At 42.3% G+C, this 272,971-nt stretch overlaps 43 protein-coding genes, 1 long non-coding RNA gene and 1 pseudogene across 51 annotated transcripts in view; 26 read left to right on the forward strand and 19 right to left on the reverse strand.

Annotated features, from left to right (window-relative positions):
• Positions 1–8,869: 8,869 nt before the first annotated feature.
• LOC108074366 (uncharacterized) lies at positions 8,870–9,668 on the reverse strand. Its single transcript, XM_017166391.2, has 2 exons — positions 9,241–9,668; positions 8,870–9,171 (listed from the first exon to the last, which is right to left on the reverse strand). The coding sequence occupies exons 1-2, from the start codon at positions 9,652–9,654 to the stop codon at positions 8,914–8,916; spliced, it is 672 nt and encodes a 223-aa protein (XP_017021880.1). The 5' UTR covers positions 9,655–9,668; the 3' UTR covers positions 8,870–8,913.
• Positions 9,669–11,902: 2,234 nt separating this feature from the next.
• Positions 11,903–12,601, reverse strand: LOC108074365 (uncharacterized). The gene has a single exon (XM_017166390.1). The coding sequence runs from the start codon at positions 12,599–12,601 to the stop codon at positions 11,903–11,905; it is 699 nt and encodes a 232-aa protein (XP_017021879.1).
• Positions 12,602–13,263: 662 nt separating this feature from the next.
• LOC138928740 (G-protein coupled receptor Mth-like) lies at positions 13,264–15,008 on the forward strand. The gene is made up of 7 exons (XM_070286271.1): positions 13,264–13,605; positions 13,657–13,825; positions 13,896–14,072; positions 14,146–14,397; positions 14,455–14,620; positions 14,690–14,872; positions 14,929–15,008. The coding sequence occupies exons 1-7, from the start codon at positions 13,264–13,266 to the stop codon at positions 14,948–14,950; spliced, it is 1,311 nt and encodes a 436-aa protein (XP_070142372.1). The 3' UTR covers positions 14,951–15,008.
• Positions 15,009–15,981: 973 nt separating this feature from the next.
• LOC108074371 (uncharacterized) lies at positions 15,982–16,833 on the forward strand. Its single transcript, XM_017166395.2, has 2 exons — positions 15,982–16,368; positions 16,540–16,833. Exons 1-2 carry the CDS (start codon positions 15,991–15,993, stop codon positions 16,759–16,761), a joined length of 600 nt encoding a protein of 199 aa, XP_017021884.1. The 5' UTR covers positions 15,982–15,990; the 3' UTR covers positions 16,762–16,833.
• Positions 16,834–18,905: 2,072 nt separating this feature from the next.
• alph (protein phosphatase alphabet) lies at positions 18,906–63,885 on the forward strand. Of its 3 annotated transcripts, none has more exons than XM_017166398.3 (6): positions 18,906–19,285; positions 20,912–21,809; positions 21,880–21,997; positions 25,475–25,635; positions 35,871–35,954; positions 63,777–63,885. In XM_017166398.3, the coding sequence occupies exons 2-5, from the start codon at positions 20,997–20,999 to the stop codon at positions 35,901–35,903; spliced, it is 1,125 nt and encodes a 374-aa protein (XP_017021887.1). In that variant the 5' UTR covers positions 18,906–19,285; positions 20,912–20,996; the 3' UTR covers positions 35,904–35,954; positions 63,777–63,885. The 3 variants fall into 3 exon arrangements, with proteins under 3 accessions (XP_017021887.1, XP_017021888.1, XP_017021889.1); XM_017166399.3 differs by lacking the exons at positions 35,871–35,954; positions 63,777–63,885 and adding exons at positions 25,917–26,083; positions 26,322–26,976 and having other exon boundaries at positions 18,907–19,285; XM_017166400.3 differs by lacking the exons at positions 35,871–35,954; positions 63,777–63,885 and adding an exon at positions 26,322–26,976 and having other exon boundaries at positions 18,908–19,285.
• On the reverse strand, positions 27,491–29,251 carry LOC108074373 (dynein assembly factor with WD repeat domains 1). Its single transcript, XM_070287200.1, has 5 exons — positions 29,051–29,251; positions 28,911–28,986; positions 28,434–28,844; positions 28,060–28,377; positions 27,491–27,998 (listed from the first exon to the last, which is right to left on the reverse strand). The coding sequence occupies exons 1-5, from the start codon at positions 29,121–29,123 to the stop codon at positions 27,491–27,493; spliced, it is 1,386 nt and encodes a 461-aa protein (XP_070143301.1). The 5' UTR covers positions 29,124–29,251.
• LOC108074372 (ATP-binding cassette sub-family F member 2 pseudogene) lies at positions 33,550–35,698 on the reverse strand (annotated as a pseudogene).
• On the reverse strand, positions 38,365–40,191 carry LOC108074363 (probable G-protein coupled receptor Mth-like 6). The gene is made up of 6 exons (XM_070286272.1): positions 39,712–40,191; positions 39,492–39,660; positions 39,247–39,423; positions 38,913–39,164; positions 38,686–38,854; positions 38,365–38,628 (listed from the first exon to the last, which is right to left on the reverse strand). The coding sequence occupies exons 1-6, from the start codon at positions 40,189–40,191 to the stop codon at positions 38,442–38,444; spliced, it is 1,434 nt and encodes a 477-aa protein (XP_070142373.1). The 3' UTR covers positions 38,365–38,441.
• Positions 41,555–43,057, reverse strand: LOC108074362 (probable G-protein coupled receptor Mth-like 6). The gene is made up of 4 exons (XM_017166387.1): positions 42,563–43,057; positions 42,346–42,511; positions 41,814–42,041; positions 41,555–41,730 (listed from the first exon to the last, which is right to left on the reverse strand). Exons 1-4 carry the CDS (start codon positions 43,055–43,057, stop codon positions 41,555–41,557), a joined length of 1,065 nt encoding a protein of 354 aa, XP_017021876.1.
• On the forward strand, positions 45,281–45,670 carry LOC108074361 (protein Diedel-like). Its single transcript, XM_017166386.1, has one exon. The coding sequence runs from the start codon at positions 45,281–45,283 to the stop codon at positions 45,668–45,670; it is 390 nt and encodes a 129-aa protein (XP_017021875.1).
• Positions 46,739–47,071, forward strand: LOC108074359 (protein Diedel-like). The gene has a single exon (XM_017166385.1). It carries the CDS (start codon positions 46,739–46,741, stop codon positions 47,069–47,071), a length of 333 nt encoding a protein of 110 aa, XP_017021874.1.
• On the forward strand, positions 47,362–47,694 carry LOC108074358 (protein Diedel-like). The gene has a single exon (XM_017166384.1). It carries the CDS (start codon positions 47,362–47,364, stop codon positions 47,692–47,694), a length of 333 nt encoding a protein of 110 aa, XP_017021873.1.
• A 2,445-nt stretch (positions 63,886–66,330) lies between the features above and the next one.
• On the forward strand, positions 66,331–68,146 carry LOC108074383 (mitochondrial 2-oxoglutarate/malate carrier protein). The gene is made up of 2 exons (XM_017166409.3): positions 66,331–66,981; positions 67,052–68,146. Exons 1-2 carry the CDS (start codon positions 66,859–66,861, stop codon positions 67,883–67,885), a joined length of 957 nt encoding a protein of 318 aa, XP_017021898.1. The 5' UTR covers positions 66,331–66,858; the 3' UTR covers positions 67,886–68,146.
• A 15,108-nt stretch (positions 68,147–83,254) lies between these two features.
• Positions 83,255–112,959, reverse strand: Dop1R2 (dopamine receptor 2). The gene is given in 5 exon segments (XM_070286842.1): positions 83,255–84,239; positions 92,898–92,979; positions 93,168–94,824; positions 111,931–112,094; positions 112,680–112,959. Coding segments are annotated over 3 exon segments (2,409 nt in total). The 5' UTR covers positions 94,601–94,824; positions 111,931–112,094; positions 112,680–112,959; the 3' UTR covers positions 83,255–83,345.
• A 6,217-nt stretch (positions 112,960–119,176) lies between these two features.
• Positions 119,177–121,240, forward strand: ppk21 (pickpocket 21). The gene is made up of 7 exons (XM_017166383.3): positions 119,177–119,391; positions 119,446–119,980; positions 120,034–120,439; positions 120,568–120,621; positions 120,682–120,817; positions 120,871–120,983; positions 121,047–121,240. Exons 1-7 carry the CDS (start codon positions 119,177–119,179, stop codon positions 121,238–121,240), a joined length of 1,653 nt encoding a protein of 550 aa, XP_017021872.1.
• Positions 121,241–121,311: 71 nt separating this feature from the next.
• ppk20 (pickpocket 20) lies at positions 121,312–124,322 on the reverse strand. The gene is given in 8 exon segments (XM_017166382.2): positions 121,312–121,571; positions 122,314–122,420; positions 122,479–122,623; positions 122,684–122,731; positions 122,918–122,932; positions 122,935–123,217; positions 123,446–124,100; positions 124,153–124,322. Coding segments are annotated over 8 exon segments (1,683 nt in total).
• A 235-nt stretch (positions 124,323–124,557) lies between these two features.
• Positions 124,558–126,505, forward strand: ppk30 (pickpocket 30). Its single transcript, XM_017166381.2, has 6 exons — positions 124,558–124,658; positions 124,889–125,465; positions 125,523–125,672; positions 125,739–125,934; positions 125,991–126,227; positions 126,288–126,505. Exons 1-6 carry the CDS (start codon positions 124,558–124,560, stop codon positions 126,392–126,394), a joined length of 1,368 nt encoding a protein of 455 aa, XP_017021870.2. The 3' UTR covers positions 126,395–126,505.
• A 552-nt stretch (positions 126,506–127,057) lies between these two features.
• On the forward strand, positions 127,058–127,758 carry LOC108074377 (general odorant-binding protein 99a-like). The gene is made up of 2 exons (XM_017166403.3): positions 127,058–127,207; positions 127,295–127,758. Exons 1-2 carry the CDS (start codon positions 127,163–127,165, stop codon positions 127,682–127,684), a joined length of 435 nt encoding a protein of 144 aa, XP_017021892.1. The 5' UTR covers positions 127,058–127,162; the 3' UTR covers positions 127,685–127,758.
• A 168-nt stretch (positions 127,759–127,926) lies between these two features.
• On the forward strand, positions 127,927–128,578 carry LOC108074379 (Odorant-binding protein 99a). The gene is made up of 2 exons (XM_017166404.3): positions 127,927–128,106; positions 128,168–128,578. Exons 1-2 carry the CDS (start codon positions 128,062–128,064, stop codon positions 128,576–128,578), a joined length of 456 nt encoding a protein of 151 aa, XP_017021893.1. The 5' UTR covers positions 127,927–128,061.
• A 180-nt stretch (positions 128,579–128,758) lies between these two features.
• Positions 128,759–130,521, forward strand: ppk19 (pickpocket 19). The gene is made up of 5 exons (XM_017166401.3): positions 128,759–129,577; positions 129,642–129,794; positions 129,854–129,983; positions 130,035–130,224; positions 130,281–130,521. Exons 1-5 carry the CDS (start codon positions 128,759–128,761, stop codon positions 130,519–130,521), a joined length of 1,533 nt encoding a protein of 510 aa, XP_017021890.2.
• On the reverse strand, positions 130,493–131,703 carry Bub3 (mitotic checkpoint protein Bub3). The gene is made up of 2 exons (XM_017166402.3): positions 131,388–131,703; positions 130,493–131,332 (listed from the first exon to the last, which is right to left on the reverse strand). The coding sequence occupies exons 1-2, from the start codon at positions 131,577–131,579 to the stop codon at positions 130,544–130,546; spliced, it is 981 nt and encodes a 326-aa protein (XP_017021891.1). The 5' UTR covers positions 131,580–131,703; the 3' UTR covers positions 130,493–130,543.
• Positions 131,704–132,030: 327 nt separating this feature from the next.
• LOC108074369 (lysoplasmalogenase TMEM86A) lies at positions 132,031–134,471 on the reverse strand. The gene is made up of 4 exons (XM_017166393.2): positions 134,184–134,471; positions 132,948–133,117; positions 132,703–132,893; positions 132,031–132,633 (listed from the first exon to the last, which is right to left on the reverse strand). The coding sequence occupies exons 1-4, from the start codon at positions 134,202–134,204 to the stop codon at positions 132,302–132,304; spliced, it is 714 nt and encodes a 237-aa protein (XP_017021882.1). The 5' UTR covers positions 134,205–134,471; the 3' UTR covers positions 132,031–132,301.
• Positions 134,472–134,975: 504 nt separating this feature from the next.
• Positions 134,976–138,578, forward strand: Gycalpha99B (guanylate cyclase 1 soluble subunit alpha 2). The gene is made up of 5 exons (XM_017166405.1): positions 134,976–135,081; positions 136,218–136,489; positions 136,547–136,787; positions 136,848–138,196; positions 138,253–138,578. The coding sequence occupies exons 2-5, from the start codon at positions 136,254–136,256 to the stop codon at positions 138,455–138,457; spliced, it is 2,031 nt and encodes a 676-aa protein (XP_017021894.1). The 5' UTR covers positions 134,976–135,081; positions 136,218–136,253; the 3' UTR covers positions 138,458–138,578.
• On the reverse strand, positions 138,565–139,754 carry Obp99c (Odorant-binding protein 99c). The gene is made up of 2 exons (XM_017166408.3): positions 139,573–139,754; positions 138,565–139,029 (listed from the first exon to the last, which is right to left on the reverse strand). The coding sequence occupies exons 1-2, from the start codon at positions 139,612–139,614 to the stop codon at positions 138,613–138,615; spliced, it is 459 nt and encodes a 152-aa protein (XP_017021897.1). The 5' UTR covers positions 139,615–139,754; the 3' UTR covers positions 138,565–138,612.
• Positions 139,755–147,106: 7,352 nt separating this feature from the next.
• dmrt99B (doublesex-Mab related 99B) lies at positions 147,107–151,582 on the forward strand. The gene is made up of 4 exons (XM_017166394.2): positions 147,107–147,428; positions 147,495–147,596; positions 148,086–148,521; positions 150,612–151,582. Exons 1-4 carry the CDS (start codon positions 147,282–147,284, stop codon positions 151,430–151,432), a joined length of 1,506 nt encoding a protein of 501 aa, XP_017021883.1. The 5' UTR covers positions 147,107–147,281; the 3' UTR covers positions 151,433–151,582.
• A 2,566-nt stretch (positions 151,583–154,148) lies between these two features.
• LOC108074354 (fibrinogen-like protein 1) lies at positions 154,149–157,364 on the forward strand. Its single transcript, XM_017166380.3, has 3 exons — positions 154,149–154,303; positions 156,651–157,133; positions 157,187–157,364. The coding sequence occupies exons 1-3, from the start codon at positions 154,149–154,151 to the stop codon at positions 157,362–157,364; spliced, it is 816 nt and encodes a 271-aa protein (XP_017021869.3).
• A 22,834-nt stretch (positions 157,365–180,198) lies between these two features.
• On the forward strand, positions 180,199–180,720 carry Obp99d (Odorant-binding protein 99d). The gene has a single exon (XM_017170990.3). The coding sequence runs from the start codon at positions 180,223–180,225 to the stop codon at positions 180,643–180,645; it is 423 nt and encodes a 140-aa protein (XP_017026479.1). The 5' UTR covers positions 180,199–180,222; the 3' UTR covers positions 180,646–180,720.
• Positions 180,721–181,057: 337 nt separating this feature from the next.
• Obp99b (Odorant-binding protein 99b) lies at positions 181,058–181,625 on the reverse strand. The gene has a single exon (XM_017171039.3). The coding sequence runs from the start codon at positions 181,604–181,606 to the stop codon at positions 181,151–181,153; it is 456 nt and encodes a 151-aa protein (XP_017026528.1). The 5' UTR covers positions 181,607–181,625; the 3' UTR covers positions 181,058–181,150.
• Positions 181,626–183,350: 1,725 nt separating this feature from the next.
• LOC108077602 (uncharacterized) lies at positions 183,351–187,308 on the forward strand. 2 transcript variants are annotated; one of them, XM_017171002.3, is made up of 3 exons: positions 183,351–183,626; positions 185,945–186,220; positions 186,580–187,308. In XM_017171002.3, the coding sequence occupies exons 1-3, from the start codon at positions 183,612–183,614 to the stop codon at positions 187,177–187,179; spliced, it is 891 nt and encodes a 296-aa protein (XP_017026491.1). In that variant the 5' UTR covers positions 183,351–183,611; the 3' UTR covers positions 187,180–187,308. The 2 variants fall into 2 exon arrangements, with proteins under 2 accessions (XP_017026491.1, XP_070142837.1); XM_070286736.1 differs by lacking the exon at positions 183,351–183,626 and adding an exon at positions 185,630–185,770.
• A 179-nt stretch (positions 187,309–187,487) lies between these two features.
• LOC108077607 (uncharacterized) lies at positions 187,488–187,966 on the forward strand. The gene is made up of 2 exons (XM_017171016.2): positions 187,488–187,554; positions 187,656–187,966. Exons 1-2 carry the CDS (start codon positions 187,503–187,505, stop codon positions 187,889–187,891), a joined length of 288 nt encoding a protein of 95 aa, XP_017026505.1. The 5' UTR covers positions 187,488–187,502; the 3' UTR covers positions 187,892–187,966.
• Positions 187,967–188,343: 377 nt separating this feature from the next.
• On the forward strand, positions 188,344–189,846 carry Pcd (pterin-4a-carbinolamine dehydratase). Its single transcript, XM_070286635.1, has 3 exons — positions 188,344–188,697; positions 188,756–188,909; positions 189,526–189,846. The coding sequence occupies exons 1-3, from the start codon at positions 188,456–188,458 to the stop codon at positions 189,823–189,825; spliced, it is 696 nt and encodes a 231-aa protein (XP_070142736.1). The 5' UTR covers positions 188,344–188,455; the 3' UTR covers positions 189,826–189,846.
• Positions 189,837–190,668, reverse strand: Naa40 (N-alpha-acetyltransferase 40). Its single transcript, XM_017170979.3, is given in 4 exon segments — positions 189,837–190,112; positions 190,171–190,399; positions 190,402–190,476; positions 190,479–190,668. Coding segments are annotated over 4 exon segments (603 nt in total). The 5' UTR covers positions 190,540–190,668; the 3' UTR covers positions 189,837–189,874.
• Positions 190,669–190,799: 131 nt separating this feature from the next.
• Mccc1 (Methylcrotonoyl-CoA carboxylase 1) lies at positions 190,800–193,603 on the forward strand. Its single transcript, XM_017171128.3, has 7 exons — positions 190,800–190,947; positions 191,062–191,827; positions 191,886–192,392; positions 192,449–192,743; positions 192,804–192,991; positions 193,045–193,216; positions 193,282–193,603. The coding sequence occupies exons 1-7, from the start codon at positions 190,907–190,909 to the stop codon at positions 193,410–193,412; spliced, it is 2,100 nt and encodes a 699-aa protein (XP_017026617.1). The 5' UTR covers positions 190,800–190,906; the 3' UTR covers positions 193,413–193,603.
• A 216-nt stretch (positions 193,604–193,819) lies between these two features.
• faf (ubiquitin carboxyl-terminal hydrolase-like faf) lies at positions 193,820–207,938 on the reverse strand. The gene is given in 19 exon segments (XM_070286634.1): positions 193,820–194,964; positions 196,055–196,453; positions 196,523–196,981; positions 196,983–197,115; positions 197,184–197,443; positions 197,505–197,856; positions 197,929–198,038; positions 198,093–198,204; positions 198,268–198,576; positions 198,649–198,802; positions 198,866–198,904; positions 198,907–199,018; positions 199,084–199,399; positions 199,453–199,897; positions 199,958–203,252; positions 203,325–204,538; positions 204,602–204,750; positions 205,783–206,584; positions 207,741–207,938. Coding segments are annotated over 18 exon segments (8,343 nt in total). The 5' UTR covers positions 206,112–206,584; positions 207,741–207,938; the 3' UTR covers positions 193,820–194,808.
• Positions 207,939–208,200: 262 nt separating this feature from the next.
• sip3 (septin interacting protein 3) lies at positions 208,201–211,122 on the reverse strand. The gene is made up of 6 exons (XM_017171208.3): positions 210,586–211,122; positions 210,471–210,527; positions 210,223–210,411; positions 209,324–210,164; positions 209,060–209,268; positions 208,201–208,994 (listed from the first exon to the last, which is right to left on the reverse strand). Exons 1-6 carry the CDS (start codon positions 210,709–210,711, stop codon positions 208,539–208,541), a joined length of 1,878 nt encoding a protein of 625 aa, XP_017026697.1. The 5' UTR covers positions 210,712–211,122; the 3' UTR covers positions 208,201–208,538.
• Positions 211,123–219,844: 8,722 nt separating this feature from the next.
• LOC108077634 (RNA-binding protein cabeza) lies at positions 219,845–221,721 on the forward strand. Its single transcript, XM_017171051.3, has 2 exons — positions 219,845–219,947; positions 220,639–221,721. The coding sequence occupies exons 1-2, from the start codon at positions 219,930–219,932 to the stop codon at positions 221,173–221,175; spliced, it is 555 nt and encodes a 184-aa protein (XP_017026540.1). The 5' UTR covers positions 219,845–219,929; the 3' UTR covers positions 221,176–221,721.
• Positions 221,722–223,763: 2,042 nt separating this feature from the next.
• Smvt (Sodium-dependent multivitamin transporter) lies at positions 223,764–226,378 on the forward strand. The gene is made up of 7 exons (XM_017171221.3): positions 223,764–224,251; positions 224,306–224,423; positions 224,491–224,558; positions 224,788–224,939; positions 225,002–225,142; positions 225,199–225,682; positions 225,748–226,378. Exons 1-7 carry the CDS (start codon positions 223,856–223,858, stop codon positions 226,162–226,164), a joined length of 1,776 nt encoding a protein of 591 aa, XP_017026710.1. The 5' UTR covers positions 223,764–223,855; the 3' UTR covers positions 226,165–226,378.
• Positions 226,379–227,812: 1,434 nt separating this feature from the next.
• Positions 227,813–230,633, forward strand: LOC108077562 (sodium-coupled monocarboxylate transporter 1). The gene is made up of 8 exons (XM_017170957.2): positions 227,813–228,104; positions 228,386–228,545; positions 228,613–228,730; positions 228,789–229,008; positions 229,067–229,207; positions 229,432–229,540; positions 229,599–230,131; positions 230,193–230,633. Exons 1-8 carry the CDS (start codon positions 227,896–227,898, stop codon positions 230,548–230,550), a joined length of 1,848 nt encoding a protein of 615 aa, XP_017026446.1. The 5' UTR covers positions 227,813–227,895; the 3' UTR covers positions 230,551–230,633.
• A 1,005-nt stretch (positions 230,634–231,638) lies between these two features.
• Positions 231,639–234,561, forward strand: salt (salty dog). 2 transcript variants are annotated; one of them, XM_017171140.2, is made up of 8 exons: positions 231,639–231,956; positions 232,295–232,454; positions 232,590–232,707; positions 232,776–232,995; positions 233,052–233,192; positions 233,247–233,355; positions 233,415–233,947; positions 234,001–234,561. In XM_017171140.2, exons 1-8 carry the CDS (start codon positions 231,721–231,723, stop codon positions 234,344–234,346), a joined length of 1,863 nt encoding a protein of 620 aa, XP_017026629.1. In that variant the 5' UTR covers positions 231,639–231,720; the 3' UTR covers positions 234,347–234,561. The 2 variants fall into 2 exon arrangements, with proteins under 2 accessions (XP_017026629.1, XP_070142687.1); XM_070286586.1 differs by having other exon boundaries at positions 234,007–234,561.
• On the reverse strand, positions 234,483–238,439 carry LOC108077709 (neurofilament heavy polypeptide). Its single transcript, XM_017171153.3, has 4 exons — positions 238,159–238,439; positions 236,825–237,139; positions 235,755–236,763; positions 234,483–235,695 (listed from the first exon to the last, which is right to left on the reverse strand). Exons 1-4 carry the CDS (start codon positions 238,237–238,239, stop codon positions 235,628–235,630), a joined length of 1,473 nt encoding a protein of 490 aa, XP_017026642.1. The 5' UTR covers positions 238,240–238,439; the 3' UTR covers positions 234,483–235,627.
• A 1,592-nt stretch (positions 238,440–240,031) lies between these two features.
• On the forward strand, positions 240,032–242,784 carry stck (LIM zinc finger domain containing stck). Of its 3 annotated transcripts, XM_017181490.3 has the most exons (7): positions 240,048–240,178; positions 240,501–240,600; positions 241,281–241,400; positions 241,463–241,768; positions 241,830–241,971; positions 242,030–242,288; positions 242,351–242,784. In XM_017181490.3, exons 2-7 carry the CDS (start codon positions 240,587–240,589, stop codon positions 242,545–242,547), a joined length of 1,038 nt encoding a protein of 345 aa, XP_017036979.1. In that variant the 5' UTR covers positions 240,048–240,178; positions 240,501–240,586; the 3' UTR covers positions 242,548–242,784. The 3 variants fall into 3 exon arrangements, with proteins under 3 accessions (XP_017036980.1, XP_017036979.1, XP_017036978.1); XM_017181491.3 differs by lacking the exon at positions 240,501–240,600 and having other exon boundaries at positions 240,032–240,178; XM_017181489.3 differs by lacking the exons at positions 240,048–240,178; positions 240,501–240,600 and adding an exon at positions 241,010–241,222.
• A 6-nt stretch (positions 242,785–242,790) lies between these two features.
• Positions 242,791–245,392, reverse strand: Veneno (veneno). Its single transcript, XM_017181488.3, has 6 exons — positions 245,244–245,392; positions 244,627–245,181; positions 243,529–244,512; positions 243,294–243,472; positions 243,036–243,238; positions 242,791–242,984 (listed from the first exon to the last, which is right to left on the reverse strand). Exons 1-6 carry the CDS (start codon positions 245,280–245,282, stop codon positions 242,833–242,835), a joined length of 2,112 nt encoding a protein of 703 aa, XP_017036977.1. The 5' UTR covers positions 245,283–245,392; the 3' UTR covers positions 242,791–242,832.
• Positions 244,469–246,706, forward strand: LOC138928788 (uncharacterized). The gene is made up of 3 exons (XR_011445148.1): positions 244,469–244,608; positions 244,662–244,952; positions 246,286–246,706. It is a non-coding gene; the product is annotated as an uncharacterized lncRNA (long non-coding RNA).
• Positions 246,707–257,823: 11,117 nt separating this feature from the next.
• Positions 257,824–259,161, reverse strand: LOC108084931 (uncharacterized). Of its 2 annotated transcripts, XR_011445421.1 has the most exons (4): positions 258,995–259,161; positions 258,672–258,941; positions 258,217–258,622; positions 257,827–258,143 (listed from the first exon to the last, which is right to left on the reverse strand). XR_011445421.1 is itself a non-coding variant. In XM_017181328.3 (3 exons), exons 1-3 carry the CDS (start codon positions 259,080–259,082, stop codon positions 258,339–258,341), a joined length of 642 nt encoding a protein of 213 aa, XP_017036817.1. In that variant the 5' UTR covers positions 259,083–259,161; the 3' UTR covers positions 257,824–258,338. The 2 variants fall into 2 exon arrangements, 1 of the variants encoding a protein (XP_017036817.1); XM_017181328.3 differs by having other exon boundaries at positions 257,824–258,622.
• A 12,066-nt stretch (positions 259,162–271,227) lies between these two features.
• The window catches only part of E5 (empty spiracles homeobox protein E5), an 8,219-nt gene continuing 6,475 nt past the window's right edge, over positions 271,228–272,971 (reverse strand). Inside the window, exons 3-4 of the mRNA XM_017171027.2 lie at positions 272,445–272,602; positions 271,228–271,774 (exon numbers count right to left, since the gene is read on the reverse strand). Coding sequence (XP_017026516.1) covers positions 271,268–271,774; positions 272,445–272,602 — 665 coding nt within the window. The 3' untranslated portion in view covers positions 271,228–271,267. The remainder of the gene's footprint in view (positions 271,775–272,444; positions 272,603–272,971) is intronic.

The raw sequence follows: 272,971 nt of genomic DNA on the forward strand, positions 1-272,971 counted from the left end.
AATGTCTGGGGATAATTTTCTTTAAGCCGAAAATGGGAATAGAGGGTCTAAGAGTTGTCTTAAATAATTGGGAGTTTGGTAATACATTTTTTTTAAATATTAAATAGTTAAAAAACGAAATTTCTTATGAAATGTAATGGTAAAATGTTTTTATTGATATCTTTTAATATTTCATAAACTTGCTTTATTAACTAGACATTCTAAGAATTTTATAAAATAAATTTCACACCCTTTGTCAAGTGTATAAACCACTCCTCATTATTATTTTCCAGGGTGGCCCATTACACGCATCCGTGGCAGTTAATAATGTGAGCCCGGGAATGCACATAAACCGATACAGATTCCAATTCCTATCCCGATCGAATCCCCAGCAGGATGGCTAACAATCTTGGCCTGATGAATGCATTCTGTGCATGCTGCCATCAAATTGGCATAGCCTCACATCCCAAAAAGCCCCCAAATCACCGCCGAAACCCCTCAGAAATCAGCCTCCCTCTCTCTCTTCGCTGTGGCGTCCCACAAATTGCCATGCGCCTCGCCTGATGTCTTCATAAGAGGGAGGGAGGAGGTTGAGGGATATTGAGAACGGGGACTAAGCCAACTTGGCTAACTGGCTAACTGCTCCCTCTGCCTCTTCTCTGGTTTTTCCTTCTTTTTTTTTGGCCTCGCCATATACAGCTCGCTCAATTCGATTACGTTTTCGTTAAATGTAAAATTTATACGCCCCACGTCAATTGTGACAGTTCACTCACTCACGAACATCACCACGTTACAGAGATATATAGCGATATATACGAGATGTCGTGGCAGGGGGAGTAGTGACGGGAAGTCGGCCACGTAGCCAGGCGATTCACTCAATGGCCAAGAACAGGCCCTGGAAACTGGCCAACGAAATTGCAAAAATATACGAGGTAGAGCACATACAGTGGTTGCTAGTTAGATTCTTGTTTTTTATATTATTATTATTATTTACTATTAATTCTTTGAAAATAAAATGATCCTTATTTTTATTTTCTTTCTTTTTGTATTCATTCTTTGAAAATAAAATTAATATTAAAAGCTTAGACAAAGAAATGAATTCTCAGAAAAATGTACTGATAATTGCATTGCGCTTTGCAATCAACAGAAACTCTAAACATTTCGTACGAAAAACCCCAAATTCAATATAAATATTAATATTATTATTATTAAGAAATCGATGCGTAATTATCAATATAAATATTAGTTATGATGAGTTCAAAAGAAATTATTCTTTATTAGGTTTTGGGGGAATTTGGATTTGAAATAGTTCTTGGAAAATCTTGAATTAAATCTTAAATCTTTGGAATTGATATAAAAATTATGCCAAATTTTAAAAGTAATAAGTTAATATTTCTTAGAAAAGTAATAACAGGAAAAGAATTCAAATATAGATTTAAAGGTTATAAGGTTTTCTTTACTATAAGTTAAGTTTTCAATTCACAACTAAATTCTCCCCTTTCACCACCACCAATGACTACTGTATCTTGGCCAGGTATTTTCCTGCCCTGCTGCCAGGGGGGTGGGGGGAGGCATTCATTGAGTCAAGCTCTGGCCTGGTCTAGGCCATCCTGGCCATCATCGCATATCGACCCTCTTCCTCCGTACGTCTCTGTGTGTGTGTGGAGAGGAAATTGAATTGAAATGCACAATTTTTGCGGACAAAAAAGGAGCTCGTTATGTGTGCGTCGTTCTGCAGCAGGTCTGACAGGCGCCGCTTCGTTTCGCAGGGTTTAAAAGTCAATTGCAGAAATTAGCGTGCTCCTCGAGGAGAAGAGCAGAGAGTATCGAGTACTACTACATAGTACTAGGGAGCTCGAACCCGAACTCGAACCCTTTTCAGCTGCGATGCTCGTGCGGAGCTGTAAAAGTATCAAATTACACTTCCGGCGGAAACAGCGTCGACGCCTGGGAAGCGACAGCGCTGTCATTGTCCTGCGTTTTACGTTCTCCATTCTGGGTCCTGCGGCGCTTCTATTTTGTTATCGGACATCCTAGCCAGGTTTCGATTTCTGTAAAATTTTTAGCATCATTCCCCGCTGCTCGTGTGGTTTTTTGGCCATAATCCGCCCCGTGACAGGCAGCCCCCTGATATGTGATAAGCCCGTGATGCATTGTCCGAGGACCAACCACTAAATGACTATAAAGTAGCAACTTCCGCGACTGTTGCGCAAAATCATTCAATTTCCGTTTGGCCACACGACCCATGAATATCCTTAACACTCCACCACGTCCCTTTTGTGGGAAATTAAGGACAGTGGAGGTCAGGGAAATAGAAATAATGGAAATTAAAATATATTTTCAAGGGTTATTAAAAGGAAATTTGTAGAGCTTTAGTTTTTAAACATTTATGAAATGTTTTCTCCAGGAAATATTTATTTTTTGCAACTGTTTCTGACTTTCCCAAACAACTAATTTATTAAAAAGAATATTTTTTATTTATTTATTATTACAAAATGCCTAGAATTTCAACCCCTGCTGTTCATATACGTTGCTATATGCGTTCCCTGTGCGCATCATAATCGAGGGTGTGATTTGTCCTTTTTCTGCGTTTGTCGCCTGCCACCTTTTTTTTTGCCTTTCTGGCTGCCAGCCATCCTTATGAAACATCACCGCAATTTAGTTGCCTCTGCGAACCCGGGAAAACCCGGAACCCAAGCCACCCGTCGCCCTGCGAAAAATTTGAATAATTTTTATTACGTGGCGCGTTATGAATTTTTGATGAGTCCTTTTGCAGCACCAAATGCTGTAACTGTTTGTTGTTGGGGGAGGCGTGCAACGGCGGCCAGTTATCCTTCACTAAGCCAAGTGACAGTGCCACAATTTATTAGATTCTCAGCCTCATTGTGGGCGCTGCCGCCTTCTTCTGCCATATTTTTTCTCACTTTTGGTCCCATATCATCGGAGTCTGCGCTGCAAGTTTCCGGTGCGGAGAGGCGGAGAAGGAGAAACTGGACGGAGGACAGGTCCTGGAGCAGGGTCCTGCCACCGGGGTGAACTGGGCGTGCTGTGTGTAATAAAAGCAAATAAAATATTCTTTAATATGCGACACTCGCCGCAGTCTGCTCGCTGTCATCCGTGTGCCTCCCCTCGCTGCGAAATTTGCATATATATTGCTTGACAAGCATTAATGTATGTAATCCCATAATTTTTTAATTAAATCAAATTGTTTTGCTCTCCGTTTAAGGCTCGTGGGATAGCGTTAGGCAATATATATTCGCTGGGTAGGGTTTACAGGTTAAAAGGAATTCACCGAAAAGGTGAGGCAAGGGGTTAATTTGGTGTTTGAGGATTTTTTTATATATTAAAAATTTAATTTGATAAGCGGTAAATATTTTAAATATTTTTTACAACTATTTGACTTACCTATATAATGTTTAAAATATTTGTAAATATTAAAGTCAATTACCTAGAGTGTCAAAGAAACAGTAATTGTGTCCCCCTCAAGCCCTATTTAAATTTTAGTAAAATCTAAATTTATCTTAAGACTTTTATTAAAATACAGAGATATTTCCCATGAGTATTTTATAAAGTCTATCCACCACGTAAACCTCAGAAATCTCCACCGTATTTATAACCAATTTAGAAGCTGTCACAGAACGACATTTCCCTGCCCATACAGTTTGGCATCAATCATAATCAGCAGCCAGTGACTAAATGCAACTAAACCGGAATTATACCAATATATGAATGTTTATGAATGTACATTTGCTGTGCCAGTGAAACCATTTTGGTTGAAACAAGCCAGAGGAAGCCTCCCTCGTCTCTCCGCAGACGAAAGTTCGAAACGATTAAGTGATTTCGTGCACAGTGCATGATAATTGGATTAATATGCGTCGACAGCCAGCAGAACACACACAAGCAATGTGGAGGATGGGGGACTGGGATGAGGATGTGGCCACCACCACCACCACCACCATCAGAAAGGCTGAGAGGCGAGGGTGGGTTTTGTGGGTTCTGGGGACTTGGTTGTCCGGGGGAACGGGAAAGGGAACTCGTTAGGCGGGCAAATTACGAGGAAACTTTGTCTTGGAAAGGGATGTTAGATTAGCTAGGATTTTCAGATTTTTATAGCCGGAAAATATAATAGTTTAAACTAGATTTAAGCTCTGATTTAGAAGAGTTTTAATATCAAAAGGAATATTGATTTATATCTCATATATAGCAGCTTTAAAATATTGATTTATATTGCATTTAAGCTGGAATATTATTGTATATTTTGTATTTTAAGTTAATTTATAAGAAAAGTATTTTAACTGAATATATTATATATTTTTTTCACTTCATTTATTTATTAAAATTTCCTTAAATTTATTAATACTTTTTCTTATAATTCCTGAATTTAGCTACTTCCTTAACCCCTTGGTTGCCATCTCTGCCACCTTCTCCGCCCCTCTTTTGTTCAGGCTTAAATGCTCTCGTTATCAAAATTACATATATCATAGAGCAGGGAGCCAGTGGCAGTGAAGGGTGGAACTGATGGGATAAACAGAGCAGCGGGGCTACGGGTGGTTAACACTCCTCGGTTTGTGTTACACCCTCATGAGAGGGGTGTACCATAAGTCAAATCAATTTCAAAGCAAACACACACAGGAGGCTGAAGCATATTCTCAGTGCCTTTTGTAATTGGAAAAGTCGGGGATTAAGCGATAAAGTTGTATTCTCAAATTGATAAGGGGATAAGGGAGGACCAGTAACCCTTGGTTTTTAATTTCTGTGATTTTTTTTAGATTTTTGATCGCTCGAAAAAATGAAATGCAGCCAAGCAATTTGTCAGGCAGGGAGGGAGGGAGAAGCCCTCGGACTCCGGAGTTGAGGTATGTAAATAGGCGGCCCTTGGCCAAACAAGCTGTTGGCCACTTAGCGTTTCATTTACCAAACGCTGCCGCTGCACAAACAAATTAAACCATTTTCGGGTTTCTTTTCTCCGTTTTTTTTTCGGGCCACAGAAGCCCAAGTGCTTCCGAAGTGCCTCTCCGCGGCAAGATCAATGCGAAATACATACTAACCATTGTTTGACATCGCCCAAAGTGATGGCGATGGCTTTGATCTCTCAGCTAATTTATAAAATAAATGATATGTGAATTAGCGGTCAACGGCGGGTAACTAAAATCCCTCGTTTGCTTTCCACGCCGATTTCCTTTTGATTAATTTATTTGCTCAACCGCTGCGCTTCATTGCCACCCATTATGGCCATTATTCCCAGCCAGCCCAACGGTGAACGATTTTCACACCTGCTCTGGGCAGTCAACGGGTTTGTTTCTCGCTGATTAGTGGATCGCAGGCCTTTGAACTGACCGCCTTGAGATAGCTTACCTCCTTACCTCCGCCTAGCAGGCTTAGCCACTTGTTGTCTAATTGCCACAGCCACCCGCAATGGCACGTCTCCATTTCGTTTTGACCATGATGACCACGGCGATGATGAGGATGCACTGCTCGAAAAAATAGAGAGAAGATTAAATGGGGTATTAGCAGGGTGTTAGCATTTATATTGAAAGGAAAAGTCCAATATAAAGTCATATCAAAAATATGTTCTGTTGCCTCTTAAAATTGGTTTGAAATTTCAATTAATTTATTTTTTAATTTCAATAAAAGTTTACCTATTTAAGACTTAAATTTTGATAATAAACACAATGTAATGCTGTAATTTCTAATTCATTTTTGTATATTCTTATTCTTATATTGCATTTTTTCCAGTGCCTTCCTAGGTAATGTGTCGTCTTTGCCTTCTCCTTTGCCGCTGGCATTGGCCAATATGTGGCACTGGGTGAAATCATTGGCATCATCCGGCGAAAGGAAAGTTTCTCTTCGCGCCTCAATGTTAATTTCGGGCTCTTTGATGCCCGATCGGCGATCGCCTGGTTGGTTTTCCTCCGTCTCCGCTCCGGTGTTTTCGTTTTTATTATGATTTCGTTATGATCATCGCGATCATCATGATCTAATGATTTGTTGTCGCAGCAAACAAAAAGGTTGAATCCCCGCTCCGATAATGATCTGGCGCAATAAAATTGAAATGCGTCTGTTAATCGCTCCGAGATACATAATAATTCTGCCCCGCAAAAGAGCCAAGAGCCACAATGGCCCCCGAAACGATAACCAAAGTTCTGTCGACGGGCCGCCGCCTATCGATCACTTTTGGATTTGGTTTTCGGATTCGGATTCTGATTCTCGTTTACGCAAAAATCACAGCGGCAGATCGAAGGCAAGGGTTTTGATTTCTTTTAAGTCGAAGAAGGAAGTCCCTGAAATCATGGAAATTATAGATCTGTTTTTGACGAGAAAATATATGTTTAAATATAAATTCCAAGATTGTGATATATGTCTAATAAATCGATATAATCGTATTTTATCAATATATTTTATATAATTTTCTAAAATATTATTTTTATTAAGAATATTTAATCATTTTCGCTTTTTCTTATTTATTTTTAACTATTTTATTCACTCAACTTGACTAAAAAATGTACTAATAATTACTTAAACACTTTCAGGATTCCCTTTAAATTTAATTTCGCAGTTTCCAAAGTTTTCGATAAGATTAACATGTGTTTAGATCCTAATCTTGAACAGCTTTTGCCTGTCGTCAGCATTTCGAAACATATTTTTGTGATAATTCACAATTTCTTAAAAAAGAATAATAAAAACAAAACTCGAATTCAGCCCCAATTAGTCGATCAATTACGAGTCGTTTGTTCCTATCAATGTTCTGATTACGGGGCTCCTCCTCAGCTTGCTTTCTAGACGCTCTCTTCTCGGTTGCCACGTGCTGACAAAGCTACTGAGCTTATGGAATATATATATGTACACCCCTATAGTTCAGAGATAAGGCTGTGTGGGCCAGGGCAATGTCCCGCCAGATTGTAGGGCATTGAGTGTAATAAATCTTTGACTGCGCCCGGTCTCCGGGCCAACTCAAATTCAAATGGCCATTGTTTTTGGCCAGAGAAAAAAGGGCCACAAACCGCCGACAAATTCGGATCCCAGACTTGGTCTCCTTCGGGTTCGCCTGATAAAATCGGCGGGCGGCAAGCTGCGATCTCGCTGATCCGATCACCGATCCTCCAGCAGTATATTTATGGCATTGCCCGAAACAAAAATGTCAAGAGCGCGTCTGTGTCTGCTTAGCTAGAAATTAGAGCAATTAGCTTTGACCCGCGGCTGTTGCTTCATAAAAAATAGTTTTCAATAAAATAGGAAAGCCAGAGGGGAGGCTAATCAATTGGAGTGCACTGGGGAAAATTGAGTTGAAAGAGAAATATTTTAGCGTTAATTTATTAAAAGAAAAACACTAGTTTATTGGGAAATATTAAGGTAATATTAATATAATTCTTTTTATTAAGGAAGGTTTTAAAAATGCATTTTATTTTTATTTTTCCCAAGACCTTTATATTTGTTTAATTATTAAAAGCTAGATAATACATCTAAAGATTGTTTAAATATTTTTTATGATATATATTATTGCTCTAAACATTATTTTGTATTTAATAAAATCTTTCATTATAACTTATAACTTTTCAGCCTCTTTCAATCTCATTTTTAACCTTTATCTTATTAACCAAATCAATTACCTTCTATTAGGTAACATTTTCTTCCCGTGTAAAATTAGTTTCTAAAATAGTTGATGACCTTTTTAGTGGACATCGTCTCCGTCTGCGTCTCCCCAGTGGCTACTGTGGGCGTGCCTGGCCCGAGTCTCGGCTTGTAAACAGTTTTCCCTATCTGATGATTGTGTAATTTATAGGGTTCCTTGGGCTACCTGTACCGATCTCGGCGACGAGATAGTGCCACATAACTAAGTGTGTGTGTGTCTCTCTGGCATAAATGTCAAAGGGCATTTAATGAAGTTATTAAACGCTGCCGCTGGGGCACAGGGGCTACCGTTTCTAGACGGAGGAGGCGGGATCCTGGTTCGGCGATCATAATCTCAGGATTGGCTTCGACTTCGACTTGGACTCGCTTTTCCGCTGCTTTGCATTGCAACAAAAAAAAATTAAAAAAAAAAAACACAGAAAACTGGTTGGGCAATGGCAATAAAACGCTTGCTATAACGAGCAACAAAATTTGTAACGATTCAATTTAAGGCTTGCATACAACATGCGCCGTACGCCGTCGGCAAAAGATGAAATAGTCGGGAATAGCCATAGGATATAGTATGCTCGAGGCCCGATATTTGTGTGTGTATGTTTTTGGCGCATGTTCGGGGGGGAGACCGCGGACCGGAGTCGGAATGAAATTTATGAAGACATGACTGGCAATTGTAGTTCCAGTTCCAGACCGAGCTCCAGTCAAAGCCATAGGCCTCGGGTTCGACGATCTCCCTGGATTCTCCGACGCCTACTTGGCCAACTGTCCATTGAGCATTGCCATTGCGATTACAACTCAATTGTCAATTGATTTTCCAGCCAATATTTCACAATTAATTAAGCGCAAAATTTTTACAGAGCGCTGACAAAGAGCGGCGACAACGTCGCTCGGCGGCAGTCCTTCAAAGGCCGGGGCTCTTGTCCGAGGACAAGATGCGAACTGATTTCTACCAGTTTACCTGTTTTTCTTGTTCCTATATTTTTTTTGGGTGTGGTCAGGTCAAAGGAGCAGGTCCATTGACAGATAGACAGATAGATATGGGAGGGAGTCTATGGTCAACTGTGGGAAAAAACTGGAAGAAACGCAGAAGGGATTGTCGTTAAATTAGGACATAAAAGAAATTAGCTGGATAGTTTCGGTTTCGGCTCAGATATGATACGGTTTTCGGGGTGGTCTAAAAGTAAGGATATTTAGTTAATATTTTTGAATTTAAGAAAAATTTACTTTAAGATGATTAAGAAATTAAATGCTTCTTTGTTCAGGCTCAATCTAAATTTATTTTCATTTTGTAATTTGTATTAATTATTATTTTTAGGCAACGGTTGTATACCAATCCGTAGTAGTATCCCAATCCCCACCAGGAACGGTGTCTGTAGTCAGACCGCCTCCATTGAGGCATTTGTTGAGGTCCTCATAGGTGGCGATGGTTCCCTCGACGTACTCCCTCTCGGCACTGGTCACACAGAGCTCCAGCTGGGTGTCCAGGGTCTGGAGATCGATCTTCATGTTGCCAGCCGCCTCAGTGGCATCGGCTGACACTTGGTACATGATCTTCGACTCGTCAGCGGCCTATTAATTATATATAAAATGAATATGAATAATTTTTCATTTATAAAACTCTGTAAGAGTTATCCTTACCGCACTGGCAAAGCACTGGAAGGCCTCCACATAGTCCACAATGGATCCGCAGGGCCAGAAGGTCTTGCAGCCTTGATCCGTAGCCTCCTGGATGTCGTACAGAGTCCATTTGAAGGTGAGTATCACCAGCTCGCTGCCTGTGCTGTGATCCTGATTGCACTGGCCATAGTTCTTCTCGTACCGATCCGTAATCCCGCTGAGGATGGGTGTGTAGTAGTTGAAGCACTGCTGAGTGGTCTGTGGATCCCGGACAGCCAGCACCTCCGTCTGCTGCTGCAGGCCATGGATCTTCTTGTTGGTGGGCAATTTCAACTTCAATTTGCCCGAGTTCGGTTTGAGGTTCAGGTTCAGGGTAAGGCCGGTGGCCAGGCCAAGGGCCAGGAACAGGGCCAACACGAAGTGTAGGAAATACATGACTGAGGGCAGAGTCTGGGCTCCCAACTAGATGCCATGGATGCGGAGTTCGCCACTTTTATATGCAACTAAAGAGGCTCCTTATCTCCCCTCCTAATTGTTTTGTGTTTGGGGAAGCGCCGAGACTTCTGAGTATTTATTAATTGGATTGTGCTCTTGATAATTGCTTACTAGTTATTGATTTTCAGCGGAATTGTAGTTGCCAAAATTTAAAACCTATTACCGCTTGACAAGTTGTAATTTCCGCTGCGAAAACAACCCTAGAATATTTCCTAATTGTTTTTTGAACAATTTGAACTTAGTTTGAGAAGTGAAAGAGCGGTTTTTCATTCTTCGATATATAGAAAAATGATAACAAATCAATATATTAACAATGCAATACATGTGCCAAAATCTAACTTCTTATTGAAATATTGTTTCAATATAAATGGAAATATTTTTTTTATTGTTATATCACTAATACATCATTTTAATATCTAAGGAAATGGAATACAAATTAATGAAATAAATAAATACATTTATAAATTCATTATATCACATTTATGATATCAGGCGCTTTAATTTAAAAAAAAAAAATATATAAATAAAATTATTAGAATTAACGTCACAATCTACTACAAATACAGTCTTGTCAATACTTGAAGTTTATATTTTTATAATAGCAATTATAAATATACATATATATAACTGACTTTAATTATTAGTATTATTATAAGCGAGTTAATGAGTATTACATCGATTGATGTAAACAATAGAAAAATAGTAATATAAAAATCTAAATAAATTCATCCATTTTTACCTTTTTTGCACATAGTTCCGGTTATTGTGGTTTCCAACTTTGAAACGAATTGTGTTAATATAATAATACCTGATAATATGATAATCTAGGAGTTCAACCCGCATGTATGTTTTTTTACATAACAGCAAACTGTCAGGGTTTAAAAACTCCATCGTCCCGAAATTAATTCCCTTTCTTAATTTTTTTTTAAATTAATTGGATCCTGAAAAGTAAAGTTTCATATAAACCTCATCGTCCCAAACTTTAGTTGCTTTTCTTAAATTTGTTTATAATAGGGTAAGGTGGGGTAAAGCCGACAGTGTGGGTAAACCCGACCTCCCTCTGTTTTCGAATATCGGAAGCACTACGCAAAATAATATTAGTGTTGTCGTGTAGAGCATCGAAAACAATGTAAATGGTGGTATGACAGCATTTTATTAGTCAACATTGAGATGGTCAAACGACAACAAGTTTGTTTTCACAATTTTGAATTTCATTTTTGTGCATAATTAACTGCAGGATATTTCTTTTTGTCAAAGTTATCGCATGAAAAGGTAAGTATATTTAGATTCTTTGAATAAAGTCCTACAAAGTGCATATAAGTTTGGTTCATTTTTTTTCATAATTTCTTTTTTAATTGCGTTTTTATGAAAAATTACGTGGTGGGGCAAATCCGACCTCTAAATAGTGGGGTAAATCCTGCCGCAAAAAATCCAAAAAAAACAACAATCACACCAAAACCATCAACATCGCAGCCAATCAAACGTTCAACTCGAACCAAAAAACGCCAGCAAGCTATTTGAGCAGCGAATCAGATGATACTGATTAATTATTTTGCTATTTTAATTTTTTTAATTCTTTTATCTTTTATTACCATTATATAACATAACATTGATTGATTTATCATTGCAAAACCTATATTTAGGTTATATCTGTACTAAAGCAACCAAAAACATAGGCGGTCGGGTTTACCCCATCATTTTTGAACATAGCAAAAATGAACTTTTTCGTAAAACGCTTGTATCTCAAAACTTTTCAAAGGTATGAATAAAATGCTATGCATAGAACGTTGCGCAAAAGTCTAACCTTTAATTTGGTATATATAACGACTTTATCCGATGTAAAATAAACATTTTATAGCCAAAACCATTTACTAGGTCGGCTTTACCCCACCTTACCCTATTTTTTTCAATTAATTGAAATAATTGCTAGCCTGAAAAGTAAAGTTCCATAAATACAACGTCGTTCCTAAATTAGTTCCCTTTCTTAATTTGTTAACAACTTTTTTTTTCAATTGAATAAAACCTGAAAAGTAAAGTTCCATAAACTTAAAACATAAATAGTTTAAAACATGTTAAACATAATTAGTTGGCCTGATTTTTATTGATTAATTTAAATATTACAAAATTGGCTGCCTGAATGCTATTTGCATCTGGACTTTTCTATCCCAAAGTCTTAAAAAATGTAGATCTAAGGGTTATCATCATTTGCATTGGGGGGGTTAGGGATGTCGACTGGGATGTCGTCTGACGGAGCTTCCGGTGGTGTGGGAACGGAATCGGGCTGGTTGCCCTTGAGGCAGGCGTTCAGCTGCTCGTAGGTGGTGGTCGTGTCCTGGACGTAGTTGCGCTCCGCATTGTTCACGCAGATATTTCGCTGGGTGTCCACGACGCGGTACTCCTCCTTGATTTTGACGGCATTCTCCGTGGCATTTGAGGAGACGTTGTACATGATCTTGGAGTTCTCGGTGGAGACATCGGCGGCGCACTGTACGCGCTTGATCAGAGTTTCCAGATCGTTCTCAGCTTCCGGCTGCCAGACCTTGCAACACGCCTCGTAGCACGCATTGTGGGTGGTCACTATTATGTCATTGCGCACGGAATCGTACTTGGACTTGATCACGTCCGAGGACTTGTCGTAGGCGGAGACGCATTCCCCGTAGCTTGTCTCGTATTCCGTGGTTACGCTGTCCAGGATGGGCCTGTAAATATTGAAGCAAGTGGAGGAGACGTCCGCATGGATGGCGGCCAGCTCCCTGCTCTCCGACTGCAGCTCCGCAAGGTGGGCATTGGTCTTGATAGTGAAGTGCAGCTTATGAACCTTGGTGGCCAGGCTGGCGGCCACACAGAGCAGGCAGAGTACCAGGAGCGAGGATTGTTTCTGTGACATCTTGGGCGGCAAACTTGGCCGGAATGGATTTCGAAGGCTCTATTTATACGCGGTTCGCCGACTCTCCTCTGCTTGATATCTTTTTAATTACACTTTTTAGCTGATACATAGTGGCTTCAATTAACTTTTAGATAACAAGAGGTGTTAAATTAGTCAGAGATTTGATTAGGGGTGTGTCTACCAAGAATCAATAAAAAATTACATATAGATTTACAAGGAACTCAGAAATTAATAAATATAAATTATAATATCTCTAGATTCTCGTTTCAATATTTATTTACTGCGATAAAAGAGCGAGTAAACAGCGAACTTGACTTGAAAAGTACAATGCCTCAGGGCGCCAAATGCCACGAATAACAAGAAAGTCATTTAAATAATATTCCCGGAGGAAAGTTGATAGCTAATCATATGGTTTTATGTATAATTTTTCAAAGAAGTTGCTTTCTTGAAAGATTTATAAACCCGACCACCAAGCTGATTGTAAATTAGTCGTCAATTTTAGTTCGTATATTATGTTCCAAGGCAAAAGCACTTGCATTATTTTTCTCGGAGCACTTCATGGGCTTATTATCCTGCACACAGCAAAAGCGGAGATTCCTGGATGTCACTTTTTAGAAACTGTGAATATAACGTCTAGTCAAAGGCTAGGAAACGGCTCATTTATGTACCACGGGATCGAGGTTCCTGAATACTTGACTGGCCAATATGATTACATAACAACGGAAAATCAACGCATGGAAAATTGGGATAGCCACCTACGAGGATGTATCTGCCAAATTAAGCCATGCATATGGATCTGTTGTCGCTTCAAAGATTGGGATGCATCCAATGAAAAATGCACCGATGGCCTGATGGAGCAGCTTAGTGAGATTAATCCCTTCCTTAAAGTGACTCTCAACAACGGATCCGTGGTGCGAAGGAACTTGTTAAAGGATTTTATCGTGATGAGAGATCGAATGCGGTGGCTTGATAATTGGATAGAAGATAAGTATACGTTGTTCGAGGTTAGTCCACCTTTCTGTTCGATGTTTCTTTGACTAACGTGATATTCTTAGAACGGAAGAGTTTTGTTCAACGGGAAAAAGCAAATAAACTTAAGGGGATATGACTGTCTCCATCCAAATCAGTTTACATCAGGCAAGACAGAGTCCTTTGTGGCTGCCTTTCATACTAGCTTTTACTATGAGAGGGAAGAAATATCATTTCTACCAGGAACAAAAATACGTAAGAGCAGTAACTATATAGCCATTACTCACTTACTTCTCTTCTTATATATTTTATTTCCGACCACCAGTGTTGTGGCTTTCACAAGTTTTCTTGGCTCTCACAATCGCAGTGTATCTCAAAGTAAGGAAACTTCGGAATCTGCACGGAAAGTGTTTCATCTGTTATATGATAACTTCGCTTATGTATTTTTTCCATCAATTGCTGAAAAACGATCAAATGCCTTTGCAGTTGTGCGCTCTACATGGTATGTATAACTTCAATAAATTTAGTGTACAAATTCGCAACTAATTACAATTTTTGTTTCGTACCTATTGCAGGAGATTACATAATTTTTTTGTTTTTCGCCAAATTAAGTTGGCTTTTGGCAATGAGCCATCAGTTGTGGAGAGGCTTTACTTCGGTCAATCGAGCTGAATCTGAATATAGCTTCAAAGCTTACAGCACCTTTGCCTGGGGAACGCCAACTACCCTGACGGGGATACCCTTTCTGATTGATCACATTTGGGATGGAGATCCCAACAAGTTTGAATGGGTGCCCGGTATTGGTTGGGAAGCCTGTGCTTTAAGGGGTAGGCTTTTGTTAGTGTTCCAAAAGAAATAAAAAAACCTTTTCTTCCTTTTTTCAGAGAGTTTGTCTTATTACTACATGGTTTTGCCGATGGCTATACTAGTAACATTAAACACAACCCTCTTTTTACTGACCACCATCAACTTTATAAGAGTAAAACTCTCACTGAGGCACTTCTCCGACCAGGACGAGAGGGCAAGGAACCTGAACTCGAGAATGCAAATGTAAGATAACCTAATTAACAATAAAATATTATTGTCAAAATATTTGAGTTTTCCACAATCTGATCACAGCTATAAAGTATTTTTACGGATGATTTTCTTGATGGATATACAGTGGAGCTTCCGCTTATTATATTTAATAAATTCTTGGGAGTTTCCTCTGACGATTTGCCGATACTGTGATTCTTGCATCGGCATCATTATTTTCATTATGTTTGTCCTAAAGCGAAGTACTCTTAAGCTTCTTTGGGAAAGGTGAGGTATTTACGATTATTCAAGATTTTGCAATAACCTGATATATATGTTTACAGTATTCGAAATAGGAGTGACTAAACACGGATATTCTTTGCAGTTTGCAGTTTGCAATTGGTTAAATACGAATCGATTCACAAATGGACAAATGAAAAAGAAAAAAAAAAACTAACAGGAGTAATTATATAAAACACCTTCAGACTTGAAATATATATGTTGAAAAACAAAGAAGTAGTGCAATTTTTTAATTAATTAAAGTAAAAGTATTATTAAGAAAAAAGAAAATATCATTTATATAGCTCTCAATTCAATATATGATTTATAATACATAATATTTATAATGATTAGTCGAATTACGCTAAAAGCAACCCCAATAATAAAGCGTTAGTTTTTGCATATATAAAAATATAACTTTTTATATGTGAGAGTTTTCAGTAGCAGTAGATAACTTAGTTCTGAGAATTCTCCTTGCTTTCATTGATAATGGTTTTTACGACCTTCAAACATCGTCTTGATAATGGCGACTATATAATAACTACACCTGATAATGGGCTTATAATTTATGATCCTGAATTCGATGAATAAACATAATAAAATGTAATTTTATAAAATACTTCCATAGCTCCTCAATCAGAAAGTAAGTATTTTTAATCTGAGTGACTAATTGATCTACCAATCATAAGGTTTATGGGGGTTTTTGTTTAAGAAAGAAAGCCCCTTTCATGATAATTTGTAAGCTCTTAATTTATTGGCTTTCACTTAAAAATTCGCATTTCCTTGATTTTAAATATTTATTAATGGTTGGTCCACTTAATTGACGTCGGTAAAGCTTCTTCAAGATAATATTACTATTAGAATGATTAAAATGATATTTATTGGACCCTATTAACAATCGTTTAAGATAGAAATAGGCGTATCTGTGCGATTTTCGGGGGTTTCGCTGATACTGTTAAAGGAAACCTGGCCGACTCAGCGTCATAATAATAGCTAGTAAATAAATAATTCCCCCGATAATTGCCGTATCGTAAATCTAGGGAGTCTGATTAGGAGCCTCTTGCGGTATAAAAGCCTCTGGGCTCCACGATCTCATCCAGTTTCTCCTCTACCGCGAAAAAGTGAAAATGTTCTTTAAGACCCTGACCATCTTCCTGGCCATCGGCGCCGCCTGTGGATCCGCAGTGCCCGCCGCCTTCGAGATCACCGAGGAGACTACGCTGACCGACTTCCTGCTCAACTCGCCTGCCCTGCGCTCCGGGGAGACCTTCAACGCGGCCTGCTTCGACTACTACCTGCCGGTGCTCAAGGGCCACGCCGACCAGATGGACACGGACTTCGGGGTCTGCGATGACAACTACTCTAACGCCTTTGTCCTGATTGACGGCAGCTACACCTACGCCCGCGACGAGCTGAAGGAATCCGTCCGCAGCTCCTGCGGATCCCTGGTGCTCTGTGACGCCGAGAAAACCAACTTGGATGCCTTCGGGTGCCTGGCCAACAGCGTGAGTGTTTGGGAAAATATCTGAATAGCAAATAGGGAACCGCGAGGGGTTTATAAATAACATATTAATATATTAAGTAAATATGGTAAAGCACCAAGTGTGAAGATCTAGAGTACCGTGAGTCAAAGTCGAGTAATCTATTAATAACTGAATTTATATATGCAATTGCAGGGTCCCTCGAGTTCCAAGGATCTGACTGGTGTCTCCGACCAGGCCGCCGACCGCCGAACCAGCCTGCTGGCTGAGGTGGACGGCATCGCAAAGACGCTGTCCGAGTGCCAGCTGGGGGCCCAGAGGAAGTACAGGGCCAACCACGCCCAGTCCCTGGAGGAAATGAACGGATGCCTGGCCGATCCTGAATGGGACTATCCCACCACCGTCAGCGTGTTGTGAAATATTCAAGTCGAGATCGCTGCTTACTCGCTCTTTTATCAAAGTAAATAAATATTAAAACGATTATCAACAGTTGCTGTTCTTTTATTTTTATTATTTTTAACTTTAAGAAGCTTTTTATACACATAGCTTGTATACATATTATTTAATTAATAATAGGAATATATAGTTGATTTAACATAGTTTTTTTCTGATCTTTATATTTTTGTCAATCCAATTTTATAAGTCCAGGCTGTTTGGTGTTCAATGGACCTTAAAGTGCTCTCCTGGTAACTCAAAATTTACTTGACAATTAGCTTTGAAATTGGTCACTTGAGTTTTTTAACTAATTCCATAGGTATTTCTTCTTTTTATTTTCAAGGAAGTAACTTAATTTTGTAGATTTACACACAAAATGTCCTAAGTGTTGTGTTATCATATGGCATTTAATTTAATAAACTAACTTTTTAAATTCAGAAAAATTAAAAAAACAATTAGTAAAATCATGTCTCATATCTCTCCTAGTTTCGTATACTGGAGCAGGACGACTGTTGGCTTCGCAAATATAATGGTTCTCCTGGCTGCAATACTTGGTTTTCATTTTATGGCTTTTAATCTTCAGCTTTACGCAATCATAATCGGTTTTACGACGTGGCTGTCTGTGGGACCACTTAAGAAAAGGAGCTTCCTGTTCGGAAGTGTCTGATATGAAGTTAAAGTTTGAGTTAACATCTCTGATGTCCACCCAGTAGGATTTGGAACTAATTAAGCAATCAGTGATATCCATCCATTCCTTATAGTTTTGAATGCTAACCAAGTGGGCATCCATGCTTTTACATTTATCGCGAGCCTGGAACCAGTCGAGTTTTTTATCGTTCTCAATATAGTAAGATTTCTCTCCAATTTTCTGGAATTCCTCGGAATTGATCTGTGAAAAAATAAATAAATGAAATAATTTGGGATTAAGTAAATTATGAGGGAGACTAACATAAATAAGATTTTTTTGTACTAGACCTTGGGCTTTCATTTTGCGAACTTTTCTATTTTTTCATTAAACCACATACTTAACAAAGTCATTACTCAGCAATAACAACTATAGTTTTCTGCTTTCCTTATTTTTACATTAGTTTTAGACTCTTGATTTATACTCACTTCTCGGCAAACAAATCCGAAAACTAAAAGCACCACAAGTAATCGCATCTTGTCAAATAAATTGTAAAGACTGGCGATTCTTGCCCGCCAGACAGCGTTTTTATAGTTTGTGGCAGCAACAACAGTATTTTACTATTGATTAAATTAAATTCATGCTGATAATACAATTTAATTCTTAAATTTTATTCTGAGAACTCTTATTCTAATAAATTTAAGGAATACATTTATTTTTCCTAGACATCACTAAACGAAATTCTTCTTAACTTTGGCTGCTAAATAAGAACTTCTATTAATTACCGAGATCGTTCGTCAGCAGACAAGTGCAACTATTTAACTTCAATGTAATAAATTATTAATTCCAGTAAGTAATTTAATTCAGCTTTTTCAAGTTCCTTTTAATTTTAATGACACGATAACTGAAATTGAAATTTGGCAAGAAGTACAACATAATCTACAACTCAAAGCAACCTACTCATCCTATTTTAAGTTCTATTTTACCACCCAGAGATAACGAGGCCCCGGATGATGTCTCCAAGATCCACCTGGCTCTGGTGGAGCCCACCCAGCGTTACGTTCGCCGGGTGGCCAAGACCATCCTGGATTTTCTGAGTGAGCTTAGAGAACCCCAAACCCTTCCTATAGATAAACCTCTCACTTTGCGGGTTCCCTGGTCTATTTTGTACTTTATTGTTATTTTATATAATAGATATTTAAATTCTATAAAATTTGTAAGCTGACACTTTACGTTAACCGCCGAACCAAATTTGAAAAATTTAAACTATTTGAAATTTTTAAGGGAAAATTCCCTGGCCACACTAATTTTACACAATTTTACATAACCGATTGAAAATTCGACCCCGTTTTACATACCGATTCGGAATTCGACCGAGTTCTACATACCTTCTACCCCATTCCAACATTTGACACGGTTTGTAAGTAAAACTTACATTTGACTGTAATTTAGGTTTTTAGCCAAATCTTCGTCTGGCCACACTTTTATAAAACAAAATTTTGGCCACACTTGCTAGTGCGTCACTTTGTTAATCAAAATATTAGAAAAAATCAAATTTACGCCTTAAGGGTGCAGCGAGCGGCCTGCAAACGGTGTTAATTGACGCGCAACTCGTTCGGCCATCGGGAAGTGCAGAAACGGCGATGCGAAAAACGCTGACACTCGGGATTTTTTGTTCTTAAATTTTTTTACTTACGGCAGCCACTCGCATACACACATACACGCGCGCGAACACATACGCAGTTCACACACACACAGGCACGAACACGAACAGAGAGGCGAAGAAGGAAGCAGAGAAGAGGAACGAGTGGAGAGAAGGAGGCGGCAAAAGGCGAAGCAGAAGAAGCAGAAGGCGAAGACCATCAACTTAAAATTTGCGAGGTGAAAATAACGAGAGCGAAGGTTTCCTCAACAGCGCCAGCAGTTCATAAATCGCGGCGTATGTGTGTTTTCATTAACAATTTTCTCGGGGCCATGCCTGTTTTTCCCCTCCCCCCACCCTCGTCGGTACATTCTGAAAATGGGGCTGCCAACTGCTGGTGTTATTGAGAGCGAGCGCGAAGCAGCGTAGAAACTTAAATTCTGGATGCTGCCGCGCATTTTTAACCTATTTTCCTCACTGTCTCTGCTTTACTTTTCTTTAAACTACTTGAAACGCCCACCTGAATAATAACGCTACATTTAGGAATATAATATGAAAGAGGAAGGACGAACGCGCGTCCTTGATAAATCGATGTGCAAAAAGGAAAGTGAACGAAGGAGACACAGAAACAACAACAAGAAGCGGCGTCAAAGGAGGTGGAAAAGCGTGGGCGGCCAATGGAGCTGCCTTGAGAATTTCCGTTTTATTTGTCGTTTGTTTTGTTTTTGTTATTGTCGTGTCCTTGCTCAAAAAAATATTCCCCAGAAGTTTGAAGGAGGAAACCGCACAAAAAGCATTATGGATTATTGGTCAGCAACTAGCTAATTCCATTTTCCCTTAAGTTATCAAATTAGGGTAAAATTTCTGAATGTCAGGTTAAAATTGATCGAAACGAGGAACTAACAGGTGCCAGAATATAAATCCAGCCAAACATATAAGTTTCCATATCTTAAAGGCTATTCAGGCGAGTCTTCCTTTACAATTTAGCCTTTGATTAAATTCCCTTTGTATATGAAGATATTCTGTAGGCTCTATATCACGCAAATCCCCTTGATTAGATCACCACTTTATATACTTTCCAACTAAAATGCTGTTTTCTAGATAATACAAAGTACGAAATCTTTCTGCTTGCTTCCCAGCTAAATACTCCTTTGAATCAGAGGATTTCTCCAGACAATTCTACAAATACCCTTCAATGATTCATACTTATTAACCGATAAGATCATATATGATTTGCCTTATAAAGCTATCATTAAAACGTTTGCTTATATTAATACGTCAGATTTATTATTACTTGTTTATAATAACTGATAAGGTCAAGGATTTCGCAAAGATTGGAATCAAGATATAAGATTGCTTCTTCAGGGGCTTTCCCTTACAAGATTCCATTCCAACATAAAATAAACACCAGAAAATAGTTAAAGCTCAGTGAAATAATAAACACATATTTCATGCTTTCTTGAAATCCGAATATTATGACTCAACTCCAATTTCCCTTTGTTCAATGCCGAGAGACCCTGAGACTTGAGGTTTTGTTGGGGAGGAAAAGGCATTCTGCAGAAGCCTCTAATGCCTTGTATTTCCATTATTTTTGTAAAGATCGTGACTGACAGTAGCGTGTCATACCTTTGCAATATAAAATACTTCTTTTATTAACTGAAAAATTATTATTACCTCCAAGTCCTTGAGTAAATAATCGTTACAAGTTGTCTAGACCGAACCCAAACTCTGTTTTCTGGCTTCCCCAGAGTTTGTTTATTTTTGAGACACACAGAGTTCAAGGCCAAAAAACCGGCCTCAAGTGTTTGTTTATTGATTTGCCAGTCGATTAATGGTCTCCACTGAATCCTCCGCACTCTCTCTAGGCTCCTTGGGACACAGGCGAGTCTACTTGGCGCAGCGAACGAATTACACCCGCCCGGCACACAGCACACAGCATGTTCAGTAGACATGGGCGGATTCCTGGATAAGCCGAAAACCGCCAAGCACAATGACCAGGGCGAGGGCAATAAGCTGCTCTTCGGCGTCAGCTCAATGCAAGGCTGGCGCTGTGAGATGGAGGATGCCTACTACGCGCGCGCCGGTCTCGGAGATTCGCTCAATGATTGGAGCTTCTTCGCTGTATTCGACGGCCATGCCGGCTGCAAGGTGTCCGAGCACTGTGCTAAGCATCTGCTGGACAGTATCGTTAGCACCGAGGAGTTCATTAGCGGTGATCACGTGAAGGGCATACGCACGGGCTTCCTGCGCATCGACGAGGTGATGCGGGACTTGCCAGAGTTCACCAAGGAGGAGGAGAAATGCGGGGGCACTACTGCCGTCTGCGCCTTTGTCAGCCTCACCCAAGTGTACATCGCCAATTGCGGGGATTCCCGTGCCGTTCTCTGTCGCCAAGGAGTGCCGGTCTTCGCCACGCAGGACCACAAACCCATTCTGCCCGAGGAGAAGGAGCGCATCCACAATGCCGGTGGCAGTGTTATGATCAAGCGCGTTAACGGCACGCTGGCCGTCTCAAGAGCCTTGGGCGATTATGACTTTAAGAACGTCAAGGAGAAGGGCCAGTGCGAGCAGCTGGTTTCCCCCGAACCGGAGATCTTCTGTCAGAGCCGCCAAGATAGCGATGAGTTTCTGGTCCTCGCCTGCGATGGCATCTGGGATGTGATGACCAACGAGGATGTGTGCAGCTTCATTCACTCGCGACTGCGCGTGACAAGCGACCTGGTGAGCATTGCCAATCAGGTCGTGGACACTTGTTTGCACAAGGTAAGTGTGTGGGTGGTAATTAATCCATTAATCCTGTATGTAATGCTTTCATTCGTTTATGCAAACACAGGGCAGTCGGGATAACATGAGCATCATCATCATTGCCTTCCCGGGAGCACCGAAGCCCACAGAGGAGGCGATAGAGGCTGAGCATCGGCTGGAGAAGCAAATCGAGAAGATCACAAGAGGTTGTCTAAGTCGTCTACTCTGTTTATAACTAATCGTTAAACGGTTGATCCTTTGTCTCCTCCGTGTCTCTATATATCGAACCGAAAATACGTATATACATTGTACCTTTGAGGACCCCGCGAGTCCTCCCAGTCGGGTCATATCTAACCCAAATCACGTCTAGAGATGTAGCTTAGAAAACCTAGATTCCCGAGAAGTATAGTTCCTTCCATCAAGTAGTTCCAAAACAATTAACGAAACGAAACCAAAAACGAAAACCAAATCATTGCCATTACCAATCAATGCCAAGAATGAGGCCCCCACCTCCTCACACACCCATTGAATAGTACAGTAGAAACTCTCTGGGATGGATTTACATAGCAATGAAAAGTATTACCAAGCCATTGAATGCCATTAATTTAAATTTCCATAATAATTTACTTTAGTTACCTGGGAAAAACAAAATTCCTTAAGGATTTAAAGAGTAGAGAGCTCAGAGAACTTTCACTGTATGAAAACTTTAAGGTGGGCGTGTGTGTGGGGGTAATACTTACTACCAATATCCTATCGCTAATGCATAGCAAATATAACTGAATGTAGCGTGTTAGTTTGTCATATCTGTGCTGGCTGTGCGTGTGGCTGTCCAGAGCGAGGAGAGAGGTAGTTTCTCTGTTCCGAATGTGTGCGTGTCTGAGTTTATAGTATTATTAATACACTGCCAAAAACGCGTTACCATTTAGTTTTAGTCTTACATATATACAACTACAGATATTAACGATTAATGAGAACCTCCTGCCTGTATATATATAAATTCGTATCAATCAAAGGAAATTTGCAATACCTAACAAACACTCGAAACAAAACACTCGGAATTGATGTAAACTAATAGTAGATACCGTTGGAAATGATGAGGAAAATTGCGAATAGTATCTTCAGAGAAGACTCGTTTGTAGGTAGATTTGTAAATCATGAAAGCAAGAAATCAACAAAGCATATATTTTATTAACTAGCAACAAGTATTACCTGGATTTATGTGTATATAAAGCAATAAATACTCGAGATCTTCGTATACAAAGCAATAAGCCACTAGAGATGCGAAATCTCCAGTAGACTTCAGTATTTTGAAACACCAAAGTGAATTTTTGTCAGACGTGACCTTGTTGATATATAGACAAAATACTTTAAACCAAATTAGATACTTAGAGCATGCATTGCCCTTGCCCACCACAAGTAGGTCACAACAGTAGCTAAAAAAGAAATTAAACAATTAAGCAAATAATTAATCCATGATGACAAATACTCTAGTACTCAAAATGTCCAGACGAAACTACTTAGCCTAGAATAGAATAGTTTAGCCAAAGGGGTTTTGAATGTGTTATGTATGTATTACGTAGGTTAAAGAAAGAAACTAATATTGTAAACCTTATGCTCACCAACAATTGTTGTGCTTGTTGTTAACGAAAGGCAAACACGATTTACTTTACACAAGACGGTCACACAACCTAAGCAATATTCCCCTGATATATTTATATATACTTGTACCAGAGCTCGTGAATAAGGGTTTACGTTTAGCTACAATTCTCTTAAAAACAACAAATTTATTCATATACAGGGAAAGACATACTATAATACATCTTGTCCTGCTATTTGCGAGCTCTGATTTGTACCCCAAAGTGAAGAATGTGTAATTGCCACATAAATACACGATACACAGATGCAAAACCTAGTTGAAAAATATAAAACTTGAACGAAAGATTCTCAAAAAAACTAACAGTCAAAAGTGTTTCGTCTGCTGTTCTATTGGATTCAGTTTTCAGTTTCACATTCGCTTTCCCCTTTTCTTTTTCTTCTTCACACATTCCCCCGAGAACGATCCTGTTTTATATCAAACATATATCATCTCGTTTCGGTTAACTTATACTCTCTTTTGTACCATTTTTCTTGAGTTCCCAAAGAGCCTAGTTCGAAAATAAGAGACCTTTTTAGCCATTCGCTGTCGTTGTTGTTCGGGCGCCTCAACATCTCCAAGTTTCCAATTTCCAATACACAATATTTTTGCCGAAAAGCGCGAGTCAATGTCAGAAACAGAAAGCAAATACAAATTTAAGATGTGAGTGAGCATAAGGTACGTCTATAATTTTGTAGTTTTGTAACTTTCCAAAAGTCACAATTTGTCATTATTTTTGTTATAGTTTATCTTATCGATTGATTTGGTTTTTGATTTTAATTTGGTTTTGTTTTTTGCCCTGACCCCCCGCCTTCAATGAGTTTGAGTTTTTATCTGTTAAACAAAAGTCGTATTGTACAAAGTTCCAATAGATTATTGAAAATGCATGATGTCCCCCCGCTGCCTCCATTCAAACAAATTAAGTTTTTATCTCTCGGAATCACTTTTAAATGTTTTCTGCAAATTGTTTAAGACATAAATATTTGAATTAGAAATAGCTAATAATTATATCGATACTGTGGCAATATTTGGCACGACCATCGATATTTAAATTGATATTTTAAAGTTGCGATAAATTAATGTTTTCTTTGATTTTGAAAATTCTTAATATTTTAAAAAAAGAATAACATATTTCGGATATATTTGGCGCGATATCTTGGTCGATATTTCAGATCAGGCTTTTTCTGTCGATGTACATGCCTATTTTAAATTCCGTGCTTAGTTTAGTTTAGTTTTTATTAGGAAAAAAGTAAATTTTTATACCCTTGCAGGGTATTATTATCTTAGTCAGAAGCTCGCAAAGCTGTGAAGCAGCCATTTCCGACCCCAATAATCATATATATTCTTGATCAGCATCCACAGGCGAGTCTTTCTAGTCATGTTGGAAAGAAATTTTTTTTTTTATTTTTCAAAATTTTATAAGGGGTTACATCGTTAAAATTCTCAAAAATTAACAAAAATTTTGATTTCTTAAAATTCTAAAATTCAGTATGCAGATTTGTTAACCTAAAAAAAACGAGCACAGAAAAGTTTTCGGAGTTAAAATTAATGCATTTTTGGCTAAGTTTTGATCTGCAAGGGTATACAAATTTCGGCTTCCCGAAGTTAATTTCCCTTCTTGTTTTTTTATACCATTTTTGAATTTATTCATTAAAAATACTCTGTATTATTTGAAAAATGTAATTTTTAAATTATTTTCTCTTTAATCACTATATAATATTTAAAAAGACTCTAAAAGCTTTAATATGCATACTCTGCTAAACATAAATCTATGGTTTTTCGATTTCAAAAAAAAAGAAGCTTGAGATGACCACACAATTTTTGGTTTTTTGTTGATATTCCTAAACAATATAAGCCGTTGTTCTCTCTCTATATATACTGCATTTGCTTTTGAAGTAGCATAACTATGTAATCCAATTTGTATTTTTATTATCAACCATTTACTGTACATAAATCCATTTGTTTTACAAGTCTCGTAGGCTAAGATCCGGATGCTTATCTGCCATTCGACACGATTTAACCCTTTGATTCTCTCCCATCTTGTTTGCAGACGAGATAGAGTCTAGCAAGGTGACCGACTATGTGGACCTGCTTAAGTGTCTGCAGAACAGAGACGACATCGAGGGTCTTCCACCGGGTGGCGGCCTGCAGTCCAAGTATCACGTTATCGAGCGCACATTCAAGCAGGAGTTTCCGGATCGACCATGTGAAGTACGAAATCTTTTTTATAATCTATAAATAATCTTGGAACAGTTGCGCTTTTAACACACATATTTTATTATCGCTTTTTGCCATCATTATTATATATAGCCTTTTGAGTTTTGCTTCTTAATACTTAGTGTATGGTTCAATCGGCAAAAGACTAAGGTGAAAGATTTTGGTTATGATTTGAGCTAGCAGTCCTATTCGAAACACGTCGCCATTAATCACTGTCGTCACCTACGCAACATTTAACCTTTGGCCACCTTGTTTATTCTCTTCTTTATTTCTAGCCGTATGCATATGATGATATATGAGTTTTGTAATTGATAATTGTTCATTTTTAAAACCAAACAAACAAACCACCAACCAACAAACCAACCAACCACCAACCAACCAACCAACAAGAGAGCAAAAGATAATTTAAAACCATCCTTCTCTGCTTCACATATTGCTAAATGTAAGGCGAAAATCATTTTGTTGCTTGTCTCGTCACTCCATCGATGTTCATTCATTCTGTTTCTGTTTTCGCCTCGTTTTTTGTGTTTATTTTCACTTTCAAAATCCTTAATAGCCGCATGCCTGTATGTTTCCATCATCTGTTTCTTTACCAACTTGTCCATCCGCTGTGTGCAAAAGTGTCTAACTTCACGGCCACTCCCTTCATTGTTTATAATAGTTTGCTCTTTGTTTTGCAGAGTCCAACGCATTAGGTTCGCAGTCGAAAAAATGAAAAACTAAACAAAAAAACCAGTTAAAAAACGAAGAAAGCAACTTGAACGAAGCATACAAACAAAACACAAGAAAGAACACACCAAACAGTTTTCTACTTTGATAAAAACACAAAAGAAAAACCTACAGAATAATGATGATAAAAAATAAGCATTACGATACATTTCTAGTTTGTACGAAGCCTCAAGTCCTAGAACACAACAACCAACCACACACCAGAACACCACAGTACACCATAAAGGCAGAAAACACACCACAATACACAACAATTCTAAGATAAAGAAAGGAGGGATCCAGAACAGAGCCGTACCTATATAAGCACAGACCTCAGAGAACCAGAACTGGAATTGGCTCAAAGCCAGCAGCAGCAGATGATTACTGCAACACTGATCCACCCGAACCGTCGTCTTACCATGTAAATGTCCGAACCTAACCCTCTGTGTGCCCCATTCGTTCCGTCATCTCCTCATCGTTCATACAGACAACTCTTCTCTTGAAACCGTGAAGAGGGCCACACCAATTATGCAGAAACCGAAGCGGAAACCGATGATAAAAGCCCGATTCTTGTGTGTACGATGAACTTTTATTATTTCAAAATAAACAAAAAATGTATTAACTATATTCCGAAAGCAAGCGGAAGCGGATTTTTTGTAAGTTTGTAAAATGTTTGTTACCCGCAGAAGAAGCACTACTTTTGTTCACCTTTTTTGTACATGTGTATGAGAGATGGAATGCGAAACTTAATATTTGTAAAGTAAACAAAATGTTAAAAACAAAGCGAAGATGCAGAAGAAACAAAAACAAAAAAAATGGGAAAAGAAAACCAAACAAAACTAGCAAACAAAACCTGTAACTATCTACGATGAGAAAAAGTAATACCTAAAAGCCTAAAGTAAGCAAAGCAAATCCACAATAATGTCCGAGATCTTAAAGAAACGATAAATGAAAAGCTAAAACTATTAATTTATAAGAACCAGCAAAGCAAGTTGATGATGATGATGATGAAAAATCTTAAGAGAGAAAAGCAAAATTACGCTCGAGTTTGTAGTAAATGTTGATAAAAAAAATATAAAAAAACAAGAAAAAAACCCTGCCTTTAATTTTCGTCGTTCAGCTGAACCGTATACCAGTCGTATCATCTCCAAAAGCGACAGCTATTGTCCTTGGAAGCGGTGAGAATGGCATCCCCCGTGTAGCTATAGGCGCAGCTGAAGACCTCTCCCTCGTGCCCGGCCAGCACCTGAGAGCACTGACCGGAGTCGGTGAGCCACAGACGCGAAGTATTGTCCGCCGATGCAGTGAGCAGCATGCAGCCGCTGGGACTGAAGCACACCTTGGACACCTCATCCGTGTGGCCAGCCATCAGGGAGAGCATCTCCAGCTGCTCCGAGGATCCTTCGACGTTCCACACCCGCGCCGTGCAATCGCTACTGCAGGTGGCCAACAGCCGCCCAGCCGCATCGAAGCAGATGTCCAGGACCTCGTCACTGTGCTTGGCCGCCAGCTGGAGTTCCCGATCCAACCTCCTTACGTCCCAGATCCGAGCTGTGTAATCCAGCGAGCCGGTGGCTATCAGAGAGCCACTAAAGTTCCACACGCAGTTGGAGAGCTCGGCGCTGTGGCCACGCAACTGATGGGCTAGGCTGCAGAAGGAGAATTTCCTGAGCATAACTGATGCTGCATAGAGTTCCAAACTGCACTTACCTCTTGCTCCTCACGTCCCATATAGCTGCCGTATGATCAAAGGATCCTGTGAGCAGCATCTGACCATCGCGATTGTATCGAGCAGCTATCACCTCGGCTCCATGGTGGCTAAGCGTCTGCAGCTCCTGTGCGGTTTCCACATCGTAAACGCGAGCTGTGCCGTCCATGGAGGCGGTGGCTATGGCATTGGCATGCAAAGGATGAAATTCGGCAGCCACCAGCTCGGCAGTGTGTCCGTAGAAAGTGCAGAGGTTCTGGCCACTGCTCGAGGACCAAACCTTGGCAGTGCCATCAAAGGAGCCGGTTACGATTTTATCGCTGGGAATTAATAGGAGGTTTAACTATTTTCTATTTTAAAATTGGTAATTACCCACCAGTGCGGTTGATTGAATCCCACAGAGAACACCACATTGTCATGGCCCGTGAGAATGTGCTCCACCTCGGCCTCTTGGGTGTTGATCACATGGCAGGTGCGATCATAGCTCCCGGTGAGACAGCGTTCGCCACTCCGATCGAAGCACACATTGGTCAGCGGCAGGATGTGCGAATTGTGGCACTTGTGCAGGTAGAATTTCTTTTTCACAGGCTCGCGTAGTTTTCTCTGCAGTTTTTCCAGAGCCTGCTTCAAGGCGCTAAAGGTGTTCTGGGCATTGGCCACCCTTCCGCTGGCGGGACAGGCTGCAGGTAAAGATGCCTCATCCTCGTCCTTGGGCTGAGATTGTTCCTCTTCGGCCTCGGCTAGAGTTTGCAGGAGAATCCTGTCGGCCAGGGGTTCTACGTTGGTTCTGGGTAGAAATAATATTAAAATAATTAGAAAATAAAATATTTAAAAAGTATTTCAAGACCCTCACTTGCTATCTAGGTCAAGTAGATCATAGTGACGGAGCCTCTCGCCGCCCTGGGTAGTTCGATAATTAATTGCCAGACCTTGGTTAAAAGCAGGAATAAATTAATATAGCTCGAAAATCCACAGTTTAATGACCTTTCCCACCTGGCGGATAATAGCGCAGGAAGATTTTTGTGGCGCTCATGGCCGCTGTGAGGTTGCTGGGACTCTGAAGCATTCCTTCACTGACAGTTTGCTGACCTGCTTTAATTCCGCCTTTGTTGATTGCGAGTGGCTGCCATGCCAAAAGCCAACGTTTGATCGATTCACCTTGGGTTCCTTGTCTGTGAGAGGTCTATGTCGGGGTCTTCGTGGGTGGAAGACAGTTCAAGGATGTAGGGTAATGTATAGGAAGTTCCTGTCTAAGGATTCTAGTTTGTTTTTCGTTGGTGTTGGTTTTGGATTTTTGAATTGAACAGAATTTTTAAAATTGTTTTTCTTGGCAAAGCTTTTTGTATAAAAAGCTTTTAGCAAGGTTTCTGCCTCAAAGTCATTTGTAGAGTTTTATATGTTATGTAGAATTTATTTACACTTGTAAATAAGTTGTATAAACTTGGATATTTGTAAAAAGATTGAGCAAGGAAGAGTTATCCATTAAAAGAGCTAAGATTTACTTTAAAAATAAATTCATTTTAACAAGGAAAAACAGGTCACAACATTTTTCTTTGATAAAAAATAAAATTTTATGCCCACTTTTAAGGTTTTCTTTGTTCTTATCGAGAGAAAAAGTCTCATATGATATCTAGTTTAATTATTTCTTAATTTTTAAATAGCGAAAATATCACATTTAATGTAAAAATCCTTTGAAAAATATCCAAACATTTTATTTAATTTGTCTGATTTCCGATTGTATTAGTCCGATATATTAAACAAAATCTGAATAAATACATGCAGTATATCGCAATGTTAAAAAGTCGAATTAAATATAAAATTTGTCATTGAATATCAAAACAGATATATCCACATATCCACATTTTATTCATTCCTTATATAATCCCGTTTTTTTTATTACAATTTAAAATTTAGATATTTCAAAAATTAGTTTATTGATTTCCCTTCGTCTCGACATTTGTCGTTTTTCCATTTTCTGCAGCAATTTAAATAACGAACGACAGGCACATGACTAATTAACTTTTCTGGTAAGCCAATTGTGGGACAGACAGACAGCAACTACTCTCCCTGAACTCTGACACTAACCCTTGACCTACGATTGTCCTTTGGGGGAAACCCCTTTGGCATTTGACAGGCACCACGAGCGGCGTCCGACTAAATGGTCTCTGGCCATTAAACCTAATTAGCTTGTTTAAGATGGAACGGGTCGGGAGCAGGACAGGACGAGAAGCAAGAACCTGACCCCAGAGGCCAATTGGCTGCCGACACCTGCTCGCATTTTTAGCAGATTTAACATATGTCCCCCAAGGACAGACACACGCACTCTCCTCAGCCCAACACCCGCACCTGCAATTAGATTGTCTCACCTGGTTCCTTCCTTGGCTTCCTCGTTTCGGCATTTTCACTAATTTAATTTGTTCGGTAATCGTTGGGCGACGGGTTAGGAAGGGGAAGAGCGAGCGGGGGGATTGTCTGACAGCCGCAGGACAACAGTCTGTGGAATCCAAGGTACGCCCCCCATTAGCTGGCCGAGAGAAAAAAAAAAGGCAAACAGGGGGACATTTTGGGAGTGAGAGACCATAGCCAATAATGATAAGTAATGATTAGATATTATCGCACCCAATTTTGTAGCACAGCAGCAGCGAAAGAACTGAAAGCGACAGCCAAGCGATGAACAAAAGGCCAAAACCAAATGGACAGGGCAGGGACAGTGCGAGAAAGTTGTGGGCGTACACTGAAAAAATTAATAACAAATTTTTTAAACAAAAAGAGAAGGAGAAAAGGTTTTTATATGGACTAAGGCATTAATATTATGGTTTTAAAAGGTCTCATTACTTTTTAAATTCAGGGAAAAAAAGATTTTGGTGGGGTACCTCCCTCTTCCTGGACTTAATCACCATTATTCCTTAATTCCCATTGAATATGACATTTCCAAGATATTTCTTTTACGTGTTTAGAGTGGGAAACTTGTGTGGGAGTGGAGCAAAGTGCGATAAGATGCCGGGAATCTCTCTGTGTCTCTGTCAATAATAAAACATTTCATTGAATGTCCATTGAATGACGAGCATCAGCATCGGGGAAAATGACAACGGGAAGGAAATCGAAATGGAGACGGGGTCTGAGACTGGGACTGGGACTTCAAGCACCTGGTGGGTCATCTGCACCCTCCGCCTCATCCTCCTCCTCCCGCTCCTGGGGGCTGTGAACAAAAGCAACAGCTGTGCTCCATCTACATTCCATCGCAATCTCTTCATTTGGATGGCCATGTAATTGGGTAGATGCCACAGGAAGCTTTAAGGGAAATCAGAGACGAATAAATGAGAGTACGAATGGAAATAAAATCAATTTAAAATCCCATAAAACGCTTTCCATAAACAAAGACCGAACCAGAGCATTTGAAGGAGGCTTTGAATTTATGCTCAATAAATTTTTGTTGATTTCCGGCAGGCAGGCAGGCGGCTCCGGCTTCGGCTTCACTCACTCAAAATCCGAGTCACGGGGATGAGCCATGAAAATGCGGCGTTGCATAAATTATAGACACACTCACACACACACACGCACACTCGGATATGATGATATATGCCAGCGCGTTACCTTTCACCAGTAAAGCCCCGAAAAGCATTATTATTGCCGCATTTTATGCCTGTTTGTTAGAGAGTTGGGTTCCCACTTTAGGGGAAAATTGTGCTTAAATGGCATAAACTTGAAGCGACCACAGCGCCTAAGCCTATATAGTTGGGGGAAACCCCCGACATTGAGCGATAAATAAACAGATTTTCGGTTTGTGTTTGACTAAGCGACATAAAATGCGATTTTTGTTTTCCCTTTCGCCTGTCCTGCCCCTGTTCGCCCTTGTTTTATTTCTATATTCCCTATTTTTGTTGCTGTTGTTTCTGACATGTTCGGGTTCCCTGGTTTTTCGCCTAAAAGGAGTCGTTAGTGGCTCTCTAATTGGACGGAGGGGCCGGGACACATGGGCTGACTGGACATCAAACGTTTGGTAATCGAATTTCCGTACGGCACTAAAAACATTTTCACAGATTTTTCACCGGCCAGGTAGCTAAACGGTAAGGGGAGTAGTCTCTAATTCAGGTTAAGCGTATAGAATGTTTTCGAATATTTGTTTTACACGGAACACTCTATTTCCCGGTGGGTTTTACTGGGAAATGGGACAAATCAAATACCAAATAGCCAGTAATTATTCTTCGGCAGTTGATTGCAGGGTGTAATTATAGTTAAGCTTAGTTATACATAGTTTTTTTGTATTTTTATCCTAATAGAAAAATGTTGTATTTATTTTTGTTTCTAGTGCAAAGTCACATTTATTTATTTATTTATATTAGAATATTGCACAAATTTTTCATTCATTACATTTAACGATTTAAAGAATAATCTAGTTATTAGAAATGCTTAAGCTGCCTCATAATCCTGTCATAAAAATCCCAAAGAAAATATCTCAAGTCTGAGACGCACTTCCGTGTTTGTTTAGACACCAACATTTTGGTGAGTAAATAAACTGTCTGCCAAAAACCTGAGTCTAAGCCCGAGTCTGTGCCCATCCCGCCTAGCCTTTATGACGCATTCTGCGGCTTAGCCCATTGTAAAGTTTATGACTTTGATAAATTAAATTGTGCTTGGCCTGAAATATATATACACACAGGCTATCCCTTCTGGTTTGAATATATCCGAATTCGACCGGGGAAAGTTTATGACCCCGGCGAGGGAAACCTTAAACCGTTTATGGGCCCAATTGAAATGCAGACGCATCGAAATGTTATAAAATTTAATAATGGCCGGTATACACTGTTGCCCTTTTTCATGTTCCTGCTCATGTTTTTGAAGTTATATATATGTGTGTGTATTGCGGAGAAGGAAGTTTTTGGCAGGCATTTTGTGCGGTTTTAGCGGCCGCATCAAGTATACGCACCATAAATCAGGGTCAGCGGCGGCAGAAGCTCCGCTTGTTGGCCCAAAATGACGTATTAAAGGCATTAAACTCGCTCTTAAATCGCCAGCACGGCCGTTCCTCATAACGGTAAGTGGTGCTTAAAATGAATTATGCATTGCCCTTGGTATATATTTATATATATATATTACACATACGACCCGTATCCACGTGTTTGTTTTTTTGAGGGTCCGATTGCTCTGAGATTTTTCCTGCCATTAACTGCTCTCTCTGCCAATCGGAACCTGAAAGGTCGGAAGATGAATGGCATGTTAATTTGTGCGCATTATATCGGTCATTTATCGCCGCCTGATTTCTGCGGGGCTTTGGCTTCGGCTTCCCTGTGGGGTCTTTGACTTAAGCCTTACGTACAAATGCCATTGATTGTCACTGCACTTGACATCGGTATGACAAAGTAATAAGCAATTAATTAAGCAGAACGGTATGAAAATGTCACATAATTCAAGTCTTATCCTCGGGGCTTTCAACAAGTATCTGAGGATGCAATTTGAGAGAATAGTGGAGGTTGTACCCTTTACTTGTCAGAGTCTTATAACAGATTTATTAATTTAATTATATAAATGTTCATATACGCGTTACATGCCCACCGAGAGTATATTTCTCTTAGTGTATCTGAAGAGTCATGTATATATTCTATAGCATCGTCTGCTGACCCACCTAGGCCTTCTTCTCGTTCCCGTTTTGCTATTCGTTTTCGTTATTCCTCTCGTTTTCCCGAGTGTGCTTCTGTACCAGAATATCATTTACTTTTCCGCCCTGGCCTTATTCTCGTTCTCATTCTCAATCTTATTCTTTAAATGTTCCTTGTAGTCCAGAATGCCGCCCTTCCACTTCGTCACCGTCTCCTTCTCACACACCCAAATCTCGTTGGCCACCTGACTGATCAGACGGAAATCATGACTGACCAGCACCATGCCGCCTTCGAAATCCTTGATGGCATCGGCCAAAGCATCGATGGTCTCCATGTCCAAGTGATTGGTCGGCTCGTCCAGCAGCAGCAGGTGCGGCACCTGCCAGGCCAGCCAGGCGAAGACCACGCGACACCTCTGGCCATCGGACAGCTGGCGGATGGGGCAGACCTGCTGGCGGCCGGTGAGGCCAAAGCGACCTATAATCTTGCGCATCTCCTCCCGCTCCGTGACTTCCGGGAAGGCACTCAGCATATAGTCCAGCGGGCTGACATCCAGGTCGAGCAGCTCGTGGAGATGCTGGTGATGCGCAGATGGGAGTTCTTGCGGATCATGCCCGAGGTGGGCACCAGATCGCCATAGAGCAGCTTCAGCAGGGTTGACTTGCCGGCGCCGTTGGGTCCCACTAGGGCGAGACGCGTGTCCAGATCGATGCCGAACTCCAGGTCCTTGTAGATCCACGGTGTTTCGCCGGTGTAACGGAAGTGCACGTTCTGCACCATGATCACCGGGGGCGGAACCTTGCCGCAGGCTGGGAAGCTAAAGCTAAGCAACTTGTCCCCCGAAACCCTTTCCGTTAGCCCCTGGGCAACCATTTTGGCCAGGGTCTTCTCCTTGGACTGAGCCTGACGGGCCAGCTTGGCGGAGCCATGGCCAAAGCGGGCGATGTAGTTCTTCATGTGGGCCATCTGGTCCTGCTCCCAGTTGTACTGCTTCATCTGGTTCTCCAGCAGCTCCGTGCGAGTGCGCACGAAGGCCTCGTAGTTTCCGGTGTAGTACTTCAACCGCTTGCCGGTCAGGTGGATGATGTTGGTGCAGACGCCGTTAAGAAAGTCCTGCGAGTGCGAGATAAGCACCAGGATGCGCTTGTATGTCTTCAGCTCCTCCTCCAGCCAGACGCACGCGTCCAGATCCAAATGATTCGTCGGCTCGTCCAGCAGCAGCAGATGGGGCTTCACAAACAATGCGCGGGCCAGGGCGATGCGCATGCGCCAGCCGCCCGAGAAGTCCTTGGCCTGCTTCTGCTGCATGGCCTTGTCGAAGCCCAGACCGTGCAGGATGCGGGCGGCCTTGACCTCGGCCAGATCGGCCGACATGTCGTCCAGCCGCTCATAGATGTCGATCAGCTGCTCCTGCGCCTCGTCCTCGTCGCTCATGGCCAGCTCCTCGGCCAGCTTCTCCAGCTTAATACGCTCCTCGTCCACTTCCATGACGCACTGCAGCGCCGTCTTCGAGCTGGCCGGCATCTCGCGCGTCAAATGAAAGATGTCGATGTGCGACGGTATGGGCACCTCGCGTCCCCCGAGCACCGCCAGCAGCGAGGACTTGCCGCACCCGTTCAGCCCAATGAGACCGTACCGCCTGCCGCAATTCAACTCCAGCATGGTGTCCTGCAGCAGCTCGGCGCCAAAGAACGTGATCGAAAAGTTGGCGATCTTGATGTCCCGCGAATTGGGATGCACAGCCAGCGAGCCGGTGCAGGAGCGGGCCTCGGCACTGATCCGGGCCTCCTCCTCCAGCTTGGCGCACAGCAACTCCTCCTCAGTCAGCTCGCATTCCGGCTGCTTGGAGGGTAGATTCTTCTTCATGGAGGGTATCTGCTGGATCTTCTTGTTGCGCGCCTCCTTCTTGCGCTGGGCATCGCGCTTCTTGACATCGGATGGCATTCTATTTCTATTTTATTGGATAACTGATTGAAATGAAGCTAGTCTGGGGTGACATTTGAGGCTAGGAATAGCTTGATGGCCGGTTTAGAGAAGAACTGATTGTAGCAAAAGAGTAGCTTAGAAGTAGAATAGAAGAGCTCAGTCTTTATTCAGGTTTTTAAAGTTATTTTAAAAATGTATCAATTTTTCTAAATATTTTCTTTTGTACAAAATACTAAAGACATTAATTAAGTACTAATATTAATATTTATTATATTTTTTCCCTCTTTCAGGGCGGTGGAATCTCATACTTTATTCCATGGTAGCACTATAAATAATCAATTCTCAAATTTTCAAACATTCATCTCGCACCGAAGGTAAGCTGAGCTCTTTTAATTATGCGCTTTTGTTGCCACTCGTGATTAAGCATTCAAAATGTTATCGTTGTAAATTATGAAATGGTATCCATTAATGCGAGGGTTATACTATATACATATAGTATATGAATATTTGTTTTTGGGGGAGATGGCACTCTCAGTGCGGCGGCATCTATGCAAAGTTCATTTCGGGGAAAATGTGCGTGGAAATTTATGCAAACACAAGCGACATTGGACGAAATGGCTGCTGACGGTAGTTGGTAGTTGGTAGTTGACTGGCTAAAAGCATATACACACGACTGAGCGGGAATTCAATGGTTGCAAATGACTTTAGGAGAAGCTGTTTATGCAAGTCGCCCGAGAGTTTATGCATAGTGCATATTCTAAGCAACTTTCCCTCCTCGCTTGCCTTCCTAAACAATCAAATTTGTAAGGAATACAAAAGTTTTTATCTTGAATGTCAATCGTGAATATATTTTAGTCGTCTTTGAGCTGTGCGTGACGTTTTTATGTTAAAAAATATATTGTTAGTAAGAAAACCATATAAAAAACCAGTTTTAAAGAAGTCACACTTATAAATTTTATAAATTAAAGTACATTTCCGCCTCACTTAAAACTCTCTTAAAATCACTGCCACAATTAATTTTTAAGGCCCTGCTGTTGCCCGCCATAAATACTCAAGGAAATGAAGCAATTTACAGACCTCAAAAGTGCACAAATATGAATTTAATTAACATTAATTGGCAACATATTTTCACTTTGCACCTGTGTGCCTGCGAAGCATAATCGGAGTGGAAATGGTCGAGTTAATTGCATATTGCGTATACGCCACGTTGCCGCCCTAAGGGCCACGAGTGGCAAATGCCAAATGTGTTTGTGTTATTTCTTTTGGCGTGCTTTTCTTTGTATTTTTTTTTGTATTTCTGTTTTGTTTTGCCTGTGGCTCCTTCATGGTGGTGCTTATGGCCAAAGTTTTCTGGTTTCTGGCTGGCCAAAGTTGTGGTATATTGGGATTTTTGTGCTGGGTTTCTGGATTCAATGAAATCTGCTGGACCGCAATGACCACAACTTTCGCCGCAGCAATCTCGATGTGATGTGACTTTGCCCGGGATTCTTTCTCCTAAGCTGCAATGCAGTGCAACTCAATCAAAATTTATTACACATACGCGCTGTGGTACAAAAGGAAAGCGAAGGAGGGGGAGGAGAAGGAGTTGGAGTTGGAGTGCGTTGTTCATTTTCAATTCGTTTAATGGGTCACTTGGGCCGTGTGTGGGCCAAAAGTTTTCACGAGCTGGCAAACAAGCCATAAAAGCAAATAGCCAGCCAGTAGTTTGGGTTTTGGTTTTGGTTTTGGACCTGTGGACCTGACCCTGCAGAGTCAGAATAACAAGCAGCCTTGATGTACTCCAGAATCAAATTGAAAACAACGACTACAATTGGTAATTGAAATTTTAGTTTGTTTTTAAAGGAGTACTGAGCAAAGAATGTGGAATTTTATGGATTTTTGAAGATATTAATTCCAGTTTTAACTGTTATTATTATATGTTTAAGAAAATACATATTACGATAAATTAACAAAGCCAAAACGCTGAATATTTGGTTGCAGTGTATGGTTCCACTCGGTTACCTGGTAGCCACTAAAGCTGCACGCAATCGCTGCTGCGGCCACGCCTTCTTTTCGGCGCCCACAAAGAGGTCACGGAGAGAGAAAGAACACCTTAAATATTATCGCGGGAAATTTAGAAATTGTTGGCATTCGTGCAAAATGATATTTGAGAAAGATAATCGCCCTAATCCAATGATATGGCGCACACGCCCAGATTGGCAGGCAGCAGGATGCGAAGGATATGGCAGGGAAAGGAGCTAGGGAAAGTCATTCAACTGCTCGTTCCTTGGCCACCAAGTTCCTCTCTCACGTCGCCTATTAAGCTCACTTTCAAGTCAGCCTTCTGGCGTTTGTAAAATAAGCTTTGGCTGCCTGACTTGCTTGACTTTCCTCCTCCAGCTGCGTCCCGCTGTGTGTCCTTGCCACCGAGGATGTGTGTGTTTGCTTGGCACCCGCACACGTTTGCCTTTTAAGTATATTTTCCGAGCGAGGCACATGCAACACCTCAGCACGCAGCCTCAAGCGAGTGAGTTCGTTCACCCAGAGCATTCCTTTGGCTTGAATTTTCTGTTATCCTATCTAAATCGATTCCAGGATCATGATTTTTTTAAGTACCAAAAAATATTGTCTTAATGTGGATGAAGATGGCCCTGGCCTAATCAAAATGGCATCCTTAAAGCCTGCAGGCAGTGGTGGTCAACATTTTTGTTGGCAAGGGAATTTGAAAGGATATGAGAGAATATAGTATGATGAAAATTTCATATTTATTTGTCATAATTAAGGCATTCCGGGAATATTCTTGGAATTTGATTTGCCATCCTTTCCATGGCCCGTTTTTAGGCACTTCTTTTTCAAATAATGATTTACAAATAAATAGGGTTTCACCTTTCTTTTAGAAGCTTTAGAGTGCTTCGCTTTAGGACAAACATCACGAAAATAATTATGCCTATGGAACAATCACAGTATTTACATATCTCCAGAAGAAGGTCCGAATTAACATAGAAATTAATTACGCGCACGCTCCACTGTATATCCATCAAGACAATCAGTCGTAGAAACACTTTATACCTGTGTTTGGACTGTAAAAAATTTAAATCTCATGATATTAATGTTAGTTTATCTTACGTTTGCATTCTCGAGTTCAGGTTCCTTGCCCTCTCGTCCTGGTCAGAGAAGTGTCTCAATGAGAGTTTTATTCTTATAAAGCTGATGGCGATCAATATAATTAGGATTGTGTTTAAAGCTATGAGTGTTCTAGTCGGCAACAAAACGTAGCCATCATAAGATAAGCCACCTGTAAATAAGGAAAAATCATTTCATGGAATTACAGCTGTAACAAAAGAGGAGCTTACTCTTTAAAAAACATCGCTGCCAACCCAGACCGGGCACCCAAGCCACCTTGTTGGGATCGCCATCCCAAATCTGATCTATCAGCAAAGTTATTCCAGTCAGGACAACTGGCAATCCCCAGGCAAAGATGCTGTAGGCCCCGAAGCTGTATTCAAATTCAGCTCGGTTGATCGAAGTAAAACCTCGCCATAGCTGATGACTCAGGGCAAAAAGCCAAGTGAACTTGGCCACGTAGAAGAAGAGAAAGCAATAACCTGAAATTTGAAGTTAAAAACTAAGCAAAATCAATTAAAATGTATTTTATTTGCACACCCAATTTATGTAAATTATACGTACCATGAAGAGCGCACAACTGTAAAGGTATTGATTCAGTTATCAGCAAATAATAGGTAAAAAACATGAACGTAGTTATCATGTAACAGATGAAGCACTTTCCATGCAGATTCCGTAGCTTTCTAACGTACAGATACACTGCGATTGTTAGCACCAAGAAAGCGTTGGACAGCCATATGACTGCAGGTTGAAAAGGAAATATATAAGAAGAGAAGTACTTCGTCTGGCTATATAGTAACTGTTCTTACGCATTTTTCTACTTTGTGGTACCGATTCTAGAGGCTTCTCATAATAAAAGTCGGAGTGAAAGGTAGCCACAAAGTACTCTGTGCTGCCTGAAGTCAACTGGTTAGGATGTAGGCAGTCATATCCCCTGAAGTTAACCGTGTTCGCACTATTGAACAATACACTTCCGTTCTAAGAATTTTTAGTTAGTCGCGGAAACATAGAACAGAAAGAAGGACGAACCTCGAATAATGTGTACTTATCTAGTTGCCAAGTATCATCGTACCGCATTCGATCTCTCAACACAATAAAATCCTTTAACAAGTTTCTTTTCACAACAGATCCGTTGTTGAGAGTCACTTCAAGGAAGGGATTGATCTTACTTAGCTTCTCAGTCAGACCATCGGTACATTTGCCATTGGATGAATCCCAATCTTTAAAACGACAGCAGATCCATATGCAGGGCTTCAGGTGGCAGACACATCCTCGTAGGTGACTGTTTACCTTTTGCTGGATTCCCTTCTCCGTCGTTATGTAATTATATTGGCCAGTCAAGTGTTCAGGAATCTCGATGTCCTGGTACATATATGAGCCGTTTTGGAGGCTCTGACTAGACGTTATATTCACAGTTTCTAGGAAGTGACATCCAGGAATATCCGCTTTTGCTGTTTGTAGGAAAAAAAACTCCAGAAAGGCCACGAAAATAATGGAATATAGCTTCATTGTGTCATGAAACATAATCAACGAACAAAAATTCTCGACTAATTCCCAAGCAGCTTGGCGAACGATTTTATAAGCATTCCGGAAAGCAACTATTTTGAAAATACATAAAAAAAATCTAATGATTTGCCTTTGGGAATTTAATTTTCATAAATTTATTGTTGCTATATATTTGCCATAAAGATTCTTATAGAGAATTGCTATTGTTTTTGTGGGGCCTTATCAGAGATGCCACATGTTTACTTCATTGCCTGAATATTAATTTTTGGCACAATGTATGGATTACATTTTTCGTATACATTATATATATTATATTTTAATAATATTGCTAAAAATTTTATAAAAATCTAATTATTATTTCATAAGAGTAAATTTTAGTTTTTGGTTAAATTCAATTCAAAGTTTCAAAGCTTTCTTTCATGTTCTTGATTAATTTTTATTAATCGAATCGATGTCATATATCTGATTTTCTTTAAGCGGAATTTCCTCTCCCTTTAGGTTTTTTCCCTTAAGTACCTGAGGCATTAAAGTAAGCTGGAAAGTTCATCGGAGAGCTATTGAAACTGAAAATATATAGGGGAATCTCGATGTCTTGGTACATATATGAGCCATTTTGTAGCCTCAGGCTAGATATTATATTCACAGTTTCTAAAAAGTGGCATCCGGGAATATCCGCTTTTGCTGTTTGCAGGATAATAAGCTCCACAAATAAAAAAAACGACTTATATAATAAAATCTAAGCGAATGAAGTTAAATATATTACAAAATTTCCTACCAACTCATTTTCAAAATTAATTAAAGTTAAAAAATCACATTAATTTCAATTATCAAAAAGCTAAAGCTAAGACTAGGTAATACGAAATAATAAAAAACACTTCAGTCAGTATTCAAAAATCCACATTTATATGTTTTCGGGTCGCTTTAAAATTAAATCAAAAATTTCAAAATGAGTCATTCGACTTTTGGCTCCTAGAAAATCCAGAAAGATCAGAATTGCACAGAAGAAAGTTGAAAATAATGTCATGTCAGGAAAATAACATTGGTCCGTTTTTAATGGCTTCTATTTCGTATACTGTACATGTACAAATAGGGTTATGGCAAAATCTCGAATGATCATGGATACCTTACCTTTCTTTAAGAAGATTAAGAGTGCTGCGCTTCAGGACAAACAAAACGAATATAATAATGCCGATGCAAGAATCACAGTATTTACATATCCTTATTAGATAGTTCCAATCAGCAAAGATTGAAGTAAAGCGAAGGCTCCACTGTATGTCCATAACGATGAAGAGACTTGCAAACATTCTAAACCTGTAATTGGATTGTGGGAAAATTAAGTCTCATGATGTTAATGTTAATCTAGATCTTACGTTTGCATTCGCGAGTTCAGGTTCCTTGCCCTCTCGTCCTGGTCAGAGAAGTGCCTCAGTGAGAGTTTTACTCGTATAATGCTGATAATGGTCAACATAAAAAGGATTGTATTTAATGCTACTAGTATTTCCAACGGAGTTTCAATAATGTAGTGAAAATAGTTATCGGCAACTGAAATTAAGAAAAATTATATTCTTGTGCAAGACATAATAATACTATCAAAAACCTACGTATATATTGACAGTTTGCCCAACCAATGCCGGACACCCATTGCATCGAGTTGGGATCGCTATCCCAAATCTGATCAATCAGGAAAGGTACTCCCGTCAGGATAGCTGCCGATCCCCAGGCAAAGATGCTGTAGGTCCCGAAGCTATATTCAGACTCAACTCGATTGACCGATGTAAAGCCTCTCCACAACTGATGGCTCAAAGCCAAGAGCCAACTGAATTTGGCGATGGAGAAATAAATCATGACGTAACCTGCAATTTTAGGACAAAACAATAAATTTACATTCAATTTATTAAAATTATTAAACAGCATACCTTGTAAAACGCACAACTGGAAATGAATTGGACCGGCTTCCAGCAATACAAAGAAAAAATACATAAACGAAGCTATCATGTAACAGATGAAGCACTTTCCGTGCAGATTTCGGAGCTTTTTTAAGTGAAGATACACTGCGATTGTGAGAACCAAGAAAACTTCTGAAAGGTACAGGACTACATATTTGAAAGATTAGAGGACTGCAAGTACTTCAAAAGGCTACATAGTAACTCCTCTTACGCTTTTTATTTACTGCGTTCTTGAACAGTGGCATCGCATTATACAATCTATGATGGACGGCAGCCATAAAGGACTCTGTGTTGCCTGAAATAAACTGATTTGGATGGAGACAGTCATATCCCCTGAAGATAACCGTGGGCGTAATATTCAACAGTATAGAGCCGTCCTAAGAATATCAAATTAGTTATAGAAACATGGATCAAAAAGAAGAACTAACCTCGAATATTGTGTACTTATCTATTTCCCAAAAATCAAAATACCGCAGTCGATCTCTCAACACGATAAAATTCTTTAGCAAATTCGTTTCTACCACAGATCCATTGATGAGTGTCACATTAAGGAAGGGATTGATTTTAGCCAACTCCTCCATCAGACCATCTGTGCATTTACTATTGGGTTCATCCCAATCTTTAAAGCGACAACAGATCCATATGCATGGCTTAAGTTGGCACACACATCCCCGTAGGTGGCTCTTCACAGTTTCATTATAATCCAACTCAGTTGTTATGTAATCATATTGACCAGTCAAATATTCAGGAATCTCGATGTCTTGGTACATATAGGAGCCGTTTTGTAGCCTCAGACTAGACGTTATATTCACAGTTTCTAGGAAGTGACATCCGGGAATATCCGCTTTTGCTGTTTGTAGGAAAATGAGCTCCAGGAAGGCCACGAAAATAATGGAATATAGCTTAATTGTGTCATGAAACATAATCAACGAACAAAAATTCTCGACTAATTCCCAAGCAGCTTGGCGAACGATTTTATAAGCATTCCGGAAAGCAACTATTTTGAAAATACATAAAAAATCTAATGATTTGCCTTTGGGAATTTAATTTTCATAAATTTATTGTTGCTATATATTTGCCATAAAGATTCTTATAGAGAATTGCTATTGTTTTTGTGGGGCCTTATCAGAGAGGGGAATACTTATCAATCATTGATACTGCCACATGTTAACTTTACTGCCTAAATATTAATTTTTGGCACAATATATGGATTACATTTTTTGTATGTGTTATATATGTATATTATATAAAATTAAATAGTTGAAATTTGATAAAAATCAAATTATCATAAGAATAAATGTTTATTTTTAGTTAAATCTAAACGATTCAATCCAAAGTTAGCTTTCTTTCTTGTTCTTGACTAATTTTTATTCAGTTATTCGTTTTCAGCCGAATTTCCTCTCCCTTTAGGTTTTTTTCCCTTAAGTACCTGAGGCATTCATCTTCACCTCCCATCTTAATAAGCTTTTTCCCACAAAAACACATCTTAACATAAATCTTTATCTGCCATTTATTTTCAAGAACACAATCCAATCATATCGCCGCTGCGATTTGTCTTCTGGCTTTGGTTTTTATTTAACGCTTATAAATGATTTTCATTCGCAGTGCAATTTAGATGAAATGGCTTTCCTTACACGCACAAAAAATATATATAAATGTATTAAGCGAAGGCATATCAGTGCTCGTGCGAGTGGGTTCGCTTTGTCACAATTTAATCGCAGATCAGATTAAAGTAAGCTGAAAAGTGCATCGGAGAGCTATTGAAACTGAATATATATAGGAGAAATATACATATATTCCAAGGGGATTATGCAATTCAGCGATAACAGGGTATTTTAAGACTCCTCTTCGTTGGTTTTTCTTGAATGGTTTTCCTTGGTTTTTATTTGGGGGGGGGGGGGGAAATTTATTGCGTATCATCAAACAGGTGGGGAAGGTGCAGAATTGGCTGGGCGAGGGCGCCGCCGCAGGGCGCAACTCGTTCGTGTTGGCACGTTAATTGAAATTCGTGGATCCCGGCTCCCAGGTGGGGCATATTCATTCATGGACAAAAGGCGAAACAAGCAACAGCGAGCTGTAAGCGGCAAACAGCGGACAGGGCTTCAATTTATGCGAATACTGAGGAAAAATGGGGACTATACATATTTTGATTTATTCATTTTGGATTTCTTATATGTTTTTTATATAATTTAATAATATTTTAAGAGGAAGTTTTGCTAAAATATTGGTTTTAAATTAATCTAAATAAGAAACAAATCCACACAAATGAAAAATATTTACCCTGATTATTTCCCTCAGTGCCCTTGCTACGTGCCCCGTGAGTGTGTGTTGCTGCCTGCTTTACGTCGCATGTTGCATGTTGCATGTTGCATGTGGTCCTGGTCCTGGTCCTGCCCGCTGCCAGTTGCCTGTTCAGCTCCCTCCTCCTCCGGCCACCTGCAATGTGTTGAATTACATAATTTAAAGTTTACTCGCCAGCGCAGGATAATCCCAGTCACCAGGACTAGCTACCAGCTCCACAAGTGTCACACACATGGCGTCGCCGTGGTCCTTTTATTAGATCACCGTCACAGGACAAAGTTTCACCAGGCACCGCCTGGCCAAACTCAAAGTTGGAAATTAAATTCCTTGGATAAACAGGAGCGTCTCGCTCTAACCCTTGCATCGATATTCTGGGCCTTCGGGTCGTATACGTAATATTCGTATGCAAATGTAATCAGTGCCCACATTTTATGTTCGCTATGCCAGCACATGAGTGAGCGACCGAGTGCCTGAGTTTAATGTCCGCCTGCATTTGTTTATGCTTCCTTTTTTTATGGTACCCAGGGATCAATGGTCAAGAAAAAGGCTTTTATTTAAGGACATGACGCTTAAAACATAAGAATTTAATGGAAAGAAGCTTAGAAGGTTGTTTGGTTTTGGTAAGCCCTGAATTAAAAAATACGATTTAATAATAAAAGTAATATTCTCTGGACAATCCAAAGAGCAGATTGTATTTGTCTCAAAATATATATAAATTGTGTTCAGCGATAAGGCAAGCAAAAATAAATCATGCTCATTTAATAGGCCACTTTTGATAACCTCAGCCTCGCAGGGGATTCCCCTTCGTTAAGCCAGCCTCCTATAAATACCGGGATTCATCGAAAATGGAGCAGTTTTTCCTAAAACATCGCAAGATGCGACACTTGATAATCGCACCACTATTAATCGCCGCGGCCACTTGGCTAACCCTAATCGGAGTCGTTAGTTCCGAGTGCTGCAACACCAAGGCGACTCTAAACTACCAAATCACTTATTATGGCTGCGGAGCTGTTGGGGGCAGAACAGGCGATGCACCGGGATCCTGTAACATCACCATTTGCGCCAACGGAGAGGTGATGATGGGCAGCCATTGCGGGAACGGCACCTGCAATGCAGCGGGCTGTAAATGCGCCGAAGGGTGCCTTCAAGGTCGTTGGGCCAAGGATTTTATTTCCAAGAACAACGAGTATTCCATTAAGGTAGTGGACACGATCTGGCACTACTATCCTAAATAGTCCTGGAAAAGTGGAAAAAATAATGGATTTTACCTACGAATTTGATTAATTCTTTTTTTGAAATAAACAATAAGTAAATAAAAATGAAATACATGTTGAAAGTATGTGTTATCAACGCTTCTTGAGTCATTATACACACAAAGAAATTGGGTTCGTTTTAAAATTTAAAAAGAAGCAGGTTATTTCTAAAGTTTGAAGAACTTTAAAAATACTTTAAATAAATGAAATAATTGTTAGCTCAAAATATTTATATATATAAAATAAAATTTCAATGTTTAAAATCACATATCATGAATTTTTACATGATATTTCCTTCTCTTAGCACTACTACTTTTGGGGCCATTATCGCTTTTTAGTAACTTTTTCTCAAACCTTTTAATAATTTCACTTCAAGACCAGGTTTTTTTCTGGGTGTCGTCAGACATCTTTATTGACACCACAAAAGTAGATGCTTTATTGTATTATAAAAACTCTATATTATAGATTTCCATAATCTTGTCTTGTGATTGTTGTAATTTTCACTCGCTTGTTGTGATTATTCTCTTAGTGCGGACCTTTTGCATCGATCCTCTGAAAAATATGAGATTATACTGATCCGTGAACCTTTATTGGTTAATTTAATATATAAGGAATTCCTTGTACTTTTAAATTTATAAATTAATTTTGTATATAGATCTTAAGTAATTTGTAATGCAGGAATTCTCGTTAAAACCCTGTGGATCTTTCAACTCGTGGTAGATATATCTTGAAGTGATATAAAGAAATTATCTTTTTATAATTTCAAGAGTCAGTAGGTACTTTATTTAATCTGTCATCATCTGGTATTTGCTAAAGCAATCTTATTGTTTTTTCCTTAACATTCTATTTGCTGAAATAAAAATGCATTGCAAATATGTAACCATGTGAAATGTTTGACTTCCTGCCAACCCAGATAGCAGCATAAATTTCTTAGAATTTTCCCGATAAGTTGATCAATTTCTGCTTATCTCTTATTGAAAATTCCCATAAAAAGGGCATTTTTCCTATGGATTTTATCAGTGTTTTTGCTGACTTCAAACCTTTCTCAACATGCAATCAGTAATAATCGCTCCTCTGGTAATTGCCGCCTGTGTGCTGGCCCTAGTAGGAGGTGCCAACTCCGAGTGCTGCCAAGACATGAAGACGGTCCAGTACAAAATATCCGGTGGAGACTGCGGTGATGTTGGCGGTGAGAAATCTGGTGACTCCTGCAGCATCATAATTTGCGGCAACGGCGAGGCCGTGGTGGGTACATACTGCGGCAAGGGTCCTTGCAACTTGTTCGGCTGTGCCTGCAAAAATGGATGCCTACAGGGCAACTGGGTTGATGATTTCTTGGCCAAAAACAGCCGATACTCTATCGATATTATTAATGTACATTAACATTAATCTACTGCGTATTATTGGAAACCCACCTTGAATAATAAAACTATCCAGTTGCAAAGTATTTTTATATTTATTTTATAAAAGCGAACGCTGCCTAAGACCGTTTATATGAACAACCAGGGTTAATATACCTTTTGGCACAATTAATTTGCTCAACTGATATGGGATTCTCCAAGATAAATTTGCCTTTCTGTATATCCGCTTATCTCTTGTGGCGTCTTACAAATAATTGGCTTAAAAGGGGGAACTTTGCGTGGACCAAGTCAGTCGTCTACAGAAATTTCACCATGCGAATCGCTCTTCTAATTTTTGGGGCCTGTCTGCTGGCCCTAATCGGAGGTGTCTATTCCGAATGCTGCACCACCAAGGTGAACCTTGAGTATAAAATCTCGAGTGGCGGGTGTGGTGCCGTTGGAGGAAGGCGATCCGGTAACGCCTGCAAGGTAACCATCTGTGGCAATGGTGCCGCCCTGGTGGGTACATATTGCGGAAAGGGTCCTTGCAACTGGTTCGGATGTGCCTGTCGAAACGGTTGTCTGCAGGGCAACTGGGTTTCGGATTTTTTGGCCCGAAACAAGCGATACAATATCGATGTCTTGGACGCACAATGGACCGGCTGACCTAAATTTAAACAAATTATAAAATTATAACAAAACTGTATATTTTAAATCAACAAATTAAAGTAAAGTCCATTGAAAAATATCCTCTACATATTTTTTTATTTACTTTTGTACGTTCAGCTTCCTTTACCTTTGACTTAATGCTTACCAGTTAAAAAATTTGATTAACAATTTAGAAAATATAAGTTTATTAATAATTTAATGTTGCAACACATTAAGATTTTATTGTCATTTTTTTATACTTTCCATAAGAAGCTTAAGAGTGCTTCGTTTTAGGACAAACAGAATGAAAATAATAATGCCGATGCAGGAATCACAGTATTTACATATCTCCAGAAGAAGGTCCGAATTAACATAAAAATAAATTAAGCGCACGCTCCACTGTATATCCATCAAGAAAATCAGCCGTAGAAATACTTTATACCTGTGATCGGATTGTGGAAAACTTAAATATCTTGACAATAATATCTTAATATCTAATTAAGGTTATCTTACATTTGCATTCTCAAGTTCAGGTTTCTTGCCCTCTCGTCCTCGCCGGAGAAGTGCCTCAGTGAGAGTTTTACTCTTATAATGCTGATGATGGTCAGTAAAAAGAGGGTTGTGTTTAATGCTACTAGTATAACCATCAGCAAAATAATACAATAAGAAGCACTCCCTGAAAAAATGAACAATATGTAGTTTTTTTAAATTCCTTCTAGAAGAAATTATAGCACTAACAAATGCGTACACTTTATATCACAGGCTTCCCAACCAGTACCAGACACCCAAGCCACCTTGTTGGGATCTCCATCCCAAATGTGATCAATCAGAAAGAGTATCCCCGTCAGGGTAGTTGGCGTTGTCCAGGCAAAGGTGCTGTAAGCTTTGAAGCTATATTCAGATTCAGTTCGATTGACCGAAGTAAAGCCTTTCCATAACTGATGGCTCATTGCCAGAAGCCAACTTAATTAAAGCAAAATACATACATACAGATGCATTAAATATTAAAATTATTTGCTAGCTATACTCCTTTGGGAATTCAAGTTTTATAAGTTTATTTTTTTTTATAAAATTAAGAGTTTTTGTCGCCTTGAGGCACCTCAGTCCTTATCAGAGAAACCATTGGGTATACTGAAGCGATAATTTTGGCACATGTTTACTTTACTTCACAAATGTTAATTTTTTAAATTGTGCATGATTAAATTTTCATTTAAAGTTACAAAAAATTTAATTTATTTAGTTCCTGCCAAAACCCTTTAAAAGAGTTTCAAATATTTAATATTCAGGAAAGAGAATGGACAGGAAATCAGTTAGACAGGACTCTTTCTCTCTCTCTCTCTCTCCACCCATTCGACCCACATGTCCCCGTTTCCATGCAACATGGAAAATTGTTTTTCCGCTGCCACTCAACTCATCGCAAGTTTTCCGCTTCTGCTGTGCAAGTGGAAAAAACATCCGCATATGGAACTTGTATAGTTTGGCATCCGAACAACAACAGGGGCATAAAAAAATCCCCGGCAGGATATATATTTTTGCCTAAGCATTGTTTTTCCCAGCCTGTGGATTCGATTTGGTTCCGATTCTCCCCGAACTCGCGGCTGTCAGTTTTAATCAATTCAAAACGAGAAATTGATGTTTTCTGCACAAGAAACTAGTTCTGGCCAGGTGTGCCATTTGTTTACCATTCAGTTTGCCTAATTTTTATTTTCTTTGGATTTATATATATTTCAAATAAATAATAATAATACCACTAAGGGTTGCATGTTAATAAAAGAGGTTACTAACCACCCCAAGTTGTAAGATTGATTCATTATTAAAGCATTTAGCTGTTTTTTATGCTAAACAAAAAATATAATAATAAGGCAAACCTTAAAATCCGAACTAAAAATCTGCCTGTGTAAAGTTACGCCAATTTTCCACATTTTTGTTTGGCTTTTCTGGTGATAGCAAAAGTTTTGTGTGAATTCGATGCTCTCATCTCGAACTGCAAAAAAAGGAAAAACATATAAAAAGAAATGCTTTATGCGGAGGTGCCAGTGGCTGTGTGCATTTGTCGCCTTTTCAGTAATTGAATGCTTGGATTTAATTGGAACTGCACGCCCTGTTGGTTTCACACACAAACACACACCACGAATGCATACACATTATTGACAGGAGGGCTATGCCGCGTTATTCCTGTTCAATTCGGTTTCGATTTTATTCCATTCGATTCGATTCGATTTGAGTTGAGTTGAGTTCAGTTGAGCCGTGCTCAGTTCAATTCAGGTGCTTGACACCTACCACTACATACTCACACTCTCACAAAGGTACACTAAGAGGAAAAACTATATACTTAATTATGGGAATAATAACAGATGAAAATAATAATCAGTTAAATACCCCAAGTATTTATTTAAGGTATAAATAGTGTTTCAATTATAATAAAAAATATACAAAAATATAGCTCAGATATATTATATCCCAACCTGTTCAAGGAACATACATATATCCGATTTAAGCAAGAATTTTCCTCACTGCCATTTTTCTTGTAAAGCAAATTGAAGCCAGCGCCCGAACCGAACGTTGACTTATTCATATTGTGATGACTTGGCGCTACTTTTTTCTGTTTCGCCAGCTAACAATTCTTGCAAATAAAATATAAATGGGGAACTGGAGGAGACCTGGCTGGAGGGCAGGACTCGGAGGACCCAGCGTCTGCCAGCCCCCCCGCCTGTAATTGTCATGGCAGCTCGTTAGCTTCAAAGAGCCCGCGGCGAGGAGGCTAATGGCAGAGCTAATGCCGAGACTAATACGAATACTAACACTAATGCCAAAGCTAATGCCAATGCCACTGGACGAGTTAGCGGGCCGGCCCGGCCCGGCCAGGTAAACAACACGAAAAAATATTAAATGAACCGCAAAATTGTGCAGCTGGCCGAGCAAAAAAAAAAAATACAACAGAATGAATATATATAAACACAACATCATAGTAAACCAGAGAAGAGCGTTTGTCTGTGGATGAGAAGCCAGGGCTAAATATAAATTGGCATACTTGCATCCATTGACTCGTCCTTGGATGATGCTCCCCCCTCCTGTTGACAGGATCCCAGGCGCACGCATCCGACACATTCATAAATTTTTAAAGCCCAGCTTTCCAGACCACTTTCAATTGCCAGTCCCCCCGGTTTTTGTCCTAGAAGTAGGTCCTTGCCCCACCGAGCGCGTCCAGCCGCAGTGTAATGGTCTTTGTCCGCCTCCTGCCACATCCTGGCCAGGGTCCTGCATGCGAATGAAGGGCGCTCCTCCTCGTTCGTTGCCTACTTATGGGCTGAGCAATTGCGGAGCATAAATTGGCAGGCAAAGCGGAGCCGGCAGCAGAAATGAATAAAAAATGTCTACGAGCTAGCTGACTGCTATATTCCCTGACCCAAGGAGTGGAGGCCTTAAAGAGGGAAGAATCTTCAAGATCTTAGCCCTATGTATTGCTTGATTGAAACTTTGATATTATTAAGATTATTTGATAATGACAAAGCTAAAGCATTTATCATTTTTCGATATTTTTCGCAATACAAAAATAGTATAAACCGATAATTTAACGTTGTGATATTTTACATGTTCAACTATCGATTTATATATTGATTTTCTTGTATTATTTTGGTACAGGATCAATATATAAATATTTTCTGCCACCCGAAATAAAACTCCAAGAATATTAATTTTTTTTTTAATAAATTTTTTTTCTTAAATGGCTTTTCTATAATAGAACATTTATTAATCTTCTAATACAAATATATATTTTATATCCAACAAACTTCTTGGTTAAATCAAAATCAAACTTTAATGGAAATGATATCTTAAAGACGTCACAAGTCTGTAGTTGACAGACACAACATAGTTTCGTTCCGCTATTTTCCCCCGCTTCGATTGTAACTGCCGGCAAGGACTCAAGGACCCAGACAAACTTCCCCGGCAGACTCCAGGGCACTCTGCCCTCTTATGCCCGCCCCCCAATCAGCGGGGGGCGCCCTCCCCCCAATCGACGCAATTTGTATTATGCGCCTCAGCGCCTTTGCACTTAATGCCTTATTTGTATTTAATCGCGGCTTCCGTTTCACTGGCATCTCCTCTCCACACTCAGCATCCTTCGGGCCCGAATCCCCGTTTTATTCAATGGCAGTTTGAGCGGCACAAACTTGCAGATACAGATAAACGGAAAATGACACAATTTGCTGCTCCTTTTTTGCCAGTTCCCAAGTCTCGCTGACTCGCAGCCACTTTGCCATCCCAATTACCCGCTGCCGATGGCTGTGTGTGTGTGCTTGTGCCTGACATTCCTCAGTTTGATTCGCCTTTCGCAGGACTCTTTCGACAGGCTCACCAGCCTTTGACCAGTTTATGGTCAGTAGGAAGTGCAGGCCAAGTTTTGCCCACTTTAACTGCTCTCAGAATCGAATTTATCCTTAAACTTTGAAATACTTTGACCACAGCCTCTTGAGTTTGTACTGATAACTTGGGGATGTTTTGTAAATAAAACCAAAGTAAAGCAGATTCATTTTAGTTTATATATTTTTTAATTTGGGTAATTTAATGGGTAAATGTCAAATAAAAAGTGAAACTGTGAATATTGTATGGACAGCTAAATGTAACAAAAAATTACAATTTAATATCTGTTTCGTATTTATTTGTCTTAATTAAGGCATTTCGTGGAAATTATTGGTTCGTTATTAAATCAACCTTAACGAATTTGAAACATCCAAAAACGACTTCTACAAATGATCCACGATTTGAAGATTCAACGTTTTCAGGCACTCCTATTTTGAAAACTATTGTACAAATAAATAGGGTTATTGCAAAATCTGTAATACTCGTTAATACCTCACCTTTCCCATAGAAGCTTCAGAGTGCTTTGCTTTAGGACAAACAACACAAAAATAAAAATGCCGATGCAGGAATTACAGTATCTACATATCTTCAGAAGAAGATCCCAATTTAAATAGTCACTAATTACGCGCACGCTCCACTGTATATCCATTAAGACAATCAGCCGTAAAAACGCCTTATATCTGTGATCGAACTATGGAAAACTGAAATCGCATGATATTTAAATTATACTAAATCTTACATGTGCATTCTAGCGCTCAGATTCCTTGCTCTCTCGTCCTGGTCAGAAAAATGCTTTAGTGAAAGCTTTACTCTTACAATGCTGATGGTGGTCAATATAATCAGAAATGTGTTTAATACTATTAGTGCTCATCGGCAAAAGGACGTAGATGTTGAAAGAACCGCCACCTGTAAATTAGAATCCATTATTTTTTGGAATCATTGTAAAAGAAATTATAGCTCTACCAAAAGCGTACCCTTTAAACTACAGCTCTGCCAACCAATACCTGGCACCCATTCGACCTTGCTGGGATCGCGATCCCAAATGTAATCAATTAGAAAAACAACTCCCATTAAGATAGCTGGAAAACCCCAGGCGAAGATGCTGTAGGCGCCGAAACTATATTCAGATGCAGCTCGATTCACTGAAGTAAAGCCTCTCCACAGTTGATGACTTAAGGCCAAGAGCCACGTGAATCTGGCTATTTCGAAATTCTGCTGCAAATAACCTGCCATTTCAAACAATATATTATATATATTTTATTATTTATTATTGTTTAACTCCTGAGTATTTTTACACTTAATTTATTTAATTTATTCAACAACATACATACCATATAGAGCGCACAAATGTGCAGGTATTTTGATAGTGCGGGTAAAATGGATAAAATTTATAAATGAAAAAGCTATCATGTAACAGATGAAGCACTTTCCGTGCAGATTCCTGAGCTTCCTTACTTTGAGATACACTGCGATTGTGAGAGCCAAGAACACTTTTGAAAACCACATGACTGCAGGTAGGAAAAAAAATATCTAAGGACGAGAAGTACTTCAACTGGCTATTTACTACTTACTACCCTTTCGTTTTTCTCTTTCTTGCATCGCCTTTTTTCGCTTCGTATAATCAATGGTCGGATGAAATGCAGCCACAAGGGACTCTATGTTGTCTGAAGTGAACTGATTTGGATGAAGACAGTATTCAAGATATCTTAGTGCTCGGTCGAATTTCACCGTGCTAAATGCGCAATGTTATAAAAGTTATTTAACTCGCTGTAGGGTTCAGTTCACGCAGGACCCGAAACAGTTTTATAACTTTGTTAACACTAAGCGAAAACCCAATTTACATCCTTCATCGCTTTCGTTCAGAAACGCTACAGCAAACTCTGATCAGGCCATCGCCGATCTCTTTGCCGAGTTTTTCAAAACTACGTATTGTTCCTCGAATAGCTCAGATCAGACTTACTCTTTTGATTTGCCCAAGTCGAACCTAATTTTCAGTCCCATTTTAACCGAAAGCTCCCTTAGTTCGGATCTTCATCGTGTAAAACCAGTTTACTCACCGGGTCCCGATGGAATACCAGGCTGCGTGCTCAAGTATTGTGCCGGAGCTCTGTGCAATCCCCTTTTGAAATTGTTTACCTTATCTTTAGAAACCTCAGAATTTCCCCTTATTTGGAAGGAATCATTTATCATTCCACTCCACAAAAAAGGTAGCAAATCGGACGCCAGCAACTATAGAGGAATCTCTAAGTTGTCGGCAATTCCAAAACTTTTCGAGAATGTAATTACTCCCCACTTGCAGCATTTATGCAGATCCGTAATTTCACCATGTCAGCATGGTTTTATGAGGCGAAGATCGACCACTACAAATCTTCTGGAACTCACCTCTTTCGTTATTAGAGGTTTCCAACGTAACTTTCAAACCGACGTGATTTACACAGACTTCAGTAAAGCCTTTGACTCGGTTAATCACTCTCTTCTTGTAAGGAAGCTTGACTTAATCGGGTTTCCTGTCGATCTACTTAAATGGATTTTGAGCTATTTGAGTGACAGAACTCAAAAGGTTCTGTTTAAAAATGCTCTATCCAAATTCCTCAGAGTCACTTCTGGCGTCCCGCAGGGTAGCCACCTCGGCCCGCTGCTATTTACATTGTTTATCAATGACCTCCCGCTGGTTCTAACGAATTCTAGAGTACTTATGTACGCTGATGACGTTAAGCTATGCTTGCAGTATAAGGACAGCTCTTGCCAGTCAGACCTGCAATCGGATCTTAATAACTTTCAAGCATGGTGTCGTGCTAATTTATTACATCTCAACAGCTCTAAATGCAAGCTGATGACATTTTCACGTGTCACTCCCCAGTTTGCCACTTATATGCTAAATGATTGTGCTCTTGAAAGAATATCTCTTGTTGATGATTTAGGCGTTCGCTTAGACCCTAAACTTTCGTTCTCTGAACATATTTCGTGCACGGTTAATAAGGCCAGAGGCATGCTAGGTTTTATTAAGAGGTGGTCGAAGGAATTCGATTCCCCTTATATAACGAAGACCCTTTTTACTTCATTAGTTCGCCCTATATTGGAGTATGGTTCATGCGTCTGGAGTCCTCAATTCGGAATCCATATTAACCGTATTGAATCTGTACAAAAGAACTTTTTACTTTTCGCCCTCCGTGGCCTACCTTGGGATGCTGATGAGAGGCTACCGTCCTATACAAGTAGACTCCTATTAATTAACTTACCCTCCCTAGCTAACCGTAGAACAATGCTTGGTGTCGTATTCCTTCATAACCTTATAAATGGTGTGGTTGAGAGCCCCTTTCTTTTAGGGCAGCTTAACTTCCACGTTCCCCGACTAACATCTAGAACCCTTATCCCTTTAGTAGTAAATCACTGTAGGCGGGAGTTTGAAGTACATGAACCCTTTAGGGTTTTATGTACGGATTACAACCGCCTCTCTGATATTATAATTCGTAGCGATAACCCTTCTATATTAAAAACCTTAATACTTGTAGAGTTAGCTCGTAGTGTAGCACCGTAGTCTAATTTTGCATGCGTTTCTTTTTATTTTACCTATTTATTTATTCTTGCATGACTTGTAGTAGTTATCTCGTAGAGTAGCACTTATTTTGCATGCGTTTTTCTTTTTATTATTTTTTTTTTTTTTATTTTTTATATTTTGTTTATTTATTAAATTATGGTTATGGTTATATATTTTTATTATTAAATCATTATTTTGCATGTGTTTTTATTTATTTATATATTTATAGTTTATTATATTATCTCCTAATGTTTCCTCGTACATTTCGTCTGTCCGTCTAACGCGTCTATCTAGTTCGCGATTCGTGCCGTACGTCACACGGCTGCGCCCCTCGGTCGGTTGGGCGGGAGGTGGAAGCGGGACCCCGCGCGAAAAAAAAAAAAAAAAATATCCCCTAAAGTGAATTCCCTTTTTCCCGTTGAGCAATACACTTCCGTTCTAAGGATATCAAGTTAGTTAAGAAAACGTAGAAATGAAAAAAGGTTTGTCGCTGTTTGTAGGACAACAAGCTCAATAAATGCCCCGAAAATAATAGTGAAAAATTCCATTTGGCCTTTGAACATAATTAACGAACCTAAATTCTCGACTAAATCCAAAGTAGATCGGAGATCGTGCTTATATAGGTTTCTGGAGAGCAACTTTCTTGAATATAACCACGCAGAATAAAACGATTTGCTGCTATCAACAGTCTTTCGGGAATTTTATTGAAATGATTTGTTTGTTTCTGTTAAGTTGTTATATTTTATATTTGGGGTACCGGGCGCCCTGCGGTCGTTATTGAAAAACCTTAAGGGGATAATTAACAATCGAACTGCAAAATTGTTATATACAATTTTTAATCAAATAAATATTCAAATTTAAATTAAATTTTTGCATCATACACTGATTAATTTTGTTATTTTTTATCCTTGCTTTGTATATATGTATGTATATGTTTTATATAAAATAATATTCTTGAAGTTTGACTAAAGTCGAATTATTGTATTAAAACAATAAATGTTACATTTACCGCATTTTAGTAGTTTTATTACAGTACCTGTCCCTCTACAAAATCACCTATCACCTTTGCGAAATAAAGTCCTAAGCGTAAGTCCTTCTTCCAAAACAACCTCTGGGACCCGCTTGAGTCCTTGACAAGCGCTGTCATTCATTTAGTGCCTCCTCTGGCAATTATTATGTGCGATAATGCCCGGATGACGCGACGAATTTGGACAAGTTTTTTTTGTTGTGTTTTTATTTCGAGGACAAGGAGAGGTCGCTGCCGCCAGGTCTTTCCGCCATTTGTTTGGGCAGTTTAAAGTTTTCGCATTAGCCGTATGACATTTACATTTACCGTGCCTCATGGCACGGAAATTAAGGCAGCCGCAGGACGACACAAAGGAGAGCTGCCTGGCGGGCAGTGAGGGCTGGCATCCGCCTTGCGGTATGCAATAAAAAGCAAATGTAACGCAAAATGTTATTACGCATACGCCATGTGTGCCGCTGCCGTGGTCGTCGGAGTGCTGCTTGTTTGTCTTTAAAGGTTTTGTCGTTCGCGTTTAACTCAGTGTGTGCACGGAGAGAAAATGGGATGTAAGATTATCAAAAATATTTATAATATATAAAAAATACTATTTAAGATGCTTTAATAGGGTTTTTTTTAAATAATAAAAATAATTATTTAAATAATGGGTTAAAATAAATATTTTCCCTGTGCCATAAGCTCCCTTTAGCATTTTTTCCCACCTCTTCTGTGTCTGTCTGTGACTTTGAGGTCGAGCAAAGAGCTGGAGCTCTCGTCCTGCCTGCCCTGAGCTTTTAAAATGCCATTGTTTGCAGCTGCGCTTGGCTTCACCCGACCTGCGACCCCTGACCCCTTGCCCCTGATGACCCACCCACCCACTCCAGCCATTTAACTTTAAGAGCCAGCAGATTTTTCTCTGTATTTTTTTTTTATATTATTTTACTGCACCAACTTCATTAAGGAGTTCTCCTCCTCTCCCGCTCAGTCTAATTTATGTGTCTCAAAGTCAATTTTCCATTTGGGCCTTTTATGAGTTGGCAGCAGTAGTGGCTGTAGTTGGCGCAGTGGGCGTGGCATTCAACCAATCCGTCGACATATGTTACTGGGCCCTGATTGATGCGCTCCCGATGAGGCGGATGTGGCTTGGATTTCAATAAAGTTTTATGCCATTTCAACGACTGCCGTCCCAGGAAAAACTTTCGAAACAATAAATCACCAATGACTGCGACGACGACAACCACGTGTCCTGGCCTAGTACATCCTACCAGCCCCTTTGGCGCTTTTCCTTAAAGCCGGAAAAATGTAAGAAAATATGGCCAGGAAGGGAGAGAGAGAGGATTGTAAACAGAGAGTTGGCCGAGACTCATACCCTTGGGGGAATTGAGGGTCTGATACATTTGTGGCCAAGGTCGCCTTTGATGCATGCCGCCTTATGATGGATTAGCTTATATACTCGGAAAATCTGTAATATTTGTGTCTTCTTGTGAGGATTAAGCAAGAGCATTGTGTTTTTTAAAGAACAACACAGAGGCCTAATTTAATTTCGAAAGCCTTCAATCAATTTTGAGGATTATCATGTCAATAGGTTTTCGTAAAATATGTATTATTAGTGAGAAAACTCCTTTAAAAGTTCGTTAATAATTAAATAAGTAAATTATATATATATTTTCTTCCCTTTAAATCTTAAAGAGCATTTCATATTTTGTCTTGAGGGATTCTCGCTTTCTCGCCGCCATGTGAGAAGACATTTCGGATTTGCTAGGAGCTTATGGCTTCTCCTGCCTCCCTTTTCCTGCCGAATTGAGACACTCAAACACACACTCTGGACCCTACACACACGCACACACACACTTGGAATTAACACCATAAATTTTGTAGCCTAAACTATGCCTGGCATGCTGCCCTTGCCCCATGACTTTCTCGGGCGGGAAAAAAGGGAAATGGTAGCCAAGTTGTTTTTTGTTTTTCCTCGGTTTGTTTGTTCTTCGTCGTGTTGCCCTGCATTGTTGTTTGTCCTTTTTTTGGGCAGAGAACGGAGCGGAGGCCAGAGTGCCTCAGTTGAAAGTGGTTTCTTTCGGTGGCGGCCGACCGCATTTATATAGGCCAAAGTTGCACCCGCAGCAGATTTCAAGTTTTTATCTCTCAGTCTGACAATGCTGCCGGGGCATCCGACTTTAGTTACTCTCGGCTAAAGTTGAAGCCGAAGCCACAGACATTTTAGCCAAGAAGTGGCTTAGCTGTTTGAGGCCGAGACTTGAGCTGCTTTTAATTTATATGGCCAAAAAGGTTGACACGCTAACAATAACAACAACAACAAAATGCGGACAAAGAGTGGCCATAAATTTTCTGTACTTAATCAGCGGGCGGGCCTCCGACGTCTGCGTATACGTAATGTGGACAATGGGGCGTATGAACATATTTTTCTGCAAGAGATTTCATCGTGTTCCTAAAGGTAATCATGAGCGAGGACCTACCTCTAGCAGTGACAGGAGAGAAGGCCATTAGAGCTACACAAAAAGAAATATGAGATTTATTTAAATAGTTTATAGAATAAAAAAAAATAATAACAGTTTTTTATAGAAATTTACAATACAAATTTCTCTAGGTATCCTTTTTGAATTTTATCTGCTTGTTTTCTGTTCATATATTTTCTTTCTATATTATTTTTCCACAACTTTCTTTTTCTCTCTACTCGTCCAGGATGAGAAATCCCTGGACAAGGACAATTAACTGTCAGCGCTTGTTCTCCAATAATGCAAACTAATTTCAATGTCGCCCAAGGACCGCTAGCAGCACAAAAGGACCTTATCCCAGCAGCCCTTAGTCGGTCCCTTTTAGCCCAGTTCCCACTACCCACAACAGTGCACGCATATAATTTTTCATTGAGCTGATGCGGATATAATCCCCATGCTGGGAGTAAACAGAAAAACAGAGGAGCACAATGGCCCTCGGTAGCCACTGGCACCCGGCGGATGAGAAGCATCTTCCATGCCCGCCCCATTAATGCTGATTATACGCTAATGTCAGAGGGCTCCCGGTCGATAGACTGCTGCTTACTGCTGGTCCTGCAGTCCTGTAGTCGTCGTCCTGCAACCGCAATGCAATTTAGCTGGGCTTTAAGTGGGGCAAAAAAGTTGGCAATTCGCGAATCGCGAATCGACGGGGCAGGTGGCGTTCCCTCAGGATAATTATAATGCCATTAGCATGTTTAGTCCACAATCAGATTTGGCTGCCTCCTGCCTGCCCACTCCCTTTGGCGGAGACCGCTTAAATTGGCTGCGGCCGCGGTAATCCTGTCGAGTCCTCCTGCTCCTCCTCCAAACCCACCGCCTTTGCAAATGCAAATTCTAATAGAAAGTTAAATGTATATTTACGCAGCCAAGGCAGCCAGCAAACTGGATGGGCGTGGGTGTGGTTGTCCCGGTTCCCAACTATTTTGTAGCATTTTGCATATTGCAAATAGCCAAAGGACACCCTCGGTTAACCCTCGGTTTTTTGGTTCGAAGCAATTTCAACTTTCCACTCGAGGACATAGTTTCCTTCTTTTTTTTTGTTGGTTCCGGCTTTATCCCCACATGAATTCCTAAAGCGGATTTCATTACTGAATGGCGGAGGATCTCTGAATGCTGTTCTAATTTAAGCGACAGTCAGCAGAAAAAAAGGGAGGAAAAGTCGCAGGATAAGTAGAACAGATGAACTCATATGCCAGGAGTTGTGCATAGACTTTGTACATTTTATAGAAATTCTTTGGAATTTTAAATCAGGAACAAGAGCAGAACGAATGAGGAGGAGAGAATATAAGCTTTTAGTTTTTGTAGTGAAATTTATGAATATTAAAGAAACTAAATTCTATAAAAATAGCTGCCCTTTTAATATAAATCTCCATTAACTATCACTTCTGCTACTCTGCTTTGATTCTCCGAAATGCTTATTTAAGTGAATGCAGTTTGCCGGAAACTTAGCAGGAACCGGTAGTTTGCCAAAACAATTCCTCACTTCAACTGCTTCCATTTGCGTTTCCATTTCATTTGGCTCTCCTGGGGGCCAAGTGCAGTGGCCACCGGAATTAGAGTCAGCCGGCTTCCAATTGTTTGGCTTCCGCGTTCGGATTTCCAACACGCGCCAGCCAGGGCGTTTCCTTTTTGGCCATTTCGCAGTTCCAGTCCCAGTCCCAGGCGCATTTCTCATTTCGCATTTTGCCTTTTTGGCAGTGACACAAATCGCTGAATACCTTCTAGGGAGTGCGACCTTTGTCTGAACTTCAAGGATTCCTATTTATTCGAGCCGGAGCCAAGAATAAATGCTGGGGCAGACGGTAGAGGCAAGTTCAAAGGGGAGTAGCAGGCGGAGGAGGCCACTAACTTATTTTCGTTTTGCGCAACGCATTGAAGTCTTCCACTCGATTTGCAGTCCAACTTTAGTCGCTGCCAAAAAAAACAAGAAAGGAAGCTAACTTCGGCACGCCGAAGTTTGTATACCCTTGCAGATTGGTTTTCATATTTATATCATAAATTATAATGCCGAAAACAGACACTAAGCAGAGTTTCATAACATTTTACCTATACTTATTATGTTTACAGTTTGAAAGTTACAGTTATACATTCCCAGCTTTACATTTTCTCTACATCTACGGATCGCTTCTATGGCAGCTATATGATATAGTTGTCCGATTTTCATAATATTGTTACCAAAATTCTGAAATAAGCTCATGTCTTAAAGTAAATGAAAATACGTTGAAAAACAACGAAGTTATAATTTTGTCTATTACTTTCCCTATCGTTCCTATGGCAGCTATAAGATATAGTCGTCCGATTTTCATAAAATTTATACCAAAATTCTGATAAAATACCAGAAGCTCATGTCTCAATTTAGATTTAAAATTTTTTTCTAATATTTTAACTTATTTTTTTAGATTTTTAAAATTTTTTTAGAATTTAATAAAATTTTTTAAATATTTTAACTGCCAAATTTGAATTTGAATTTAACTGTCAAATTTGAATTTAACGACGATCAGTTTCAGTGTGCCCAGGTGCAGTTGTAAAATAACACCTAAATTTGGATTCAAAAGGCCGCCGGCTCCGAAATGGTTTGAAACTTGGACTTTTTATAACAGTTTATACCAGTTTTCAGTTGCTTGCTGCTGATTTCTGTTCGCCTGTTACCCCAATTTGGGAAACGGGCAATTTGCATGGAAATGTTCGGAAATTTGGATTGGCTGCTGTAGGGATGTTGTTGTAAAAAGGTTGTTGTTGCCATAAGCTGTTGTTGCCGGCAACAAATAGGTATAAATGCATAAAATGAAATATAACAGTTTATACCAATTATTATATTTGCCCAAAAGTTTTTATAACAGTTTATACCAGTTTTCAGTTGCTTGCTGCTGGTTTCTGTTCGCCTGTTACCCCAGTCTGGAAAGCGGCCAAATTGAATGAAAAATTTTGCTCACTTGCATCTGTGATGCTCATTAGCATTATTAAAAAATTAAAGCATACTTTTGGGGTTTTCTATTAAAAACGTGGCATCTTTTAGGCGGAAGTTCAGATTACAGTTTGATAAGCACTGGTCCAAGTGAGATTTAACTTTTACAGTTTGACAAGCACTTTTCGGATAATATAAAATGGCCATATCTAAAAAATGGTGCAAAAATGTTGAAAAACAGCTAAGTTATAATTTTTTTTCTAAAAATTTATCGAACATTTGTAATACAAATTTTGTATGGGAGCTATATGATATAGTCGTCCGATCCGGCCCGTTCCGACATATATAGCAGTGAGAGTATATAGAAGACCCTATACAAAGTTTCATTCAGATAGCTTTAAAACTGAGGGACTAGTTTGCGTAGAAACAGACAGACGGACAGACGGACAGACGGACAGATGGACAGACGGACAGACGGACATGGCTAGATCGACTCGGCTGTTGATGCTGATCAAGAATATATATACTTTATAGGGTCGGAAAGGTCTCCTTCACTGCGTTGCAAACTTCTGACTGAAATTATAATACCCTGCAAGGGTATAAAAAGAAGAGCAAAGTCGGGGCCCAGTTTATTGAAGCTAGGTGGAAAGTTTTACAGAAGGGAAAAAATATGCTCAAGTGGGAAGTGATTTATTATTAGGGGAATAAGTTATGTGTTAGATTTTCTAGTTAAAAAAAAAACATGTTTGGAGAATGGTTACATTTTTTAAACCATACCAAAATATGGAAATATTTAAGAAATGTATTTTTGAGTCATAAAGCTAACAGGTGCACTTCTTCAGGACAAGAAGAACAAGAACAACTTCTACTGAACTTATTAGATTGTAATTTCCCTAATTACTTTATACTTTTCTCTTCCCTATATTTTTATAAGAATTAAGCTATATAAACTGGTTTTTTCCCAGTGCACCAAAATACACTCCCACGCAAAGGAAATAAAAAAAAGCCATGTTTACCCTAACGCATCACTAAACACGCTGCACAAAAATAAATGTTCACCAAACTTGCAGGTGAACTTCGCTGGCGTCTCTCGTCCCTTTCTCTTTCTCGTTTAAAATTAGCAGGCGACAAACTGTTGATTCTACCCCCTGAAATATTGGGGGATGGATGAGGAGCACCCTGCACCTGGCAGGGGTATCATACTATATCGAGCTCACACACACAAAAGCCCAACCCAGCTCCCGGGGCCATGGACTCATTCAACTTTACGCTAATGTCACATGCTTTGATTACTGCGCCGTGAAATTTTATTGATTGGCCCAGAACGAGTCCCGGGGTCTTGAGTCGAGAAACCCATCCAGCCTCACATACACATATTAGCAGCCACAGCCATATCCATCCACATCCATATCCAGATTCAGAGCCAGAGCACCTGGCAAGCCATCGCATTGAGTGCACTTGTGGAAACGAGCGACTCGAAGATTCCCTGAATGCAGGGATGCAGCTGATAAGTGGTGAAAGAGGGTTTTTATTTTGCTTTTCCAAGGGCAGCTTTTTCCGAAAAACTCTTTTTTTCTAATCGATGCTAATTTTATTAGTGTAGATGAAGCTTAATGTCAAAGTTACAAAGCTAATTATTAGTGGAATAAACACGTCTTATTTATGAGTGAAAGTTTAAAATGTATATTTTATATTATAATATTAATTTATATATTTATATTTTCATTTTACTTTCACAAGCTTCTATTAAACATATTTCATTTTATTGTTTCATTTCAGCTTCCTGAATTAAAGGCAAGTGTACACGTATTTAATTTACCTTTTTAAATCGAAAAACATTGAACATATCCTCATATTAAATCTGAAATATTTAAAATTAAAAGCGACAGACACTATATGATTGTCACAATCGAAACCACATAGTTTACATGCCTGGGTGCCTCTTTCTCCCTATACAAGTCCAAGCGTTCAATTTCACTTACGATGTCCTTCACACTGGTTGCTCGTATGAATACAGTTGGGGTCAAAATAATAGCACTAGAAAATATAAGTAGTGTACCTCGTATTTAGAATTTATAATAATTAAGAACAGACCAATTGCACTTTATGTTCATATATTGTACAAAAATATTCTAAAAATGTTATTAAATATCTCTTTTTCCAAGTCAATTGGTCCGTTAGTAGTACAATTCCTTTGGCTTTAGGGACACAATTTTGTATAGTTAAAATCAGAAAAATCTCCTATATCTCTCTACATTTATCCCTAGTTTCACTATTACATATTTTATTAGCTATAAATTTGACCACACCTGTGCTTGTCCCATAATTGTGAGTTCTTTACCAAGAGTCTGAGTTGCAGGAGCATATTAACCGTGGCTAGCCGTCCTTTCCGCCGTGGGTTGTATGTCATGAGTGTGTAAGAGGACGAGGGCGCGGATTGTCCTGTTCTGTAGGTAGTTTTTATCTATAGCCCCGCCTGACAGCTGGAGATTTACCTCTGTGCCGCTGCCCTCTGCTGATTGCTTACAATGTGCTCGTCCTCCTCCCTACGTTTTTTACACAAAAAGAGAAAAAAAATGCGAAAATCCCCGTTTGAAGCCGGCGTTGTCGTCGTCGTCGTCATCATCGTCATCGCTGCTAAAATTGAATTGGAATTGCTTCAGCTTCAATGGCAGGCAAACGACAGGCAATCTGTTGAGTCTCCTCTGATTGAATGAGGGGGAGTAAGGTCGTCAAGTGGGAGGAGTCCCGGGTAGAAAAGCGGAACGAATGCGCGTAATGCGCCTAGATGGATGAATCCCGGACCAACAGCGAGTGCGATTTAATGATAATATGTATGTTGTGTGCGACGACAAGCTTCATCGTCATTATCTCTCATTTTCGGTGAATTCACGGATCCGCGGAGCATCTTTGGCCTTGTGAAGGTTGTCGAACGCCGACCGGGTGGAGAAAGGCGTAATAGCAGATCGACGGCGTGTGCCCATAATTTTGGAATCAAAATCTCAGTATTTATCGAGCTGTATTTACCTTGTCAATTAGCCAGTCGAGACTTGACGATACAAAAATCGAAAACAAGTTTATTACATTTTATTTTTACAGCGTATACTTGATATGTACAGTAGAAAGGGGGTTTAAGGGAAGTGGGTACAATAATCCAGGCATTATAAGCTTAGATTAGTGTTTGAAACATCTTTATTTTTTAAAGAACATTTTAATTTCATTAGCTTTATTCTAAATTAAGGTTTCGCTTAACAAACCCAAGGCTTTACAACTTTATCAGACCGTTCGTTATATGTAATTTGCTTAAAACACCTTTATTGTAAAGGATTTTAGTAACTTAATAAGCTTTAATACAATCAACCTTCTGATAACTAACTCAAAACAGCTTTTCAAATTCAAATAAATACATTTTTGCTTAGTTATTATTATATTAAATCAGCATATTAAATTTAAATTTTTAAATAAATTATTAAATTTTTTACTGTACCTCTATTATCAATGCCTGTTTAAGACCAATACAATTCCGTCACAAATCGAATTTCACAAAAATATGAATGTCAATTAGCGCAATTACGATAAAACAGCAGCAAACATTTCTTCGCCGTGCGTTGATAAGCGGATTCCAAATAAAGGCAGCCAGCAAATACGATAAGGAAAACATATGTACGCAAAGGTGCTATAAATGCGCTGCGGGTCTTCTGCGATATGTGAGAAATCTGGCGAATGTTGCCAATTTTACTTGATATGTGGGCGAATAATTTGTGTAAACAAAAAACAAAGAAACAGCGGAAAATGCTAATTGACCGAGCAAATGCTCTCGCAATCGCAAATTTGAAAGTGCGGTCAAGGCGCTCAGCTGTTTGGCGTTTAGCAACACCGTTTTGTGGGCTGTTAGGGAGCTGAAGGTGAGAGCAAGAGAGCTAGACCGATTGAGAGAGCGGTTAGGGTTGTCAAGTGTTGTGGCTTATGCAGAATATATAAATATTACTACAAATAATTATAATAGGTTTTAATAAATACATTTATAAGTTCAAAACAATATTTTTTTTTAATGAAAAAGTTTATTTGTGATTTTAATTTTATTATTATTTTGTTATAAAATAATGCAGTTTAATTTATTATTAAGATTGTTTTATTTTAAATAGTATTTTTTTTTTTTAAGAGTACCCTTTGGTTTTACATTGTTTTCTTTTTTAAATATTAAAAAATCGAATATCTAAGAATATTTACATAGCTTAACTGCGCTCGCCTGGCAATCCTGTTTTTCACTGGCGCCGCCGCTCTCGCCGGCTCTCTCTCTCTCTGCACACGTCATCAGCTGTGGCCCACTAACAAACCAGATGTATTTTGGTGTTGTTGCTGGCTGCATTTAATTTCTCAGACTGCAAGTGAAAATAAATAAAACAATAAAAAGACGGGACATTCCGCGGCCACGCAGCCAAATAGCAGCCAAGCAGCACGTGCCTCGAGTGCCGAAAATAGAGCCGTGGGAAAGGCGGGGAAAAGCGCTTTTCTCTCGCGAGTGACGCGCTTGACATTGAACAACATTCGCGTACGCGTCGGCGAGCAAAAAATAAAACTAGGAAATAATCATCCACAAACACCAAGAAAAGCCAGCCAGCACGTATCAGCTGTTGGCCAAGTGCGTGTGCGGCTGCAGAGAATCATCATTATTAATTGTGCCACAGTCGCGGAAAGGTGCTCCACCTCCTCCACATTCCCCCTGCCGAGGCTGCTGCTGCTGCTGCTGTTGATTTTTCCGAGCTTTTCCGGGCAGCGAAAACTGGAAATTGCAAGCAATCGAGAGAGCGAGCAGAGCATTTACTACGTGTTGTGTAATCATAGCCAGAAATAAGGAAAAATGAGCGCCACGCAGGTCCAGGAGCCACCGAAAAAGGCGGCGGCGGCCTCGAATGCCATCAAGTTTCTGTTCGGCGGTCTGTCGGGCATGGGAGCCACCATGGTGGTGCAGCCGCTCGATTTGGTAAGCCACCCATGAAGAATCTACTAAAACATCTACCTCCTAACCACTGAACCTCTCCCTCTCTATCCAGGTGAAAACCCGCATGCAAATCTCTGGAGCCGGCAGTGGCAAGAAGGAGTTCCGTAACTCTTTCCACTGCATCCAGACCGTTGTGAGCAAGGAGGGTCCGCTGGCTCTGTACCAGGGCATTGGAGCTGCCTTGCTTAGGCAGGCCACCTACACCACCGGCCGACTGGGCATGTACACCTACCTGAACGATCAGTTCAGGGAGCGATTCCAACGCAACCCCGGCATCACGGACAGCATGGCCATGGGCACGATTGCCGGCGCCTGCGGTGCCTTCATCGGAACGCCCGCGGAGGTGGCCCTTGTCCGCATGACCTCCGATGGCAGGCTGCCGGTGGCAGAGCGCAGGAACTACACGAATGTGGCCAATGCATTGACCAGGATCACCAAGGAGGAGGGCCTCACCGCCCTGTGGAGAGGCAGTCTCCCCACTGTAGGCCGTGCCATGGTGGTGAACATGACCCAGCTGGCCAGTTACTCGCAGTTCAAGACCTACTTCCGCAACGGTCCCCTGAAGATGGAGGAGGGCATCAAGTTGCACTTCTGCGCCAGCATGCTGAGCGGTCTTCTGACCACCATGACATCGATGCCGCTGGACATTGCCAAGACCCGTATCCAGAACATGAAGATGGTGGACGGCAAGCCAGAGTACCGCGGCACCACCGACGTCCTGCTCCGTGTGGCCCGACAGGAGGGAGTCTTTGCCTTGTGGAAGGGCTTCACGCCGTACTACTGCCGCTTGGGACCGCACACTGTGCTGACCTTCATCCTGCTGGAGCAGCTCAATCAGGGCTACAACAAGTACGTTCTCGGTGTGGAGAAGAGCACGGGCATCTAAGGAACGATCGAAGAATGATCAAGGATGAACGATAGAGTGGGGAGTGAAGGATCGATGAACCATGAACAATCGATGAACGATGAACAATGAACGATGCGTGTATATAAAACGTTAAGTTTAAAACCAACGTTGGGCATTTAAATGTCGGCAATTCCGGTGACAATATTACATGATTACGACTATTAGCTTTGGATGTTGAAACAGTTTTTTGTAGCGCCATAAGTGTCAAGTGGATTCTCAATAAAGCACAAAATGTTATAATGCTGTGTTTTAATATTGATTCGAAGCACAGTGGGGCCTTCTTAAAGTGAATCCTTCTCAAGGAAAATTTTATATATATTTACATTTCTTTACTTTAAAACTTTCTCATTTGTTCAGAAATGTATTTATTTTTCTTAAAATATATACAGATTATAGAATCCCTACTGTACTTGGCATGTCTGTGACCTTTTAGTTCCCTATCTTTTCTTCAAAGTCACGCACGTTGCCAACTCCCAAGATTACTGCGGGTGGGTGGGTGAGTGGCTTTCCTGTCATGTGTGAGAAATGGGCGTCGTTGGCGCGCCCATATGTTGTTATTGCATATTAATTATATGCCGTCGAATGAGTGTGTGTGACACCTACACCTCGGTCTCACATGTGTATATAGCTACTGTTTGCTAATTCCCCTGATAGGCCTTATCTCATAGCTCTCGTAGTAGCTCCATGTTTGGCGGTGCAAAGTATAAACCGCCACGATAAACTCCGCAGGGCGCAATATTGCATATTTGTTTTTGCGTTCACCCTCCATCCATCGGCAGATTTCGCTTTCATTGATAAGGGAAAACAGACTGATAACCTTTGTCCGAGTTGTAGTTTAATATACACAGTGCTGTCGTAAAGTAAGCACAAACTTGGTGGTAAATAAAAGCGGTTGCCGTATATCTTTGGTTTCCGATAAGATTAAGTTTTATGGAACAAATAAGAGAGTGCTGTATATTTGTCGATATCAGAATCCTCTTTTCGATATTAGTACATCTGCCTTACTTTGGCATGGAGTTTACTAGGCGTTTTACTAGATAATATAATTACTTTCTTTAAAGTCTAGCTTATGAATGTGTGGCAACATTAAACACATCCCTAAACTCCTCCTAAAAACTAAATATAATTATTTGATATAATCCAACAATTAATCAAAGAAAAATATCAAAACCCAGGCCTCCATAAAATTCTAATTTAAATTTCTTTTGGCCGATTTTTCGGGTTGTGAATTTTTATTTATTACAAACTGACCATAAAAATCCCCGCGAGAATTTATTTAAAAAGTTTTTTATGATGCCATAAGTTTGTTAACTGAAGCGTTACAGTTTTCGTGAGGCGGAAGTGGGCCTCCTCGGGAGAATGTGGTTAGGGGGCTCCGCCTTTGGGGGGATAATAATAAGCGAGAATTACCCCGATGCCGAGGGCAGGAATCGCATATTAAATTTATTTTATTGGACTGAATGGTGGGAAGGAAGGAAGCTCAGGGTGTTCTCAAGCTTACAAAATAGTATTTTGGGTAATAAAATGTTTTTGGCCACCACCCCGCTTTTTTCCCCTCCAGCTGGTACAACAAATCAAAAGTTTATCTCGTAAATAAATGAGCAAAATCCAACTTGACCACAGGGCGCACAGGCCGGCTGGAAGCTTATATTAAAAAATTGCCTGCTCACAAAAAGGGAAGCTTCTTTTGGCCCGAGTTTCCTGGCCAAGTTTAAGCCGGCGCATGCTTAAGAAGCCGAAGGGATATTAGTTATCCTTTGACCCCCGCCCCCCAGAAAGTACTTAGGGGTAATTAAAGCCGGTCGAAGGGCGAGCCAAGTAAGTGGCTTCGTTAGTCCTGGAGGACTTGCTCTTGGCCCTAAGAATGGGTAAAGTGGAGGAGAATAAATAAATAAAAAGTATTATTATATTTAATGAACCAATTTAATGGTTTTGGGTTTCCCAAAGAGTTTCGTTTAAAATAGACTCTAGTTTCAATGCAATGGCAGATTTTCAGGAAAAATAAAAACCTGCTGAATTGAAAACCTCTTGAAATCCTTTTGATTTCCCTCGCTGAAAATTTCGGCATCCATTTAGCTCTCTCGCCAAAATAAAAGCCACAAATGTCAGCGCCTATTTAACATGCAATTTTTAATTAACACTCAAAACACCATCAGCCAGCCAGGAAAATCGAGATATAGAGAGGCGGTCGAGGAGCCGTGTAAATGTAATTAATTCAATGTCCCACGCGAACGAACAGTCCAGAGCCAATTCAGCCATGGCCGCCACTTCCCCCATCGCCCATCAGCCCACTTCCGGCCACCATTCATCCATACATGTCCATGTGTACATTCAAACGAGCTTCAATTAGAGCTCGATTCGAGCGACGACTATCTTTGCCTTTGGCCCTGTGGAAAATCGCAACTGATTTTCCTGGAATTCTTTGCCGTCACCACAGCTGCGACCAGTTGGAAATACCCTGTAGGAGGAGGGGATGAGAGTAGATTATTGAATAGTTAATTCTTTAAATAAAAATCTGGCTTGCTTTTAAAAATCAATAAATAATTAAAAGGTTTAGGTGGGTGACTGTAAATATTTAAATGAATTTTTTAAAGTTTCTCTATTTAAAATATTCATAATTTATTGGAATAATATAAAATCCCCCTAGTCGGTTCCACTAGGCGAATACATAATTTTGTTAACAGCTTCTGTTGTCTCTTTGATTTTCTATACAAAATTCATAACAAGAATTTGTTGTTTTCCTATAAAAAATGCATAACAAAAGCGTTTATCCTTGTGGTTTATTGAATAGTTGACAGTTTATTTCATTTAAAGTGTCCGATTTATGGTGAAGAAAGCTGAAAACTGAATTAAAGAATATTAAAAGTGTATTTAATCAACTGAATATTATATTTTAAATATTAAAAATGTATAATCTATATATAATAATATATCTATATTTCACGGTATTATTAAGTCCCAAATTCCCTTTGCATTTCCAACAAATGCTTGTTTTATTTTCCGAAATTTGGCCCGATTGATTTTGGTATTAATGCGTTTTGGGCCCTCCCAAGGCAGCTCCCCAATCGATCGAGGGAAAGTAGGAGGAGACGCGGTTTAGGGACAGTGGCACATGGGTCTGGGATTGGGATTGGCGGCCACCGAATTGGTTTTGGGATCGGGAAAAAGGCACAGTAGGCGGGCCAGGACACTGGCTCCCCCGCGGTCACGGCTCATAATTCAGAGTTTTCAGTTAACTGGATGGCTGGCCAGTTTGGCCTGGTTTGGTTTTCGGTGGCTCCAGCTCTAGCTCCAGCTCTCCATTTGGTGGCCATTTGGCGCACGTATTGTTTTTCCCGCCCGCCGCTCTTTATGTTCGCTAATTGCAATACGATGCTGATGCTGCGTGGAGTGAAGAGGAGCGGAGCTCTCGGGCCCCAAAGCGTCAAACTAATTGCTTTTGCAAAACATTTGAAACGCGCAACTTTTTCAATTTATCTATTTAGCGATGCGAACGGGCCCGGCCCGCCCCTCAGCTTTGGCGAATATTTGCAGACATTGTCCATGTCCTCGCTGCTTGAGTGTTCAGTTACATGGACGCACATTCATCATAAGCAAGGACAATGCCAATGCACTTGCCATTGACGGCACTGGGGGAAAATTATGGCATTTTTAAGCCACTAAAATGGCTAAAGTGAATGTATAATTAATTTATACAATAAATTGAAAAGCAGAAGAAAGCTAATAGAAGCCAAGACTTGGGGTGTTCCTGGCAGTGATATCTAAATTTTGAGTTTAAAAGGGGATTATTACATAAATATTTTATTACACAACTTAGATTCTAGCCAAGCTTCTTGTTTGTATTTTAAAACTAACGGATGCAGGCCATTAGGGAGCTCTGACGCAGGAGAGTTTCCTTTGAGGTAAATATTTTCAAAAGGTCAACAGCTAGTGTAAAGCTGCACGGGGTTTTTATTGAATTATTGGTCTGTTTATTTCTGTGTAAAGCTGAAAAGGAGGGTACACTGGAAAATATATATTTGCAAAATAAAAGTCAATTTAATCTTTAATTAAAAAGAATTCAAAATGTAAATGTAAAACTAAGTAAACCCACAAAAACAAAGCCTTAGAAATTATTTATATAAATACAAATTTTTTTGAAAGTCAAATTTATTCCAGTGTTTTTCTGTTGACTAAGTGGGCGCTGAAAAGTGGGGGAAGGGAGGATAAAAAAACAGCAGCGCCGCCAGCGGAAACGGAAATGCAGAACAACTGCTCGCTGTGTTCGCCACGCGCTGTTTCTATATTTTTCCCCCCGGCTGTTGCAGTTGCTTTAGTTCCCTTAGTTAACAGTTGTTGCTGCCGCTGTCGCCGCCTCTGCAGCGTCGCCAACCCGAATTTCCTTCGCAACTTCCGCTTTTCCCATTAGGCGTGGCACGGCGCTTCGCCCGAGATTTATCCAACCAGAAGCAGACAAGTACGTGGTGCGTAGTGCTCATCGCACACACAAAACTTTGTTGAAAACTTTTAAATTGATTAGTTTGTAGCCAGCGCCATTGGAAGGAGGCTTTGAGGGGATCTCGAGCTGCATCCATCCAGGGTTCCAGGCCACCGTCCACCGGCATTAGCCAAGTGGCGGCGTTTCAATTAACCGGGTTCGGGCCACCATGTTTATGGAGGGTCAGGGACGGGACACGGGTCTAAGTAAAGTTTGTCGAGATTCTCACAGCTAGTACTTGTCTGCTCAATTGAATGCACTGAAATCTCAGCAAAGTGTTGCCTTTCCTTCGCGGTTTCCCGGGAAAATACAGTGGACATCAGAATAGTGTTCTCACTAGCTATGCCTTAATGTCCAAGAAGTCCCAATGTACCCAGAATCTACCGTTTTTCCCAATAACCCTTGAGAAAGTTACCCATTTCCTGAAGTAACCCAAGGAGGCAACTCTTTAACCGCTTGCTTAGATAATTCTTCAAGTGGTTTTCAGCCCAAACATTGACTCAGCTAGGTGTAGAAGTGTGTGTGTTTGCGTATTTATTTACGTTTCCCCTTGCTCTCGACTTCATCAAGTATACGCCCCGTTTCACGGCAAGTTTTACACAGGATTCCTTACCCAAGGAAGCTCCCTTTTGTTTTGACGACCTGCTGCTGCTGCTGCTGCCCTGTTATTTTGTGATGACTTCTACTCGGTTTTTTAGGGGTTTCCTCCGTATTTCCGCTTCCGTTCGCCTTTGTATGAGTTCGTCTCAGTTATTTAGTGAAAATTGTCATTTGTCAGAGCCAGTGCCACGCCCCCTGGTAACCCAGAAACCTCAAAATAATATAGAAGCCGTGGGCGAGAGAAGAGAGGGAAAGGGCTTAGGAGGTTGGAGCAACTTTTCTATTGACTGGCAAAAAAGTTTGCAACATGCTCAGCTTTTATTAATGCGCTCTCAAGACCTTGCACACTCTTATTTATCTGCGAAAATCCCTTTCCTCGCCCGAACTTTCCCTTGTTTTGAACTTTCGCTTTGATTTCGTCCTGTAAATTGGCTCACGGAAAGTTGGTAGCTGGATTTCCCTTGGAAAGCAATTTTTAATTCGTTTTTTTATTTTATTTTCGCTTGATTCCATTTAACAGTCGCTCGCGAGCATTTTAATTTATTTAATTGAATTCAATTTGTTACAAATTGCCAACGAGAGAGTCGCGCGCTCGGCCCTCGGTGCGCGGATTTATTGAAGCATAAAATTTAAGACTTGTAATTTAGTGTGGAATTGGTGAGTTTTACGACGCGGGAAAAGCCGGGGAAAAGCGACAACTTAGCCAGTGTCAATGTCGTCGGGGCTCATCAGGCTGCCTCCCCGTGGTCGCTGCTGTTGTTTTTCCCGGACATGCTTCGTACGTGTGAATGTCGCCGAAGGACAACTGCAGCAGCGAGGGGAGGGAAATCGTCGGCCAAAACAAGTCCCAGCTCCTCCTTACGGACTCCCCACTGTTCGGGCCTCCGCCTTTTTGGCCAACTGAATGAGCCTGTAATTTGTACTTGCATTCATGAACAGCAGCCAGCAATGCCAGAACTACACCAGAAAATATATTTTCAATGAGGAAATGAAGTCTAAATAATGTGACACGTTAGATGTAAAGTATTTGTTAGAGTTAGATTATTGTTACAGATAGATTACTAATTATGAAAAATCAAGAAATCCCTGACTTAATTTAATTATTTTACTTCTATCTATCAAGAATTACACCCTTACCCTACCGATTTATTTCACACACTTTTTCGCTCAGTGTCAGTGCGTGAAGTTATTTAACATATACTCGCAGACGCGACGGAAAAAGAATGTGCGAGGCCTTTGGTGGCAATGTGAAGGCTACGGCTACGGCTCTGGCTCTGGTTCTGGTTCTGGCTTTGGTGGCAGTGGCAGTCGCCAGTCGTGTCGTCTGTCAAGGTCAGCCCAAGGATAACGCAAATTTACGTGCTGTCCTCAAACTTCGACACTTTAGAGCAGCGCCAGAGAGCCATGTCCTGTGTGTGTTGTGTGTGTGTGCTTGGCTCCAGCGATATTTCATCCTTTTGTTTCGCGTTACTCACACATGCACATTCTGCCACGAGTGCCTCGTCCTTTGTGTTGTGTTTTTTATTCAATTTTTTATTCGTTCGCCAAGGGAGAAGGAAGGAGAGCAGGAAATTGCTTGTGTTTATGCTGCTCCGATGTCGGCGATAATCCACTGATGTCATTTGGCCTGCTTCACTGCATATCCTGCTGCTCCTTAAGCTCCTTCTGCCAAACTAAACTTCATATCTCTATCGACAGCTTGGAGTTTGCAGATATCACTTTATGTTGGCGGTCTCCCTGTTGCCCTTTTTCCCCCTATTTTTTCTCACAATTTTTCTGTTTGTCTTGGCTGCTTTTTTTGTTTGGGAAATTGTTCACGCATCCGGAATTGTGCAGGAGCAAAATTCACGCTTCGATTGCAAATTCCCTGTTTGGCTGCCATTAGATATTTAGAACAATGTGTTGCCATCACAGCCGTCAGGACATCGAGTATTTCGGGTAGCAATAACCCTAACCCCAGCGATCAGAAGCAAAGGACCTCCAAGGCATTCAAAACTGCTCGAAAGTGTGAACCTTTGGCATTGACACGTCGTCAAGTGTCGTGGCTGCTCCTTTTTTTTACAGTCTTTTGATACAGTGATGGCTCACAAGAAGCTATTTCCTATATCTACAGAGTCATGTCCCTTTTAGGACTGGCTATAAAGCATACTCCAGGCTCTCTTGAGATTTAAGTATATTTTTAAAATTATAAAATTTATTTATCTTTTATTTTGTTTACATGTTCTTCATTCTAATTAATAAAAAATGAATTATTTTTTCCACTTTACCAAAACTTTACTGTATAAATGTTTTCCTGCTTAGGCTGCTCACTTTTTGACAAGAAAAAATAACAAGGACTTATGGCGAGGACATTGTCATTGCTCTGCTCACTTTCTAGCCACCACTCACACATCCATAATATTTATAAATGGTTAAATATAAACGCACAATGGCAAATTGGCAGAGGCGCCGCCTACCCACCTCCCTAGGCATCCTGCGTATCCCTGAACAAAAATAGCAGAAAATAGCAAAGGCATATTGTGTAGAGATATGGAAAATCGAACCGAGAACGCGGAGCACAATGAAGCTGCGCTTGAATTGCCACATCAGGTGGGCCTCTTTATCGCGGGGGCAACGCAGGTCCTGTAGCAAAAGCAGCCAGAAGGTCCTTTGCTCAGTTCATTGGGTTTCCACTTGCTGTTTGTTTTATTTCCAGCCGCGCTTTAATGTCGTTTATATTTATACAATTTGGGCGCCAGCCACGCCCCCACTTCAGAGGAGACCTTGGCCATAGCAAGTGCAAGTGGAAGCACTGAAAAAAAAACTATTTAATTTCTTAGCAAAAGGATCATTTTTTAAGGTTTTTTGTTAGTAAAAAAAAGCTGCTTGCAAGCTGAATTCTAAATTTTTCATAGCAACCCTAAGTTTCTTTCAGTGCATGACAGCCCCTTGAAAGTCCCCGGCTTCTGAATGGGCCAGGCCACAAGGAAACACAATGAAAGGGTCGAGCGGTCTCCTTCTTTTTACAACAGGAAGGGAACGGCGCCTTTTACGACAAAAGGCAGTCAGTCAGTCAGCCAAGCAGCCATCCATCTCGTCATCCTCGAACTGTTTTTCCTTGGCTTTTCCGCCCACATTTTCCCAGAGCCGCAGTTCATCAATTTATTTAGCATTTTTATGTGGCCCGCTTGGAATTGTTTAGAGAGCGGCGGGCCGTATTGATTTCATTAGCGGCTTTTAAGTGCCAATAAAGACAGCGTCCGCCCGGCAGCCTGCATATTCAAAAGGCTTTTCCCTCGATTTTCGCTAACCAAAAGGATTTGCATTAATAATTCACAATTTCGAATGCAATAAATCGCTGCTAGCACGGCGACATATGTCATTAAAGCTTTTGTGAGTGTGTCTTTCGCCGCTTAAAAAACTCACAAAACACACACAAAAAAGGCAACACAGAGTCGCTGAACTTTTTACTGCTCTTCATGGCAAATTTGAGCCACAACATTGTGACTTTTTAGCCGTTTACATTGCGGTTCGGAGGTCGGAACATTGCCGGGAATAAGTGCCTTTTGATTTCATTGCGCCGTTCATATTTGCCCGCCTTGTTTTACATCGATTTTATGATGGCTTCGCGAATAAATATTCCGCTGCATTTGGCTTATTTGCCGCTGGTTTTGTGATAGTTTTTAGGTTTGTTTACTTTTGGTTTGTGAAGCTCTAAAACGGGAAAAAGAATTCCATTCTCAATGGCTGGGAATAAAATATTAAAACAGTTGTTATGTGAAAATCCTTCTGAAAACAAAGCAGATTTAATGGATTTTATAATTTTCCTTTAAATTGAATAAAGTTAAAAGGTTTTTCTAATAGTTTTTCCTCAAAACATAGTTTTTCAAGCCTTTTCTGACACCCAAAAGCCACAAAACGTTCTTTTTTTTTCATGTGTTTCGTATATAATTAAACACATTATGAGTTGGCGAAGCGGAAATGCCAGCCAGCCAGACGATTTGTAATTGCGAGAGTATGAGTGTGTACAAAAACGCCATAAATAGAATCCGATTCCAGAACATAAGCTTCGAGCTGTAATCCGAACAACCGAATAAAACTCTCCCCCTTTTGCCCAAATTCTCCCGAGACGCGAATTTGACTTTGGCCCAGCAACAAAGTCATCAAAACAATGATTGCAATACATATTTGGGGCAACACAATTTCGCCACCGAAAAAAAGGGAAAGAAAGACGTAGGACGAGACAGAAACTCCTCTACGAAAACCCCAAAACGTGGGAGACAAACACGCATTTCGGTTCATTAACCAAACCCAACAAAAGAATCCTTGCCACACCGAAATAGAGAGGAGGGGGGAGGACAGCAGATAGCCAGGGAAATGGCGGAAAATGGGGAAAAATACACTAGTAGCTAACGGAAACAAAATTACCAGCGAGCAAATAAAATGTCGTCGAGGGTTTGACGCAGCTTCAACTTCCAGTGATAAGCGTGGGCGAAGGGATCAAAGGGAGAGGGTAAAGCGGTGGGAAAACGGTCGGAAAGCGGTGGAAAACGGGGTTCATAGAGGAGCAAGGACCTCCCTGAAGGATGAGCTCTCGGTTGCCAGCTTATTGTGTGTATATGTATGTGCAGCTTGCAACGTTTCCACTTTTTATTAGTTCCGCGCTTATCCACCATTTCGGCAGTCGTTATTTGGCTGATTACGGGGCAAGGACAGCTGCGCTGGAGCGCTCCTGCTCCTGCTCGTGCTTCGGCTACAGATGTTCCACACAGCGTATACACATCAGCATCCAGGATCCTTGATGTGCTGTGTGTAACCTCTTTTACCTTTTCACCGCACAGACAGACACTACATTTTTACTGCATTTGGCACAACAAAGTTTTGCGGGCAATCGAAGGTGTGGCACTCTCAGATTGGCAACTAAATGTGAGTCTTGCCAGGCAGCACTGCGGGAAATCGTAGTCTTGAATACAGCATAAAGTTTTTATGTTGAAAATCACTCATACGACATGTTGGCTAGGTAATATTTTATATGTTTTTTAGATAAGAATGGTACTACTTCTGTTTTCTTTTTATTAAAAAATTACAAAAGGAATTACTAAATATTTATTTAATTATATAAATTGTATAGTTCCCAAAATTTTTCTCTTAAATTTCCTCCTCTATTATTTCCATTAACATTTTTCTTAGTGACCTTTATTGCGTTGCACAGAGCCGTGCCCTTGCTGGCCTTTGTATCCGTATCTGAGCACTCCGTATCTGTATCTCCATCTGCGATTCCCCATCTCCATTTGTATCGCATCCACTGGGTTCAACTGTGGTCATTAGTGCGCTAGAGCGCTGCGTAGTTTTGGAGCTGCTTTCCCCGCTTTCTTGTTCATTTTCTCATTAGTGAGTCAATACACGTAACACGTTTTGTCTCCACATTGTTACGGCGGACACTTGCACCCGGGGATGTGTCCTTCCCACCGGAACGAATGGGGTTTTCCTCAAACTACTAAAACGAAACAAAATGGGTAAAGGAAAAAGGGAAAATCATGCACACATGCTCGAGTCGAGTAGAGTCGAGGTTGTTTAAGATGCGTGGCCTGCACTTCGCACTTTGCTGACTGCTGACTGCAGTCCTTGCAGCTGTCTATCCATCTTGGCTGCATCCCTTTTTTCTCAGAGATGAGGTGCACTGAGAGAAATTTATGCATGGACATAGTTTTAACTTAAAGTTGGGGAGAAACTATTGGAGTCAGAGATATGAAATTTAAAAGGAAATAAAAAGTTTGAAAAGAAAAAGAATTCTCTACTTTAGCTCAAGCTGCAGCCAGCTTTCGTCGTTCAGCATATGGTTACAGCTCTTTGGCTTTGGCTACAAATTTTCTTTATATACTTACCAGATTATAAAGCTGAATTTTCTCCAAGTGTTTCCCGGAAAAAGGGGGTCACTGGGCGTGCCTGCTGATCCCGATCCAAAAATGTAAGGTGTAAACTTTTTGCCAGTTGTGTTTGCTGAACTGGCACTGCACTTTGTCTTCTTGCTTGGCTGGCCATCAGTCGTCGAGTGTGGCAGCTCTTGCCCAGAAAACCCCCCCAGAAAGCCCCATAGAAAACCTCATAGAATAGCCCCCCCCCCCCCCCCCCCTGGAAAATGAGCTTTTCCCCTCGAAGTAAACCGCAAATTCTCCGCTCCAGCTGAAATTTAAATAAGACAAAGTCATCACCGAGAGAGTTATTTTCATAGCTTGTCGCTTTTTAATCTCCTTGCGTAGTTTCTGTATAATGGTAAGTTACAGTATCGTACATTTATTTTTATTTTTATATATAGCTTGTATAAATCTAGGTGGCTGCCAGTTGACAGTTTGCGGCTTAGCCTAATATGCGTGGCAATCAATTGAGTTTACATCATGCAACATACATATATGTAGGTTTTTTTTATAAATTCCATTTGCCACTTATAGCTTAGGGTAATGCATTTACACTGACACACACAGGGGACACAATGGGGACACAAGGAGGAGGACCGACTCTAGGAGCTATGCTTATGTGCTACACATATTCAATATTAATAATTGCCATTTGTTTGGTTTTTCCCGACGCTTTGTTTCCCTCATTATACCCTTGCAGGGTATTATAATTTCAGTCAGAAGTTTGCAACGCAGTGAAGGAGACGTTTCCGACCCTATAAAGTATATATATTCTTGATCAGCATCAACAGCCGAGTCGATCTAGCCATGTCCGTCTGTCCGTCTGTCCGTCTGTCTGTCTGTCCGTCTGTCCGTCTGTCCGTCTGTCTGTCTGTCCGTCTGTCTGTTTCTACGCAAACTAGTCCCTCAGTTTTAAAGCTATCTGAATGAAACTTTGCATATAGTCTTCTATATACTCTCACTGCTATATATGTCGGAACGGGCCGGATCGGGCGACTATATCATATAGCTGCCATACAAATGTTCGATAAATTTTTAGAAAAAAAATTATTACTTGGCTGTTTTTCAACATATTTGCACTATTTTTTACATATGACCATCTTATATTATTTCTGAACTTTGGTACAAATTTTATGAAAATCGGACGACTATATGATATAGCTGCCATAGGAACGATCGGGAAATTAATAGGAATAAAATTATAGCTTCGTTGTTTTTCAACGTATTTTTATTTACTTTGAGATATAAGCTTTTTTTATTATTCTAGAATTTTGGTATAAATTTCATAAGAATCGGACAACTATATCTTATAGCTGCCATAGAAGCGATCGGTAAATTTATAAAATATATAAAGCTGGGAATGTAAAACTGTAATTGTCAAACTGTAAACATAATAAGTATAGGTAAAATGTAATGAAACTCTGTTTTGTGTCTGTTTTCGGCATTATAATTTATAATATAAATCTAAAAACCAATCTGCAAGGGTATACAAGCTTCGGCGTGCCGAAGTTAGCTTCCTTTCTTGTTTTTCATTTTATTTCCTTGCCTTGCCTTGTTTGTTTTGAAAACAATGAGCAACACATATTTTTCTCTATGATTTGTTCCTATTCCTACTCGTAATGGCGTCTCGCCATTGTCTTGGTTTATCCTTTATTATATCCCCTCCCTGGGAAAATCAATCCTAATTGCACACATTAATTATTGCAGAACTTATGCCATGATGAGGGGAACCCTTTGAAGGATTAATGCATTAGTCTCCTGCCCCCGACCGAAGCACATTTAACATTCACTCTATATGCGTATTATTGCTATATATAAGAAAGTTTAAGTTCAGAGAACGTAACCGAAGATGGGCAACTGGTAACTGGTTCTGAAGCCTGTTTGCTGATTGTGTTCGAGTCGCTTAGAGTCGCTATAAATTCATATTGCACCCGTAGCAGTTTCAGTTGAGTTTCAGGGCTCTCCAGTTGGTAGAGTTCAAGCTATATATATGTACATACACAGTGAGAGAGTACTTGGATTCGAGAGTCAGGTACTTGGACAGGTTGAAGACGTAGCTTTCAATACTCAAATAGCAGCTAGACGTTGAGACATTTACAGAGCGGATCTACTTAATGGAAGATCTAAGATATGACAGCTAACACTATGTACGACACTATGCTGAAACCCAGAGAGCGGTTTGCGGATATATGTTGCATAGTGTCCTCTATCACCGATCGATAAGCTAATGACTGACTAGATTCTATATTTACACGCAATGCTATGTGGGTTTTAAAAGGTGAGGAAGTTAGCCTTGGACAATTTTAAATTATTTTAAATTATAATATTATTTTAAATTAGTATTAAGCAAATAATTTAACAAGAATATTTGTACGTTTGTTTAAGCTTGACTACTTAACACTGAATTATACTTTAGGAAACTTAGTTAGGAACTGTTTTATATTCAAACAAGAAAGGAAGCTAACTTCGGCACGCCGAAGTTTGTATACCCTTGCAGATTGGTTTCGATGTTTATATTATAGATTTAAATGCTGAAAAGACTCACAAAACAGTGTTTCATTACATTTTACCTATACTTATTATGTTTACAGTTTGACACTTACAGTTTTACATTCCCAGCTTTACATATTTTATACATTTACCGATCGCTTCTATGGCAGCTATAAGATATAGTTGTCCGATTTTTATGAAATTTATACCAAAATTCTAGAATAATAAAAAAAACTTATATCTCAGAGTAAATAAAAATGCGTTGAAAAACAACGAAGCTATAATTTTATTTCTATTAATTTCCCGATCTTTCCTATGGCAGCTATATCATATAGTCGTCCGATTTTCATAAAATTTTTACCAAAATTCAGAAATAATATATAATGGCTACATCTAAAAAAATGTGCAAAAATATTGAAAAACAGCAAAGTTATAATATTTTTTCGAAAAATATATCGAACATTTGTATGGCAGCTATATGATATAGTCGTCCGATCCGGCCCGTTCCGACATATATAGCAGTGAGAGCATATAGAAGACTATATGCAAAGTTTCATTCAGATAGCTTTAAAACTGAGGGACTAGTTTGCGTAGAAACGGACAGACGGACAGACGGACAGACGGACAAACGGACAGACGGACATGGCTAGAACGACTCGGCTGTTGATGCTGATCAAGAATATATATACTTTATAGGGTCGGAAACGTCTCCTTCACTGCGTTGCAAACTTCTGACTGAAATTATAATACCCTGCAAGGGTATAAAAACACCGAAATTAGATTTTTTCTTGCAGTTCCCCGATCGTTCCTATGGCAGCTATAAGATATAGTCGCCCGATTTTCATAAAATTAAATACGAATTTCTAAAATAATAAAAAATGGCTATATCTCCAAGAAGATAAAAATACGTTGAAAAACAACGAAGTTATAAATTTTTTTCTGTTAATTGCCCGATTGTTCCTATGGCAGCTATAAGATATAGTCGCCCGATTTTCATAAAATTAAATACGAAATTCTGAAATAATAAAAAATGGCTATATCTCAAAGAAGATAAAAATACGTTGAAAAACAACGAAGTTATAAATTTTTTTCTGTTAATTGCCCTATTGTTCCTATGGCAGCTATAAGATATAGTCGCCCGATTTTCATAAAATTAAATACGAAATTCTGAAATAATAAAAAATGGCTATATCTCAAAGAAGATAAAAATACGTTGAAAAAAAACGAAGTTATAATTTTTTTTCTGTTAATTGCCTGATTGTTCCTATGGCAGCTATATGATATAGTCGTCCGATTTTCATAAAATTTATATAGAAATTCTGAAATAATATAAATTGGCCATATCTCAAAAATGGTGCAAAAATGTTAAAAAACAGCCAAGTTATAATATTTTTTCCAAAAATGTATCGAACATTTGTATGGCAGCTATATGATATAGTCGTCCGATCCGGCCCGTTCCGACATATATAGCAGTGAGAGTATATAGAAGACTATATGCAAAGTTTCATTCAGATAGCTTTAAAACTGAGGGACTAGTTTGCGTAGAAACGGACAGACGGACGGACAGACGGACAGACGGACAGACGGACGGACAGACGGACAGACGGACAGACGGACAGACGGACATGGCCAGATCGACTCAGCTGTTGATTCTGATCAAGAATATATATACTTTATAGGGTCGGAAAGGTCTCCTTCACTGCGTTGCAAACTTCTGACTGAAATTATAATACCCTGCAAGGGTATAAAAATTAATGCTTTAACTTTAAATCAAATGCTACACAACCTATAATTAATATTAAATAGTTAATTTTTATTAAATTTTAAAATTAAAATACTTAAAATTGTCCAAAGCTTACTCCTCGCATCCCTAAAATTTTTCCACAAACCAAAAACAGGACTTTTTCTGGGAAACACACCAATGTACTTAGTTGAATCTTAAGATCTACACTCTTCCAAGACTTGATTTGTGCCGAGTTTACTTGACCGAGGAGCTGGAGGAGCTGCTGGCCTCCACCGGCTGGCTCTCCAGCTGCGGCGTGGTCTCCACCAAGGCCAGTCCGATGCTCTCGCTCTCGCTGTCGCTGACCTCGTCATCGTCCTCCACATCGCCCAGAGTGGTGATCTGACTCTGGACACTCTGGCACTGCTCGAGGATCCTGTGATGGTGATTCCTATGCAGCGGCGGTGGCTCCTCTCCGGCATCGATGAGGGAAGGCGCCGAGGTGGTGTCCGCTCCGGCCCCGGCCACATTTGCCGTGGGCGAGACCAGGGAGGTGTTTGAGCTACGCAGACGCTTCATGCCCGTCATGGGCATAAAGGAGACATGATGGCCCGAAGAGTTGCCCGAGGAGGTGGGTCCCGGCGTGAGGGCTTTTAAGCTCGGTGCTAGCGGGGTATTGGCACCGCTCACCGATCCGCCAGATCCGTTCATATTCGGCGGCACCGAGGCAATGGTCAGGGTGGACACCGACGAGGGACGTCCTCCGACGCCCAGATGCAGAGAGCTGGCCGAGGCCGCGGCCACTGGCGGAGCCGTGATGGTGACTATCGTCTTGGCCACCGCACTATTAACCGCCGACGTGGAGCTGAAGTCTCCCCGCAGTTGCATCCCGGAGCTGCGGCGCCGGGAGCGATGGTGGTGACGATGGAAGCTCTGGCAACGCGTGCAGGAGCGCTGCGAGGACGAGGGCGTGGCCGTGCCCGAGGAGTGGTGCTGGTGATGGGCGGACCGGGATCCGCCGCAGTTGCTGCCGCCGCTGCAGGTGCTGCAACTGCTCAGCTGTCGTCACATGAGCGTCCTGTCCAGCTGGTTCACCGAATGGTAGCCGAAGGAAGTGGACGCCGCCACCATGGCAGCAGCCACGTGGCACTGTAGGAGAAAGAGAAGAGAAGAAAGAAACAGGGGAAGTGAGGGAAAGAATAAAGGCAAATAAATACAGAAACAAATCAAAGAAATTTAGTTTAGAAATTAAACAAGGTTTTGATAAACATATTTAGAGTAGAATAGAAAACCAGATTTAAATATTAAAACATTTATTTAAAAATTTAAAAAAAATAGCAGAAACGTAGTCAATGAACCAAAAAATTAAATGAAAAGAAACCAAGGAATAATAGGCAAAAACAGAGACATTGACATAAAGGGTTCAAAGAGGATAAAGAGACAGAGTGGAGAGACAAGGGAAAAACATTTAATTAACATTTTGTTGTCTTATTTCTTTTTCAAGTGTTTGCATACAATTTGCAGGCAGTGTTTTGCGGGTATTTTCTGGGTGTTTTCTTTGGGCGTTTCCGTGTTTTATTGGGGGATAGTGTGAGAGTGTATGTGTTGCCGTTTCAACGCAGCAGCAGCAGCCAGCCGGCAACCAGCAACAACAACAATCAAAAGCAACAAGAACAACAAGAAACAGCGAGGAAAAACAGCCAGAGCAACAATAACAATAACAAGAACAACAACAACAACAAGGTCGGAAAATTGTGGGACGGAAAATGTTGCGGGGGGTGGGGACAACACCAATAATAGCAAGAACAACAAAGAGAGAGAGAAAGAGCGAGAACTGTTGCGGCTTTGCTAGCACAGATTTCCTTTTGATTTTCCAACCGTTGCACCTCCCCCCTGGCATTTCTTCAGTTTTTCATTTTTCCATTTTTCCGGGCTGCAGTAAAAGCCAAAGCAAAATGCATGATTGAAAACAACAAAAACAAAGATAGATAGAAAAAAAGAGCAACAAACACAGCAAAAACAACGAATAACAAGAAAGAAAGCTAACTTTGGCCAGCCAAAGTTTGTATACCCTTGCAGGTAACAATTAAAATATATCATAACTAAGCCAAAAATGCATTAATTTCGATTCGGAAAGCAGTTATGTGTTAGTTATTATTAATTTAAAAAAACTGCATACCAAATTTAAAATTTTAAGAAATCAAAATTTTTGGCCATTTTTGCTAATTTTAATGATGTAACCCCTTATCAAATTTCGCAAAAATGGCCAAAAAATCTATTTCTTCCGGACATGTCTAGAAAGATTCCCCTGTTGATGCTGATCAAGAATATATATGGTTTATGGGGTCGGAAATGATTCCTTGACTTGGAAAAATATTATTTTGTATTATAAAATCTGATTTTTTATATTAAAAAACTTCTTGATTTTTTTTAAATTAAAAATATCATAACTCGGCCAAAAGAGCATAAATTTTAAATCGGAAAACTGTTCTGTGCAAGATTTTCTACAGGTTATAAATCTGCATACTTCATTTAAAAATTTTGAAAATTCAATTTTTTATCAAAATCCAAAATTTTAATGATATAACCCCTTATAAAATTTTGCAAAAATGGCAAAAAAATCGATTACTTCCTGACATATCTAGAAAGATTCCCCTGTTGATGCTGATCAAGAATATATATACTTTATAGGGTCGGTAACGTCTCCTTCACTGCGTTGCAAGGGTATAAAAATAGAGTGACTCTGGAAAATGGGCTAAGGAAAAGCGGTAGCTGAAATTCCAATTTCAGGTTTTTACACACATTTTTTGGAAGCCTGTTTTTATGCATAGATTCATCCTTGAAAGCGTTGAATAATAGCAAAGTAACAACAAACATTAAACAAAAAAAAATGTATATATAGAGTGTTTTGATCTCTTTAGATATTAAATTTTATTCAAAATATTTAGTTTTATTAATTTCATATTTAAAATACTTAGTTATATTTTATTTAAAATAAATTTCATAGGTTTAAAAATATAAAAGCTCTCTATGGAATTTATAAAATTCTTTTATTTTCATATAAAAAAAGATCAAATTCACTCTCATTTCGTGTAAATATTTTTTGTGCAGTGTGGGCGAGTGTGTTCATGGGTGCTTTCATGTGCTCCCAAGTCCAAGTCCTTTTTCAAGGCAAATCCTTGCAAAATGCAAGCCTCCTCCAGCCATGGGCTCCTCTTCCTAACCCGATTTGGCCAACCCCTAAGGACCCATCATCTTCTCCTCCTGGCTGGCTGGCTGGCCAATTCAATTACAGGCTTACAGGACACAGAAGGCGACGCCTCCTTGAAGAAGCCTCGTATAAAATTCTAAAATCCTCGCCCATTTGCGTACCATTTACATTGCGTATACGCCGTGTGGTTGCTGGTACTGGGGCGAGTGCGAGTGCGGCCGCAATTAGCTTAAATAATTGAAGAGCCAGACCGGATGGCCCGCTTAGCAGACGCCCCAGGCAATTGGGTAATTTGCAATTTTTATAGCCCCCCAGGATTCCCGAAAATAACAGCAGCAGGCCAAGTTTGTGGGTTTTCCGACTGTTTTCAGGTTATTATCGCAGCAAATAATCATGATGAACTTTTCGATAAGCACCAGTCTACGTCTGTTGTCCTTTAGCTATTTTAATTGGAAATTGGTTGTTTAGAAAGTGAAATTAGATATACATAAAATGTTTAAAAATAAAACTGCTTAGAAAAATTATATAAAGCAAGTTAAATTATTAAACAAAACAATTTAAGAATGCTTTTGGTTTTATATAAAACATACAAAATAAAGTTTTAAAAACTTTGTAAATTGATTATTAAAACATGACTGTCTGATAAAACAAAACAATGACAATCTTAAAACTTAAAATCAAGACTTGGCACTTTTAAAGTCAATTACTTTTCAGTTTGACCAATTTTCCCCTTGATTTGGCTACGAATTTCCTGGTCTTTTTCTTGCGTGTTTTAGGATGACTTTTCCTGGAATATTTTTTTTGGTTATCATGAGTCACAAGTTGGCCCACGGGGCTTGTCACCTAGATTGGGGCAGCGTAAAGGTCAATGGAACCTGCGAGTGGGCGGCTTTTCGCGCACGAAAATGGCAAGTAGTCGCGGTGACGCCCCTTTTTCTTCATTTTTTTTTTTTGGTAATTTATTGCCCGGCACTCAATAAACCTCACTCGGGTCCGACTTGGGACGGCACCCAAAGTTTCTCAGAGGCTTAGCTCCTCGGAGGCCAGTACCCTATCCCGGGCAAGGACATTAAATGTTACATGGCGGCGAACACAAGGCAGCTCGAACTCGGACTTCCGCCTCAGCGACTGTGTCACATAATTATAAACGTTAATTTCACGTTCACAGTCAATTAGGGATAATTGATGTTTGGCCAACATTCGTGGTAAATTACATTTTGATGTCCTGCCCCAGAAATGAGCCATTATCGACTCTCCCTCGCCATACACTGTTGTGTATTTTGGGGAATGTTACGAAAGTATTTGCTCTGCTTAGCGGAATGGAATGAAATCAGTTTGATTAATCGGTTAAAGCGTTTTGTTTTCGATTTCAATTTCGGCTTTGCTGCCCATAAATCGTTTAGCTTGGCCAATAATTGATGCAATTAGCAGCGATTATGGCAGCAACAGTAGCAGCAGCAGCAGCAGCAGCAGCAGAAGCAATATTAGCAATATATATACGCATTCCATTAGGGTTTGATTAAAATACATAATAGTTGCCTGAATATATATAGTATGCGCCTTGTCCAGCTCTACTCGAAGGCCCCGAACCGTAGCAAATCCGATGTGGGCGTGGCCACCACCACCACCTTGGGTTTCCTCTGCAAACATCAGAGTTCTGGATTACAAAATGACGGCTTTACAAGCTTACAAATTTATGCTAAACTGAGGAGAGTCTTTGCAGTGTGTGTGTGGGGGGTGTGTGGGTGGTGTGTGGGTGGTGTATGTGTGGGCGGTGAGTGTGCGGGTTTTGGTCTGACTAGCTGGCATTTTCAATCAAAACATCTTGTTGAGGCACTGCAGGCACCGGGGGAAATTATTACTTACATTTCCTTCTATTTCTTGGTATTATTATAAAATATAGTATTTATATTTCTTGGAAAATGTATGGTTTTATCTATTAATTTAAGATCTAGAAATATATTTTTTAAGTTCCTCTCTCATATATATATTTCGTTTATGAAATCATTTTATCCATTCCTATTTCTTATTCTAACCATTTTATGTATCAATATAAGGTTATAATATAATTTCTCTCCCAGTGATACCCCAGTTTATAATATTTGCAACTGTCACAATGACTTGCCATTTAAATATGCAAAGTACCTCATGGATATGACCTTTTTTCTGTGATTTTTTTTTCGATGTGCACGTCTACTAAATATGTGCCAGTGGAAGTGCTATGCAAATTGGCCTTGACAGGATATGCCAGTGTATAAACTTATGCGTATATGTGTGGGTGAGTCCTAGACGGGGGGGAAATCCTTTACGGCTCATTAGGACACTCAGTGGGCGGTCCTTGCTCCACTCCAAAGACAGTTGGCGATTAATCACCAGGCGAATCGGAGTGTGTGTTTGGGTGCGTTAAAGTTGGGCGAGTGTGTCCGGCGAAGTTAATTTTAAAGTGTCGGCAAAAGGACCCCCACAGACAGACAGCTGCAACTTGTGGCTGACCGCAATGTGCTTGAGGTGGCCCTAGACTTTTGCGGGCGGAAATCGAGTCCTTTGGCAGCACCTAAGCCTAACCACACGTCTGCAATATCCTCATTGGACCAGAGACCATTTCCCCATTTCCATTTGTCGTTCAGCAGGCAAATTGTGGCTGCCGGAAGTCACCTCATTTGTCGGCCAAAAGGACAGGGTCCGTTTCCTGAATGAAGAAGGATTTGCTTCAAATTAAGCAAATCGCAAACATTGAGGAAGGAGAATAAGTTTTAAAGGTCAAGAGTTTTATTTTCAGCTTGTTTAGTTTGGTTTTATATTTTATATAAAAGAAGAGTCACAGAAATCTTTAAATATATCTTAAGTTGTACTTTATACTTCATACTTTTGTTGAGCATTTTAAGCGTTTACAAATCCACTTCCCTTTCTCTGGCATTTCTGATAGATTTATTTCATTTAGAATTTAAATTCTTATTTTCTCGCTTAACAAGACAGCTCTAAATGCGATAACCCCTAAGCTTATTTATTGTTATCGTATTTATAAAGAAAACCGAACAATGCGATGAAATGTAAAGCATTTCACTCAAGTATCCTTGCTGGACTAATCCCGCCGATTGAGCCCAACTTTGAAGGCTACACTTTCGATTCGAATTCGAACCGAGGCAGTCGTGCTCGAAACTTCACATCCGCGCCCGTTCGATTGGCTGTGGAAACACTTGGCAAATAAATTGGCATGCTCTTGGGTGTAATTGATATGATGACAGACACACACACATGGCCGGGAAAAGAACCCCCCGAAAATCCAAAAGGGAGCGGATGCGGAAAAGGCACAAGCACAGGGCACAAGTACACAGGCAGCCGTAAATTCACATCCGCATCCGCTTTTCCAGCAGACACATATTGACTGTTGATTGCTGTAAATAACATTTTCAACAATACAATTACATGTGGTGTGCGTGTGTGTGTGTGTGTTATCGCTGAGGCGAAAATTGAGTTGGAAATTTTTAAGTGCAAAAAATGTTTATGGTTCACTTGATAACACTTCTCAAGTATCGAATGTGCGTGACTCCTTTGTGGGTTTCCTCGACCCCTGAGCATTCGAGTGTCGAGTTCGGTTGGCCAGCCACCGATAACTTGGCTCAGATGGCAGGACTAAGGGAAACAAACAAAAAAGAGAAAGGGGGAAGGTCGAGAAGGCCAGCATTTACAACTGCCAACTAGCAGAAAAAGAATTATAAATTTTAAAATATAAACAAAGAAGTAAAAGGAAGATGGGAACCCTATTCCTTCTGGGTCATAAAATATCCTTATTTACCAGTTAAAAATAAATATATTTCTCTTCTTTAAGGAAACCTAAATACCAAACTTTAAGGTCAAACATCTGTTGATTTCTTAGGTTTTTCTTCTCTTAATTGTCACCTTTTTCCCTCCCTCAGCGGCTTTATTTCTCGGGTCTCAGTCTATATTTAGGCCTTTTGTCGGCTGGCCTTAACATATACTTCCTTAAATGCTATACAACATTTTCTTTTCGGGTATGAAAAGATCAACAAACATTTTATTAAAGAGAGACAGAGGGAGAGAGTGAGACAAAGCGGCTCAGTGTTTCGGTTTTTCGTTGTTTCCCACATTGTGTACACTGCGAAAATCTTTTGTGAGTGGCGACAGCCACAGGAACAGAGGCAAGAACAGCGACAACGGAAACGTTGACAAAAACGCTGAAAGGACATTGTATCCTGCGAGTGTGTGGTTGTGTGTGTGACAGGAGACTTTGTGGAAACTTTCGATTTTCGTTTTTCTTTTTGTCGGTTTTATTTCCTCTATTTTTTGTGCTTTTCTTTTCTTTTTTTCATACGAAAAAACAACATCATCAAACAGACACAGGGACTCAGGTGTTGTTGGTGCTGGCACAGGGACATTTTTTGCATGGAAGGACATCTTTGTTTGCTTCGTTCAAGTGTCTGTGTGTGTGCTCTTTTTGTGTGTGCGCTCGGTGAGCGTCTGTGTGTGTGTGTGTGTGTGTACAGGTGCAACACATTCAACAGGTGCTTGAATCAGAGTTCAGTTTTTATTTTCGTGTTCTTTTGCAGCAAAAGTAAGCAAACCAAGAAAAAATACATATAAGAGGATGTTCCTGGAGACGCAGAGAGGTCTGAAAGCGATAGTTTGGGTGCCGCAAAGTATGCCATTGTTTTTACAGTGAAATAAATTATTTTTGTTAAATTTTTAATAAGAAATAAAACATAAATTAATAGATTTTCTGTAAATGATAAAGAAAACAACTAAAGCATACTTTTCAGCACTGAAAATAAACCATTTCCTTTCAGGACTCTGTCGTTTTTCAGGAACATCCCCAGGGAAAGTAACGGTAATACAAGGACAAAAGCCGCGTCAACAAACAGGCGTGGGGAAGAGCAAGTGAGACAACCAACGCAGTGTCAGACAGAGACGGCGAACAGCGAACAGTAACGGTAACAGTTAACAATAACAGTAACAGATGCAGTAGCCGAAGATGCTAGTGTGCGTGACTTTGAAAAGGACAGCAGGAGGACACCAACATCGACACAGATAGCGGCACACACAGACAGAGACGCCGGCGAAGACACACCGAGAAAGAGATAGAAAGAGCACTGCTTACCTTTGGGCGGGGGGCAGAAAAGGGACTCAGGTTGGAGTGGCGCTGACGGGAGCCTGGGAGCCTGTGTCAACTAAATCTACGCTAAACTATATGTAAGTCTGCTCGCAGGAATTGTGGCGCACGTGCTGAATGCCGTGCAGCGAGCAGGTCGAGTAGCAGCGTCGCGTCGCGAATCTCTGCAAAATCAAGAAACGCCGTCGGAATCAGCAATCAGCTTTCGATTCTTCCAAACAAACCAGACGCTCGGCACACAGATACTATATATAGGTCGGGGTAATATATACACGGGGGACCCCCAGACTTGCTTCCGGGGGGAAGGGGGGCGGCAAGGTAATGACTTAAATGCTGTGATGACATGCGCTATTTCTGGCGTACGGGACAGGAGCTCTTCTCCATGACACTAAAAGTGTTTTTGATGGTTAGGAAATTGGTTTATTTTACGGTTGAACTTGCCTAGGATGAACTTTTAATTTTGCAAAAATAAATAAAGTCTTACTTTGAAAGAAAAGTATAACTATGAGTTGTTAATTATTCAATTATTTCAATTTTTAAAATATTTTTGTATAAAAAGAAAAACTGATTTAATAGGTGCTTAAAAGTATGCTTTAAAATATTTAAGGACTCACATTCAATACAAATTTCAAATCGTATTATTTTGTACCATATTTTTAGGTGGAATTTGTAAAGATTTTAAATCTTTATATATTAAACTACGGATTTAATATTCATTTAGTTGATTAAAAAGTTAAATTTAATATTGATAAAGAAATTTAATAAAACCAAAGCATATATACCTGTTCATCCTACACAAGTTTGTCTGTAATTCCCCACAAAACTCAGGCACACTGCAGTTTGGGGTAATTACTCAGCGAAACCCATTGACAGTGATTACCGGGAGGAGGTGGCACTACAATGGAGATGCTCGTCCGCCAGCGGAGAACACTGGGTGCATTGCTCCCAGCTGAGAAGCAGAGGAGCAGAGCAGCAGGTGCAGCCCGAGTTGCCCAAACATTAGAAAATTATTCATTAAAATCAGTCAGAGGTCGGTGGTGGGTCGACAGGTTGAGTGATGCGCACCCGCCAGATGATTTATGCAAGGATTTCTGGTGTGGATGCGGATGTCAGGAAGTTTTCATGGCTGTCTGCCATGTGTGAATACGGGGGGACATGTGGGCGTGGTAAATGTCAGTTTTTTTTTTTGCATATTCATTAAATTTGTAAATTAATTTTAACGTTCGTTGAGTTTCGTTTTTGGAGCATACAAAAGTGGAGGCGGCCAGCGTGATTCATGGAAACGAGCCACGAGCTTTATTTTTTGTGATTTTTATTTTTTCCCTGCTAAAAAAAGTGAATGCAACGTCGACTTAGCGAGGGGGAAAACTGCGCAAGAGTTTCCCCAGACCGTTAACAGGAGAAAGAGAGTCAAATCGAGTGGCTGTTGGGCATCATATGTGCGGTTGCCTGGGTTGAGGACACTCACCTGCGACTTGGACCGCATCGTGGGCTGGTACTTGCGACGGATCTTGCGAGGACAGCACATGCACAGCAGCCGCACAAAGGCCCTGGAAAGATTAAAGAGAAGATAAGCCCAGAAAGGGTTAAGGTAGAGGGTTAAGCCGCGGCTTCCGAAAGCCACAAGAACGCAACCAAAAAGCAAGAAACGCCAAAGAAAACTACATGGGGTTTCCCCCACTACTCTTGACTTAGTTTTTGTGGCTTTAAAAAATAATAAATTCCATCCTGTACTCACCTGCGAAAATCCCTGCTCCAGCAGGCATAGATCACAGGATTCATGCACGAGTTAATCCAGCCCAGCCAGGTGACAATCGCGGAGACAATCTCCTCGTGCTCGATGCACTCGATGCAGAATCCGGACAGCAGGTTGACCACAAAGAAGGGCAGCCAGCACACAATGAAGACGCCCATCACAATGCCCAGCGTCTTGGCGGCCTTCTTCTCCTTGGCGAACTTGGCCAGTTTCCGGGAGAGCGAAAAGTTCTTGCCCATGTGCCCGCGATGCCGGGCCAGGCCATTATTGTGCAGGGCGGATAGGGGCTCATCGTCCGGTTCCTCCGGCGTCGATGTGGTCGTTCCGCCGCCATGATTGTGATGGTGATGATGCGAGTGAGAATGGGAGTGGCTCAGGGAGCCTCCACCTCCACCGCCACCGCCACCCCCTCCGCCTCCTCCAGACACCTGATTCGCCTGATCTCGAGTGGTGCCTCCGCGATGAATGCGCAGCGTAAGCTGCAGCTCGCCAGAGGCCATCAGCACCTGCTTGGTGCCGATCTTCAGGGATCTCGTCTGGATCACCGCCGCCCTATAGATCCTGCAGTAGGTGAAAACCATCACCAGGAGCGGCAGGTAGAAGGAGATCGTCGAGGAGAAGACCAGGTAGCCCAGGTGTTCGGTAAAGGTGCACTTGTAGGCCGGCATTTCGCCATCCCGCGCCGCCCGCCACCAAACGATGGCCGGGAAGCTGATGGCGCTGGAGCAGATCCACACGGCGGCTATCAGGCCGGCTGCCCGCTTCACAGTCATCCGCATGGGATAGCTGAACGGATCCGTGATGGCCCAGTAGCGGTCCAAGGAGATCACGCACAGATTCAGGATCGAGGCGGTGCTGAAGAGCACGTCCAGAGAGCGCCAGATGTCGCACCAGTCCGTCCCAAAGAACCAGGTGTTCTCCAGCACCTCGTACAGCGCCGAGAAGGGCATGACCACCAGACCCACAAGGCAATCGGCCACAGCCAAGCTGGTTATAAAATAGTTGGTGGCCGTGTGCAGATACCTTTCCCGGATGACCGCCAGAATGACCAGGGAGTTGCCAAACACCGTGGCAAAGGAGAACAGGAAGAGGAAGGCCAGCAGGCCGACGCGGTCGTTGGGCAGCGCCTCTAAAAACTCGGAGAGATCGGGCTCCGGCGTGGTTGAAGGACTCTGACTGGTCGTAGTGCTACTGGTGGTGGTGGCATTCAGCACCAGCTCCGTGCTCGTGGGCAGCAGCCCATTGAAGTAGAAGAAGACGTCCTCGGAGATGTTGTAGCTGCCAAAAAGGGGAGACGACGGCGGTGCAGTCTGCATCTGGATTTGGGCCTGCGTCTGATTGAGGCCATCGCCGCGTAAGAGCGCTAGGAGGGGAGCGGCTCCTTCCGCTTCCGGCGACCCATTGTCCTCCACCATGGCCAACTCAGTGCTGTGTTCCTGCAGCTGACGCGAGGCCGAGTCGGAGTGGGAGATCCTTTTCCTGTCCCAGTTCCTGTTTGTGTTCCAGTTGCAGTTGCTGTAGCTGTTGCTGTTGCTGGTGCTTCCTTGCCTCCTCAGACAGTCTGCGGCTGCCAGCCAAATTAATGAAGCGCATTTTCACGTCCTGGGCCAGGACTTGCCGCGGGGCTACCAAACTGTGGCTGGAAAAGGGAAGAGAGAGAGAGATGGAGATGAGCACAAATGCAGTCAGATTTTAAGCCACTTTTTTGGCTGAGAGTAAACGATTTGTATCTCGTAAATATTCTGTTGTTTCCTTAAGATTTTGGGGTAAAATTGAAATATATTTATTATATTTTATGTATATAAGTTTTGTTTCAGATTTAATATCAGCGACCATTTTTTAACATATCGTATACGTAATTTACCATATTTTATATCGTATAAATATTACGTATACGCACCGCTTTCACCCCGAAAAATTATTATATAATTGTATATTGATTAAATTGTTTAATATTCACTATATATATATTATTAAATATAAAAAAAAGTAATAAATTAATTAAATAAAACTCCAATTAAGCCACATGCAAACCGCTTAAAGAACATCCAAGAAGCCACATTTCCCACGACAAAGTTTTTGATTTTGGCATTTAATCAAGTTTAGATTATGTGAAAAGAGAAAGCTACGCATCCTTCACATCCTTTGCATCCTTCGGTGTAGAAGGTAAAAAAACTTTTCGCCAAAAACAGCCTCCAATGAAGCTATTGTAATTGAATCGCTGGCAGCTTGGGCTATAAATTTCATTCAATTAAAATGTTGACTCTCCTCGCATCGCAGCGAGTAACCGAGTTAAGCAAATTTCCACCGGCACAAAAGCTAAACAAACACATTAATTAGAGGATTTTTTTCGGGAGGACTGCCGCCGCCTGCCTCACCTGCCTGCTCAGCTGGGAAAGGTGCGCAATTAATTGGCAAGCTGGAAAAGAGGATTCGGAGATTCGGGGCTTCGGAGGCTGCTGCCACACAAATAAACAAATTAAATTACATTTCAAGTGCGCCGGCAGGATGGCAGGAAGTCAAGCGTGCGACCACTAGGAACTTGAACTCCTCGGGAGGCAGGCGCTGAAGGGACCAAGGTCCCAGGATGGGACACAGACTCGGGGGAAGGAAATGACAAAGTGGATGGCGCCTTTGTCAACGGAATTTGACAGAGGAAGTCAACAACTGTGCAGCGCATTATTCAAGAGTTGTTTCTCCTGTCAGCGGTCTTGATTGCTAAGCTTCGTACTTAATGTAAACAGCCGCGTTTGAGTTCGAGTTCAAGTCTGAATGCGACTCCGACTCCTCTGGGCAGGGATTACTTCTCCGATTCAATGTCTCCATTTGGGATTGCATTGCTCGGGGAGGTTGCACTTGGGGTTCTCCTTGAGGTCTTCATTGGCGCTCTTCGCTGAAAGATTTTATTTAACCATTGAAAGTGCATGAATAGCCAGGTAATTGCCAATCAAGTTTGGCTTAATCTCTTTTTTGGCAACTCGGAATTATGAATAAACTGTGAATGAGATGTTCTTCTGGGTTTATTAGGTATTTTTTTAAAGCTTTTTTAGAGCTTAAAATTGAATTAAATATCAATTAGGGGACCAACTTTAGTATCAATTACACTTCAACTTAAATTTATATCCCTTCAATAACTTAATTTAAATCCCTAAAATCCTGTTGTAATTTTTAGTAAATTCTCCACTTATTATCCTCCCAATTTGTGCCTTTAAAAAGTGACTTAATTTACAAATTTTCGCCTTCTTTCACTGCCATTTCTCAGCCGCGTGTTCGTTACTTAGTTATGTTTATGCTCGTGTTCCTGATTATCACCTGTCAGTGCCAGGACACGAGTCGACACAGGATCTGGTTGGTCTGCGGCCAATCGAGCGGAGCGAGTGGAGCGGCGAGAAGAGGTCCTTGCCACATTCTGGTTGCTCATTTCCGGGTCGAGACGCGTTGCCTGCATGCCATAAATCGCGCCCTGCCTGTTGTTGTTGGCTTATCTGCCTCTGAGAGAGGAAGAAGAGGGGAGGGCAGCGGCGAGTCCTGTGTGTGCTGACACGTTTATGGTTTATGTTTTCTTTAGCCACAGTGCAGAAATGGCAGAGGCTGCGTTGTTTTTTCGCATTTTTTGCCCTTTTTTGTTGAGCTGTTTAGCACAATTTCCTGGCACATTTCTCACTGGCAACGGCTAAAAAAGCAAACATTTTTTTCACTTACCCGTCCGCCTCTGATGAGGCTGTTGATGTGCAGCAAGTCAAAATGCGAGCTCAGGGCCGGGCCGGGCCAGACCAGGACAGGCCTGGGCGATGGCGCAAAAAACACAGGCCAAACCCAATGAGAAACAGGGAAAGTATGTGTACACTGGGGGAAATTACTTAAAGAGAATTGAGAAATATCTTTCGAGAGAAATAAACTCGCTTAAGTTGCAGACTCTGGTTTTGATTTTTGACTAAAGGAGTTACAAATCGTTATTCTTTCTTTTAAAATTTTAGAATTTATATCTGAAATTTAAGCCTGAAAATATGTTTTAAGCCAACAATTGCTGTAGAAAATTTGTCTTATAAATGATTTAAAAACTTTCGTTTTCCTTCTTAAATCCCTAAATTTAATACCAAATCTTGATTCTCGCTCTCTGTATGCCAAAATTCATATAAAGCAGAGTGGACTTCCCCCTGCAGCTTTCTGGGCTTCTCCTTTATTTCTTTTCTCTCTTTTTTTTTGTATTTTTATTTCGTGTGTCTGGCCCGAGAAAATTTAATTGAGGCAACCTTTAAGGTTGCTCCTGGAGGGAGAGCTGGCCAAAGTGGCTGGGCCCGGCTGCAAAATGCCTTTCGACCAGGCCAGCAATTTGTATATGTGTGAAAAACCTTTTGACCCTTTTCAGTTAGCCGGGCCGAAAGGCTGGGAAAAGGGCAGCGGCATGGAAATGGTTAAGTCATTGAATGGCCTCATGAAAGTTGAGCTGAACGGCCCCGATTTGCATGCGGGCAAGCGGCCATGCTGCCTTGTCCAATGCGTTGGCGACTTCCAGGAAAAGCGGCAGGCGTGGGTTAATAATTTTCACTTGAATTTCGTCCTGCAGAGAGTATTTCGTAAATTAATTCCCTGCAGTTCGAGCCAATACACAATTGATATTGATTCGGGGGGACATTAGATTTTAGATTCACAGAGAGCGCTCCGTGCTCATGGCCATGTTTGTATCGATACATCGAGTATCCGTAACTGTTTCTGTATCTGTATCTGTAGTATCTCGGCTGTCACAGCTGCAATAACAGTCTTTGAATTTAAATGAAAGTCAAAATCAGAAACGAAAAAACAAGAACGGCAATATTCCCTGGTCCAAACGACTGACACATTCAATAGAGAGTCTGCTGTTGCCGCCGCCGGCCATTTGTTGGATTTTTATGTGAACCGTAATTATGTGAAGCGATTTTCCATGTCGCATTGTTGCCTATTGAATTATTAAAAACTTCCGAGACACAACACAGGGCGATGTGTTTATTGAAATTGCCTGCCAACTGGCACCCCAACGAACGACAACAACGAAAAAAAGCTTAGGGAAATGGGAAACCAAGGGCAGGGGGCTTGGAGGTGACTACTACAGTCCGGCTTCCTTTGTCCACGACTCCAGGTAATTTAACTTTTGGGATAACTTTTTGGGGAACTTTTTTTCAGCGTTTTTTTGAGTGGGTTTATATAAATTATTTTTGGGTTTTTTAAGATAAAATGAGACATAAATTCATCTGTAAATTTATTTACTTATTAATAAAACCTATTTAAATCAACTCCTCAACAAATATTTATTTTGTTGATTTCCTGAGGTGCTACCCGTATTTCCTCGTCGTTTCCTCCTTGAACTACCCCGCTAAGTAGGCAATACAATTTTTACGGCTCCGTGAAGCACTCCCCCGATGTCAGGCAATATCAGCAGTGCCTCTCGCGAGGCCTAATGCCAGAATTTATTAGTGCCCGCCTGCCATTGTTGTTCACGTCGATAAAGAGGGCTTCAATGGCGAAACATGTGCATGTAACTGGGGCTTCTGTATACCCGGCTTACCGATCCCAACATCCATTAATTTCCATGCACTATCACGGAATTGGAATCACAAGAGCCGCCGCGTCGCCAGTGACATTGAACAACCTTTCTCGAGGCTTTCGGGTATTCAAATTAACTTGAGGTGAGCCGGCGGATAGACTGTGCTATCTCCTATCTCTCCGTGGCATAAGTACAAGTATCGGGATAAGTATCGGTGGCACCCACTCAGGAGCTCTGCGATAAATCGCCGCCTAAAATCTCCCAAATTGCTCCCAGAGCGGGCTGCCTTTTCTCGTCTTTCTGCTTTTTTTTTCTGGCGTTTTCCAAGATTTCAGGTAAGCCAAGCGAAACAAAGTGAAAAGGTTCGACTTCGAGTGGCTCGGGCTCCCCGTTGGCGGCCAAATCTTTGACAATCTTAATGCGAATTCAAGTTAAACACACGCACTGTACAGTGGTTCGAAATTAAAGGAAATGGGGAATAAAATTAGAGGGTTTAGTTGGATAGTGATGATGATTTTATTATGTTTAAAATTCCAAATAAAAAATATGGTAAAAAAGAGGACCTAAAAGTCAAATATTTGATATAAGATACTTTAAAAGAAATGTAGAAATAATTTTCAAGATAGGAACCTCCCAAATTCCTTTCAAATTTAAACACTTTTCGCCTCACTGTGCCCCCTCTCGGGGGAGCAGGAGGCTTGGCTTGGCACTAAAACGACGGTAAATACAGCGAGTTAAGGACTCACTGTATTCAGGACTCAGTCAGTCAGTCAGTTGGGCACCGTTTTGGTTGGGTCCACAAATGAAATTTAATCACGCGCGTGGCAGGCTCGCGTTCGCCATTCACAGCGTCGATGTTTGCTTTATTTTCGGCTTTGTAGCCGGTGCCCTCGACCGATTTGGATAATGCTATCGCCTCGCCCCCTTGATCCTCGCTGCCCCATATCCGGAATCCTGCTGAATCCCGGTTCCCCTCGGTGCCTTGGCTGCTTAATTATGTCACAAATATTTACACCGGTGGCGCGGAGTGTCATGGCACGCAAGGAATCTAGCCCGAGCAAACAGAAATCAAACGAAGCCAGGTCCTTTTTGTTTTTTCGGATATACTCTATACTGTATATAGTACATGGGTTGGCTTTCTTTTTTTTTTTTGTTTTAGTCGAGGCAATCAAGGACAAATAAGGACGGCGGCCGGCATGAAAGTGGATTCCGTGATAATGGCTGGCATTAATTTGCGGCGCACAGACAGACAGCCTGTCGAGGGAGGCAAAGGATACAATAGAGACGGCATCGACAGGCCAGACCCAGGATTGGCAACCCAAAAAAGTGAAGGGGGAGAGCAACAGTAGGCCAAAATACGAGAAGGGATAATTTCTTTTTTATGCAAAAAAGTAGTTGAAAATTCTATAATAATTTACAAATAAATAGCTTGGCTCTCTGATTTTAAAATAATACCAAAGAAAGAATTCCATCCTGGGTTTTCTTGTAACTTTAACTTCCTGAAGGTTTTTTTAGCTATAACCTCTAACAACTTAATTGCCTAAAAATCTTTTTATAGCCTTTTTATTAGCCAAATGAATGTATATTTTTTTAAGTGCCTTCCTCATTTCTCCTGTTTATTGTTAAATGTTCCCTGTTATTGTTGCGGAAATACCTTTGGCATGTTAAAAGTTATTGCCAACTCTCACACACACACATGCTCCCTCGGCCAGGACACATTTAACGCGCTTGTCACGCAATGAATAATGATTGGACAGAGCGACAGCCAACAAGGACAACTACAACGTACGTACAAGCTCCAGCTGCAAGGTGACTGACAATCAGGCCCCCATATATATATATATATATCTGCAGATATCAGCGTCTGTCGCCTGTCAGTGAGCCAATCGAGCATCGGGCATTACTTTAAGTGGCATATTGCTCATGCGACGTGGTGTCCCATGCCACGGCTACGACTCCTTCGGCATCATCCTTTCTGCTCCCCGGGGAGTCGTGATAAATAATTAAATATTGTCACAAATGGCAAGTGAGCTGGGATCTTGGCTGTGCACTGAGAAAAATACAAAGGTAAATGTTTATTTTGAGGAGTATTTAAAAAATATGTCATGCTGACTTGCCACAAATACCTCTTACTTAAATTCCCAGAAATAAAAAAAAAAAAATGAAACCACATTGACAACCAATATTCTGTGGCATTTTCCGACTCTCGAGTTCATTTTCTGTGGAAATAAAGTTGGGCAAGGAGCACGGAATGCCCTGACAACCGGAATGTAAAGCAAAATGCGGAGAATGGAGAAGGAAATCAGCTAAAAAGCAGAAACCAACCTGACCTGACGTCATGCGAGGGCAAAAACGCTAACTAATCCAAAACCAAATCGGAATCCACACACACACGAGTCTCGTGAGCTGTCGAGTTCAGCACACATGAGCGAATCATTTGACCAAATATTTGCATAATTTGAAATCAATACGAGTTCATCGGATCTGGATTCGGATTATGATTAATTTGTTGCCAGCGAACGAACGAGTCCTAGTTGTCTCGAGTGCAATTGAGAGATGAAAATGCTGAATTTAATTCTGTTTGCCTTTGCTGATTTTTTCCCCCATGAAAACTAACGAACTTCAACTCCAACTCCGGCGACTTCTGCTCCAGTGACTCCAAGGATATAGGTTCGCTTTCATTCCGCTTTCAGGACACCCGAACACGCACGCACGCACGCACTCATTTCATTTCCCCAAAGGACATATTTAAAGTTAGTTTTTGATGAGTTGGCATGAGTTTTATTAGCGGCGCCCCAAACTTTCTTTCCCTTTGACGCAAACTCGGGGCTCCTCACATGCCGAATGAGGCAGCTCAATGAGCATCGCATCGCCTGGCATCGCTTCCAAGGGGCAATAAATTAAAAATGTATCATATCGAAGGTCCTGCGTTCCGCTTGTGGGAGGACTCGGGGTCCTTCCGCCTTCCGATTGCCGAAACTTAATGGGTTTTGCATAATTTTTCCAAGGGACGTCTTCGCGCTGGGAAATGAATTCCAGTCACATGACCCAATGAGATATGTGTGTGTGCGCTGCCTAATATGATAATAACATAAAGAACTCTGTCAGCGGATCCTCGGGGTTCATGAGCGAATTACAAATTGTCTGCACGCGCCGTCCTCCGCCAATGGGGAAAGCCAAACCCCCGGATTCCCCGGCAGTGGTGTCAATTAGGGATTCAAAAGGCAGCTGTGGTTCGTAATTAAAAAATAGCCAAGGATATGGGCAAGATTTGTTAAGTAAAATATGGGATATAACTTAATAGGCGACAGTAATTTTTAGTGATTTAAAAAGAAGACCTATAATTTTGTAGGATATTCTTTATAATAGAAATTGCAGTCAACTATAGAACTATAGAATTTGCTTAATTGTAGACACCAAAAAAACTTATTTAAGGAAGAATTCTTTTACTTTCAATTCTTTTACCTTCTGAAAATAAAACAAGAAAAAGTTCACTTAGAAATAATACATTAGCCACTTTCCAGAGCCCCTTCTTAGCCCTAAAGCAGCCAAATTAGCCCCTCTGTTCGTCCCAGCACCCAATATCCGATACCAAATCCGATTCCCAAATGGCTTCGGCACGTGTGACTGTGAAACAATTCGAGTTGCAGCCGCCCGGGATAATTTCGATATAATAACAAGAGACGCCAAAAGTCACGTCACTCCTTCGAGTGAGAGTGAGTAAAAGCGAATTCATCAGCGGTCCTGTCAAAGACGAGCTGAAATATTGACGCAAAGCCCGGGGGCTCCACAGCGGAGCAGATAAGGACGAAGACAAAGGACACAAGGAGTTGCCCCCGGGCGGATGAATATAGAAAGACAATGACAGAGACTACATTACTTTCTTTTGTTTTTTTTTTTTTTTTTTTTTGTTGCTGTCCTTAGTCTCCACCACCTCAGTGTCCTGCTCTCACTTATCGACTGTTCCTAATGGCCACGCAAAACGGCCACTTATAGTTTTATTACAGGCTCGTATCAATTTTGATTTGCTGGCTGGCTGTCGAGGAAAAACAATTTTCTACGAATAATTTGCCAGCCATATCTCCGAGGGCGTGTGCTTTGGCATATCAATTGTGCTTTCCTTGCTGGGTGGTGCTGGAGGGAAAAGTATCTGGATAATCGATATTATGGCGAGAAATTGAAAGCAGGAACTTAAATTTGTATTTCTTACTATTTTATAGGATTTTATCTAAGACAAATTAAAGTTCTCATTTAAATTTCTAGCGCTAAACTTTAATTTTAGAAGGAAATTAAATAACTGAAACCTGCCCTAAAGCAGTCATTATTTTCATAGAATTTTCCTTTGCCCCAGTGTAAATTTTTCCAGCATGATTTACACAATAAATGTCATGCTGGGACTGCTTCGCTGCTCGACTGCTCGCCTGCTCGGCACGCAGGTCCTGTCCGCACATAATGCAGTCGAGCACAGGACTTTGGCCACGTCCAGACAGCCGGCGAAGGCCTTGGCCACCACTTTGCTAAGAAATCTTCTGGCCACTGGCTTATCGTGTTTGTGCCAGTTTTTCACTTTAATCGGGACATCTCGACTAAGCCCGGGCTGGGCCTGAGCATGAGGGTCCTTTGGAGTGACATTCTAATCAACTGCACATTAGCATGCTGCGGGAATGGAACTGGATTCGTCGAAAGTGGGTTAAGATGCGGATGGAGTCATGCAACACACTCGCACAGCACACACACATGGCCCTGCTGCAGTTGATTAAGTCCTGGCTGGGGGCGGGGAGGGGGCACAATTTTATGGCTAATTAAGTCGCAAAATTAACATTAAATGGCAATCTGGCGGCGCACGGAAGCCGTCACACTATATGGCAGCTATATAGAGCAGCGACTTCCAAACTGACGCCTGACATTTTCCAAACGGCAGACAACTTAAGACCCCGGCCAAGGTGGCTGCGAAAAACTCATTTCGAGATAATTAGTTAAGGGAAACGCCGCTGCTCTACGTCCCTCCCACTTCTGCCCCCCTCCCCAAAAAAAAGAAAAATATATATACTGAAAAATTCAACCATTCGCTACAAGTACGCGCTACAGTTTTCAGCATTTCTCATTTCGTTTCGGCTGCGAAAATAAAATGAAAATTGCTCATAGTCACCGGCAATATTCCTTAGCCATCTCTTTTTTTTTCTGCCAACTCAGGCAGTTTATTAAAGCGAAAATAATAATAACGCAAAAAGTGTAAAGAGAAGGCTTTAGTTAGGGGGAATCGACCATGGAATACCCAAACTTATAAGCGAGTCATAAAATTTATGGGCGCTGCTTTCGGTTTTGTCATAAAAAACGGAAGATATAAAACTAGTTTCTTACTTATTTTGCCTGATTTTGTTATGTTTATTATATAGCTTATTTCTCATTTATTATTTTGCCAAAAACTATATTTATTAGGTATTAAATATTGGGTTGAAGATGACCAAATAGGGCAGAAAAAATTAGATTTAATATAAGATATAGTTTCTTAAAAATCTTTAGCTACCAAATACAACCCCTTCGTTACCTATATTTTTCTCAAATCCCATATACCCTTGAACTCTAGCTCATATATAGTACAAAGTATACAAAAGCAGAGACCCACAAAAAGTCCCGGGTATTAAAAGCCAACTGAGCACACGCGGCACAAAAAGGCGAGAGCGGCCCGAAAGGCTGGAAGGTAAAACCAAACAAAAAGGTGAAAATTAGAAATATAAATATGTACAGTATATATATTTATGGGCGCTGCAGATGCTGGGGGAAAAACAAAAACATCGGGCAACGAAATCTGCTTGGCTGAGCTATTTGCAATCATGAGAAATATTATTTTAATTTTGCTGTAATAATTTGCAAGAGAACATCATTTTCATAAGCCTGCCGCGAGATGTCTATCCTTGGCACGAAATGAAAATGAATTTAAATACCTGAGCGCCCACGTAGCGGCAGTTACTTCTCTCAACCGGAGAAGTGGGAGGTGTAAAAACCAGGAGATGGTTTTTACACCTCCCACTTCTCCGGTTGAGTTTTCCGCCTCCTGCCTCTGGTTTTCCACCTCATAACGGTACCAGCAGCAGCAGCAGCAGCAGAAAGGCAGGAAAACACGCATCTACATTCATCCGCAGTAGCTCCTTCCCCATCCTCATCGGCATCCCCCGCTTCACCTCTGCGGCTGCCACCGGCGAATTGTCATTCAAATCTGTCGCATCGCCCACGGGGCCTAAATAGGGGCGTGGCAGGGGGCTTTGGAGATGGAGACGAAGGCGGAGGGCGTGTCAAGCACGCAGTTTACTGCAAATTTTATTTGTAGCTGTAATTTTGAGCGTTTTGCGCTTAGCGGCCGTCTGAATCTGCACTGGGAGAAAATGAGAGGTACTAGGGAATTCTATAACGATTTTATTTTATTTTTTGTATTGATACAATTTTAAATTCCCGAGGGACTTTTACAGCAGATTACAGCATTACTCCTTTTTAGAACCTCTGTAGATTTTTATTTCTTAAAAAAACTCTTTAAACGTAGGTTAATATTATTTCTTCAAGTGTTAATTTCCAGCTTTATTTTAATTTGTTAGCTATTCTGAAATGTTTTTAAAACACTAAAAATAATTGTTTTGTTAGGTTTTCCGCAGTTGTTAATATATTTAGTTTACAGTTTAAACTTATATAAACAATAAGATGACTTATTTCCTTTTTCTACAAATTTTCCCTGCCTGTACCCCCCACTCCTCCTCGCTTCCGCTTCCTCTTTATTTGCGTTTGTGTGTGCGAGTGTGCGTGCCATTCATTATTTTCAATTTTTCAATTCAGAAAGTTTCCATTGCCCGCTGCTTCGGCTTTGGCTTTGCCTGTAAAGTGCTCCTTCCCTAGCCGAGCCAATTTTCGTAAATTTTTTGCAATTTATTACGATTTTCGTTTAATTTCGTTGTCGCCTGGTCGCCCAGCCCCCTCCTCCCTCAGAGGGGCCTTTCCATGTGGCATTTCAAATTTGTGGCATAATTTTCAGAGTGAAAAAAAGAAAGAAAAGCGAAAAAAGTGGGTGTATTGGATTTGCTAAGAAAACCCAGGCAAGAGCCACTTCATCGATTATTGCCTGCTAATTCTTAGCGCTGAAAAGTTTTCCCCCAAACGACGCCAAAGAGAAAAAAGTCAATTAGACCAATTGAACTGACGCGCCTGAAAATTCGTGGAAAGCTGGAAAAGTTTTCCGTTTTCCCCAGCCGAAAAGCAAAGACTGACTCCCAAGAATGGACAATTCTAAGTGAGAGCACGTGTCGGGAATTAGTTAAGTAAATGAAGGACTTGTGGATCTCGAATGGAGTGTCCTTTGGGGGCAACAGCAGCATCAGCTTTTCATTCTTCATTAGCTCCTTGATGTACGATAATTTGCAGAATCCGATTTTTCCGGTTTCCTTTTCCGATTTCGATTTTTGCCTGGCTTATGGTTACCTTGACTGCCGCAGCCGTATCAATTTATCCCAGGCCTCAATCCTTTTTGGCCAGCTGCCCAAGCCGTCCAGCTGCTGCATTAATCATTCCCAGTTGGCCACAACAACACACCGCACACACACCGCACACACACGTGTGTGTGACAGCCAGGTGAGCCAGTGGGCCCTGCCTGCCTGCCTGCTGTCATAAGTTATTAACAAAACGACCCTTTAGCCCACATACGCCAAAGCAATTCGTATCACAGGCTTACACACTCTCCTAGATTCACACACACACACACACTGCAATCCAAGACAATACTTTACACACACTGGAGGATGAGAGAAAGGGAGAAATCTACACGGGAATAAATTACGCAAGTTTTAATATTAAAATATATAATTTAAAAAATTTTTTTTGCATTTTATTTTCAATGAAAATAAGATTCAACTATGATTTCCTATCTATAAACATCTCTAGATTGAAAATGTAGAAACAGTAAGTGTGTCATTAAATTGAATACTAAAGAGGACCAAGGCCATAGTAAAGAATATAACCCTCTTGTTTTTAACAATATATATTTTCCCTCTCGAAATTACTCAAATTGAGGGAAAAACATTTCATAATGCTTAAGCATTCACAGAATAAAATGCCACTTTCAAGAGTATCTCTTTCATAATGAAATTTTCGGAAAATAATTAAGCGAAAAACCAAGAGTCTTCTTACAAATTTCAGTGTAATGATTGAACAGAGAGGCGGTGGCGGTGGCGGCGTCAGTTACATTTTCTAGATTTTGTGTGGAATTTCAAGTTCGTTGCATTCTGTTACAGTTGCTCCAAGGGATGAGGATGAGAATGGGGCTGGGCTTGGGCTTGGACTCAGCCAAGCTTAGGAGCAGGGCTTCTGCCGGAGACGGGGTGCATCCGAAATTATGACCACTCGGACCCAATTTACTGGCAGTGTGCCAAGGCCACTGACGTCGTCGTCGGCTGACAGCTCACACTGGAATTTGGTTTTCGGAATTCCGAATTTTCATTAGTGTTACAAGTGCGCCGCCATTGAGACGGGGCCGCCAGAGTCGCCAAGCCAACAGAAGCCGTCAGCGTCGGCGACCTTTGCAAAAACCACGCAGGGAACGGGATATAAATGGATATATCGCTACATGGCCATATAGGGATATATGTTTGTGTGCCAGCAAAATATCCAAACAAGCTTCAAGATTAATGTGCTGCGGGCAGTGCGAAAGTTTTCGAATGTTTGGCATTTGTACGCTCTCCGGGGCGTTGCTAACAGCATTCATATGTGGCAGGACACTCACATTCGCATTCAGAGAAGGGCTTTAAAGCCGCCACAAAATGGTGGCACGCACTTTAATTAATTCTTTCTAATAAGTGCAGAATAGGAGCTTATAATTTATGGAAATTTAGCAAGAATCTCTTTACTTTGATGGGTCTCAGATGTGGTTCTAGAGCGTAAGATTTATTTTGTTTCATTTTGTAATGTCCTTATTTTATGCAAATAATTTTTATATAATAATATCTAATATAAAAAATGGTATATTACTAGTTTTAAGAAACTGTTCCTATTAAAGAGCCGAAAAATCCCAGCAAGAACCGCGAGAAGGTCCTTAAATCGCTGAGAGCTTGCGCCTGCTGGCTTAATTTTCGTGGTCAGTTCAACTTTTTTGGAGTGGCGCTAATGTGTAAAACTATTTTAGTGCCACGCCCAGAGCCCCCGTTCCCACAATTTCCCCGCCCCCCTGGATACCACCACCCTCCTCCTCCCTGCCACATACATTGTTGCAAATTGCCGCTTGCTGCCTGTTGTTGTGGTAATTGCACTTGCGCTGGTTTATTACCCACACACAGAGCCATAAAATGTAATGCACATGATGTAAGTACTCAAAATATGGCGAAGGATCTGCCGATGCGTAGCCCCCGAAAAGCACCCACTGCCAGAGCAGTATGTCCTGTGACTGTACACAAATAATTTCAACTCCTTCCAGTACAACATTTTTGGAGGAATTATGCCACCTGACATGACATTCCGTCGCCGTTTATCGGGGATTTTTGGTTTCTGTTTCGGTTTTTGGCGTCTGTCACTCCCCGGCGATGACACTAAGCAAACAAAAGGTGAAAGCGTAAAGCGGATTTGTCTGTGTTTGTCCTCTGTCCCCTGTCCCGCGTGTCCTGTGTCCTTTGTCCTGTGGCATTGTTTGCCCGTGTGCGAAAGCGAAACAATCAACGAATGCGCCACGAATAAATCGCAATGCTTTTTGCATTTTGACTCACCGAAATATACATATTTAGGCAAGGTGTCACACTTGGAGTTCTTTAAGTGGTGTTTTTATCTTAGTATTTATTATTAAAATTTAAAATGTGAGAAAATAATTACATTTTAGTTTATTTTATTATTGTTGATGAAATTAAGATTATGAATTAAATGAACAAAATATTTAAGGAAAGTGATTTGGTTAATAAACTTCTCACAAATGCTTTAAAGTCTACTTTAGAAATGCTTAATTGATTAATAGATTTTCAAGATTTGAAAACAATAAAATAGTATATAAATTAGTGGCTCTTGATTTAAGCTGCTTCCAGAAAGGTTAATAATATTTTTAACAATTTTATAAAATAGTTAAACGTTTAAAATTTGATTTAATTGGAATCTTCAGAAGCCTAAGTAATAATTAACAGAAAACCAAAACCTATATACAATTTTTTAGTAAAACTGTTTAAATAATATCCAGTAACTGGAAACATTTTCATGTAAAACTGCTTACTTATGAATCAAAGACAGCAACTTTAATTTCCAAAGGACCTTTTAAAAAAAAGAGAGCTCTCCCTCAACTGCATTTCCTATCTGTTTTCGATCGAATTGCTTAAAATTCAATTTAGTTTTGCAGACAGTAGAAGTTGCTCTGTATTTTTGTAGGGTTATCTGAATTTTCCAGGCTCTGTTCTGTGCGTTCAATTGAGGATGCATGTGTGGGTGTGTGTGCGTAAACAATTCCGCTGTGGCAAATGGATTTCCTTTTGTACGGAATACGAGTATTATCGAAGGCATTTCTAGCCTACGAGACCCTCCACAGGCACACACACAAAACACACACTATACTCTCGCTCTCATAAACATTCAATTCACAAACTATTTCAATTACAAAAGCAGCAGCAAATGCTGAGGAGAAACTCTCGGGGAAACAACCTACCGACCGACCGTTGGTACCTGCTGTAAGTGTTCTTGGGGAAAATAGAGAGCTGAAGGAGGAAATGGTGGTGGAGGCGGCGGCTTTTCCACAAACAGTTTCCTCTGGCAAACGCACAAGTGCCGTAACATGCACGCGGTTAGCAAACGGATATGGTTGAAATAATAGCATTTATAACGAAGGGAAAATATTAGAAACTCAACCTATAAATCATATTCATTTACTTAGATTTAATATAAATATTTTCAGAAATTAAACAGCTTATTTTATGTAGTTTTTTATCACAACCAAGACTGTTTAAAATATTCCTACTTAAAGTCAGGAAGTGACTAGGATTTCTTGGATATACATTTCAAGATTAAAGTCCTTAGATAGCCTTTTCCCTAACCTTTTTAAGCTCCTATTATTGTTACCCCGTCTGTTTAATATGTTTGTTTGCTTTTAGACCTGTTCTCCTGTGCTCCCCTCTGAAATATTTATATGCAAATAAATAGTTTAGCGGGCTATCAACTTCAACATGGCCATATATATTGCCATACAGAAGGTGTGTGCGCCATTGTCATTATGCATATATATTTCCATATAAAATATATAGAGGGAGGCGTGTCATAAACAACAGAACACACAGACAGTGCGTAAGCCGGAATCCTTCGAGCCTGGCGTATTATTACCCGTTAATGGTGTGTGGCATTTAATTGCTAATCTATTAGTGCGAAGACAGGACCTTCGGGGAAATACTGCGACCTGGGTCATGAGCGAGCGGGGGATGGGGGCATAAATTGATTTAATTGTCTGGAATTTGTCTTAATTATAAAATCAATAGGAAAACAAATGCTTGTGGAATTTGCACAAGAATGAGCCGCTTAATTAACCAGCGAGAATCTCTGTGTGTCCTTTCAGCGGAATTTCCTTTCATGTTTACAGTTATAAATAACAGCCACTAGGTGTGTGTGTGTGTGTGTGGTAGATAGAGCCTTTTTGCGATATATATTTTATGGTCTTGTTACGCACTAATCGACCGTAATGCAATTAAATGGAAAGCGCAAAAAATGGCGCCACGGAAAAGGTCAAAACATCGAGCCAAAGTGGCCAATCAAAACAAGCTTCAAAAAACTATGGGAAATGAAAAATGGTAAATAAAAATGACGCAAAAAAAAGCGGGGAAAAAGAACAACAAAAAGCTTGTGTTTGGAATAGAATTTGCATTGGCAAAAAATCAGTGGATTCTGTGAAATATTTATGTGCCGCAAGGCAGAGCGGAGCTGGCTCAGTTGCCGACATAGTGACGCTGTTGACTTTCATTACCTTGCGCAAATAGAGGGAAAGTCATTAAAAATTTTAATGAAGAAAGTTTTTTCTTTTGTTTCCCGTTGTCACCTCCTCGGCCTCATATTTAAATTTTGTTTTGTTGGCAGTTCCTCCGGCGTGCGCGTTTATTGTTAACAACAATCCTCAGCCGCAGCCGCAGCCGCATCCGCATCCTTGTCCTTATCCTTATTTTCACTCTCTCATAAGCGGCTGTGCGCTCCTGGCCTGGCGCATGATTTATTAGAGCGATAAAGTGATTAAATTAAAATTGATTTATATGGCAGGCAGGATGGCAGCCAGAATGGCAGGATGGGGCTGTGCCTCGACTGCAGACGACAACTAGCAGACGGATGCCTCCTCTCTCCGTATCCTGATTATTATTTTCCCAAGGCCCAATCCCCCCTTGAAAGTAAAAAACTTACTAATTTATGCAAAGCAGGCGGGATGGCGGACTGGCTGCCTGAAGCTCCGCCCGGGGACGACATGGCGTATGATTAACCTAAATGTTTTCCTCGTCGCAGGCTCTGATTTTTCGCCTTTCTCCCCGCCTGCTTTACATTTAAATTACCAAACTAAAAAAAATATCGCTCGAAGCTTAATTTATTTCCCGCTGAGCAGCCAAGACCCACAAAAAAAGGTTCGTTACACTGGGAAAATGATTGTTTAGAGAGGAAATTCTCAAGGCAACAAGTGAGTATTATTTATTTTGGTTTGTTAATCAATGAAATTGGTAAATACTTTGATCGGAAAGGTGTTCAAAAAATCTATTTTAATTGAAAAACAACAAGAAGTTTTAGTATTTATCCTTAAATGAAATACTTTCAGAGAAATAATGGAAACATAATCTCCCTATAACTACTTTTAATAACTCGAATATTTCAATTTCTTTAACTCAAATGTTCATTTTTCAAACTCTACATTATTTTCTCTCTCTGCACCAATATCCTTGTATGTTCTTTGTGTATTTTTTTGCGTTTGCGGCTTGTTTGTGCTGGCCAAAAGGGCAAACGCAACTAATTTGCTCAGCACAAATAAGGAGCCGAATAAATAAAAAGGGAAATTGTCAAGAAACTTTTTCCCGAATCTCGCTACGAACCGATCGCTTGCCAAGGGCTAATTCATCGCTTAGCCAAGTTTATTGGGCTCGGGCTCCTTGTGAGCCCGCTGGGATTTCGATTTAAACCGAAATCCCAAACCCAACTTTGTTGCCAAGTATTTGCGGGGATTCTCAGCCAGATGGGAACGAACCCATCTACCCCCTCACTCACCGTGCTGGATGCAGTTGGGATGGCTGATGTCCTCGATGTGGTTTTATTTTGTATTTTTCCTATTATTGTTTTTTTTTTTTGCCGTTGCTGCTCCTTATACGGTGCTGTCGCCGGTCTGGCTGTTGTGGTCCTTGCACTGACGTTGCGGTCCAAATTGAATTTCACTTGGAAAATATACGAGCATGATTAATCACTTAACGGAGAGAGCCACAGGATGCCCGAAAAACACCGGCGAAAGGATACAAGCTGCTGGCGCCGATCCCGATCCCGACATCAGGGACCACCGCATTCCGTAGCGTTTAACTCGTTTACAGGACCGTAAAGGCCGTCACTGATTCGATTTGGCAGATTTCGGTTTTCATGAATTTTATAAAGTGTATCCTTTAATGCCACATTTTTGGTAACGAAATATTTTGTAATAAGTATTTTAAAATCTCACTTAATTCCTGCTTAGAAATTTAAAATTGTTTAGATAATAATAATACATTTTTGGAATATTAAACGGCAGGTGTTTAAAAATTTGTGTTCTTAATTTCAGTAGAAAAAACTTTAAGAAAATTTAAAAACATTATTTAAAATCTCTAATGGATTTTATACAAACTTCCTTTTTTTCAAGTTTCTGAAAAATATTGTTAATATTTAAATCTCTTCAAACATAAAAAGAAAACTCAAGTTAACAGTTGTTTCTTAAAGATTTCTGTTAGCAAAGTCTTTAATTTTAGTTTTTTAATTTTAATTATATTTATTACCAATTTTTCTCAAGTATTTTGTACCATTTATTAATTGTTTGCCTTATAAAAAGTGTAGCGTGACAGCTTTAATAATTTTCCAAGCACTTGTTCTTTATTCTTTTGCACTGATTTTGCTCGCCGACATCGAGTTCATTCATTTCGTTCGCGGATTTCATTCACAAATAATTTAGACACGGTTTCTTTTTTTTTTTTGGCAATTCCAAATCGCGAACCAGAGACCAACGCGGCCAGAAAGCCACTGAAGGCGGTCGGAATATCGAATATCGAGGAGACACGCGGCCAGGACCTGCCACGAAGGCGCACAGCACAGGAGTGACGATGGGAGGACCGCGCTCGGTCCCGAGTCCGAGTCCTGCGACTTCGTGTGATGGCACGAGGACGATGATGGCAGCTCTGCCTGCAAGAAGCTACCATTGACGGTTCGGTTAGTTGGAGGCAACAGCAGCCACACACACACGCACACAGACGCGACCATTTGTTGCAACTGCCAGGACATTAGGTGGCTGTATGTGTGTAGCACACTTTTGTGGGCCTACGGCACGAAGCACGCAAAGGACATTGCGACGGTGAGAAGCCGGTCGCAGGTCAGCTGTTCGCTTGGCGCCAAAATTCTTTGTTGCCTTCGCGCAGGCTCGAAACTGTCATACGGCTAAGGTCCTGCGAACCGTATAACAGTGGCAAACAGGAGCGGTATAGGGGCCTAGTGGGGTATTTATTTGATAAGGGAAACTATTTTTTGTAATTATAATTTATACCTATTAACAAAGTTATGCTATGGTTTTCATCATAAATAAAATAAACTGAAGTTTGCATACCCTTTCAGTTTTAAAGTCGATCATAACTAAGCCAAAAATGCATTAATTTCAATTCGGAAAGCGGCTCTGCGTTAGTTTTTATAAGTTTAATAAATCTGCCTGCTTAATTTAAAATCTTAAAAATTTACAAATTTTTGATTATTTGAACAATGTAACCCCTTATCAAAATTTGAAAAAAAAAAAAAAAAATTTTTTTCCATGGCATGGCTAGAAAGATTCGCCTGTTGATGCTGATCAAGAATATATATGATTTATAGGGTCGGAGACGACTACTTCACTGCGTTTACCATCTTCTGACTGAAATTTTAATACCTGTCAAGGTTATAACAATTATTTTATTTAATATTTAAACAAAATATCTATAATTAAAATAACAAAAAAAAAATTGTTTTATTTAAGTAAACTATTTACGATCTTATAAAAGATATTACAAAATAATCACCGTGTAAGTAAAGTATTAATTCTTTTCCTAACCGAATTATCAGTCTGGCACCTACATCCCTCCCCTTTTTGATTACACTCGTTAGACCATCCTCTTATTCCGGATTATGCCCACAAGGGATCAAAAAAAGGAGCAAAATATTTGGTAAAAATGTGGCACACGAAATACTTGTCTACCAGTTTTACACATTAGGTATTTAAAAAGTTGTTAAGCAAACTTTCAAATTAAATACTCTGCCTTAAATTGTGCGAGGCCCCCGACCTGCACACACACACGTATATATAAATACATATAGTATTTCGAGGGGCACCTAGGGGTGTCCTGGCTGGCACTTGATGCCCGGCCCCGTGCATTCCCCTCTCACTTATTGCATTTTGCATGTGTATGGAGCGTTGTTGTTATTATTTTCCCTCACATTCGTAGGCAAGGAGCACCAAATTAAGGAATTCTGTCTGCAAGAAGTAATTAAAATTGTGAGGAAAGCCATTATGCTGACGTTTGACAACAAAATCGGTCTGAAGAAGTGCTTTAATTGAGAGAGAAAGACACTGAGCTTGAGTGCTATCCTGGCCAGAAAGTATTATATTTTAAAATATATATGTCGAGATGGCAATTGGAAAATGCAAATGTAGAGCCGACCCCGGTCGGAATAAGATTAAAAATGCATGACATCAATTATAAGAAGTTTTCTTAATTTTCTTCCGCCCATAACTCACATCGGTGCTCCTTCTACAAGAAAACTTTTTTCCGACAAGGGCACACACACCCTCAAACACACATATTTTCCTCCATTTTCACATTTCCACACAGAGCGTCGAGCGCATTTGTTTATTCCTCGATTGCGTACAAACATTTGCATTTGCATAGACAAGTTAAAAGCATCTCCTTTAGCACTCTGCCCCGCCAGGAAATCCTAGAAACACAGTGAGAAAATGTCCTTTCTAAAAGGTCTTAAGAATATCCTATCGAACAGATCCTTTTTATGGCTTTCGGTGTTTAATATTGAGGCTTAGAAAATGATTTTCTTATCATATTTTTGATAAATAATCCATTAGGGTTATAAATTGTGAAGAACATCAAAGAAATAACAAAAGAAATGTATTTTTATTTATAAATAATTTTAAACCTAAACTTAATAATACAATAAGCAAAAAAAAAGCTTATCTATTATGTATCAATTCTCTCCGGCTATTTCCTATCACAGAAAATATTCTAAAAAATATTTTCCCTAACTCAACATAGACTTTCCTTTCTCTGCACACCCAAGGACCCAGAATCAGGAGCAAAACGAACTTCCTGCTGCCTGAATGCGTCTCTGAGTCAATGCAGCTGGCGCTGCAAATGTGTGGAAAAAGTCCTGCCAGCCAGCCAGGCAGTCAGCCTGCCAGCGTCCTGCCTCCATGCGAGATTGCAGATTTCATATGCAAATTTTGCACTTCTTCAGAAAATTATTCAAATTACTTGTGAGCGACAAGAGCGAGTCCTTGCCATGTCCGCCTGATCCACTATCCTGGCCGCCAGCCCCTCTCCCCCGGATGGATGGATATAAACAAAACGAGACACCTTTTACCCCGGGGCCCTTAAACAAGTCAACAGCCTTGGCCGTTTGACAGCCGCATCGATGGGCTAAATAAAATGTAAATATTGCCCCCATCAATCAGGGAAAATGCCGGAGCGGGCTCATCATGGCTTGTAATCCCTTAATATTATTAAATAATTAACACGCATTACTTGGCTGGTTTATGGCAGCTTTGCAACTTTCTCGGCGGAACCCGGAACCTCGCTAGGATTTAGCCATCAAAAGATAAACGCAATTACGGCCCGGAGAAGAGTTGAGTTCCCGAAAATTGAAAGCAAGACAAAAGCCGCGCCGCGAAACATGCAAATTAGCGTGGTGGAGCGCGGCGAACGAGTTAAAGTTCGTTTTGAGCCGAATTTGCATATTTAAATGGCATTCTGCCAGACACTTGACAGTCTAACTGGCAGTTGGTAACATTCACCGTCGTCCTGCGACCTGCGACCTGCCGCTCTGCGCTCCTTGATCCTGTCACTCCAGGGCGACGGCATCGGTGACAGTCGTCGGGGCCTTGTCACGTTTCTGTTGCCTCATAAAAGTGAGATTGAATTTTGAACGGGGTGGCCAAGGCAAATCGTGCTGCTGCTCCTTCTTGGATTTGGAATTGCCTCAACTTTTCCGTCCAGGGTGTCTGCGCTTAATAGGCCACATGAACTTGAACCCAGCGAGCCGCGCAGTGATGCCAACAAACAAACTTTGAAAGCAGTGAAAGTTCAGAGAAAATATGTGTATTTTGTATACAAATTAAAAAAGTAGAGCAATAAACTTTAGTCATTAAAAAAAAGTATTTTATAATATCTAAAGCAATACAAAATATACACAAAAAAGGAGCTTGAACTCTTTATTTGTGAAACTTCAATGGTTTTAGGTATTTATTACGTTTTGTGTAATATTTAAGACAATTAGTACAGTATTTCAAATTAAGAAATGTGCCTAGAAAAGTCTTTAAAGCTAAGTCAAAGAATGTATAATTAACTACTTGAAAAACGTAAATAAATCACCGAAAAATCATGATGGAAAACAGCTAAAAACTTACAACTTTTTCTTAAAATATATCCAAATAATTTCTTATTTAAAAGCATAGTAAACTAAGCCAACACTGCTCAACCCGAATGATGATGAGACAAAATTGTTGCACACGCGCCAGGATCCCAAGTTAAAGTGAAAGTCGAGCCGAAAGTTTGTGAGGAAAAGGCGGAAGTCATTAACGTCTGGTCTGAGACGATTTAGTGTCATGTGTGTGTGCTTGTATATGTTGTGTGTGTTTTCGGGGTAACTCCTATTTATAACTACTCATCAGGGAAGGACTTGGGTTTGGGTAACCAAAGATGTGCATAATGAAGAGCGAAGGACTGCGGATTTCTTTTACGGCCCCGCGGCGATTTAATCCTGCTTGGTGAATCAATGCACTTTCATTTTATCCTTTTGAGATTTTAAAGTCATGGCTACCCTCTCAAGTTTCAACAGTTTTAAGCCTTAGGGGAAAAAAAGAAAAGTAGAGAAAGTGCCTAAAACAGCTTGGTTTCCAAAAAGGGTTGATTGATTTTTAATGCAAATAAGTAAAAGCGATTTTAGGTTGTTGTTTTGAGGGAAATTCATTATTTTTAGAGGCTTTGATTTGCTTTTTATATTGAGTAAAGAAAAATAAAAACAAGAAAGAAAGCTAACTTTGGCCAGCCAATGTTTGTAGGTAACAATTAAAATATATCATAACTAAGCCAAAAAAGCATTAATTTCGATTCGGAAAGCAGTTTTGTGTTAGTTTTTATTAATTTAAAAAAACTGCATACCAAATTTAAAATTTTAAGAAATCAAAATTTTTGGCCATTTTTGCTAATTTTAATGATGTAACCCCTTATGAAATTTCGCAAAAATGGCCAAAAAATCGATTTCTTCCTGGCATATCTAGAAAGATTCCCCTGTTGATGCTGATCAAGAATATATGTGGTTTATGGGGTCGGAAATGATTCCTTGACTTAGAAAAATATTATTTTGTATTATAAAATCGGATTTTTTATATTAAAAACTTGTTGATTTTTTTAAATTAAAAATATCATAACTCGGCCAAAAGAGCATTAATTTTAAATTGGAAAACTGTTCTGTGCAAGATTTTCTACAGTTAATAAATCTGCATACTTCATTTAAAAATTTTGAAAATTCAATTTTTTATCAAAATCAACAATTTTAATGATGTAACCCCTTATCAAATTTCGCAAAAATGGCCAAAAAATCGATTTCTTCCTGGCATATCTAGAAAGATTCCCCTGTTGATGCTGATCAAGAATAGGTATATATACTTTATAGGGTCGGAAACGTCTCCTTCACTGCGCTGCAAACTTCTGACTGAAATTATAATACCCTGCAAGGGTATAACAAGGTAGACTTTCCTTTTAATTAAATCAAGAAAACTAGCCAGTTAATCAACCCAAATGTCCTTGTATCACTTCACTCAATCCCTCCCAAAGGACGCATTCAACTGTCATTTTCTACCAACGATACATACCTGCCACCTCGATACCTGAATTAATGGCCATCAATCAATGTTCAAAATTTTAAAAATTTCCATTTGCCGCAACGCAGTTGATGCTTTTGGGGACGAAAACCCGTTAAAATTGAGAGCAAATGTGCGATGTGTGTCCCAACAGAGACGCGATGTTTGATTGACACAACGCTAATTGGCAGCCATTCGGACTGTCCATAATATGCCAGGATTACAGGGATTACGCAACATGCATGCCAAGGGTAATCAGCAGACAGACGCAGCCAAAAAAAAAAAAAATAAAAGAAAAATCTAGGAAAAGTCTGGGGCGGAAAATCAAATCACAAACTTGTGGCATAGTTTCGGCTGGTCGAAATAAATCACGACAAGGATTCGACGACAAGGACACTGGGTATGTACACGCAATGATAAATCGAAAAATATTTTCACTTGTTTACACAAAACAATTCGAAGCGACAGACCAACTAGGAGGACAGACTGTGGAAGCTTGACAAAAATGTCCGACATCTTCAGACAACTTGGGCTTCTCCTTCTGACCAACAGAACTCAATAAAAAGTTACACAGACTCGTGCAAAGCGTTCAACACTTGGAGAAAAAACAGGGGTGCTTAAAAATGTAATAAAATGTATGATTGATAAGATGTATTATCGGAGAAGAGAAGTTTACTTGGTTAATATAAGCTTTAAATACATTATAAATTCTAACTTACACTTAGATTAAATTCCAATTACATTTCTTTAAATATCTTACTCTTTTAATATTTTTCTTCCAAGTTATTTATTTATTTTTTCGCCAACTGTAAGAGCTCCTTTTAATGAACGAACAAACAGACGAGCTGCGGAGGATTACGCTACCAATGGACAGTGACTTCCCAGACGACCCCAGGAACCCCCTACCGACCAGCCAACGAATCGAGTTGAGTAAACAACTTGCGCGTCCTTGTCCACTTTTAGTCCTTGCCACCACCACCCCACTCTCCACATTTCAAGTGTTAATTGTGTGCGTGATTTAAGCTTTGCTCGGCGGGACCCCGGCCACCCTCTTGACCAATTCGAATAATTGCTTTTTGATTGAGTTCAATGCTGCGGAGGCTTAACTTAAATTTGAATTTTCAATCTGCTGGCACGCGTTGAAGGCTGAACAAGGATATATCTTTGGTCATGTTGTATCCCTTGGAACTACCTCGGCCTCGTCGGCCCATAAATAGGGATTATGGTGGAAAAACAGGACTTATACAGACTCCTCAGCGGGATGACAGACGTGGGCCTGGAAAAATAATGAGGATAATGCTGCCATATCTCAAGGACTATGCCGCCGAGTCCTCCGTGCATGGCATACGATATCTGGCGGAGCCAAAGATGAAGAACTTTGAGAGGTGAGATGTAGGAGAAATCTAAAGTAATTCTTGAATACCTATTTTTCCGTTCAGAATAATCTGGCTGCTGATCCTGGTGACCACCACCATAGGCGCCATTGTGGTCTATGTGGACCTGAACGCCCTTTACCAATCAGTACGCATCCAGACTACGATTAAGAACACCATGCTTCCCATTTTCCGAGTGCCTTTTCCCTCCATTGCCCTGTGTCCGCGAAATCGGATGAACTGGCGGGTACTGGAGAACGGTGCCGCTGAACACTTTCTGGGAGCCAATGCCTCGGAGGTCCAAAAGGATGTCTTCATTAGGTTCTTCACTGTGGCAGCAGATCCTCACTTGGCCCGCCTCGCAGAGCTGTCGAATTTCTTTCAGAACGAAACTCTAACAGCGAATCTTCACCTGTTGGATGGAGTGGATCTGGCCAAGGTGTATGAATATATACAGTTCAGGTGTCAGGATATAATGCATGCCTGTCGCTGGAGAGGAAATCCTGTGAATTGCTGTGAGGTCTTTGAGCTCCAGTTCACGGAGTCGGGCTTGTGTTATGTCTTTAATACGGCTATAAGTCCGGCATCGCGACAGAGAGAGGTGGGTGAATAATAGTAATAATTTCCCAAATATATTATATTATTTTCCTGCAGAAGGAAGACAAATTCTACCCACTTCGCACTCCCCAGTATGGCGAAGGATCCGGCCTTGATGTCTTTCTGCGACTCAACAGATCCCTCATTCGTCCTGGCAAGCGGGGAGTTAATGTGATGATCAAGCAGCCACAGCAGTGGAGCGACGTCGTCCGCCATGTGCCCCATGAGGCGCACACCAGGATCAGCATAGTGCCACGGCTCACGGTCACCGATGAGCGCACTCGGGCTGTGGGTCCTGTGGCTCGTCGCTGCATCTTTCCGGACGAAATCCATGATCCCTACTATAAGAACCTGCCTGGGTTTAAATACTGGGTGGGTAACTGTCGCACCAAGTGCCATCAGGAGCATGTCGTCGATCTGTGCAAGTGTTCGCCACATATTTTCTTTCCCGTGACGGATAAGGGTGAGTAAATTTAATATATATATATATTATATTTAATACCAACCTATAATAATACAAATTTCCACAAAAACAAAACATCAGAAAAATAGTACTAATATAATTTATATTTAATATTATTTTCCCTTTAGATAACTTTACGATCTGCAAAGCCTCGGACTACAAGTGTCTCTACGATCACCGTTGTGAGTAGTGTTATTTTTAATTTAATTTAATTTGATTCCCTAAATCCTAAATCCCCTTAGTAACTTTTAGCATTGAACGGCATCCCGACGAAAAGGATTTTGTGGACAATCTGTATAAGGAAAGTATGATCTGCGACTGTTTCACCAGTTGCACTCAGCTTATATTTGATCGCGTTTTCACCACAACAACACTGGAGTAAGTTTGAGCTTAATTAAAATATAAAAATAAATCTCTACGTTTTTTATTAGCAACAATGATACGAATACCGAGGCGGGCACAATGCGTGTGGATATATTCTTTCAGTCTGGTTGGTTTATCCAATATCAGACCACCATGAGATTTACCTTTGTGGAGCTTTTGGGTAGGTTCAAGGCATTTTTAGACTCCATTTAATATTAATTATGATTTTTATTCTACTTTTCAGCTAGTTTTGGTGGTGTTATTGGCCTTTTTCTGGGAGCCTCACTTCTGAGTGCCTTCGAATTGGCCTACTATCTTTCCATTGGCCTGTATTTGTACTTGCAAGGTGAAAGGAAAAAGGAAAAACTTAAAAATAAAAGCATTATAACCATACCTTTTGGCCAGAGGAAAATAACACCCACCAAGAACGTGAATTAGTAGTTTTATTAAGTACAATATCAATGTGAATGTTTTATAAATAAATAAACCAAAGTGTGTGTATTTAAAAGCTACCAAGCATTTTTTCGCTGGTTAAACGGATGTCTGATTTGATCCTTTGGAGCCGCAGGATGCTCGGCCAGATGACTGACTTCGTTCTTCAAGTAACTCTTAAATTTCCGCCACTTGAGCCTGAATTGTTTATTCAGGACTCGGTAGTATTTGTTGTCATACAGATGCATGGCCAGGCCCACAGTTAGGTAATAAACCAACTCAAAGGCACTGACCATGGAGGCACCAAGGCAAAGGCCAAAGATTCCGCCCAGATTGGCTTTAAAATAAAAATATTCAAATTAATTAGAATATATAAAGAAAATTAACTTCGGCTTGCCAAAGTTTGTGTAGCCTTTGTGGATTATCTTTTATAAATTTACCGATAGTTTGATTTTTATAAAATTACAATTACATAATGCCATTACAACAGTATTTATAAATCCATTTATAAATCCATGAACTTGAAATAATTACTAATAATGGATTTTTCTTAAATCTTAAATATATATTACACCAGTGCGTATACGTTATATTTTGGAACTGCTATAAATGGCTGAATTAAAATTTAAATGGCCATTTTTGACGGATGCCATCTTGCGGCAAAAAAAAATACAAACTGTGTTTCCGGTATACATTCAGCCCAAAAGTATGCCATGTATTGTCACCTTCTCTTTTTGCGCCCAAAAGATGCACCATTATATGGCCAGACAAGTCGGCCCCTCTTGCATATTGCTTTTGATTTGCATACAAATAATATTAGATGATACTTTTTGGGAAAATAACTATGCCAAAAACTAATTAATAAATTAATGAATTAATTAAATAAAATGTGAGTTGTTGTTTATGATAATTTTTGGGAAAACCAAAACGTAAACAAACTATAAATAACCCAAAAATTAAGTTCCATTCGGAAAGCTGTTCTGAGTTAATTTTTTTAGGGTTAATAAATCTCCCACTGAATTGAAATTCATTCATTTTAAGAAAATAAAAATATAGTTATATAAAAAATAGCCCATTACCTATCAAGTCAATAATGGTAAATTCCAGACTGGTTCTATACAAAGGCGTTGTTTCCACCTGGTAATGCACATCCACCTTGAAGAGCTTCTGCTGCGGATCCTTGGGGCTGCAATGGAAGATATTAAAAACAATCCAGTAAGAATACATATGTCAGAAGTTCCTACAGTCTGTTGGCGGACAAGGGCAACGTGGTGGTGGCTGTGTAATAATCCAGGAGGTAGCAGTTCACCAAACAGGAACAGGTCATTCCTGGCTTTGTGGCACTAAAAAGTTCATCCTCATCATGGCGTTTGTCATAGCTGAAAATGTCTGCAAGGAATTGAAGGACATTTATCCTTGGAGGAGTTAATCCTTACAAATCAGTCTTACCATTGTGTCGGGCCAAGCAGCGGAGACTGGATGCATCGCATTCTTTGACTAAGAGGGGAAAACAAAAATGTATATTTATTAAAGTTAAAATCATTGCAGATATTTTTTATATTTTTTACGTTCGCATAAAAGGTAACAGATGACGGCAGACAGCAGGAGGGCCTAACTAACTCCTTTTATATTATTTATATTTCTTAAATGATCTACATATATTATTATAAATTAAAAACTCACCCCTATTGTTATACAAAAGAAAATAGGCAGCGAGCAGTTGCAGAGCTGAACCAAATAGGATTCGTGGCATCTATTCAGACAATTAGTGAGCTGAAAGTGTTTTCCATACTTCTTGGCCGCGTCATGGGTGTCCAGCTCAACTTGCTCGTCCGCAAAAAGGCAGTTTCTTCGCTCCGGCGGAATACTTCGTGTGGTCTCGTCCGTCCACGTGAGATCCGGTCGGACTGTTACATAGGTCTCCGTGTTTTGAGTCATTGAATACACAACATTGGTCAATTGGTCGGGTTTCTTAATCATTATCTGGTGGAAAAACGTAGATTTAAATATATATTTAAAATAATAAAAATTTACATTCTACTTCGAAAATGTATTCCTTTTTTTCTGAATAAATTTTAATTGTAGATGATCAGAAACCGGGTTAAAAATCGAATAAATTGCGAATAAATTCTTTGCCTACATTTTCACACCCTCAAAGACTATATTATTTGGAAAATTGTTTTGAGAAAATTCCTCTTAAAATCTTCTTACATAGACATTATCATTGGCCTGGGAATCCGGTCTCTTGAAGGTCTCGTTGATAATCAGATTAAAGTTCAAACCCGTGCCCTGACCCGCCTTGGCATTGTGTCTGGGATAGAACTTCACGCCTTCCCTTTCCCGGATCGCCTTGGAGCGGGGTGATATCTCGGAATTAAAAATAAGGCAAATTCCAAACTCCGTCTTCTCTGGCACAAAAAAGTCGCAGCAGTCAAAGGTTGAGCCACGCCACAGGCAGGACTGCGGCACCAAAATTTCCTCGCAGCGTAGAGTCAAAAATATGGCCAAGTCGGTGAGGTTCACAAAATTCACAGCCTCCAAATTATCGTCATCCAGCTGGGCCAAGGTAGCCATGTAGCTGCCAAAGCGAAGAGTCTCCAGGCGGGAAACCAGAACTGTGAAGCTCTCGACCAGCTCCACGCTGGAGTTTACAGGCAGGAACTCCTGCTTGGCCGCCTCCAACTTGCTCCAATTGATGCGATTGTCCGTGCAGATTCCCACGGCAGGAAATTGGACCAGAAACACAGGATACTGCGGATCATGGACCACAGTTTGCAGCTTCTGGGACACAAAGCGCTCCGAGAGCAGCAGGTAAAAGAAGCAGGACAGGCCCACGCTGATGATGAGGAGCACACACCAAATGAGTCTGGCGGAGGAGGATGGAATTATTTGTGAAAATTATATTGACTCTGACTCACCTCTCCACATTATGCAACTGGGGATCGTACAAATAGCGGACGCAGTGAATCGTGGACTTTTCACAGTAGCTCCGAAAGTACTCCCTCAACAGGTCCAAAAAGGACTTGTTAGCGGCAGCCGCACTGTCTGCTGCCTCGACCGATTTACGAGTGATAGCACCTTTGGCCATAGTCACTCAATCGCACTGAGCTTTTCCCGGGAATCCGGGGAACCCTTTTATGGCCGCAGACTTTGCCTCTGGACATCCATTACGGCTCACAAGCTCTGTAATTGAGTAGTTATGTTTCCGGCGGCCAATTGATAAGCGCCAACAGAAGTGGCTGTTTAGCTCATTGAGTAGCCGCAGTCAAACTGCCAATTAGCCCATGAGTTTCCCACAGTTTCGGTTTGGACGCCGTCGCGAAATGAGTCAAGTTGCGTGGAAGCCCGACGATAATGATGATGACCCCGAGGACATCAAGAAGGGAAAGAAAAAGCCAGATAATTCATTCGTTTCGGTCAGGAGGTGAGTTTGGGGTTTATAGAATTATAGATTGGCAACAAGAAAGTTTTCTAATAATAAAGGAGTGTTTGGAATATAAATAAATTATAGAGAGAGAGGCGAAAAAGTACCTTAAACCCAAGACTCTGAAGACAGCCTGAAAAATAAAGGTGTAACAATTATTCTGTCCTTTTCATATCTTACTTTCCACCTCTTCTAAATTATTATTTAATTTTTTATAAATACTTTTCAAGGTACGCTCGCATTCCCCTAAAAATAATAGCCGCTCTAGCCACTGTCTATGTGTGTGTGCTCTCCTCGGAAAGGTATTTCTACTACTGGGTACAGACCACCATCGAGCGCACCGATATGCATGTGTCGGAGATTAATTTTCCAGCCGTGACCATTATCCCCATGAACTTTACTAGTTTGAATCGATCGGAACAGTCGATGCGATACGAAAGGGCCTTCAATCTGGTGCAATCCGTGATTTGGCAGACTCCGGTGGCCGCTCGCTTGAGGGAGGAGAACTTTACAGAGTTTAGCGATATCGATGACCTTAGCGTGACATCGTGGGGCATCTACGCCTCCTGGCAGCTACATTGCCAGTCCTTCTTCACCGAGTGCCAGTGGCGAAGGAAGCCGGTGAACTGCTGTGATATCTTTCGCCCGGGAACGACATTCAATGGATTTGCTTTTGTATTTAACTCCGAAATCCTCTTGGATAGGGATCCCACCTGGCCGTGGTCGGTGGCTGCTTCGGGATCTCAGAGTGGTCTTAATGTGAAGATCAGGCGGAAGCAGAAACTGTATACTGTAAATACGTTGGGGGTGAGATTTTATTAGTTTAATTACAATTTTCTCATAATTTTAATTGATTTATCGCAGGTCATTATCCATGAACCCGAACAGTACCTGGGCATGGGCATTGACTACTCCTCGGAGGATCGCATTGTGGTGCCAGTGGAGCCTTTAAGTTTTTCAGCGGAAGAAGACGTCAGAGCCCGTCCCATTTCCATGAGGCGTTGTTACTTCGAGGTGAAAATAATTGAAATACTTTTAACTAAATATATAAATAACTTAATTAATTAAATTCCCCTTTAGACTGAAATCACTTCAGAGGTATCCCGTTCGACATGCATTTACAATTGTCATTTGAACTACATTCTGAACAAATGCAACTGCACAATTAATTTTCCAGTGCATGCCAAGTCGGGCCAGGAAAATATAACCGAAACTTCTGACCCAACACTAAGACTTTGTGGTGTGCCGGATCTATCTTGCTTTAATAAGCATAAATGTAAGGCCTCTATAAATATTTAAAATCTTCTTTAATACAATTATTTTACCCATTAGTAACCCTCTTCTCTATGAGCAACATCATCGAGGAGTCCCGGGACAACCAGTTTACCACCGTTGACTGCGGTTGCTTTCCCCAGTGCGATCACACCCAGTACCACACCTCCACCTACACGGAGAAAATGAGCACCCTCACCAGCCATGCCTCGGAGATCGAGATAGATGTGTACTTTCAAGAGGAGACCCTCTTCTCCTACCGCTCCATGCTGCGCTTCACCCTCATCGATCTGATGGGTAAGAGTTGAGACCTCTCTCCCTTTGAATTTCAGATTTTAATCGTTTTCTGTGGCGCAGTTTCCTATGGAGGAATAGCTGGCCTGATCATGGGCATCTCGGTGCTGGGCGGAGTGAATGCCTTCCTGGATCGCTTTGCCTGCTGTCGTCTTCCTAATGGCTCCTAGGCTCAGTCACAAACAGCTGCTTTCCCACATTTTACCTGTGCCAACCTGTAATCAAATCACAAACCTCTTCTTCGTCTGGTTCTTGGGATACAAACACATATATAAATAAATAAATCCAAACACAAAAGAAAACAATGGAAATTGTATAGCTACCTGCAAGGGCAGTGGAAAATTTCTGGATTTACTAAGAACATTCGGGAGTATCGAATGCATATTCCTATTTAAAATAAATATATATATAGAAAGCTTAAAGGTTTGGGAAACATAAAAAATATAATAAAATATTACAGGAAAACAAAACTATAAACTTTTTCATATTTAATAGATTATACTTCTTGTTTTTTCGTGTGTAATTAAACAATCCCCACATGTTCTGAGTTGGCTAAACATTTTCAATACTTTTATTAATTAGACAAAAAAAAGAAAGCAGTTTAATAAATTTAATAAATTTGAGAGATTAAAGGGGAGGAATCGCCTTATCAGGGGACAGAGCCGGGAGCCAGCTGCTTAGGTTATCAGATGGCATCAACACGTCCATTGTTGTCCACTTGGGCACATCACAAGAGCATTAACAAAGGAGGAGAGAGCATAATCTATCGGCATACATTTCGGACACTTCCCTTGGGAGACCGCGCAGGTACCAAGTCCACCATCGGAGCTCGGGAATCGGACCCCGCCCGAGGGGGTATAAATAGCGGCTGTCTGGGCCTCGACAGACACAGTCTTCGCTTGATCGTTGAACCAGCCACTGAAAGAAATCCCAGAATTATGAAGGTCTTTCTTGCCATCTGTGTGCTGATTAGCCTTGGCCTGGTAAGTGATCCCCGAACCGACCTAGAAAACGGTCGCCTCTGCTTTTATAAATTTAAATCTAATCAATGGCTTTCCCTTTAATTGCAGGCCTCGGCTGACTACCGCCTGAGGAATCGCAGCGACATGCTAACCTACCGCGAGGAGTGCGTCAAGGAGCTGGCCGTCCCGGCTGATCTCGTGGAGAAGTACCAAAAGTGGGAGTATCCCAATGATTCCACCACCCAGTGCTACATCAAGTGCGTCTTCACCAAGTGGGAGCTCTTCGACAAGACCACCGGCTTCAATGTGGAGAACATCCATCAGCAGCTGGTGGGCCATGGCGCCGACCACAACGTGGCCTTCCACGGCAAACTGGCCGGCTGTGTGGACAACAACGAGCAGGGTTCCAATGCCTGCGAGTGGGCCTATCGCGGTGCCACCTGCCTGCTGCGAGAGAACCTGGCTCAGATCCAGAAGAGCCTGGCACCCAAGGCCTAAGTTAAGACTTGAACTGATTTAAGCATTAATTTTAGTTAATAAACTCTTTAATTTTCGTGAAACTTAAAATGAAAGTATATTTTTTATTGCTTGGGTTAATGTTTTTGGAAAATAAATTAATATTCTAGCAGAGTTTTAAAGATTTAAAATTTTTATAAATTGTGTCATCAAGATTAATTTTTTATTAAATGAATATCTTATCAGCCTTCAAACCGGACCTGCACCTTCGTTTATCAGAAGGCATCAACACCTCCATTGTTGTCCACTTGCTGCTCTAAGTGCTCTAGTGACAAAGTAACCAAGTGCCCCATCCGCTGGTATATATATCTTGGCTCTATCTTTGGAGCAGCCAGTCAACGCCGGAAATCCCAGAGAAAATGAATACCTTACTGGCCATCTGTGTGCTTGTAGGCCTTAGCTTGGTAAGTCTTTATCCTGGTTTATTAATTAAATCTTTCCTTTTTTCTTAACCTTTGAACCCAGGCCTTGGCTGACTACAGACGGCGGAATCGCCATGACGTGCTCACCTACCGTGAGGAATGCGTCAAGGAGCTGGACTTGCCCGCGGATCTCGTGGAGAAGTTCAAGAAGCTGGAGTATCCGAACGAAACCCAGACCCAGTGCTATTTCCAGTGCGTCTTCTCCAAGTGGGAGCTGTTCAACAACCAGACTGGCTTCAATGTGGACAACATACATCAGCAGCTGGTGAACCATCCCACCGACAACAATGAGGCCTTCCAGGGCAACCTGGCCGGCTGTGTGGACCAGAACGAGCAGGGTTCCAGCGCCTGTGAGTGGGCCTATCGCGGGGCCACCTGCTTGCTGCGGGAGAACCTGGCAGAAATTCAGAAGAGCCTGGCCCCGAAGGTCTGGGATGAAGCAGTACTAACTTGAGCCTTGATTTAGCTAATAAACTCATTGGTTTTCCTAGCTGGTATTTATTTTCTTTTAGTAGAATATGAACATTACATGTATATTATAGTTTTCCTCACACCTCCTGGTTTAATGGCTAATGAAACCGAAGAAACCCCCCTTGTTAAGGCGGAAACTTTGTCGAAACTTTGCTCATTCGTCATGTTGCTGTACACCAAGGAACTTGTGGCGCCGCGTCCTCCCGACCAGGGTCTGCTCCGCTTCGGCAAGAAACCACCTGGGCTGAAGTACCGGGAGAAGTTGCGCCTCTCCTTTGCCCATTCCACCATCCATGGGATGCAGCACGTCTTCGGGGAGCGGCATCTGTGGCAACGCATCCTGTGGCTCAGCATTGTCGTGGGTGCTGGAATTACCGCCTTCAGTTTGTATTCCATGCTGAGGCATCGCTACGCCGAGCAGCAACTGGTCAGCCTGATAGAGACCACCCAGTTGCCAGTGTACCACATACAGTTCCCTGCCGTTGGCATCTGTCCATGGGGTCATGTCAACTGGCAGAGAGCCCCGAGTGCCGCCCTGCGTTTCCTTCCCCTGAATCCGGATAAGGAGTTGCTGGAGACATTCCATCAGTTCCTGGTGCTGTTGGAGCTCACCTCGTTTGCCCACTTTAACAGGGCCACGGACTTGATTACGAGGAATCTGACTGAATTGACTTCGCTGAGAATGATGTCCATGATCAACTACCTGGCCTACCGCTGTGATGAGCTCTTTGTCACCGATTCCTGCGTCTTCGACGAGACGCCCTATGATTGCTGCAAGCTTTTTGTGCCGGAGCAAACGGAGAAGGGCCAGTGCTTGGTGTTCAACTCCCTGATCTCGGATCAGTCGCAAAAGAAGCAGCTGACCAATAAGTTTTATCCGTACAGATTGAGCACGGCTGGCGAGGATTCGGGACTGAAGTTCACTATAAACGCAAGTCATGCCCTGGTGCGAGATGGCCTTAGGTTGCCATTTGCGATGAATGTAAGTGGAGGTCATATTGGAGGTCTAGGTTGAGAGTTACAAATGGGTTTTATCCCTCTCTCAGCTCATGATCAAGGAACCCCGTCAATGGTCCACGGAAATGATGTATCACCTGTACCCGGACACGGAGAACTTTGTGGCCGTGCATCCTTTGGTTACGGAAACCTCCCCAAACACCTATGAAATGAGTCCGGAAAAGAGGCGTTGTTACTTCGATGTGAGTTTGTGTTAGAAACAATGAATCATTTGATTATTTCCTCATTATAACCCACCCAGAACGAGCGGAATCCTTACTTTCAGAACACCACGCTGACCTATAATCGAGATAATTGCCTGGCTGTGTGTCTTCACCAGGCGGTGCTCAGGACCTGCAATTGCTCCACGCCGGTTTTCCTCCCTCCCATAGGTAAGAACTCCAAACTTTTCATGCTCAATTAATAGCTCTTATCACCTCCAGAGGGCATTCGTGAGTGCGGCATAGAGGATGCACAGTGTTTGGGCATCAATGCTGATATTTTTAGCTACGTGAAGACTGGCGACCAGGACAAGTACATCAACGAATCGCGACGTGGACACTTTTGCCATTGCCCCGACAACTGCAATTCGCTGCAGTACAAAATGACGCTCAATGTGAGGAAATTGGATTAGTAAGTTTATCTCCGATTCAATTGACTAAATTCAAACAAAACTGAATCCCTTACAGTCCCAAAAACTCCACGGAGCGCCTGATCAAGGCCCAGATCTACTATGGCCAACGGGTGATGACCAAGATCGTAACCAAACTAAAGTACACCAATCTGGATTTGCTGGCCAACTTTGGCGGCATCGTCAGCCTCTATATAGGGGCCTCCGCCTTGAGTTTTGTGGAGTTTTTTCTGGTTCTTGGAAAGCTGCTCTGGACGCTCATCAGAGATGTCAAGGAGGGCCTTAAGTCATATATTTAATAATAAAAATAAAGTAACAGGATTACTTCTGCTTCGTTTCCTGATCCGTGGGGTAACGTATGTAGATGGCCGGATGCGGCACAGTGGCCGGCGGCTCGGAGAACAGATCCATGTAGGAGCAGCCGATGGCCAGGGCGCTGCCATCGCTGCTAAAGTTAAGCGTGGAAATGGAGGTGTCGTACTCATGAAACTGGCACAGGCGCTTCTTGTTGAACCCGTCCCAAATGTTCACGATGCCATCGGAGCCGCCAGTGGCAAAGGTCTGGTACACATTGTGGAAGCTCAGCGCATTGACGGGATAGATTTGCTCAATGTCATTCTCCTTGTTGCGGTGGCACTTGAAGGCGAACTTGCGCCGCTGCACCTCCGGATCGTGGTCCAGATACTCGACAGCCACGCGGCCCTCAATGGAGGACATGACGTAGCCCTCCTTGTTGGGGAAGAGCCGGATGCAGCGCGTCTGGAACTTCAGCGAAGACTCGCGTTTCATGATGTAGCTGTCCATTTTGCGCAGGTCCCAGATGAGCACCTTACGATCCGCTGTGGCCACCACGATCTTCTCGTCGATGACGGACATCGAGTAGACCTTGCCGTTGTTCTGCTCGTAGGTGCCGACACAGCGCTTCTCACGCATATCCCACAGCTTGACGGTCTGGTCCCAGCTGCCGGTGAGGATGCCGTTCACGAACTCGGCATACTCCACGCACCTAATGGATTTCTTGTGCGCCCCCACCACGTTCTCCGCCTGCGTGTTCACATCAAACAGGCGCACCTGCCCGTCCAGGGAGCCGCTCACCACGTGCACAATGTCCTGGAAAAGGAAGGATTAGCTGCGGATTCGGGCTAAGGCGCGGCACTCTACCCACCATGAAGGCGCAGTCCAGGATAGGCGCCTCCTTGAGGAACTTCTGACGCATCTGGTTTGCCGTAACATCGTAGAAGCGCAGGGTGCCGTCCCAGGAGGACGCCGCCATGTACTGGTTGGATTTGGGGCCAAACTTCACCGCCGAGATCAGATCCTCGGGCGGACTGCTCAGCTTAAACTCTGGAGGATGCATTTTGTCAAGTCAAAGGGGTTTAACACAGCAAATACAGCAAACAATCAAACAAAATGGTTTTTAAATGCAAAAAAAGCGGAAAAGTTGACCAGTGTGACCCCAAAATATTTGCAGCAGTGTGACCACACCAAATAGTGTGTTAAAATGTCGATTTCTATGCTGTTATACAAGGGTTCAAAACTTCGATGTCAGTTCGGTGGTTAACTCAGCTTTTTGAAAATTGAATTTTCAACAGTTTTTCTATTAATTTTATTATTGATTTTAAATTCTGTCTAGTATATTTACGAAAAAAATAGAAATAAAAGTATGCAGCAAAAATAAGTGTGAAAGAAATAAATTCAAAAACAATTTAAAAGGATTTAAGTTGTTATACAAAAATTAATTAATATAGAAAAACCATAAAAACGGCGGCCGCTGCTACTCAGAAAAGGGAAATAATCAACGTGCGCTCTTCAATAACATTAATATATATTTACTAGCTCAAGTCCAACAAAAACATCTACTAAACTACAAAGATCCGTTTGCATATCCTCAAAAAAGAAACAGGAAATATTACGACAAATATTTGGTTTACACTAAGCTACTGGGATGGGGAACACAGACGCACTGAAATGGCATCTAGGCGTCGTTATGGAAGTACTAAATTTGGTGGTTCATGTTTTTCCTTTCATTCTTTTCATGGGATTTCCCCACTTGAGCATTGGCCACTACTCCTGCTGGCTTCACTTGGTTTTCTTGCGAAAGGAACGCTGATCCGGCGCCGCAGGACCATCGTCCGCCGTGCTCAGCGCAATGGCAAACTGGGCGGCATAGTAGGTGATCATGATCTGAAGACGGGCACCGGGCAGGGGCACGCCCATGAACATGGTGACCGCGATCAGAGCGTCGGAGATGACAAACAAAATGGCTCCGATGGCACAGAACACGGCTAGGAAGTTTCTGGCATCCACGGCGCGGGCCAGGGATCGCCACAGCATGGTGGTGATCAGGAAACAGTAGATGGGCACGCCGATGATAAGAATTTCGTCCAGTTTTTGGTGAACAAAGTAGACGACTGTAAAAAAGAGAGGTTAATTAAGTTAATTAATTAAGTCTAAAGAAATAATTAAATTAAAAAACTTACAAAGTGAAACGACCACATAGAGTCCCAATCCGATGAGCCACTTCACGGGCTTCCAGCCAAAGGCACTGACATAGAAGACGTGCGCCACGCCAAAGGATATCATGCCGAAGGGAAACAGATTCACATTGAGCAAAGCATCACCGCCGCAGGAGAAGACCAGGCCCAACAGGATCCACAGAGAGCGGCGGTATCTTGAATGATTTATGTTTATGTTAATGTTTCTCTTAAGTGTAAAAATAACTCACTCCTTTTTGAGAGAGAAGCCCTTGGCCACCACATAGAACATCAGGGCAACAATGGGCAGACACTTCAGCACTGTGGTCCATAGCTCACCCTGGGGATCCCGGCGAACCAGCGAGAAGTACAGGATAAGGGTGACCAGAAAGGGCAACAATTTGGGAGCCTGTGTCCTGGCCTTTAAGGTGGGTAAAATAAAAATAAATAAATAAATAAATAAATACCAAACATAGCTTATTTTAAAATTTAAAATCTCTAGAGATATCGTAGGTTCCTTGGGTCAAGAAATAGCCCAGCGATTATCTCTAATCTTTACCATGGTGGGTCCAAAATACACCCAACCACACCACCGATTAAGAAAATCGAACGTTTTTCAGTTCAGATTAGATTAAGGCGTTTCGGTTTGGGGCTTCTATAGCTTTGGCTTTGGTTTTGGCTTGTCCCTCGTCAAACATTTATGGTTTATGTATTATGGAGGATGTTAATTTGCATGCCATTAGCCAGTGCTTGGTGCCTAGGGGTAGGTTATTATGAATAAGTAGTAGATTGGGGGTGTATGCGGGTGCAACTTTCGCTTTTGGTGCAGGAGCTTTCAGAGCTCTCCGGAGGAATGCAGAGAGATGGATGGCAAGATGGCAAAGTGGCCAGAAAGGCAGTGTGTGCAAGGTCAAGGACAAAGCTTTACATTCTTTTTATGGACCCACTTTCAGCGGTTAGATAAAGCATCCGCAGTGCATAATGGAGGTTATAACCATAACTCAAAAAATATTTATGGGAGGTTGGGATATTTGGAAGTTAAGAAACTCTTTTTAATTGTTTATATAATTTCATTATTTTATTTTTTTTATAAGATATAAGCAAATAATAAAACAAGGGTTCACATAACCAATCTAAAAGCAAGCAGGCATCAGCAAATATTTAATTTAAATTAATTAAATGGTATGTCAGACTACAAACTTCTACCTTTTATGGTAAATATTGATCTTATCTATTATTACACAAGCTTGTTTAAAGTGCAGATGATATTATATTATATAGTTCTTATATTTATATAATAATAAATTATCAAAAAACAAAAAACATTAAAAATGCTCAACCTACTTCAAAAGAATATTTAACTTATTAGTAAACAAATACCAGCGAATGTATGAAAGCACTGAATTTCTTCTTATAAATAACTTCACTTCTACAACTAACAAAGGTTGCAATTTTAAACACAGACTTAAACCTCCGGAATCACTTACGAATCGCCCGAAATCGTTCATTGCGGATGGTAATTAGTGCAAATTACAACTATTAAGTCTAGTTAAAAGTCTGTCCAAGCTGCACTTTCACACGATTCCGGTACCATATATATATATATATACACAGTATCAAAAGCGATACGAGCGCGGAATCAAAAATAAACAAAAACTAGCCGCCACCCCGCGAATGTTGAATGGAAAAGCTGGGCAAGAAAACAATGCTAATAATACTTAATAATAATAAGGTGGAAAATGAACACGTTGCGAGCGGCACGGGCAACGTCAATAAACTGAAACCGAAACTGAAAACTGAAGCGTAGCGTATAAATTTTCGATTCGCTGGACAAAAGTTTCTGCTTTCTGGAGAGAACTCGCTCGGTCGGACATGTGGTGTGCAGCATGTGTATGCAGCATTCTGCAGATACACAGATACACGAGCCCAGGAGGGGCAGATTGATTATTTTTTTCACCTTTTGTTATTATCACAGAGCACCGAAAGAGAGGGAGGGAGAGCTGAGAACTGGTAGCTTTGCTCACGCAACAGGTTAATTGAGAGACAGAGAACTGACCGCCGAGAAAGCTCACGAAATCTCACGAAATTCCATCCCAAAGATACACATGCGCAGTGGCTCGCCCTCTCCCTGTATCTTTTCCAAAACAAAGCAACAATCTCTGCATACACTTTCACTTCGGCCGAAGCTTTCACTCTGGAGAAGCTACATGTAGCTTTCGTTGGGCCAAAAACTTTTTCGCCAGCTTATTTTGGCCAAAAAGTTCATTCCCTTACGAGTTGTGGCATTTTTCAGGCGTGCGGAAAAATTCCTCAACAGTCACGAAGACTTTTCACTGAAATTTAAGATTAGAAAAGTGCTAAAAATTTAAATATTTAAAAACCCCGGTAAGTCCCAGTCTGGAGCCTGAAAGTAGGCTCAAAGAAGAGGTGGAAAGTGTGGAAAGACCTCCCCTAAGGGGGAAAACCTTGTGGCAGGAGTGTGGAAAATTGTGTATCCCTTGGACCCACGACAAGGGCTTCCTGTAAGCAAATATACACACTCCTGTAAAGGCCAAGGAGGTGAGGTGGTGAAAATTAAAGCCAGTGTCCAGAGTGACACACATATAGGGCGAGGAAGCGCCCACCAGCTGGTGTGGCAAATGGTGTACACTCCTCATAAATGCCATAAATTATGCAAAGTAAAATTATGGTAATGCCTCGGGCCAGAAAAAGCAAGAGTGCGCGAGCCTTGCCAAGAAAGGCTGACTGGCACACACACACACTTGACCTCCAAGGAAAGCCAAGAGCCAAGACAGGGGGACAGACACTCGAGATACTGCAGGGACATGGAAATGGACGTGGACGTGGGCTCACGTACCAGAGACATCCTCCCACAAAGCCTCCCCACCGCACAAGTGCACGTTGAACTTGAGAAAATATATATTTTTCGCCCTAAATCGATGGCAGAATCTCCTAGGAACACCCTACATCAAACTGGGTTGCACTTAAACTAGGAAAATCGTTAATGGATTGTTTGAGAAGTACTAGGATTATTCTTGATGGAGATTTGCAGTTGAGATTTTAATGTGACATTTTTGGGGACGATGAATTATGCAACAAAGAGGTGACCTTAAAATCTCCGGATGGGTAAAATCTCTTAGGAGTTTAGTTTTAGTTTATATAAATAGAAAATATAAATGTAAGATTTCAGTTAATTTTTATTTTAAAAACAGAAAGTCTTACTAAAATTTTGTACAATATTTCCTTTGGCTATAAAGTATTTAATAATAAATATTTAAAGTTCCAAGCTTAATGGAATGTAGTTTCTAATGCTTCAAGGAATTTACTTAATTTAAGTTTAGCCTTCCAAAACTTTAAACTTAAAATTGAAATAAAATGTCATAACTTAACATGAAAGGTAATAACCTGCTTAAGTAGATTGGTAACCACTTTGCGGTAGTATTTTTCTGATTTATAATTCAATTGGTTGCCAATAACTGAATTATCCCTACTAAACCGCCCCGTCCTAATCCCCAAAATAGATCGACTAAAAGAGCCAGCCAGCAGCAGCACGCGACATGGCGTGTCCCTTCTTCCGGCGAGCGGACTCGCTAACACGCCAGCCCTCGGTTATCGCCGAGCCTGGTGCCCATTGGGCCTTGGAGGATGAGGACGTCTCGGACGACGCCCTGACCCTCACGCACCTGCAAATGGCCATCCAGCTGCTGACGGCGCCTTCGAACGAAGATCTCAACACGGCCGTCACCTCGCTGATAGCCAAGTATCGCCAGAACTGGCCCAACATACACAAGCTGTGAGTGCAATCCCTTCCAGAAACTAACAACTTATACTGGAATGCAATCCTCTGTAGAAAATTGGATCCTCAGACCTTCAAGAGCTGCGCCAACTATGACTACTTGGCCGACATCCAGGAGCTGCTCCTCAAGATGGACGAGGCGAGTGCCAGCGAGATCCTGGTGCTTCTGGGAGAGGAGCTAATAACCTGCTGCTGCACGGGAATCATTGAGCGGGCCTTCCGCTGCCTGGGTACTGATCTGCAGGAATTCCTAGGCTCCCTTGATGGGGTCTACGATGTGCTCAAGCTGCAGGAGGTGAGTTGCCTTGATCTTTGCCCATAATATACCCCTAAAAATGGTGACAACGATACCCAGGAGGATGTGACCGACACTGGCTTTGTTTGCGCTGGCGAGGGAGAGCTGATCTTCACCTCGGAGCGTCCGGTTATTGCCTGGCTGCTCCTGGGCTCCCTGAAGGCCCTTACCCGGATGCTGTACAAGGTGGATGTGAACATCAAGATTGAGCCTGTGGAGGGCGATGCCCGGCGCTATCGCTACCTGTTCTCGCTGGTCAAGGACAACGCCCAGACCATGCTGATGGGTCGGCCCACTTTAGTGAGCAAGACCATACCGGAGACGGTGCAGAGGAGCAACTCGAGCAACGCCTCCGATCTGCAGATGAACTCGTCGAGCTTCTGCAAGATGTTCCCCTGGCACTTCATCATGAACGAGCAGCTGGAACTGGTGCAGCTGGGCAGGGGCTTCAGCAAGCTGTACAAGCCGTACCTGGCGGACTTTGGCTGCCAGGCGAGCACCTACTTTGACTTCAAGCGGCCCAAGGGACTGACCATGAAGTTCCGGGACATTGTCAGGCGCACCTACACACCCTTCCTGATCGGCTTGAACAGTCCGCCCGGAGTGTCAGACTTCCCGGCGATTGGCTTGGAGATCAAGGGCCAGATGGTGCACTGCCCGGAGTCCAACTCGCTGCTCTTCATCGGCTCACCCTTCCTGGACGGCCTGGATGGACTCACTTGCAATGGGCTCTTCATATCGGATATACCGCTTCATGACGCCACCCGGGAGGTGATCCTGGTGGGTGAGCAGGCTCGGGCTCAGGATGGCCTGCGCCGACGCATGGACAAGCTGAAGAGCAGCATCGAAGAGGCCAATTCGGCGGTGACCAAGGAGCGGAAGAAGAACGTCAGCCTGCTGCACCTCATCTTCCCCGCTGAGATCGCCGAGAAGCTCTGGCTGGGCTCGTCCATCGATGCCAAGACCTATCCGGATGTGACGATCCTCTTCAGCGACATTGTGGGCTTCACCAGCATCTGCTCGCGGGCCACGCCCTTCATGGTGATCAGCATGCTGGAGGGTCTGTACAAGGACTTTGACGAATTCTGCGACTTCTTTGATGTGTACAAGGTGGAGACCATCGGGGATGCCTACTGCGTGGCCAGTGGCCTCCATCGCGCCTCCATATATGACGCCCACAAGGTGGCCTGGATGGCCCTCAAGATGATCGATGCCTGCTCGAAGCACATCACCCACGACGGCGAGCAAATCAAAATGAGGATTGGCCTGCACACGGGCACGGTGCTGGCCGGTGTGGTGGGCAGAAAGATGCCCAGGTACTGCCTCTTCGGGCACAGCGTCACCATTGCCAACAAGTTTGAGTCGGGAAGTGAGGCCCTGAAGATCAACGTTAGTCCCACTACCAAGGAGTAAGGATTTATTTAGATTTATCAATGAGTTTCTGCTGACTTGTAATCCTTTCCAGGTGGCTGACCAAGCACGAGGGCTTCGACTTTGACCTGCAGCCGCGCGATCCTGCGTTCCTGCCCAAGGAGTTCCCCAATCCTGAAGGCAGCGAGACCTGCTACTTCCTCGAGGGCTATCGCAATCCGGCCTTGGACAGCCAGTTGCCGCTGGTGGAGCACATCAATGCGGCCATGAAGGACATATCCGAGGGCGGCGATGCCTAGGAACCGAATCTCCCCTAGAAACCCACGCTCAGTAGTCGTAGTTCGGTGCACTTGTATTGTGGTTTTTGCCTGTTGCCCTGCTTAGCCTAAAAATCAATAAACTCAAGCATATTCCAGCACACTTTATTGGTAGCCAGGATCCTTTTGGAGAGTTCTTAAGCCGCCTTCTTGTTGGCCTCATCCTGCTTGGCCCGCACGAAGGCCTTTACCTTGTCACCGATCTTGCTGGCCATGAGGCACTGGTGTCCCCGGAACGCCCACTCATCCACGGTGCTCTTCTGGGAGTTGTTGTCGATGCATCCCTGGGCAATCCGCAGCGCCTCCTCCTCGGTCAGATCCATCTTGAACTGCTTGGCCAGGCGGTCGGCGTGGTAGCCCTCGTGTTCGCAGAAGATGTCCAGTTTGGTGGCCGTGCAGGTGAGATACTTGCGCACTTCCTCCTCGTCGGGGAAGATCAGCTGCTTCAACTGGTTGATCTGATCGGAGCTCAGGGGGTTTTCCTTCAGGCACGCCACGCGGATCTTCTTGATGTCCTCGCTGCTCTTGGGGGTCCACTCGCCATCGGCATGGGCCTGATATATTTTGATAATTATTACATAAATTATATATTGAAATGTAGCGATTTTTTATTATTTAAATTATCTTAAAAAATGTTTCTTTAAGTTTTAAATTCCCTTAGTACATCATGTGAGAGGTGGAAATATACAAAATAAAAAACTATATGTAGTACTTAAAGTTGCTGCAATTGTTGTTATCTATTATAAGCTTTGGAAAAGTATTCTTGGAAAAATGCTAATTGGCATAAAAAGCTTTTTAAAAGCTTTAATCAATTACAGCATTTGTAATTCATATTTAATAGTTAACTTCAAGGTATACATTTCCGAGAAAAAGCTTAGAAAATTAGAAAAATTACAAATTAAATAAGGTTATAAAATAATCTTTGTATTTTATAAAATGACTTATGTTGCAATAATTTGTATGAGTCTTTTTGGATTCTTTAAAAATATCATAAATTCCAAAAGGATTTTCTTTTCTTTAATTCCTAATTTTTGTTATGTTTGCCTCACTATTCAACTTCCATTTAATTTAATATATTGTTTTCTATATATACACACCACAGCGCACAGGGCCAGAGCAACGATCAGATACTTGAGCATATTTTAATTACTATATAGTGGCACGATCGCGACAGAGTTGATATTTCAGACTGAGGCGCTGACGGGTAGGTTGCCTGGCTTTATAGCCGATCTCCCCGATCGTGGGCTCTGCTCTCCTTAGATTTTTCTCTGTGTCAAGAGTTCAGCGATAAGACTAAGGCACTCCGGTCGGGAATGAAAGCCAGACTCCGACTGGAATCGAATCATTTGCTCAGCTCTATTTGCTGCGCGAAACTTGTTTTCCTGATTAACTTGTTTATTGAATAGATTTTCGCGATTATTCACGGTAAGTAGTGTGTTGAACTGAGCTTTACATCTTGAATTTACTTTTGATTCCGAGTCAACGTCACCTGTGATGAGGCTTTATCTCTTGCATAGATCTTTCATTGGGGCTGGGAGCTATTTCCTGGTTCAATGGAAACCCTTAATAGGGTTTTCTAATATAATAAGTGGAAAGTACATATTACTCTGTGGATATTCTAGGAGTTTAATAGGTGCACTTGAAAAAATGTCAATTGTAAATGTTGAAGAGAATTTTTAAAATGAAAAGTTTGCCTGATGAATAAGTGCCTTGATCAATAATAAATAATTTTACATAAGAGGTTTGGTAGGTTATTATTTAATAATAAGAAAACAATTGAATAATAAGTTATATACCAAACTCAACATTTAAATAACTAAATATAAAATAAATTCTATATTTAAATCTAAATCCACTTATTTTTTTACTTTATTTCCACCAATAACAAAACCCGAAAAAAATAGTTCGTTTAGCCATGACATTGCACTTGACCCCTTATCATCAGATTGTTTGGGGTTTCCTATTCTCCCAAATACAGAGACATAAACTTTATATAGCCTACCGCTGATAAGGCGAATCGCAGCTCGCTTTCACCCATCGTCACCGGTGAGTTTCAGGAGCATTTCAAGTGGCCAACTGTCAATTCGTCGGCCATTATGCAAGCCCATGCAATCGTGTTTAATTAAATCAAATAAAATTCACAGCTGGCCGTCGAGTTCAAAATTAAATACTGCCCGGGGCTACGGAGAGATGTCATTACGGCGGGATGATTTCGAGCACTATATATGCGTACAGTGGCGGGCAAAATTATAGAAATGGAAAAAATAGTTTATAAATTATGGTTTGCACACAAACTATTTACTGCCTTGCTAACTTCTGGCTAAAAAACCTATAATATACTAAAATTTTAGCAATTTAAAAAATTTAGAAACAATATAGACATTTTGTTATAACCAAAAACTAAAAAATCCATAACTAAGCCAAAATTGCACTAAATTTAATTCGGAAAGGTGTTCTAAGTTAGTTTTTATAAGGGTAATAAATCTGCATACTGCATTTAATTTTTATTAAATTCAAATTTTTATCAATTTTTCACAATTTTGACGATGTAACCCCTTATAAAATTTTGAAAAAATAAAAAAAAAAAATTTTCTTCCCGACATGGCTAAATTGACTCAGCTGTTCACGCTGATCAAGAATATATATGATTTATAGGGTCGGAAACGATTCCTTCGCTGCATTACTAGCTTCTGATGGAAACTAAAGTACTATTACAAACCTATTTGTTTGAACCCAATTGTAGTCAGGAGCAAGCCCAAAGCCTCTGGTTCGCTGGGAACTAATAACAGTAGCCTCAAAGGGGCGTCCATCCTGCTCTCCCATTCACAAACTATTATTATTATTCAGAGAGGGCGAGTCCTTAACTGAGGGTTAGATAACAGGGTAAAAAAGTACAGAAGCAGAGCGGGCCTGTCGCAATCGGAAACAGTGTTTATAACGAGTATATCCCAAACAATGGCCATGATTACCATCTCGTTCTCCATTTCTCTCTCTGTTATCCTCTTTTTTTGTTGGGTTATTAGGAAAATTATACAAAATATATATACAAGAGGCTGTTGAGGTGAAAATTATATTAACACCCCAAGGGGAGAGGGACAGGGAGCGTGTCAATGGCCAAGGAGTCAGGGAGGCGTCAGGTTACTGGGATTGGAAAACTGCAGTTAACGATCTCTCATAGGCGGGTGTCAAATGTTCCAATGCCCTGGAATTCGCAATATTGTATAAATTGTCAGCTCCTTTAGCCAATTGTTTGAAATTCGAGTTTCCTGTTTTGAAGGACTTGGAATGGGAATGTGATATGAGGCTTATTTTGGACTGCCTATACTTAAAGGTACAACGGTCGTTCTTTGTGCATTTTGGCGTGTGTCATATGAGAGTCCTTTTCTTGGGGAGATATTTGAAAAGGTAAATATTTAAGAAGTACTTTTTGATTAATGGATTTTGCTGATTTCATTTAGTATTCACTAATGTGTAATTTTCTATTTTCTAATAGTTCAATTTGATATATGATACGGGAAAAAGTTTAATGTTTTCTTAAATATTAATAAAATATATTAACAAAATATATAGTTGCTTACAAGCAAAATTACTATTTTCCAAACTTGTGAAGATGTAATTGAAAACCAAATGTATATAAAAACTTATTATACAAACATAATGTCACAAAAGTAATGCCCTACGACTTTCACCGATTCCAGGTAATTTTTCGTTTACAGTTTTTGAATTAAAAACTTTAAGAAAAGTAGAAATGGTTCCCTGTTCTGCATATGACACAAGACAATTCTAGCAACTTTTTGCTGGCAGCCAGGGTTTTTTTTTCAGTTAACAAAATGGCAGCCGCAAAAAGTTTTCTTGAACTTTTAACAAAATTTCACGTTTCCATGAGTTTCCGGTTAGTGCCGCCTTCGCCTTCGCCTTCGTCTTTGCTCCGAAAGAGAGAGCACTTCCGGCGCAAGAAAAGCAAAATGTAATTTCATGGCTCGCTGAACGAATCCGAATACATGAGAGTTCAAAGTTTCAGCTTGTTGCGACGACGAGGCGACTGTCACAGGATGCTGGCAGGACTTGAAAGCGCAGGAAGGAAGTTATTTAATGAGATTTTCTTGACGTCAAAGATAAGTCGAAGGAGCGATTTCCCCGTGGCCAGTGGAAATCTGTAAAACAATATGCAAAGAAAGCACCGAGCACAACAAGGGTGTGTGTGTCCCGAGTCCGTGCTGTGGAGGCTGAAAAGGATGAGAGTAGGAAAGCAGGAGAGCAGGACAATTGTTGCACACACTTGAAATTAAATTAACTTTTTTCGACCGTCGCCTGCCTGCATTGTTCAGAAAATCCAGCCGAAGGCCGCTGTTCCTGACAGTTCCAAGTTGCCAGAGGTTGGGCATCTGCTACTATGTGGAGAGACCTCACAGAACTAGAGGCATCGGATAGTGGCTGGGGGTCTCTTGGGGTCGTGTGCGGCACCCGAAAAGAAATCAAAAAACAAACACAAATCGCCATCGAATCGTATGAATGGGGCAATGACGCAAGGAAATCTTATTAGCCGCAATGTCTTCAAGTTTCAGTTTTTAAGTTTTACATTATTTCGTTGTGTTTCTTGTTTGCTTTCGCCGTTGGAAGATCTTTCTCTGTATACATTTTTTCGGTGGTTTCTTGATCAAATAATTTCGCGGCCACTGCACGTTAAATATTTGTCAACATTTTAAAGGCACTTTTTCCTTTGTCTCCCCCGGTCCAGCCTCTTCCCATTTTTTTTATATTTTTAACTGACTCAATCAGAAGCAGTGGCTGGGCCACTTGAGCTGAGGCTGGGAGTCAGAGTCGGAGTCATCAAAAGACCAGCAGGGAGACCAGCGAGATGACCAGCAGCAAAAGTGGCCAAGTGGCCGAGCTAAGTAAAGTAGCAATGAATGATGATCCCCGGCGATATTTCAACTTTCCTCGAGTCCGAGATCCCATAGCCAACGGCTACTTATTACACCGCCGTCAACACATTCAATTCATGTCCAAGATCGGAGTTTTCTTCAACGAGATCTAATGATTTTAGTTTTGGTATAAAACACAGCTAGTGAATACCCTTTGAAATTTATGAATCTAAGATATTTAAAGGGGTTTTTATACTGATTTTAAAAATATAATATTATATATAGTTTCCTTATATTATTAAAATATTTCCAAAAGTTTTAGAAAACTTCTTACAGACTCTTAATCATTGCTAATATCTTGGCTATACCAAAAATATATCTAAAATGTTTAAATTCAAAATAAAATAAATAAGAGAATAATAAAATTCAAAAGAAATAACGGCTCCAAAATGAACTATTCAATAATACATTTAATGTATAATTTTAATATAGTATTTATATTATAAAATAACAACAAATTCTATATCAAAAACCCCTGTCTCTGAGGCATTGCTTAGGGATTCCAAAGCAATTGGTAACCCGTTTACCGCTCCTCCTTTGAGTATCCTTTCTGAAACCGGTCGGATTTTAATGAATATACAAAGTACTTCCTTTTCATAGGGCATTTATAATTCCCCGTATCTCTTTTGATTGATTTCCATTTCTGGCTACGATTTTATTTTGTTGATTTCATTCCATTTCCATTGTTGTTGCCATGCTGCGCATGTTGCCTTGGCTGTTGATTATTATTATTAAGTGTGTGTGTGTGTGCGCCTTATATTGTTTGTATTGGACTGCCGCTACTCCTCCACCCTTTTCCTCAGGGCTGCCCCCTACTACCACCCCTTCCCTCTCCTTTCACGGGGGCAGTTCAAGCGTGAAGAGAGGCAGCCAAAGCGACGACATAATGGACATGTTTCAGCTTTTGTTGTTGCAAGCACACAGCAAAGAAAATACTGAACTAATTGTTATTGGGATTTCTTTTTAATAAAATATAGAATTTAATTTTATCTAATTTATATATTGAAAATATATTATATAGAGCTCTGCTTGGCAATTATTAAGTAAATGTCAAGTGCAACATTTTATGCAAAATTTAATTTCTTGAATAAATAATAACTGTATTCTTATATACAAAATATATATATATCCCTAGCCAGTAAGTATATTTTCCTTTGAGTAAAAGCCACCTCTATAGCACACATGTTTTCTTCCATTTTCAAGGACCTTCCATCCTACCTAATTAATTAATTTAACATCTTGATGTTATTTTCATCAAAATCTTTCACTATCAACATTTTAATGAAAGCTTCTCCGCTTTTCTCTATGTGTACAAGCCGCAGAGCAGTCAAAGTTGTCAGCTCCAGTGCTGCTCAACTAATTTGCATATTTGGTCGCAGTAAAAACACTTTATAAGTGGCCACCCAAGGGGGAGCTCCGTCCCCCGTGAGTATATGTTCGTGTACATATAGAGGCGCACTTTAAACAAAGTTAAAATGCGAGAAATTGGCCCTGCGCAAAAACACCAGTAGCTGTAGCCGCTGGCTGGCTCCTAGGCTGCTCCCAGCTCCCAGCTCCTGGCCATTTACTGTTGCCAACGACTGTGGCCGTCGACGTCAGCGGATCTGGAACTGCCCCCTAGCTTCTCCCTCTCAGTGTATGAGTGTGTGTGTGTGTGAGCTCTAAGGACCTGCACAGACACAGACAGACTGGAAACTTGTTTCTTTTGGCCCAAAACTTGTACAACATTGTTGCCGCTTTATGTTCTACTCTCTGCTGTGTATGTGTGTGTGTGAAAGAGAGAGGTTCCTGGCTCCGCCTCCTTCAATGGGCGGAGTCTTACCAGAAAGAGTTTGTGAATCTGTGAGAGAAATTTACTGATGTATGGGGGAGAAGAAGAGAGCGAGAGAGAGGTTAGACGCGCGCAGTGTTTCCGCCTCAGTCGCACGCTCGCTGGAAGGGAGCACGCGTCTCCTCGGTTTGTTTCAATTGCAATAAATTTGTAACATTCTAATAGGCCAACTTCCAGCTGCCGCCCACCGCCCAAAGGAAAAAAAAAGGAAATTAAACTCTGCTTGCTGGATACCACATTATGTATGTATGTATCTCAGAGCTTATGTAACCAGAACTCGTTATTTTTATTGCATATTTATGAAGCCCACACCCCTAGGTAAATGTATTTAATTTATAGAGTTTTAAAGGTTATTTTATTAATACATTTTAAAGCGTAATTAAGATTACACTTTATAGTTATTAGTAAGAGAAAGATACTTAAATCAGCATTTCTTAAAGATCTGTTTAGATTCCTTTTATTGTAACAGAAAATCCACAAAAATATTAATGATTTTATACAATATATAACAACAAAAATCTGGTCATTAAGTTAATGTTTGCTTCCATTTTAATTTTTAATTTGTAAACTTCAATATAAGCCAACATTTATTTATCTGAACATAATATTATTCATTTTAGGTATAGGTTATTTATAGTAAAAATAGTTTTGGTGGTTATCGGAAATTATATCATTTTTTAACCAACGGATTTAGATGAAGATAGGATAAAGGACTCAGCAAGATTTTATTTTTAAAATTCATGAAAGAAATTAAAATGTAAGAGTCACAAGACCTACAATATCTGAAACTAAACAATGCAACTTGACTTGTAACTAAAATTACCCCCTAAGTTTCCCCCAACCAACCCCCCAAGACAACCCATTTAGTTTTTATTTATATTTTTATGTCTTACGCATTGTTCCAAGCATAATGAACAAATAAACAATTATTTTGTGTACCATCAGCACTCGTTGGATTTTATTCATGGAGATTTTAGCACACACTCCAGACAGCTGGAAATGAAAGACAAGTGGCAGTGTGCCAAAAAGCCAGAAACTTTAGGGTTTTAGTTGGCGCCAAAGGGGGTGGGGAGATGGGAGGGGCGGGCCTTTTAACCCCTCGCTGGCACTCGACGAAGAGCAACAAGAGTTGCGAGAGACCATAGGTTTTTTTTTTTTGTTTTGGACGCCGAGGAAGCCATGCCAACCAGAGGCGAGGTCGCAACAACAACGCTTTTTGGTTGGCCAAAGCCATTAAAGCGGGGCCCCCAGAAAAGCTCTCTCACCAACACACTCTCGCACACACAGGCACACTCAGGGGCAACTGTGAAACAAAGGCAACACAAAGAAAATGAAAGAAACGCGACGGAGCAACCACCAATACCAGCAAAGCCAACCCCTGCCAGGGCTAAGCATTGCGTATACGCCGCGTTGCCGTTGCCGTCGCCGACGCCGCCTGGCCGCCTCGAGTGCACAATTTTGTATACAGTACCCAAAATTAGATTTTGAAACTTTTTTCTTAATTGCCAGCCTCTGTCTGCGTCGCTGTCGCTGCCTCTGCCGCTGGCTCAGTTGCTGCCCTCAGCCACCGCTACGCCGACGCAGGCAGGCAGGCAGGCAGCTGCTGTGCCACACAAAGGTGGTTGCAACACTCTCTGAATTATTTTTCCCACATCTATATACACACACACACACATATATATATACTTTCAACCCTCGTTTGCCCCAAGGGGCCTTTGTATTGGTAAATGTTGCCGCTTGCCGCCATTGCTGCTGCTTTCCTGCTGCTCCGCCGCTGCTGCTGCTGCTGCTGCGCTGCTCTGTGGCTTTTTGGCCAAAAAATTGAATCAGTTGCAACCGAGGCCTCAGTGTGTCATGTCGACCGTGCGGGTGATATTTAAACAATAAAACTATAATGATAAACATAAAAACATAATGCCAAGCGCTAAGAAATAATCAGAAAACTAAAACAAAAACTAAAGTGTGGTGTCAAGTGTCAGATATAAGAACTCTTGAGTTCTTGGTTACAATTTATAATAGTTAAATAAGAAGCTAATTAAAAACTATAAACATGAGTCTGCCGTCGGGCGTGGACATGCAGAATCTGATGTCGCAGCATCCCGTTTTGGGCGCTCTGCCGCCCGCCTTCTTCTTGCGCGCCGCCTCGGAAAGATATCAAAGAACGCCCAAGTGTGCCCGCTGCCGGAACCATGGAGTGGTACGTCTGGAGAGGATTTGGCCTGGCCGAATTTGGGTTTTTACTAAACAAGGTTCTGGTTTGCAGGTCAGCGCCTTGAAGGGCCACAAACGTTACTGCCGCTGGCGGGACTGTGTCTGCGCCAAGTGCACACTGATCGCGGAACGTCAACGCGTGATGGCTGCTCAGGTGGGTTTTATAAATTGGTTTATATTAAATTTAAAAAAGGTTTCATAAAACAATTAGCTACACTAAATGGTAGATAATTTTGATTTGATTATTTTGGAAAGTCATCTTTTTAATGTACCTTGAATGTCAGCGATTTCATGGCTTTGGTTTCTGAGCCTGACATCTCAAAATACTAGTCTTACTGCAAAGCCAAGTTCAATCCTAATAAATTACAGATAATCTTTTGATAATTTACTTTAAAACAAGCTTTAAACGTTGTTTTCTTGTGTAAAAATAATTTAAAGAAACTTTTACTCTTGATTTTGTTAAAATCATATATAAATTTGTCAAAACAGAACGTTTAAAATATATTTAACACCCAAAACTTCCGCACTTCATACTCTCTTAGCTAATTATAATCGTATTATCGTATTAATCCCTCATCGTGTTACATTTTTCATTTACTAAAAGGTCAAATTTCCTCCAATTTCCTTGTTCCCTCTCTTCCAGGTCGCCTTACGTCGCCAGCAGGCCCAGGAGGAGAACGAAGCCCGTGAGCTGGGCCTCCTGTACACCTCGGTTCCTGGCCAGCAGAATGGTAACAGCGATAGTGCCACGCCCACGCCCCATAGTCCCAATCACAGTGGCAGCGGAGGATCGGCAAATGGAAGTTCCGGCCAGAACGGCGTCTTCCACGGCGGTATACCATCGCCGCCCAGCGACGGCTTTGAGGCCAGCTCCACTCCCAATCACCACCAGCCGCAGCAGCAGTCCCAGCACCAACACCACCACCAGCAGCCACATCCTCAGCAGCACCAGCTTGGGCACCATTCCCAGCAGTCGGCGCGCTTCAATGGCAACGAGTCCGATACGGAAGGACGCACCCGCTCGGAGCACCTCAGCGTAGGCTTCTCGCCCACGAGAACCGAGCTGGACGAGAGTCCCGGTAAGTTTGAACAAGTAAATAATACTTATGGTAGATTTTACACGGGGGAAAACAAGATGTTATTCAGAAATTAAGAGATTTCTGGGGGGAAAACTAGGTAGGAAGGCGCCATAGCTTGGAGGATGATTTAAAAATGCTTAGAAAACTTTTAATTATACCACGAATTGTGGGTAAATAAACCAGCTTCTAATTGTTTTAGTTATCACAAGTTTTATGTTTATTAATCTTGATCTCTTTTAAATGTCTTACAATATTCTATATCAGCAAAAGGTAATATTCTGATTAAGTTGCCTTAAAAACTTGTTGTTTTTTTTAACCATAAATATATATAATTTTGTTCTGTGTAGTTAACTTCCCCTACCATTTCCCGCACCTTAAAAAGCCCTTTTCGCCTGGCCTCCTCCCCAAGAGGGCTTCAGATTCTTGGGGGGCATACGTTGAGCGCGTGTTAAGAAAAATTTGTTTTCGATTGTTCAGAAATCAACGGTGCATAAAGTGCCACACTCGCGGTTGCATGTGCATACCTGCCAGTGTGTGTGTGTGTAGAGTGTGTGTGGGGTGTAGGTGTTGTTTTGACAAAGACTTAGCCAGCCAAGTTGCAGTCTAAGCACTTTGTTAAACGGCGCATGAAAATGTCCTGGGGCTGCGAGTTAAAGAAAACCCCAGGACCAGGATCCAGCAAGGACCTTTACGAGTTCAAATTGCAACAATTAAGTTAAAGTCCTCGTTAAGAAGTCAGCACTTGGCCTGGCCGCTCTTAAATAAGGAGAATTTTATGCAGAAGGGTGTGGACTTATTAAAGAACTGTCAACAAAATTAAATTTTGAATTAAAAGCTGTTTGAAATGGCCAAAGGAGAAGCCTTGAAACATCAAAAACTATAAAAAGTTAATATAAAATTATGTTAAAAATGCATAAAACACTTAAATATTATTCAACTAAAGTACAATGGGCTTAACTGTCTATTTGAACTATTATTTTAAAAGATAAATAACTATAGAAAGCAAGACCACTTCCCACCCAAAGAGTTTCTCACAAGATTTTCACAAGAAAACCCTCTCAAAGATCGAACAATAAAAGTGATTGTAACATTATCCAATATTATTGTGTATTATCCCGACTAAGCCAATCAATTTTCAAGCAGATTGCCTTACAAAAACTCAAACTCCCCTCATTTTCAAATCAAATGCCAAACAGTTACAAAGTCTGACGGGGGCAGAAGGATATCAAGGACCTGTTCGGCATCATTAGGACTATCGGCTGCCAGGGGGTAAGACAAGCCCAAGCTGAGGGCCCCTGGACAAGGAAGAAACGTGAGATACTCCCCCGTGTGGTGGCTCACTTGTCCTTGTTTGTTCGCCTTTTTACGAGAAAGGAAAACACAGAAGGATTCTCACGCGAATCAATTGGCAGGGAGGGAGGAGAGAGCCAAAAGGAACCTGTCTATATTTAAGGTACTCGACTCCCTTTTTATTTGCAATGAAATCCAAGACGATTTCACGCTTGAATTTTTATTTTCGGTTACCGCTGCGATTGGATATTATATATTGGTATCCACGCACCCCTCGAACTTAATTAAATTTTCACTGCGGCTTCGTCATCCGCAGAATCAAACAAAATAAAAAGGAAAAAAGAAAAGCCGAAAAAAAATATCATATAGCTTGTTTCATTTCTGAACAAACAATAAAAAAACAACAGCAGGTTGTCCCACGTTGGCATGTCAACGCATCCTGCGCGTCCTTCTCGGTGTTTGCGATTCCCGTGATTACATTTTTCCCATTTCTACATTTGATACTTTTATTTGCTCTGAACTCTGTCAAGTGGAAAACCGCACAGTTTCCACTTTGCTACCTGGGAAAACCAAATCTGGCATCAGGAGTTTAGATCTTGAATAAGGATATCACTCTTAATAGGATAATTGGTAAATAGGTTTGAAAATTTCATCAATTAAAAGCAGACTAAAGAATGAAGTGAATGAAAAATATGTACTGATGGAATAATTACAATTTTAAATAAATTTATATTTAAATAAAACAATTTATTCTCTCATAAAATTAACCCAAAAATGTCTCCTTTGCTATATCCTTTCAGTTTCCAAACGCGGCGCAGCCTTGTCCAATGAAACCGACCAGGACACCGGCTCCGAATCAGGCTCACCGAGCAGTCCTCGGCCCAAGGTGGCCGGACTCTTCAATCTGACCGCCAGCCTGTCGCCCGCCCGCACCGGACCGCCCAGCTCGCCAGAGTCCGACCTAGATGTGGACTCGGCGCCGGACGAGGCCACGCCGGAGAATCTCAGCCTGAAGAAGGAAGACAGCCAGTCGCCACCCAACACGCCCGCCGAGAATCTCCATTTGCTGCGCTCCTTCGGCGGCAGTCATGGCCAGGGCTTCCTGCCCTATCACCACACACAGTTCCTGGCCGCCGCCGGACTGCCAGCTCACCACCATCCGCCTGAGCAGCCACCGAATCTGCCGCAGCATCCGCAGAGCCTCCAGCAGCAAAGATCCCCCATCGATGTCCTGATGCGGGTCTTTCCTAACCGACGACGCAGCGATGTGGAGCAGCTGATGCAGCGCTTCCGCGGCGATGTCCTCCAGGCCATGGAGTGCATGCTGGCCGGCGAGGATCTGGGTCAGACGCCAACGCCTCCGCAGGTGCCGCCCTCGCCCCCCTTTCCCATGAAGTCGGCCTTCTCGCCGCTGGTCCCACCCTCGGTCTTTGGCTCGCCCACGCATCGCTACCATCCCTTCATGCAGGCCCATGCCAAGCGGTTCCTGTCCGCTCCCTATGCCGGCACTGGCTACCTGCCCGGCGTGCTCAGTGCGGCGGATATTGAGCAGTCGGAGTCGAACGGAGCCGGAGGCATCGGGCTGGATCGCAGCAGCAATGCCGGGGACTCCCAGGATTGAGGCAGCGAACCGGAGGCCAACGGCGCCGCCGTCTTCCGGCCTTTCGAGTAGGATTTTCCCGAATGCCAAATCATAGATCCACAAACCTAAGTTGGGGGGAGGAATCGGTTCTAAAAATTGCTGAACACGAATAAGCCATCACTGGAAATTAATTTCAAACTAAAATGTCATTGGAAATATGTTTAAAATGATTATCCCAAGAGGGAATATTTCTATTATTTTATTTTCGAATATTTCTTTAATTGTTCTTTGTATGTTCTTCCCTCCAGCTTCATCTCGATTTGTCCTAGCTATGCCTAAAAAAATAAGTGTAAATTTAGTTTACCCTTAAAATCTTAGCACAAGTATTGTAACATAGAAATCGTAATAATAAACTTAAGAGAACGCAAATCACTTGATCCCAGTTATAAGAGCCATAAAATGTATTTGTTTAGCTGAAATTAATATTATAAACAGACGATGACGATGACGATGAGATTACCTAATTGAGATATCCGTGTGTACCATATAAACCATATAAAATTATATATTAAATATCATATTATGTATTAGATAAAGAATACATTTCAAACACTGTGTTAAAGTATTTAATAAATCTACAAAATAATTCAATAAAATGAAAATGAAGCAAACTTAACAAATATGTATCTTTGGGGGAAAGTTTTAACGAAAAAAAAGGCAGGGGAATATTGGAAATCAATTTGTGCATTGTGAGCCTTTGCCAAACTCTAGAGGTCAACAACAACAGCAAGTCTAGGAAAAATATGTTAAAAATTTACCATAATGGATAACTTTATTCGATTTTAGCCTTAACTATATAGGTATAATTATTAATTTAAATATTATCTTTTGAAGTTAAGCTTAATATTTGAAGAGCTGCCAAAGGATGCCGTTTAGATCTCCGGAAACACATTAATTTTTACAATGTTGCTCTCTAAGGAATCTGTAAATAATTAAAACGTTTATGAGTTTTTTTTATGTTCATAAATTACCCTCAATCGGTAAACTCATTTTCATCTTCTAGTTCGTTAGTCGAATTTGGAAGCATATCGATGGCCGTTTCAACTAAATCCAACGTTCTGTTTATTTCATTTTGAAAATTTTCAAGACTTTCCGCATAATTCAACATCGCGTTTTGAAGTCTTGATTCCGTATCGTAATCGTAAGGACGTGCCTCGACCCACAGGAGACCAATCGTGAGAAGGAGCACCAATGCGAACAGCTTCATTATTTTAAATTATAAGTTTACTACAGACTTAAAAGCCAGCTCATTGCTGAGTTTCTTTTAAAATGTATTTAAAATATATTTCCAATTAATAAATTATTATATATTACTGTGTAGTATTTCATAAATCTACAAAATAATACAAGAAAATAAAAATTAAACAAATTTAAAAAGAATATTTCTTATGTGTTGAAGTGAAGTTTTGTGGAAAAACTTAGGGAATTTATTATTAAGTTGTTCCTTTAAAAGTTGATGGAAAATAGTTTTCACAGCTAAGAAGTTATTGTATCTTTTAAACAGGATTTTTTCGTGTAGAATTTGGGGCAAAAAAGTTAAATTGGTTGCACTTTTGAAGCGTAAGTCTTCCTTAAAAAAATGTATAAATATAAAGCATGACTTATAGAATTTTTTAAGTCCTAAAAAGTAGTTTCCTGAAAAAGCCATTAGTACTAACTTTTTACCTTAAAATACATAAGAAAAGTAAACCGAAAATATTTTAAATAGCTAACTGCCTTCAAATTATTTTATATTTCTGCCAATATCAAAACATAAACCTAAAATAAATTTAAATGTCAATGCATTTCCCACACTTGGCCCCCCACTTGGGCCTCATCAAATATAAGTCAAACTAAATCATCATCTATTTATCCCGTTAAAACCCCTCAATTAAGTCAATCAATAAATGCCTATGCAATTTTTCCCTAATCAGAGCAATTAATAAAAACATTTAATTGAAAACTCGCTATTGTTTGGGCGTCCGGGATAGCCAAATAAATATTTAATTCGCACAGCACGTAATTTATAATCGTGAGGGGAGAACAAAAGGACTCGCCACCAGCACCCCAAATAAGAAGCGCAGGACCAATTATAGAAGGCCACCCACAACCCGAAAATACCCGAAAACTGGTCAGCGCACAAAGGCCGATAACTATAATAATGTGAAGCGTTAATCCGCAGCGTCATTATCTATTTGCCACTATATTTGGACAAACAAACTATTCCTGCCGAGTGTGAAATCCTTTTTCGCCCAAACGGATCCCCCGGCCTGTTGTTATTGTTTTTGTTTTGCCGGACACACGACACGATATAAACAAAATTATAATAAAACTAATGCCCACACATGACCGGCACATTCCCCGGGGAACATTTTACAATGGCCCAAAGTCGGATAGTCGGGCCAGGAGCGGGGGAAGGGGAAGGGTCAGGACAAGGAGCACGGCCACAATAATATCGGTTACACGCATGCCGAGTGCAAATTACAAAACTATTTTCCAACATGCGACTGAATGGATAACAGAATTAAATTATTGGATATCAATTTGTGCATTGTGCGCCTTTGCCAAACTCGAAAAGTCAACAGCAACAGCAAGGATGTGTCCAGGATGTGTGCCTGTGCCTGTGCCCGAGCCCTGTGTGCCCTTATGTATTTATGTGGACTCGAGCCCCCGGAACAATGGCCCGTTCTATGTACCATTGTCAGGACACACAACAATGCCGGTGGGCCAGGCAAGGATACCGATGGCACAGGCTAGTGGATGGAAGAGGATAGCGCAACTCGAGTGGACAATGGCCAAAGGACAAAGGGAGGACGAGGGCGAGCCCGGTGGCGAGGACACTGGTGAGCCAGTCAGTCAGCAGGACGAGCTGTCGATAATATCTTAGAGTAACAGCGGCCCAGGACCATGTAGAGTAGTTATGGCACCGAACAATGAAGCTGGAGGAGCGCCAAGAGCTGTGATGCTGGCTTAGCTCCTTTTTAGGGATAAAATACAGAATTTTTTAACCTTTTCAATTTATTTTTATATAATATTTTTGCTTCCTTATTAATTGGCAACATATTTAAATCATATTTAAGTAAAAGAAACTAAGCAATGAGCTGGCTTTGCTTTCTTTTCTTATCAATTCCTGCCTTTTGTATTTTAAATTTTTAAGAATAATACCATAAAGAGCACTCTTATCAGCACCAGAATTCCCAACAATTAAACTCAATAAAAAAATTATTAAATTACAATTATTAGAATTAAATCTTCTCAGAACTCATCATTTTTGGCATTAGTTTTCTTAGAAAGTAAAGTAGAAAATGGTATAAAAGACGATGTCCTATTCCAAATTAGTTCAGTTCCAGTTTCAAGTCTGTATTAAATTTATAATTTAAAATAATGAAGTTGTTCGCGTTGGTGCTCCTTCTCACGATTGGTCTCCTGTTGGTCGAAGCACGTCCTTCGTACGATTTTGAGGAATCAAATAAAAGACTTGAAGACGCGATGGTGAATTATATGGACAGTCTTTATAAATATCAAAGAACCCTTAACGATGCATATGATTTTGTTGAAAAATCGAGACACGAACTACAAGAATTTGATTATACCGATTGGGGGTAATTTGTAAACATTAAACAAAACACATACATAGACTCTTAAAATGTCTAAATTATTTACAGATCCCTTAGAGAGCATCGGAGACCTAAACGGCATCAAAAAATGTCAATTAATAATATTACCGATATTGTTAAGGCCAAAATCGAATAAAGTTATGTATTAGCAAATTTTAAATATATACTTTTCTATTGTCAAGAGAGTAGAATACTTAAAGGAAGCGACAGTTCTTTGAATCATCTTAACTACAGTAAACAGGTTTTCGTTAGAATATTCCTTGGAGATTTGTATGCCAAAGATTTATTATTAGTTTTCATTTTCTTAATGGAATTTCTATTATTTAAGCATTTCTAAAAAAAAAAGTAACTAAAGACAAACTGCCATCACTGCTAGCGAGCGGAAACAGGAGCAAAAACAGGAGCCAAATCGAGAATAGAGAATGGAGGCCAGCGGGCAACATGCATATGCTCCTCGAGTGGCGGCACAAAATGCATACAATGTCAGGCATGGAAATTCTTGATAATAGACAATGAATTAATAGCAGGCGATTACCAAACGGGGAAAGCAGACTCGACTCGACTCCCTTGAAGAACCCACAAAATAATTCAATCCGACAATCCAACCAACCAACCGACCGACCGACCAGCAAATAGACAGATCGAACCTCAGATACAGTGCCAAAGGGCACAAAAAACAGCAGAGATTTCTAGATTTTGATCTGAATCGGGTAATGGGAATGGGTTTTCCGCCGGCAGATGGCACATGCCCCTTTCTTGCCGTCAATTAAAAGGCAACCAACAGCAAATAAACACTCAAGGAATGGCGGTTAAAGGGGGTTAAGTGTCGTGGTTCCAGTTCCAGCCCAAGGCCACAACAAGGGGTTACTTAACCGCCCAGGATTAGCCGGAACATATGTTTTTCCCCCGGCTAAGACAGGGGTGGTCGGTCTGTCGCAGACTTTTCATTATTTGTTATTATTTATCTCAACATTTCAAAGACCCCTTTAAAGGCCAACGCAACCTGCAAAAGGTCTTTATTTAACCAGAAAAAAACAAAGCTTTACTTTGCCAACAAACATTTTTTCCATTGAGAAGCTATTTTTTCATTTCTTTTGGTATTGTAGCAATTAATAATTTCACTTCAGCTGAAATCAGAAAACCTTAGAATAAAATCATGAATCCTTATCTCTTCGTAAATAATATAATTGAGCTTAATTTAAGTCGTAAAATATAATACTGCGTTATTAGCTTCTGACTGAAATTATAATAGCCTCAAAGTGTATAAAAATATATAGTATGGTTACTGATTAATATTCAAAAAATTCATATATTCTATGGTATTGTATTGCTGGGCTCATTACTTTTCGGGTGAATATAAACAATAATTTAGCACTTAAACCAAATCTACATTTCAGACGTTTCCCTGTCTAAAATACGTTTAGTTATCGTTTGGCTGCGGAACCTTTCACCATGAAATCGTGTGCTTTGGGGATTATATTATTACTCTTAATTACGGATCAACTACAGCTTGCCTTAGGAGACTCAGTAAAGTATTTATTAGAAATTCGGAATAAAAATAAACCAGTAACTATAAAATAATATAACTTTTAAAATTTCAGTTGTCCCTGGCATGACCTAGTAGCTCCCGAAGGCATTTTCCAAATTAGGGTGAACGGGTCAAGGCCCGTTCTCTGCGATGGCCAAGGATGGATGGATATTCTAAGTCGGGGCGACGGAAGCGAGAACTTTGATCGGAACTGGACGGACTACAAGGAGGGATTCGGGAAGCTGTGGGGAGAGTTCTTTCTGGGCCTGGAGAAGCTGCACCAGCTGACCAAGGACGAACCACACTTGCTGTACGTTTACCTCAGGGACGTTCACTCGAATAGCCGCTTCGCTCGCTACGATGGCTTCCAAATTGGAAGCGAGGAAGAGTCCTACAGTCTGAAGGCTTTGGGCCGGTATTCCGGGTCAGCTGGGGACTCCTTGGGTATTCACAGGGGCATGAAGTTCAGCACCATTGATCGGGATAATACCCGATCCAAGGCCAATTGTGCAGAGATTTATGGCGGCGGTTGGTGGTACAACGATTGCGGAGATAGGTGAATAATATATTCTTGTATATTTTAAGTTTATTTAATGCTCTTAATTGCAGTGACTTAACTGGAAAATATTTCAATATCGGTAAAACAGATCTGAATGGCATTCTCTGGAAAACTTGGAGAAAGCACGTCTTTCCTCTTTCCATCACTAAAGTAACCATGTCTATAGTTTCCAAGTCCCAAAATGATCAGATTGAACGCGAATGGCAGAGCTATGACAGAACTCTGTGATCCATTAATCGAACCACACAATATACTAGATCCCCTGCCAAACTCTTTAGCTGCTTACACCGCGCACATGTCTTTTTCTGAGGCTAATTCAAGGGTGGTCTCTTACAGATTTTCACTGACTTGTTTTTATTTGCTTTTCCACATTTCAAAAACTTATTTTTACAAGTCTCGTTTGGTAATTTAACCTGCGGCAGGTCAGAGGCCATGTAGCAACAACTAATTTGGCAGCAGCAACCCCCAGTCCCCCCGAGAAGATGCCTTGTTTTTTCAACAGACACCGGAGGGATGAGTGAAAAAAAACCAAGAAAGGAAAACAAATGCCATTTCAAGTAGCAAACGTGTAAAGTAGGTGGCCCAGACCTTTTTGCCGCCGCCAGACAACTGAAGAGAGAGACACCGTGGAACCAGCAGCCATGGGAAAGGGCCTTTAAGCGATTAAATTGGATAAGGATAAATTGGTTAAATGGGGTTTAAATAAATAAATGGATAATCAGTTGATATATGTGTTAAATAAAATGTTAAAGTTTTGTTTTAATATAAAAAATAAGGAAGCTTATTTATCTTATATTTAAATTCTAAAAACATTACCTCTCATATTATTCTTTCTTATTTCTCTTATATATAATATAATACTTTCTTCTTTAACAATTAACAAATGAGTAAATTTTCTTCAGAAATATAAATATAACTATTAATCCTTCATCTAAGAAGCCAGGTGACTCTAAAATATAATCGTAGTGAAAATATAAATGTCACAGAGATAAGCTTTATATAATTTTTAACTCTAAAAAGTGTTTTTAAATAAATCTTAGTAACTTCAAAATAATAAATAAATCGTAAAAAGCTTTCCAAGTAAATTAAATTGAATTACTCTCAATGTCTAACCTAATACAAAGTATTTAAAAATATTTGAAAATATATTTAAGAATAGAAAATGAATTCAAATAAAATCATAAAATATTAATGGATCCTTTTACCACTGTGCCACAATGGTTTTAATTTTTTTTGGGGCTGGGGCTGAGGCAGGGGCAGTTTGTCAGTCAGTCACAGTCGGCTAATAAGCAGAGAGTCCATCAATAGAGGGAATAGTGAAACCGCGTCGCCTCGTCTGTTGAGCAACAACTGCCAAAACGATGAGAAATCAATTTTTTTTTTATTTTTTCGTTTCATTTTTCGGATCGGATCGATGCGGTGCGGTTTGTTTTGTTTTTGATTTTTCGGTTGTTAGTTGTGTTTGCCGCCCAAGCAGCCAACACATGATATGACCATTTCCATAAACAATTATAAGCAGGAAAATAGTAATTGAAATGGTTTATGAAATGTTTCAGTAATGGAAACTCTAATATAAAAAAATTAAATCATTAATATAATATATGGGAGCAAAGATTTTCAATCATTTGTAAATATATTATTTGCACAAATTAATTTGCAGGGTTTTTTTTTATTTATGGTGGGGTTTTAGGTGTTTTTTTTGGGTAAAGTTTTAGGTTTTTTATAGCTTCTATTAACATTATTAGAGCTGCCTTCAAGTGATTTTTTTAGGATATTTAAAGGTGGGTTTTAACGGCTTTGAACACAGGTTTATGCTGCTTTAATTATTATTTAACCATATACAAACTCCTACTTTTATAGTCGATATATATATTTCCAAAGGAAATGAATTATTAAATATCAAAAGACAACTATTATTTTGCCCACCACTGTGGCCGGCTGTGAGTACGGATGAGCATATGAATTAATACAGTAGCTGGGATGGATGCCTAATGGCTAACCCCGAAGACCTGTTCTTTGATGCACTCACTCTGCGGTTTTGTTTACACAAAATTCATAATTTACATATTGTGTGTGCGTGTGTTTGGTTAGTTGTTTTTTTGTTGTCTTTCGGATGATTTTTTACATTTGCTGTGTGTGTGCCCCTCAGCCTCAGCTAGGAGCCCTGTTCGATTCGGTTTGATTCTTTTATCCCAGCCGACAAAATGTCCCCCTTCTTCTGGAATTTGTCGCTGCACGGCAACTGTACCTTAGGGATATTTTTAGTCCTAATTTCTTTTTTATTTTTTTAAAACCCACCCAAACTGAAGGCGTGGGACGGATCCGAGGCCCGGGGTGGTGGTTGCACTCCGCCATTGTGTTTGCATATCCACGATCCTCGTCAAGCGATTTGATTCTGATTTTCATTCTCGTTTTTCGACTGCGCAAATGTCACGTGTGTGTCGCCCTGTCTCTGCGGTTGACATCGACGTGTGATTCCGACTCTGAATCCTCAGCCCAAGTGGTAAGTGGTTGGGTAACCATGTGGCCGCCACTCCCCCGGTGTCTCGGGGTGGTGGTTCTGCGATGGGGTTAACCCGGTCGAGAGCGCGATAAATATCTAAATGCCGTGATTTGCCTCATCAAGGGGCGTCGTTGTTTATCCAACAGTTTATTTGTTTGTTTAATTGTCAACTGATTTGTGGGCTTGCGAGTGTTTCGAGTCCTTTGTGCAGGACACGTGAAAAGTACGGAGATCTGCCTTCAAATCAGGCAAAATAATTGGCACGTGTGAACGGAGAGTAAGATGTTAATAGATTTCGATCAAAGTTCAATTTGTTTGATGTTTTTTCAAGGGTTTTGGTTACTTGATAGACTGTTTAAATTATTTATGAAATTATTTTGAATATTTACAATTGGAAATTTACTACAAAAATATATCTAAATTATTAAATATTACATAATACAAATTTTGAATTAAATAGAATATGTAAAAATATTTCTAAAATATATATACAAATTGAATATATATTCCAACTAATCAAAGTCAACAATGACCCCTCAAACACCTTTTCAAATAAAATGAAATTACAATACAACTAATCTAACAAGGAATGTCCAATGTCCGACACTATAAAAAGCAATTCTCTCCACTATATATATTATGTCCCCTGCACTCGAGCCACAAAAGACGGATGAAAAACAAACACTGGGTACAATATGCAAAATAAAGGCTCAAATATAATAAAGAGAGCCAGGAGCAACGGCAACCGGAGCACGAAAATGGCAACGTAACTCAAGAGCTACTCCAAAAGCGAGCGAAGGAACAAAGGAGCAGCCCCGAAAGTGTGTGCGTGTGTGTGTGAGAGAGGAGGGTGGTAGGGGGTTGGCAGGACGAAACAATACGGACAGCTCTCACGCAGGCAGAGTGTGCAAAAAATATCATTTAAAATAATATTAAAATAAAGCCAAGAGTGTGTCAGTCAGTGGAGGAAAAAATAGTCAAATGACAAGCACTGGAAAGTTTTTTGAATATCAATAATAGAGAAAGGATAGATTTTTCTAGAAAATATTTATATTTGTAGGTTTAGTAAATATTTTTTAACATTTACTATATTTTAAGAAGCATAGTAAACCTTTAGTAAATATTTTAAGAAAGAATTAAAGAGATTAGGAAAGAAGATTGTTTTCAAAAAAGGCTTATTGGAAATATAAATGTATATCTTAAGTCTTCTGTAATATTTGAAAACAACTATTGTATTTTTTTACCGTGTTAAAAAAATATAGAAGGAAACAAATGGGGGCGTCAGCGAGGCGACAAACGGCCAGCGGACTAAATAATAAAAAAAAAAACAATAATGGAAGTTATACATTTTATTTCACAAACGAATGGCAGTTGGTTGGCTGGCCAAGGACTCCGGTTTGGTGTCCAGGACTCCGCTCCGCTCTGCCAACCCCTTCTGGAACTTTGGAATGTTGACAAGCGGGGCAGCAGAAGCAACAAGAAACACACAAAGCGAATATATATAATCAAATAAAACTGAAAAGGATTCGCTTTTGTGCGCTTTGTTGTTCGAGTAGTTTTCCGTTTCCCTCGCTCTCTGTGTGTGTGCGAGTGCGAGTGCGAGTGTTGGTGGGGACTCAAAGGAAATAAATGTATTGTATTTGGAAGCGCAGCTACAAATGAAATTTTAATCAAAATGTAGTTGAGTGCTGAAGGGTTGTTCGCTCCGATTGTCCTTCCCTTATGTACACTCCTTTATTTGAATTGTTTCTGTCAATCAGCGCGGCTTCAGCTTCTTTTGTTGCTGCCGAAGGATACAACTGATATTGATTTCGGGATCGAGTTCCAGTTCGCGTTTGCGTTAGTGTTCGTTTGCCGCAAAGCACAATGGCTGGAGGACAGGACACATCAGCCAATGGGAAAAGTTTCAAAGATGCGACGTATGTACATACGGACACACAATGGCAGGCGGAAATGCTCTCAGAACTTTCGGGATAGTTTCATAATTGCGAGCACAGCAATGGCGCTGGCAAGGCAGTTGTCTTGAGTTTTGTGCTCCCGAGTCCTGGAGTCCTGGCCACTTGGCATTGCAACCCACTCAGATAGCTGTGGTCAAAATAAAGGACACTTTCAGCCTTAAAAACTGTATTATTTTTAAATTTTTTATGTTTTAAATCAGCAGCTATTTTGCTCTTACTTATTTTTCCTTCTTTTTTAAAAAGAATATTCCCAATTTTAAACCTCTATAAATTTGTACCCTATTATAAACTGCAGATATATACCACATAGTTGGCGTTGTTACTTCGTCCTGGGAGCGGCATGCGACATGTTTCTCCATTGGAGGAGGAGGACGCACAAGCTCCGATCTTTCTCGTTCTCGCAGCTGGTGGCAAATTTCATTTGAATGCGGTCGGAAAGCGCTTGTTGGCATTGCACAGCAACGGGGGGTTATCCATATATATATATTTTATACATATATTTTATGTATAGCTTTGGGCCCCGGCTGAAACTCAATTAAAATGGCATTTAAATCATGCAAACTCCTTGTTTGGCGCGTCACCCAAAACACCCCGATGGCAAATTCTTCGGCAACTTCCGACTTTTGTTTGGCATTTCTCGCCGACTCTGGGCCTCCACTTGGAATTGTTAATAATTTGTAATGACACGCGCAGTTAACCGAATGCCTTCTGCTAATGGTTATCGCTTTATCGAGCCTCGGAACCGTAACCGAATTAGTCAGGACACAAAGGATGCAGTTGCTCTGCTGGCCCTCCTGCAACCTTTCCTTTGTCTCTGAAACTCTAACTCTTGCCCCCGGAAGCAGTGTCCTGGAAATGGGCGTATGTCTGCAATTTACGCAGATTTTTATTCAAATTAAGTTTAGTGTATAAAATGCTGTAGCAAAAAAAAAGGGGGAAAAACTCGTAAAAAAAATAGCTAAAAATATTTTAGATTGGAATTCAATGGAGTCAAACTGGGGAATTTCTATGAAGAACCCTTTTGAATGCACTCTGATATTTTATATATTTTATTTTAGTCATCGAAAACTTGAAATAAAAATGTATAAATACTTAAAGATGATTTAAGTAAAAAGTTTTTATATTTACTATTCTTTAATGCCAATAATCATTTGCAACTGCTAAAACCCTTCAAAATTCTCTACAAAATATTGAGAAATAAAAAAAGGATATCAAGCGGCACATTAACGACTTCCACTTCATACAGCCATCGCAACTATGCCAAATGGAGAAATGACAGAAAAAAAAAAAATAAGAAATCGAGAAAGCAGCTTGGCAAGACAAGAAAAAAAACACATTTGCATATTTATCTTTTTTTGGTTATATGGCTGGTGACTGGGTGGCTGCTCAGGCTGCTATAACATTAGCATTTCTCGAAAGGATAATGTGCCACCCATTCCTTATAACCTTTATTTCACATCTCACAGAAAAATGTCCCATTCCTACACGGTAAAGAAATTGATCTAGTTCCTTTTGAACTAACTACTGAATTATTAAAAGATGAAATTTACAAGATAAATATTTATTAAAAAAATCAAACAAATATTGTATGGATTCAGAAATTTTAAACATTCTTAATTTAAGTAAAATGAGAACTAACTTCGGTAGCCGAAAATGTTATACCCTTGCAATAGAGTCAAAAACTTATATTTTTCTTTCCCTGTGAAAGTCATTTGGCATTTTTCTACCAACATTTCCACATCCTTTTCAGCGAGTGTGTGTGTGATGAGAGGAAAGAAGGCTCTAAGGAGAAGGGGTAACCCACCCAGTGACAACCATTTGTTGTGCGTTTGTCTCAAGGGGGGCGTGTGCATGTGCTTAAGAGCCTCGTTAACAAAGTTATTTTGTCTTTTATCGCTTACCCGCTGCTCGGTTCTCAGTTCTCTTTCTCCGTTCTCAGTTATCTTTCCCAGTTCTCGATTCCCGTTGATGTCGAAACATAATTCGCCATGTGCCGCATTAACTTGTTCGCATTACAAGGCATTTCGATTTGACGTCATGCGTGTGACATAGTACAATTTATAACCCCAGGCTCGTGCTGGCATCCACTGCGTATGAGCGATGTGTATGTGACCGAGAATTGTCGCCTTGTCATTCTGTTGCAGCTGCTGGGGAACTGGACCAGAGCTGGGACAGTATTTACCCCTTTTTTTGGATAGATGTGTATTGATTTTATTGATGGGTTGAAGCAAAATGCTGAAAATAAGTAGGGAAATATTATAAAAATTATTTAAACTGTCGATAAAAGGAAGGGGAACTTCAGGCATTTGGCCAAGGCTTAACTTTCGAAACTATTTCCTTGATTGACTTAAAAATATTGCTCAAAAAATATTATAATAACTAAAAATAAATAAACCTTTATTAAATCGAACCTAAGACAAGAGCCGAAGTTATCATCAGATTTCATAAAAATGTCCAGAAACTATTCCAGGAATTCTTAAGCACTTAATAGACTAAAAAATAATAGACTTAACATTTAAATGAATATTAAATTTCCGAGGCAACTCTGATCAGTGTCCTTCCTTCTTCGTGGAAAGTATTCCAGTCACGCGGGCCTCGCCCACACGGACAATTAATCTTTTGTCGAAGCACTTAATTGAATTGCCGAGCGAGCAAATATCAATTACAGCCACAATTATCCGAACAATGGAGGAGTACTACTTCCTACTTTGGCATTTAATTGAATTACAATTTCATAAAAATCCCATTCCTGGAAATCCAGCTTGGGTGCAGGATGTGCCAGGGGACTGGGAATCGTGGAAATTCAAGATGCCGTCGCGCCTGCGCGAGCCTCAATTGCAATTGGTATTGCGATATCGCGGTATCGGTATCGGGAGAATGGTTGTAAGCATTTTTTTTTTAACACATTGCACAAAGGACGCGAACAAAGGAGCAGGGAGCAGCACACACACACATCCTCACAATGGGCACACTATATACTCGCGTCCTTTGTGGGCACTCGCGTGTTCATTGTGAGGCCGCCCGCCCGATTATTATTGAAATGCGCACATAATGCCAACAAAAAGTAAGTTATGTGTAAAGTATACACATGTACAAAAACACAAGTTTACTTTGCATTTATATATGTCGGCGAGTTGGTTGCTAAGTGCAAATTTGGAAAGCTTGTTGCTATGGCAACAGAACTATTCGGCATGCTCAGGTATTGGTAGCCTGTAGGTGTCGCTGGCGCGCAGGCGCAATGACAGTTGAGTCGGTAACAGGAGTGTTACTGAGTGAGGTCTGTTCGTCTGTCGCAACAATAGGAGAGAATGAGAGAGACAGCTTGAGATTGTCTAGGAATGACATCTGAGTGAAAAGTAAGAAAAGGTGAAAGGGCCACAGGAAAAGTGGCGTGATGACAGATTCGATTTGACTGCGCAGGCGAACAGAACTCGCTGGCTCGACTACGGTTAAATTAAATAACGGATATCTCCGACATCAGAAGTGGGATTCACCATAGCCTCGCGGGCATTCTGATAAAGTGATTTTCGGTCGATATTAAATTCAGTAGCGCATCGAAAGCTTGCGCAGCCGCGCGGTGCGAGACACCGGAGTCGTGATAGGCAGTCAAATGCACTGGTCGCGTGTTGAGCCGGACGGTTGCAAGTGTCATCAGTGTCGGCCAGAAAATTTGGGGAAGAATGGAAGACAACAACAACAGCACACTGGCGGAACTGCGGCTGAAGTGCGGAGAGCTGGAGTGACGCACTTCAGGCGTGAGAACGGTGGTCACATTGCATCTGTGTGCACGAGATGGGTATCAGCGGCTGCGAGCGGCAGCGGCAGCTGCATGTAGAAGCGAGTTGATTTGTGTGATTCAACAGTGACAGTATCGGGTGAGCCCTTTCCAATTATTCTTTGATTTGGGAGCTAAATTGGCTAAAAGATGGGAATAGAGATGTGTTTGATTGCAGTGTTGTTTGCACATCTGCCTTCCCATTGGCGAGCCCTGTGCTACGATAGGTTGTGCTTAGACTATCGGAAGCAATATTCGAAAATGGTTTCGGACAGTGGCCTTTGCCGCTTATGTCAGACCCTGTGAAGGAAAAATGTTTCTGTTGAAAAATAATTAATTAAAATTACGAGTTGCCGTCTGTTTGGTCTGCCGTGCCGTTTGGTTTGTAGAGTGCATCTTCTACCTTCATCATGCAAATGTTAAGGCGTTTGGAATTTATCATGATTATTTGCGATAGTTTACATAGATGACGTGTTAATCATGGCAAACTCGGAAGAAAAGGCTTTCCGAAGGCTGAAAGTTGTATTAAATGTGTTGACTGTACCAGGGTTGCCATTTAACGTTACCAAATGTGGGTTTCTTGAACCTACTACGCAGTATCTGAGCTATGAGGTGTGCGGTGGAGAAATCAGACCCAATTCCTAGAAAATCCTTACGTTAAAGGTCCGTCCTTTTAATCGGTGCAATTAAGAGACCGTCGTAAGACCATTTATTGAATTGGTGCCTTATTTTCAAAAACGTGTGCCTCGATTTTCTCAGATCATGAGACAGATTCTTCGGCTTCAAGTATCTTTAAGTGAAATGACGATATTCAGAAATTGGAACGAACGTTTTTAATATTATTACAAATGAGCCTGTAATCGTTATTTGTGGGTTCGAAACATCTGATCAAATTTGAAACAGATATAAGCTCTTGTGGATATGGTCCAATGCTAATACACCTAATTAATGGAGACCCTTATGTTGGTGGATATATTGGTAGAACTATGTGTCTTGTGGAGTCCAAGTAGCCTTTGTATGAATTGGAAATATTGGTTGGCGTGCAATTATTCTGACATTTTTGGCATTGTTTGTTCAGATGAGAGTTTGTAGTCTATACTTATTGCAGATGTAATCATTTCTAAACAAAAAAAAAAAATTAACTGAAGTGCATCATAGAGTAGAGGAAGAGAAAGCGCAAGGCAATTGTGGAATTCTTTTTGTGTCCAGAATTCACATGACTGATTTAACTCCGATAAATAAAAATAAATTGACAGAAAAACGTCTGAACTTAGAATGGAAATCTCAAATGACCGACTGATCAACTTCAGGATTCAGGATTTATTGGTATAGTTTATAAACAACTAAAAATAATTGAAATTAACTTGAGTTACGAAGAGGGATTTTAAAGAATACAGAGAGGTGTGAGGCAATGTTATCTGCCAGTAGTGTCCCTTAAATTTTGTTGGATAGTTATTAATCAAGGTTATAAATCCGTTATGTGTTTGGATTGGAAAAAATAGACTCAGCAATATTTATCAGAATTGTTGGAAATGACTAAGTTTAAAGATTGTTGAAAATTGTATCATGTGTAAAGTTGTAAAGTAGTCATCTGGCTGGATACCAGGACCGCAGAGGTGATGGGAAGATGCTCTTGGCGGGGTGCAACTTGCGGCGAACTGCACAGTTAGTAGTGCAACCAATGCAAGCCCTTAAGAGATGCCAATCGGACCCACCCTTTGGGCTTGATACCACCACATGACACAGAGAAAAGTATAAAGAAAGAGAAATTTAAAGTTACGTTATGCCGGTTCGGTAAAATTATGGAAGTAAGAGCACAATTTTGTTAAGGCAAGATTAACTTAAAATGGATAAATTGGAAATTGAAATTGTTACGAATGAGAGAGAGGAGAAAGAAAGAGATAAAGAAATGAAGATGGAAATCGGTACATTTTAAAATCCTTAACAAGCAAAAGAACTTATAAGTATGCGCATGAGTTTTTGAGGGCATTGCCAAATAGACAAATAAGCAATGACGTTGATTGATTAAAGATTAAAGTTGATTAAAGATTTAGACGACTCAAGTGGAGATGCGTCTGATTCCCATGTGGGGAATGATGATATGGATGGCACGGTTGATGCCTTGGAATCCCAAGAGGGGATATAAAGACCGCACCATAACAGAAGGAATTGTTATGGCGGGGGTCAGTGGAGACCGCACCATAACAGAAGGAATTGTTATGGCGGGGGTCAGTGGAGACCGCACCATAACAGAAGGAATTGTTATGGCGGGGGTCAGTATGTGGGTGTAAAAGGAAATACACCAGTTGATAAAGCTATGTAATTAGAGAAGTCTGAATTGTAAATTATGATTAAAATGAAGATGTAATTTGTTATGTTATCATGAAACCAAGATGCTTATTTTGTCTAAATGCCTCAATACTTATGTTTAGAAAATTAATGAAATGTTTGTTGACAATAAAATGTAACGAGTACCGAAATTTTAGAATACTGTGATTTAAAGTTAACACACGAGGACGTGTGATTTGTCAGGAAGGCCGTGTCGGATCACATGAAACAGGGCCTACTTTATTCCTATGGTCAGAATATGTGAAGCGGAGCCTTTTGAAATACGAAAAGAGCTTGTACTCTATGGTTTCGAAAGGTTATCCTGCCAAACTAACATTTGAAGACACTAGAAGTGTAAGCGAGAGATCGCCGACTGAGGCACTCGTTGGTGGAATCATTTATAAGGCTGTGAGGGTCCAGAGAGACCGTGACGCAAGAGGTGCGTGTGAGCGTTGCAAAGTGTGCAGCAAGAGCCTGTATAAATTGATGAAGAGATGTTGAGTAAGAGTTGTGGTACGAGCAGAGAAAGAAGATACAGATTTGGTACGAGAAGAGAATGAAGTGGCGAGAAGAAATAAAAGTAAAGCTTATTTGACATGAATAAAACAGATAAAATGAAATGTTAAGTTGAGACCAAAGAGAGAAAAAAAGAGAGAATGATAAATGAAAATGACAGTTATGTTTAGAGCTATTAGAAGACACGTCACGCGAGGACGCGTGAATTGTCAGGATGGCCGTGTCGGCGAGTTGGTTGCTAAGTGCAAATTTGGAAAGCTTGTTGCTATGGCAACAGAACTATTCGGCATGCTCAGGTATTGGTAGCCTGTAGGTGTCGCTGGCGCGCAGGCGCAATGACAGTTGAGTCGGTAACAGGAGTGTTACTGAGTGAGGTCTGTTCGTCTGTCGCAACAATAGGAGAGAATGAGAGAGACAGCTTGAGATTGTCTAGGAATGACATCTGAGTGAAAAGTAAGAAAAGGTGAAAGGGCCACAGGAAAAGTGGCGTGATGACAGATTCGATTTGACTGCGCAGGCGAACAGAACTCGCTGGCTCGACTACGGTTAAATTAAATAACGGATATCTCCGACATATATAACATACTGAAGTGGTTATAATGTGCCGGCCCTCCATATTGGGCTTGGCCTCGAAACGTTTTGGAACGCAGGCGCAGCCAGCCGAAGCAGCCCTCGTATAATGGCTGCCAACGATCTTGGAAATATAGAGCACTGAACGAAATTTAGGTTGTTGTGGTTTTTAGAAAAATACATTTTCCAATAAGATCCCAAAAATATGAGTCGAAATGTGTCGAGAGCTAAGAAATACATTCTCTATGCAAATCCCTTAATGTTGTTAAAATTTATCCCTCTCAATTCCCCTTAATTTTCGCTCAGTGTAAGAAGGAGCGGGTGCTGCGGAGGATAAAACTGTAGAAGCCCCGGGAAGCACACACTCACTTCCAGGAAATTTAATCTTTAAATGCTGAATATAATATACATTAAAATCGTTTCTGGTCGAGAGTCGCAACCACTTCAGATGTGACTTGAAATGCAGGCAGATGGAAAGACGTTTTATGTAGCTAAATGAGATGATTTTTTGCGAAATTGTATAGAAAAAAAAAGAGGGAAATATTTTAAATACGTTACACAATTTGTATAATTAAGATTTAATTTGAATTTAAAGTAAGGCAGATATATAACTTTAAAGGAAAATTAACCCTGATGAGCATTAATCAAATACGATTCATCTTTATAGTTTTCTGTATTTCTAAATAATATAACTGATAACTCGCCCATTTTCCTTGCTAAATTATCAAAAGAACTCACCACTCTGCCTTATTCTAAGCCCACATTTCATCACTGTCACAATCTACATTCAATAAATATAAGATAAATTTCAATTTTCAATGGTAAGCCTCCACCAACCACCCACAACAGCCTCCTCGCTCATCTATATACAAGGCAATAATACAATAGCACTCGAGCATAATTCAAAATGCCAGTAAAACATATTTTCCGAACCCGAACTCGAACGGGAACTCAACATTCTGTTGGGGGAGACAAGGGCGGCATTTGCGCCAAAGTATTTCAAGCGAAAAATCACACTTTGACATTGTCTGCTGGCCCTGAAGGCGGAGTGGAATGGAGCTGTCCCGGTATTGGGGTCGCCCCTGGTGGATGGTTGGGTGTTTGATCTGCTGCCTGCCATAATTATTGCCAATAAACGTCGCCCCGTTCCCCGTTCCCGTTCCTTCCTTCTCCATTTCCCCAGCTAAAGAGAACGCCCTCCATTTGTGGTACGCAATGCCGCGGGCGCAAAAACACTTTGTAATATTTAGGCCGGGAAAGAGGTGGATTCCGCACAATTCTGGGGTCGTTGCAGTGAGAGAAAAATTGTGTAAAATTAAGGCTAACAAGAAAAATAAATAAAAACCAGGAAACAATTTTAAAAACTAAGTTTGAAGTACCCATTTCAGTCACAGTAATTTCTAGCATTTATTTCTTTGTACAAATACTTAAATGTTGATGAATTAATAATTTTCGATGACTTAGGAAAATGGATTATCCTTAAAATATAAATAATCATATATATTTCGATATTTTTATGATTTACCTATAGTCTCTTATGGGTTAAAAAGTCATTTAAAAGTGTCTTAACTAAACTAAACAATATATCAGGAAAATCTACATGATAAACGAAGTATCTTACTCAACTTGTAATAATTTCTAATTAACAACCTTTTTAACATTTTGAAAATGAATACTTTTTGGTCAAGTGTCCTTTGGCGTGTCAAAAGGCAAAGTCAGAGATGATTGGGGGTTGGTATCCTCCTGCTACTGGGTAATGCAGGGGGTGGAAGCCGGCTTTACTGGGATGCCTGGATGCTCGGCATCGTCTGTGGGTGACATTCCCGAATTTCATTTGCCAAACTCAGCTCAACCGCAAGCGCCCATCAAATTTCGTCACGGAAAGTGTGTAAATAAGTTCATTACACACATTTGATTGAGTGAGCCATTCCAGTTACCAGTTACCAGGTAGCTGGTACCTGGGCTCTGCTCTGGAAATTGGTAATTAAAAATCAAGAATGTTTCTCTAACCATTTAATTCAATTTTCCGGACACGCTCAACTGACTTTCCCTGCCAGCAAATACAGATTAAATGCTGGTGAGTTTTGAGTTTTGTAAAGGTTTAAGGACCAAGGAGATGGGTTGTATTGTGTGTGTGCTCGTGCCGAATGGCCAAGGATAACTGTCTGTCTGTCCTGATCCTGGCAAGACAAATGGGGGTGCAAATCGCCCATGGAACTCACTCACTCACTCATCACTGACCCGGTCTCTGGAGTTGCGGATGCATTTAATTTATTATTAGAATTATTTATGACAATCGCCGGGGGTTTGGGGTGATCAAAAGCCGTTATTGTTAAGTTTATTAGGGTAAAAGGGGTGCGACCAAGCCAGCCAGGACATTTGAAGGGGTCGAGGCACAGTGGTTGTCGATGGCTCTTAAGGGTTTCTTTTTGTTGTTTGGAATTTGAGTTAATAGAAGTTAAGGAAAGGCATTTGGTTGATGTTATGAAAACATACTTTAAATTAATTCTTTTGGCATATTTTTAAGTGGCGAAACTAATTTAATATATGTATATATTTATAAAATAATATATATTTAATATTAAAAATTCCAATCAAAAGTATATATTCTTGATATTTAATACAAAATTACAAATTAAAATTGCAAATACTTCAGAATATAAGACCATCTTGCGGTTTCAGTAATTCTAAAAAAAAATCGTAAATATATAAACAGTATTCCTTGTTTATGCCCCACTGTGCCCACACAAAGTTTCACAGTTTTGACAGATAATTTTTTATTTTCCTTCTTTTTTTTGGGTAAAATACGATTCGAGAGAGTGGAAAAAATGATCAAAAACAGCCAAATCGCATAATTCATGCATCGGCTGGCTATTTGGCTACATGCCACTCGAGATAAATGGCAGGCTGGTGAAATAACGAGCCAAAACTGACCGCCGGACAGGACCCAGCACAATGACTTGACGCACACTTGAGGCCACAACAGGATAACGACGAGCGGGGGAAAAGGATAATGTGCATGCGACAGACAAATTATTTTTTTGTATCTAGCGGCGGGTTGAATTTGTTTTCGATTTGCGTGAAAGTGAAATATGTTTTGGTGACATTAAGCCGATGGAATCAGGATTAGAGGCAGCGACAGCATCCAGCGAGGACAAAAGGACCTTCGCTAGCCTTTATGTGCGGCACGTGCTCCCCGCTTGTTTCCTTTTTTTCCACTCTCTCTCTCAATAAGTAGCGAATTTTTTAAACATTTGAAAATGTTGTTATCCGCGGCGCTCTGTTGGACAGTTATTTAAAATTTAATTTGGCATCTGATTCTCTGGCATTGGCATATGCCAGCATTTTCATCTGTAAAGGATTAGCGCCGCTCCCTGCCTGTCGCCACGTCACGGCTTCCTTTCGGCTACAAGGATATATGCAGGCAAGCCGGGAAAGGAGACAAGTCAAGACATTTTTATGCAAATTTATCTCATTACGCGCCGCCTTGCAAAGTTATTTTCAGAGTGAATTTAATTAAATTAAATTAAATATTCAACACATGGCCGGAGCAGCAGGCAGAGAGCAAGGATAACTTTGGCAAGATGCCTGCCAACCTGTAATTAATATTTATACTCAAGTCTTGTGCATAATAACTATATTTTGGTCACAACAAATTAGACAGTTTGAGCACGTAGAGGCTTCGATTATTTGGTATTTGAAAAAGGATTACACTCTTTAACAGGGGACGGAAGGAAATGGGGATGTATAGATGGAGACTCTATATCTAATGTAAAGGTTGATCAGTCGATCAGTTTAAAATATATTTAAAATTGATTTATATCACAGTAAATATCAATTTGATAGTTTAATTCTATATTTTAGTTATACTTATTTGAAATTTAATTAAATTAAAATAATGCAAGTACCCGAAACAGGAAATCTTTCATTCCAAGGAGATTTTCAGACAAATAAACCAAAAGCTTTATGTTTTAAGGAGAATACTTGGCATATTCCCCAAGTAAACCCCGATTAGAGCACCTACCTCAAGTGGCAGCTGCCGCCGCCGCCGCTGCCGTAGCCTCTATAGCCCCGGGAACCCCCTTTGGATCCTTTGTATGCCCAACAGGATATCGGGACAAAGCCCGCAGCGCCGGAGCGGAGCAAGGCCAGCAATTATTTGTGGCATTCCGTTTCAAAGGAATTGTGTTTGCGCTTTGCTATATCTTTTAAATACAATTTATAAAGCACGCGCCGCTGCACAGAGATGGAAAGTTGGTCCTGGGCAAGGAGCTGGGGGGGAGGAATACTACCTGGCACAATGGGCCAGATAAGAAGGCGGCCATTTTGTTTATGCGCCGCGCACAAAGAAAGTCAAGGGGCGGCGCCTCTCGCTTTTTAGTGCGAAAATAATTGTAAAATCTGCAAAATGCAAAGGTTTTCAGTGTTATTTTCCTTTTTTTTTACCTCAAGGCAACACACAATGGATGCCGGCCTCTTCAGGAGTGAAAAAAATCGAGAGAAACGACGCCTTTGTGAGGCATTTTGCACCGCTTTCAGTACGAGCCTCTGTGTGTGGTAAAATTGCAATTTAATTGCAGTTAAATTGCTCGCAATATGCTCGGAAAACCCACAAGAAAAGCATAAAGAGAAATCAGCAAGGTAAACAAGCAAATAAAAATGAGAGCTGGGGGGAGGGAGAAACAGAAACTAACAGGCAGTGGAGGAACAACGATGAACTCGAGTGGTTTTTTCATTTCGCAGGCGGTTCACTCTAGTGGAAAAAAAGGTTAGGAAAATGTATCTAAAGGACACAGATCTTGGGTCTCTCCAATTGTGTGGGAGTGTGTGTGTGTGTGTGTGGTTGTGTGTGGGAAGGTCCTTGCCTGGCACTTGAGTCTCCCGGTTTTTCGATATCATTATTATTTGTTTGCCATTTTGTGTGTAGAAATGTCCCCGCAGCGTTTATTTTTGAATTTATGCTGGAATAAACGCAAATAAACAAATTGCTTATCAAAATACCGAGATGTTTAGATTTTTTCCCAGGCATTATTGTTATTATTCTTGTTGTTATGATCCCTCAGATAAGTATCTATTAGCCGGTGAGCTGCAATTAGCCTCAGACTCGAGTTCTAACCCCTTCGCAGGGTATGTAAGCATATTACTGGGGGATTTACTTTATTTATGGAGCTGGTGGTGCTGCTGCATCACCTTGGTTATCCGTTTCGGCTGTTTAATTTGGTTATTGTATTCATTGACACAAAAGCCAAACCAGCCAGCCGCCTGCTGCGTGTTTTTTGGTGCCTTGCCAACTGCCAGCAGCAAATAAGCGGCGGAAAACAAAACAGCCTCCCATCCCCACAATGCACTGGGCGAATTGAATCAATTACTCTTGTAGGGTATTATAATTTTATTCGGAAAACAAACGTTTTATATTCCTATCCCAATCTCCTTTGCTTATATAAAATCAAAAATGAAGAAAATATAATAATAATGTTACAAATAAAACTTTAGATAATCCCCAGTTAGTCCCAAAAAATTCCCTCAGTGCAGCCTCATCACCACTATAACCAAAACACCACACCGAAACCCTGACTAAGCTCAGGCCGGCAATGTGTTTTAGTTGAGTTTATGAATAAAATTACACAGCACTCTCCGTGAGGTCAGGCTGTTGGCTGTTGGGCATAGAAGGTGGGCGGAGGACGCTCTTTCCGGGCACATATCAACGCCGAACAATGGATAATAAGCGTATCCACTTAATGGTTGCCAAGGTGCAGGCGAGGTGGAGCCTTCGGGTGGGATTAAGCGGACGCTGGCATTGCGGATCTGCGAGTGCCAAACACGCGGTCAAATGCCAATGAACAATGCCCATGTGGGTGTGAGGTGTGAGTACGTGTGTGTGTGCCAAAAATCCTTTGGCCGTAATCAAGCGGAAAATAGCACAATGACTATATCTACAATATATATCTGGGACAATGGAAGACACTGGCTGCAGGCAGGAGGAAAGCTGGCGATTGTCAGATTGAAAAACAAAAGGACTTAACAGCAGACACACACACACACACACTGCACACACACATACATACACCCAGGTTAATGAGTGGCACACCAGTGCAAAAGGAGGCGTGGCACCCAGCCTACATGCAAAACAGATAAAACAGTTACAAGAAGCAGCCAGTTGTCGTGGCTTGAAAGAGGGTTGCTAAAGAAATTATGAAGAATTAATAGAAATTAAATATGATAGGTTTACATATATAATAACGAGAAATAATATTTATTTATAGATTTTAAATTAAATTTTATTTTCAAAAGAAACAAAGCTTTATACTTTCTGATTTTATTTAAGTAAATTCGAGTATTCATTTGTTCCAAGACTTCATCACTTTAAGTTTTTCTTTCTCTAAAAGTATTTACCTAGATACTTTCGTTTATTTTATCGTTTTTTAAGAGCAAATAAAATGTATTTACATATTATAAAATAAAAAAATAATTAATAATAATTAGCAATAAAACCTTAAAAACCCTTAACAACTCAACACATTTCCATGATTACCTGTTATACAAAAACTTAACTTGATTTTGCAATAAAGACCTGTTATAAATCATCTTATTTTTATCCCTTAATATTATTCGAAAGAATTTCATCAAATAAATTCCCCAAGCCACATATTTCCCACCCAAAGTCTTTATTTTATGCAAATGTAAATTGTCAACCCTCGCGGAGTGAAAAATGTCAATAAGTTGCAGACAAATTGTAGCTATCTCACTCGCCCTCCCAAAGGCGACCAATTCGGATTCGCAAACACATTGCGCATACGCCACGATGGTCGCTATATATCTGCAGGCATCTGCAGGGTGTGTGGGACGACTGCAATTGTTGCCTTTGATTTGAGAATTTGCTAAACACTGAGAGCTGATTATGCGGGCGAATAATTGATAAGTGCTTAGGAATTTATTGAGCTTTTGTTAAAGATTTTAGGTACTCATAGAGATTACTTGGTAAATATAAGGAAAAATTATGGGAAATTGATATAAAAACTAGGTATTATGTCTTAAGTTAAATTAGGTTGCAGGGTTAGGCTCAAGAGATATTTTCAAGAATTTTAATAATTTAATTTATACAGCAGCAGGCCCCAATTTGATGTTTTCTGAGCTTTTTAATATAAGAAGAGTTACTTTAGAAGCTCTTTAGAGCACAAAAATAATTTTAAATTATTTTACAGTTATTAAAAACAACCCTTTAACAGTCTCAGGACGTGATAAATTTTATAAAGAATCTTTAATTAAGATAGAGCAGAATTCTTGCATTTTCCTTTTTGGTCAAGATATTTGCGGTATTGCATTTGGCTGCCGCCAACTTTTCTGCTAATTGCTCGCCGCGCTAATGACTCTAAGCTGCTGGCTGCTGGCTGGATTCCGGATGCTGGCCACTAACTACCGACCACGCCCCCATCGAGCACCGAGGACCACTCGCCAACTGCCATTTGCGGCAACTAAGCGCAATTAATTAACAAACCCGAGCGAAAAAGGGACAAGGAATAGAAAAAATTTATACAAAATGTTGGTACTTCATAATGCCGCATGGCGGTCGTGTCCCCACGCTCACGGCGAGTTGGCTAAAGAAAATGCAGCTTAATGCTGAATTAATTCCAATTACCACATCCTGATGCCCGCTGCCTGGTCCCATCCTCTGGCCGGGATCCTTGACCATCGGCACTCGGCAGCTGGCCAGTAATTTAGCCGCTAATGCGCGGAGTGCGGCCAACAAAAGCCAGCCGCACGCGCTGACCTCCAGCGAAGGGACACGGCGGAAAAAAGGTTTGAATTAAAAATATTCCTTAGATTTTGTACTGGAATATATGCCTTTATATTAATTTTCAAAATTTTTAATCATTTTCCACATAGTTTTTCTCGCACTGCAGTCGCTGCTCACCATTGCCATGGCCTTTTGTGTGAGGTTTCAACATGAATTTATTTTATATAAAAATTTTCCGCCTTTTTTTCCGCCCTGGTCATCGGTCACTTGTTTGGCTTTGAGATGAATCACTAATTAATTATTAATTAAGTTGGAAAAATAGTCCCCTCCTGACCCCTCCCGCTCCTCTCTTTGCCTTTCAGTTTTGAAACTTTTGAAAGTATTCCAATTTTCTAGCATTTTTCTCTTCTACGCAGAAGTTATGCCTGGCGGAAGGAAAACTTTTGTGCAGAACGGGAAAAACTTTTGGCACAATGTGTCGCCTACCAGAGACGGCCAGGCCACGCCCCCCTCTATTTTCCAGTTTTACTAGATTTTTTATTATTTCGCAGAGAGCGAAAAGTTTTTACTGTCGCATTTCTCCAACTCCAGAGCAGACTCCGGGGAACTGGGCACTAAAATGCAGGCTTTCAGTGAAAGAAAACCCCATCGTTAGCAGGGATATAAAGGCAAGGCTGGCTGCTGCTTAAACAAAAAGCACGTGTCCTGCAGCTCCTTTCATGGAGAACGGAGGAACTGACCTTCCGACGCGGACACTGGCCATGTGCAAATTGTAAACTGCAAGAACACACTCATGTCCATGTGCAAAAAAAAACAGGAGAAAAACGAACGGAAAACACAAGAGAGCGCTGCTCAGAAAAGCGCAAACATTTATATTTAATTGGTGGTTTTTGTGGCCGAGAAGTGGCAGTGGCCAGTGGCCCACCACCCCGCCACCCTGCACCCCGTGGCCTTGTGTCTACCCAATTGAGTTTCAAAGTTGCAATTAGAGCAGCTTCACTGAGCGACTGCCCAGATTTTCACAGGGCTATATGGGTAGATGTATAAATGGTTGAGTGGATGCACAGGGAAATAAAGTTAGTGAATATTTTGAATGATTTTTTAAACTATATAATCAAAGAAAAAAATATAGAAATAATAAAACAAAAATTAAGAGCTTTAATAGAAATCTAAGAATGAATTCGACTTATTTTTGGTAAAAAATGTTACTAAATAAGTCCCATTCCCTTATTATCATTATTTTCTTGCTGTGTTTAGGTGGGCAGGTGGCCCAGGTGAATTGCTGAATTGGTGGCTGCATACAATGGAAACAGTTGAGATTGGGGCAGTGATGCAGTGACGAGGAGGGAGCAAGGACTTCAGGGGAACGGAGAAAAGGAACCCCAGGGGCAGAAACAATGCACATTCAAAAGAAACAAGTCGCAGACCATTAAACTCGAATAGAATTTCGGACCGGAGAACATTCAAGAGCAAACTGTTTTTACAAAATACAGAATAGGAAATATGTATATTTGGAACGAAAGAGAGGGTACAGTGGAGTAAATTAAATAGGAATATAGGAAAGGGAAAGGGTTTTCTCTTTTTAAAAGATTTCTAGAAGGTAAATAACTTTAATTGGAATATTTCAGAATACTTTATAAATGAAATGTATTAAGACAATACATAAAATTTAGGTTTATTTAATTAATCAATTACTTTTAACTAGTTCTTATCACTATAGATTTTTTGTTTAGTTTTTAGCTTGTTTTTCCTTAACAATACCCCTAAAATCAAAGGTTTTCCAGCCCCACCATTCCCTGTTCTCCTCCCTTCAGGTATTTCAATTCATTTCTTGTGGGTTTTTGTGGCTGGCAAGCTCTTTGAAACTAAGTACGTAATGCTGCAATGCAAACTAACTAACGCAATCCGAATCCGGAGCAAAAGAGAACTAAATGGAAATGAAAAACCAAATTCAATTTTACCCATTGCCTTTGACACGCCACCTTTTATTGTTGTAGGTGGTTCGAGGCAAGTGTGCCAAGTGTTTGGGGCTGCACATCAAAAAAAAAATGGCTAAAAGCAATTTATTTATATTATGTATTTATTAATTAATTAGTTATATGTTGTCCCAATTTATAAAACATTTTTATAAGATGTCTAGGAATTTCCTTTCTTATAAAACTTCCTGCTGAAACAAGTGCGGCTTATGAGAAGGTAGGTTTATTTGGTAATATAACAAATATTTTCTATTTAATGTTAATTTTAAATTAAAAGAGTTTAAATACTCGAAAAAACCCTAGTTATATTAGAAAAAATACAACAAACTGAACATTATGCTAACAAAAGGCAGAAGTATCTTCTAAACTCTATCTAAAAACAACCTTCTTTATTAATTTATTGCCAACTGACTTTAACCTTAAGTTTAATATATATTTGACAAGTTCTTGGATTTATGGATTTGTTTATATTTTAAAATATTAAAAATTATTTCCTGTACTGCTGCACGACTGATGGCTTGGCTCCACCACACTGAATGGCGAATGCGAATGCAATGAAGCTGACTCGTCGATGCCGACTCGATGACGATTTCTTTACACGACATTTAATTGAGAAATAATAGAATAGGTCGTGTCAAGTGTTTGTTTGGCGTTTTGGCTGGCTGAGGTCTGAGCTCTCAGCTCTAAGCCATGAGCTTTGGGATGTGAAATCTGGGAGGGCATATCGATGGGCTGCCAGCCAAATTAGCTTTGTCAAAACGCGGCTGACACGGACGCGGGGCTGTTGAGTGGCGCGGAAAAGTCTATTGCAGCGTGAAAACGCCACACGAGTCGGGCGGGTCGCATGGAGTCTCAACTGTTTAATGAAGTAGTCACAGTCGGCGGTGAAAGTCGAAGGGCCTTCGCTCGAAAAAAACAATGCCACAGCCACAGAGTCAAAGGAAAGGTGCAAAAAATACACACACACAAAACACAAGTTCACGTGTGATTGGAATGTTTAATAAATCGTCCTGCGAATTTGGGTTGAGTGAGGGGGGTGAGCAGGTCTTGGTGCAGTCAGCCGAGCACTTATAATTGCAGTTGCAGTTTGCCAAATTGCATTGTCGCCTGCCGCACAGAAAAAAGGAATACGACTTTGAGTTGCCCAGAAGGTGTGGGAATTAATCGGGCAGAAAATAATCGAGGGATTGCAGAGCTTGGGAGTTGTGGTTAAATTATAAATATCTTCAGTTATTAAATGAAATTAAACCAAATTTTCCAAGCTTCTATACTTATATATACTTTTCACTTATTTTTTATATAATACAATCAAAAAATAATGTTTTTTGAAAACTTAATCCAAATTTAAGACTCAAACAACCAAAGAAAAATAACTCCAGTCATGCTACGCACTAAAAAGTTATTTCTTGATTTATATCTTTATATCTTAAAAGCAAACGTGACTCCTCGTCATAATTGCCATACCATTCATGAACTTGAACTCAGGCCCTGGTGCAGGTGTACTGGAATTATGGCTATTTTTAATGTGGAGAAGCTGGAAAGTTCCTCGCACATTACGTCAGTCGCCGACCTGATGTCGCTCCAGGTAAACTATATATGTTAGAATCATTTTCCATGAATTCTAGGTCGCCTGCCGAGAACTGGTTTTGCAAATGGGACTATTCGTTTTTCTATAAAAAGAGAAGTGCCTTTCGGTCTGAGCTTCATTTCTCAGTCGGAAGCAGAATGAATTACTCAAAACTGGATTATATTCGCTGGATGAGCTGCATCCTCCTGCTACTGCTGGTGGCCATTACAGCCGAGGCAGCTTCATTGTGGCAACTGCCCAAGCAGGAGCAAGTCTACAAAGATTTGGGTATGTGCCGGCAGGCTACCCAAGACGAGGAGGCAGCCACTCTGAGGTGTTTGGTTAAGTCCCTGGGCCTCTGGACCGACGATAGTGGCTACCAGGCGAGGCGCATAGCCAAGATCTTTGCAGGGCACAACCAAATGGAGGAACTGATGCTGGTGGTGAACTACTGCAACCGGAGGGAAGAGCAGAGGACTCAACCGGATGAGTGGGCTTTAAGGGCCTACAGGTGTGCCACTTCCGGTAGATTCGGACATTGGGTCAGGGATTTCATGAAGCCAAAGGGGGAAGTAAATTAGTTGTATTTTATACTTAATTCCTAATGTTAATTTTAGTATATTTAATAGAAAAATAAATGGTATTTGTAAAAAAAAAATAAACCAGAAAACCAACTGAAAATTTGTTTAAAAACACATAAGCATTTTAGAATATTCCAGTTGGCGGGTTTAGTGTGCCCGCAGTTGTTTGCGATGAAAAACTCAGAGATCGGAAAATCCCAGGAACAGGGCGCGCTTTCGTGGCGTCTGGGCACACTCGAACGCGAAACCCTCAGATCGCCCGATCTGGCACTTTTGGTCGCTGGGACCGAAAAGTCTGGCAACACTGGTCCACAGTGGCGCCCCTGCCTTGCCAGTCACTGCCGCCATCTATGTCTGGCCAATAATAAGGTCTGGCGCCCTCCGGGCTTGAAATCCTTCGGAAAAACCGTTTTATTTTAAACTTGAACTTTTGACAATCGATCAGGATGATTCTGGTTCTGGCTGAGGGGCAGGGAATCCCCCCATCACTGTCCCTGGACGCCCCCTAGACCTGGACACTGTGCTGGACCAGGCGCAGGTTGGCGTTCATGAAGCACATGCCGGCGTGGTAGGCCCTGGAGCAGGAATCGGCCTCCTTGGAGTGCGTCTCCGCGCAGTGGGCAATCTTCTGGTGGGTCTCATCGTTGTGATCCACCGTTGAGCCCGCTCCCGAGAGCTGCACATGCACCTTGTGGACATCGAAGCCGTGCTCCGGGTCGTAGAATCCAAACTTCTCGAAGACGCACTCCATGTAGCAGCGGGTGACGGCGTCGTCGGGGTACTGCCACTTCTTGTACTGCTCCACCAGCTCCGCGGAGGCGTGGACCTTCTCGGCGCAAAAGTGGCGATAGGTCACCAGATCGTCGTGGCTCTTGACCACATAGCTCATGTCGTGGTGGCCGTGCTCATGGTCGGCCCACACACAGGCGGGGATCAGGACGAGGACGAGGAGGAACTTCATCTTTGCTCTGGCACAAACAGCTGCAAACTGCATTTGGCTTCGGGCTCTGCATTGGTATTTATAGGGCGACGAGACTGCATTCCGTCCTAATCTTCGAATCGAATTAACCTGCTGCCAGGTGACTGACTGACCGCCACGATTGTCCTTATCGGGGGTCAGGGGGTCGCAACGAGCACCTGCTCAGCGACCGACCGACTGACTCACGGCTTATCACAGAAAAGTAATGAGACTTTGAGCAAATTCCAATCTCATTTCAATTCAAATTATTGATGGAATTTCGAGTAATCTATGGAGTGCAGTGGCACCACCTGCAGACAGCTCACAACAACAACGTACAGTGGATAAATTAAGCCAATAATCGTGTCCAAGTCATCAAATTAAGCTAATATCAACCATAGACAGCTCCATTACCTATCAAAAGCACACAATACTTAACATAATCATCCAGGTAATAGCTACTCGTCATTCCTCCATTTAGTTTGTGCCAATCCAAAAAACACAAAACCCGAAATAAACAAAAGGGAAAGCGAAAGTTCAGTCGTAAATCTAGAAGACAACGCGGCAGGAGGTCTCGAACCGCCCACCAGCAGCAACAACAAACAATCTCAGCAGATCTTCAAACGCTCAGGTTTGACCCCAAGAGGGCCAAGTCGACTGGCATGGCAGGGCATAAGGGCATCCAGTGGACTGGAGACATGGAAGATGTGGGTGAGGACCTGGCCGCTTCGGATTGGATCAGCTACGACCTGACACTTATCACCTCTGACAGTGAACGTGACGGCGGCGAATAGAAACAAGCTATCATTCAGAGGAAAACTGGGTTTTTACACTCAAAAAAAGAAGTTTAAGAGAGTTGAAATTTAATTTAATTTAAGCTTTAATTGGAGCTTAGTCAAGTTATATTATGTATTAAGTATAAATCAAATAAAACGATTAAGTTTAACCTTCTTTATAATAATTTAATTAAATATAAATTGTGTTCCTTAGTTTATAACTATGTTTTACGCTTTTAAATTAGTACTTTTTCTTATAGCAACCACTTATTTTTTTAGTGTCTTAACCAGCAACCGTGTGTTCTGAGCCAGAGTTCGCCAAACGAAACGAAAGTGAAACCCGGTTAAAGCCCATTTGTTATGGCCCCGAGAATAAAGACATGTTGTGACCACAACAATTGCATTTCCCGAGAGCTATAGCCACGGCTCTCGTGGAGAGCTGAACAAATTCCTAGAGACCCAGTTGGTGTTCATTGCGCCTCGATTCTACACTTTCGCCCGGTTTATTGCATTCATTAAAGGCCTCGGAGAGCAATTAAATCGAAGCTAATGAAAATGCCTCCTTCAATGGGAAAGCCATTTCGGTTTTGTATTTGTTTGTGTTTTTTGATTCGAAGAGGGAATACCCTGAGACTTGAGAAAAGGGTAGCTCAGAAAGAGTAAAAGATTTACTTTACTTGCAAATCCAGTACTTGATCTCTGGCAAAGACCTACTGCAAGATTAGCCAAAAACTAGGCCAAACTCCCAGAATTTCCTGGCCATTTATGGCCCGAAAGCACATCATGACACCGCCACCACTGAAGCCCATGGAGCGCGCGCGCCCAGCTCTTGCTTGAAGACCAAGTCCAAGTCCCAGTCAAGTCTCAGTCTCTGCCGAGTTCCCCATAAAGAAACGCGCGTGCGCAGCGGCAGAAAGAGTCAGTTGGTCGTCGGCAGCCTCCGCGTAGAGTCACAACAGTTCCAGAGTCACCGAGTCGTGCTCCGGTCCGTCAAGGAGCATTTTGCATGTTTATTTGTATTTTTCATTATTTATAAAGCAACTTGTTTTCAAAGTCATTACGTGTCGTGCAGCCGCCAATTGTGAATTCTTAAAGAGCAAGTGCAAGTGCAATTGCAGACAATATATATTTATATTTTTTGGGGCTTTTCGGGAGCTTCCTCAGTGCACTCATCACCACCACCTGGTCTGCATACGAAATCCGGAGGAAATCCATAAACAAGGGCAGCCACTATGCAAATGGAAAAGGTAAGCGAGCGGCGGCGGCTGATCGATGCCTTTAAACGCCCACACAACCCCCCTCCAGCCAGCACTTTCACTTTCCGTCATAATCTAAGATTCAGATTTAGGTTCAGACTCCAGGTTTAAGGTTACAGCGGCTAGCATTAATTGCCTTTGAACGGGTCTTAGCCATGAATGCGACTGGCGACTGAGTCAGCGTCTAAGCCAGCTCAACAACTGGCCAAATGCAGGCAACTAAAAGTCAGGCAAGCCCAGCTCATGGCTCATAGCTCTTGACTTTATGGCCAGAAGTCTGCTGGCTAGAAGCAGTGGCTATTCTAATGAGTTGAAAGGAAAAATCAAATGCTTGAATGCAGAGTTAAATACTCTAGGAATGGCGAGTAGTTAACAAGAATATAAATGATTAGTTTGGTAATGAAAATATTTAAAATGAATGAAGAAAAAAGAAGCTCAAAGCATTTGATATATATATTGCTTCTAGTGTTACTCCTCTGAAAACAAATATTCAAGTTAAATAATGAAATCGTTTATATAAATTTTACTGAGACCTGATTTTCATGATTTCTAGTTCACTTTATAGTTTCAACACAATTACTAAGTACTTCTAATGTGTGCTAACTAATGCCATTAATTTATAAATTACAACAATTAAGTAATTAAAAATGTGTGGAAAGATTGAAGGGATGTGATAGATGTAATAGAAGCTATATTTACAGAAGCTTGTTAGATGAAGAAATTAATAAAACCAGAAGTAAAAGAATAATTTAATTTAATTTCTGCTTTAGAAATGCTTTACACTCTGCCTCTTGCCTATCATCACTACATTAACAGAGAAACATCAGCTCATTAATTTCCTAATTAATAATAAAATGAAAGTAAAAACAATGTCTACAAAAACATTCATTAACAAAACTCACTTTCCTATTTCACATATTTCATTTTCTCAAGAATTTGTACAAAGTAAAAGCCTAAAGAGTAACTTTTCAAGAACCCCCCTGGCCAGGTCATTTCAGTTAATTTCTCAGTCAAAGCCCATTGACTCACATGACCGACCACCCACCCAATCGAGATGTGACTCTCGATTTCTTGGCGGGCCTATGGGAAACACCCATGGCCAAGATCCAAGATCCAAGACCAAAGACCGAAGATCAAACTATTCGAACTATCACTTTTAACGCAAACACATTACAATGGCACTCGAGTTGGCCCAATTTTCGACAAAGTGGAGTGGAGCTGCACTCCGGCACTTGATCAATCTCGGCCCGATGCCGATCATTACGATTATTGTCTGGCGGTGGTGGTGGTTGTTGCTTGCCGATTCCACTCAATTCAATTTGAATCGCTTGGCGTCGATTTAATTTCACTGAAATCGAAAACGAAGCTAGAAAACAGAAAAGGAAAAGCGTTGAAAATTGCTCTGGCAATGGAGATCATGATGGGGGTATCGAGTGGGTGGAGTGTCTGAGTGGCCCGAGGAAAGTCAAAGTGAAATGCGCATGGGAAAGCAAGGCAAATTGCCAGTCAGTCTCAGTCTCAGCCTCAGCCTCAGTCAGGGCAGCCAAGCCCAGCTCTGGGTAATCCGAGTGATCCAACTGGGCCACTTGGGGATCAAGATCAGAAAAACGCGGTCACAGTTCCGCGGATCGCTCCACTGCATTTGCATGCTCTAGTACCACGAAGAGACCTCGTCTAACCGGACCTAGAGGCTCCATATCCATATCTTTGGCTTGAACCTATACACTGAAAACTAACAAAATCTTTACCCTAAAATTAAATTAATTTTAATGAATTTCTCTACCTTCTTTATATTTTTAATTCTACAAATAATTAAAGAATTTTAAACATTTTTTCCCTTAGTGTATGTAAAGCTACGTATATTCCCCCGTCCGGTTTGAACTCCGGCCATACGTAATCCAATTAAAGGAACAATCTACATTTCAATTCAAAACTAATGAAGTGTAGAGAATTCGCAACAAAGGCTGACATGTGTTGATTGTTTCGCCCAACGCCGGCGACTGACTGCAGCCCCCATTTGAAAGTATCTTTTGAGTTTCTTCTGGTCGCTCGATCCGAGCAGCTCCCATTAGTAACGAGCCACGGCTTCCCTGTAGAGCAGCTACCAACTTCCGTCAAGAAACGCCAGCACAATTGTGCGTAGTCCAAACAATCCATTGATTGATTGTCGATCGATATGGCGATCAATTAAACAGATTACGATTTTCATTGAACCAAAGATACATTTGTATCTATGTTTAGGGCGACAAATACCAGGGACAGCTGTCAATGGAAAACTGTAGCTCCGAATTCTGATTTTATTCTTACAGCGAACGCTTTTGGTTCTGCTGCTGGGCTTGGTCGTGGCTTTGCTGGCGGATTCCTCGCTTGCCGCCAGGCGTCTGCGAAAGAAGCCCAAGGTCTACAATGCCCTGATCACGACGGACGACAATCTGACCTCCAGCCGGGCCTATCCGGTCATCCAACCCACGATCCATGAGCCTGGGTATGCTCCCTTTGGACCCTACAATCCCTATGGCTTCTACAGTCCGCCGCTGGTGAGATTCGGCCAGCCAATTGTGCCGGGTTTGATGCCAAATGAGAGGGTAAGTTGTTTGATTGAAATCTGGGAAGTGGAACTACAAATTAACCATTAAATATTGCTTATAGAAATAAGATTTTAAACCCTATAATTTAAATGTATATTTTTTTGGGTCAACTTTAAATGCTTTTAAATACAATTTAGTACTATGAATAATGGTTCTTTCTTAGATATTAAAATTTAACCTTATTTTTCGAATAGCATTTAACTAAACTCTAATACTGTGGAAGTTAAATGAAATACTTTTTTAATTTACGAGTTATTAGAGTGCACTTTTAAAGCTATTAAAGTTATTAAAGTTAAGTTAATTATTAAGTGAACAAAATTATATTTTTTTAAATAATAACCATTTTCTCTTTCCAGTTGCCGTATCCCCTGCCCACTTCCTCGCAATATCCCTCGGGCTTTGCCCCCTATGAACCCCAGCAACCTGCAGAAGCCCCTGTGCAGGAACAGCAGCCTCTGCCACAGGCGCCACCCGGTAACCTGGAGCCCAAAGAAATGCCCAAGGAGCAGATGATGCCACTGCCCCTCAACCAACAGGGTTTGCCTCCCGTGCTCATCCCCCTCCCATCACATTTTCGAGGACAACCCATGCACCTGCCTCCATATCCGTACAGCCAGTATCCAGTGATCTACGACCAAGCGGGATATATACGCCAGAACTACCTGCCGCCCTACGACTACTATCCCAGCCAGGGTTACCCAACAGCAGCTCCGCCTGCCGCACCCCCGACAGAGGAGGAACAGCCACAAATACAGCCTCAGATTCAGCCTCAAATTCAGCCTCAGACTCAGCCCCAAATTCAGCCACTTCCCCTGGATAACCTGGAGCCAGCAAAGCCCAGTTTCGAGGACATACGCAACGGATCGTCAAGCAAAAACAGCGCCGTTCCGGATGTCCCGCCGCCACCAATACCATCTGGACCGAAGCGCCCAAGACCAGCGGATCCGGACAACTGATACACCCGGATAAATCCGGTCACTCAGCCGCCTCCACAAACACGTATTTATTACCATTTCGCTTAAGCATAATAATATCGATTCCGAAGCATTTGTACAATGTGTCGCTAAGTAAGAGTTCATTCAGAGATAACGAAATAAATATTAAAAAAAAAATAAATAAAATAGCGGTGAATGAACTTGGAGAGGAGGGCTCCATGGCAGTTCCCTGAGGGCTTTCCTCTGGGAATTATCTGGGTTTATCTGCCGGTTTAAGGGGCCTATATAAATGCAATGGGAGTTGCTGTGCAAAGTTACAGTTGGCACTGAAAGGGTTACGAAGAATGAAGCTGTCCCTGCTGCTGGTCCTTTGCTGCTGCTGCCTTTTGGGGTTGGGTAAGTGGAGATTTAATTTGTATTCTTGTATATTCTCCTGAATGAAAACTCTTTAAATTCATTTCATTTTCATTTATTTAATATCAAAATATTTTTTCAAGTCCTTGGCGACTCTAAAGTGGTAACCTTACCACCATTCATACGCAGTCGCTATAGTCTGCGTTGGCGTAAGACCACAACCACCACCATGGCCCCGCCGGAAGCCACCACTGCACCGGCCTTGCCAGCCCAGGAGGCAGTGACTCCCAGCGTTTCACCCAGGTTGGCCACCTCCACCGCCAATGTGGATTATGATTATTACGGGAATGGTGAATCCGAAAACATAGTGCACAAGTAAAGGAAAATCTATTTAAAATGACTAACAAACATAACCAGAGCGGTCTAAGGATCCTAAAAAATATGTTAGAGGACATCACCGTACAGCATTTAAATGTATAAAATTATATTCGCAATAAAATAAATAAACTATAACCTTAAAAAAATTATTTAATATGTTGCTAAAATAAAAGTGTTGTTTATATGAAATTAATAATAATATAAAAGACTATTTATAATATAAATTTTATATGTATAAAATAAGTACTTTAATTTTTTGGCTCCTGCTGATCAGATACTTAAAAACATTTTCAAAAATAAGTACAATATTATAGATTTTTTTTGTCATACGAATTAAGGACAAAATAAAGTCAGGGATAAAAAAAAGAATTTAAAATGTATTTTAAATTGTTTATTATTTGTAAAAATTATTATTATATTAAATATATAGACAGTAGTCCTCTCCAAGTAAGTTTATTTGACACAATTTCTAAAAAACAAACCATAAAAATCCCCTTTAAATTGTAAATTTTAATCTAACGGTCACAAGATTTCCCTGTGACTGTCATTTTGTATAGCAGAAGGTATGCCAGATGAGTTGGCATCCCCACGCCGAACAGCTGTTCACACCGGAAAACAACAACAAAATACACAAAACAACAACAAACTAGTTTTAGAAAAACCAAAAACAAAAATGTTACTAAATATTAAGTGCGCCCAGAATGTGCTTAAGCTAAACTTTGGAAAGGCGGCAGCCAATCTGCTTGCCAATCGCCTCAAATCGGGTTATCTCACGCCACTGCAGCAACAACAAACGCGAGGAGCCGGGTTAGGTGAGTCAAGGGGGAAAGGCGGGGAGCGGAGAGTGTAGAGTCGAGAAACTGAGCTTTAATTATTCGCGCAGCTCTCCACAAATCTCAGTTCTGTATTCGCCAGCAGCGAAAACAGCAGCAGCAGCAGCAACTGGTGGCAGTTCGGTTCTCCGGAGACTTTACGGCACTCAGAAGAAAGAAACCCCAGCGAAAAAGAGCAAAATGGTGGTAAGTACAATAGGCAGGCAATAGGTAATTGCTCGGATCAAGGGCGAAGCCGAGAAATCGAGAGGTGGCTTATCGCCTGGCGAATATAAGACGCGACCCCAAGGTCCAGCTGTGGAGTTTAAGCATGTGGTTTAATACCCTGTAAGAAGGGAATCACTGATTTAGGGTGCCAGTGAACCTGACTTTAAGTAATAAAGATTAAGAAGAGGCCGTAATACACCCTACACTCTAAGACTTTCACCAAAATAGTTAGTTACAGCTCTTAGAGATCCTATCGAGTGTGCCTTAAAAAAGTTTGACTTTAAAACAAAGTATTATTGAGCAAAATCTCGATTTAAATTTTAAATTTACAGCTTCGCTTACTTGAACCAGTTTCAGCGGCATTTGTGAGTCAAAACACGCGTATATATAGCCTCAAAACTGGAATTTCTATACAAGTCACAGCCTTTAAGGAGAGGAATTCCTCCAAAACAGGCAATTATTATGAGCTAATGAGTTAAATAAGGAGAAAGTATATAATTTTTAGCAAAAATAAAGCCTCTGTCATAAATTCCATCATAATCCTCCATTCTGTTTAGGAAATCAAACTTACATTCTTGATTTCTTGACAACGCAGGTGCGACTAAACGAACAGGAGCGTGCTGAGAAGCTGCAGCCACTACTGGACTGCGGCTGGACCCTGGTCGAGGGCCGCGATGCCATCTTCAAGCAGTACGTCCTCAAGGATTTTAACCAGGCCTTCGCCTTCATGACTGGCGTTGCCCTGCTGGCCGAGAAGATTAACCATCATCCCGAGTGGTTCAACGTCTACAACAAGGTGGACGTCACACTGTCCACACACGACGTTGGAGGCCTTAGTTCGCAGGACATTCGCATGGCCAACTACCTGGAGACCCAGGCCAATTTGTTGAAATAAATGAAATTGTTTGTTGAGTTAGTTAGCTAGTTGTCTTATTTTCTCGGTTTCAGCTCAGCAGAGATTTGCTGAAGATTTGATAGTCGGCTTCTTCGAGCACATCCGGGGAGATCTCATCCTTACCGTAACCGAGCTGCTTGTAGAAGGATATGGACTGCTCGTTGTTGTTGAGCACGGTGAGCATGAGCTTCTCCAGGTGCCAGTGGCGGGCGCAGTCCTCCAGTATTTGCATCATGAACTTGCCCAGGCCTTTTCTTTGGTGAGCCGCCGCCACCTGCATCTCATAGCTGCCGGAAGATTGGTCAACTCTAGCCAGATTGTGGAAATTGTAGTTGTGGGTCTTACCAGTACAGCACACAGTCGCCGTGATCCATGTCGAAGCGAAACATGGAGTAGGCCACGTTCTCCTTCTTGTCATTCTGGACCACCAAGTAGCGCGCCCAGTTCTTGTTCAGCTCCGCCGCCTTGATCTTCGGCTGCCAGCCCATCTTCAGCTGCTTGTAGAAGGGGCCCACATTGGTCTCGGCCAGTTTGAATGCCCATTTCAGCATCTTGGGATCGGCGTCCGTCTGGTGCGACACAGCAGCTTAAATTCCTCGCCATTTGGAGCCTTGTAGCACTGATAGCTGAGCGATTCCAGTGGGTTCTTGCCCTGGCAGCCGTCTCCACGAATCTCTGTTTGGCCCCCTGGCTGAGTTCGTCTTGGTGCGGCATTATTTTGGTGGAAATTGTTCAGCAAAAATTGAAGCGCGCAAATCAGAGATGTCAAAAGTGGTGTCAACAAACAACGATAAACGATAGTGTCTGTATCGATGGAATCATCGATATTTGAAAATAAGTTTTTTGGGGGGGATAAAGTGTGAAAATTGTTGAAATTTATAATAATTTTATTGATTTTTAAGTTTCTTATTCCTAAATGTCTTAGATAACAAATATATGTTTCATACTTTCTTCATAATAAGACCAAGATTTATCGGCCCGATACTATCGGGAAACTGGCATCACTAGTGATAACAGCCGAGTGCCAGTTGTTAAAATTTATTTATTTTAATACACCTTTTTGCATTTACTTAGAGTAAGAATGTATGCCAGACTACTCCGCAACGTTGGAGCCAATGTCAGGTGAGAATACAGGCTCCAGCTGCCGCCAGATGCCATTAGAATCAACAGGTTCCACTTCCAGAACGATTACATAAACTTGTACAATTTGTTTTTGTTTTCTCCCCCCGGTCACAGGTGCTTTGCCACCGAAGCCACCCCCAAGGTGCGGCCCATCAACAAGATCCTGATCTCCAACCGGGGCGAGATCGCCTGCCGTGTGATCCGCACCGCCCGCAAGCTGGGCGTTCGCACTGTGGCCGTGTTTTCCGATCCCGACGAGAAGAGCCTGCACACACAGCTGGCGGATGAGGCGTATCGCGTGGGCGAGGCCGCCTCCTCCGCCTCGTATCTGCGTGGTGAGCACATCTTGAACATTGCCAAGAAATCAGGCGCACAGGCCATCCACCCGGGCTATGGCTTCCTCTCCGAGTCCGTGGAGTTCGCGGAGCTGTGCCAGCGGGAGGGCGTCATCTTTATGGGGCCACCTAGCTCCGCCATCCGAGACATGGGCATCAAGAGCACGAGCAAGGCGATAATGGCTGCTGCCGGAGTGCCCATCATCAACGGCTACCATGGCGAGGATCAGTCCGATGAGTGCCTGCAGAGGGAGGCGCAGATCATTGGCTTTCCGTTGATGATCAAGGCCGTGCGTGGTGGCGGCGGCAAGGGCATGCGAATTGCCGAGAAGCCGGAGGACTTTCTCACCGCCCTGAACTCTGCCCGTACCGAGTCCCAGAAGTCCTTTGGCGACAGCTCCGTGCTGCTGGAGCGCTATGTGCGCTCTCCCCGTCACGTGGAGGTCCAGGTCTTTGCCGATCAGTATGGCGATGCTGTTTACCTGTGGGAACGCGACTGCTCCGTGCAGCGTCGTCACCAGAAGATTATTGAAGAGGCGCCAGCGGTATGTATGGAGATTTAGCCTTAATAGATTCTTCCTTTAACCTTTGTTAATTGCTCAGCCTGGTCTGTCGGAGGAGCTGCGTCGCGAACTGGGCGAGGCCGCTGTCCGAGCTGCCAAGGCCGTGGGCTACGTTGGAGCCGGCACAGTGGAGTTTATTCTGGACAAGGAAGATCTCTCGTTCCACTTCATGGAGATGAACACCCGGCTGCAGGTCGAGCATCCCATCTCCGAGATGATCACAGCCACCGACCTGGTCGAGTGGCAGATTCGCATTGCCGCCGGCGAGCCCCTGCCGCTGAAGCAGTCTGAGATCACCCGCCGTGGCCATGCCTTCGAGGCTCGCATCTATGCCGAGAATCCGAGGGGAGGTTTCCTGCCCGGAGCAGGACCACTGCGTTACCTGTCCACGCCCCAGCCCAGCGCTGAGGTGCGCGTGGAGACCGGTGTCCGCGAGGGCGACGAGGTTTCTGTGCACTATGATCCCATGATAGCCAAGCTGGTGGTGTGGGGCGAGAACCGCTCCCAAGCGCTCAACTCGCTGATTGCTCGACTGGGCGAGTACCATGTAAGTTGATGTCACAATCTTTGCTTTCTGGTTATTACATTTTTATTGATTTTTAGATCTCTGGCTTGGAGACGAACATCAATTTCCTCATCGACCTGGCCTCGCATCCCGAGTTCCAGCTGGCCAACGTACACACGGGCTTTATCGATCAGCACTTTGACACCCTCTTTCCGCCGATTGTGATCAGCCCCCAGCAGGTGGGCCAAGCTGCCCTGGCCCTGGTCTTTAATGAATTGCAGTCGGCCTTCAGCAACAGCAGCGGAGGAAGCCGGGATGCCTTTGCAGCCACACCTAATCTTCGCCTGAATTACGACTTGATCCGGACCTATAACCTAAAGGCCAATGACAAAGGTAAACATTAATTTAGATTATTAATTAGATTGTCTTATACATAACTTATTTTTCATTTAGTTTACTCCGTGGCTGTGAAGTTCAATGGGGAAGATGTTCAAGTTCAGGTGGACAATGGCGTTTGGCAAAAGATCAAAGCAGAAAGAGTCTTAGATGGCGAACGCCTCAAGATCCGTGCCAATATTGATAGCAATATCACCACCTACAATGCCAATATTGATGGAGCCAGTGTGGTCCTGTTCTTGGAGGTAGATTATCCATGAAAAGTTACTGTTTTTCCCTAAATTTATCGTTTTAACAGAGCGGAAAACTGGACTTTGAGCTGGTGCAGCCCAAGTTCTTGAGTGCTCAGGTGGATCAACTGGGAGGAGGTGGCTCCAGGGTGGTGGCACCCATACCTGGAGTTTTGGAGAAGGTCCTGGTGAAGCCAGGTGATCAGGTCAAGAAGGGCGACAGCTTGGCTGTGCTTATTGGTGGGTTTCAACACATTTCTATATTGTTTTATATTTTAAATTTAAATGTTATGCCTTTTTAACAGCCATGAAAATGGAGCACATCCTGAAGGCACCCAAGGATGCCGTCATCAAGTCGATTGGCGGAGCCGAGGGCGACAATGTGGCCAAGGGAGCGGCAGTGATTACATTCGTTGACGAGGAGGTGGCCAAGTAAACTGGGCCAACCCAAGTACCAGGGATTTTGTTGCATTTATCTACAAGTATATAAATATTCGGAATATTTCAACGTCCAGGGATAACCAAGTGCATTTATTAGAGTTAAGCGTCCATTTAATGGAAGAATTATGTTGTTTTTTGTCCCTTTATGGCATTAAAAATGTTAAAACCCTTTCATTTCACAAAGCATACTGAAAAAAGTGAAGTTTTCATTTTCATTTGTTGAATTTTAATGGATGTATAAGATTTATTCAGTTTCTCTCGCACACACGCACACATTTCCTAAATGTGATTCATCGTTTTGAGTTTTGAATCATGAATGAGTACATAAAAAATTTAAAATTGAGTTTCGTACATAATTTAGCGGTGACTTTGGATGTGGTAAACGAAAACGGCAACCGAGAGAATGCTTACAATTCGCTTTTATTATATTAGCAACTTAAAACATAATAATTTAATAAATGTTTAACAAATTTCACTTAATACAAAACACTAATTCAATTAAAAATATATATATATATATGTACGTATACTTGGTATAAACATAATCAAGTTTCTCTCTTTATGCTCTCGTGTTGCTTTAGTCCAGTTTGCTTTTGAGTTTATACTGTTTTCCGCTTTTTGTTTTTATGTTTTTGCTTCGTTTTCGTTTGATTTAGCATCCCATTAACTTGATTTACGCTGTTGAAATATGATTATGGAAACAGTTTCACATGCAATTTGGTTTCTTTTGCCCTAATTCATACATTCAGCCGATTTTCGTTTCGATTAGTTTTCCCTAGTATATCGTATCCGCATCCTATATCATGTCGTTTTGATTTTTTATTTATTTTTTTGCTATTTTATTTTATTCTTTTCTTTTTCGTTTCGTTTCGGTTAGTATTAGGAAATGTTGCTCGGCTTCAATACGTAATACATCATTTATATACTATATAAATACAATTATATGGTACTGTAAACGTGCAACTTAACGCATCTTAGTATTTATGAGTGTGTTTCTCTTTGTTTCAAAAGTGTGTGTGTTTTGTGGGTGTGTCTGTGTGTATCTTGTTAAGGTAATTATAAAGTTCGATAACTACTAAACACCTTTGCTGGTACATACATCCCACCTGCTCCCCTTGACTCGTGACTCGCTCCCAGACGTCCTCTAAACCCATTAAGTCTCGTTTTCGACGGCGGGAGCCCCACTACTAGTATAGTAAAACACCTGTTGCTTCCACACCGTTCTCATTGTCAGGCTGCTTTGGTTCACTTAACGCTATATGGATGTTCATCATAAGTTGTTGCTCCTCTCAATCTTTGTTTGTTAATTTGCGATTACATTTTTATTGCAAAGAACTTTTCGTTTGTGGTTTCTTTTCTGTTATTTTTGTTCTCCTCTTTTTTCTCTCGGCTTAAATTAAGTTTTTCTCCGTCGTTGGTGTGGATACTGTGGCAGTTGTTGTCGCCGCTGGGACCTCATCCGCCAATTTAAACTCTGTTGTCTCGCCCGTCGTGTCCTCCTCGTCCTTATTTTCCACTAGCTTTCTTCTCAATATCCTGCGTTGCTTCTGCGAATGCCAAAGGATTTCGATTAGAAAAAGTCTATTTATCATTTTTTAATAGCTATACGGGTGCTACGTCAGCGTCTGCGTGCCAGGTAAGCAGTAATTTGCATTCGAGTGTTTTAAGGACCTCTTTAATCGAGTGTGGGTGTGTCTGTGTGTGTATGATTGTTGTGAGCTGATGAGCTTGAGTGTGTATGTATGTGGCGGTGAGCAGAGAAAGCTTGCAGTGGAAAGTAAAGAAAAAACAAATTTAAACACAGCTACAGCTTCCGGGGGATGATGGCAAGTGCAGCTCGCTTGTGCCGGGGACTGTCAACAGAAGAACTCATCGAAACAAACACAAAGTAAGGCGAGCGGTTGCGCGGTTGATCGGGACTCAAATGAAACAACAACTCTAACTAACTTGGCGGCAAATCAAATCAAGCGGCTTGAGGAACTCTTGCTAATATCACCGCGTAGTGGCTCCTCCTTTGGCTTGGGTTGCTGCTGCTGGGCCTGCTGTTTGTGGGCCTGGAGCTGCTGGTACTTCAACTTGAGCTGCTGCTCCGTGGCCGTTGGTAACTGATGATGGTGGAACAGTACCGGTGGCAGTTTGCCACCCTTGGAGCGACTCCGCAAGCCAGGCTGCGCGTGTGTGAATACAGTTTAAGGGGAGAACAACAACAAGGGGGAATAAACAACATCGGAAGGCCGAAAAAAAACCGTAAGACATTCGTTGTTGATAATTAAAATAAACATATATCATGATAGATATTTTCAAGAGGTTAAATTCAATATTATATCGATTATATCTACCAGTCTTCGGACGGATCTTCGGGAACCGAAGCCAAGGATACCCCTGCAATTGAGAGCGGCTCAGCATTTTCTTAGCCTCTTCAAACTCTTCTCTTAGTTGCAAAGGTATCAAATTCAATCTGGTCAAAGACACAAAGATTTAGAGACGCAGAATTGAAGTTGGAATTGTGTGTATATCGTGTGTTTATTGTGTGTACTGTTTCTGCTCCTGGGGGACTACTTGGCAGGCGACTCTTGAGGGTTCCCTCTCGGCTTCGGACACACTCACAAAGTCCTAAACCCTGTCCTCATCAATTACCTTTTTGGTCGTTATCTCCATCTGATCCAGGCTGTTCGTCAGCCCGTTTATGCTCGTCTCCCCAGCCGTCTCCTGGGCGCTGCTCTCCGTCTCGCTGTTGGCGCCACTGCCCGCCGTCGTCGTGGCTGCTGTGACGCCGCCACTACTGCTACCGGGAGAGCCGGTCGACGTGTAGGCCCCGAAAAGCTGTCGCGACAATCGGGGTATAGCATTGCTATCCACACGAGCTGGCCAGGCGCCTGTCGACGGGCTGCTGGTGGTCTTGTTGTCCGCTGGCTGCTCCGAGCCACCACCACCACCAGTGTTGGCCTCCTGCACGCCTCCCGGCTGAGTTGAAGCCAGGTCAGCCGGCTTATTCTCGTCCATGTTGGACTCCAAATCAGACTCGTTATTCTCGTCCTGATCCTGGCAAGCAGCAGCCTCATCAGTACTCAACTCTTGTGTGGAAAATTTCAGGGTATTACGTACCGTTTTCTCGCTACTCTCATCCGGGCAAAGCTCATAGGCCATGGTCCATGTGTTTTTCGCCGACTGCGAGCGCTCCAACATATAGCCGTTGGTGTTGTCATTGCTCTGCGCCGGCGGCGACCATGAATACGAGTTGTACTGGCAGCCAATGCCCCGCTGACGCTCCAGTTCGTCCTGCAGCCACTCAACGGCGATGCTCCAGTGTCGGCTGATGGCCGGATTTGTGTTGAGCATTTGCAGGGCGATCGGCGACTTGTGGAACAGCTGCGTCAGGCACTTGATGATCTGGTAAGCCCTCTTCTGGTAGTGCGTCTTCGCCCGCTGTATCGTGTCCAGCAGGCCTTCGCGCTCCTCGGCCACTCCGTTGAGGGCATTGTGGATGCGATGGTGCTGCCAAGAGTCATCGATCAGCAGGATGTTCAGCAGCAGGTCTGTGTGGTGGCGCATGTCGTGGCAGTAGGGCGAATCCGCATTGCCACAGCAGCTCGGTGAGTACGCCGCGCGAAAAGTGCGGATTCTCCCAGCTGCAGTATTGCAGCAGCTTTAAACCCTCGTCGCCCACATTGGTGTCCTCAATCACCTTTTTGATGTAGCTGCAGAAAAAGGGGTTAAAAATCAATGAGAACCATTTTTCTATACCCTCTCTCGAAGCCTCACTCACCCTGTGCGATTAAAGAGCAGCTCCATACACTCGCTGGACAAAGGCTTCAGCTCCTCGTGGCCCACGGTGGCATCTTTGAAGGGATTGGGCAGCGGGCGGGCGTTCTGATTGGAGCTCTGGCACTTCTCGCTCACATCACTGCAGCGCACCAAATGGGAGACTACCTGATGCAGCTTGCTGAACTCCGGATACTGGTACTTGATGGTTGGCCCAGGACCGTCGTCCAAAGCCACTTGGATGAACTGCAGCGGCACATTGAGCTGCAGAAAAAAACAAAGCCTTTAGTTGGTTCATCAAAAATAGATGAGAATCCTCACTCACCCTCAGCAACTGCTGTTTCTCGCGAGTGCCCAGTCCCACGTACATGCTAAAGAGGCTGAAGTAGTGGGGCAGATGCTTGCCATAGTCGGCTGCCTCCGATTTCAGCAGGCGCAGCACGCTGATGAGCACCTGCTCGCACAGATTGGCGCCATCGTAGCCGGCCAGGGGTTCATCGTTGATGGCAAAGTGACAGAAGAAGACCACCAGCTTGACAAAGACCGTGCGCACCTCCGGCGAGGGAGCCATCAGGATGTACTCGCCCAGCCGTGATGGCGGCGAGAGGAGCGCATGGTTGGCAAACCATTTGCGCACCAGCGCCGAGGAACGTATGTGATGTGAGAGCGTGTCGTACCTGCCAAGAAATTCAAGTTAATTAATGAATAAATGGAATAAAGAAAAAGCGAAACTCCTCTAACAAACTAACCATTCAATGACAGGGCCACGTAGGGACTTCTTCGTGCGGAAACCAGTGTGGAACAGGAACTGCGAGGCCAACTGCACGCCCAGCAACGATAGCTCCTCCGCGGCAGGTGTCTAAAGGAAGTAAGAATACTCAGTTTAAGCTCTGTAATCCTTCAAAAAACTCACAATTTTATCGCTTCGCGCAGAGGGTATATTGCAGCTGACCAGCTTTTTGATAAAGTTGAAGAACTCCACGGAGAAAATGCTACGCGAATGCAGAAACCGTATGTTCTGGTGCCTGGAAAAGGGTTAATTAATGTATTAAAATTGTCTATAAAAGATAATCCCTCATCCAACTCACCGCACACTGCGCTCAATGGGCTTGGGCAGCGGCAGAACCATGTTGCGACTCTCCGTGAGCGACAACTGCTCCACACTGGGCTCGTACTGCACGGGCGTCTGGTCACAGCGGGTGTAGAACAGCATATAGGCGTTCCACCAACGCTTTTGGCGGCGGTACTGCATCCGTTTCAGGTTGTTGTCATAGATCTCGCCCATGTAGTCGCCGCCAAAGCACTGGGCCTTCATCTCCTCGTCCTCGTGCATTTTGCATTCGGTGACCTCGCCATCGTCAAACTTGTACCACTGGCACTTGCCGTTGGCAGGGTTTCTGCAGGGGATTAAAAGAATTAAAAACAATGAGATGGGGATATGATATTGGGGGATAGATATAAGGACTCACTTGGAGAGTATGTAGCTGAAGTAATGGCCCCCGGAGGCCTGCCCGCTGTGCACCACAATGCCAGTCAGTTCGTACTTGGTTGTTTCAACGCTGTTTGTTTGACAATTATCACCCACCTCGACCACCTCGCCCTCAAGCTTGGCTAGGCCAGACACTGCAAGGAAAATAATATATAAAATAATATGGTTGTAAAATGTTTAGCTGCTAGAAGACTCACCTGTGTAGGGCTCCATATCCAGGATACGAGGAAATTCAAATAATCATTAAATTTAATCGCACAGACGCGCTCGTAGTCGTATTCGAAGCGCTTCAGTTGTATGGCTAACACGGGCGGCAGCTTCTTCACGCAGAGCCGCTTAACGGTAACTACCTGTGGGGATCCAAGGATATATAATAAGTAAGGCAAGACTGGGAAGCCAAGCTAGTACACATTACTTTTTTATCACATTTATCACAATGGTAGGCATCGGCTCCCTCGAGCAGCTCCCCCTTGACATACTGCTCCAGAGATTCGGTTAATGAGCTATGATTCCTAATATCGACACTAAATACACTAAATGGTTCCTCTTTGGAGTAGCGATGGGGGCACTCTTGGCAGATCTTCTGGTCGCTGAAGGATCCGCCCAGCGTGGCATTCATCAGCTGTGGCTGGCCCAAAGCCTTTAGGCCCTCGTCGAGGCTCTCGAAAAGCGACATGAAGAACTCCACGGCATCCTGTTGCTCGCGCAGATTAACCGGCTCCCCTTGCAGCCTTTAAGAGTTGGGATTTAGGTTGGGATCTCATCTATGCTAAGCTTCACTCACTTGAAATGCGTCCAGAGACCCCGCGGCACATAGAACTGAAGAGCACTGTGGCCCAGGTGGGCGAATATGGCCTGGACATGCTTCAGGATCACCACATGGTAGTTCTTGCGCACATCCTGCGACCCATCATCGGAACCCGCACCCGATGACGACGACGAGGAGAAGGAGACTAGGGCAGAGGCGGGTCCGGAGAAGAGGGCCGCTGGTCCCAGACCGCCGCCGCCGCCGCCCGTCAAATCCGAGTCGCCGCTAAAATCCTCGCCATCGGTGGTGCAAGCCCCATGAGCACGCAGGATACCAACTCGCACTGCCGGCACCATGTACAGTTGCTGCAGCACCGAGTTCATGTAGCAGGTGGCACCGGCATTCTTCAGTCCGCAGAAACCTTTAATGGGCCTGGCGCCCACAGGCGGCAGGTAATCCCATTCCCGCAACGGATCCGTGTCTGAAATGATGAGAAGATTAACATAAAATACAAAAACGAAATTAAAATAAAAAGACTCACCCGTGCAGACAAAGTCGATGAGTGTATTGGTGAGTAGCTTCATATTAGGAACACACAGCTGGCACAGGGCTATGAGGAGATCGCAGGCAGCGGCTATGGTGTGCGGACTGCGGCAGACTGGCGGCGGGACAGTGTCCTGCCGGAGGCTGCCCTGCCGCCTTAAATGCAGGAACTCGCGCGAGGCTGTGAAGAGGAAGTCGTCGATCAGCTCGTGGATGAGCTCGTTGAGCTGGGCCTTCGAGTCGGGAACGAGGAAGAACATCAGCTCCTTTGCCAAGCAGAGGTGGCCCTCGAGGAGCTCCTCGTGCACCTGAGTGTCTCCGGTGGCACGGACATTTTCCCGTATGCGCTGCAGCCACTTGATCTCGTCGCCCAGCAGTCCCTCGCCGATCTGCAACGGCCAGTTGTAGATGCAGCCGTAGGACAGCGTGCGGCATAGAACCGAGAAGAACTCGGAGCAGGTGGCCTCGTACTGCGGGACCAACGTCTTCAGGGCACCCACCAGAAGGTTGACCATGTAAACGAATGGGCGCCGATCGCCGGCGCAGTAGGTGGACGCCAGGAACAGCTGCTCCGACGCCACCTGCCGCACATGGCGATACGGATTCTTTAGCACAATGGAGGTGATGAACTTGGGCCAGTTGCTGTCGCTGCTTAACGCCTCATTGGCACTCGGATTCAGGATGAACGAGATGGTGAGCACCTCGAGCGCCTCCTTGCACATGCTAAAGTCCTGGCCGTCCGGCACAATCACATCATCCTCGAAGCCTTCGCCGCTGCTGCTGCTGCTGCTGCCCAAAGCCTGCAGGTTGCCGCAGGACGAGGCCCAGGCCAGCTGCACCACCGCCTTGATGGTGGAGATGTCCGGGCAGGACCACTGCAGCATCGAGCTGAACAGGGTGCGGCAGCGGTCGCCCTCTTGGGTGGCGGACAGCATCTCGCGAGCCAAAATCACGGCCAACTTGGCGGAAATAGCCCGCAGCGTGCCCTGTGAGCTGTTGGGCATCGTCGAAAAGTTCTGCTTGAGGATGTCCACCTGGGAGCGGGCTCCGTTGTCCAGGTCACAGATCATGGGCTCATCGCCGACGCGCGACAACACGCTGCCCACAATGTAGAGGAACAACTTGGCCAGTCGCAGGACGCACTGAAAGGAGGCACGCTTCGTATGCATATCGGCGCTGGGCAGGAAATTGTTCTTGGTGAGCAGCTCCAGCACAAAGTGGGCGCAGCCCGAGTGCATCCACGCCGACTGCACCTGCAGCGCCGGCTCGCCCAGCGGTTCCAAGGCGGGAATCAGCAGTCCGTGCAGCACGCTCAAATTGTACAGCACCTGGGCGGGCGTTGGGTGCAGGAACATCTGCTCCGGCGTGCAGTTACTCTCCTCCTCAGCCTCACTGGCAACCGGCGGCTGCTCAATGGAGTTCAGTTTATCTCCCTCCTCTTTGGGGGCCACCGCAGCTGCTCCTGTTATCGCCGTCTTGGGCACTTTGCACATCAACTGGAGCTGGCGCATCGTCTGGCGGTCGCAGGGTAGCAGGTGCAGGAGGATCTTGGCACTCTCGCGCAGGCGGCCGTGCTCCAAGTCGCTGCCCAGCTGGTAGAGCTTCAGAAAGAACTCGGTGTACTGGTAGTTCTGCGATATAATCACGCCGGGCAGCGTGCTCTCCGACTCAACGCGCTGCATGTCGGGGCAGGGACGCGGCGGAGAGCCGGTACTAGAGTCGCTCGAGGAGTCGGGACTGCTGGCCAGACCAGTGCCAACGGGCGTCAGCTTGGCCGTGAGGATCATCTTGTCGCGGATGGTGTACTGGTAGAGGGGGTTGATCTCGTCGGAGACCTCAATCATTTCGCCATTCGTGTAGAAGAGATCCACCTTGATGTTGGTCGTGGAGGTGCCCTTGATCCGCTTGAGGAGACTGCGCTTGAAGGCGGCCATGGTCTCGTTGCTGTGCGTCACAATCTCCAGGTCGTCAATTGGCCGGCCTGGGTTCTGAAAGCGGATGTAGAGGCTCGTGTTCTTGCCGCGGGTGACCCGGCTAAGGGGCAGATGGACGCGATCGCCGCTAAAGGAGCGGTCGCATTCCTTCACGTACTCCTGCAGCACCTTGAGTATGCGGCACATCTTCTCGGCCTCTATGAAGCGCATTTTCGAGTCCTTGGACTCGTCGTTGGCATTGTCCGACTGGTCGGGTGCCTCCAGCTCCTCCTGCAGCTGCGTCTTGCCCAGGATCACAATATTGCCGTAGTGGGTCCGCAGCCTGGAGCAGCACTCGCCGATGAACATCTCGTGGAACTCACCAATGTTCTCCTGCAACCGTGGCCCCAGAGCCGTGGACACCTCCTTCAGCAGGTCGATGGCCTTGCTGGCAATCTCCTCGCCCCCGGTTGTGATCACTCGCCACAGGTAGTCCTTGCCAATCAGGTCCTCGTTGTCCAGAATGTAGCCCCTGTGGATGGCCTTCAGCTTGTCCTCCTTGGAGTTGACCGCCTTGAAGAAGCGCTCAAAGCACTTGATCCCGCTTTCTGTGAGCAGGTGCGGATCCAGCTGCAGGATATTGTTCTCGAAGAAGTCCTTGTTGATGCCGGGATCCAGGTCGGGCTCCTCGCCCATCAGCTTGCCGAACCAGCGGAAGCACTCCTCGCGATCAGCCGGAAAGACGGCGCTCACCGCCAGGCAGTGCCAGATTTGCTTGGCCTGATCGGCGCACAGCCACAACTGGCCATCCTTCAGGAGGAACTTGAGGAACTCCAGTCGCTCGGCAATTTGCGCCTGATGCGGGAACCTTCCGTCAATCAGGATTGTTGCTGCCTCCAGGCCCGGTGTCTCGGCCACCATTTGGCGTACCTTTTCCATATAAGCCGTGAGGCTATTGGTGACCAGGATGACCAGCGAGTAGTCATTCTGCAGCCGCTCAATCACCTGCTGTCGATTTGTGCCCGTTTGGGTACGCGGTGCATGGTTCGGCGTGGTGTCATAGAGACAGCAGATGTCACGGATGAGGCGCAGGGCAGGCAGAACCCATCCGTCGCCCGACTTTAGCTCGCCAACGCACTTGTCCAGCCAAATTGTCTTCTGGGCATCCCGCTCCTGCGAGCAGCTGTAGTCCAGGATCTTGACGTGGGCCCCGAGCGCCTGATCGAGCACCTCCGGCGGCACCTCCTGGCTGTGGGCCAGTGTCCAGAACAGCTTCAGCACCTTCTGGGCCATCACGCCGTTCTTATCATCCTCAGCCAGCCGGCGGATGAGCTCCAAGAGCCTCTCCCTTTGCCTCTTATTAGCCGTTGTCATGCTGGCCTGGATATGGGGATACGGGATACATCGATTGGTAAAGAGCGAAAATGGGATTTTAGGAATTGAAAAGCTCACCTGGAACGCCTCGAAGAGGTGGTCCAACTGCTCTGGAGTAAAGTCCCAGGCCAGCTTGGCCAGCAGATCGTGCACGTTCTTCACAATTGCCTCGTGCTTGCCGGCCTGAGCTCTCCAAACGGCATCCAGATCGTCCAGCGTCAGCGCATGTTCCTTGATCAGGAACCGTATGATCTTCTCCAGCTTCTCCACGTACTGCGGCTGGTGCAGCGAATCCTTGAGCACGATGCCCAATACATCCGACGACTTTATCCACTGGGCCATCCGTTCGGCCGTCAGCCAGTCCATTTCATCCTCGGGCATGCAGTGCGGCAGGGGCTGGGATCGATGCGAGTAGTAGGCCACCGAGGACAGCACCTTGTTGATCTCGTTGAGGGCGTTCATCTTGCCATTGAAGCTGGACACCTGCAGCAGGCGCAGGATCATCTTTAGGCGGAACATCTCCAGGTCGCGTATTAACTCCTCCTGGCCAGTAAGACGGCTGGCCAGGAAGCGGGCGGACTTCACAATGCCGTTGATGTAGTCATTTCGCCCCTCCGGCTTCACCTCGCGCTTCAGCTCCTCGTCTGTGAAGCTGTCCAGCAAATCAAGCACAACGTTCCAGGTGGGCATAAAGTACTTCGCGATGGTAGCCGGCGTCAGCAGCTCGTAGCACTGGCCAAAGGGTCGGAGCAGGCTGTGGATGAGAGCTAGAGTGAGGCGGTTATCCTGGCCCGCACCATCACCGCTACTCTCCAGACTCTTTCCGGCGACGGAGGACTTGTTTTGATTGCGCTTCAGCAGCTCCAGACCGCTGTTAAATCGCTCCAGCAGATTGTCAAAGCCACCGAGCTGACCGAAGCGATTGATGAGATCAACTAGCCAGCCTCGAGCATTCTTTGGCTCCGGCGGCGGCCGGGCGTACATCTTGTTGCTATCCAATGGTCCCCAAATGCAGTCCGGCGTGGCGAAGCACTCTGGCTGGCGGGCCGCGTTGAAGGTGTTGAACTTGTTCTCCGGATCGAAGACAATGGCCAGCAGGTCCAGCAGATAGGGATTGTCGCGCTGCATGTGTATGGCTATCAGGTGGAGCAGCTTGCCGCAGGACACGAGGATGCAGTGGTGGATGTTATACTTCCACGAGTTCACGGCTTCGTCGGTAAGGATCTTGGCAAACGATGTGCTCAGTCCATTGCGGTAAAACTCCACGCAAGGCTCGCAGTCATGATCCACACCTGAAAAAAGGACAGAATCCAATTAGAAATTGTTTTTTAGGAATAGTTTTGGTATCAACTTGCCGGCCTGGGTCAGCTCAATGGCCGCATTGAGAAGCACCTCCAGTTCCTGTTCCGGCAGCACGGGCACCACCCACCGCGGATTGGATATCTTCTGGGTCAGCGATCTCAGTTTGGTGGTGGGAAATGAAGATATCAGCTTCTCTGGAGGCCTGTGGGAGGTAAAAAAGGGAAATATGCTTAAGCCAAAATTAAAATAAGACTATTAAAAGACCTCACTTGACCTCCTTTCAATCAAAAATACATTTTCCAACATAATATTTATAACATATAGTAATTCCATGAACATATAGTAATTCCAAAATTTTACATTTTGATAGATTAAAATATGAAAAAACGATAATTTTGAAAAAGTATCTGAACTTATTTTATTAATTTCCCTTTTTTACTGATAATTATATTACATACTCTTAATAGAATACCGATTTATCGCTTATATTTCGCCACATTAAAACATAGATCTAACCAGGACTACCTATTACGAACTCAAATGCTTCCAGTTCCTCGGGTCTCTAGTGTGAGCTAATAATGATGGACAGGACAGGCCAAGATAAGATAATAAAAGCCCTGCATGGGTATTCCAAATGAAACACTAATAGCCATGTCCCGTAAATATATTAGTATAATTGTTTGTGGTAAATTCGTTCTGGCCAATGTATGTACATTTGTGCATCTTAGAGATAAGGTTATATTGCCTCATTGTTGGGTATTATCACGTTTCTGCACACACACGTAAACCAGAGGTGTTTGTAATGGAATTTAGTGGGTTCTGGGTGACGACACCTCTCGAATTAACTTGGCCAAAATCAGCTGCTGCTGCTGCTGCCCAAAGCATATTTTAATGAATTTATTACGGGTGGATATGGGTAGGTAGTGGTAGTTGTAGACCCAGCCCTGGCCAAACAAAGAATGCAAGTGGAAGAGGGAACTGCGCAAAAGTAAACACACGGATGTCTGAGGTTGGGGTTCGTTCGGTTGGAGGTGGAAGGGTGTTCTGGACGTTTTGCTACCACTAGCAGCAGCAGTTCACACACCCCGAAAAGTTATCGACAAACAGCTGCCTGTCTGCCCTGGCTAATTAAGTGCAATAAACTACGCACTAAACCTCCGCTAATTGGGAGCCGTCATGCTAGGCTAGCAAGGATCGGAGAATGGGGATCTTCTGTTGACACGCCCCCACTTACACTAGTGTGACGGTGCTTTCCACGCTGCCCGCCGAGGACGAGGCTGTCACATCCGAACTAGCATCCGAGCTCTGGCTTGTTTGTTGCGGCGGTGTCTGTTGCTCCTGACTGCTGCTGTCCAGGCTGCCGCTGCCACTACCGCTACCGTTGCCTCCTCCTCCTCCGCCTGGCTGGCTCGATGTTGTGACTGTGCCCGTTCCTGCGCCTGTTCCCGTGCCCGTGACAGTTCCCGTGCTCTGTGCCGGACTCGTTGTGGTGGTTGCTGTAGTGCTGCTGCTGGTGGTGGTGCCCGGCTGTCCGGTGGTTTGCCTGCGCGTATCGAACGTCATTGTGGAGGCGGCGGAGTCGTCGTCGGATCCTCCTTAACTGCGTCGTCGTCTTGCGGAGCTCCGGAAAGCAAAAGGCAACGGAAGCGAAGGAAATGAAGGTGCAGGAGCGCTAGTTTTAGGTGTCTTAATAATCCTACTGCAGTCTGCACTGGGCGGCGTTTTTCTTTTTGGCTTGGTTGTGAGTCGTCTTGGATTTATGGCAGTTGTGAAAAATGTCCCAGTCCGCAATCCGTGTCCCTTTTGTCCAATTTTGCAAGATATGGGAGTTGCCAGTTGTTGTTGCTGTTGTGGTTTTTGAGGCACTGTTGGTCGGCGACTCCCGGCTCTCTCTCTCTCTCTCTCTTCCTGTCTGTCTTCTTGACTCTCTGCGTCTGGAACTCACTAGCTTATTGTCCTTTTTCCAATAAGAACGGCGCGCTGCGTTGCGTTTACATATTCCTGGTCAGCGGCCACAGTTTGCAAAAATCTATAAACTGCAACGAAGTAAAAGAAGAAGCAAAGAAGCAAATAAATACAGGCACACAAGGGAGACCGAAAAAGGCACACACACAGCAAGGGGCGAGCACGCACCAACATGCACAATAGCAGGTCGCTGTGTGAGTGAGCGCGAGTACGTGTATGGGAGAGAGAGTGCTGTGTTGGGTTGGAATATGAAAAATCAATATTATTTAATAGACGGGGGGCAGCAAACGCCAAATAATGCTCCAAAAGCACACAAATTACGCTCCCGCTCCCTCTCCTTCATACTCTCTTTCGCACAAACACACGCACGCACGCACACCCACAGCCGTGGCAAGTATGTGAATTTAATTTAATGTTGTTTTTGTTTTACGCTGCTGCTGCTCTCTTCATTCTTATTTATTTATTATTATTTTTTTGGGCAAACAAAGAACATTTTTGCTAACGAAAATTACATCACGTCGCATTCGTCTCTCTGTTTCGCTACCTCCGCTTTCTTTCTCTGTCTCTCTCTCACTCCTGTCCGCCCGGCAACATCCTTTTAAACGAAATGTCGGTCGGTGGGTGGAGCAAGTGGCAGCGCCGGTGGGATGAGAGCGAAGGGGGTGTGCGAAGAAGGGGTGGTGAAAATAACTACGCATAAAGATTTCACAAGTCCGTTTGTCCGTGTTTGTGTTTCTGGCACAGAGAGACGATACGATGCAAAAAAAGGAATGAAGATGAAGAATCATCTCCCCAGCCCCTCAGGGCCGGGTGTGGTGGTAGCGGCGGGGGCACGGGGGCCTCTCTCACTTTCTATCTATCACTTCACTTGGGAGTTGTGGGAGAGAGCTAACGGAAGTCACTCAAGGACGGGAGCCAGTGCGGCTTTTTATTATTTTTCCGTTCAGTCGTCGTTGCTCTTCTGTTTTTCACACTCACTGGCACTCACACACGGACGCACGCTCACCGACACGCTCTACTCACACGCACAGCATATATTTTATTATTTCTTTTTTGCGAATATCGAACACAACTCACCATTCCTCCTATTTCCCCGAAAATGATCTCTTCTTGCAGGCTGCTGGAGCAAAACAGACGGACGAGAATTCGGCCTCTAACTAACTCGCTCTAAACCGAAAACTAATATTTTGCGAATTTTTCTTCTCTGGCCCCTGAGCTTACACTTACACGGCCCCTCAGCCGGCCAATATAGACAAAATGGCGTCTGCTTTGGTTCTTTCCGATTTTTCGCGACCACGCAGCGGACTGTGTGACTTTCGGCCTGATACGGCCTGCTTGTTTCTATTTTGTTTGTTGCTTGTTTGCTGTGTCAATTATAGTTAAACTTATTAAATTAAATTATATTTCTTCCTAGGGTTGTGCAGTTCAGGCGAACTAGTTTTGAACTGAACTGGTTCGCGTGGTGCTTTCGGCTGTGAACATCGATTTTTGGCAACTCTACTTTTTTCCAGTGTTGTCAAATCCCGTGAGGATATCGAACTGGTTCCGCAGAATAAAATAATTAAGTTAAAAAAACTGAAAAATTAATAAACTAACAAAAATGTAGAACCCTCATTTAACTTATTTTCAGTCTCAACTGTTAGCTCTAGCGCTCTCGCGGATGTTTCGTGTATATAGTCCCAAGCCATTCATCGTTATTTTCGTTTTTAATTATAATTCACATTAATTATACACATATAGTAATATTAAATACAAATCATCAGTTTCCCGTCTCTAAAATAGTTTTTACACAATACATATTGCTACATATTGAATTTGGATGCCGCCCCTGCCCCTTCGGATGCTTCGTTCGTGCTTCAGTGTGATGGTGAGGGCATCTCATAGTCGTCGTTTGTCATCATTGTCGCGGTGATATTCCCCAGGATGCAGCCAAGTAAAAAAGGAATCGATATACCTTCGAAGAGTATAGCAAATGGTTGATGAAGGCTGTTGCTTGGATTGATCGTCCCGAATTCCTTAACTCCTCTATTCCGCTGACGTGGATGACTTGTTGCGCTCCTCCAGAAACTTCAAGCGGCGCTTCCTTAGCTCACCCAGCTCCGAGGAGTTCTCATCAAAGTCGGCCTCGGAAGTGCTCACCAGGCTAACCGTCTCCGTGGCCGTAGATGGCACATCATCCTCATCCGCGCCCAGATCCTCAATGGTTACCTTCTCTACGGCTGCTGCTGCTGTGGCATTTACCTGATGAGCCGCCGCCTCCTCCTCCAGTTGGGCCCTGGCCATGGCCGAGGTGCTGGGCTTGTCGTAAGCAGCTGAAGATCCAGGTGCTACATCTGAGCTTGGAGCTGAAGCTGGAGCTGCTGCTGCTGCTGCCGCGGTTGTCGCTGGCACTGAGTTAAGCTGCAGGCTGGCTGCCAAGCTCTGGTATTGCGACATCATTATCCCCGCCGAGTCCAGCATGAGGTTGATGTTGCGCAGCAGCTGAAAAAAATTAATTAATTTATATTTAATGGTTTGGAATGGGAAGGTAAGGGGTGTACACCCACCTTGAGGCGCTGCTCAATCTGCTCGCGCTGGTGCCCCTCCATGGCGCGCAGCTCCTCAATGGTGAACTTTGTCAGATCCTGCGGCATAGGCGGCGGCGGTAGGGGTGGCGGCGTAAAGTATACCAATTGCGGAGGCATCATGAAGGGTGGCAGCATGGGCATGACCGGCGGTGGCGGTGTCATCATGCCAGCCAAGTTGGGCAGGCCATCTATAAGAAAATTGTTATTAAGGGATTCCATACTTAGCAGCCATTGGTTACTTACTGGTATCGCCAAAAAGCTCTGCAAAACTGGGCGGCAGCGGGTTATTGCCTCGTCCTTGGTTAGCATCGCCTCCAGGAGCAACTGCAACCGGTGCAGCCGCAGCCGGCTGGGCACCTGCTGCCGCTGGAGCGGCATTTCCAGGAGCAGCAGCGGCGCCGGCGGCTGCCGCATCATCCGCAGCCCGCGGCATTGCCGTCGAATTCACAGCCGGGGTGCGAAGGATATTTAGGCGGCAAGTGGGACAGGTCTGCTGGCGCTGGAACCAAGAACGCAGGCAGGTGGTGTGGAAGATGTGGCCGCAGGGCAGCTTCTTTGAGTGATTGACCATGTCCTCGCGACAGATAATGCAGATGTTGTCCGACTGGCGCAGCTCCTCCGGCGTGGCATCCGGATATAGGGTGTTCATGTTGCGAATGGCCCGCCGCGACATAATCACATCGTTCAAAGCCTTCCGGAAGTTTCGGATGGTGAAGAACATGGGCCGGAAAACGAACATGGGCAGCGCATAGATCTTGGCCATGATCACCACAAACAGGATGTAGAGCACGACCTTGATGAGGCCAATCACCAGCTCCGTGTACAGCAGAAACACCGCCTTGTTCTCCCAGGGCGTGTCCGTGCGCATCTCGGCGGCGTGCAGCACGTACTTAATGGCCGTGCTGGCGATGACCGTCAGCAGGATGGCGTACTCGAAGCCAAAGACCAGCTGGACAGTGGGTCCGCGCACCAGCGTCGAATTGTAGGCGTGCATCAGCAGCACGTAGTCGAGGATGCCCAGCATGGTCAGCAGGCTGCCCACGCGTATATGGAACAGCCAGCCCAGCACGGGCGAACGCTCCATCTGTGAATTACAATTGGATTAAGGACCGTACGAGATTATAGGGCTTGGCACCACTTACAAAGTCCACACGCTCCTCGGCCAGCCAGTGGAATGATTTGAGGAATAGGAGCACCGTGAACAGGGCCACGAAGCGCGGATTGAAGTCATCCCGGAATACGGTGAAGGCCAGGCAGGTCTCAGTGAGGGCATACCAAAAGCGCTCCAGTAAATGCTCGAATTCGGCGGCGCGCAGCGTGCCCAAGAAGATCTGGAAGGGGCAACAAGATTAGTGACCAGTTCTCGGGGGTCAGAGAGTGGCGATGTCACCTTGCGCAGCAGCTTGGCAAACATGAGGACAATCACAAAGAACTGGATGTAGATGACCTGCAAGCAGAACTATTAGCAGGGGAAAACCTATTATACCGACGACTGGACTACCCACCCCCATGGAGGCGTTCGACTTGGTGATGTAGACGACCGCCGGGTAGAACTGCTGCTTCTGGTAGTAGGCATACCCGATCACGGCGCTGGTCAGCGCCATGCACACGGACGAGATGAGCAGCTGCATGATGCAGCTCCTGGTGGCCAGCGCCGCCAGCTGGCTGATGGACTCGAGGAAGATGTTAATGTTGGCCGGGCGCTCTCTCTTGCCCCTAGTCCACTACATATATGACCCCTTTTGACGGGGGTGCGGGATGTTCTTTGCAGTTTCGTTGCAGATCCCAGTTTCCTTCGGTTTTCCTCCAGAAAAAATCTCTGCTATTCGGGGCGCTCGGTAGCTGCTTCTTGCCTTCTTCCCTCGTCTGACGCACGAATTTCGCCAAGTCAGTGTCTTTGTTGCTTAGCCGAAAGTTGTTTGCGTTGCCTGCTAGATTTGTCCCAGGCCAAGTCGCAGGCCTTTGGCTCACAGGCGTTTTCAATATTTTTATTCTTAATAATTACACGTAGTACTACCTACGAGCCAGGGTTGTCACCGTACCGCAACTGGTCACTCGGTGGAGTTGCCACTCTTTGCAAAAGTGGGTTGTTGATATTTTTCCGTGTGAAAAGTATGCAGCCACCTGCAAAACGGGCGTCTGGCAACTCTGACCACCTGCAGCCAGGCGGTCTGGCAACCATTTTAAAAGTCATCGTTAAATTTTAAATGTTGGTCTGAATTTTCCAAGTATTTTTGTAATGAGTTCTTTCAAAGGGAGGTTTTGCAATTCATCTATTTGCATGGTCCTGGTGAAGACATCATTCCCCGGCATTGCCCAGGACTTCCAGACCAGAATAGCCAGTAGAATAGTGGCGGTGCTACGTCAACGAGAAGTACACGCCAAAAATTGCCTTATCGCCAGGCAACTCGCTTGTTTTAAAATTCTAGAATTGCAAACGCGAAAGTGCGTGTAAATATGTATATGTATGTACATATTACCCCAAAGAATAATATAAAATAACGTTTCTCGATAAGAGAAGCCATTACAAACTAATAAGCACATGGAGTCCAATGGATATCCCTAGGGACTGCTAATATGATAAGAAATTTGTCAAAAATCATAAAAAGCTATATTAGGTCGCATACCAAGCAAAAAGTTAATCAGTCAATAATTATTATTCGCTAACTCTGTTCTAAGGCATAATGCAGCTCCATTATATATTTTTTAGTACAATTTTTAAGGTTATTATCCTGGCAACAACGAAAGCGGATATTCCTGGATGCCACTTCTGGGAAACTGTGAATGTGTCTTCCAGTCAGAGCCTTCAAAATAGCTCTTACTTGTACCCGGAACGTGTAGTTCCTCTCAACTTAATCGGCGAATATAATAACAAGACAACCAAGCTTGGATATTATGATAACACGGAAACCCACTTACGACGATGTGTCTGCCACCTAAAGCCTTGCTTATGGATCTGTTGTCGCTTTAAAGATTGGGATGCATCCAATGGCAAATGCACCGATGGCCTGATGGAAGAGCTCGTTCGGAATAATCCCTTCCTGAATGTGACACTCAGCAACGGAACCGTGGTAAAAAGGAACTTGATAAAAGATTTTATCGTCTTGAGGGATCGAATGCGGGTCAACGAAGGTTGGAAAGAGGATGAATATATATTGTTTGAGGTTTGTCGTTTTTTTCGGTTCTCGTTTTCCTGACTAACTTATATCCCTTAGAACGGGACTGTATTCCTCAGGAGCAACATATACATAGACCTGAGCAGTGGATATAACTGTCTTCATCCGAATCAGTTCAGTTCAGACAATAGGGAGGTCTTGGTAGTTGCTTTCCATGACAACTTTTTTAATATGTGGAGAATGTCACCAGGAGCGAGTGAGCGTAAGAAAAATTCCTAAATACACTCATACAAATTTTAAAGTAAGACCGCCCTAAAAAAGGAATTTTTTTTGCCCGAATATTTCGAAATTCTCTCTCTCCCAAAATCAGGAAAGAAACTTTCTCAAATGTAGCCTAGAATTAAATAAAACTCGAATTTTTTTTATCTCTTTGCAGTCATTTGGGTTTCGGAAGTGTTCTTGATTCTCACAATTACAGTGTATTTCTTCGTAAAGAAGCTGCGGAATCTGCATGGGAAGTGCTTCATCTGTTACATGATTGCTTCGTTTATATTTTTCATCCATCTGGTGATGGAACCTGATGAAGTACCTTTGCAATTATGTGCCCTATATGGTAAGTTTAATTTTTAATACTTACTATTAATATTATATTTTATTCTAAATACTATTTTGAGACGTTTATCCAGATTGGTTAAAACTGTTATTGCTATGTTGGTCTATATTGTTTGGAAAAATCATTATAAATGCACCCAAAAAATTGTTTAACCAGATCCCTCAGTTGTCTTTTCGTTCTTTTTATACCCTTGCAGGGTATTATAATTTCAGTCAGAAGTTTGCAACGCAGTGAAGGAGACCTTTCCGACCCTATAAAGTATATATGTTCTTGATCAGCACCAAAAAATTAATTAATTAATACAACTTTTATATATTTCCTTATATTTCTTTTCTATTGATTTAACCAGAATGATCCAATTGCAAACTGCAAGGGTATACAAACTTTATTCAAATTCCAGCCTACTCTTCGTACTTCTCCTGGACGGCCAAACTCACTTGGCTCTTGACCCTGAGCCACCAGATGTGGAAGAGCTTTACATCGCTTAATCGAGCGGAATCCCAACATAGCTTTAGGGCCTACAGCGTCTTTGCCTGGGGAACGGCTGCTCTCCTAACGGGAACCGTTTTTCTGATCGATTCTTTATGGAATGGCATGCCCAGCAATGTGAACTGGGTACCCGGTATTGGTTGGCAAAATTGTGATGTAAAGGGTAAGGTTCTATTAAAGCCAAGATTACGAGCACAAAGAATCAACAAAATTAATTTTCCCTATTCACAGACGGATGGAGTTATCAGGCATACATTCATTTTCCATTTGATACACTAATAGCATTAAACACGGTACTTCTTATATGGTCGACCATCAGCATTATAAAAGTAAAACTCTCTCTAAAGTATTTCTCCGACCGTGGAGATACGGCAAGGAACCTTAGCTCAAGAATACAGACGTAAGATATGCTGACCGATTGTAGTTTTTTTTAGAATTTGTTTATGATTCTGAATAACCCAATCACAGATATACCATGTATGTAAGACTCTTCATCGTTATGGACATACAGTGGAGCCTGCGCCTAATTTCTTACTATGCAAAATGGTACAATCTTTTGGATGTATGTAAATATTTTAATTATTGCATCGGCATCATTATTTTCGTGTTGTTTATCCTGAAGCCCAGCACGATTCGCCTTCTTATAGAAAGGTTAGTTTCCATGATCATGGCAGTATTCGGATAACTCAATTTTCCTTTAAACAGTATTAGCAATAGGAGCCAATAACTGAAAAATGGAGCTAGAACAAAAGGAAGCGTTTTTCAAAAGAAAATAAATAATACCATTTTAACCTTAAAGGTCTTATACCCACTGTAGACGATATTGTTTGGTTAAATAAATATAACCCAAATTCCTATAATTTTTCAGGTTACCATCTTGTTAACACTGGAAAAACTGACATGAATTGTTAAGAAGATCTTTGCAACATGAATTCGTTTAGTTAAACCCGTGTCGGAACACCTACATACATACGCACTCCTGCTTACCTGCCTCCCCTTCTCCACATGAAACTCTCTTCATTGGCTTTGCCATGGCCAACTCGTGTTGGTTAAGACCTCTCCACACAAACAGCAAACCTAATTAACTCATTTAGACCTCCTCGTAAAACCATTTATATATTTTTTGTGCTTTGCCACTTTACGCATTTGGCAAAGGAAAAAATATAAACAAAAAACCAAGAAAAATATGGTAACAAAATGAGGCACACAAGGGGGCATCGCCATGGCCAGAAAGCAGATGAGTGTTGGCCGTGCCAAATCGTGGCATAATTAAGGTGGCCAAATGAGCTGCTGCTGCTCGGCACGGCTCCGATTTCGATCGGATCTTCGATCTGCTGCGATTATTGGCAGTGTGAACTTTTACTTTCGGTCGAGAATGGATCCACCACATGGCGAGTGGATCTGGAATGTTGCACAAGCAAGGCCCCCATGGAGCAGCTGAGGATGCAGCCCAGCTTGTTTGCATAAGCCCGCCGATTGGTTAGCACCCAAAGGCTAAAGTTGGCCGGCAGAATGGCCGGCATGGATGTGTCTTTTTTTGCGGAAAACAAACTTGGACACAGTCGCGCAGACATCGACACCACAGACCAGCAGACCTCCACAGGCACCCCCCGACCAGACCGGTCGTCGGTCACAGATCCCCCGGCAGACTTTTGGCGAAAACGTGTCGCAGCAATTTCCCATTCAACGCTAGCTTTTTCAAGAGTGTGTCTGTCTTATATTTCTGCTGCCGCCGCTGCTGCCCATTTTTCTTGGTTCATCTGCCCACTGCAAGCTCCCAACTCCCAGCTCCCTGCTCTCCAACTCCATTGGCTTGACTTACATAAAGCGGGGAGCACCTACCTCGTCGGACTCGCACGCTGAAAACCCGTTTTTGTCGGCTTCGAGGAAACGACAGAGGCGTCAGAGGCTTGGCCAGGCGGAGTAGCGGAGGTGTAGAGGCATCATTGATGATCATCAGGCCCGGCTCGGCTGTATGAGGTTGTTGTTTGGCTATTACTGGTGCGAGTACTCCGTAGACTCCATGAACATACAGAGGGAATAATGTGTAAAGTTATGGAAATTAAAAGAATTATCTCATATTAATTTATAGTTTAGATTTAATTGGATTGGGACAGGTAAAAGAGGAAGGACATTTTTGTTTATAATATTTTTAAAGTAATACTTTTAGTTCATAATTAATCTTAAAAATCTGAAAAACCATTTATAAATCCTATAATATTTTTTTAACTGTAATATTACTATTACTACCTATTGCTACTGCTGCTAGGGGTCTCGGTGTCTTGGTGGCTCTTCTGCGTTGGCGCCTTATGTAACCTGCCGCTCCAAGACTCAGCTCGGAGACAGAGGCATAAAGATGATGTGTAGAGAATGAGCCACCGACCAGGCCGAGCCTATGCACCCAGGGCACCAGACATTTCAGCGGACTCATCTTCATCAGCGGAGCGGCGGCAATTATTACTACTTTGTGGCATTCTCCCTCTGTCATCAATAGGCCCGGAATAATCAGCTTTTTGTCACAGCTCCTAGCCTAGCCTCGTCTGGGGCTGTGAAAAATTGCCCCCTCTTTATCATCAATCATGATGTGAGCATTTCGGCGTAGATTAGCATGATGCACCTGAGAGGAGGTCTGGTCTAAAAAAAAAGAAGGTTGCTAATGTTGCGTATACGCCATGATAACCGCTGCCCCGGGGGTATGAGTTTTTTTTTCTGAGAAGCCACTATCGTTGTTTAGTTTAAAGAAAAGGCTAGTTAACGCAGCTGTATTTTTTATTAAAAAATATTTAAAATTAAATTTCCAAACTGTATTTAAAGCTCAAAGAACTGGCAAACAAGCCTGCCTAATTTCAAAATAAATCAAAATTAAAATTCACAAGCAGTTGATTGTAGTCTCAATTGTTTTTTAGGGCGGGGGCGTTGGCCCCTTCTCTGGCATTGCAAAATACAAATCGAAGAGGCCTCAAACGAGATCTCTCGATAGCAGAAAGCCAGGCTTTGCGAATTTCGATTTGAAAATTTACGCGCGTCTTCCGTTTGGCAGGCTTTTTATTTTATTTATTTACCTATTTTGTGTGTTTCTCTTTCTTGGAGGGGGATTTTATTTTGGGTTTTATTTTTATTTATATTTCGGAGTTGGCTTTTTGTTTTGCTATTGCTGGCCCAATTATAGTGTCATAACAATTACGCACGCACACACTGGGGCATAATGAGTCTCAGACAGAAAAAAGAGTGTCGGAAAAAGACTGAGAAAAGGAATAGCAAAATAACCAAGAGACGGACAGACAGCCAAGAGCCAAGAGCCAGAGCCAAGCCATCACTGTCCAAAGTTGACCTAGTGGCAGACAGACGTGTTAATGATGGATATGCTCAGATAGGCCACGGCATCTAATAAAGCGCTTCATTAAAGTTGCAAAAACGCGAGTAAAAATAAACATGGCCAGCGAGGCGAGTTAATGTATGACTCCCACGATTATCACGGTAAAATGGGGCTGATAAAATTTGGCTCTAACGATAGGCAATAGAATTAACAAGAAGCTACTACACATCAATAGGTTTCGATAGGAAAAAAAAGAATTCGAAAGGAAAAGCTTAGTTTAACAGTCAATATTACCTTTTTGGAATTGATGTATAGCTCTTACTGTAATGTCGACTTTGAGTTCAAGTATAGCTTCTACTGGTTTTCTTGTTCTGTTTTCGATATATTCTATATATATATAACTATAAATTGATTAAGTGAGACGGCAAAAGGAAAGTTATATGAATGATGCTAATAGATTTACTGAGAATACCTCAAGGCATATGTCTCTCCACAATATGACCTTTTCCCGTTACTCCACTTACACTCCCCAAAAAGCTCGAAAATACGTGAATTACGCCATCGATGGATAAGGTGAGAGACCTTCGCCAGAGTCAGACGAAAGTCGAACCACAATAAACCAAATTAACGACAGCCACAGCTGATCAAAACAATTCCGGAGCCACGAAAATGATTTATTTAGCGCACTGTCATTGAGTGTTAGCTGCTGCCGTTGCTGCTGCTGTTGCTTTCGAGTGTGAAGTGTTGACTTTCATCTCATTGTTGCCCCCCAAAAGCAGAGACCCCCAGCTCTAGCTACAGCTCCAACTCCAGTTCCAGCGCCAAAACTCCAATTGCAGAGATCGTGCCCCAACGCAGGGAGACACGCAACGCAGGCCAAGTCCTTCACTTTGGAGCGTGAAGGTTTACGAAGAGCCACAGCCACGACGCCCTTACTCCACTCGGAAAAAATAACAAATACAATTTTAAAGAAAATAAATAAAAAAAAGTGTGAAAAATAAAATTTCCAAATTTAAATTGTGGCTGATATTTGTATTAAAAAGTTAGTAAAGGTAGAGAGAATTGGGAAATGTTTAATATTATCTACAAGAGCATATTAACAATAATATTAGCTTTGATATATCGATTTGATTTGTCACTAATTTTAATTTTAATGAATTTTAAAATAAAAAAATGTATTTCTCTTAACAATTTTTTATGAAATATTTTCACTTCAAGAGGGCCAAAGTCATTGCCGGTTTTGGAACTGCGCGAAAGTGTATGGTGTCGAGATGTAAATAAACCCCATTTACTTCAATTTACGGCCAGAGTCGGAGTCGGCGTCAGTTTCAGTTTCATTTTCCGCCGATTGCGGTCGTCTTCCCTTTCATTGTGTGGCTATAATTGCACCTTCTTCTGCCACAGCAGCCATCGGCGGCGGCACAGGTGCTCATTCGCTGAGATGACATAATGGGCACAACAGCAGCCGCAGCAGCAGTGCCTCCATGGTGAGGAGAGACTGGACTTCTTTCACTTTCTGCCAGAATGAGGCAAAGATTTCTGGTTTCAGAGCTTCTTTCGAGGTCACAGATGGGTTTCGTAATCGCCAGCAGGCAGGCGGGCAGTGCCAAATCCCTCGGTGACTCAGGCTCCCGTCTTTGACTTGGGTTTCAACTTTAACTCGAACGTGAAATGAAACGAAAATTCGAATTTTATGGGCTGTTTAACCCTTTAAGAGCTGCTATGCCAAATTTAAGAAATTGAGGAAGTTTTGTTGTATAATTTTATTTAGAAACATTTTACAGGGCTTTTTGCTTTGGTTGATATAAGCTTTAATATCTCTTGGTAAGGATATATATTCAATTCATATATATATTTATAATTTTTCCAAAAATTATCATATAAAATTTCATATAATATTTAAATGTTTCTACCCCTTTGAGGGTATTATAATTTCACTTAAAAGCTAGTAAAGCAGAGAAGGAATCATTTCCGACCCTATAAATCATATATATTCTTGATCAGCATCGATAGCTGATCCAATTAAGCCATATAGTGAAGAAAAAAAAATTTCATAATTTTTTTAAAAATTTGATAGGGGTTACATCGTTAAAATTTTCAAAAATTGATAAAAATTTTAATTTTACAAAAAATTCAATTTAGTATGCAGATTTATTAACCTTATAAAAACTAACATAAGAACGTTTTCCGAATTGAATTTAAAACATTTTTGGCTTAGTTATAGAATTTTTAGGTATTGGTTATTCCAAAAATTATCATAAAAATTTCACCATTTATTCAAAATTTGAAAAAGGGTTATAATTAAAAAGTTTAAATTAAAAGGAAAATTAATTGCAGTATGCAGATTTACTAGCTTCATTTTCTACAATTTCTACCCTTTACTTACTACACAAACTTGTGAATACTTTGATCATTAAACTTATCGATTTTAGTTTATACCTTATAAAATAGTGCCTTTATTTACCACTTAGCACTTAATTCTCATTTTTGGGTCTTCTTGCGCGTTGCTCCACTCATCTGCAAATGCAAATTTAGACTTAATTCGGCTCCTTGGGAAACATTAATTATACGCCCCCTGCTCTAGTGCTCTAGTTCGGAATCCCTCCAGTTTTTCCCTTTTTCATTGTTTTTTTCCCAGCCACATTTCGTAATAGCTTCGTGGCCATGTGACGAGGCTGATACCGAGACTAAGACCGAGACTAAGATTTACCCACACACAATTGAAAATGGGGAAAAGCGAAGACGGCAACTGAGGATTGGGCAACGGGAAATGCGAAATGCGAAAAGCGAAAAGCCGTTTCGTCATGCCAAGGAACCGTCCCTAAAGGCCAGCCATGTATCTACATATATTCGTTCGATTATTTTTGGCAAACCATGATCGTCCTGTCCAAACAACATCTTTTGGCCAAGTCACTTCCTGGTCCCAGGCCGCCATCTCGAAGGAAATTGCCAAAGGAAAATCCCAAATACCAAAATCGTTAGCGACATTTTATTTGTATTTTCTTTTTTTCAGTTTTCCATTTGGAAATTTTGTTTTATTGTGAGAAGCGCCGCGGCAGTAGTAACAGCAAAAATACAAAAAAAAGAGTAAAGACAAAGACAGAAACAAGTTGGCAACGAAGCTTGGCCATAATGATGTTTGCCCGCCGAATGGGCCCGAAGACACCGCAGCCGGGTATAAAGAGTGGCTCTGCTGGTCACGGAGATGCATTCAGTCGCTGGTTCCCCACTCGAAAGCAACCAAATTCACTTACTCCACTCTACTCTACTCGACTTTTCCCCCCAAAACTCAACACACACACCCAAATCGTCGCTATGAACTCCTTCTCAGTGGTAAGTAGGATCAGGATCCAGAAATCTACAGATCACAAAAAACGGATAACTGCCACTTTTGGATAACAGAGGGAAAGCCTTGGAAGCATTAGGAAGTGTCTAGGTTTTAGAGATTTTTTAAAACTTGGACAGAGCTTCTTGAGGAGGAAGTTATAAACAACTCTTAAATATCTCTCAAGATATAAAAGTTTTTTAAATATCCGAAAAGCCTTTAAAGTAATCAGTAAATAATAATAATCCTGTGTTAAAGAACCAAGAAACCTTTGCTATGACTTTAGGAGTTCCCTAAAAAAACAAAAAAATAAAAATTTACAAAGGAGAAAAATATGAGATACAAAATCCTTCTGAAATTAGTTTTGTTTTAGGAAACACTAAATCTTGAAATTTTTCCAGAAAAACAGACTTTAAATGATGTAGAAATATATTTTTAAATAATAAAATATATGCTTAGTTATTAGAAGCTAACATTTTTAACTAAAAATACAATTAAATAATTTTGAAATTGAATTTGAAACTTGATCTTCCAAAAATGAAATTACAAAGAAAGTATTTAACAATTTTAGCAGTAAAAAGTAAAGTAAATTTGTTATGTTAAACAAATTTAGCTCTCCAAAAAATTAAGTTAATAATTTTTGAATTAATAATTAATAATAATAAAATTAACAAATAATTTTAACTCATCTCTTTCCAGTTCTTAGTGTTCGCTCTGGCCGCCCTGGCTGCAGCGGAGCCGCCATCCGGCTATAACTATCCCCGCGGAGGGGGTGGTGGTGGCGGATTCGGCGGCGGCTTTGGAGGCGGCTCCTCCTTTGGCGGCGGCGGCGGCGGTGGTGGCGGCTACCAGGCGGTGAGCGGTGGCTTCCAGACCTCCGAGGGCCAGAACGTGGATCCCCAGCTGCTGGAGCAGGTCCGTCAGATCCTGCTCAACGAGGAGAGCAAGCAGGGAGGCGGCGGCGGCGGCGGCGGTGGTGGTGGTGGTGGCGGCGGCTACCCCAGTGGTCCTTCTTCCAGCTACGGACCCCCGTCCACTAGCTACGGAGCCCCCGGCATCGGAGGCGGTGGCCGTGTTGTGGGCATTGATCTGGAGGGCGTACGCCAGGCCATCCAGGTGGCTCAGTTCGCCCAGCAGAGCTCCCAGCAGGGTGGCGGCGGTGGTTATCCCAGTGCCCCGTCCGGCTCCTATGGAGCACCGTCGAGGCCCAGCGGCAGCTACGGAGCGCCCTTCTAAGATCCCCGCCAAACTCTAAAAGGTCTCATCACTTCACTGCCAAAAATGAACTGCCGACGGAATGGACGAAGACATGCAACCCGACCAAGAAGACACTATAAAGATTTGGGTATCCTGGAACGATCGCTTAGGGATCGTTCTCTTTCCCCCTGAAAAGAAAACAAAATCTTCCTATCCCAAACACTCAGCGACTGTAACTCTCAGTTCCCCCGAAAGATCCCGATTCCCCCAAAGTTTCCAACTCAGAAAACTCCAAACCTAATCTCGAATCTCGTCGAGGATATTCGGGGCTTTGTTTTGGACTTTTTTCTCTCATTTTTTGCAACACCTTTGTACATAGTTCTTTCACACTGAAAAAAAAAACGAACACAACAACTGAAAAGCCACACAAAAACAAAACACCAAGATGGAAAAACACACAACAGAACACCCCAGACAGTGTTATAACGCATTATTAGCTCGTAAGTGTTTTTATTTTATATGAAACAAACAAAGAAACAACAAAAAAAAAAATATGAAAACAATAAAAAAAATAGTAAATTTTGTCACCGTTAAAAGATGCCCCTTGTTTTCTTATTCGTAATTTCATTTGGGATATTTCTTTGTAATGATTTTTGGTTAAAAATCAACTGACCCCATTTTTAATGGCACTTGGATGATCTCTTAATGACTATAACAATCCAAACCAGACCATTACCATTACCACTCGCATAGACCAATTCCAATTAAACGAGTTTAAAGCTCTCCATAAATCGAATTGTCACTGGCCTTATGTGAGGTTTTTTTTTCGTTACTTTAAATACCAAGCCAAGCATCTTCAAAAAATCCTTTCACTTTTTGGTTATGAGGTTTGAGGTGGCTGTAACCCCTACTCTGGCACTGTAAAAAAAAACCCATTTAATTTCATAAATTTCCTGTAATTATATTTTTAATGATTATATCCTCTAATTTATGGGATATCGGGGTATAATATATATTTTTTAATAATTTGTTTTTATAAAATATGTCCTCTAACTTTATATTCTCTCTTAAATTGCTAACAGTGCATGCGGTATACTCATCATCAATGGCTGTCGTGCAAGTGCTCGAAATGGAAGTCTGAGATGAAGATGAAGATGGGGATGCTGGATTTTGGATACTGTATGTAGCCAGCAGATGGGGCCGCAGGGGCGCCTTATTACGCCAAGATTGCGACAGATGCAGTCGGGGCTCTGGGCCCAAAAATGCAGAGATGGTTGGCGGGGATGATGTTGGTCGCCGATGGACATCAACTATTACAGCCACTGTGTGAAGTTGAGAGTTGAAGTGGAAGTTGGAGTCGCAGCTGAAGCTGCAGCCACTTAACCAACATTTCGGCATCATTAACATTGCCCAATTGAGTGCGTGATGAGGTGGCCTCATCCCCATCCCCATCCAATAGTCCACATATGGCAGTGCATCCAAAATGATGCACCGCAATGAGACTCTTGGCATCCATTGATTACGGCATCGCAGCAGTCGCCACCACAATATTCGCAGATGCTACAAAATAAAGTCATCTTATCTATTCAATTATTCATGGGGGAGTCGGAGATTATCTAGGCATTTTGTAATTGTAAATTACTCCTATATATATATATAGTTTATATTTGTATAATATATAATCTAATATAATACAATGTATATGGAAGATAAGAAGCAATCTTAAGTGGGACATTGCATTGAAATTTACAAGATATTTTCAGTAAGATAATTGTTTACAGTTTAATTAAATTAAATTAATTAATCCTAAAAACCATTAATCCAATTTCCAATACAATACCAAGTATTTAAAATCCTTTTTCTTTTTTAAAAAACTAATATATAGTATATTACTTACTCTGATGAAATCTCAAAACCTTAACCTCCCCTACCTCCAAGTAATATAGGGGAAAATCTGCCTATAAAAATTATATGAATATTTACAAATGTAAACCCCTGATAAGCATCTTCCCCCACTAACACCTGTCAAATACCATCATTCTCGGTTATGACATAAAATAATATCTCTTATCTCTTTTATTTTCGGGAACACATATCTCACGCTTATTAGACGCTCTTTGATATGGTAGATCCATAAAGTACTTACGGTTATGATGAACCTCTATAAGTTCTAGTGGAGTGGCCTTGTCTGAGGCTAAGATCCTAAAGAGATTTAGCCTCACGTGAAATTCTCTTTCTCTCTTAGGATGACTAGCATCCGACGACGATGACTAGCGGGTTCTCATCCAAGGAAGTGAGACGAGACTGGGTCCCTAGTGGGTGGTATCAGTGTCAACAGCAGCCGTAAGATGACAGTGAAAACAATGAATGAGATGGCATGAGATGGACGTCCGCCCACCGATAATCTGGGCTAATGTCAGTAGACTCCGGACTCCGGAGAGCAGCGAGATTGCCGGATGGGAACGATGGGGTCTTACGATCCTAGCTGATAAAACCCATCGTCTAGATAAGGTCCAGGCGGCGTGAGAGCGCCGTCGATAGATAATATTTAGAGTAGGTAATTGCGGCGATAAGAGATCGTCTATATAAGGGAAAATCCGTACCCGTGATGAGCTCAATCGTGATTTCTCCGCCGCGCCGAAGTTGGAAAGTGCCGGATAGTGAAGTGAAGTGATAGAGACCCCCGAATCCTTGAGAGGATTCTTACAACCCCTGCAAAATGTCTTCCCTAACGAACGCCTCCGTTTTGGCCACCGCTGCCGCCGCCGTAGTTCCGGACTCTCAGTTTGTGTTCAACTCCACGGATTACGCGGTCTTCGCCCTCATGCTCGGCATCTCGGCTTCCATTGGTGTATATTTCGGATTTTTTGCTAAGGGTGCGGACACCACCGAGGAGTATCTGATGGGTGGCAAGCGTATGAAGACGATTCCCATTGCCATTTCCCTGGTGGCCAGCCAGTTGTCCGCCATTTCTATCATGACCATACCGGCTGAGATGTATGCCTTTGGGATAAATTGGTTCTTCAATGTGGTTTGCATGATTGTGGTGGTGCCGCTGCTAAATTACGTGGTCATTCCGGTTTTCTACAACAACAATATTACGAACTGCTACGAGGTATAGTCGGGTTTTTTAGGAGGAAACATAAGGTTTATCCTGTGTTTTTTGCAGTATCTGGAGATGCGCTTTAGCCGGAAAGTGCGAGTCCTGCAGACTTTTATCTTCATAATGACGATGTTCTTCATGCTGCCCATCTTTATCTTCCTGCCTTCTTTGGCCTTTGCTCAGGGTGGGTTGTTGCGATTAATTATAGGTTTTTTCTAAAATTAAATTAAATGAATTTCGATCTCCTTTAGTGACTGGCTTCAATGTGCACATCATCAACACTGTGGTGTGCGGAATCTGCGTTTTTTACACTATGTTTGTGAGTAGAAAAGAAATATTAATTAATAGATATAATGTTGGACGGTTTGACAATAGATCAGCTATGTCCTTTGGTGTCAATTTTTTAAAAATAAAAATGGCTGTAGATTGATCTCAACAAAAAACTAGAGTAATAAATACAAGTTTCAAACTGGGAATCATTAGATAAATAATTAAATAAAAAATATAATCAAAATTATATAAAAATCTTATTTATTTTATATTTCTAGGGCGGCATCAAGGCTGTGGTTTGGACGGATGTCATCCAGGCAGCAATTATGGTGGTCTCTGTGGTATTGGTAGGCGTGATGGGTGCCAATCGCGTGGGAGGCCTGTCCGAGGTCCTGCGCATTGCCGGCGAGGGAGGACGCCTGGACATCAAGTGGGTTACCAGTTACTCCTCCATCCCAAATCCTGGCTAATTCTCTCTCTTTCTCCTGGCAGCTTCAACTTTGATGCCACCACACGCTCCACAATCTGGAATATATTCAGCTCGGCCACTTTGATGTGGGCAGGTTATGTGGGTCTCAACCAGAGCTGCGTGCAGAGGATAGTGTCACTGCCCTCCTTGGGGCATGCCAGGAGGTAAAATATTGAATAATCAACATATAGATTTATAGGTTAACCCCTCTCCCACTCAGATCCCTTGTGCTTTTTGGCTGTGGCTTCATCCTCATCATGTTCTTCAACTGCTTCACGGGCATTGTGATGTACGCTCGGTTCCATGACTGCGATCCCATTGAGTCCGGTCACGTGTCCAAGGTGGACAAGATGGTTCCCTACTTTGTCCAGGACACCGTTGGACATCTCTGGGGCATGCCGGGAGTGTTCATCTCCTGCGTTTTCAGTGCCGCCCTCAGCACCCTCTCGGCCAGCATTAATTCCTTGGGCGGCGTGGTTTACTTCGACTACATTAAGCCCCACATCCGCCACACGGAGCACAAGGCCAATGTGATCATGAAGCTGTTCGTCCTTTTTGCGGGCATCTACTGTATCTTTGGCGGCATGGTGGTGGAGAAGTTCAACTCGATTCTGCAGGTGATCTACTCGATCGGAGGCGTTAGCTTTGGCTCCACCTGTGCGGTTTTCCTACTGGGAATGCTGGTGCCGAGATCACATGGGAAAGTGAGTGTTTTTGGAGAGTTTCTTGTGGCTTGAGCCTTGAATATAATCCACTTAATCCTGTTTAGGCTGCCTTGACCGGAGTGATAACCAGCATAGCCATCATGTCCACTATTGTAATCTGCAGTTGGGGACGAAACCATTACGATACTCTGCCCAAAACCACCGAGGGTTGTCCAGCTTCCTCTGTGAATGAAACCCTGACCAGCACAGCTGCTTCTCTGCAGCTCAGTTCCACTACGGAAGCCCCCCTTAAGGATGAGGGTTTCAGCATTTTAGATCTTACCTTCAACTGGTATGTGGTGGTGGGCTTCATCCTCACCTGGCTGGTTGCCATTCCTCTGAGCTTTATCCTGAAGCCAAAGTCGGACTACAAGCTGGATCCCAAGCTGCTCTCGCCGGTGGTGCAGCCCTTCGTCAACTATGAATTGGCCCAAGGCGAGGAGCCGCACGAACTGAAGCTGGAGAAGCCCGAAAAGGTCTGAGAAGGACTAGAATGAGATGTGACTGCGACTGTGACATAGGATGTGCTTCATAAGCATCAGTTTTAAAGATATTATAAGATAGAAATCTTTATTTCAGCTTCACACTAGGGGATTATAATTTAGAATTTTAAAAGTTCTTTGTTGTTAATATGATTTGTGTGTAATTTTAATAAAAAGAATTATAAAATAAAAAAAATGTATGGAAATCAAATTAAAAAAATTAGCGTCTTAAATTGAAATTTTAGTTTTGAAAATATTTTAATTTTAGTGAGATCTTACTGTATTTTAATGAGCAGTTGAATCCAGCGGATACCAGACCGATGACCAGACAGATTAAGGCTGTCTGCAAAGAGAAAACCACCACGAAACTTGCTATCTTAATCAACTATAAAGTCTATATGGCCATAGAAGCAGTCTTCTCCAGGACAGTATCTAAAAATAAAATCTCTGGAGAGACCCACAGAGATCGTAAATCGCGCAACTCGCTAAAAATGCTTATCGCCGACATTGGCCAAATATTTAAGCCGTAATCGGTGGGCCAACGGTGTTAAGCTCCCCACACACTCCGCCAAAGGGTCGTATACAACCAAGGGGTGGGTAACCTGGTAGAACCCACAACCCAAGTATTTACTTTTGTCACAAAATATGAAATTATGCAAATACAAACAATGAAAATGGAAAGTTCCAAACGAAGCGCGCGAAGAGTAAATAGATTTTTTCACAGGAAAACACCTTGTGATGAGTGCTTCTGGTCATGATTATACAACTATTTTGCATGGAAAAAGAGGAGCTAAGAATTCTCCAAACATGTCTAGAAAGTCAGCGTGAAAAATTAAATAAACTCGGAAAAAGAGGCACGCGGCTCGAATAAATTAAGTTAATAACAAAAGCCATCTTGGATATAGGAGGCTTAGTTCTGGTTTCAACAAAAGCCTCTCTAATCACATTTTATGTTTCTAAATTTAGGTTTGCCACAGCAAAATTAAGCTTATTACAATTATAATGGGAGAGTAAATAGTATAGTAAAAACAATGAGTATTTAATTACAGATAAGTAAGCAGCAAATGATTACACATTACAGATTAGCTTAGTTGGGCAAACACTGAGCACTGTCTTTGAAACGCACTGTAAAGATAGATTGTCACATTTTATAGATTCCCTTTATTTATTTAAAGCTTACTTATTATTTCAACAAGGAGCGGAAACTGCAAACTATTAATCTTAAATGTAAATAAGTATTTATATGCCGACTTTCACATTTAAAATTTTATTTATATTCTCTGCCATCCTTAATCCTTAATCTTGTTGGGAATTTTGTTATCCACAATTTGTAGCACCTGTGAACTCGTTTTCAAACACAAATGGCGTATTAAGAAAGAGTTTGTAAAAACATAGCTCCGATCCGATTCCCTAGTTCAAGTTTCAGCCAACACCCATATATCTCAGTCCCCCCGGCCAAGATGGAAGAACCAGAGGCCAGGCAAACACAAATAGTACAATATAAGAGCCGCCCACTGGCTCCTGATAAGTTAGCGCTAATCCCCCCTGATTTACGGGGAGGCAGAGCAGCATCAAGTTCAGATAAGGAGGCGCAAGCGATATTTAAGTACAAACCAGAGCCAGGGTGCCTCAAGTTTGCTCCCAGCATCCGTGCCATGTGAACCATCATTTGAAGAAGACCCAGCAAAAAGTCCTTTCTGACAATTAACCAAAAGCGAATCACCAATCAGGATGTCCACGGCCAACACAATGGCTGCCGCTTCGCAGGACCTGAGATTTGGTGTAACGGACTACGTCGTCTTCGTCGTGATGCTCTGTTGCTCGGCTGGCATAGGCGTGTACTTTGGCTTCTTCTCCAAGGCCAAGAACACCACGGAGGAGTATCTGCGCGGCGGAAAGAAGATGCAAACCCTGCCCATAGCCATATCTTTGGTGGCCAGGTGAGAGAGTATAGCGGTCTTTGGCGGTCCCAGCCGGATTCCTCTCGATTCCGTCACGATCTACACTATCTTTATGGATAACCATAAAAAACGGGTTGCGTCAATTGGATGACAGAGACGTGCTTCAAAGAAACACTAAGGATTTGGAACAAATCTTGTAATAAAGATTGTGTAACAACGCGGAACTCAGGGGGAATCTTTGGATATCGATTCGAAATTGTAGTTCTTAGTAAAAAATACTTTATTTTTCTTAATTTGTATTTTTGTTTTAATTATTTTAGTCAACTGTCGGGCATTGCCATCATGTCCATTCCCGCGGAGAGCTACACCTATGGCTTTAACTACATATTCGTGGTTCTGGCCATGTTGGCAGTGATTCCCATCCTGATCTACATTATTGTGCCTGTTTTTTACGAGAATAATGTTTCCAACTGCTATGAGGTTAGTGGTCTCTCAAATTTAAATTTAAATTAATTGTAATTATATTTTAATTTGCTTTTATTTTCAGTATCTGGAGATGAGATTTAATAAGCGCACCCGGCAGCTGGTGACCGCCACCTTTGTGATGAACTCCTTCCTGATGCTGCCTGTATATATGTTTATTCCCTCTCTGGCCTTTGCCCAGGGTAAGTGGAGATCCTTTTCCCTCTAAAATCTGCTAAGATCTCCTCCCCTCTCCTACAGTCACCGGCGTAAATATCCACCTGATCAATGTGATGGTCTCCTCCATTTGCATCTTCTACACCATGCTGGGTGGCATCAAGGCTGTGGTTTGGACAGATGTCGTCCAGGGCGGCATTATGTTGCTCTCTGTTGTTGCCGTGGGAGTTTTGGGCACTATTCGCTCCGGTGGCGTCTCCACAGTTATGGATTATGCCTCTGAGGGAGGCCGCTTTAACTTTGAGTGAGTTGGATAGTAAAATTTTAATCAGACTCTTATTTTAATATCTCCTATCCCACAGCTTCCGCTGGGATCCTCGCATCCGCATGACTTTCTGGAGTGGCACTATGGGCGGTATCTTCATGTGGACAGGTCATATTGGCTTGAACCAAAGCTGTGTCCAGCGCATTGTATCCCTGCCTTCGTACTTTCATGCCAAGAAGTGAGTTTTTAAATTTTTCAAATAATAATTCTAGAAAATATTTAAATGAGAATCACCAGGATTTTTAAATGCCCTTAAAAGAGGCATAAATCTACCTACCAACGCGGAACTCAGGGGGAATATTTCATTATCTACTTTAAATTTAAAAGAAATCGTATTTTGAAAATATATTTATATAATGAAAACTCGCACTTACTTTATTATTATTTCGTCTCCTTCCTCAGATCCCTGGTCATTGCTGGCTTGGGCTTTCTGGTCATCTGTTTCTTCAACACCATCTCGGGAATTATTATGTTTGCTCGCTACTATGGCTGCGATCCCATGTTGGCTGGTGTAAGTTCGGACTTTAAAATTAATTATAAATTATTTAATATAAGAGAATTACTTACAGCTGGTCAGCAAGCCGGACAAGATGATGCCCTTCTTTGTGCAGGACATCATGGGTCATTTGGCTGGAATGCCGGGCGTGTTCATCTCCTGCGTTTTCAGTGCTGCCCTGAGCTCCCTTTCCGCCACACTGAACTCCCTGGCCGGCGTGGTGTACTTCGATTACATTAAGCCCAGGATCAGGCACACTGAAGCGCGGGCCAACTGGACCATGAAGCTGATTGTCGTCGTGATGGGAGGCTACTGTATCCTGGGCGGATTTATGGTGCAGAACTTCAACTCGATCCTGCAAACTGTGGTCACTATTACGGGCATCAATACGGGCGCCGTTGTGGGCGTCTTCCTCCTGGGAATGTTCGTGCCCCGCTGCAATGCCAAGACAGCGGTCACCAGCATTATTTTCAGTGTGATTGCCATGGTCTGGGTGATTGCCAATGGCCAGATGAACTTCAAGTCGGGCCTGATCAAGTACGAAGTCCTGCCGAATACACTGGATCAGTGCGAGGCTCGGGGTCTGCACATGATTTCAGATGCAATGTAAGTAGAGCAACCTAATTTTAGATAAAGATTCTACAGTTACCTTCCCTTTCCATTCCAGCAACAAGACGGACTTTACACCGGTCACAGTGAAGCCTCCTTCCGGGGCACCCGTTACCACCGCCTTTGAAAGCAATCGCGACTTCTCCCTCTACGACATCTCGTTCTATTGGTACAAGGTACTTGGCACCGCCCTGATCTTCCTGTGGGCAGTGCCCATGAGCTATGTCTGGCGGCCGGATAAGAACGAGAAACAGAATCCCAAGCTGTATTCTCCATTTGTACGCAAGTTCCTTTCCCTTCCGCCGGCGGAACAGGAAATGGAGGAGGCGCCATTGCGAGGAGACAAAGTCAGAGATGTACCCAACCTTCGGATAGATCCGGGCGATAAGGAAAAGGAAGCTGGTCTCGAGTACTGATTCTACTTAAGTATTGTTAGTATACTTATATACTTGCGCTGAAATATTGATTATTAAGTAAACTAAATAAAGGAAAAAATTAAATTAAATTAAATAAGAAATTTTATTTAAAATGGGCATAAAAGGAATTCAGTGGAGTTGGGAAAACAGCAACAAATTGTAGTAGATATAATACATAATACAATGCAGAAAGAAATTTGATAAAAACGGATATTCTTTTTTTTTACATAAAAATATTAAAATATCCTAAAAACCCATCTGTTTTTATAATTAAACTAAGGATATATACATTTGGAGAGGAACAACCCGAATTTCAGATTAATATATTTAATATTACATCGAAAACCGACTTTCAAGATATATTTTTTCTGTCTATAAACCTATAGAGATAAGTATTTAAAACTAGGTCAGAAAACAAAAACACCACTTAAAAATCAAATATATTCCTAATACAATAAAATAATAATTAATATCATAAATATTTACATAAATAAATATCATTCAAAACTCTAACATCCCAAGAAAACTAATATAAAATCCCCTACCTATCCCTATTTCACCACAGCCTCCGTTGATCTCGGCAGAAACTTTCCATATAAAGCGCCTTGGAGGGCATCTGAAGGACGGACTTCAATTTGCATCATAATTAGACTCGCAGATGCGTACGACAACCTCTTACTTCGCTTGGAGAATCAAGTTCATCATCATCGTCATCAGCATCCGTTATCAATGCCAGAGAAAGAGACACTCTGGGTCCAATGGGTTCAAGTTCTTGTAATCAGAACAAGAGTCTCCAACGATGGATCGTATTCCGTCTGTAAGATTCCAAAGGATCGGGATTTGATCAGTATCGACGAATGAGTTGACATTTAAAACAAAAGGAGAATGAGGGCACGACACCAACTCCGGATCCCAATGCCGATTCCGGACAAGACCAGTTCTGTGTAAGGCAGATTAGGAGTGCTCCTGATTTACGATGTGGCTGCTCTGATTACGAGACGCACTTAGGTAGATATCGTGATGAGATAAGGATGGATACTGCTACTTAAGAAGCGTGTCCAAGCCGATCTCCACAAGTGTGCTGGCAGCATCAACCAGAGGCAAAGCTCATTCAGGCTTCTCCAACAGGATACAGGATACAGGACACAGACTACAGGATACTCCACCAATATGGCAACCACCGCCAGCGTTTTGGCCAGCACAGTGGCGGCCACATCATCAGCCGCCTTGGAGGATCTCCGGTTCAGTCTCACCGACTACATCGTCTTCGCCCTGATGCTGAGCGCCTCGGCAGGAATTGGCGTGTACTTTGGGTTTTTCTCGAAGGCCAAAAACACCACCGAGGAGTATCTGCAGGGCGGCAAGCGGATGCCCACCCTTCCGGTGGCCATTTCCCTGGTCTCCAGGTGAGTGTCGTGCCCGCTTTTTCAATAAATTTCCATGTCGTCACAGACGGTATAAAGATACAACCAGACACAGGGGCTATCATAAAGATAAAGCCACCGATATCAAGGCGCCTTTACTCATCTCCAGCCCATCTATTATGTCTATCCATCTTATCTAAACTGCGCATGCCAGGATGATATATGGAATCCATAAACCTGCCCGTGGGCTTAGATGAGTTGCATTATCCCGCAAACCTTGTGAAATTAATCGTAATCATGTTCGAGCCCCTTTTTTTGTGTCCGGAGAACGTGGTGACTTCTGTTTCAAGTTTATAAAGAGTTCCTTAATCCCTTTACAGCCAGCTTTCCGGCGTGGCCATGATGTCTGTGCCATCGGAGACCTATTCCTTTGGCTTTAATATGATCTTCGTTGTCTGGGCTATGGTTCTGGCGGTTCCGGTTCTCATATATGTGATAGTGCCCGTCTTTTACGAGAACAATGTTTCCAACTGCTACGAGGTGAGTGTGACTCCTTCTGCGTCCTTAACTTTATGATCCAAACGTGCGAGAAAATTGTTGCGTTTTTAGAATTATAAAGATTACAGCTCGTGACGATCTAAAAATAATGTGTATTATCCAACTTTATTTGCCCAGTACCTGGAGATGAGATTCAGCAAGCGTACCCGCCAACTGGTCACCATTACCTTCATCATGAACCAATTCCTGATGCTGCCCGTCTACATGTTTGTCCCGGCCCTGGCCTTCTCCCAAGGTACAATGGAAATCGATTTTAATGGCCAGAGAGAGACCAATGCAATTAAAATTCATTTTCATTTACAGTCACCGGCTACAACATCCACCTGATCAACACTGTGATCTCCTCCATCTGCGTCTTTTACACGATGCTGGGCGGGATTAAGGCTGTGGTTTGGACCGATGTGGTGCAGGGAGGCGTCATGCTGCTCTCTGTTATCCTGGTGGCCGTTTTGGGCACCTCGAACACGGGTGGTTTGGGCAATGTCCTGACAAATGCTGCCGAGGGCGGTCGCTTTGATTTCAAGTGAGTTTTTTAAAGTACTTAAATTTAATTCATATAATAAGTAACTTTTTCTTCAGTTTTGGTCTGGATCCTCGCCTGCGTATCACCTTCTGGGGGGGTATTTGCAGTGGGCTGCTCATGTGGACAGGTAAACTTGGTCTGGACCAGAGCTGCGTGCAAAGGATTGTCTCCATGCCCTCGTATACTCATGCCAAGAAGTGAGTTTTAAATTATAGAAAAGTCTTCTATATCAAATTGATTTTTTAACACAGGTGTCTTTTGATGGCTGGCGTTGGCTTTCTGCTTGTCATGTCCTTCACCTGCTTCGCTGGCATCATCATGTTTGCCTACTACTACGGCTGTGATCCCGTTCAAGCCGGGGTAAGCCACGCAAAGGAACCTTCTTTACCTTCTCATTCAATCCCTTCTCCATCTTTTAGCTGGTTAGCAAGGCGGACAAACTGATGCCGTTCTTCATCCAGGACATTATGGGCCACCTGATGGGCATGCCAGGCGTCTTCATCTCCTGTGTGTTCAGTGCCTCCCTGAGCTCCCTCTCAGCCAGTCTGAATTCCTTCGCTGGAGTAGTGTACTTTGACTACATCAAGCCGCGCATTAACCACACAGAGGCCAGGGCCAACGGCATTATGAAGATGACAATCGTCGTGATGGGCGCATATTGTATCCTGGGCGGCTTCATGGTGCAGAACTTCAACTCCATAATCCAGACCATGTGGACAATTACGGGCATCAATACGGGCGCCGTCGTGGGCGTCTTCCTCCTGGGAATGTTTGTGCCCCGCTGCAATGCCAAGGTAGCAGTGACAGGCATCGCCTTCAGTGTGCTGGGCATGTTGTGGATCATCATCAATGGCCAGCTCAACTTTAAGGATGGCCTGATCAAGTACGAACCCCTGCCGAATGGTCTGGACAAGTGTGATGCCCCTCAGTTCCAGGTCATCCTAAATGCTATGTAAGTTAAGAATATATAAAAATAATTCCCTTGACCAACTCCTTTAACTGCAGAAACAGCCAGAACTTGACCACCACTCCCCTACCTTCTCTGGAAGCCCCCAAGCCAGTGACCACTGCCTTTGGCAGCGACCGGGACTTTTCCATTTACGACATCTCCTTCTACTGGTACAAAGTGCTGGGGGCCCTGCTGGTCTTCGCCTGGGCCATTCCCATGAGCTATGTGTGGCCCACGGCCAAGGATGAGAAGCAAAATCCCAAGCTATACTCGCCCTTTGTGAGGAAGCTACTGAACCAACCAGGTCCTGTTTTAGAGTTGGAAGAGCTGCCTCTGAAGGCGCCACTCCCGGACGAGGAGGAAGTCAAGGAGAAGAATAATGGCACTGTCAGGGATGCCTGATGGAAAGACATCATCACATTTGTACACTAGCATTATAATAGTATAGAAATAATTACGAAAATAATCATAGATTAAAGGTCAGCACAAGAGGGAGTCCTTAAATCAGGATCAAAGTTAATAAAATAGGAAATGTAAATTACTGAACGCATATCTTATAGATATTAATGTTTATTAATAAACCTAATAAAAGAGCAATCTATAAACACTCAAGCCTAGATCCTTGCTAGTTTCGCCCAAAATACGCTTCGTTTTTCTTTTGTATTTTTTAAAGATTTATTTACAAAAGAATATTCAAATGAAGATGTCTTATACAGAAGAAAAGCTACATACAAAAACGGTCTGACTGATCATTTCAGTTGCAACGGCTTCCAAAACTAATTTACGCTTTTGATGTATATTTATATATCATTATCATATATATTATTATTATTAATATTATTAGAATTTGTGTTTTGCTCCGCCTGTTTTTCATTGAAAAAGTTTACAATTCTCTTTACTCTAATTTGTTAGGTATAATTACGAATCCAGTTTAGGAAAGAGGAGACCTAGCACAACAATTTTATCCGCTCAGAAGAACTAAAAATGCTTCAAATAACACAGGATTTGAAGTACAAAGAAATATTGAAAAATATAATTAAGGTAATGCATGGAGACGAATTATCTTAATAGCCGCAGAGCATTTGTATTGCGTCGTTACAAGGTTTTAAAATCTTTCTGCGTTTTATAAAGTTTGCTTATGTTTTTGAGTGTTGGCTGTCCAAAAGGTTGCTTTTTTTGTTTACAATTAGAGATATTATGTGTCTTACGATTTAAAAACATCTATTTTACATACATTTCGGGTCAATGTATCATTTGTTTGATTCCAATTTGATTAATTATACACATACATATTATATTAAGATTCCACAATCTGTCTGTGTACATAGTTCGGGGAAGTGGGGCACGGGTGGGTGGGTTAGGTTAAGAAGGGGACACGCCTTTCTCTGCTCGTCTGTCTAGTTAGTTGACGCACACAGAGTGCAACATTGAAAGTCCAGCATCGATTGCAGCCTATGGCGTCCTCTCGCGTCAACCGAATACGGAAGACTCAAAACTATCATCAAATTAAAGTTATTTTAGAGTCAATCAATAAGAAAATCATAAATGTGTGGGTGTGGATTTTTTGGGGGGAACTCTTAAATGTTTTTGCTTTTGTAGTTGGCGACATCCAGGAACCAACTCGGCGGGCGAGCTGAAGATGCTTTTTGTACACATCCGGGGTTGCCCATCGGTGGATCTGCCTTAGTTACAGACCTTTGGCGCTGCAATCTCAGCCACATCGGCGGAATTGTTGACGATCTTGGGCTCGCCTAAAGAAGAACGTCTGGTTAAATATTTAATCTTCCTCCTCCTTCTTCTCATTACTCACCATTGACATTGATTTCGGCCTTGGCCGGCGACTCCTTAACAGGACTCTCCGCCAGTACCACGTTCTTCTCGACTTCTACGGTCTTGGCAACATCGTTGGTGGCGGGGGCGACGACTGGGACTGGAACTTCAGCGGCAATGGGCGTGGCGCTCTCTGCCTCCTTGGGCTCCGCAGAACTCACATCCCCCTTGGGCACCTCGCTGATATCTGTTTCCTTGGGTATGCTGGTCTCCTTGACCTCCTCCTCCGTGGACTCGACCACCGTACTTTCGGGTTCCTTGGTGACCACCTCGTCAGCTGGCACTTCAGCAACAGTTGCTTCCTTGACCTCTGTGGCCACTTCATCGACTGTACTCGATTCCTTAGCCTCCACTGCAACTTCTGGTGCAGGCTTTGGCTCTGGGGCAGCGGCCTCAGCTGCGGGTGTGTCAACTTGAGCTGTGTCCGAACTGCTCTTCGAACTGCCATCCACCTCCATGGGCTCCGGGGTGGGTTCCTTGGCAGGTTCAGTTATCTTCTCCTCCGCAACTGCAACAGGTTCGGTCTTCTCCTCAGGTTTCTTGTCAACTGGTGCGGGTTCTGAAACAGCAGCCGGTGTTGTTTCGGCAGCCGGCTCTTCATCGTCCACCTCCATGGCGGCGGGAGCAGGATCTTCAACGGCTGGAGCAGCAGGAGTTTCTGAGGCGGCACCGTTTTCTGAAGTCTCTTTCGGTGGGTCTTCAGCCTTTGGCACCTCCTCGGCTGGCTTCTCGGTGTCATCTGTGCTTTGTTTGGCTTCAGCCACATGGTTTTGTTTCTCCTCTGCAACAACAGGCAGTTCCCCTACAGCATCTGGTTGATCTGCGCTTTCAGCTGGCTTGGCTTCTGTTTTTGTCGACTCGTCAGCCTGCTTATCCGCCTCCTCGGCTTCCGCTTCAGGTTCAGCATCAACTTCAGCTTCGACAACCTCATCCTCTTTGGCCGGCTTTTCCGCCTTCTTCACCTCCTTCTTCTCCTTCTTGGCGGGGGTCTGAAAGGTTGTTTGTTCATTAGTTTCAAGTCGAAGTCATGGTTGAGCTGTTGTTGTTTACCTTTCCCTTGGATGGTGTCTGTACCTTTTCCGGCTCTGGCTCGGCTGGCTCCTCACCGCCCACGTCCAGCTTGCGTGCCCCACGTCCCTTTCCAGCTCCGCCGCTCGCCTTTGCGGCCGAAGCGGGCGATGTGCGTGCCTTCTTGCTGGGCGGCGGCGTCGCCGGCGTATCGCTGGCCCGAGTCGGGGTCCCGCGAGTACTGGATCGCGTGCGCCGTCCGCCCTCGAGCTCCAGACTACCTCCCATAGTCCGCACCAGCTCCTCGCTTTCGCGCTGCGCCCGCTCAATAAACGAGCGGCGTTTGGGAGTGCGTTTCTGTAATGGGCGAAAAAATGGCATTGCAGATTTGAAAGATATCAGTTAATAACAGAGATTAACTTCTTATTAGTTAATAAAAAATGAAGTAAAGCCAGAAATCTGTTTTTTTCTGCAGAAACTATATTCAAACTGTTTTCTATGATTGAAAATATTACAGTACGCGCTCGATAAGTAAACTTTACCAACATCAAATTAAAAATGGAATATTTATTGTGTTAAATTAACTAATTATGAATTTTATGTCATTAAGAATATTCTATTTCTAAAAACGGATGTTTACTGTAACGATCAACTACTGTATTTCTATGGGCAAATGTTCTCAAGTGACACTGTATGAACACGCACACAGATTGCCCATTCAACCGGCTAAAGCCAACCCAAATGGCCCATATAATGGTGAGCCCAGTGAGCCTTTACTAATTACCGCAGATCAGGGGGGTGAGGAGTTAAAGCCCGACTAATCGAAAACCTAAAATCGGCGGCTAAAGAATTAAAACCGAATCTGGAGCGCAACGTATCGCATACATACACGAACGGAACGCAGGCAGCGGATGCAAGTGTTTGTGATTCCCTCTATGTATGACAAAGTACAGCAAACAACAAAAAGTCGAAAAGGGAACCAGCAAAAATAAAAACAAACGAGACGCGGCAGCGGCAAAACGTGAGCACAAAAGGGAAACGCCGATTGCCGCTCTCCCCGTCTCTTTCCCTCTGCCGCCAGCACCGACCTCTTCTTCTTGCCCTCTTCAGCGAGTAGCACACGTATACACACACGAGCACACACCGAGGAAAAGCGCGCGCACACGAGGGTAGGCAAAAGAAACGTTGAAAAGAGAAACGTAAATAGAAAATGGACAGCGAAGCGAAATGGAAATGCACAAAAATTCACCCACACCCACAGAGTTCCTTTGGAAAAACACCGTGATAATTCGGGCGAAGCCTGCCTGTGTGTGTTATCGCCGCGCTAATTGTCCCCAATACATACACATGTGTGCGCCGCGGCGGCGGCTACTTACGGGTGTCTTCTTGTCCTGCTCCTCCTCCACGCTGGTGTCCAGCACCGCCTCCGGCTTCTGGGCCACAGTTGCCTCCGACATGTTCAGTTTTGCAGTCGCTATTTCGCAATATCCAAATTCGAAGCTCTCGAAGCGCTGGCGAGTTTCGGCTCGGCTCAATCGCACACAGTTACAGGTAACTCGACACACACGCCACGCTGGGCATACCGTGAACGCGCAACTTTTACAAACGCCGTTTGCGAGCAGTGGCCACGAGGGGGACGCTAGAGCTGGGAAACTATCGATGGTACTATCGAGGTATCGACTTTTTCCTTTTTTTGAGCCACCATCGATAGTTTTTTATCACTATCGATAGTACGGGACTATTTTTATATCTCTGCTTTGTTGCTGAAATTTAGTAAGAAAAATGCAAACAAATATATATATATATGTATATATATATTTTTTTTTTTATAATAAAAATGTATTCTAAATTAACTTAAATTGGAGTTGGTGGTGAAAAATATTAACTGAATCTCAAAAGAAAGGGTGCGTCTACGCCACGTCTTCAGAGTCTAAGCGTATGTTTAGCAATGGTAATACAATTTTATTTGTGCAAAGTTGCTTGGATAGAATATTTATGTTAATTACTTAGTCAAAACATATTGAATAGTATTATAATTCTATTTGAAATTGCTATAACTTTAATTTGCAAAAAGAATCGTAAAAAAACGATACTATCGATAGTATCGAATTTTCGTTTTCAAAACATCGAAAATATCGAATGGTGTCACTATCGATAGTTTCCCAGCTCTAGGGGACGCCTGCTCTTTATCACCGGTGCTGCGGGACGCCTTTGGCCAGATAATGCGGGTGTTTTTCCTCCTTGAAACGTCCGCTTTTCGCCTTTTTTCTGCGTTTTTAAGAGCCGCGCTGTGAGCGTAACTGAAATGCTTCTCTTTGGTAGAGCTGGGAAACTATCGATGGTACTATCGAGGTATCGACTTTTTCCTTTTTTTGAGCCACCATCGATAGTTTTTTATCACTATCGATAGTACGGGACTATTTTTATATCTCTGCTTTGTTGCTGAAATTTAGTAAGAAAAATGCAAACAAATATATATATATATGTATATATATATTTTTTTTTTTATAATAAAAATGTATTCTAAATTAACTTAAATTGGAGTTGGTGGTGAAAAATATTAACTGAATCTCAAAAGAAAGGGTGCGTCTACGCCACGTCTTCAGAGTCTAAGCGTATGTTTAGCAATGGTAATACAATTTTATTTGTGCAAAGTTGCTTGGATAGAATATTTATGTTAATTACTTAGTCAAAACATATTGAATAGTATTATAATTCTATTTGAAATTGCTATAACTTTAATTTGCAAAAAGAATCGTAAAAAAACGATACTATCGATAGTATCGAATTTTCGTTTTCAAAACATCGAAAATATCGAATGGTGTCACTATCGATAGTTTCCCAGCTCTACTCTTTGGATGCAGGGAAAAACCTATAACCTGGCCACACTGGACCAAGAGGCAACACGCGCTGGCCACACTGGACGGCAGCCACGATCTGGCACTTTTGGTCGCTCGTTCACTGACAGTCTGGTAATTTGGTCGCTCATGCACTGACGATCTGGCAACGCTGGTCGCTCATGCACTGACGATCTGGCAACGCTGGTCGCTCGTGCCATGAGCGACCAAAAGTACCAGATCTCCCCACTCAAGAACCAATAAAATACTAAAAAGCAACACGGGCTGGTCACACTGGTAGCTGGGACCGAAAAGTCTGGCAACTCTGGTAGGTGGGACCGAAAAGTCTGGCAGCACTGTGAGCTCGTACATTAGCGTTGCCAGACTTTTCGACCGCCGACTCGACAGCACTGCCAGCCAAAGCAACAGGCCTCTTTATTGCAGAGTTTCGCAACACTAAACAATTAAGCAAAGCAACAGATCAAATACCCCTTTTTTTGCAGTGTACAACAAATTAAACAACGCAGCAGAGAGCCGTGTTTTAGTTATTTCTTAAAAGGTAACAATAGTTAGTCCAGACTATTGGAATATCGCGAAAGTTGACGTTTCTGCTGCTCCCCAACCCCTTCCAGAGGGGGTCTAAATGAAGTGAAATTGGCCCGGAGGCCGTGGCCCTAATTAAAAAGAGTTTGTTTTAGTGGAGGCAGAGGCGTGCATAGGCGGGGGGATATTCTCTTAGTTGCTCATTTGGCAAGACCTGTTTTGTTGTTTTTGCAGTGCCAGTGATGCTAGAAATCGTTAATCAGTCGGATCTGACCCCAAACACGCCGCCGCGACAGCACTGCTAGCCAGATTGATCAAGAGCCTCTTGTTTTTTGCAGTGTTTCGTGATCTGGAATCGTTGTTGTGTCCAAACAGGTGCCACAGGTGCAAGTGAAAGCCAGTTGCAAGCGAGAAAACCATCAGAATGCCGCCCGTGCAGTAAGCAGACTCTTGTTCCGCCCCACATCTCAAACGTCCTTGGGCCCGCGCCGCCCACCATCGATTGCGTCACTAGTCCTCGTCCTCGTAAATAACGCCTTTTAGGGCTGCCAAACATGCAACTCATCAGCGCTTTTACCCGAGTTAATCCACTAAAACCCCGGGCGGGTCGGGTCGCCCGCCTCCCATTCAGGTGCACTTTTCCTGCCAGATGTTTGCTTCAGCAATGACGTCATGGCCACACTCGAATTTATTTATAAACGCCACCGTGCGTGCGAGTGTGGGCGTGTATGTGGGTTGTTTACTATTTGCTTGCGTCAGTGTGCGTGCGGTATACTCTGCCCAAAAAAGTAGCCCATCCGCCTTGCTTGGCGCTTGTACTCCAACTGGCGGCATACATACTCAATCTACATTTAAGGAACGCCAAAACGAAGCTTTCCAGGGAGTGCATTCGGCGGAAATATGATTCAGCGTCAACAGAGCCGGCTGTGCGATAAGGCCTCCTCATGCTCATTGCTCTGACCAGTTCCTCGCTTCACGCCCTGCCCTAAAGTCGCAATTCATTCGCTTCTCGAACCCCAAAACCATAACTCGAAACCATGATGTACTCCAAGGCTGAAGTGTAAAGGCCTCCCGCCCATACTAACTAACTAATTCTCAACCCATGTCGATCTTTCCAGAGTCCAGGCAGTCAACATGTCGCTGGGTGCAATGCATTGCACGCGGTGCGCCGACGGATTCGAGCCCACCGAGAAGATTGTCAACTCCAATGGAGAACTCTGGCACACTCAGTGCTTTGTGTAGGTTCAGAAGTACATCTCCCCCGGAACTCCCCAATAATGAGTCTAATTAATGTTTCCAGCTGTGCCCAGTGCTTCCGGCCCTTCCAGGATGGCATCTTCTACGAGTTTGAGGGCCGCAAGTACTGCGAACGCGACTTCCACGTCCTCTTCGCTCCGTGCTGCAACAAGTGCGGAGAGTTCGTCATCGGGCGAGTCATTAAGGCGATGTCCGCCAGCTGGCATCCACAGTGCTTCCGCTGCCAGCTGTGCGCCAAAGAGCTGGCCGACTGTGGGTTCATCAAGAACCAGAACCGCGCCCTGTGCCACGAGTGCAATGCCAAGGTGAAGGCAGAGATTACGGGCCGCTATGTATGCCAAAAATGCCAGTAAGTGCTGATGTGTGGCTCAGCGAGGGGATTACTCATTGATTGTTCTCCGTGTTTTCAGCGGCCTCATCGACGAGGAACCCCTGCGATTCCGAGGTGAAGTCTACCATGGCTATCACTTCAGTTGCACGGCCTGCGGCACTGAGCTGGACTCCACGGCCAGGGAAGTGAAGAGTCGCCCCGGCTTGGCTGCCAACGATATGGTGCGTATTTTGAAGGGAGCTATTTTGTGTCAACTATTCACATTCATTTCCAAAACAGAACGAACTCTACTGCCTGCGCTGCCACGATAAAATGGGCATTCCCATCTGCGGCGCCTGTCGTCGCCCCATTGAGGAGCGCGTGGTTACGGCGCTGGGCAAGCACTGGCATGTGGAGCACTTTGTGTGTGCCAAGTGCGAGAAGCCTTTCCTGGGCCACCGGCACTACGAGAAGCGAGGCTTGGCCTACTGCGAGACGCACTACCATCAGCTGTTCGGCAATCTTTGCTTCGTCTGCAACCAGGTCATTGGTGGCGATGGTGAGTCACCCGTATTATCACCCGTGTGTTCCCCCAAGGGCTTATCCAATTCTTCGCAACAGTTTTCACGGCTCTGAACAAGGCCTGGTGCGTGCACCACTTTGCCTGTTCCGTCTGCGACACGAAGATGACCCAGAAGTCCAAGTTCTACGAGTACGATGAGAAGCCGGTGTGCAAGAAGTGCTACGAACGTTTCCCCAACGAGCTGCGGCGCCGCCTGCGCACCGCCCACGAGATGACCATGAAGAAGAACCCATAAGAATCTGGATCGAGTCCACACCAAACACAGTGCCTTTGCCAACCAATTTTAACATTCGAGAACTAAACCCAACTTTGTGCATGTTGTAACTTATTGTTGTGCGTAACTTTCTAATTTAAAAGCCAAGCGTCGATGGCAGCTCAGAGCTAGAAACGGATTTTGATTGTGTATTAACAGCCATTAATGTTGTTATTTAATTGAATTTTATTTATACGTATAAAACGGTTTGAAAATCAATATTTTTTGGTGTGTTTCACCATTTGGAATAGGTCTTTGCTTAGCAGATTACAAGCTCATCAACTTTTCGACCAGCGATCGGCTTTTTATAACGGCTATATCGGCTATATACATAACCGCATCAACGTGAAGCAGTTGGTGCACCTTGACGGTTTCCGATAAGTAGGCAACCTGTTTTAGACTCGGTTTATGCGGGAAGCCTGCGAATGGAATGTTTTGTATTGGCATTACATCTGGAAAATATCACAAACCTTCAATCATGCAAATGTTGGTGGTGCACGGAGTGGTAAAGTCCAAAGGATACCGACGGATATCATACTCGGTTAGAGTCGCCGCATTGGTGTAGTCCAAGTACATCACTCGATATTCGGTTTGCTGCGCCGTAACCTTTACCTGTTCCACTCGGGCACGATACCAGGAGCCCTTGAACCGGGCCAGCACGAATTCCTTGGATCTAGGGGGAACGTATTGTTATAAATTGATTAACCAACGAGCAAAGATGCAGTTACGCTGGCCTGTACGGCTCCGAATCGGTAATCTCCGCCAAACGAGAGTGCAGGGTGGAAAACTCCGAGGCAAATGAGCAATCGAATGCCCCAAAAATACCCCGAGCTATTTTCGAGACATCCACAACGTATACGTCGATACCTTCTCCGCTTGAAACAGTAAGGCGGCGCATTTTAAATGGCTAAAAAGGTAAAATTAATTAACGGTTATTTTAAAGGAAATTTAGCTCCATGTTACCGGTACGAGGACAGCTCCAGCAGTTCCATTTTCTTGAGACTTTGGCTGGGAGTGCGGCATCTGCAGCTCCTGTGGCTCCTTAAGTTTTACCGGTGCCTCCGCCTCCTCAGTAGAATTTGAACCTGGCACAGTGGGTCTGGCGACCAGACAACGCGTTAGGAAGTCCCTGACTGTTTCATCTTTGGTTTTTGAAAGAGGGAAAGGAGCTCGAACATTCTTATCATTGTCCAATGATGTTACATCCGTTTTAGGCTCTTGGGGCAAGCTCTCTATTTTAGAAGTTGGTTTAGCAGCTTCAGTGCTTTCACCCGATTCTTTGGCACAGTCATCATTCTGTGGTTTTGCTATATCTTTGTTTTCGTTTAATTTCTCCTGAGTATCGATCATTTTCGTATCTTGAATAAGAGTGTTGCTTCCTTTCCCAGCTTCAATGTTATTCTTATTATTGCTGACTGGCGATTCGATTGGATTGGGTTTATTCAAGGCCGGCCCAGCGTTAGGGTTCTGTTGCCTGGGTGGCTCTTTATCGACCTTGTTTTTGTTATTTGTGAAGGGACTCTCAAACACCTTCTTGTCCATGCAAAACTCACAGATCCGGGTATTGAGGGACGTTTTGGTTTCCGGATCCAGCAGCTCAACGTTAATAGCGCCAGGGCCTTTCGTATATAGGACCAAAAACTTTCCACCCTCGAATTGGGAGAGGAACTTGGTGACATCGTCGGTGAAGGCATAGTTGGGAACGTCCTTCAGCTGCACCTGGACACTAAAGGAGGGCAGTGACAGCAGTTCTTCGCTGATCTCGCGCATATCTGAAAGTCTTTGGACCTTGACGATTCCCTGATCGAAGAGCAGGATTCGCGCGGTATTGTTGCTCGTTTTGGTCATCACCGAAGCTCTGTGGAACGTGCCATTGTAAAGGGCCAGACAGTAGGCGTGGGGGCGTACATCCACCACTCTGGGCATTTGCTTTCCCATGGCATTGACCTGCACAGCAGAGTTGAACGCAAGTTAGAGTTTGAGAATAACATCTACGGCAAACCATTCAAGTATGTGGGCATTTTTTCGGAATCAGATTGCAGTGTAAGCATTTATACAGACCTTTTCGCGCATTTGAGCAAATGCCTTGTCAGCAGCTTCGGAGGCATCACGTATATGGCAGCGGTTCGGGGAGCGGAATCCTGAGATGATTATGAGGCTTTTGCTCGGAGGCACGATCGCTTTTGGCGGCGGAACATGTTTGTTGCTCGCTTTGAATGTGTTGTTATTCGAGACGATGCTGTTGACGGGGTGCGGGATCGAGGCACTGGTAACAGGAGCACCAGAAACGCTGCTGCCAACCTTGGGTATAGCCCCATTACCTTCCAGGTCCGGGATTATGCGTGGCATGGGCGATGGGCAGCCATTTTCGACCACGACCTTGTCAGGTTTGTCCATGAAGCAAGCTCCTTCCAGCGACAGTTCCTCGGTGCTCTCGCTCAGGTGAACCGAAAAGAATTTCGGATGGACTAGGGCGGGCAACGGGAAGCAGATGTAGCGGTGGCGCTGCCAATCCTGAAGCTGGCAGTCCTTGGAGCAGTAAAAGTCGCCGCAGCGCTGGCAGACTCGTTCCGCTGCGACTGCGCACAAGACGCAGAGTCCTTTTCCCGCAGGAAGCTGGAATAGTGTGATTTAAGGGGGTTCCCCGGATTCCATTCTTACCCTTTTTCAGAACTCACCTTGGCCCCGGCGACCGCTTCTGCCTTTTTGGGCACCATCCTCGTCCGTCGTTAAAACACAAGTAGATAAATAGGAATATAAGAATCAGCACTTCCTATAAGCTGATAAGCGGGGGCAAGTGGCGAAACTTGTTTCAGTGTTACCAGAAGTCGGGGTTTCACAGGAAATGTTTCGTGATTTAGACTTAATACCACATTGTGCAAAATACTAAGACTGGAAAAAACTATCGATAGGTCGATGATGATGAATGACCGTTACAGCTTAAATCCCCACGAAAGAAGAGTCCCTCCCAGATTTCTAGTCCATCTGCTCGTCTGTGCAATTATTTTTGTTACCGCATTATTCTTCGTTTCCTCCCCATGGTTGACCCCGCGCAGTTAATCATTGGCACCGATAATTGGATAGTGGATGTCTCTATTCGGTCTCTCCGGCATTAATTTATAGCGTGCATTATATTCGGACAGTTTAATTGGGTATCGACATTTATTAATTTGCTCCGGCTGGTTTTTTAGTATAATGCCCGTAATTTGTTGGCCCATTCGAATTTGACCACTCAAGGCTTTCAACACTCTTCGCCATGGGTTCAGTTTCCGTTTCTGCCAGGCTTCAGATTTGCATGCTCGCAGCCCAAAGAAGGACAGCATCAGCGGTGCACATTAATTAGGATGGTTCATTAGACACATGTCCATCAAAAGTGGCCCAGGTCCAGGACGGGAACCGAAACCGAAACCGAGACCGACGCCTGCGCCGCCGGCTAGGGAATATATTCCGAGCCGAGCTGGCTGACTTGTGTTGCCTGTTTTATGTAATTAAGCCAGGCGCTCACTATTTAAATTGCTGCTGGGTGCAGGGACTTAACACTTAGCAAAAAACTGTTTCCTTGCAAAGCGTAACAGACAGACATATATCCAGTTTAACTCAAACGCTTGGATATTCCTACCGATTTTAGCCCTAGATTTTTACAAACTTTTTTAATAACGTGTACATTAAAAGGGAGAATACAACTGTGTAGTCTTACTAAAAGCAGTTATTTTTTTCCAGTGCTCTCCACATGCGCCTCGGTGTATCACGAATTGGCAATTGAGGACCATCAGAGAGGCTTTCAAGTTCGGGACCGGCCAAGTGCAATTTGCAGACAGCCTCCGCCGCATCAAGATCCGCATCCTCGTCCTTGTTGTCTTCTGAGGAGCGACGTTCGCTCGTCAGCGCTTGAGCCAATAATTATGGTTATTAATCGGCCTGGGAATTGGCTGCTAATTTGCAGTTTAGTTACAAATTCTGGCCGCCAGCGTGCAATTACCTGCTTAAATTATAGCCTCAAAATAAACAAAACACCGCAACGCCAACGAGAATCGCCACGGCCAGGACTCTGCCCACCACTATATTCCAGAACAGCTCAGTTTCAGTCTCAGCAGTTGGCCAAAAGGTCGCACCAGCTAGTCCACACTGAACAAATAAAATATTCCCGTTGTATTTATTTAATTAGAAGAATTCTTTTTTTGTAGAATTAACTTTCCAATACCTAAATATTTTTTAATCGAAATACCATTAAACAAATGTATTTTGTGATTAAAAAAACTAATTATATCATATGTAGATACTTTTCAATGCTGAGAAGAAATGTTTTAAATTCTTTTCAGTGCCGATTCCACGCACCTTGAGCTTTAGCGTGTTTGCTTATCACGAGTCTTATCGCCGATTAAGCCAGGTCAATGCTGCACATCAGCTAATGATGCCTCTGCCTCTGCCCTCAGAGGTCCGCCAGTTGCTCCGGCTTCAGCACTTGATAACTCCTGGAACTCATAATTAGAAGCCAGTTCTGGGGCGTTACTCAATCAAGACTTGATGGCACAACCCTCTTCTTTCCATTGGGTGCATCGCAGCGGCATCATCATCATTATCATTGGATCGGAGAGCACTATCCTGCTGGCCAAACTACAACATAATTTCCAGACGTCGTCGGCGCGTCGCTCTTCCAATTTCGGAGGCTGCACTGGCAACACTTTTGGACCGCCAAATCAAATCGTGTGCTGTTTATTTAAATAACCATAATTTACCGCACCATCCAGGCAGGGCCCCTTTCTGCCCTGCTTCTGGGGCTATTTATTAACCCCCACACACACTCCACAGAGCCGAGCCGGGGCGATCCTTGGCTTTTATGGCCTGGCACATGATTTTCCGGGGCTGTGAGAACATAAAAATTCAATTTAATATGCTGTGCTCGTTCTGCGCAGATCATCGCGGCAGCTTCTCCCTTTTCCACTTCTGACTCTGATTTGGCCGGAGAACGTTTTGTCTTTGGCCAACATTCAATGAATACCTGTTTACTATTGCCATCAATGCTGGTTACGGCCAACGGCTGACTATCTGCATTTGTCGTGGGTGTTTGATTCGTACCAAAATTATGGCAACATCGATCCCTATTTCCTAATCGTGGGCATGACCATAAAGTCCAATTTGAAACGAAACATTTTCTGTAGTGTACTTTTTGGCTTACCAGAAATATTTACTATAACTCGCTTTGCATTTGAAATTAATTAATAGTACATAGACAATCAATTTCAATAAGAAGCTGCAACATTTTTTTTAGCATCTTTGTATATTTAAACTTATATTTTACTTAAAAAGTAGTGTTTTAGACAAACCCTATTTGCATATTCAACTTTTTACAGAGGCCAAGTGTTCATATACAGTTTATGCCCTGGCCAAGTGCCAGGACATAACGCGCCCAATCGCATTATAAACAATTGCAATTTATGAACCCACCGCTGGGAACGTCCGAAAGTGGCCGTGGCCAAGTAAATTGGCCTGGTTGGCTGGCTCCGATAATCTGCGGCGATCTTTGCCTAAGTGGATCCTCCAGCCAGTCGATTGGTGGTTGGTGGATTCAGCACGTCAAGTTTAGAAAAATGAGCTTGTTAACGCTCCATGATGAGCCCAGTTAGTGTCTAACCTGGAGCCTGGAGATCGATTCCATCCGATGGCTGGCGCAGATGGAGATGGATGGGCTGATGCGGCCAAGTCGGCGCGGTCGCATCCGATCCGGAGACTCGTCATTAGGGCCTGTGTAAAATTACAACACGATAACACGTAATCATTAGCGTGGCTCCGGGACGGTGTGAGCAAACAATTTGGGGGCTGAGCTGCCAAGCCAGTTGTCCGTTCCCAACTTCAATTTTCAGTTTCATTATCAAACGAGCCAAAGAACATAATTTGACTAAGGCCAAACATTTGGCAAACGGCAAACAACGAGAGCCAATTTGCAGTTCTGGCCAAAGCTGGCCCAGTGGTGGTAGTCGCTCTATCGATCACGTTTTGAACCGAAAGGCACGACGACCATGACGACCGAGAGCTGTACAGTGGTAAATGTTTGAAAGTATATATTTCTAATTAGAAATTAGGGATATTTTAGATGTTTTTTTAAGAGATACGGACAAAAAAGAGTTGGATTTCTGATGAAATAGCTTCATTTTCCATCTTATTTTTTGGGTTTAATTCAATAATGCTGCCATCAAGCTAGCAAGAATCCGCTTTTATAAGTTTTTTTTTTACTTATTTGTTAGTTTTTTATTTTATGATCCTCTCAACACTGTGCGATGCGACTTTGCCGATAATGCGGCGCTTGGCTGTTGCAGTTGCAGTTTCAAAGTTTGTCCAAGACGCCATTGCTGCCACAAGAGAAGTGGTGGAAACATAGTCAAGGGGCAAAGGAAGGGCGGACAATTTAGAACTTTTATGCAATTAATTGCAACAGTTTTGTGCGAGGAATGTGCCTCGGAGCGAACCGTTGCTGCTGTTCTGCCGTTCTAACCACTTTTGGGCCGTTAATTTAAAAATTGTGCTCACGTTCCGGCAATTTGCTGACCACCCACATGCAAATCCACCACTACTCCATACGATATACCTTCGATCCCACTCGGGGGCCTCGTTCTCGAGGAGCGCGAATCGATTCGCAGAAAATTAGCAGCCCCGACAGCGAGTGAGCGCAATGCAATTTGCATCGAGCATTTGATTTGATTCGAGTTGAGTTTGCATTGGGATCGGCGTATTGCGGATTTGCGGTCTGCTGTTTGTCTAATTTGACACTTGGGGCAGTCGCCAATTGCCTTATAAGTTGGTGTAGCTGTAGAGTTCATATAACACACATACCGCCTGGATGGGTGCGGGGCTTTGTTAGCATTCGGTGCCCAAAGATTGGCAGCCTATAATGGGTGCTAATGCCGGGTTTTGCCTCGAATTGGCCATCTTGTATGCATGATTGAATCAACTTGTTGTCGAAGGGGCCTATAATCCGTCAGATCCCCGATTGTTGGTTCTTGTGGAGTGCTGGTTAGCAAAATGCCAAGCGGTTAATTATTTTTAATGAGCAAAATTCAAAATTAAAGGTAAGTTTGTTCTATGAAAGGCTATCTGATAACACATTTAATCAAATAAGAGATATTTATTTTAAAAAAGATTAATAATTTATTTAATTTTCTATGCAAATTAATTGACAAATTTGCGAATGTCTATGCTGAGATCAGGAGACTCACATAGGAATTCAGAGCCAGAGCCAAAGTCCACTCAAAGTCACAGTCGCAGTCACGAGCGTCATCAGCCGCCTCTATGCCACATTTACGATTGCTGTCGCTGGCTGGGCTTCCTTGTATGGCCTGTCAGAAGAAGTGCAGCCACGGGAAAGCCAGGAGAGGAGGAGTCTACTGGCCAGTCGTCTGCTGCTGCCGGGTACTCTACTCCGAGTCAATATATATTCCAAAGGAATTCCGCAAATAATTGCAGAGCGTCCAAAACTTATGGCAATTGTGTGGTTGGGCGGGCATGGTACGTTCCACTGTGAGAAAAAATATTTGGTAAACTTGGGAATGCATTATGAAAATATAAAATATATGAAAATGTATACAAATTATTATGAACAACACGAATCACTCTCTTAATTCCCTTGTCATTTATGTAAAGCTCTGATAAAATGTTTCATCGTACAGAAAATGTATTTAAAAACATTTTTCATAACCAAGTTCTCCCATATATTTCCAGTGTAACGGCCGGCTCACGTCTCATACATCACGTGCAGCAGACAAAAACAAAGCTGAAAACTTTTTTCAAAAGCTCTGAAAAAAGACGCGAAATCATTTCGAATGCAAATAAAAAGTCGCGCCAATAAACTAGACTTCGCGACGGCGGCGCAGACTCAGACAATGACAATGCAACCGGGATTGGAATGGGATTCGTACTGGAACTGGGAGTGAGCATAGAGGAGGACCGACAGCCAACTCTGCTGCAAATCCACGACGTCATGATGTCTCGCTGGGATTTGGATTTCAGCCGGCCGAGCCCCGCCTGCCTCGGAGTCTTCCGATCGCAAAATTGCATACAAATCGGTTGTTTGGTAAATTTAACATAAGCACGTCAGTAGCGCCTCTGGTCCGCGTCCGTATGGCTTTCTTGGCGAGCTTCGAATAATTCAAGGCGGCCAAGAGGCAGTCGAAGAGCCAAACAATCACTCCCGTGCACAGTGTGACGATGATTCCATGAATTTGTTGGCAATTAGTAAGGAGGCTTTCAGGTGTAAACTGGGATTAAGTGATAGGAATACTCTGTGTTGATAAGGAGGAACTTGGAAACTAGGGCTTAAAAACAATTTGTATTTAATTTTTTAATTTTAAATTGTATAATGTTTGTATTTTATCGTAAATTGTATTTTCGCAGATTAATTTAATAATTATTATATTAATTAAGAAAAGGTGATGATAGTATTTTGGTTCTCGGGCTCCGTTCTAGAAGATCAGTAGAGTGAACATTGAATTCCTTATGAAATGCTTGACATTTTAGAGTCCAATTCCCTGGCGCTGTTGACCAGTGTGCTGGTGGGATGGGGGCAGCAGTAGGTTTACCTTGTTAAACCAAGTCGGGCCCAGGCCACTCCTGTCCTGTCGTGTAGGCATCATGTAAAACGCATTCCCTACCCCATGGAGCCCCTTCTATCCTTCTTCAGCTACGCCCCTCCCAGGCGCTGTCCGTGTTCGAAAATTCGACGCATCCATGTCGCCGCGCCTGTTGATCAGTGTCGTCGTCCTGGTCGTCTTTGCCACTGATGTTGGTGTTGTGGCATTGCTGTAGCCGCGCTGCTGCCGTCCATTTGAGTCAGGCGTTTGGGCGCTGCAATTTGTTTGAGTTACGGCGCTTGTAAGCACACTTTAAGGATCCATTGTATTCCAATCAATAAGCCGGCATGACAATGGGATAGTGAGACCCCGGCTTCGGCCTCGGCTCCGGCTCCGAGCCCCCATTGAATGTCGCAAATGTGTGCGGAGCGCCGTTTGTCGCCGCCTCTTTAGGTCCTTTGGGTATTGAGCAGGGACAATGATATTTATTTTCTTTTTTATTTATATTTTTTTTATGGGAATATAAGGATTTTTTGGCAAAACACGAAATTTATTTTATTACAAATTAAGCTGGAGCTTTAATAATCATTGCATTGCACACTTCGGCGTGCCAAAGTTGGCTTCCTTTCTTGTTTTTCTAATAATCCAAGTGAACTAATTCCGAAGATGAACGTTTCCCAAGGCATTTGCAATTCAAATGGGTTGATGCAATATTGGCAGTGACTTCCTTGATCGATTCAGTGATCAACTGGTTTCACTTCCCAGTCATAGATCGGGCATTAGCACGCCTTTGTGGCAGCGCAATTGCCACCTCAGCAATCACTCTCAACCCGGCCAATTGACTTCCAATTAAATGTGTCAAGCGACATAGCGACCGAGAACAGACCAGCACTTAGAGCTCAGCACTGTGTCGACCGATTCTTGGCCAGAATTGCATTAGCATATCATAGCACAGGAGCCCAGGAGCATATGTTAAATAAGCTGCACTCGCAAAGACCGCAATCAGAGCCAAATTTATGAGCAGCTACAAACAAGATTTTCAGACACACTGCGACTTTTTCAATTTTTGTTTTTGATTTAGTACAAAGTAATTATTGCTGAATTTTGGTTGATTTTAAAAAAGATTTAAGAAGATATAGGGGGTTTTCGAAAGGTATTACAGGTCCTTTTCCTCTGCCCAATACCGGTGTTCAATAATTGCCAGTTTAGACAATTCTTATTTCTACCAAACTATTAAAATGTTTCCCTGAGTGCAGCGAGGAAGGGATTAACGAGGATTAGGAGCGTTGGCAGCCCCGTACAATTGGCCAATTCAGCCTAGCTGACGAACTGACGCACTGACGGACTGGCTGACGGCCTGCCTAACTGACGGATTTCCGCGGAGGAGCGTCAGCTTCAGCTGATGGCATTTACGATAAATTTACGCAAGTCATTTGACAACGGTGGATCGCTGCACCGCAGCCAGTGGGGCATCATTATGCAGAGTTGTGTGCAGAGCCACAAATATGCAAATGGGCACAGCGGCTACTGATGATTGTCGAAAGCTGCGGTTAGTGCGAGTGGAAGCGGCAGAGGCAACGGCAAAACAAACAAAATGTCGCCCATTAAGCGGCTGAACATATCTCAAATGTCACGTATACGTCATGTCTGCCGCTCCGCTGACGAGGCAGCGGCAATTAATTAATCCTGCACTCCGCGCCAAGGCTAGTTGACCGGACTAACTAGACAGCGCTGCAGGTTTAGGCCCACATCTTCATTCAGGGATCGCCTCATTCATGAGTACCCACTCGCTGGCATATTAAAACGTGTCTAGGAACAGGTGAAGATGTTCACATAAATTACCACCTCTTCATTAGTCGGGCGTGCGCACAGCTCAGCACACTGGGCCACGGTTGTGGGGAACTTGGCTCTATCTATGATATTTTTTAAAGGGGAAAAATAAGCTCAGTTATTTGAATAAAATCTAAAAAATTACCACTGTGCTGGACTAGGCTGCAACTCTGTGGCTCTTTGGCTCTGAGCAGCCTTAATGGAATTTAATTTCTTGTTAGCCGCGGCTAACTGCAACTGCATCGCGATAAGCCGGAGCCTTCCCGGGATCCAGTGCCTGCCTGCATGTCTGACCCTATGAGGCCGCAGAGCTCGGAGCCCCGAAGTCCCGGAGCGGAGTTGCCTCGTTTCCTGTGACACAGTTCTGGCAATTAGTCATGGGAATCACGTATACGCCCTGCGTGTCTGGCAGCCATTTTATGACGAAGCGGCCGTCAACGTCAACGCTGGGGCTTTTGTAATTTTAATTACTTCCCTCGTGCCCGGTCTGAGTTATGAGCTGGGCAGGAGCGGGGCGTACGGAGTGTAGGAGCAAAGAAAGGACCTGCTCGCCAGATTGTTTTACAACATAATTAAGCAGCATTGTTGTGGGCGAATTATGAAGTGCAGGCGAGAGTGCAGCGTGTTACCTGGGCTATGGGGCACGGGCATAAAAACGTCACTCACCAACGCCCCTGTCACTGTGCGAACTCTGCTCCTCCTGAGCTGGAGTGGAGTGGGAACCACTCTGGCCATGTTCTGTTCCCGCTTGCAACTTTATTTTCTTGCCCCCGGCAACAGCAACAATAACAGCGACAACTCCAGCAAGTCAACAACAATTCGATACACACTTGCCACTTGCCACTCCTGGCCAAGATTCCCCCCGCCACCGCGACCGACGGAACCCATTCCATGCAAACGGGGACTGCCTGGTGTGAAAGCGTGTTGCCAGCCTCCGATCCAGATTCCGATTCCACTCGGTATTTAATGCACTTGCAAAAACGGATTAAACTACCTGGATTACATTTTCTGATAAATTACTATTGTTATTACTATTATAACTTCAACAAAGTCCCTTCATTCCTTCCTATGCTATCCAATATTTCTCCCAGTGCAAACATCTGAAAGATGGGTCCTGAGCTCGGACCTGGATCCAACTCCGTCCGGACTCCGTCCGTCTGCTAAAGCGTTCAGCATCGATTCGTTATGATTGCATGTTAAATGGCTCCCGCTGAGTTATTACGAGACAAAATCCTTATTTATCGCTTTCTGATTTATTTGTAAACGATTTTCATGCCCATCGCCTATGGACGAGGACGTGGATGTGGCTGAGGATGAGGATGAGTATGAGTCTGGCAGTTGGGCACCAGGACCTGGAGATGGAGTCGCTGTTGGACTTTGGCTGGCATCTTGATGGGCTGACTGGCCAGGTTGTTTGCTCAGCAGAATCTCTCGGTTGGCTCTTTCCAATTTTCACTGATTTCAACGCCTTGTTTTTATGGCCAGCAAAGGGTTCTCTCCCCTTTTGGCCCTCACTTTTATTGCTTATTTGTTGTGTGTGCGTTTCCCTTATCTTTTTCGAAATGCTTGCTGCTTACTTAATTTTGACATATTTATTTTTATTGTGCACTGCACACACGGAGAGTGGGAGTTGTTCCCCCTAACAGTCGGCATTGAGTGGGATTGTGCGGGTCAAGTTGGGGTCTTCAGCTTGGCTATTTGATTTGCAAGAAAAGGAAACGTGTTTTTTTTTCTTTATTAATTTAATTATGTAATTTATCCAATTGCAGTGGGAAATTTATTGGTATATAAAAGAAACGGTAAAGATATAAGAGTGGTTTTAAAAGATTATAATATTTTATTTTGCCTTATTTAATATATATTATTACCTTAATGAAATAGTAGCTTTAATGACATTTATTTACCTTTTCCTTGGGCCTTCCTCTCCATTTCCCCTTCTCCGACTTTCATAAACCAGTGTCACTCAATTGGCCAATTTCTCGACACTTTCAATTCGCTCAGACACCAAAACACAACTCCAATTTCCCAGCTATGCCCCAAGAATGCGGGGAAACGGAGAAATATATCCACAGAGAAGGAGATGATCGAGAGGAATGATGCAGGGGGACGCCTTCTGTTAACAACCGAAACGAAAGAACCGAACATGGCTTATTAAAACGCAAAACGGCTTTTTACGATGGCAATAAATTGGTTGCGGGAATGGACCGAGGAGATCGGAGGGATCGGTGGGGCATATGCAAAGCCAAAAAGGAGCTGCAAGCGAGCAGCCAACAAGAGAGGCCAGCGTTTATGGCTTAAATTAATAAAATAAGCTTTGTCAGACAATTTACAACGCGTCTTCAGCGAGCAGATTACGAGCACGCGGACACGATCTCAGTTGCCTTGGAAGAAGCCCCATCATCATCATCATCATCATCATCATGGAGCCGGGAGAGCAGCCAAGTTAGCGGGTATACTAACAAGGCAGGAACTTGACTCACTTATTGACACCGAGTCCTTCAACACTCTTACGGATCAAATAATCTTAGTTATTTAAAACTTGTTAAGCCAGTAAATAAATATGGGTTTATACGTTTGCTGGTTATACCAATTTTAGTCATTAGTTTGCAACGCATAGAAGGAGTCATGCACGCCTTAAGCCCTCTTAAAGGGTATTTTGCATCAACGACGAGAGAAGAACCAGCGGCGACAGTGAATGTAGCCTGACTGTCTGCCCCGGCCGTTGGATATTTCTTGCTCTCGGCGAGGTGGAGGACAGGATGCGGTAGACATGTGGTGCAGAGGTAGGAGTCGCGAGAGTTGCGGTGTTTGTTCGTTAATTAGTGAACATATTTCGTATAATCGGTGTCATATTAGTTATAAATTGGATAAAAGCGCAAAACGACAACTTAATTAATTTTAAATTCTAATTTATAAACAAGAAACGCGAGGGTTCTTGGTGATAACGATTGTGGAAGCAGCCCCAGTGCGGGCTAATCATGTGTCCCCGGATCCGAGGCATAGAACTAAGCCGATCGCGGATCCCCTTGTCTCCCATGGCATTCCTTCTGCCATAACTTCATTTAAATTCTGTCTCCGCCTGCGCCTCTGCGCAGCATCCTTTTGGCGAGTTCCGAGAATCGCGGACCGGCTCGCCGGGCCCACAACATTCGATTAGGTCTGCCGTGTCGGCCGCTGATATATTGCCAACGATCATCAGCGATCATCATTTTGTTTTGAGCAGATTGCATTCCGCGCGGAGCGGAGCAAGGGAGCAGGAGCAGGAGAAGGAGGAGTGGATGCTGCTAAATTACCTTATAACTTAATTCATTAATAAATTTATGAATTCGTCGTGTAACTTGCTGGCCAAAATGCACGGCATTGAATTTACCAAAGGCCTTGGCCTCGATCAGCTCAGAACATACAGAATATTGATGGATTTTCGTATATAAATTCATAAGCCAGACCTACCATTGTTTCTTTTCAGTGTGCACGTCAAGTTGTTTTGAATGCCTAAAAATCTGTAATTAATGTGGCTTCGTCTCTATTTAAAGACGATTTGCCTAATTTATTTTGATAAATTTCAATTATTAAGCCATCATTATCAGGCCCCGAGCTCAGGTCGTCGCTGCCTGTGGGCAGATCGAACAAAGATCGCGCTCTGAATGAATCCAACCATTGAATGAATGAACAAGAGTTTCACTTCCTCCTTGGAACCCATGACCAAAGCCACATTTATACTTTTTCTGGGTGAGAAGCGACAAAATAAGATGGTGTAAAAAGACACTTTGCCAATCGTTGAGCGCTTTTAAAATATTTTCCGAACCGTTGGGGATATCAATCAATAATTGTATTTTTTTGTTGTTTGTGTGGAGAGTGAAAGATAAAAATAAAAAGGGAATAGGGAAGAGAAAAAGAGCCGGAATGTCACAGTTGACAAGGGTTTCGATGAATGAAATGAGCTTTGTCGTTTCTCGGGGCGATCATTGATTAATGCGCTGATTTTAGGGGATTACGATTCCATAAAAATGTAAGCCGATGGGACATACACTTCTGTACTATGGATAAATATCCATAGTACAAGTAAGCAAATAATTTAGTATCTTAATAAACATTAGGTCAAGTCAAGTTACTCTGTTAAACAGTTCTTTAAATACAAGTACGTAACTATGAAAAAATTATTTATATTTAAAGGTGCAATTTTTGGAAACTTTTCCTTGACCTTACTGATTTTTAGCTGCGCTTACCACTCTCCACCCGAGTTCTTTCCGAGCTTTTGATAAAGTGAATACTCGAAGCGTTGACAGCTCGGGATTCCCAGCATCCAGCTCGCCGCATTAATTTAGCTAATCCTGCGCGAGACGATGATGATGGGCTGCGGACGATGATGATGCGCGGACTGGACAGGAAGAAGAGGAGGATGAGAAGCAGACAGAATCAGAATCAGGGGCCAGTGCCGACTGATTTTATATGGTTATAATTCTGGCTTTTGACAGCAACAAGCCTCGTTTGTCGTGCTGCAGAGTGTGGCTGGCCATTCCCATCCCGAGGAATGTCAAATTAGCACACAATGCGCCAGCTAATACATTAAACAATATATGGCCAGATATCGGAGATAGATGTACCTGTATAGGGAGCCGAGCTGCGCTTTCCCCAGGAGTTGTGTGCTCGTAAATTATATCAGTGGTGTAAGTAGCTGCCAACATTTAAGAACAATTCCGTGAATCACTTAATTTATGCAAGTGCTACAAATCGCAACCTTGTTGCAAGGGACATAAGCAGGAGCTGGGAGCAGCATTTATCCAATCCAACCGAACCCAGCCGACACTCGGACAGGGCTAATAAACGATCATTTAATAAGCGTTTTAATGCCAAATTTACGATCGTTTTATTTGCATAAATTACCAAAGTTGCCAACTGTATGCACATTAATTTCCCCAACAAATTGCCAATAAAATGTTATTTATGTTGCTATGCGAAATATACAACAACAGGCAGTGGTGGGCCCCCAAAAATTCCTTCAACGCAGATCGCGAAGGGCATGGAATGGAAGGCAACGACGACGATGACTATATATCCACATTATCCATATATCCCGCCTATATGGACAAAAAACCAGAGTCAAAGGTAGTAAAGTTTATGAGCTTTCGGTTTGCATTTTGTTCGCTCACCTTATTGCTTCTTGTTTCGTTTTATATGAATTTCGCCCTAATAGAGTCATAAAATTCGGCATTCAATGGCTGCGAATCGCTGTTATAAAATGTCTAAAAACCAAACTTACCTTGATATGAACTATCTTGATCTGCAAGGAACTAATTTCTGGACTCACGAAGAAGCTTAGGATAATTTACGGGCCTAGGCGACAAGTAGCAGGAGGCTGTCTATATATCTATTATATTATATCTACTGGCTTAATGTGTGGTGCGAATCATCGACGGTTCTACCGTGGAGCCCGGGTATCCAGGTGACCATACTCTCAGTCATGTCAAAGACCTCGAAGGCCTTGCAGAAGTCGGGGAAGAGTATATGGTTCGAGTCCGAGTGATCCATTTCCTTCATCATCGAGTCCACAATCCGCATTATCTGGACGTGGTCCAGCAGATTCGAGAATAGTTTGTGGACAACTATCACCAAATCGTACTTGGTGATGCGACCGTCTTTGTTGTGATCGTACATGTTGAAGAGCACTGGGAGAAACTTTAAAGATATATTACCTTATATATGAAGTACTCTTACTCTTCAGTTTCTTATCTTTAATGGCATTCTTGAGCTCATCGGTGGTCCTGAGCGAGTGGGCCTGAAAGGTGCTAAGGAACAGGGCGAAGTCCAGAAACGTAATTGTCTCCTTGTCCCTAAACATGCAATTCAGGATGGTGGGCAGCAGGGGATTCATATGCAAAAGCCCCGAATAGAAATTGTACTTGTGCAGCCTTTTGGGCGGATCCTTACCACCGCCAGCGAAAGCGCAGAAGCGATTGTACAGGTACCTTATTTGACTGCGACTCACTGGAAGGCAATGGGTTACGATAAAGATTTCCAGCTCTTCAATCGCCACTCACATGTAGTTGTCCTCCTTAGAGTATCCATAATGTCCTGTGGCACTGCGGGATACAGCGATGCGGTTTTCCTCAATCCCAAGCATCCCATTCCGGACTGATTTTTCCAACTAAATAAGTATTCCTAAAAAAGTGAGAGCTACAAGCATTTCATATAACATGACAGTCCCTTGCTACTTGATTTTCCATTTCCCATTTTTCTTACTTTTCTTGGTTTTGATAACTGCCGTTCGAGATCAGTTTAGATTAGTTTTAGATCTCATTTTATGGTCCTTTTTTATGGGTTTTCGCCCATAAAAAACATAAAATACAGATCTCCAAAGACAAGAAGCTGCGACAAGTGACATTTTGTGTGCAACAAGTCGAGCACTCACTTCTCATAAAGCATAGTACTCCACTAAAAATCAAAATTAAGCCGAACTCCGGTCTCATTCTGAAGCCAACTGTGTCCGTAATGAAGCTCAAGTATCCGTTTGATGTGTTCCCTGAAGACTGTCCGCTGTCATGGCTCTGGCAGGAAAAAGGGCGTAAAATGGTTTATGAAATGTGTGTCTTTTACCTTTTATAGATTAGCAAATGATGGGTATCACGAAGGGAGAAAGAGGGGTTCTGGATACCAAATTTCCAACATTTTTTAAACAATATTTTTAAAATTTGCTTGTTGTCCACCGCTTGTAGGAAAGCCCCCGGGATCATCGTGACATTTTTGTTGGCAGCTAGAACCTCCAACGCTGTGTGGTCCGCATGCCGAGGGTCACGTCCGATATGGTCGCATATCTGGCGGCCAATTTGCGGCAAAAATGTGTGCCACATGACAAGCAATTAAGCTCGGACGGCGACAAAGTACGTGCCCAAGTTCGGGGGTTTAGTGAACCCGGTCGCGAAAGCGATAAATTTATGACAGATTTTCAGAAGAAATGCTCTCTGGGCCTGGCCACGGACTGCGTGTGGCTCGAGTGGACATATAGTGGCGATGGCGATGGCGCGATTCTCCGCCGGCAGTTTCGGAACTCTCTTCGACGTGGCGGTACTTAACACCACGCATCATTTTAATTATTTATTTGGTCATAAAAAAGTCGAAGTTTGGGGAGGGGCTGGGCTGGTTCGTTTCGGAGTGAGTGGCCCAAGATTCGGCACAGTTTTTCGTTAGCCGGCGGTTGTTCGGTTCGGAATCGTTAAATTTAACAAATTGCCAGTGATTTTTATCGCGCTCCAAGCCCACAAAACTCTTTCCTGTCTCCTGTCCTGTGCTGTCCCAGTCCCGTAGCCCTGCCCATAGATTGTTTTTCCCCTGCTTCGCCAGAGAGCAACTGGTGAACTTGCAAATTTATTTATGACCAACGGTCGAGAGATACAGTATTTTAGTGTAAGTTTTTGGTTTCTGCCATAACGCACAATTGGCGGGTATGATTCAGGTACCCAGGTATTTACTTGGGACTTTTCCTAATTAAGTTGCCAGCTAGGGTTCGCTCTGTCTATGAAGTCGTTAATTCTTTGATGTCCTCCTTATCTCTGCCCTGATCGCATAAACCCATTTATGTGTGTCTTGTTCCCGACAAACGGTACCTAACATTCCGCTGACCGATGGAGTCCTTATTTTAAGATAAGCAAAAAGTGTCAGTACTAGAGAATAACCACTAGATGTGATTCTATAAGCTATAAACCGAGTAATACTTTAGATAGCCTAAGTCTGGCCCAAGTTCGTTGCCTAAGTCTTTCGATTTCGCCCGCCGCGTTCAGCTAATCTTGAGCCAACTAATTAATTACAATAGATGGAATTAAATCGCATAAAACGACCTAATTATTATTGCACAAAATTTATTTGGAGCCTGGAAATGAGCCAACTAATTGCCCCGGCTGGCAGCAACAGTTCTCACCAGTCAAGCGAAGCCACCAGGCCCCTGGAACTGGAAACATGTTAACTGAAAATAACCTGTAATTATAATAATTATCTGTAAATTATATGGCGCACTTACATACAATTGCACACATGGATTCATGTGGCTGTCATAAAAATCAGAAGCGGGCTTTTGAGTTAAATCTGCCTTTAAATCTGGCTCGAATTTCATTCACTTACCCGGCTGGTTGCAATAGTTTGCGGCTCTTGGCTACTGCCTGGATGCACTGCGAGAAAGCAACTGGCTATTTGAGTGGCGAAGGAACATGGGGAAAGGCAGCTGCAATAAAATATCTTTCAGTGTATTTAATTCCACTATTGCCGTGGTAATTGCAGACCTCAGATACGTGATTATTGCCTCCATTTAGAGGAATATTAAATCAAAATTTCATTGGCATGTGTGAAACTGTCGCAGACTCACTCTTGTTTGTTTTTTTTTCTGCTCCATCCGGTTGAGTATTTTTGGGGGACTGTTGTTGCTGTGTAATCAGCCAGGCTGCGACCGCTGGATTCTTCGTAATTGAAACGAGTTTGCCACAAGTGAACACGTTTGTCTCCACTCTTTTCAGGGGTAATTCAGCACACAACTACACGGCCTCAGATGTTTCGCAGTTGAGTGTCGGTTATAAAGTAATTAGCCTCAATTTAATGTTTATACTTTGTTGATTATGATTATGTTAATTATACGACTTTATGCGACTTGTGGTGAAAACAGGGAAACATTCCGATTCCGATTCCGGTTGCCCGGCTGTCATCATCACGCCATTACGGCCATTACGACGGTGGCCGCTGTGACATTGATGAACTCGAAAGTGTGACAAGTCGGCGGCGGATTGGTAAATACTCGGGGCTGGCCTGGTGAGCAATGTGGAAACTGTTTAGCTTTCAAGAGTGGCTGAGTGGCGCGTTCTCTATTAAAATTAAATTTTATTAATTAGGCAAAACAACTTAATTCCCTTGTAAAACGCAGCATCATGGGCAGCTGCTCGGGCTAATTGCACAGCGCCATCAGCAGTGCCCGAGCCCGATCCCGATCCCGAGCCGATCCCATGCCCATTCCGGATCCCCACGGACACCTGAAACACTTTGAAACGAAAACACGATAAATGGGTTTAATAATGGCAGCAATTAAATGGATACACCGCGCTCTCCACAACTATATATACACACACGAATATGTAGCATTCGGGAGGAGATGGAGCAGCATCTCAATTACCGCTGCTCCGCATGGCGCTTCACGGTTGAGAAATTCGACGCCACTTTCGAAAACGCATCACTCAAATGCTCATCTGCTCCGCAGCAGCCCCTCGCCTTCTCCCGCTGATGCATATTGGCTCTCTGTTGATTTTCCAAGGCGTTGATTCTCTGTTCAGGGTTTGGGCTCGGGTTTTAGGTTTTGGGAACTCTCGGGTCTTGGGTCTCGTTTCGAGGCAACTCATCAGCAATTTATTAAAACTCATCAATACTCATCAAAGGCAGAAACAAAGCAAACAAGAAAGACTTCAAACTGCGAGCTGATTCGATTCTTCAAAAAGAGAAAACTCCCCATCCCGAGACAGAATGCCTGCGGTTAATTTGGCGCAGCTACATAAATTGAAATAGATTTGTTTAAGTTTTGATTATTACCAATAAGGAGGCCGAGGTTCGGTTGCTACTCTCATACACTTGAAATATAATCAAAGGAAAAATCAATCAGAAAGTCATAAGCAAAAATAATGGATATCTGGTAAGTTTAAAATTTTGAAAAACTATTTTTGCTTATTAAAGCTAAATATTCCTTGATTTATCCTATACCTATTATGTGTACATAGTATTACAACTTTACTTTATAGATCATTCCTTATTCGGATATACTGGCTGCCTTACTGCCTTACTCTTACCATCTCGTCTCAGCTTGAGCTGGCAGCTTTTTCACCTTGTGCGCCCGTGATTTGTCTGCATTTTCAGCTCATTTATTTGTAGGCACTGGGAATCGGTGGTGCGGCCTCTGTGCAGATCCCCTCCAACCACCGATCCGGTGTCGGGCTGGAAATGTGTACAAACAAAATGTTTTGCATATGTCAGAGAGGCACTCGGAATGCCCGTGGCCATCAATCCCGCGCGGGCATCAATTTGGGAAATGCATCAAAGCTGGCAGCTTGAACAGCTTGATTAGTTGCTGGCCGGCCAAGTGCATGTCGGCTCATTAGCCGCCGCCACTGATGGCCCGAACCCGATGATGAGATCTATACGAGATTTGGGGGCGGGGCGAAGGCGAAGGCGGAGGAGCTGTGAAATCGGGCATCAGACTCCGGTGTCTGCCATCAAAATTAGGTTTTAATAATTGGCTCACATTTATTGGCTGGCTTAATTTGATTGTGTTGTGTGCTGTCGAATGTTTATGCATTCGAGTGGTCGATTAATCATTTCTCATTGATCGTTCTCTCGATGTCGGGGGCGTGTTAGCCCTAATGAAGCCGGCTAATGCTGAGAGCGATGCTGAAAAATTAGCTGCTTTGGGCTGAGAACCTGGCAAAATGTGAGGATTCTCCAGTTGATTGAATAAATGGAAAGGAAAAGAAAGAAGCATGGAACTATTGGAGTTTTGACTGATTTAATGAAATGTTTAGCTGCGATAATAGCGTTGAAAAATATCTGAGAAATTTTGTTTTTAATTTGTTTACCTAAGCTAATTCCGGATTAAAATTATAATATCCTGCAAGAGTTTACAAATAAATTAGCTTATTAATTATCAAACAGCTAGAATATTCAATATTATTCTCACCTTTTGAATGTCAAATATTTTTTCTGAAATTATTTGGAGTGAAGCCTCGCGATCGATTCGATTATAGAGTCTACTCTCAGCACGCGCAGGAACAAGAGGCAGAAAAAAAAAAAGACAGAGGGACTCGGCATAAAACTTCATTAACAAGTTGGCAAGACTTTGGCAGACCTTTTGTCGCCAGCCGGGCTCGAAATTGAAATGGAAAATGGACTCGGCCTCGGCCTCGGGTATGCGAACTCCAGCCGGGATGTGTGTTGGCTCGCAATCTGTGTCGCCGGATCAGCGGCAAAAGTGTTTGGATATTTGTTTAATGAAAAGCGAAACCAACGAGGGACGATCCTCATTTCAAGACCCAACCTTCGACGGCATCCTGCTCCTATCGTGCGGCAAATATCAAGTCATTGGTTTTAGTCACACTTAACCGACACTGGGGAAAATAAGTAAATTGAAAATTATTTTCAAAAAAAATACCTAAAGTTCTTTAAAAAAAATGGACTCTAATAAAAATTGACCGATCGCTCCTTTAAATTAAACCAAACTTTTGTTGATAACTTATTAAGATAGATTCTAATTTCTTTTCCAAAATTCTCATAATATTTTGCATTTACCTCTTATTTTTTAGAGTGCTTGATCAAGGAACATGGTTCGTCCCTTATCCGGCATTTTGCTGTGCAATTAATTAACTTGAGCATTTTTAAATGTGTGTTGTGCTGGCTGACTCTGTGGCCTGTTACCATTTTAATGCCCGCCAGCCAGCAGCAGAGGGCCAAGATCAGAGAATCAGAAAATCACAAAAAATCAGCCCAGAGCCCAAACAAGTTCTTTAACATGTCTAATTAGTTGTTGTGTTGCCTCGCTGCTGCTGCGTGCGATTAAAAAAAATGCATGGCACTCATTTAGTGTTTTCTTAAGCTGAGACATAAATTTGCAGGCAGTTAAAAGGCTTTTGCGAATCCAGAATTGTTGCTGGAATCAGCGGCTGCAGATAAACTCATTTGCAGAGCGGACTTCGTGTCGAGAGTAAACTGAACCTCGGGAATATATCCCTAAAGCCGGGTATTTTGGCCTTGACTGGCAAGAGATTGAACAGAAAGAAAAACAAGCATCCGCATTTAACTTGGTTTAATATTTAAAACCAAGCCTTAAAGCATGTCAATGGTTGTGTTCCAATATAAATTAAATTTTTAGTTCTGAAGTATTTCCATAGGAGTCATAATCACTTAGGGCAAGGATTAAGCCTAATTCGGATCAACTATTGATGGCTTCTCCTCCAATTGGGCAGCTGTTCGTAGCTGCCTAGCTCTCCACAAGGAGCTAGCTTCCATTCCATCTGCGTCAGTGTTTGGGTTAATTTGAATTTAATTGTTGGTCAGACCCAGCTCCAGAGTCCCAAGAGTCCCGGGAGTCGGGAGTCGGGAGTCATTGGCGGGCATTAACACATGCTGGCCCCGAGAGCTATGTGTTTGGGTAAAGAATAGTGGCCACGACTTCTCCGTCCAGTCCCCATCTCCGTGTTAGTTCCAGACGCAGTCCGACTCCTTGGTGGAACTTCGTGTCTCGTCTTGTGGCTCTATGTCATTTTAATGGCCGGCGCTGCTGCTGCTGTTGTTGCGTTTCTGTTCCTGCTGCAAATGACCAATGGCGTTTCCAACTGGTTGTTGATGCAGCTGTACCCCATGTCCCCCCTCACCTCATTCCGCACACCTTCTCCTGGAGTTCGCCACCCTTCCGTCGCCCGATCGCCAAAATGGAACTGCGTGCGAAATTGCAGCAGCGGAGCGAATCGCATGCACTGAGCACAATTTTATAAGGTCAATAAAATCGATTTTTTGTGTTGTTTTGTTTGTTTTGTCCTTCTGATGAGATGAAAATATATTGAAAAAAACTCCTTTTATCTCTTTATATCCTTTATCTCCTTTTTATCTTAATAGAACAATTTAAGGTAAACATTTTTATGAGTGTATAAAGTGAATTTTTCTTCAAGTTCTTAATTTCCATGTATTTTTACTTATTTTTCAGCGAACCAAACAGCTTGAGTTGTGGCAGCCGAGACGTGGACGTCTCGGCTCTTGCCTCCCGGTAGCAGGCAACGCTGACAGGCCGCCGGGTGACGTGCCAGCCTCCGTCCACTGTCCACAGTCCACTGACCACCGACCATTGGCCATCGCACTTCGCACATCCAGTTGCCGCGATCCCGATCACCACCGGCTCTGGGGCTCCATTCGGGCCCCGACTTCGAGGCCAATATGGCAGGCAGCTCGTTTTCGGGGCAATTAATCATGCTGCATAAATTGATGTAACCAGAAGTTAATTAACTTAAGTTTATTTGCACGGATCTTGCTTAGAGGCACACTCATCATTTGCACTACCGCGTAATTTAGCACAGCGCCGGAATCCCTACCATCTGAGCAGAAGGATTTGTAGTGGACCCACCTCTTCCTTTTCCAGACTTTGGAGCAAGTGTTAAAGGTTGAGCACAAATACAGCATGGCTTTGTTGTCTAAGCTGTTACAAACACCAAATTATTTCATCTAGCGTCCCCTGTAGTATCCTAAGAATTGTTAAAAAACAAACTCCAGATTATATATACCACGCCACCTTGCAGCAGGTGCTACCTACATAGGCTATCCCCCCTCGGCAGCCTAATCCCCAATTCGTTTGGCAATTTGCCAGATTTCCCCTAATGAGCGGTGCCTGCGAGAAATGTGTTAATTAAGCGGCTCAATGTGGCAGCTGTTGTGCGGCTCTGATTCGGCATTCACCGACCTCCATAGATGGCATGGAAGGGGGACAGGTGTCAGGTATCCTAGGCCCGAGTTCCAACAATTGCGACCCCATAATTTAGCCAATTGTCAGCGGTGAAACTTGGCTAACTTCGGTCGTTTCTGCCTCGGCCGCACCCATTAATTATTTTAAAGTAGTTGGTCGACGCGAGTAGTTGGCTTTTCAGCGCGCCGGATTTATTGACTGTGCCACAAAACTTTTAGCATTCAGAGAGCCCCTTTCGGAAGGGGCTTCGAATGGGTTTTAATAGCAAATGTCGGCAATTTGTCGGCGGCGACAAAGCGAAATGGCTTTTAAATTGAGCCTCACTCATGTACGCGGGCGTGTCGAGCGCCCACATGCACTTATTGATTTTGTTCGGGGGGCGGGTCTGGATGGGGTCGAAGGTTAATTAGTTAATTGGCCAGGTGAACTCTGGTGGTCAAGGGGAGAGGCAAAAGCCAGAAGATGCGTGTAAGGGGGAGGACTGCAAGTGAATGTCTAATTACAAGACATAAATAAGCAAGTAAGGCTCTATTTACCATCATGTTTATTGTCTTACATTTATGTATAGGCTATATTTCCTATGGATAGACCATCCTCACGGTGAGTCACTCATCAGAACTCATCATCGTTATAGTGTCCAGAGTCCACCGATTTAAGATTTCTCCCTCAATTCATCAAGCGAAGCCTGCTCCAATTGCCACACCCCCTGGAACAAGGGTTATTGGAATGGAAACGACCCAGAGATTCATGGCCAACACACCCACAAAATGCTGCTTACCTCTTCTCCAAAAATTAGGGCCTCCCTGAAAGTGGAGCAAACGGCGAGTCCCGACAGCGGCGCCCGATTGGGTTCCCGAAAGCGTATTTTAATACAAATCGCTTGCCATTTATCTCCGGCCATTAATTTATAAATATAACTAAGACGGCTTCTAAATAAAAACCGGAGAAATAAGCTCGCGTGCACCGAGTGGGCGTGGCTGCGGAGCGCGCCAAATGGGCGCTCATTAATTTCCACAAAATGAGGGAATATTCCCTCCAAAACCGAAGAACCCGAGGAAATGCATCAAATTGAATTCGTTGGCGTTGGCGTGCTCACAAAAATAAATAAATATTCGTGGCTAATTAATGTTAATTCTCACGAGGGCAGCCACACATAAATTTTCCACTCCGAGAAATGCACAATTATACGAAATTAACAAATCATTTGTGTGGCAATCTGTCAAAGACTGCAATGTTTATACTTCCTACACCTTACAATGGTCCCCCTCTCGGCTTACACAGCAATTGCAATTTCACTAAATTGGCAATTTATTAAAGTGTTTAATTAACGGAGACAATGGATATGGCTTGCGCCTATTTCTAAGGCGAAGATTTCACACTCTTCTGTTAATTTAGAAAATGCTAACTAAAGGATAAAAACTGGTTTAATCTCTAATTAGTTGTCAGCTTAGTTCAAAATGTTTATTCGTTAGAGATAGTAACTTTTATTCTAAACAAGAATAAGCTTAAATTATAGTTACTGTCGACAATGTAGGCTAAGAATAATCAAAACAATTAAATACATTTTGTTTTGAATAATACCTTGCCTCGAATTGAATTCTCCCCACTGCCCTAGGGTATTCAGCACTTAATTAATGTTTATTCGCTAGTATTTGTTGACTTTTCGCCCAGCCGATCATTAAATTGCAATTACGTAATGGCAAAACTGGCAGCGGTTTGAGGCGTCGTCATCAGCGTGCTGCTGGTGTGTATTTCCCATTAAAAAGGCATTAAAAAACGTGGTCCGAGGTCCCGAGGAATTGCAATTGGCATCGTGGCGGACAGCACCCATGCCCACCTGCCAGAGGAGGGATTCCTGCCCATTGGGAGATGGGATCACTGCTCCTGATCCTTTGGCTCTGGAGTCGATCAGCGTGTTATTTATGGCGGCGAGAAAATTAACTTTTCCTGCTGGCTGACAAGGAACCAATTTGCCAATTGACGCCTCAACCTCTCGGGCAACTTTTGGGCTTCGATTGCTATTTGCCATTTGGTATTTGCTATTTCTTATGTGCTATTGGGCATTTGGTACTTCTCTCTTTTGGCCCAGTCTTTCAATTAAATTTATGAGCCAACGAACAGGAGGCGCCACAGCCGAGACTGCGCTGAGAGCTGAGAAATCGCTGATTTACGGCCTGGAAACGAAGGCGACTGGGCCCCAACACTTTGCAATTATTAAACGTAGCATTTTAACTGCTGTTCCAAGTACTGCTGCCGTTATTGCCATTGCTTGCTGCCTGACACCGCGTCTCCATCGACCGCCCACGATGTGCGCCAAATGAGGTTTAAACTGCAATTCCGTTTACATTTGGCAAACTTTTCCCATACAAATTGCCGCTAAATAGCTGAACAGCTCAAGCCCCTGCCTGACACAACAATTTCAACGCGCGACTCCTACGCCGGTGCCAGCACGTCCGATTTTCCCTTAACCCTCTAATGGAGGTTCTTAAGAATTACATTTAGTATACATTTTTAGTCACTGATGTTTTCAGTTCTTGTGGTTTTCAGATTAAGTTCTAAAATAAAAAATTTTAAGTTTTTGAGATAAGGGAACATACTATAATTCTTCATTAAACAAAAAGACTAAGTGGAATTGTAATAAAATGAACAGAAAATAAAAAATATATTAGGGATTGTATTGTAATGCTATTGTTGGCTATTACCCTTAAATTATGAAAGAAATTGTAGTTTATCAAAGGGTTAATGTTGCAGCTGCTGCTGCACTGCAGCAAGTGTCAGGCCGTCAGACGACTCACAGCCCTACTCCTCCCCTCCACCTGTCAAATTTGCAGTGCCTGGGGAACTAATGACGCCCTTAATATGCTCCAAGTGCCTTGCCTGAAAGCCATTTCCCTTTCGCTTTGTTTTCAAAGTCATCGCCAAGCCATCGCCATCGTCTTTGCCTTCGTCATAGTCATCGCAATCGCGGCTGGCAGACACGCCAAAATCAAACGAAGGAAAGAAAGGGTTTGCCAACGGAAAAGCCCAGAGGAAAATCCAGGTGGAAAGTCGATTTAACAATGCACTTCTTAGTGCTGCAAAAAAGGTTAAATAAACGATTCGCAAAGTAATGTTGGCATTTATTATAATATTTATTATTATTTATTTGAAAGGCTTAACTAAACGAATAAGATATTAAAGTCAAGTTAAACAACAAATTGCGGAGAATGCAATTATAATTCAGTAAGAGGAAAAAATAAATCCATTTGAAAACCTGAAGTTGTTTTTTAGGAAACCTCATTTTGTTTTCTTTATTTATATATCAATTGATACTAACATTTTCCTATATAATATTTATTTAAATAAAATACAATCTGATTAAATTTAAGGGAATTGCGATGTTAATTGTGCATTTCCAATCTTTTCACTCGCCTTTTTACACTGTTGACTGACATAACCAGCAACATGTTGACCGAATTCTTCTCCTGAGCCGCTGTCCAATGAAAATATTTGCAAAAATGTTCGCTATCAGAGCGACAAACAAACGGGGGGACACAGACACCAACGACTCCTCCTTGAAATGCCACCCTCGAGTGGCCGCCACCGGGAGCCAGTCGAATCCGAATCCTAGGCAGGTGTCGCGGCTAGACAACTTCATTTTGTGGGTCGGGCCTAGAGACTCATAAATTTGCAGCCCACGGAGGAAACGCAGACGACCAACTGATATATATATAATTGCGCGTGTGGGCAGGGGCCCCTTTTCCAGCTGCAATTAAGTAATTCTCACATCGTTTATGCAAAATACGAATTTCCATTCACCCCCGTGATATATACACTATATACACCTCGATATGGTTCGGGTTATGGTTCTGGTTATGCTGATTGCTCGCGTGCAACCTCAACACCCTTTGCTTGTAGTCAAGTGGCCCATAAATTGTTGGCCAAGTTTTCACGGGCCCGCCCACTTTTCGTTGCTTTGCTGCTTTGACAACGGCAATTACCTTGAACTTTTTGCAGGGCCTCGGAAACCGAAAACCAAAGCCGAGCCCAGATAAAAAATTCTAAAAAATATATTTACGAGTTTATGGCATTTTTTTCCCCCGGTCTTATATTTATTCTTTTTTTTCGGCCAGATCTCTCTTCCCATTTTGTCAGTTTAATTTTTGGTTTAGTCCGCCGTTTCGCTTTAAATGAACCTCAAATTGCCGGGCCATTAGCTCCGGGTTGCTCCACATGCATACTATATACAAGCCCCGGGACATATCTGTACAGCAAACATACTTTATGGGCCATCGTTTGCATTTCGAATATCAATTTTTCAGTCGATGCAATCAATTTCGGCATTTTTAGCTCGTCGATAGCAGCGGCGGCTGACATTTATTTCTGGCCGCTTTATGAGACCGTAATTCGTAATTGTTGATTGCACTTTTTACTGTCTGCTGGAGACGGAGGGGGTGGAAGGAGCTGTGGGTTTCCATCAACAACTCAATAAGGGAAAAGCCTTGTTAGCAGAATAATTTTGGAACCCTTCTGCGCCGCCAAGGAGTGATTGCCGATGAAGGCTTGACGGCTGATCGATATTTATTGTGGACATGTAATGAGTTTATCATGCAATGCCAGGGACTCCCGATAAATAGATGTCATATGTGTGGATATATGGGCTATATCCAGCACGCTAGCACCTCAGAGCACCTCAGGTCCCCGTCCCCAGGAACTAGATACCTTATTTCATTTGTAATCATTTTTTATTATTTATGCTTAAGGTTGTAAACAAATTAAATTAATCTATACAGCTGACAAATAATTTACAAGATTTTCAAGGAACACAAAATAGCGGCGGCGTTGGATGCTTGGCAAACGAAGTCAGTTAGTGCTTTTCCCGCTCCCGTTCCCTGTCGCGGTCCCGATCCCTTTCCCGCTCCCTTAGGTAGATTTGCTGCTGCTGTTGCAGAAAGTGTTGCTGCTGCTGCTGGTGCTGCTGAAGCAACTGATGCTGCTGCTGTGGACTGAGGGCGGCAGAGGAGGCATCGCCGCCGCCATGCTGGAGGAACTGCTGCTGGTGCTGCGCCAGCTGCTGCTGAAACTGCTCTCGCAGTCGCTGATGCTCCTCCGCATCCATCTCACTTCCATAGTCGTCCATGTCGATCACCTCGTCTTCGTCGTCGTCCTCCTCGATCTCGTCATCCTCCTCTGGATCTTCGGCGTCCTCGTAGCTGTGCTGGGACCCGGAGCCATCGTGCTTGCCGTCATCCTCGCCATCGCCTGCGCCTCCGCCGCCCGAGGAGCTGCCCTTGTTGCTCTTGGTGTCGCTGCCATCGCCCTCCTGCTGCATACGCTTGTGCTTGGTTCGGCGGTTCTGAAACCACACCTTGACCTGCCAAAATGATTTTAAAGATACAAATAAAAGTATTTAAAAAGTTGTATATTTGACTTCAAAGCTAGCCTTCATATGAGGCTTTTTCGATAATAGCCCCCATTTAGTTTCAATATATTTCCCTTGGTGCACAATCAAAGCACAGCCGAGCTTGGGGTAGTCCCTGGCCTCTAACCCTTCCGCCTGGTCTTTGTTTTCCTTTTTTCGGCAGGTCGTAAATAAGTTTAACGAGTCTTTTAATTCTATTTACGGCCTGTCTCCCAGCTATGCCACTGGGGTGCGCCGAAGTCAAGTGCCATTCTCGTTCCCATCCCTTAACCTCCAGTGCCGCCCCTCGCAGCTCTAATAACTCAGTAACTCCGGCACTTCTTGGGCTAACGACCAGACGACATGCAATCACTTAACCCTAACCCCCAGGCCAGGCAAAGGGTTTGAACGGGCGGTGGCCAGGGGGTTGCTTATTGAATTTGATGCGCATTAAGAGAGCAAGGGCCTGGGCCAGTGGCCACTATGAGGAGGAGCTTAAATTTTTAAATTAAATTATATTTACAATTTTATTTTTATTTTTTGTTTTCCCCCATATTTCAATATTAATAAAAAATACCTACTTTTAAAAAAATCTAAGACTGGAAACTTTAAATACTTTTGTATAACCTCTCCCGCAACTCACCTGCGTCTCGGTCAGGCTGAGTCCTTGGGCCAACTGCTTGCGCTCAGCTCCCACCACGTAGTGGTTGCCCTCGAAGGCATGCTCCAGCTTGAGCAGCTGCGTTGGCGAGAAGGCGGTGCGAACGCGTTTTGGTTTGCGGAATGGTTGGAACAGGAAATCTGAAAGAGATCGAATGGGGCAATGACCAATGGACTTATTTATCAATTTGTTGTAATTTAATATATATAAAATATCTTAAAGTGTTATTTATGTTGGGCATCCAATTCTAGTGTTCTTCTGAGTTTTAGAGCCAGGGTCCCGGAACCCTTTCCCACTGCCAATTAGATGACGCTGCGTCTCAAATTGCTGATTTGGAATTCCGCGAATGCCGCTGGCCAAAGGATGCCGCTCGGCACACTTGGCCCACCTTGCCCCAGCCCACCTCACCTCCACATGTTGCACAACACGCTCATTACAAAACAATAAACAAATTTCCAGACATGGGCCACCGGAGCGAGCACAAAAGGCTTCTGGTTCGTGCCGCTGTC

This window comes from Drosophila kikkawai, chromosome 3R (genome assembly GCF_030179895.1).
Source record: "Drosophila kikkawai strain 14028-0561.14 chromosome 3R, DkikHiC1v2, whole genome shotgun sequence".
In the NCBI taxonomy this organism is placed as follows: Eukaryota; Metazoa; Arthropoda; class Insecta; order Diptera; family Drosophilidae; genus Drosophila; species Drosophila kikkawai.

What these genes read in the sequence shown, in the direction of transcription:
- LOC108074366 (XM_017166391.2), bottom strand. Translation starts at nt 9,654, where the DNA reads ATGTATTTCCTACACTTCGTGTTGGCCCTGTTCCTGGCCCTTGGCCTG. An exon ending in TCCAGTGCTTTGCCAGTGCG is followed by an intron (nt 9,172 to 9,240) that starts GTAAGGATAACT and finishes TATAATTAATAG; the next exon opens with GCCGCTGACGAGTCGAAGAT.
- LOC108074365 (XM_017166390.1), bottom strand. Translation starts at nt 12,601, where the DNA reads ATGTCACAGAAACAATCCTCGCTCCTGGTACTCTGCCTGCTCTGTGTG.
- LOC138928740 (XM_070286271.1), top strand. Translation starts at nt 13,264, where the DNA reads ATGTACCACGGGATCGAGGTTCCTGAATACTTGACTGGCCAATATGAT. An exon ending in TCTACCAGGAACAAAAATAC is followed by an intron (nt 13,826 to 13,895) that starts GTAAGAGCAGTA and finishes TCCGACCACCAG; the next exon opens with TGTTGTGGCTTTCACAAGTT. An exon ending in CTTAAGCTTCTTTGGGAAAG is followed by an intron (nt 14,873 to 14,928) that starts GTGAGGTATTTA and finishes ATATGTTTACAG; the next exon opens with TATTCGAAATAGGAGTGACT.
- LOC108074371 (XM_017166395.2), top strand. Translation starts at nt 15,991, where the DNA reads ATGTTCTTTAAGACCCTGACCATCTTCCTGGCCATCGGCGCCGCCTGT. An exon ending in TCGGGTGCCTGGCCAACAGC is followed by an intron (nt 16,369 to 16,539) that starts GTGAGTGTTTGG and finishes ATGCAATTGCAG; the next exon opens with GGTCCCTCGAGTTCCAAGGA.
- alph (XM_017166398.3), top strand. Translation starts at nt 20,997, where the DNA reads ATGGGCGGATTCCTGGATAAGCCGAAAACCGCCAAGCACAATGACCAG. An exon ending in TGGACACTTGTTTGCACAAG is followed by an intron (nt 21,810 to 21,879) that starts GTAAGTGTGTGG and finishes ATGCAAACACAG; the next exon opens with GGCAGTCGGGATAACATGAG. An exon ending in AATCGAGAAGATCACAAGAG is followed by an intron (nt 21,998 to 25,474) that starts GTTGTCTAAGTC and finishes TCTTGTTTGCAG; the next exon opens with ACGAGATAGAGTCTAGCAAG.
- LOC108074373 (XM_070287200.1), bottom strand. Translation starts at nt 29,123, where the DNA reads ATGCTTCAGAGTCCCAGCAACCTCACAGCGGCCATGAGCGCCACAAAA. An exon ending in CCTGCGCTATTATCCGCCAG is followed by an intron (nt 28,987 to 29,050) that starts GTGGGAAAGGTC and finishes CTTTTAACCAAG; the next exon opens with GTCTGGCAATTAATTATCGA. An exon ending in GGATTCAATCAACCGCACTG is followed by an intron (nt 28,378 to 28,433) that starts GTGGGTAATTAC and finishes ATTAATTCCCAG; the next exon opens with CGATAAAATCGTAACCGGCT.
- LOC108074363 (XM_070286272.1), bottom strand. Translation starts at nt 40,191, where the DNA reads ATGAAGCTATATTCCATTATTTTCGTGGCCTTTCTGGAGTTTTTTTTC. An exon ending in ATAAGTACACATTATTCGAG is followed by an intron (nt 39,661 to 39,711) that starts GTTCGTCCTTCT and finishes AAAAATTCTTAG; the next exon opens with AACGGAAGTGTATTGTTCAA. An exon ending in ACCACAAAGTAGAAAAATGC is followed by an intron (nt 39,424 to 39,491) that starts GTAAGAACAGTT and finishes TTCAACCTGCAG; the next exon opens with TCATATGGCTGTCCAACGCT.
- LOC108074362 (XM_017166387.1), bottom strand. Translation starts at nt 43,057, where the DNA reads ATGTTTCATGACACAATTAAGCTATATTCCATTATTTTCGTGGCCTTC. An exon ending in ATAAGTACACAATATTCGAG is followed by an intron (nt 42,512 to 42,562) that starts GTTAGTTCTTCT and finishes TGATATTCTTAG; the next exon opens with GACGGCTCTATACTGTTGAA. An exon ending in GCAATGGGTGTCCGGCATTG is followed by an intron (nt 41,731 to 41,813) that starts GTTGGGCAAACT and finishes TCTTAATTTCAG; the next exon opens with TTGCCGATAACTATTTTCAC.
- LOC108074361 (XM_017166386.1), top strand. Translation starts at nt 45,281, where the DNA reads ATGGAGCAGTTTTTCCTAAAACATCGCAAGATGCGACACTTGATAATC.
- LOC108074359 (XM_017166385.1), top strand. Translation starts at nt 46,739, where the DNA reads ATGCAATCAGTAATAATCGCTCCTCTGGTAATTGCCGCCTGTGTGCTG.
- LOC108074358 (XM_017166384.1), top strand. Translation starts at nt 47,362, where the DNA reads ATGCGAATCGCTCTTCTAATTTTTGGGGCCTGTCTGCTGGCCCTAATC.
- LOC108074383 (XM_017166409.3), top strand. Translation starts at nt 66,859, where the DNA reads ATGAGCGCCACGCAGGTCCAGGAGCCACCGAAAAAGGCGGCGGCGGCC. An exon ending in TGGTGCAGCCGCTCGATTTG is followed by an intron (nt 66,982 to 67,051) that starts GTAAGCCACCCA and finishes CTCTCTATCCAG; the next exon opens with GTGAAAACCCGCATGCAAAT.
- ppk21 (XM_017166383.3), top strand. Translation starts at nt 119,177, where the DNA reads ATGTTGTATCCCTTGGAACTACCTCGGCCTCGTCGGCCCATAAATAGG. An exon ending in AAGATGAAGAACTTTGAGAG is followed by an intron (nt 119,392 to 119,445) that starts GTGAGATGTAGG and finishes TTTTCCGTTCAG; the next exon opens with AATAATCTGGCTGCTGATCC. An exon ending in GTGTCTCTACGATCACCGTT is followed by an intron (nt 120,622 to 120,681) that starts GTGAGTAGTGTT and finishes AAATCCCCTTAG; the next exon opens with TAACTTTTAGCATTGAACGG.
- ppk30 (XM_017166381.2), top strand. Translation starts at nt 124,558, where the DNA reads ATGAGTCAAGTTGCGTGGAAGCCCGACGATAATGATGATGACCCCGAG. An exon ending in TCATTCGTTTCGGTCAGGAG is followed by an intron (nt 124,659 to 124,888) that starts GTGAGTTTGGGG and finishes ATACTTTTCAAG; the next exon opens with GTACGCTCGCATTCCCCTAA. An exon ending in TGAGGCGTTGTTACTTCGAG is followed by an intron (nt 125,673 to 125,738) that starts GTGAAAATAATT and finishes ATTCCCCTTTAG; the next exon opens with ACTGAAATCACTTCAGAGGT.
- LOC108074377 (XM_017166403.3), top strand. Translation starts at nt 127,163, where the DNA reads ATGAAGGTCTTTCTTGCCATCTGTGTGCTGATTAGCCTTGGCCTG. An exon ending in TGCTGATTAGCCTTGGCCTG is followed by an intron (nt 127,208 to 127,294) that starts GTAAGTGATCCC and finishes CTTTAATTGCAG; the next exon opens with GCCTCGGCTGACTACCGCCT.
- LOC108074379 (XM_017166404.3), top strand. Translation starts at nt 128,062, where the DNA reads ATGAATACCTTACTGGCCATCTGTGTGCTTGTAGGCCTTAGCTTG. An exon ending in TGCTTGTAGGCCTTAGCTTG is followed by an intron (nt 128,107 to 128,167) that starts GTAAGTCTTTAT and finishes CTTTGAACCCAG; the next exon opens with GCCTTGGCTGACTACAGACG.
- ppk19 (XM_017166401.3), top strand. Translation starts at nt 128,759, where the DNA reads ATGTTGCTGTACACCAAGGAACTTGTGGCGCCGCGTCCTCCCGACCAG. An exon ending in GGTTGCCATTTGCGATGAAT is followed by an intron (nt 129,578 to 129,641) that starts GTAAGTGGAGGT and finishes TCCCTCTCTCAG; the next exon opens with CTCATGATCAAGGAACCCCG. An exon ending in AATGTGAGGAAATTGGATTA is followed by an intron (nt 130,225 to 130,280) that starts GTAAGTTTATCT and finishes AATCCCTTACAG; the next exon opens with TCCCAAAAACTCCACGGAGC.
- Bub3 (XM_017166402.3), bottom strand. Translation starts at nt 131,579, where the DNA reads ATGCATCCTCCAGAGTTTAAGCTGAGCAGTCCGCCCGAGGATCTGATC. An exon ending in TCCTGGACTGCGCCTTCATG is followed by an intron (nt 131,333 to 131,387) that starts GTGGGTAGAGTG and finishes TTCCTTTTCCAG; the next exon opens with GACATTGTGCACGTGGTGAG.
- LOC108074369 (XM_017166393.2), bottom strand. Translation starts at nt 134,204, where the DNA reads ATGAACGATTTCGGGCGATTC. An exon ending in TGAACGATTTCGGGCGATTC is followed by an intron (nt 133,118 to 134,183) that starts GTAAGTGATTCC and finishes CCCACCTTAAAG; the next exon opens with GCCAGGACACAGGCTCCCAA. An exon ending in GGCTTCTCTCTCAAAAAGGA is followed by an intron (nt 132,894 to 132,947) that starts GTGAGTTATTTT and finishes AAATCATTCAAG; the next exon opens with ATACCGCCGCTCTCTGTGGA.
- Gycalpha99B (XM_017166405.1), top strand. Translation starts at nt 136,254, where the DNA reads ATGGCGTGTCCCTTCTTCCGGCGAGCGGACTCGCTAACACGCCAGCCC. An exon ending in ATGTGCTCAAGCTGCAGGAG is followed by an intron (nt 136,788 to 136,847) that starts GTGAGTTGCCTT and finishes AACGATACCCAG; the next exon opens with GAGGATGTGACCGACACTGG. An exon ending in GTTAGTCCCACTACCAAGGA is followed by an intron (nt 138,197 to 138,252) that starts GTAAGGATTTAT and finishes AATCCTTTCCAG; the next exon opens with GTGGCTGACCAAGCACGAGG.
- Obp99c (XM_017166408.3), bottom strand. Translation starts at nt 139,614, where the DNA reads ATGCTCAAGTATCTGATCGTTGCTCTGGCCCTGTGCGCTGTG. An exon ending in CTCTGGCCCTGTGCGCTGTG is followed by an intron (nt 139,030 to 139,572) that starts GTGTGTATATAT and finishes AAAATATATCAG; the next exon opens with GCCCATGCCGATGGCGAGTG.
- dmrt99B (XM_017166394.2), top strand. Translation starts at nt 147,282, where the DNA reads ATGAGTCTGCCGTCGGGCGTGGACATGCAGAATCTGATGTCGCAGCAT. An exon ending in GCTGCCGGAACCATGGAGTG is followed by an intron (nt 147,429 to 147,494) that starts GTACGTCTGGAG and finishes TCTGGTTTGCAG; the next exon opens with GTCAGCGCCTTGAAGGGCCA. An exon ending in CGAGCTGGACGAGAGTCCCG is followed by an intron (nt 148,522 to 150,611) that starts GTAAGTTTGAAC and finishes ATATCCTTTCAG; the next exon opens with TTTCCAAACGCGGCGCAGCC.
- LOC108074354 (XM_017166380.3), top strand. Translation starts at nt 154,149, where the DNA reads ATGCCGGTGGGCCAGGCAAGGATACCGATGGCACAGGCTAGTGGATGG. An exon ending in GTCAGTCAGCAGGACGAGCT is followed by an intron (nt 154,304 to 156,650) that starts GTCGATAATATC and finishes TTAAAATTTCAG; the next exon opens with TTGTCCCTGGCATGACCTAG. An exon ending in TACAACGATTGCGGAGATAG is followed by an intron (nt 157,134 to 157,186) that starts GTGAATAATATA and finishes TCTTAATTGCAG; the next exon opens with TGACTTAACTGGAAAATATT.
- Obp99d (XM_017170990.3), top strand. Translation starts at nt 180,223, where the DNA reads ATGAATTACTCAAAACTGGATTATATTCGCTGGATGAGCTGCATCCTC.
- Obp99b (XM_017171039.3), bottom strand. Translation starts at nt 181,606, where the DNA reads ATGAAGTTCCTCCTCGTCCTCGTCCTGATCCCCGCCTGTGTGTGGGCC.
- LOC108077602 (XM_017171002.3), top strand. An exon ending in GTTTGATGCCAAATGAGAGG is followed by an intron (nt 186,221 to 186,579) that starts GTAAGTTGTTTG and finishes TTCTCTTTCCAG; the next exon opens with TTGCCGTATCCCCTGCCCAC.
- LOC108077607 (XM_017171016.2), top strand. Translation starts at nt 187,503, where the DNA reads ATGAAGCTGTCCCTGCTGCTGGTCCTTTGCTGCTGCTGCCTTTTGGGG. An exon ending in CTGCTGCCTTTTGGGGTTGG is followed by an intron (nt 187,555 to 187,655) that starts GTAAGTGGAGAT and finishes TATTTTTTCAAG; the next exon opens with TCCTTGGCGACTCTAAAGTG.
- Pcd (XM_070286635.1), top strand. Translation starts at nt 188,456, where the DNA reads ATGCCAGATGAGTTGGCATCCCCACGCCGAACAGCTGTTCACACCGGA. An exon ending in CAACAAACGCGAGGAGCCGG is followed by an intron (nt 188,698 to 188,755) that starts GTTAGGTGAGTC and finishes CGAGAAACTGAG; the next exon opens with CTTTAATTATTCGCGCAGCT. An exon ending in CGAAAAAGAGCAAAATGGTG is followed by an intron (nt 188,910 to 189,525) that starts GTAAGTACAATA and finishes TTGACAACGCAG; the next exon opens with GTGCGACTAAACGAACAGGA.
- Mccc1 (XM_017171128.3), top strand. Translation starts at nt 190,907, where the DNA reads ATGTATGCCAGACTACTCCGCAACGTTGGAGCCAATGTCAG. An exon ending in TTATTGAAGAGGCGCCAGCG is followed by an intron (nt 191,828 to 191,885) that starts GTATGTATGGAG and finishes TTAATTGCTCAG; the next exon opens with CCTGGTCTGTCGGAGGAGCT. An exon ending in CTCGACTGGGCGAGTACCAT is followed by an intron (nt 192,393 to 192,448) that starts GTAAGTTGATGT and finishes ATTGATTTTTAG; the next exon opens with ATCTCTGGCTTGGAGACGAA.
- sip3 (XM_017171208.3), bottom strand. Translation starts at nt 210,711, where the DNA reads ATGCAGCTGCTCATCTCGTCCGTGTGCATGGCGCTGACCAGCGCCGTG. An exon ending in AGTCGAACGCCTCCATGGGG is followed by an intron (nt 210,528 to 210,585) that starts GTGGGTAGTCCA and finishes TTCTGCTTGCAG; the next exon opens with GTCATCTACATCCAGTTCTT. An exon ending in TTGCCAAGCTGCTGCGCAAG is followed by an intron (nt 210,412 to 210,470) that starts GTGACATCGCCA and finishes TGCCCCTTCCAG; the next exon opens with ATCTTCTTGGGCACGCTGCG.
- Smvt (XM_017171221.3), top strand. Translation starts at nt 223,856, where the DNA reads ATGTCTTCCCTAACGAACGCCTCCGTTTTGGCCACCGCTGCCGCCGCC. An exon ending in TTCTTTGGCCTTTGCTCAGG is followed by an intron (nt 224,424 to 224,490) that starts GTGGGTTGTTGC and finishes GATCTCCTTTAG; the next exon opens with TGACTGGCTTCAATGTGCAC. An exon ending in TCCTTGGGGCATGCCAGGAG is followed by an intron (nt 225,143 to 225,198) that starts GTAAAATATTGA and finishes TCTCCCACTCAG; the next exon opens with ATCCCTTGTGCTTTTTGGCT.
- LOC108077562 (XM_017170957.2), top strand. Translation starts at nt 227,896, where the DNA reads ATGTCCACGGCCAACACAATGGCTGCCGCTTCGCAGGACCTGAGATTT. An exon ending in GGAGGCCGCTTTAACTTTGA is followed by an intron (nt 229,009 to 229,066) that starts GTGAGTTGGATA and finishes CCTATCCCACAG; the next exon opens with CTTCCGCTGGGATCCTCGCA. An exon ending in CACATGATTTCAGATGCAAT is followed by an intron (nt 230,132 to 230,192) that starts GTAAGTAGAGCA and finishes TTTCCATTCCAG; the next exon opens with CAACAAGACGGACTTTACAC.
- salt (XM_017171140.2), top strand. Translation starts at nt 231,721, where the DNA reads ATGGCAACCACCGCCAGCGTTTTGGCCAGCACAGTGGCGGCCACATCA. An exon ending in GCCATTTCCCTGGTCTCCAG is followed by an intron (nt 231,957 to 232,294) that starts GTGAGTGTCGTG and finishes ATCCCTTTACAG; the next exon opens with CCAGCTTTCCGGCGTGGCCA. An exon ending in CAGGTCATCCTAAATGCTAT is followed by an intron (nt 233,948 to 234,000) that starts GTAAGTTAAGAA and finishes CTTTAACTGCAG; the next exon opens with AAACAGCCAGAACTTGACCA.
- LOC108077709 (XM_017171153.3), bottom strand. Translation starts at nt 238,239, where the DNA reads ATGTCGGAGGCAACTGTGGCCCAGAAGCCGGAGGCGGTGCTGGACACC. An exon ending in AGCAGGACAAGAAGACACCC is followed by an intron (nt 237,140 to 238,158) that starts GTAAGTAGCCGC and finishes CGCCCATTACAG; the next exon opens with AAACGCACTCCCAAACGCCG. An exon ending in AGACACCATCCAAGGGAAAG is followed by an intron (nt 236,764 to 236,824) that starts GTAAACAACAAC and finishes ACAACCTTTCAG; the next exon opens with ACCCCCGCCAAGAAGGAGAA.
- stck (XM_017181489.3), top strand. Translation starts at nt 241,200, where the DNA reads ATGATGTACTCCAAGGCTGAAGT. An exon ending in GCTTGGCTGCCAACGATATG is followed by an intron (nt 241,972 to 242,029) that starts GTGCGTATTTTG and finishes TTTCCAAAACAG; the next exon opens with AACGAACTCTACTGCCTGCG. An exon ending in CCAGGTCATTGGTGGCGATG is followed by an intron (nt 242,289 to 242,350) that starts GTGAGTCACCCG and finishes TCTTCGCAACAG; the next exon opens with TTTTCACGGCTCTGAACAAG.
- Veneno (XM_017181488.3), bottom strand. Translation starts at nt 245,282, where the DNA reads ATGGTGCCCAAAAAGGCAGAAGCGGTCGCCGGGGCCAAG. An exon ending in CTGGAGCTGTCCTCGTACCG is followed by an intron (nt 243,473 to 243,528) that starts GTAACATGGAGC and finishes TTACCTTTTTAG; the next exon opens with CCATTTAAAATGCGCCGCCT. An exon ending in CAACATTTGCATGATTGAAG is followed by an intron (nt 242,985 to 243,035) that starts GTTTGTGATATT and finishes TTCCATTCGCAG; the next exon opens with GCTTCCCGCATAAACCGAGT.
- LOC108084931 (XM_017181328.3), bottom strand. Translation starts at nt 259,082, where the DNA reads ATGGGATGCTTGGGATTGAGGAAAACCGCATCGCTGTATCCCGCAGTG. An exon ending in TCTAAGGAGGACAACTACAT is followed by an intron (nt 258,942 to 258,994) that starts GTGAGTGGCGAT and finishes ATTGCCTTCCAG; the next exon opens with TGAGTCGCAGTCAAATAAGG. An exon ending in TAAAGATAAGAAACTGAAGA is followed by an intron (nt 258,623 to 258,671) that starts GTAAGAGTACTT and finishes AGTTTCTCCCAG; the next exon opens with TGCTCTTCAACATGTACGAT.